The sequence below is a fragment of the Arvicanthis niloticus genome, chromosome 26 (assembly GCF_011762505.2).
Source record: "Arvicanthis niloticus isolate mArvNil1 chromosome 26, mArvNil1.pat.X, whole genome shotgun sequence".
Taxonomy (NCBI): Eukaryota; Metazoa; Chordata; class Mammalia; order Rodentia; family Muridae; genus Arvicanthis; species Arvicanthis niloticus.
The window spans coordinates 23,686,563-23,892,185 of NC_133434.1; the positions used below are offsets into that span (position 1 = coordinate 23,686,563).

The 205,623-nt window shown below is 38.5% G+C and overlaps 1 protein-coding gene and 1 non-coding gene across 2 annotated transcripts; one reads left to right on the top strand and one right to left on the bottom strand.

Annotated features, from left to right (window-relative positions):
• Nucleotides 1–30,438: 30,438 nt before the first annotated feature.
• Nucleotides 30,439–30,571, top strand: LOC143439489 (small nucleolar RNA SNORA51). The gene has a single exon (XR_013107711.1). It is a non-coding gene; the product is annotated as a small nucleolar RNA SNORA51 (small nucleolar RNA).
• A 10,144-nt stretch (nucleotides 30,572–40,715) lies between these two features.
• Ddx10 (DEAD-box helicase 10) lies at nucleotides 40,716–178,337 on the bottom strand. The gene is made up of 18 exons (XM_076925203.1): nucleotides 178,041–178,337; nucleotides 173,535–173,595; nucleotides 171,168–171,298; nucleotides 169,492–169,650; nucleotides 168,243–168,363; nucleotides 166,937–167,126; nucleotides 161,820–161,946; nucleotides 157,219–157,381; nucleotides 155,529–155,613; nucleotides 147,953–148,054; nucleotides 144,473–144,560; nucleotides 142,118–142,206; nucleotides 138,945–139,410; nucleotides 101,496–101,615; nucleotides 98,255–98,416; nucleotides 90,828–90,884; nucleotides 56,355–56,491; nucleotides 40,716–41,315 (listed from the first exon to the last, which is right to left on the bottom strand). Exons 1-18 carry the CDS (start codon nucleotides 178,224–178,226, stop codon nucleotides 41,141–41,143), a joined length of 2,619 nt encoding a protein of 872 aa, XP_076781318.1. The 5' UTR covers nucleotides 178,227–178,337; the 3' UTR covers nucleotides 40,716–41,140.
• Nucleotides 178,338–205,623: the final 27,286 nt, after the last annotated feature.

The window sequence follows — 205,623 nt, forward strand, 5'->3', positions numbered from 1 at the left end:
TCTTAACATTAGTTTCTGGGGCACACTGATTTCTAGTCTAAATGAGAAACTGTAATTTCCCCAGGTTCAGGGAGAGGCTCTGTCCCAAAAAGAACGGGCTGAGAAAACCCTCCTCTAGCCTCTGTGTTTGTGCACAGGCATGCATACCACCCCCAGGCACATACAGACACTCATACATACGTACAAACAAACAAGATAAATAAATCAGGAAAAGCAGACATTGAACTGACAAGCAGTGGTCTCGTCCCTACAAACACTGCTGTCAGCTGCCTCGTGCCCTAACAGCATGACTTCTCACTGAGGTATACTGCACCATGAAACCATGAGCCAAACTACCCTTCCTCCTGTGAGCTATGCCTCCTGAGGTATTCGGTCATAACAAAGAGAAAATGAACTAAGGTAGTGTTGCAAATGAATCCCTTCCATTTCCATTTCTGAAGGCTTACTTGTAGGGAAAAGACAAGTTTTGATATCTGTATATATTATCTCATCCCAGCTACGTTGTAAGACTGCCATACCAACTTTGTTGGGTCTTTAAATACCCATGAGTAGACTTCTGCAGTCTTGGGAGGTTATAAAAAGCATACCACACATAAAAAGAAGTAATTTTAATACTAGTCATTTTTTTTTCTTTTTCTGATTTATTTCATTCATGAAAATACCAATACTGGGTTGTATAAAGATGTTAGAAGCAATCCTTATATAATTCCAAATTTTAACTTAAGTAGATTCAGGTTTTGACATTCAACATTTGCTGGTTGGTTGTGGTCATTATTGTAGCCAGGTTACTTCTTTCTTAACATTTTTCTTGTTAGTTTACTTTTGTAAAAGAGTTTCACCTAGCTCAAGCAGGCTTCAAACTTGACAGTAACTTAGGATGATCCCAAATTCCTGTGTCCTCCTGTCTCTGCCTCCCAAGGTCTAGGGTTTCATGCATGTTTCACCAAGCCCGGCTCCTCCTCATTTCACTTCTATATTGCTTACCTTTCTTCTGTAAAATGTCCTTTCAAAATCTAACACAACCAAGTGATTTTTAACTTTTTAATTCAGTGGATTAGACTGATTGATCATCCATGTGAACCTATCCTTGTGTTTATAATAAAAGTCTTAGTAGGTCACATTGTACTGTTTCTCTGAACCTTCACTGGATTCTGTTCTTGGTTTGCTTAACTTTGTGCCAGAATTTATTATTTATATTTATTTATATTACTTTATAATTTGATTTTTTTTCAATTATACTCCCCTTATCACAATGGCCCTCAATCTTCCTAATGATACAATCTTTTAACATAGTTCCTCCTGTTGTAATGACCCCCCAACCATAAAATTATTTTCATTGCTACTTCATAACTGTAATTTTGCTGCTGTTATAAACTGTTATAAATTGCGATGTAAATATCATTGTTTTCCTGATGATCTTTGGGTATTGTGACCCATGGGTTGAGAACCACTGCCAGATTTGAGTGTTAAGGTTAGATTAGGTTCATGGGGTGAATTTGACTCTGATCTCTGATTTTTCTTTGGTTTAGTTAGTTATCCAAAATGCACCCTGCAGGGCATGAAGCCAAGGATAGCTATGAATGTGTCCCAACACCAAATTATAAATCTACTTAAAATGTGACATTGGTTTTTTGCACTTTTTTATTTTTGTGACTCAATGACATGGTTCTGGTGTGTGAATTTTATAGATGACAACAGTGTTCTAAAATGGTTGGTTGGTTATATCTAGATCCCTTTATAACTGCCTTCCTGTCTTTAAATACTAGACCTGCTTGGTCATGAGTCCCATGAGTGCCCTTCTCTCTCCTATGCCCCCCCCCCCCCATTTTGGGCCCCGGGATGCTATTTAGTCTTTCAGAATCAAGATGGGACAATGGTCTATATTTAAGATGGTTTCTTCTCCATTTATCTTCTTCTTGAGCTTGTTCCTTTGCTGTTGGTTTTGATTTCCTTTCAAGCATTTTGGTGAGATGATTAATGTCATGAAAAAGTCTAGAAGGGTATATACTTTCAAGCCACTGTCTTTCCTGAACACATGACTGACTTGGATGGTCACAGATTCTTGTCTATTTTCTGGAGATTTTGTTTCATTATCATCTGGCTCCCAGGTGAGTGAGCCTATTCTTATTGCTTGAAACTAATAACTTGTCTTCCATTTTAAAAGCTTACATAATCTTCTCTTCATTCTTAAGAGTTGAAGACACTTTACCAGAACATGTCACTTGTCATTTTTCTCAGCAATCTGATCTGGAATTTAGATTTAGTCTCTTCAGCACAGACATGAGTCTTTCCCCAGAGTCTCCTTCCCGTGTATGTTTTCACCAACTCTTACTCACTGGGTCCCTCTTATCCTTTTATAAATCTTCCAATTTGCAGGTTAAGTCTCTTAGTTCATGCTCTTTTTTTTTTTTTTTTTTTTTTTTCTCTTTGTAATTTTTATCCAATATTTTGATCTTCTGGGCTACCAAAATGAGAGTCTTGGTTGAATGAAAGCATACATGTTTTTCTTTAGGAAGTCTTCACTGTAGTACACTCCAATATCTTTAGATTTCTTTCTTTCTTTCTTTCTTTCTTTTTTTTTTTTTTTTTTTTTTTTTTTGCCATTTCCTAGGGCCACTCTGTTTTGCTGAGAGTGTGTTCCCTTACTTCTGAGTCATCTTCTTTCCCCAGCTTTATGTTCTTTGTCTCTGTTGGCTCTATCGGTGGGTGTTAAAGGAGAGTCTCTTCCTCCAAGGGGTGGTAGCACAAAGGCAGACAACTTCTATGTCCTGCTGGGGCCACAAGAGAAAGTTCTGGAACTCGGCGCCTAAGAGATAGGCTCATGCATGCTCAATCCCTCTTCTGCCTCTTTCTGGGGACTTTTAGGTACCTGGGGGACGAGAAGTGTCCATCCTTCTCTCCTAGACTAAGTAAGCCCTTTATGTGATCAACCCCTTTCCATTCCCAACAGAACTCTAATGGCTGTCCCACCCTCTTACCAAATTGATGTCTGATTCTAGCATAGAGTCCCTGCCAACATCCTTGCCTACAGAGTGTCCAGCCACCTGAGCCCAGCACTCATCAGCTCCAGATGCCATTTAGTCTGAGACACACAGATGCCTCAAAACTTTGAGTGTGAGAAAACCAACTTTCTGGTTAATAAAACACAAAACCCTAAAATAAATTGTATTGTGTGCTTCTTCATCTCCATTAGCCTAGTTCCAGCAAGAAAAGCACATAGATGCCTGCAACACAGGCCTGCCCCAGGGTGGGAAGGGGAAAGGAGAACAACCTATTTTAAGAAACACTTTCAGATAATATTTCTCTTCCTTCCTGCCCAGGTTCTACAGAGACCTCAGTATGTGAATCAATTCTTATGTTTACCACTGTGTTCATTAAATACAGAAAAACTGGGAAGCAAGGTCAGATCTAAAGGGGAGGAGAGGGTTCCTTTTCCAATGTGTTCCTTGGTTTTCTTTTAATTATGCTGTAAAACCAAGAGCACCAAACATCGCTCAGCAGTCATCCTTGTGTGAGTCCCGAGGCAACAAGGAAGATAAGCAGCATTGCCCAGGCCCTAATAAAGCCAAACAGGTGAGAAGACCCAAAATTCATAGCAAAGTTGGCTCTGAGGGTCCATTTAGCATCCGTGCTTCCTTTCTACAAACGACTGCAGGGTATCTGTGCAGCTTCACACTGATCCGAACCAGATATGAAGGTACTACATTCCCCTAAAAGGTCCTCGAGAAGCATCCATAGGCAAGCTAAAATGAGTAAGCACAAAAGGCCAATTCCAGGCACAGGCTGTGACAAGAAGAGTAAATTCTAGGCAGAATTCTACCCATGTTTCCTCACCTGACAGTCAGAGGCTTCCCTGACTACCTTCTGGACCATCTGGACAGCTAACAGACTGCTTCATAAGGAGCTATACCAGAAGAAAGCATTGGTGCTGCTATCGTCTGCTCCCCCAGTGCTGGTAGGACCTCTATTTCAGCCCTGGCAGATTTCAGAAGACACGCTCCTTCACACTCCCATCTCTTTTTATAGCTCCCATTAGTAACAAGAGGCATCAGGGTGATTAAAGTAGTGTTACTATTAACAGTGTCTCATTGACTTATGATGGCACAAACAGAAGACACATCTTAGGATCTAGTTAATGGGATGCATTAACTGCACAATAAAGGGTATGACTGCATTCATAAGTAATAAACTTAAATCAATCTTGACTCCTAAAAAATAGATAAGAATGAAAGATCTTAATGGATCCAAACAGGAAAGCGGGTCAGGTTTTGCTCATTCTTCTTTTCTGCTTTGAGTTGCTTTTTTCTTTCTTTTTCCTTACAAAGGCCTTCTCTCCAGTTCTTTTATCAGAGATGTGATGAGATTTGTCACAACACTCAGCAGCTGACTGATGGCTCTCCCACTAATAACAGAAAAGTACGTTGGCTCCAAAAGGCAAAGGGTAAATAAGAAATTCTGGAATCAAAGATAATCCTACAAATGGACAGTTCAAGAGCTGGTTATGAGATAGGCTTCCTTCCAGAGTCAAGGATTGCTGAGTTCCAGCCATATCCCTCCACTTGGCCACTCGAACTATTCCAAGAATTTTTTTTCAACCACTGTCAACTTCTGTCTCTTTGGTTTTGTGGATGTGAATGCTTTCTAACTTATCCTTGAGGATGGCAGTAAGAAAACTCTTTCATAAAGTACCTATCCTAGATATGTGAGAACAAAATTTGAAAGCAGCATTGAAACAATAACAAAAATTCATGGTCAGCAAAGACCACCAACAACTTGTTAAATATAATCATAATAAAAATATTAAGTCCCTGCAGGGACAGGGTGACCAAAAGTGAAAAGGCATACAAGGACGTGCCCAAACAAGCCCAAGTGAGTAATGGGCTATCTGGTGTTTATTTTTCTCTCCCCCTTTCTGAGAAGTCCTAGGTTTCATGGTCAAAATAACTAGTCATCCTGCCAGCTCACACGTAGCCACTTCTGCAAGTTGCTGATGTATGAAATACCCAATCATATGCAACCGCACCAAATTTTCCCACTCTCCCCAACCCCTACCCATAAATATCCCAGGTTTCCTGGGTTCTGGGTCAGATCCTCTATCTCCTGCGTGAGATATGTTCCAACCCGAGGGCCCTTGCCATTAAACCTCCTCTGCAATTGCATCAATGTCTCTCGTGTGTCCTTGGGTATGTGCAGGTCTGGACTTGAGTGAGGGTCCCCTTGCGGGGGACTTTCAGGTATTGAGCCATCACTAAGTTGGTAAAGTATTTGCCTAGTGTGCATGAAGCCTTGATTTCTGTCCCCAGCATCATATAAGACTGGGCATGGTGTATATGCCTATAATCCTAATACTTAGGGGTTGAAGAAGGAGGACCATAAGTTAAAAGTTACACAGAGATTTTGAGGTTGGGCTCAGCTACATAAGACCCTGAATTAAAACAAACACTTGGTATGGAGTAGAAGCAGGGTGACTGAAGAAATGACTCAGTGGCTCTTCCAGAGGAGCCAAGTTCAGTTCCCAGCACTCATATTAGGCAGCTCACAACTACCTGTGAGCTCTATTACCAAGAAATCTGATTCCCTCTTCTGGTCACTGCAGAAACCTGCACTCGGATGCACATACCCACACACAGACACACAGATATGCATATAATCGAAAGTAAAGTTTAAATGCAACAAGACAAAATGAAACTATCTTAATACCTGGTAACAGAAACTCCCAGGGAATTTGATACCAGTTTTTGTTATCAAAACTCCATTTCTATCCTAGAAGGCTTACATTGTTTTAAATAAAATAAAATGCCAATATAACCAAATCAGAGGTTATGAGGAAGAGCAGTGATTCCCAAACCTACATACTCATCAGAATTTTCTGGTAAGCTTAAAACACCAGTGTTTCCTCCCTGTTAAATCAGAACATCCTGCAGGATGAGATCATGGCACGAAGCTATGCTTATTAAAAGAATCCCACGTAATCACCACAAGCTGTTGCATGTGTGAACCATTGGTTCAGACAATCAAAGCTATAGAAAGTCTAGTAGAATTACCTGAGAGCAAGAGCTAAAACAAATTCCTCTAACATCATTCTGAGGGCATGTCTCCAAGTTATCCTTGGCAGAGAGAGAGAGAGAGAGAGAGAGAGAGAGAGAGAGAGAGAGAGCATGCTTCACCTGTATGGCCAAATAGAATAAATATAAACACTATAAAGAAGTATATTCACAGAAGACGCCCCTTGGAAGCCAGAACGGTTGCATGTTTTGATAATAAGTAATGTGTACAATTATCAAATACATGAACCAAACCATCCCTTCATTTCAATGTTACTATTGGTTAAAATTTAGTAAGGAATTCCTGAGGGCATATGGGCACTGTTTCCTGGTAGTATGGTTCTAGAAAGTTATATATACATGGCACATAAATTTGTGTAACAACTCAATGAAGTGTGGAAAATGGGATGTACAAAGGACTGCAAGTTTCTCTTATCTTTGCTCTTCTCCAACACAGGCTGGCTGCCTAACAGCTCAAGGTGAAAACCCAAGTACATTTGACTCTTTTTCCCCCTCACCACCCTCACCACTGTAGTGAGGAAAGCATCTTTACATTTTGCCTTCTGGCCATCTTTCCTACTGCCTCACACCCCTGACTTCTATTGGCCCAAGGAAACCTATCATTTTTCCATCCTAGTTTCTCCAGTGCTTGTATGAGACAGGGCCTTGGATGAAGTTAAGGCCTTATTGAGGAAAAGTGCAAGAAGTCAGGGATGTTGAAGCTGGAAGCTGGACACTACATAGATGGGACCAACAGATAAAAAACTCTATGAGCCCAACTTGAGGTCTCATAAAGAGCATTCTGAAGATGAATTTGGGGTTGAGCAAGTCATACAAAGGGTCACTATTCTTTGCATTCTGTTGCTGTGATAAAACACTGACCCAAAACAACTCAGGAAGGAAAAGGTTCATTTCATCCTACACCTTACAATCCATCACCAAGTGGAACCAAAGCAGGAGCTCAAAGCAGAGGAGCCTAGAGCCCAGAACTGAAGCACTAGGTATGGAGAAATGCTGTTTGCTCACTGTGGCTTCCTCAGATTCCTTTCTTATATTGCCAGAGCTCCAACTTGCCCATGGGTGGCAACATTCATGATGAGATAGGCCTTTCTCCATCGATTAGAAAATGCCCCACAAACATGCCCCAGGCCAATCTTATGGAGGCAGTTCTTTGATTGAGGTTCCCTCTTGCCAGGCATATCAAGTTGAGAGTCAAGATTAGCCAACACAGCCAACATTCCAAGAGCCATCCCCAGAAATTCCAAAAGGTTTATTACCAGAATTTTATTCTCTTTTTTATTGGACATTTTATTTATTTACATTTCAGATGTTATCCCCTTTCCCCATTTCCTCCCCACCCCAAAATCTCCTATCCCATCCTCTTCTTCTGCTTCTATGAGGGTGTGCCCCCACCAACCCACTCCCACCTCCCCACCCTCAAATTCCCCCATACTGGGGAAATATATTGTAAAGTATGTAATATAGCAGGTAAGATCTGGATGATATGGCTTTGAACCCCAAAACTGTCATATTAGAGAAAGTATTTGATAACTCTGGATCTCAGATTCTCCATAGAAAATAAGAATAGTGGTGCCTGCTCTATAGGGCTGCTCTGGAAATAAGAACTATTCATAAGTGGCTAACACATAGGAATCACTCAATAAATTCTAGATGGTACTCATCAATAACTAGGGTGTGTGTGTGTGTGTGTGTGTGTGTGTGTGTGTGTTGTGTTGTGTTGTGTTAGAAAGAAACTAAAAGATATCAGTCAGAAGAGGATGACTCCTTAGGGTTATATCATCTTCATTTTGACTGTCAATAGATCACAGATTTCTCTAGAGTTTAAAAGTCTAAGTTTGCCCACATCTTCCTTTAACAGCAGGGCCAGAATCCAATGCCACTTTGATAACCAAAGGTCACAAGTAAGGTAGTGGGTAAGGGCAAAGAGTAGAGGAAATGGGGTAGAAAATACATTAGGAAATGACAAGTGCTTTGAGGTCAGCACAAAAGAGCTTTTTTCTTAATGAGAGATTCCTGGAGTCAGGTCACAGTGTCCCCATCCATCCAGTGTGAACCAAGTGGGTAAGTGCTTTGAAACGACCTTGTTAGGATCTCAATTGAACATGCTCTGTCCACTTAGTACTTAATGCGGCGATCAGAGCAGACAGATGCTTAGAAATTACTTTTAAATGAGCATTTGTGGTCGGCCACTCTTCTCTCTCTGTAAGCCATGTTGAAATAAAGATGACAGTGATCATAGCCATACACAGTAGCCCTGTTACAGCACTGTTTGTTCTACTGAGGCTCCACCCTGGATCCTCTCCAAAGACACTTGGCTATTCAACTACTAGAGATGTCTGTTTTAATATGGCTTTACAGGGAAAAGAAGGCAATGGGGATACATAAAAATTTGAAATAACAGAATGCCTTGTTGTATCCACCTCTCTGAAAAATTAGGAGGTAGTGGAGTGAGAAATGGAAGGGGCACATCACATTTTATAATCTTCCCAAAAGAATAAGTGTACAAAAGGTACATGAAAGAGACTGCTTCCTAATTTGCTTAGGGGATGTTTTATAGCTGTATTAAGTCCTTCAAATGCATAGCCGTGATGAAAATGTTGAGACAGACAGATATCCTTTCCGGTCTTTCAACATGACTCAGATATCTTAATGTTCCAGGCACTGTTGTGTGTATCAGGGATACTAGAGTGATGGGGGTGGGGAGACAGCTCCTCTTGGAGCTCCCAGATCAGTAGGGGAGGCAAGCAGGAACCACACAGTGGTGCAAGTGTCAGATACTCATTGGCCTCACCTCTCTTCCTCCATGCCAGCTTGTGTCCTGGCAGCTTCCCAGTCTCAACCACTCAATGAGCCTCTTTCTTTCCCAGAGATTCTTTACCCCAGCAGGATCCACTGAGCCCTCATACATATGCAGTCTGGAAGACTGAGAGAGTTGACATTGCAAGGGACATGGGTGATAGGGGTTAGGAGCCAGTGATTCCCTTTAGGTCCCATGAGCAGATGATTTTCAGGTTGTTACACAGCTTGTTAATGAAGTGAAATATTCCCAGAAAGGACAGCAAAGTCTTCAGTCCTAGTACCTGTAAAGATGTCCTTAGTTGGAAATAATTTCCTTTGTGTATGATTCAATTACTAAAAGGTCTTTTGGACTAATCCAATATGGCTGACATCCTGATAGAGGGGGTAATTAGAGAGAAAGCATCATGTGAATAGAAAGGCAGAGGTCAGAGTGATGTGTCCACATGGCATCAAGAGCCAATGGCTACCAGCAAACACTGCAAGGAGCATGCAGTAGAGTCGATTCTCCCTCACAGCCTGTCCAGGCTAGTTTTGTTTTGTTTTGTTTTGTTTTGTTTTGTTTTGTTGTAAACTTAACACAATTTAAAGTCATTTGAGACAAGGAAACACTAGTGGAGAAAGTGTCCCTACCATATTAGTCTGTGGTATACTTTCTTGACTGATGATTGATGTGGGAAGGCCCTGTTTACTATGTGTGGTGCCATCCCCGGGCAGGTGGTCCTGGGATACATAAGAAAGCAGGCTGAGCAACCCATGATGAGCAAGCCAATAAGCAGCATTCCTCGATGGCCTCTGCTTCAGTTCCTGCCTTAAAGTTCCTGACTCGGGTTCCTGCTTTGGTTTCCATAATGATGGACTCATAAGCTATAAAGTGAAATAAATCCTTTCCTCCCAAGTTGCTTTTGGTATGGTATTTTATCATACCAACAAAAACCTAAGATAGCCCCTAGATGGAGCCAGCCAGGCAAGTACCTTAATGCTGGACTTCCAGAACTGTGAGGCAACAAAGACCTATTGTTTCAGCTGCTCAGTTTGTAGCAGTTTCTTATGGCAGTCCTAGAAAATGAATATGTGTTCAGGATGCTCTAGTAGAATTGTGCCTCGAGTCTTTGGGCTTCAGGCTGATCCTAGTTTTAGTCTCTTTGATATCAGTAGTTTCTTCAGCCCCCAAAATAGACCCTCTAAATAAATCCCCAGTACTGGGCCCTTGTCTCAGAGTCTGCTTACTAATGGGAAAACCTAGGCTAAACTCCTAGAAGACATTTGGCCATTATCCCAGGTTTCTGAGTGAAGACCTCAGACTATCACATGAGTGATAAATAACATCATCTGCTGATGTGAAGATTCAGTCATTTGCTGCAGCTGTTTACCAGGGACACAGCCAAGGCCAGACATGGCCTTTGTGGCACAGGCTGCTATCAAGCCCCTGATGACAGTCAAGAGTGCTACTGGTGCTCTGAGAAACTCTCAACAGTCCTTGGTTGCATGCCTTCCTAAGTTAGGTATTGTTCACTGCTCCAGCTACACCAAGTAAAGATTCTCATCTACCTGTGATGGGGTTACGTCCTAATAAAACCTATCTTAAGTTCAAAACGGAGTCACAAGTACATTTGACACTTAACCCAAAGAACAACACAACAAAGACTACTCACTCTGAATCGCTAGAACTGACTTAAACACCTGTATTTTTACTCTTGAAAGGCAGAGGATTCTTAAAACAAGCTGGCTAGCAAGACTAGCTCTATATGTAAGAACTAGGTTTAACTGAGAAGCCCTGCCTCAAATAAGGTAGAAGAGCTATGAAGGAGGCCTACACAAACAGAGAGAGAGAGAGAGGGAGGGAGGGAGAGGGAGAGAGAGAGAGGAGAGAGAGGAGAGAGAAGAAGAAGGAGAGGGAGAAAGACAAGGAGAGAGAGGAGGGGGAGGGGGAGAGAGAGAGGGAGGGAGAGGGAGAGGGAGGGGGAGGGGGAGGGGGAGGGGGGAGGGGGAGGGGGAGGGGGAGGGGGAGGGGGAGAATATAAACCACATAAACTATCATAAATTGGAAGCTATATGTATAGGGGTAGAGTTGTGTTTCTGAAAAAGTCACATATCTGTATGGCACTTCTATACCCTACCTCATCCTCACCCATCACTTCCTCCCAAGACAAAGAGCTAGTGGCTTGATTAGTCCCATTTGCTTACCTGGTGCAGATATTATCCTGAATAAAGTTTCCCAGAAGAAATAAGGGAAAATCCTTTATATGGTAACAACATTGCAACTAGAAACTGTTAGATTATCACAACCTTCGTGTTTGTGACTAGACTCAGACTACCCAGTAAACACCTTAGTGTCACCAAAGAGCCTCATTGTAAGATGCTCCTATTGTCCCAGGGCCTAAAGAAGCCTTTGCTTTGCACCAAGTAGGATCTGAGTGAATAGTTAAGATTTCCCTTATATTTATATGTAACAGTCCCTAAATAGTCACCCTTCTCCTTTCTGTCAAATACCACTGCAAGCATGGTAGTAAATGAGCAAATTCCGCTGTTTCTTGGCAATGTTATTTTATGAATCCACAACCTGTTTGTTATTTTCACATTGCCCCATCTATTTCATTCTTAGCAGGTACTAAATGTACAAAGGAGTTTCATTAGACATTTCTACATATGCACATAATGTACGTTAATCATACTGAACCCCAATATTAGTCTTTCTACACCTTACTCTCATTAATGTTGCTGTCTGGTATCATCTAAGGGTAGAGAGAACCGGGAAGTTCCTTCTGCTATGACCTTGATTCTGATCACATGGACCACTCACGCCCCAGTCCACCCTGCCACATGATCGTCAACAGGCATCTGTCCATTTGGTACCCGAGGACCTGACAAGGGCATGGAAAACGAAAATGATGTCTCCACATAGTTTCCCACCTGCAGAAGAGCTATGGTGACCTTCCTATTTTTAGCATGGAATAATCACATCAGGTGTTAGGTGAAGGGAGGAGGGGAGTGGGGCTGGAATGTTCCGTAAGCTCTGCACACGGTCGCTTGCTCTGCCCCTGTGCTTGAGCAGCTTCCAAAACACTCTTGGTGCTGGTTGCACTAAAAAAGTGTAAACAGTGTGAGATCTGCTAAGAGCACAAGATACTAAACAGTATAAATAATCTAACTTAGCGTCAATTATTTGTTCAGATTGTGTGTGTGTAGAGTTCACTATTAGGGTACGACAACAGCTGTTGGCACTGTTTAGAAATGAGTCTCCAGAGGAACTGGGTCTGTCCCAGTTTCCTGCATCCCAAAAGCTTCAGATCTCCCTGGTGACACAGGGAAGGCAGGGAAGGCAGGGAAAGTAGTAACGCAGCCTCTGGCAAAGTTGTCTGGGTCCCTGGGCACAGAAAACTAAGCCAGAGTCCAATACAGCATAACTCCCCAACCACGTCCCAATCATAGTTCACCTCTGAGGACTGAATATTAAGTGGGCCTTTCTGCAGTTGCGTAGAAGAGATGTTCATTCCTGTGAGCACCACAAGGTCACGATCTATTCTTTGGATCCTATGTTTCCACTGATGAGACAAAATCCCTGAGATGGGCAATATAATGAGAGAAAAGGTTTATTTTTGTTCACAAGGGGTTTTGGGGTTTTTTTTTTGTTTTGTTTTTTTTTTTTTTTTTAGACAGGGTTTCTCCGTGTAGCCCTGGCTATCCTGGAACTCACTCTGTAGACCAAGCTGGCCTCGAACTCAGAAATTCGCCTGCCTCTGCCTCCCAAGTGCTGGGATTAAAGGCGTGCGCCACCACTGCCCGGCATTTGTTCACAGTTTTAAAGGTTTCAGACCACTGTTACTTGGCCTATGGACTTGCTTGGGTCATGGTTGGCCTTTTGGACCTGTGAAGAAGCAGAGGACATCATGGTGGGGAGAAGACATTCTGGCAAAAACTTAGAAAAAGAGAAAGAAGCTGGGTATCAACATCTCCTTCAGGAGCATGGCCCCTGGGATCTAACTTCCACCCCTTGAAGATTATAACACACTCTGAGAGCAGTACAAACTTGTGGTGTTGCCTTTAACACAAGAGCCTTTGGAGACACTGGGCCAAAGCACAGCAGACCCAAAGGCCAAAGGTGTCTTCCCATTGATGTCACATGTGTCTCTGTTTTAATCACTTTAGGGAGATACTGCACTCTGAACCTTTTTCTGCTGTAAGTTACTAAGTCATTATCCAAGGCGCAACCCTGTGGCTTATAATAACATTAGGGAATATAGAAATTAAGGCAGTAACACAGGACCCAGTGAAGAATGCTTTCTGCTCATGAGGCAAAAATCAATGCACTGCTATGGTATGAGCATGTGACTGATTTCATAAAGAAAGGGATCGATACGCTGCTGCTGCTGCTGCTGCTGCTGCTGCTGCTGCTGCTGCTGCTGCTGTCACAGTGAATCTTCTTTCAGGTTAAGTAAAATTCTGTGTGTTTTGAAACAGGGTTTTCTCTTTTAAAACTGCTGCAGTGAGAGTTTTTCTCTTCATTTGACATTTCAGAGTGCACACACACCTACAGTGGACAGAGCTGGGCCACTGAATACAAAGCAGCCCTTTCTCTGGTTGTGGTGTAATATTCAGAGGCCTTGCTGTTTCCTGGAGCATGGCGACCTCAGAAAATGTTGCAAAGACTGCACTGTGGAAGCAGAGTGAACAGTAACTGTCAGCCCTGTGGCCAGAGAGACAACAGCGGCTTTGCACCCCTGCTTTCCCCAACACCCTGTTCCCCTGGGGTCTTCCTGAGTTTGGAAGGTAACTGAATGACAGGAAAGAGGCAGCTCTCAGGTAGGACAAGCATAAAAATGACTGCACCAGAGTCCTTCCAAATGAGCCCTCACTTAAAGGAAAACCAGCCAATGAGCTGAGGTCAGAGTGCTCCCTTTACAAAACAAACAATGCTGTGCCAAAAAAATAAAATAAAAAAATACCTTTCCATATTGAGTCAGCCCCTGGGAGACGGTTCAGAAGGAAAATGCTTAAAGTATTATTGGAGACTGTCACGAACTGGGAACAAACATCCATCAATTCGGGAGGCTCCTACTTCAGAGATGGCAGCTGACTCCACTGACGTCAGCAGGCTTCTGCATCTGTGCAGAGAAGACAAGGCAACTCTGGAAAGGCCTGAGAATCACAGCATGGAAACGCAGGTGTATCTTGCTGACACCTGGGCACAGAACTCTTACATATGGGGGCAGATTTTATCTGGGAGAGAAGCAAACTAACACCATATCATAGACACCAGGACACACTGTTCCACGGAAACAGACAAGTAAAAAGGCTTCACATCGACTTGCACAGTAGCTAGAATCACTACAAGCAGGAAGTGATCAAATCGAGGCTTCCTAAAAGCAGGACTTGGAGTTGGCAGGGATACTCAAGCCCAGAAGAAACAAGTTCTGAATGAGGTCTGCTAACCATGGAGGACGAATGGGGTCTCCAAAAGGCTGCAGGGGGGGGCAGGGTCAGAGTTGGGAGACACTGTAAAACACTTGAAAGTTACCTGTGTTTGTCCTGCTTAATCTAAAAACCTCCCCTCCCCTCACTGCCCTCGCTTTCCACCAGAGCTCACAGTCCAGTGGCTCAGAGCAAGAACTGACAGACAGTGACACCACTCCCCTGGTGATGGGCAACCCAGCATTTGCCCACACAAGTCTCACAGCATCTGAGGAGCAAGACTATATGTCAATGTGCTTATTAGAAAGCTTACAGAGCTAAAAGGCACGTCTTACAAGTGACAGCTAATATTCACAGTACTCTGGATGGTAAAGCCATCTGCTGGTGTGTTTCTAGTCTTCTAATTGATTGAGGAACTGTTCAAAAACCACACCCCTTCCAGTCAACAGTCAGAAAAGGAAGCAGATGGGAAGTAATGTTCAGATCAGAAGTTACCTGGCTAGGAACTGCTGAATACAGTATTGGACATCAATTCCTAGCTGAGCAGCCTCGTGTGTGTGTGTGTGTGTGTGTGTGTGTGTGTGTGTGTGTGTGTGTGTCGTGACTAGCCAGCTTAGCTTACTCAGCAAACTCCAAGTTAGTAATAAACCAAAGGAAGCAAGTAAGAGATGTATATGTATACGTATATGTATGTATATATGTATACGTATGTGTATATGTATCGATCTCCCTCCTTCTCTCTCACACACACATTCTTCACTCACACAATGCCATCCGAAAAGCCTTGTGCCAGCAAATTTCTGAGCCATGAAGTTACTATGTGACCCAGGAAACGCCTGGCTTAAATGTACAGCTTCAAGGCAAATGAAAATGTACATCCAGAGAAAAGTTGCAGATGAAAATTAATATCCATATTGTTCCTAACAACGAAAAAGCATAAACAAGCCAAATGCAAGAATGAATAAACTGATAAGCAAAATGTGGCATGCCCACATGATGGAATATTATCCGACAGTAAAAAGGAAGGAAGAACTAACGTTCACATGCAACGAAGGACCACATGAAGTATAATGCCATTGGCATGGAGCTGGCAGGAAAGCCGATACACAGTTGGAAAGCGAATTAGCGGTTTCCTAGTGCACAGAGGTTGGAGGAGAAATGAAAACTAACAACATTAATGAAGTTTGGGGGGGGGGATGATACAGTGTTCAAAACCTGAGTGCCATTAAATGATAAAAAAGGAGACCATGAATTTGAAGTAGAGCAATGAAGAGTATAGGGAAGGGTCTGGGGGAGGGGGGAGGGGAGGGAGAAATGATGTCATTGTATTATAATCTCAGAACATCGCTTGTGGTGATGGCCGTGTACCTTTGGGAACGTTCTAAACCCCGAGAACTGTTATCTCCAGTGGGGATATGTACAGTATTGCTAATTAGCTCTCTGAAGAGCTGTTTTTAAAACCTCCAGACAAAAGGCTGGTTTGGGTATTATTTACTGCAATCCTGCAAACTTCTAATAGTTTACAGAAGCCTCTTGTTGGAGGGAGGAGTGGGAAGAGAGCCTGAACATGCGCTGTGCATGCTTGAGGCCAAAGGTCAGCTTTGGGTACTATTCCTCAGATGCTATCCACCTTAACTCTTTGAGTCTCTTACTTGACTTTTTTCTTTTTTCTTTCTTTTTTTTTTTGTTTTGTTTTGTTTGTTTGTTTGTTTGTTTGTTTGTTTTGGTCTATTACTAACTTGGAGCTTGCTGTGTAAGCTAGGCTGGCCAGCTACTAAGCCCAAGGAATCTTTCTCTCTTTCCCACAAGCAATAGGGTACATGACCTTATCCAGCTTTTTTAAAGTAGGTGCTAGGGCATCGAACTCAGGTCCTCAAACAAAGCAGGTTCTTTCCTGACTGGGCTGTTTCCCCAGTGCTACACCTTACTCTCTCATCGGATTCCATACTTACTTATTTAGAGAGCTGGGGTGGCTCCCACTCCACCTAATAAGCAACTTGTGTTGAGTGGCATGGCCAGCTTGGTGAAGAGATTCTTAGCTTTTTTTGCTGTTCATGCCAACACACCCAGTCAACTGAAAACTAAAGACAGGCTCCTGATCCTACAGGAGGGTCACAGAGCAAGACCGGGAGTGTGGTGCCCACATAAAAGCCTCCACATGGAGACTGAGATGTTGGCTTACAGGAGGACCAGGGCCTTTCGCTCTGGATGTCAGGCACACCTTGCTAAACTGTGTACACATTCAGTAAGTTTCTACAAGCATGTAACATAACTGGGGTTTCAGTAGCCAGTGGAGAACCAATCCCCCATCACCCCATCAGGGAGCTTCTAAGGCAGGGAACATAGCTGTGAGCAGATGCTATTCCTTAAGTCAATTAATTACAGTTATGATAAGGGCTCTGTGTGGGGATCAGAAGCGCCAAGAGAATAGACTGGGATCCGGCCTGCTCTGAATTAAAGACAAATGGGGAAATGAAAATCATATCTCCTGACACGAGTCAGGTGAACTGACCTGTTTCAGGGGTTGTTTTCCTTGCTGCTGCCAGTCTATCTGGGCTTTTCTATTTGTTTTAGTTCAGTGCACATACAATATTCACTGAACCCTCAGGTTTGCACAAACGAGAACCTTCTGTTAACACAGCCAGCCACCCTAGTCCTGAAGAAATGCTGTAGTCTGTATCTTAAGGGGCCACAAAAGTGCATGTGTTACAGGCAAGGATTTCAGAACCTTCGGGAGTGGAAGAAGTTGGGTTCGTGGGGCACACCATTTTGGAACAGGCGCTGGGGACTTGGCACCTTCCTGCCTTTCTCTTTTTCTCCTGGCTGCCGTGAGGTAAATAGACATCGACGGCCACGTGCCCCTGCCGTTGTGAACTATGCAGCTACAGTCCCAAACCATGAAGATATTCGAAATCAGCAGCCAAAATAAACCTTTCATCCTGATAAGTTGATTATCTCTGGTAGTTCGTCACAATGACAGAAAGCTGCCTAACACGGTAGAAATATGTGATCCTCTTCTCTGCCTTTTAATTTTTTAGATATTTGTGTTACAGAATTTTCTCTGCTTATATTTGCTCATTTGCAGATTTCTAGAAGGGGGGATACTTGGTTGCTGAGAGTGGGAAGAGACCGAAACCCACTGTCCTGTGTCTAGGGCGGGTCCTGGCTCAGCATGGAGTCTCCACTGATAAGGAATCGAATGCACTAGGCCTCACTTGGGCCCCAGCTTTACTTTGTTAAGTACAACCACAAAGTGCTCGGCTCTGCTGTTTGTGTTCCAGTCTCTCCACCTGGGATGGAGCGTTGAGTGCTCCAGGTATCCACTGCTGAATAACAAACCATTCCAAAATCCAGTGCATTCAAAATAAGTTATTTGCTGGAGAGATGGCTTGGTTGGTAAAATGCTTGTTACACATGAGGGCCTGAGCTCAATCCCAACACCCATACAAAACCCGGATGTGGAAGCACATATGTGTAATCTCAGTGGGAAGAATCAACGGATTCATGTTCATCTTCATCTGCCATAATGGCAGAACTGGTTTCAAGGTGGGGGAAGACAGAAAAGTCCCATTGGACCTCTGTAGTATGAAATCATTTATGCGCCCAGCCCTTTAAATGATCCTATGTTCTACAGTGTCAGTTGGCCCTTGGACTTCTGGGAACAGGAGAGGATATAAAAGCCAGCAGAGGCTGAGAGCCGGGAGAGAGTAGTAGTCGGAGAGAACAGTAGGATTGCGGAGTAGGCAGAAGTAGGGTCCAAGAGACAGAAGAGTAGGGTCAGAGAAGACAGTTGATACAGGAAGAAAGAAGACTGACTAGAGTAGATGTAGTCCCTAAGTGTCACACTGTAAAATTTGTCAACACAGCAGCAGGCCTCTCCTTCCCACCCAGACTGCAGCTGGGGTAAGATGCTGCTCCTTAACCTCGACAGGAGCTGTCAAAATGGCAGCTCCTATCAAATTGGTGGCACCAGGGCAGCTGCCTGCAGCTATCACAGGAGATGTCCACAGTGGCAACACCTTCTTTCCTGCCTCAGCCTACAGCCTTGGTGAAACACCGCTGCAGGAGCTGTCCCACAGGAGCTATCCCCAGTGGCAGCCCCTCCTCTGCAGCCTTCCCCAGCAGCTCCTCAGAGATAGGGCAGAGCCAAAGCCAGCTGCAAGGAAGGACTTCCCACCCTAACCCATTCAGGGGAAAGGAGATGGGGGGAAAAAAGCCGCCAATCCCTAAGCAGAAAAACCCACCAATCCTGAGCTTCCCACAAGCACCGCCCCTAAGAAATCTTACATAAGCCCCTTTTGTTCAAATCCCTGCTATCCGCTCCCAGGAGCAGAGAACATCCATCCCTGGATTCATCCCTCTATACCCTGGACCCTCTAATAAATCTCTTTAGTGAGATTTTTCTGCCTGATATGACTCTCTGAAGGGAAGAAGCAAAGAAGGAGGAGCAGGGCTGAGGCTCCTCAGCTCCTCAGTGCAGCTGGGGATCCCCTCCCCTGCGAACTGCACTGTACCCCGGAGAAGCCTTCCTCTCAGAGCCCTGTGGTTCCTGAGCTCCCCTGCCTCAGGATGCCCTTCCACTGGGACACTGTCCTACCTCGGAGCTGTGTGGTTCCTAGGCTTTCTGAGTCCCAGGATACCCATCCTTCCATCCCAGCAGAAACCTTTACACTAGGGAAGAAGAGACTGAGCAGTGAAAAGGAGAGACAGCTGAAAGTGGACTGGACTAGCAAACTGAGACAAGAAGACAGTCAGTGACAACTGAAGCCAGCAAAAGCTGAGCTGAGCCAGAGAAGGTATTGTTAGGAGACAGATAAAATAAGAACCCACAAGCAAAGTAGCAAAAAAAAGAAGAAGAAGAAGAAGAAGAGGAGGAGGAGGAGGAGGAGGAGGAGGAGGAGGAGGAGGAGGAGGAGGAGGAGGAGGAGGAGGAGGAGGAGGAGGAGGAGGAGGAGGAGGAGGAGGAGGAGAAAGAAAGAAAAGAAAAACTAAAGAACCAAAGCAAGTTCATACAGGAGACTAAAAAAGCCTTCACTTTACAGGGTGACCTAGGAACACTAGCTGGGTTCATCTTACTGTATTTATATTCCACAAGTCAGAACCATGAAGCACAAAACGATCTTGTCCCTAGGAGCTGGAAGTCAGGACTTACAGAGGCAACCAGAGCAGGCTAACGCAGGCGAACGGGGTAAGGACTCCAGAGAACATTTCTAATTTCTTCTAAACTTTCTGCTGCCAGCTTAAAACCTCAAGCTTGGTGTGCTCAGCAGTTGCTCTCCTCTGACCCGAGGGAGAAGCTGGGACTGGAGAAGAAACTCCAAATAATGCTTTTGGAATTCTTCCCAGACCCTTGCATTTGAGGTGGGCCTTTCGGGACCCGGAGGTGTAATTCCAGGGAGCTAACAGCTGCGGCCTCTCTCCACTGCTTGGCAGCTTGTACTGCCTTTTCTGGATCAAACAGCCTTGCAGCAGGCCTGGTGTGCAGGGCCATGGTGCCATGTGAATCACAGATGGTTCCCAGGGAGCAGAGCCCTGTGCTCACACATGCAGACCCGTGCCGGATCTGTGCTTGGTGTTCCTGTAATGATCATTCCCAAGGCCATGGTACTTGGCCACGTGGGTGTGCAGGGTTGGATGTATGATACACAGAGGCAGGGGCATGCTTGGTCAGACTAGGTTATATATTCCCTGAGGGTCTGGAAGATTTTATTTCCCATCCATAGTCCATACGAATAATGCCATCAGCAAGGGTAATGGTAACAACTCCTCTAAGCATTCATGCTTAACATCTCAATCCCCAAAGCATCCCCCTCACAGGTGAGATGAGACTCCTATAATAGCACATTACAGGCAAGGTTTGAGGTACAGAGCTGCTAAGCTACTTGCTGACAGTCTTCCAAAATAGAGAATGGAATAGCAGAGAGGAGAATTGAACCAGAGTCAACGCCTTTAAGCACCCTGCCAGCCTGGCTATCCTGAGAGGCACTGCTATAGTGTGTCCCTCAAATCTGGCACACAGAGCTGGGCCTCGGCTTGGAGGCTTACATCTTCCCTGATATAGTAATTGCTCAGTTCCCCAAGGCTACTGGGACAACCACAGACTTGGTGGTCCAAACTAACAGAAATGTTCTCTCTCATGGTCCTAAATCAGAGTACTAGAAAAGCCTCTCTGTCTCATGCGTGTGTGCATGCTCACTCACCTGTCCGTCTGTCTCTGTCTCTCTCTGCCTTACTTTCTGTCTCTGTGTCTCTGTGTTTCTGTGTCTGTCTCTCTCTCTGTCTCTCTCTGTCCCTTTCTCTCTCTCTGCCCCTTTCTCTCTTTCTCTCTCTCTCTCTCTCTCTCTCTCTCTCTCTGTCTCTCTCTCTCTTTCTCTCTCTCTCTCTCTCTCTCTCTCTCTCTCTCTCTCTGCCTTTCTGTGTATCTGTCTGCATACCATCTCTTTACTCCAGGAGAAGGCTGTTCCTTAAGCTTTCTGGAGTTGATTGTCAGTCAGTCTTTAGTTTTCCTGACTTCTAGAAGCATCTCTTCAGTCTCCACCTCCACTATGGGAGCGTCCTTTCCTCTCCTCTTAAGTAAAGCAGTTATTAGGTTTGGAGGACCTCTACCTCAGGGACAGGCTCACACCCTCCTCTCAAGAATGTCCCTGTCTGAGCTGATTTCATATGAAAAACTCCAATTTCCAAATGAAGTATTGACTGTGGGGTTCCAGGTGGGCATGATAGCGGGGGATGGCACAGTTCAAGTCAATGTATGTGAAGACAAAACTGAGGATGTTCCACGTGCAGAGAAGTCTAGACATAGACTCATCTACTGTTTCTTCTAACTGGAAGTTAGCTTTCTAGTTGGCTTGCCCTGCCTTCCCTGAACTCTTCCAGAACTCACATTCTCTCACAGTGGTTACAACTCCTGTACGCCATCAGATCACCTGTAGGGCTTGGTTTTGAGATGACACTCCTGAGGGCAAGCAGTGTCCTTGCTCTCTGCCTCTCCTGGCATTGTGCACAGTCTGCACACAGCTCTCACGACGGACCTTCTAAATCATGTGTCATTTTCCAGATGAAAAGTTTTTCTCAAATGCTTCTCTCCCAAGAGGCCGACATGGCATTCCGTCTCTTTAACAAGGGGCATAGCGCTGGGCCTCTGGGCGTCCACTCTGCAGTTAGCCCTGGCCTCTTCTGTATCAGGGATATGCACTCGTCACTTCCTATTTATAAATTAGCCCAGAAGTGTGGGTAATTAGGTGAACTGAAGGGCGAGAATGAGTCTGTGGGAATGAAAAAGAGGAAAGAATAGGAAAAAAAGAAAAGAGATCTGAAAGTATTTGGGTTAATAAAGTTTATGATTAACTTACCAATGTGCTGCATACTTTGTGGTGGTGCGAAGTCAGACGACTCCTGGTCTCAAAACCCAAATTCTACAAAGTTCACATTGCGTTAACACGGGTACCCCACTTAAGCAGTGACAGGTGCCTAGATGTGTCTGCTAAATGGAGACTATTTGTTGTTGCTGCTGCTGATCCCTAGCCTGGGGTCCTGATAGCTTCCTGCTACTGCTAAATACGGGTTTTTCAAGTTCATGCCAACCCCCTTTTCACAATGCCCCTTCCCTCTTTTTTGAAAGGAAATTCCAAGTTCTGTCTGAGGGCTGCTCCGTGACCTCTCAATGACAGCACACTCCACCTGGTGGGCAAACTGTTTCTTCCCCTGTTCTCTAAAGACCTTGAGCTTTGGAGTTTCTATTCCTTACCTGACCCCATACCCCCCAGAGCGCTCAGCACATCAGCCCCCAGAGCGCTCAGCACATCAGCCAGTTATCAGACGTGATTAAATACATGCACAAAACACCATAAGCCTTCCCAACCACAGTTGCTTTCTCCTCTCTAACCCCACAGACTCACCTTTGTCCTTCAGTCCATCTCCCTACTTGCAAGGCCTCTGGACTGTTTATAAATAGGAAATGGCATCTGCATACACAAATATCCCAGAGGCCAGGAACACACTGAAGCCAAGGTCAGACACATGCTTCCTTGGTGCTTTCTGGAATATCTGCTTCCCACAGTTACACTTCTTCAATTCCCAAAGCAGAGTTCTCCCTGGACCAAGGACATCTCACTCATCTTTAGCACTCTTTATGAAAAATCTCTCTCCTTGAGCTCATATCTTTTCCCCAGGAAAGCTTCCTCCTGGTTTTAAATTTTCATTTAATACAACTAAACCATTTCCAAAGACCATGAATGTTCCACTAATGCTCAGAGCCAGCATCTAGCGAGAGAGGAAGATTTACACCTTATACATAGGATCTGGGATGATTTTGTGAGTTGCAAGTTCTGGGTGTGAGAGGAATGGAAACGTACAGCAGGATGTAACAGGATTCGAGAGACACAAAGAAGTATCTATGAGAAACTGAATAAAGTTCAATCAAAGGTGTTGGCATCCAGGAGTGTTCGGGACACAGAAACCAGCATGTGCAAAGGCTCTGTGGCAATGAGGTTTTCATTCTCAAAACCCACACGAGCTGGGGATGCAGCAGTGTGGATGCTATTGCTTAGCTTACACTAGGTGTTGGGTTCCCTTCCAAGTATGTGCATATGCACATGTATGCGCTCATAGCTCCACAACCACAACTCTGTGACCTCCTAACAAGAAACTGTGTCACAGCTCATTCCTCTCTCTCTCTCTCTCTTACATCAGCCAAACTGGACTTTGTGGGCCTCAGAGTAGGCCTTGCAGTGGTCTGCTTGGTCAGCTGGAGCCATAAAGAATGAGGGAATCAGAAGTCTCTAGAAGGCCAACACTTCCACATGAGTAGTAGCTGGAAGGGATCTTGCTCCTTGGAAGATATTTGTGGGTATTGTCAAAGTGTCTAATGGGAGGGAGAGGGAGCAAAATATAAATAGCCTAGAATTCAGGTTGATGCCTGACCCACTCCACACAAGTTCTAGTTCTCAGTTGTTGAAGGCACAAGAAAGAGAGAAGGAGATGAGTCTTAAGAAAGCCAGGGCCTTCCGGATGAGAAATTCTAACTCTGAGTCTTAACATTCAGTGGGTCTGGATGACTTCTACATGCAGGCACCTGTTCACCAGAAACCCCAGGAAGCAGGCGTGGGCTCCCAGGGAACCTCCACAGAAAAAAAAAAAAAAAAAAAAAAAAGGCTGCTCCCCTCACCCATCTGCGTCATTTTCTTCCAGAACATTTTTAGATGTGTGCTTGGGAGGAGGGTGGACCTGGTCATGACTCACCTGCAGAGGTGCCTGGCAAGGCTTCTTCTGGGTAGGCGGCAGAACTTGAGGCTTGCTAGGTTTTATCCCCACAGGAGTGCTCACTCATGGAAAAACAATCTGAAAACTAGCCTGCATCTTCTTTCTTGTTCCCTGGCAATATCTGTGGCTCTAGGGTAGAATCCATGGTCCAACAAATGTTTCCCCACTGAGCCATATCCCCAGCCCTCTTTTCACAAGGCCTTATCACTAAGATGCCCAAACTGGCTTTGAACTCTTTCTGTAGGCCATGTGGACCTTGAACTCACGTTTCTCCAGCCTCAGCTGGAATTATAAGCCTGCAGCCCAGAGCCCAACTCCCTTGGCTCCTCCTTTGATAGAGACACACTCAGTATGCCCCTCTCTTCAGAGAGATGAGCTGAGCTGTCCTGTCCTTGGATTTAAAAGGTTTTAGGAATGAGCCTCCTGTGAAGTTTAAGGAGTCAGGAACTCAGGCTGAGGCCTTCCTGAGTAGCCATACTCTGCTGATAGTCTCCACATGCTACACTCAGTTCTCAGGTCGGAGCCCTGCCCTTGTGAACACCACCAAGCTGCCTTTCCACCGAACAGCATGGAGCTGAGGATGACCAATGGCGTCATCAAAGAAGCAACTCTGCATCTAAAGGGCTGTACACACTGCCTCTCTGATAGTAAAATTTCCTAAGGTTCAAATGCTTCTGGGATGCTACTTCAGACAGGAAGGTCTTGCAGACAGTGAGTATCTGTGGCCTAGAGGAATCCAGTGCTGCTGGGGGCAGGGAGGGGGCTATGTGTGTGCACATACACTTGCAAATTTACAGCATACTTTACTCACTTGAGAACAGTGTGTGCTGGGCCCTGAAGCCTCCGGAATCAGGCTAATTTGCAAACAGCAGACATTCCGGTTTGCTTTCAGCAAGAGCAGCAGATAAACAGATCAGGACAGAAATTCTAATTGGCTAAAGGTAGCTTGACTGAAGGAGAAAATAAAAATAAAAGCCTTTAAAGAATCCAGCTTAACATGATGTTGGGTGATTCGTCTGGCTATAGCACTCAGCTCTGCCACTCAGGATAACTGGCATCCTGATGTTTCCATGAGTCATTTTTGTAAGGCAGGATCAGGACCAGAGGTTAAGGAACGTGTTTTAATTTAATAAGCCATCTGTAGCAAAGACTTTTTTTTTTTCCAGTTTGGCATCCGTCACCTTCCTATATAAATGCTTCTACCTTAGGTCCAGAACATCTCTAATTAAAATCTAAATTGCATTCAAGACTTGCATATACAGAGACTGCCATTCTGTCCAGCAAAGACATGGCCCCATGAATTGTGAGGTAATATTTGAAAGTTCTTTAGCTCATGTGAGGACAGGGTAGGTGAACTTTACCCCAGTTTTATCACATGTCCATCCACTTTCTGTCATTAACCCTGAATAGCACAGACTAGGTAACCCATGAAGAAGGAAGAGTGAGTTATCCCACAGCGTTTGAGACTCATTTGCTGAGGCCCTTCTTTCTGTGTTGGGCCTGGCATGGTGGCAGGGCTGCATTCTAGAGAAAAAGCCAGCCTGGTTTGTACAAAGAACCCACTCCTGAGATAAGTAAACCACTAATCCATAAATGAATTCATTAGTTATTCATAATCTTCCCTCTGATCCACCTCTTAATACCTCACAAATAAGATAAAATTCAACAAGAGTTTTGCCAGGGACAGTTAAACCAACAGCACCAGCTATGCCCCAGTGGCCTTATCTGTACCTAAGGAAATTGCAAATATAATAGATAAGAAAGAGGAAATGCAGACTTAGGTCTCAACAGTTAAGAGTTTGAATGACTTTCCCATTACTATGATAAACCCATCACACAGTGGGAGTATCTAGTGGTCAAACTGAGCTCCTCTGTCACAGCTGGGACTACACTCCTTCAGCCATTTCAATCCAGTCGTGCCCACATCCTCAAAGTGAAAAAGCATCATGGACCACCAGCAGCAGGTTCACTACCCAGCTTCATGGTTTTCAACCTTGATGTATCACCTGAAGGCTGACTTCTATGAGTAGAAAAGAATTTGGTTCTCCACCCCCACCCCATTCACACACACCCTTATCTAACTATGGCTCTCAAATTGTAGCCTGGGATGGAGAACACTTGAAGGACTTTGGAAACTACAGATTGTACAAGAATATCCTCAAGCCAAACAAAATCCCAGCATGGAGTGCAGGAATGACCTCTCAAGCCCAGCTGAAGAAGCTATTGGCATTTAATAGCTATGGGAGAGAAAGAATCCAGATTTGTAAGAGTGTAACTATGGTAGTCAACTATACCTCAGGCCAGGCCAGACATCCAAGAGTATCTCTGGGTAACACAAACTGGACTTTGAGTTGAAAGAGAGAGACAGACACAGAGACAAACACAAAATTGGGTGGTAGGAAGGAGATGCATCTGGGATGAGTTGGGGGTGGGAAAGGGATATGGTCAAAACACTGTGTGAAAGTCTCAAAGAATTAGTAGCAATATTATTCAAAAGTATTTTCATATTTGGTATTGCTGGTAGCCCAATGTGAAGACAACCCAAATGTCTACCAACTGAAACAGAAAATACGCTATGATATAGCTAAGTACTAGACTATTACTTGCACATAAAATGGAATGAGATGCTCATATAGGTGATGAGATGCATAGCTTTAGGCTCAGTGAAAGACACCAGACACAGATGGCAACCTTAGGAGATGTGTCAGTTACACATGTTTCATGTGTGGTGTGGCTGGAGGGAGGAAAGGTGATAGATAGCTAAAGGGTACAGGGTATATTTCTGAGGTGATAAAAATGTAAAAGTTTTTGTGTTGATGATAAACAACAAATCTGTAAATAGATTTAAACCAATTGAATAGGATAGTTACACATTTTGAATGAGCAAATTGGTATGCTATTTAATCTCATACAGTGCAGCAATTTTTAAAAGTATACAGACTTCTCAAAATAGAATCCATCATGTCGATCAGCCCTACAAGCAAGGCTTCTGGTCCAGAAGATTTAGGATGTGGCCAGGGTTTGCACTTCCCACAAGTGTGCTGCCCATGCTGATGCTGGTGCTGATGCTGCTGGGTCATGGACCCACTCATCTATCACATTCAGAGCCTGACTGCCTGGTGTACTTCACAAGGGCCTTGCTCATAAAGAATACCCAAGCATCTTTTTAGGAAACCTGTGCATCCATTGTTGTCTTAGACTCTAATCTAAAATTAAAATATTTGTTACTTGAAGGATTCCATCAGGTATTTTGTATTAAAATCCTTAATACTATTTATGGTCATCTGTATGAAAATAGCCCCCATTGACTCATAGGGAGTCTATGAAAGTGGGCGCTATTAAAAGTGTGGCATTGTTGAAGTGTGTCTCAGATTTCCTCCTGCTGTCTCAGATCAAGATGTAGAATTCTCAGCTCCTTCTCCAGAACCGTGTCTGCCTGCACGCTGTCACGCTTCCTGCCATGACTAAACCTCTGAAACAGTAAGTCAGCCCCAGTTAAATGTTTTCCTTTATAAGAGCTGCCATGGTCATGGTGTCTCCTCACAGCAATAAAACCCTGAGACACTATTAAAAGTACGCTCACCCGTTATCTCACAATTGCCATTCCAGAAACATATACTCTGAAGATAAAAGATGTGCTTATGAGTTTAATCATAAGATTGTTCATTGTAAGTTGCTCAAAAGCAAAAATGTAGAAACCACTTGGCTGTTTCACCATGGAAAGTTAAAGGTAGTGCGATTGAAACGAGTGTTTCACTTCACTTTCTAAATAATCCCTTTATCTGAGAAGCCTTCAGGCTTACAGAGTCACTATGAAGCTGGAAGAGTTCCCTCGTACCTACATCCAGTTTCTCCTATTATTAACCTTTTTCATTAGTGTGGTACATGTGTCACAATTAATGGATCAATGCTCATCAATTATTAACTAAATGTCACACTCTACTCTGACTTCCTTGCTTTTTACCAGACATTCCCTTTATCACTCAGAATGATATTTGACATTGTTGCAATCTAGCTTCAGATTTTGTTTCTATGACCCTGAGAGTTTTAACAACAGTCAGGTATCTTTGTGGATTGTCCACCAGCTTGAGCTTGTCTGGGGCTTTTCTCATGATTAAACTGAGGCCGTGTGTTTCTGAGAAGACTCACAGAGGTAAAGTGCCAGTTTTATCACATATATTCAGAAAGCCCCGGCTATCAGCCTGGCTGGGTGCTGGCAAGCTTCACTCTGACCACTTAGCAGAGTTTGCCTGCATTTTCCACAGTACAGTCACACCCTTCTTTGCTCTTTTTTCACACTTTTTTCAATCTTGGGAGGAGAGACGTGGTAAGCTCAGTTCACACATCAGGAAGTCATGTTCCAAATTCTCAAAGACAGACTACCTACATGGGTTATCTTTAATTGTTCAAGGGAGACTTGCCCCCTTCCCTTTGTTTATTCTGGTGTGTCTTGCATCACCCTGGATTCACAGACAACTCTAGCGCAGTCCTGTTAGGACTCAGTCCTCCTTTATCTGCCTGTCAATCACCTCACATGAGGTGCTCTTCCAGTTGTCTCTGGTACTTCCTTGGCTTCTCTCATTTCTTAAGTTACTTATGCCTTTTAGCATGTTCATTCTTTCTGGCATTTCAGGATGCTCCAGGCTTGCACATTTCCTGCTACAGGCCTAGAATCAGCCAGTTCTCCAAGAAACCAGCCCCTCCTCTTCTGCCTCCTCCTCTTTTTCTTCTTTTTTTCCTGTAGTACAATATCAGAAACCAGTACCTGCATGCTAGGTGTACCTTTCGGTATCAGTATAACAAATTTTAATACACCATCAAAAATTATAAGAGAATATTTTAATCAAACAAAGCATTTAAAACAAGCAGCCAAGTATTGAAATAAGTAGTTTATAAAGCATTATGATCTAATAGATTCCATTCAGATATTTGGAAGAAATTCTGGGGTGTGGTCCATGATTGCTGAGATATTACATGGCACATGATTGCACTAATGACTATCTTAGGGCATCCAGTGACAGGTGATTTTTGTTTTCTTCATCTTGTGTAACTACATGAGTTCATCAGAAAGTACCTACTCATGACTACTGATCCAAGGCTGAGGAGTTGTCTATTGACAGGGCAGGACTTAGCATCTAATGTCAGAGGAGTGTACTCCAGCTTTGTTCCCACAACACTAGACCCAGGGTGTAGTTGACCTCAGGGCAAAATGAAGCCAGGTTGGGACTCACACATATTGAAAAGGGGTAGTTTACCTTGAATAGAATAGTGTGAACACTCAGATAACATGTATCACTGAAGAGACTGGAATGCAATTCCCTGTCCCCAAATGTCTCAGTCTGCTTTTTGTAGCTACTTAAATACCTAAGCCTGGGTATTTTGCAAAGAAAAGAGATTTCTTTAGTTTATAGTCTAGGGACTTAAGGGCATGGCACTGACAGGATGGGAGTGTGTAAATAACAAAGGATCACATTACCATACAGTAATAACCATCTCTTGGGAGAACTAATGCTATCTCATTAACTCCCTTAATCCTTCCCAAGGGCATGCCCACAATGACATGGCTCTATCTTGTAAAGGCCTGGCCTCCTCTGCATTGCCACACTGAAGAGCAAATCTCTAACACATGAACCATTTTGGAAAACCACATTCAAATAAATGAAAGTAAAATTTAAAAAACTACCAAATTGTAAAGCTCAAACTTTACACAAATGTGAAATATATTTTCCAAGATTCTTTTATCTTCTAAGGTAGCATGGACTGTACCTTCCAACTGCAGAGACAAGCTTCAAATAGTTATGCTTAAGGTGGTCAGACCCAGGGAGCTATGCTGTTATGTCTGCATGTCTATGCCCCATCAAACAGTAAGCATGAATAGGATTAATAACTTTCTAAAAGGGACCAAGGATCTTATTTATGCCTTTACATGGGGATGTACAGGCAGTGCCCAACATTTGGAGCAGGCCCTCTGATAAAGATGATAAATCTGCTGGTGTCTTAATCATGGATTTCTGTCTTTTCAGAAGTGTGAGCAATAAATTTCTGTTGTTAATATATTAAGCAATGTAAGGTAATTTCTTATGTCAGACAAAACAACTATTCTTTATAATAGCTAGAATTAACTGCATTTTCTATAGAATTCTAATAAGAGGTCTTCAAAGATGCTTCTCCAAGGACTTATGCCCACAGGTGGCATGTTAATGCAAAAAGCATAGAACCGTTTTGTAAATTTTGTAGTTAAAAATCACACCACATATTCCATTACAGCCATTAGGTCAGTTAAAACAAACTAATATTTCCCTATGTTAAAGAGAACGCATGTCATCTTATTCACTAACTTATTGATAATATGAGAATTTATTTAAGAGTTTGTCTAATTTATGCATGTGCCATTTGTGAGTACATAAAATAAATACTGTTATGGTAGCTATGTTCTCCATAGTAGTCTCAACCTGGAAACATCTCAAATGTCTATCAGCAAGAAAATAAGTGAACAAATTATGGCAAAATACTTTTAGCTACCTACTATCATACAACAAACCACAAGACATAGAATCTTGCACAATGGCACTTCTCGCTGTTTTGTATACTTGATGTGTTTAGCTGGTGGCTGATGTAGCCATGTTGGATTCAGAACATGGCTGGACCTGAGACACCCAAGATGGCTTCTTTAACATGTCTGGCATCTCAGCTTCAGGAGCAGCCACCTCAGATACCACAGGTGGCCAGTTCCCATAATTGGGTATAGTCTTACTAGATCCCAAGAATTGTTTCAATTAGTGATAACCTTCTCATTAGTTCTTGCTACATTACAACCACATATTATTGCCTCATATAGAAGAACTATGTGAAGCACAGATTATTGTGATTATTATTACATTTTATAGTAAAATTGAATGAGGTTGGCCTCCTTGTGCTTACCGCAGGCTGTGCTCCTACACTGACTGTATAGAAAGAGGAGGCAGAATAAACATACCCTACATACACCCCAGCCTAGGCCACTGTGCCTGGTCTGTATTGTGAATAGGGAGACAATGGGTTAGGAAAAAAAAATTGAATGAGGTTCATTCAGAAAGATACAATATTAAGGCCGAGGATATAGCTAAGCGGTAGAACTTCCGTGGTACACAGTAGTCCATGAGTTCAAAGTCCAAACATAGAAGGTCAAAAGGAAAAAGGAAAGAAAAGAAGAGAAAAGAATGAGGAAGGGAAACACTGAGCTCTTAAGGATGTAACATGATGGAGCTCAGTGCTTTGGCACAATTACCAGCTCCTGTTAGGATTTGTCCCACTCCAAGCTGCTTAGCAACCCAACCAACCCAGCATGCCTTGATCAGTGGCCTACAGTAGAACCTATTGGGTTTCTGAGCCATATTTGGCTGGTTACTAGCCATGGGGCATCATCCACGAGTTTAAGTATGAATGAGTGGAAGGGTCACTCCTGTCAGGCTTACCTGTCTTTTAGAACAAAATCTTATCAACTCAACTATACGTGTAAACTGGTAAGACATACACATCTATTCTCTAAGTATTTGTTGTGTATTTCTTTTATGCTATGTACCAGGATGTGGCATAAGACAATGAATAAAAATACCCTCTAGCCTTAGTAATAATAAGCCTTAGCCAAAGCAAGTGCCTAGCCTACATTATTTGACATAGAGTGGGGAGAATGGACACTGGCAAGAAGCAATGTCAGATGTTAGTAAATCCAATGATGGAAAGTAAAAAACAGGGAATGGCCTGGAGTTTTAGACACTACTGCTTTGTACTGGTTGCTCACAGAGAGCACCTCACAGAAAATGCTTTAGACATGCAAGACCGCAGGTCTGGGAAGTTCAGATAGAAGAAACTACAAAGTCTAAAGTGGTTTAAATGGACCAAGGGCAAGGAAAGTAGTAGGAGAGATCAGGCGTGAGACAAAGTACTGGGCCTTTTGGATTATGGAAAAGGCCTTAGATTTTATCTGAGGTACGATAGTCAATGCAGTTTTGAAGAATCACACAGGCCAATCAATGATTCTCGAGGAAGGTTGGGGCTGCTCATCACAGGGCAGGCAGTGATGATGAGCCCAGTTATGAGGTTACTGCAACAGCCCAGGGGTTGGAGACCTGGAGAAGAGCAGATACTCAGCGAGAACAGTGATGAGCTGGCTGTTGGACATATTTCAAAGGAAGAGCTAAAAAGATCTGCTAACGGGTTAGATAAAGGGTATGAGAGACAAGTCATGAATATCTCAACATTTTTAGCCTAAAAAACAATCAACAGAGATGATAAAGAGACAGAAAATATACAACAGGGGATGATTTCAACCTGGGAGTCAAAGGCCCTGTTGGGAAAGCTACTACTATTGTTCGGTTATATGAACATGTCAAGCCCATCAAATTGCCTCCTAAATGTATCTGTTTATGCCAATAGATTAGTGCCACTCTCAGCTTTGCCCTGAGAAGATTATTTTTTTCAGTGTATAGTAGTTGCAGCAGAGACTCCTATGGTCAAGATGATGACAATAAGTAAAGAATGATTAGCCCTAAATGGGACATTTCTACGCCTTCTCCTCTGCTCAGAGAGCACCATGGAAGAGTGGACAGAAGGACTGTAAGAGCTGGAGGGAAAGTGGGAGCGCTGTGGCGTACTGTCTCCCAGGCGTGACAGGCAACTCTGTTCATGAACTCACAAGAGCTGCGATTACTTGCACAAGATTTGACCTATCACATCCTATCACTGGTAGGAGGAGAGGACCGTAAGATCCCACTGCCATGAAGAATTCATGACAATTGGTTTTTTGGTGATATAGACACTGGTTAATTGTTCATGATCTAGTAAATTGCTGCTCTTCACCTTCATGAAAGCAGCCCTAATTAAACCTATTGAAATATACATAACACTACACATATACACACACAGGGAGAGAGTATATATATATATATATGTATATGTATATGTATACATATATATTATAAAAATGTCATAATAAAATACAACTAATATACAATTAGGAAAACAAACAATCTTATCTTTGTTTTTTGATGATGTATTTGTATTTTATGTGCATTGGTGTTTTGCCTGCATGCATGTCTATGTGAGGGTGTAGGATCCCCTGGAAGGAAAACAAACAAAACAAATAGAAAAAAAATTAAAAGAACATGAGAAACAAACAGAAAACAAGACTGAAAAGAGGAATCAGCATTTTTAAAAGGTAAGAAAGTAAAATTCTAAAGATAGATCAGTTAGGGTGAGTTCCAAGAATTGATCATAGATATATTAACACAGAACCCCATGACAATCCAACAAAATCTGTTTTAGCAAAGAAAAAGATAAAAGCTCAACAATGGACTGACTGACTTCCAGTATCCATCTTCCGAAGGCAACCATATGGTACAATACACATGGGAATTACTCTTTATTAGAGTGATTGGAAAAAAACATTCTTTGGCATCACAGGTGGACTGAGGAAGAGAGCTTATTAACGTCAATTATGTCTCATAGACTATTAGGGAAAAAACTTGGAGAATTGTATAAACAGGAATAGACAATTCTTTTGATGAGTTATGCCAATAGGCATGTCCTGTCTACCCTGAAGTCCATGGCCACATAGACGAGAAGTCTGTGAGCTACGTGTGTCCTTGGGTAGCCACGAATTGTTCCTGCTACTCAACATCATTACCCTGAGGCTACTTCATGGAAAACTAAAGTCAATGTTGGTTTTGGTTGCTGAATCAAAATCCATTGTATGGGTCATACCACAGGTAACCATTGACCTAGAAATTAAAACCATAAAGTTAATGAAAACATTGAGATTTGTCTGTGACTTTTTTTCATAATTTGATTATGAAGTCACATTGCAATGTCAAAAGGTTGGATACACTTGTAAGGGAGAAAGTGATTTAAGGTGATAGAGAGAAAATCAAAATTTTAGTTTTATTTTTCTGAGATGGAACACACTGCAGGAGACATATTTGTCCTTTTCCTGAGATGGGACACACTGCAGGAGACATATTTGTCCACTAACCCAGTAGGGAAGAAACCTTAGTAACGAAAGAGATACCGGTAGCAGTGACAATCTTGAGCAGACTAGAAGAAATGGGGGCTAACATACAAGCAGCAGGAGGGAACAGAGAGTAGTAAACAGCTCAGATGCTGGAAGCACACAGACGTAGAGTAGCATCTGGCCATACTCTCTTTAGACTATGTCTTCTTAGCGAAACCCAAAGCAAGGTCACTAGCCCAGAATGAGGGAGAAGCTTTGCAAGCTGCATCAAGAGAGGGAAGAAGTGAGCAGAAGATGAAGTTGAGAACACACTAAAAGTTCACTGAAGGTCGGTGGTCATGAATTTGACACTGAGAGGGGCCCATATGGTTGGATACTACTGCTAATGTGTCTGCAAAATAAGCCTGTTCCTCCAGAGTTTAATCCATCAGATTCATCCAAACAGTCCCTTGCTCCCCACCCCAGATGCCCATCCAGTAATTCTGCTTCCCTTTCTGTTACAACTGTGTCCTGGGCATCTTTGCTGCATCCAGTAGTGAGAAGTATGCCTGGTATGCAGATGATGAGGAAGGGAGTCCTCAAGAAGCACTTTCCTCCTTCCTCAAGGAGAGTCTGTAAGCAGCTAAGTGAGGCTCCTGGGGGAAACTATGAATATTAATGTACCTTCAAAGTGTCCTTCCTGTGGCTGAGGCTAAAAATCTTTCTTTGGGAAAAGGGGTTAAGTATGCCCAGAAGTATCCCTATCTACAACCTCAGATATGAGATAAAATACGTTCAAAGTCTTCCTCCCTGGCACCCAAACTCTGACCTTAAACTAGCACAGTCACGTACATAGAAAGCTGAAAATGCTCAGGAATGTGCCTGCCCCCAAAGTGCTTTCCCGTGGGTGCTCCGGATGATAGATAAAGATAGGTGCTTCTTTTGTTTGGAATTAACTCGGGCTCTTCTCTGTCTTGCTTGCCGTCTTCACGCTTAGCTCTTGGCCGGACTTGTTTTGGGTTTGTATTCACCAGCATGCACACCTATTGCATTCGGTTAGAATTCTGTCGATTTGTGACCTCCATCTATGAGCGTTTCTCCTGCTTATCCCCATAAACCAATCTCCACCCTGCTGTTTCCTGGGAGGCAACCTGCTTTCAGACTTCCAGTAGGGTTATATCAATGAAGAGCTCCAAGCAGAGTTTAGTGAAGACAGCAAGGTGTCTGCATTTACTCTCTTGGTGTTTTTCAGCCAAGCACCCACCTGCTGACTGTATATTTCAATTTGAAGGTCACAAAGCTACTGTGTCTACTGTCTTCTTCTGGGTTTTAGTAATGACTAAAACTTAGTAATGACTTGACTCTTCTTCAAGTCTCAAGGTGGGGATGGTGTAATGGTTTGTATATGCTTGGCCCAGGGAGTGGCACTATTAGGAGGTGTGGCCTTGTTGGAGTAGGTGTGTCACTGTGGGTGTGGGCTTAAGATACTCATCCTAGCAGCCTTCAGATGAAGATGTAGAATTCTCAGCTCTGCCTGCACCATGCCTGCCTGGATGCTGCCATATTGATAATGGGCTGAACCTCTGAACCTGTAAGCCAGCCCTTATAAATGTCCTTTGTAAGAGTTGCCTTGGTCGTGGTGTCTGTTCACAGCAGTAAAACCCTAAGACAGGTGGTAACACCTCTTAGCAGCTTTAAGGTACACAAGCTTTTATGATTCTCTTACTTACTCTGCCCTCTTATAATGTAAATAAAGTTTTTATTAACACTCACCCCACCCTTTAGGGTTATACTAATTTGTGTGTACCATCTGTTTCCTGCTGGGACTCTTGATAGATTGTTCACCTGCCTGTGAACAATGATTTAATAACTCTGAATTCTATTACAGCCACAATACAAAAACAACCACGGGCCAACAGCATCACCATCTTCTGGGAGCTTGGTAGAAATGCAGTTCCAGGGCCCAGCTCAGACCTGCTGGATCCAAGCCTGGTATCATGAAATTCCCTAGTGATTCCTTTGCATGTTGCACCCCAAAAAGCAGCACATTTTTCTAAACTTTTTAAAAGCCTTTTTTTTTTTTTTTTTTTTTTGTGGCACAAAAGATTCACTCAGACTAGTTTAAGTGATGGGATCTCACATCTCACATCAATAGATGAGACAGATTCGGTCTCAGAAATCTAACAGGAACCCATCAAAGGTTTAGCTTGTTACTCTTGAGAATAAGGGGTCCTGGAAATAAAGTAGTTTATTGAACCATTACTGATGCTATCCCCAAAAGGACTGCTTCTGAGACAGGGCTCCAGAGCTTCCAGCTGTACAGGTGAGTAGTATTTGGAAAAGTATCTGTTAGACCAAAAGAAAAAAGAACATCTTCTATTAAAAGATTAGAGGAAGGTATAGATTGCATTGAACCCTCACTGGCTACAGCAAGGAAGGACAGGATTATGTGAAGGAAAAACTGCATGAGAAGTCATGGTTTCTGGATGGGTTGGTGACATAAACAAGGTGTGGGTTTAGGTTTTAGCATACATTCAAGAAATGTAAAATCATCTTTTGCCATTTCCCCAGTCTTATTCTCCTTATATCCATAAGGCCTTCTAATTTTAATGTTAGAAAATTACAGAATTTTTCTCTTATCAAGCTTTATGAACACAAATACTATAGAGTCAGTTTTAGGGTCCAAAATGTCAAATGCAGGAGTCAGGAGGTGTATTAGTTTTGTTGTTGTGAGCAAATGTCCAGCAGAAACAAGGAATAATTTATGTTGCTCATATTTTGCAAGGTTCCAGTCCATCCTGATGTGAAGGTACCACAGAGGTGTTCACATCATGGCACAGCAGTCACACTTGAACAGGAAGAGGTCAGGACCTGCCCAGAGACCTACTTCCAAACAGATCTCATCCTTTGCAGTTCTACTATATCCCAACAGTTAAAATTTTAAATTTTATCAATGCATTTAAATGACTTATAATCTATTCATCCTTGGAAACATCTTCAAAGGCATACCAAGAGGTATGCTTTAACTTAAGTAGAAGCTTCTCAATCCAATTAAGTTGAGTAAAAATGTAGGCATAATTTTTTTGCAACCTACTTTTAATAAGGGCTCAACCTCTCCTCTAGCCCACCACCCAGCAGAGGTAGTGGAAGAAAAAAATTATTAGAATGTGGGGGAAGTGGACCTGTTCAGCAATAGTTCCTTGGGGGCGAGCTCCATCTTCTTTGGCAGCACTTCAATACTGTAGCAAACACCAAATATGACTCAGGAGCTACAGACCAGTCCTCTAGGCAGGCAGATACTGGGTACAAACCAGCAGTACCATCCAGTCCTTTCTGCAGGCAGACACCAGGCACAAAACAACAGCTTCAAACCAGTACTTTCAGAAGGCAAACACCAGGCATAAACCAGCAGCTGTAGTTCAATCCTGAAGGAACAGCCAGGCTCACCAACTGGCCTGAGGCAAGGCTGTGGAAGTGGCAAGCTGCCACAGAAACCTCACAAGCAGTTCGATGGCGAGTTTCTCTCAACGGTTGCATTACCATGAGTTGAGCTCAACAACACTATGTAAGGTAACTAATACATGCATGTTAGCAAAAAATAGTGAGGTGGAGCAAACCAAACCAATGCTCAGTGCTCCTCTCCCACTGCCTGTGGGGTCATGTTTATACTCCTTTATCAAGTGTCCTTTCACATGTTTGCTATATCCAAACATCCTTTCACCTGTGTGCTGCAGCAAAAAAACATTTGACGGAACTAACTTTCCAAAGGAACTAGAAGTTTCCACTTCATAAAGATGAATCATTGTGGCAGGCCTTGCTCTAACCATAATTCTTTATACTGCTTTGACTCCCAAGAACCTCTACTAGATCTCTTAGGCACGTATTCTTTATCTTTCTGAGAGCATCCTCCTTCATTTATCTATTTGCTTAACTCATAACCTGAGCTTAATTTTCTTGCATATCATTATACTCCCTGTTCCGTCCTGTGAACTTTTTTTCTTAGTGCCTAAATTTCAGTTGAGAGCAAAAATTTGTCTAATATGTCTGCTTGGGTAAAGCTTTCTGGATCAGTGTCTTCCACATATTAAATGAATGGTTAGATGGTATTGCTGAGTCAGCATGCACTAGATAATATGGTGAGAAACATATCTGCCCTAGGCTATCTGAACAGCAGGGGCAGTGGAAGAAAATATTACCAGGATTATGTCTAGTCTTAAATGATTCAAAGCAGGGTTTCCAATCTTGGTTGCAGTATCACCTCACAGGAACATCTGCATCCTTTGGCAGCCTCTGGTATCAAGGCTCAGAGATTACTTCATGTTCAGGGTATTTCAAGTGTTGTATAACAAAATTAATTACGTTTAATTAAACTTATCCATTTTTTATAGCTTCAAACAAATTCAGCATGCCATGTAAGGTTATGAGATGGCAGCGCTCCAAAGGCTTCTGCTTTCAGTGACTTATGTAATTTTAGGGATTATTTTACACTAGTGAGTCTGATGAATGGCCTTTCAGCTTTGGTTTAGCAGCAAGAATTAGTCTCTGGGTCCTAGAAGAGATAAAGTGTGTCCTTTCTTTCCTAATACCCTGCAATAGCTCCCTGCCTCAAACAAGCACTGTCCTTTTTCCATCATTCTTTTTATGATACACTAACATTATGCATTTGGTCCTTTTCTCCCAGCTACCTAAAAGGAGGCAGCAAAGGGACAGTCTCTCACAGGGCAGGTACAGAGAATGGAGCAGTGCTGGAGTCACTAGTACACTGAATCGATGGCTATTCTCATTTGTTACATGTTCCTGTCCGGTTGTGTGTTAAACCAGGACTCGGCATGTTTTTTGTTCTGCAGGTATAGAGGCATCGAATCCACTTCACCTTGGGCCCAGACTAAAGGAATGAATACCTTTGTCTCTGGGCCACACCGTCTGGGTGGGTGGAGGTCTGACAAGAGCTGACAGAACCAACATCGACCATGTGCAATCACCTGACTTTTAGATAGTTTTCAAAATTATTGAAGAATACCCTGAATTGCTTAATATGGATTCATTCAATTCTATAGATAAATCACAATCCAAAGTAGTTTATGAACCAAATGCTCTGCAATATATTTATTCAATAGTTATATACAGGCAGCCAGTAAGTTTAATTCCTCTTCAGGGAAAAAAAAAAAAAAAAAAAAAAAAAAAAAAAAAAAAAAAAAAAAAAAAACCTAAAATGACACAGCATAGTGTCAATGGTAAGCCTTCAGTTCATGCATGCTTGCCCTTGGTGACCTTCACAAGTGCTCAGTGACAAGACACTGTGTCAGAAATTCTAACTCCAAAATCTTGGGCTTTTAAACCCCAATTTCCTTTCCTATTTATCCTTTGTTCTCTATTAAAAGTAATTACAACAGGTATTTCTATCCATAAGCTCTATTTCCTTCCTACAGAGGTGACAGAACAGTGTATCAGAAATACCTTTGAAAGTTCTCTGGGTTTCGGGTGGAAGGTCTGTAAGAGCAGAGTTTGGGGAAGACCAGACCACAGGACAAGACTGTCACACACGAAATTCACAGCAGCTGTGAACACCTGCATACGATTGAGCTGCTCATCATTCCGGCACAGCTAGGTGAGGAGCACTTGAGCCCCTGTCAGAGCTGAGGAGCGACTCACAGCTCACAGCTGCTAGGGGAGAGAAAGCCAGTTTTCTTTACAGATGCATTCCCTGACCGTGCTCCAGGGGATGGCACCAGATCCATGGATACGTGGGCAACGCTAATTGGACTCAATAGGTCATAAAAAATAGAAGACATGAAGTTGGGAGAGGGTTATGAAGGGGAGGTGCCCAGGAAGAGTTGGAGGGGGGAGCAGTGGGTAAATATGGTTAAAATGTGTGTGAATTTATCAAAAATTGAAAAACATATTAAAAAGTAAATAACCCTCTCTTGGTTTACCAGGAGTAGTCATGAAATCACAGCCCTAATTATGAATTATAGGGAAGGTGCTGTATTTGGCCTATGGGTATTGTCTTAGTTGAGGTTCCCATTGCTGTGAAGAGATACCATGACCAAGCAACTCATATAAAGGACAGCATTTAATTGGGGTTGGCTTACAGGTTCAAAGGTTCAGTACATTCCCATCAAGATGGAAGCATGTCAGCATTCAGGTAGGCATGGTACAGGAGGAGCTGAGAGTTTTACATCTTGTTCCAAAGGAAGCCAGGAGCAGACTGACTTGTCTCCCAGGCAGCTAGGAGGAGGGTCTCAAAGCCCACCCCACAGTGACACACCACCCCCCACAAGGCCACACCTGATAGTGCCACTCCCTAGGCCAAACCACCACAGGTATAAAGAATGGATACAACACAATCCTGTTCCCAAGGAAAATGTCATAATATACCGACAGGTTTATAGACAAAGGTTGATTGTATCACATGATAGATGCTGTAATCAGAGGAATCAGAGAAGGGAAACATGTTCAGATCTACAGGCTACAGAGAACTCCCAGGAAAGGCAGATTAGAAAATGTGCTGGTAGAAGCAGAGAGACTAGTTAAGAACCTCAGGGGTCTGGGCAGGTCCCGATGAGACTCTAAACTGAGCAAAGGCTGAAGCTCTTAGAATAAGCAATGGCTCCGTCTGTAAAGAGGAGGAATCAGCAGCAATACCGTGTGAACACAAAAAGCTGGCAGTCATTTTAATTGTGGAAAGATGACTGCTCATGAGAGCACTGAATACACAAGGAAGATGATATGTTATTTCAGACACCAGTACAGACTGGCCGAACTGGAAGTGCTGAGATACCCAAATGTGTTACCAACCATCTTCTTCCTTAAGAGGCTAAATTTATTGCTATTACTGAAAATTAGTTTTGATAGTGAATGGGATAGGAATAATCGGGTTAGGAAAAGAATGATGAGTGTAACAATCTACATTAAAATCAATCATTTCATGTCAATACGTAGACTTCTCCATGTTTTCTTTTTGAAGACAGACATTCTATCTCATTTTCTCATAAAGAGCTACCTACTAAAAAGCACATAAAAAAATGTCTTCAGATGTCTAGAGATTTTATAAATAACTGCCAGCGCTCTCCAAGTGTAAGTGTAATGTGTTACTTCTGAGCAGGCTAATTAACAATACAAAAAACTTGTTTTAGGAATTTGTTGTATTTTAATTTTATGAATCTATCTTTGAGTGTCTTTCATATCACTGGACACAATGAAAACAACAGCACTTTATAAGAAATATGTTTATTTTTTATGAACTCAATTAAAAAATACACATTCTTTGTCAGGACTAATCCATTATGTAATGAAATATACATAAAATTATTATGTATACTTAACAATAACAAATGAACAACGGATCCAGAACCTTGCCTGTAAAACAAACAAGCAGGGACTAGATACACAGCTCAGGAGTAGAGCGCTTATCTACCACGTGCGAGGCCTTGGTTTAACCTTCAGCACTGTAAAAACAAACAAAACAAGCAATTCCAGGGGTGGGGAATAAGAGCCTACACATAAATTCTAACATCCTTATGCTGAGTATGTTCCTTGATATTTTAAAACTCAAAGGTGTTTTCCAAAGCTGTTTTAAATGTCTTGCCCACACAATAATGCCCATAGGTATCAAAGTGCACAAAGGCACAGAGGATGCTTAGCTTTGACTTCTGAGGAGGTGCAGCACCAGCTCCTCGTCCTCTGCTAAAGACAGGCCTGTATCCAACGGCTCTGGCGCCTCCCACTTGGCCTTCTTTCCATGACTTCTTGGTCTTCCATCATCGACTTCAGTGTTGTTTCTCTTCCTCAGTTCCTGCTTCTTCTTGGTGTCACTGGTGGGAACAAATCCAAGGATACAGTTTATAAATAATTAACTCATTAGCATGAAGTCAAACATTTATAATGGGACAGAATAACCCAAATGTAGAGCATGCAATTGGTAAAATGACATTTTTTAAGACAGAAAGAAACCACAATAACAGGCATGTGAGGGACACTGTATAAATAATATGGCATTCAATATAAGAATTAATAGGAAGCTCTGGATATATTATCTATAATCTAAAGACATTGAGAAGTCCCTTAGGTATCTTAATATATTAAATTATCTCTATTTAAAGTTACGCTACCCTTTAGGTAGCAGGTTATGTAGGCTATAGATACAGATAAGTGTATCATGTCCTAATTCTAGTATTAACTGAATTATATTATGATAAAGAGCCTAAAATTGTCAATAAGTTCTAAATTTTCCTTCTTTAAACATGTGGACCTACAGTGCACATACAGTCTTAAGAAACTAAGTGCTGTTGATTAAGTGGGCATACACCCTGCACATTGGCCACTAACGGAGAGCTAACTTCTAAGGAGAAAAAAAAATCAATAGATACATTAAATAAAGACCAAAAACAGGGCACGTGAGAGGGTTCCTGAGCTCGATCCCGAGAACCCACATGGCAGAAATATTTTCTGACTTCTACAAGCGGCCATGATACTCATGAATCAATAAATGTATTTTTAAAAATCTTCAAAACATTTTGATATAGCATATTCAAGATGGCTCAATTGGAGGGCATGAAACAAGACAGCAGCTGAGTAAGAATGGCCGACAATCTCCTCTGCCACATGCATATCAACTTGAACAGCTATTTACAAACTAACTGATGAGAACAGAACTAAAGAAGTCAGTTATCATTTCAAAAGAGTTCAAAATAGTAAAAACTCACAGTAACCACAAGGTAGACATCAGTAACTGACAAATGCCAAGCAGTAACAGGAAATCACAAAAATAGTAACAGAGTGATTCCCTTAACTACCAAGACAGCCTGTGCGTGTGCGTGTGCGTGTGTGTGTGTGTGTGTGTGTGTGTGTGTGTGTGTGTGTGTGTGGTGGGTGGGGGGGGGAGACAGATAGAGAGAGACAGACAGAGGATAAACACAACAAAACTAGATATTTTATACAGAAAACCTCTCAAATAACTATAAAATATTGTAAGTAATCAGTAAATACAGCAAAGATGCAGAATGTAAAATCAACATACAATAATCAATAACATTACTCTGTTGAACAACAGTAAGTATCTGAAATAAAATCAAGAAAGCTATCCTATTTATAGTAATTATAAAAATAAAACATCTAAGACTAATACCTAGGTGAAGGAGCTCAACAATTTTAAACATTTTAAACATTTAAACATTTAAAACATTTTAAAGAGGAAACAAAAAAGAAAAAAATACATTTTATATTTATAGACTATAAGAATTAACATTGTTAAAAGTGTCAACAGTGACTTCCAGGGTCAACACAATCTCTAGAGTATCAATGCCTTCTGTGCAGAAGTGAGTAAAGCAATCCTAAAATTTACATGGAACTAGGAAGATTCCTAAAATGTATGTGAACCATGATGACAAGGGAGGGAGGAAGGGGTGGTAGAGGAGAGAAGAGGAAAACAGGAGTAAAAAAAGAATGGAGAGGAAGAGAGGAGAGAAACAGTAGCCAAACACCTAAACTCTGAAGTTAAATTATTTACTTAGAATTGTTCCAAGAATTAAAGGTAACCAGATAAATAAAAACACGGTAGCTCTTTACACAATAACTTACTTCCTGCCTAAAAACTACAACCATTCGAAAATTCTCACACTGGCTGTATATAATAATCAGCAAAAGAAAAAGGCCCCATCAATATTACATTACTTTTCCAACTATATGATGTATCCAAACAGAACAAATTGTTCAAGTTTGAATGGACTCCATTACTGTGGAGAAGATAGCCTGATATAAAAGTGAAGATGCCTAATCAGCATAGCCACTTATAACCAGCTGGAAGCAAAACTATAGTTAATTCTCCCATTTACTTCCCAGAAATGCTCTGACTCAGCCATTCACTTTCACCAGTAGAGGAAAGGCAGACTAGATGACATGATGTGGTTATTCAAAGCCACAAACTGCTGAATTTTGAAAGGGAGCCTGGAACAATGAACATAAACGACTTTTCAAAAGGAATTCAGCCAGAAAACTTTTTTTTAGCTTTTAAAAAAAGATATTCGGTCCTAATGTGCTTAGGAGTGTGGCTAATTCTGTGCCAAACCCACTGGGTAGAGTGCCGTAAATATTTGGGGAAACGGCACGGGTTTTGTCCATCTTGCACATCGAGTGCACCTTGGAGAGGCTCACAGAAAGCTTAATGAGCAGGCTCTCTGTTAATGTCTCTTCTCTGTTAACATGCTCTTGCATATTATATTCTCTGCAGAAAATAGCAGCTTCAGATGTTTCCCCCAAAAGAAAATTAGCAACTGAAATTTTAGGGAGGCATTTTATGACTGCTTTCTATAGAAAGCAAATAAGTAGTGTTATGAATAACGAATCATCTGGTAATGGAATGGGAATTGTACAGATAACTGCCACAATTTAAGCCCCCCAAAAAAGTAACCAGAAAAGTAATGATCCGGTTCCATCAGAAAAAGCCTCTTTCCAATGCCACAGTGCTAGAAGCACTGTTTCACACCCTGCTGCATTAAAGCCAATTGTTTCTGTCCTCTGTGCAATTGGTACGTATGAGAGCTACTGGATCTAAGTAGGGACTGGGAAATCTTTATCAGTTAGCAGATGAAAATAAGCCATGTTTAATTAATTTCTTGGTTCTTATTTTCTACAAATTCTAAAACTATAGTTTGTGACCAAGAGTTCTATCACATAGCTTATAGTAGTGATGATGATTAATACTGATGTCAAGTTGACAGACCTAGACTCATCTATGAGACAAAACACATGGGCATATCTGCAAGCTGCTAGTTTGGGCTGAGTGAGATGGGAGGACCCACCCTAAACACCAACTGTAACATCCCATGGATTGGGGTCCTGGACTGAATACAACTGTGAAAATCATCTGGACATCGGTATTCCTACATCTCTCTGCTTCTTAACTACAGATGCAATGTGACCAGCATCCAATGATCCTGCTGCCATCTTGTCCCAGCCATAATTGACTGTGTCCTTTAGAACCTAAGCTAATAAAGCAAACCATTCTTCCTTTAAGTTGCTTCTTGTCCCGTATTTAGTCACAGCAACAAGAAGAAAGACAAAACACCACGGCTTAACCCAGCAACACATCATCAGTGACATTTAGCAAGTAGATAGTAAAGCATTCTGAAGATACTGAGGCCAGAAAAAAGAAAATGTAATTTTATTTACTCAAAAATACAAATTCATAATTATGAGCTCCCTTCATAAAGTAAGTGAACCCCAATGAACTGAAGGGGGTAAAGTGGCACACAGCTGACAGGTAGGTACATCTTCAGGGTGTAGATTATCTGGGTTTGAGATCCACATTGTATCTTTCTATCAGCACTCCTATAGGACCTAAAGTGCTAAGCTCTTTTCAATCTTCAGATGTTTGAGCTCAAAAAGGCCACATTACAGTAATTCAACAACAACATACAGATTGACAAAGCACCACCTTAAAAAGCAAAGCTTAACTAACAGCACCAAAAGTCCCTACTATCCAAGTCAAAAATTCAGAGATAATAATCTTTTAATAATCTAAACCATAGAGACTTCATTATTGTGCATTTAAGGAAATAAATCATATAACTAAGTATAGGTAAAAAACATTTTTAAGATGTAATATGAATAGACAGCAAGAGGAAAATTCAATGACTGAGGCTTTACTGAAAAGAGTAATACAAAACCATGTCACAGTATCTAAAGCAAAGATCTGAGCCAATTATTTTCTGATAAACAATGAAGGAAAGAGAAAAATGGGATGTGAAATAGTAAATGTTATTATGTTAAAAACCGATTTTTAAGTAGGGCATAGTTTCTTACTTCCTAAATTCTCTGAACTCCAAACTCAAAAATCTTCTAGAAGCTGAACTTATTTTTTCTATAGTTTTGATTTTCTGACTTCAACAATTATTTTCAGATAATTGTAATTGTGTCTCTCAAAACAGCTTCTGCATTAAATTCAAGAGGAAGAAGAGAGGGGAATGACACCCAAGTCTGTGTCTCTAATGGGAGTAAGGCATCTTCTCCTAGCTGTTGCATCTTCATAGAAGACTCATCTCTGCTTTAACATCTTCCCTGAGAGGTACACAGCTGGCCTATAGATAGGGATCTTTCTCCTCTGAATTTGATACAGCTCAAATTATTTATTAGTCATGTGGAACTTAGTATTGCTACTTACTGATACTAATATGATTTTTCTCACCTGTATCCCATTTGGCAGTACCATTCAAAAGTTTTAAAGTAAGCATGCCCAGAAATTTTTCTTCTAGGAACCTTGCCCAAGAAAATAATTAAAGACATGTTCAAAGATTTCTTAAGAAAGATACTTAAGTCAGAGCTATTCTTAATTTCAGAAAGTTAAAAACCCCAAAATGATTTAAAGGATTAAATCATTAAATAAAGAAAAACATAAGATATTAAGTATCTACTGAAATTTTTTCTTTATGAGTACTAAAAAAATTTAAAAACCAACACAAAATGAAGATCCATCTACATTTAAAATATATGTATGGAAAAAGATTTGGAAGTTTATTTTTAAATGTTCTTTTTGCTAATGTATGTATCTTCTTCTATTTATATAACCATCCTGTATTAGTCTTTGAAATAAAAATCAAATTCAAAGTTCTATGTATCTAGGTTCATGTTAATTATTGTTTGTACTTCCAAAGTTTCTAAGGACACAGTGTGAGAAAAAAAAAAGTTGTTCCCATTGATAACATAACTTGGCACAGAAATAGGGGAAGGGTAAGACTTGGTGGGTGAGAATATATGGGTGATGGTTATTTCAGTAGTTTTAAAAAACTAGGAGTTGTAGTGCGCCCATGTGATCATATGATAGCACTTGGGAGGACAGAGAAGTAGCATTCCAAGGTGGAGACCAGTCTGGGCTACACACTGAGATTCTGTCTCATAAAGAACAGGAGAAAGCAAAAATATAAGCTAAGTTACCTCCCAGTCTTTGCTTAGGGCCTGCCCCACCTTCCTCTTCCTGTTGTCATGTGCCATGTTTAGCCTACTTCTTTCTAATAGGATCCTGTGATGGACTAGAATGGCTGCAGAATATAACCTGCCACAAAGCTAGCATCAGTCAGGCTACATACATGGGTAGAAGAGTATTGAGATGAAAAGTAGCTGAGAATCTCATCTGGCAGAAATACAGATAACTCTAGGATCACTATTAGAAAATTAGGTTACATATTTAAATTGCAATGATTGTCCAGAGTATTCATGATTCAAATACTAGGATAAAGTACTCATTTTCTTAGAGAAGGCTTGGCACCAATCCTTCTGGTCTTTATTTGATGAGGCTTTCTTGACTACTTCATGTGAAGTCAATTCCCAATTCTGCCTCCACCAATTCTTTCAAGATCCTCATGATCAACCGTGTCCTACTCTTCTGCTTATATGAATCTGTCTGCCAGCAGTGTGTGCTCTATGAAAGCTGGGGTCTATTCTCCTATTCATTGCCAAAGAGCCAGTTCTCAGCAGATCAACTATCTGCACACATAGAGTAAATGCTGAAGAACCAACAGAGAAGGACACTTCCCATGCTCTAGGTTTATAATATGGACATCTCTGTGTACAAATAGATCACATGACACTAATTTCACTACATTAATCATTTCAACCAAGGCAGTATAACACTTTTGCAGAATATTCTAAATGTAGAAACTGATATTTTTAATATTAAGCTCTTAATAAATAATTCTGTGAAGGAAAGTAATAGGAGACATTCCAGGAAGCATTATACTCATTATATCAGTTGTATGCTGATTTAGAAACTCCTACCAGCTCCACCTTTACTAATTACAAGGATTTCCATACTGTATCACTAACACGTTGCAAAGTTTACATTAATATTCCAATACTAAGTGTGAGAAAACATTCAGTAGTCTCTTGATTCCCAGAACCTCAGGTAGCTCGTGTATCACCCCTTGCTAGAACAACTACTTTTTACTTTCAACGTTTCTTGAGATCATTCTGCAGAACCAGATAAGAGGTTTAAATCCCCGTGTATTAATAAAAAAAAAAAAGGCAAAAAGAAAAAAAATGATATTTTTTTCTATCACTCAGAAACAGGTTTAATTACAGTGCAGCTCTTAGGAAACTTTAGCCAACACTTACAGGGTTCAGAACGGGGAGGTAATTATATATTATAATAATAAGATCAAAACAAAAACTGGTACCTGCCACGAATAGTAGACTACTCAGATTAAACACCATATTTTAAGATAATATGGGTGCTTGGGAGTAGAGGAACATCAGAATGTCCTTTAACTTGAAAACTAAACTATCAGGGGTACAAAGATGTTGCAGTTAAAACTACTACACCAAGCCTTCTGAACGTTTCAATGTTGTAAGATATGGCTGTGATGATCTAGGCTAGAAGACAAAGATCTAAGAAAATCTGTCAATGTCTGCTATATGCAGGGCTTTACAGGAATATGGTGGAGTGGCTCCCAAGGATATTAGGGCAAGTAGTTCATATAAGCTTATGTTTGGAAAGAGGGTGTATTAGATTAGAGTTCCTGCCCTGACGAGAGGGGTGTGTGTGTGTGTGTGTGTGTGTGTGTGTGTGTCTCTGTGTGTGTGTGTGTTGTGTATAACAGCATAAAACAAAGATCAACATCACTGTACATCTTAGAAATATAATACAAGGGGCTGCTGAAGGAACCGATTTTATTGTGGACAGTACAGATCTTCAACTTCCCTGATTTTCCTCTTTTCTTTCTTTTTTAGGAGGCACAGAAAAGAATTAGGCAAAATTACAGACTGGTCTAGTTAACAAGACAATGGGTGGTATTTAGAGGTATAGAAAAACTTCCTGATACAAAAATCCCTGATGCTTAAATTGTCTATGGTAAGCCACTGTAGACCAAGTTCAACATCTCAATGCCCAGTTTGGGTCTTTATTTGTACCCTTCAATCAACAAATGCAGGGTAGACATTTTTCTGCATAATTTACAACTAATAATAAGCAAGCATGTGCTAACTCATTTTTTAAAAAATCTTCAAAAGTTTTGTACTTATCCTCAAGTATTGACACTTTAAAATTAAAATTTAAAATAAAATTGTGTCAGAGATGTTTCCCCTTATAAATTTTAATTTGTAAGACCATGGCAGTAGACCTAATGGAGAATGATCACTGCAGTTTATTTCATAAAATCTGCTGTTCCTTTTATAGGAAAGACTATTACTGCTTATGGAATCAGTACTAAGAATGTATAACATTCTCAATGTCTCAATTCTCAGTATTTTGCTGGAACTAAAAAAAATCGTGGAAAAAAATGTAGTACAGGAAGATGTCTAGAGTTTACTATAAATGAAAATGCTAAAAAAAAAAAAAAAAAAAAAAAAAAAGTAATCTTAGATCAGAAGCCTAATAATCAGAAAAGCTTTGGGCTGGGGAAAAGGACAAGGGATGGCATGAGAAGCTCACCTCTCACCACCACGCCTCGTCCACATTTCCTTTCATTATACATCCACACATTATTTGAAACTGGCAAAATCTTTTTGTTGTTATTGCTCATAAATAATTGGGTAATTTGGTAAAGAGTCAGGAGGCCCCTTTCAGACTGACAAACATACCTATACCATAAATTTGCATGGTATTTCTAGATTTTTTTTGAAAGTCTTCTAACATATATTTGCAGAGTCAAGAATAAACACAATTTCTGCTCTGCAGAAAACTTGAACATAAAACTATTTCTCCTCCCATATTGGAAATTTAAATATCTAAGTTTAAGCTAGAACAACTTCTTGCTACTAATCTACATGTAGAATATTTATACTCCACAGAAATACATCAGCTTCTATCTCAAAACTACTTTAACTAATTTGTTTTCACACCAAAGATCAGCATGTACCCAAACATATTCCTGGCATCCCAACTATCTGAAAACATTAAATCTTACAATTTAGTATTAACTTCATTAGTCTTCAAATGACTTCCAAAGAGAGACAACTCAAGTCTTTAAAGTTGCTCATTAAACAATTACTTATACTGATAAGCCAAACAAGAATCAAATACATGGACACAATCTAAAATTCTAAAAGAGAAAAAAATATTAATGGGCTATTATATTACTATAATAGCATTAACAGAAGTTAGATATAATGGCATGACAGAGTACAGGGGATAGTATCAAACATAAATGCCTCTCACATAAAGCAATGTCACCCATAGAGGCTGGATAACTACAAATGACAGAGTAGAAAGCACAACCAAAAATTGAAACACAGAGAAGTCAAGAGGGCAGTTTCATAAACCTCCAATCTGCCTTTGAAGTTTCTCCAAATAGTTTTGTTTTAAATATTTCAGAGATAGAAGACAGATAAAATGAAAGAATGGTAGGCTTATAATGAAGCAAATGTATTATTTATATTATAAAGCAGACCTGACTTTTTTCTGTATCTGCCAAGCTGCAATAAGATTAATTAGCAAGCAGAGGTCCAGGTAAATGAAAACTAGTTAACAACCCCCTCCCCTCTTTCTTCCCATCAACCAAAGAACACACGCAGGCTGGACCTAGGCCTCCCTGAACATATGTAGCAGATGTGCAGCTTGGTCTTGGATGGGTACAAAACAATTGGACAGGAGCTATCCCAAAAGCTGTTGCCTGTATGTGGGATTGTTCTTCCAGCTGGGCTGCCTTGTCTGGCCTCAGTGGGAAAGGATGCACCCAGCCTTGAAGACCTGATGTGCCTGGGTGAAGAGATACCCGAGGGAGCCCTCATTAAAATAAACAATCTTACTGAAAGACTTTAAAAGGACAATTGCCACCCCACGCCTGTCTGGTTTAGATTTCAGAGTAGCTAAGCAGTTACTCTCTTCAGCAAACTTCCTAATCCACTAGGCTCAAGGGAGACCCATCATTTCCTATGCCTGACCTTCCTATCACAGCTCCGGGCATTCAAATCATAGCATTCATCCATGCCAAGTTTCAACACTATGCACTTAACTCTTTGGAACCACAACTGAACTAAAAGCTCTGTGAAAGCCAGGAATGGTATTTTCTGTTTAATCTTTTGTACTCTGTGCCTGCATTTATTATAGATAGCACATGACAGGTACTAAATCATTCTTTATAGAAAGAATATATGAAGAGAAATTACAGCCACTCAAGATACAAGCAAATCTGGTATTTCATTTCATTTTGTTTTGTTTTACTTTATTTTGTGTGTGTGTGTGTGTATATGCGTGTGTATGTGAATGTTTATTTGTGTGTGTGTGCTGGCAGAGGCCAAATGAAGACAACAGATACCCTAGAACTAGAGTTAGAAGCACTTTTGATAATATAAATTAAGTAGAATGTAGATTAAATAATGCAAAATATTCTTACTATGGTTTTTTCCATCACAGAGATAAATACTTTTTATCATTCAAGCATTGTAACTACAATACATGGGCTACTTGAAATGAAAATCATGTATGATCCCAAAGGCAACTGCATAAGTCAGTCTTTTCCTGCTAAAATATAAGCAAGCTTCAAAGTTCGTTAGAGGTAAGAACAATGACTGTGTACTGCTCAACAGACCAATGAACGATGTCACAAAGACAACCAAACAAAGCCCCCGATTTTTCCTATGAACTTGTTTTGTCTCTACTTTAGTAATAACAACAAAAAGCCCTAACATCTATAAATTCTACTCCACAGGCCCAAAAAGGAAAGAGAAGGAAAAGCCAGAGAAAACTACATAATTTTTTTAAACAGATGAAAATGAGGAAAAATTCAGAGAAGAAAACAAGGTTTTTTGTTGGAATCTAATTTAAAAAGAAATACACTAAGCTTGAGGCTTGAGGCAAAGCTTGGCTCACCCTGGCACTAACCCTCCTGTATTATGAGCACATTTCCTGCTCCTTGCCCCCACTTCAGCTGTTTCTGGGGATAAACTAAGGTGCTTTCTTGTTTAAGGTTCACACATGGGTATACTGTATTTCCACCATTTCTATCCCCTCCCCCTCTCTCCTATGTAGGAGCCTTAATTGTTACTAGGACCACAAGAGGCAAGATCTGTCTCTGCGGTGCACATTAAAGGGTTTAAATGATGAACACTGGAACCCCTGGAACCTCAGCACGAGACAGCACTGGGGATAACTCCACAGAAGCCTGAGGGTGGTGCAAATTCTCCTGCAGCTGTGCAATGAACTGAAAAGGACAAAAATAAAAACTTTTAAAATCCTGTCAGGCTTCCCTGAGGAAGAACTACTGACCACAGACCTGTCCGGCTTCCCTGAGGAAGAAGTACTGACCACAGACCTGTCCGGCTTCCCTGAGGAAGAAGTACTGACCACAGACCTGTCCGGCTTCCCTGAGGAAGAAGTACTGACCACAGACCTGTCAGGCTTCCCTGAGGAAGAACTACTGACCACAGACCTGTCCGACTTCCCTGAGGAAGAACTACTGACCACAGACCTGTCCGGCTTCCCTGAGGAAGAACTACTGACCACAGACCTGTCAGGCTTCCCTGAGGAAGAACTACTGACCACAGACCTGGTCATTTTTCACTAAATCTGGCTCTCCTTCCTAGTGACAGTGTTTTTCCACGTAGAGACTCTAAAGTGTTATTTATGATGAATATTTATGAACAACAACAAAGTAAACTTTCAAATGAAACCAATACTAGTTCAAGGCTCACAGCTACTTTCTAATTGCTCTATCTAGCTCCTTAAGACTAAACTCATCTTTAGAAACACTATGTTTATGTCCAAAGAATATACTTCTGGGAGAGTCAAGATAACCAGAATCAGCATGAGAATAGTTTATACTAAATGGAACCCAGAAAGAGCACAGCAAACAAATCTATAAACATGCAGTGAGCTGACATCACAAAACCTTAGTAAATCATTGTCTGTGACAGGAAAAAAAAAATGTAGCTGAACTGGAACAACACAGGATACCTGTACCTAGATCATTTCTGTAAAGAGTAGTAGGTGCAGCAATTACTACTGCTAAAATTTACTATGATTGATCTTTTAAATACTTGAGCTAAATTATAGACTACTACTTGTACCTTATCATAAATCCTGCTTTCAATTCTAGAGACGATACATAGGGTTTACCTTGTATATCAATTCATCTTGATTGATAGAGGATATGTTAAGAAGCATGACTTGAGTTACTTGGAAAGAAACATAAATCAAACATATCTTCCATAGGTCATGAAACAGCAGTAGTAATGTATCTGCTAACCAGAGTCTAGTGCAGTGATTCTGAATTACTATAAACACCCCTGCTCCAACTCCCAAGCAACATCTAGCAATAGCTAAAGACATTTTGGTGGGGGATATAGTACTCCTGGTAGCCGCACATACCGTGAAACTACCTATAGCCCTCAACTATCCCTATTACCTGAGCAATTATCAACAATGCTACAGCAAGTCAGGACGTGAATCCAGGTCTTCAGTCACATAGCATCACATGTGTCTTCAGTTCTCCTTCCTGATCAATTTCTCTCAGAGACACGGCAGTTTTCTGTAATGTGACTGAAGTACTAGAACTAGGGAATCAGTTTCATTACACTAATATTTTCTGTGATCACAAACATAATAGGCTGCACACACACACACACACACACACACACACACACACAACTCTTAAATATATTGAAGGACTAAAACCCTGTCCATACTCTCTTCAACAAAGCATATTTCTTTATTTCTTTACTATCAAGCAACCTGAGTAACTTTAATCTTCCAAATATATAACCTCTCATACTTTTTCTTTTATTGATGTATCTGAAAAGAGTAGCACATCTTATCTTTATACTTTTATTGATGTATACTTATATATCAATCGATTAAGAAATTCAAATATTTAAAGGCCTTAATATTCATGCCATTAATACTGACAGTGAGAACAGAAACTGGAGCTGCAAGTGTTATTATAAAGAGAATCAAGTAAACTCAGGCTTTCTAAAAGATAATCAACAGTATAAAACTATTAAATAACTAATATGAAACTAAACAAACCACATTAACTATAGTAGGAAATGCTACCATGTAGCAACAATAACAGAAACATGTAACAATGCCTTTTGAATGATGAGTCAGAAACTGAACCTAGATCACATACTTCAGTGGCTCAAACATGTATATAATTTTTAAAGTCCTAATAAAATTATTTCTACCTAAGGTGTTTCTTAGAATATCTTTTAAAAATTCAGGAAACATTATATACAGAAGATTAGAATCAGATACAGAAGTACTGCTGATACTTTAAAGATTTGCTCTACTTTTTAGAGCAGTGTTATGCAAACAGACACAATATGGCTGCAGAACAAACTGTAGGAACCAAATGATGTTCTCCTACAGAGTTAAATTACACAGAAACAACTGAACTCATGTTGTAAACCAGGTTATCAAGAGAGAGGTCCCTATACCAGTCTTTAATGGATGGAGCTGGGGGCAGTCTTCAATGTGAGCATTAAGACAGCACGTGGATCATTCGGATGTCACACATGAACACCAAGGCATTTTACAAAGCAGTGTTAGTTTTTATAAGTCACTTCTCAATGTTAGAAACATGGCCCAAATCCAATAGCAAGTCGCTGAAGGTCTGAACATTTGCATAAGTAAAATTTTCCTTTTACCAATAAGCACAGTTTGTATAAACACTAACTCAGTGTCTATCTACAGCATGGTTTTCTAAGAAGATAATTTGTTTGAGATCTTAACTCTAGACTCCATGGGCTATATGAGGGGTCCCATCAACCTTTGTCTTCACATCAAAAATATTAACTATCTGTCATTGCTACCTAACGTCTATTAAGTGACTTAGAAAAACCCATGAAGCTTAATACTCAATACAAGGTTATTATAATACACAGTACTCTGAAAAAAAATACTAAGTTAATTTATACTATTATTCAATTTACCACATTTCATTTCATTTTGGCAGAGAGGCAAATAGATATAGACAAACGAACAGGTTTTAAATAGAAAGAATTTGGTTGTTTATATAGAAGATTTCTATTATTTTATTTGCTAATACGAAAAAAGAATATGAAAGTATGTAGCAGAATTTTTCCCTAATTGATTGATTGGTAATAAAGATGGCAAGAAGCCAATCACTGGTCGAGGAGGAGGCAGGCCTTCCCGGTCCAGGAGAGGAAGAGGAGCCCCTTTGGACAGAGAGGCAGGAGCAAAGCAGATAAGGATGTAGACAGGGACTGTTAGATCCGATGGCAGATTTCTAACAGAATAACTGATGAATTTAGGATGATAGATTCGGCACCCAGCAATTGTTTTATCTATTGATTCTAAACTAAGATTGTCTGGTGTTTTCCATTTTACTGTGACTCAATTGAGAACCTCAGTGATGCACGGGTTGGCGAGAGTGCGCCCCCAGGCGGCCGCAGATATTTGGGATTGCTGGTAAGTTTGGCAGCACTAACCTCAGAGGTTGGATGACTGGGTACAGAGGTTCAGCCAGCAGGAAGTTTGGTGGACTGCCACATGGGGATAGCCATGGGGGCAGGGAGACCACAGCAGCCGGAGCGTAGCCGGCAATAGCGTGGATTGAATTTTCTTAATTATAACACACAACAAAGGTATAACTTCCTCTTTTAAATTTCAGAGACTTTTGGTTTTTAAAAAATTATATTTATTTATATACCCATTCACTCATATATTTGTATAGGGGTTATAAAGAATGTGTTCATGTGTGGAGATGTGTAATATACATTATACTGGAAAACTGTCAGGCGCAGGCTGAGATTATTGAGAATCTGGGCCCCTCACTTCAGATTCAAGCATGTTTAAGTCAGGTGTCCTCCAACACCCCTTGTCTGGTGGTGGGCAACCCAAACCAGAACTCTGTGACAGGAAAGGATAACAGAAAACCCAAGAGGAAAAACACTGTACCCTTGAGAACAGTTAGAAAATAAACAATTTCCAACAGAGGCTAGTAGTGTTTATAACGATGACATAAAAATCCCTGCAGTAGAAAAAGCAGCTCATCCACAAGAGAAAGGGCAATTGGGAAATCCAGCTGACTCTTAAACTTCCCAAGACAACTGTTTCTGCTGTACATTGTGAGGGTTAGATTTGATGATGCTATTACTATCTGTTGCTATTTGTTCTTTTAATTGGAAGTCCTGCCCAAGGGGTGCTTTGCTCTGCTTTGGACTCGCCCTATTGGGAACTTCATCTGGCTGCCTTAAAGAAGAGTGTAAGAAATAACATCGTAGATTGTTCTCCAAACTGTGTAGTAAGAAGTCAACTGCCAGTACCTTTATCTGCTGGCCCACCTCACTTGCCCAGTTTTTTGTTTTCTAAAACAAGGTTTCACTTTATGTGCTGTCTTACAAGTCACTCATACAGCCCTAGATGGTCTTTAACTTATGGTGACTCTCCTTTCTCAGCCTCCTAAGTGGCGGAATTTCAGGTATGTACCACCAAAATCAGGTTGTCAAAGATAATTTTTAATAGCATTCTCATCAAAATCCATTGATAGTGTGTATCAATAAAACCTTGCCTGCTTGTACTTACTGTGCTTTATAAATTATTCAAGTATAAAGGATTAGATTAGAAATGAGGGAGGAGAAAAGAGGGGAAAGAATGAGTAAACAAAACTCATGTATCATAGTTATTTATGATAACAAGAATTATAAAAATAAAATTAACCAAAGTCCTTAAAATGAGCAGAAGAGTATAAGATGCAGGCAAAACAAGTAGGATTTTATAGGGCATCAAATGTAAAGAGAGAGAGAGAGAGAGAGAGAGAGAGAGAGAGAGAGAGAGAGAGAGAGAGAGAGGAGAAGAGAGATGAGAAATCTCTTGAAGTAATAGTTTAGTAGTCACTGAACTCAAAATAGAAAGGGCCTATGTATAAAATTTGTATTTAATGAGACTAAGGATAAGAACACACCTCATCCTATGTTTTGTATCTTCACTCTCCGATTCTTCAGAACTTCTGTGCTTATCTGGATCTGGAAGTGTGCTTGGATCAAATCCACCATCATCTTCATCACTCCAGTCCAGAAAGGCTTCCTCTTCATCTTTGGCCTAAGAAAACACAAGGAGAATCATGATGTTAAAAAAAAACAAATGATAATGGGAGAATCTTGACATAAAAGGCTAGCTGACAATAGTCAACTTTCAGTACAGACTCAAATACTCCTCTGATATTCCCAAATTAGAAGAATTCATTATAAAGGCCTGAAACAAGACTTAGAATTTCAACATTTCTAAAGAAAAAAAAAAAACTGTATTATTTCAAAATTACAATAAAATATAATCCAGAAAGTATAACTCTATTGAGTTCCTTTAACTTACAAGAAGTGATCAGTTTTACTTTTTTCATATAACTTACTTATCAAAAAAGCATGATGTCTAATTCTCTTACACACACACACACACACACACACACAGAGAGAGAGAGAGAGAGAGAGAGAGAGAGAGAGAGAGAGAGAGAGAGAGAGAGAGAACGCTCAAAACTACTAGAAGTTGAAAATATCAAAGACCAGAAATGAGAACATATTTGTCTGATTTTTATGACAAATGTCTAAATTTAAAAATGCAATCAGATCTATAAGATCTGGAATGTCAGTGTAGAAATAAAACGACTAAGAACATTAGGGAAGCAAAGGGTAGTGGCCCTCTAAGCCTCCTATGAGCACAGTGGGTGGGCAAGGACTGAATAATGCAAGAATGAGCAACTACACATTCAAGGGATGGGCATCATTTGTATCAAGATGGTTTCTGGAATATTAGTTCCGCCACCTGGTATTTAGACACAAATCTGCTACATGATACATATATATATATATATATATATATATATATATATATATATATATATATATCAGGTATGACAAATCTAATGTTTTTTATGCAAGTGATTAAGGCTAATAATGAGTAAACTAATTTGTTCACTATATTTGTTAAGTTTTTGGCCATTATTTCTTTACACATTTAAGCCACTTTCTCACCTATACAAATAGGATTATGTACAAATGTATACTGGACTTCTTTAGGAGTCTCCCACGCTCTATTCATTGTTCTTCATTTTTTGTTCTAACTCTGAATAGGCTTATTTGTAGAAGATCTTCCGGTGACCTATCCTTTTCTCCTGATACTGTGCTTCAGGCTCTCTAGCAAATACAGATGATTAATTACACATTTAGTTCTAGGATGTCCTGGTTGTTGTTTTCTTTCATGGTTTTTATATAGTTAGCATTGTTCTGTGGAGATTACCTGTTACTCAACAGTATTTTACTTTTCTTTAATTTGTTGAACACCTTTTTCTTTATTTCTTTAAATAATTGGTCTATGCTAAATTTCAAGGTAGCTAAGATGCTGTTTCTACTGATTACCTTTTTCTTATTTATGAATTATATACATACCTGCTACTAATCACACGTCTGATATTTTTATAAATAGGGTACTGTAAACAACGTACTACAGAAACACTAGATTTTGTCCCATTTTCTATAAATAGATGATTTTATATTAAATATGAATTAATCCATGGTAGGTATGTAGATGCATATTTGTTTTTAAAGCAAAATGTTTTAAAGGTCCCTCTTGAGTCTGTAAAATGTGGAACTTGACCAAATATTTAGGCAGTTGGTCCTACCTCCTCAACTGGCTTCCGGGGGTCTCTCTAATTTCTAGCTGTTCTTTTGGCTTTGAGAGTCATCTATAATCTCAACAGTTCAAATAAATTACTTTGTTCAACTATATAACATCTACCATTTAGTATGGCTTTTAGCATTAATTCTCTTAATTTAATAAAACAAAAATATATTAGTAGGTGAGCTGTGGTAATAAGATCTCACTTGATATTCCAATGTAAATATTTATAAGAAAATGGTAATTGAGAATAAGATTTTACTGTCAAACAGGTATTATTTGAATTTGTAATAATCAATACTTAGGCCTTGCTACTTTCTAGCCAGTCAGATCATACCCATCATACTGTCTGTTCTGAACTACACTCCATTTATGACAATGACAAATGAATTCAAGGTAGCAACTCTTTTCAGAAACACAATTTCTAACTACTATCAATTTAGAAAAATTAGAATAAAAGACATTTTAATACTAATCTTTTCTGTCTCTTGGTCTCTTCTTAGGAAGACTAGAAATCTATAACTACAAACTGTGTAACACCTGTACTACAAAAAGGTATGCTGCACGCCTACTGTTCTTATTTAAAACACAATTTTTACTGCAAAAACAAAAATGCTATAAAGTTACTCCTAAATTTCTGGGAAGTTTTAACTTGGATGTATATTCTCAAAGAAAATGTTCTGTCTTTTTGTGATTTCATGAATTGTTTAAAAGATAGTTTGTAAATATAATACCATCACCGTATTTCCTTGTAGACTCATTTTCATTAGAAACAACACAAATATACTGTTGTGCATCTATCAACTCACAACTGATTGTAAAATGTCACTGTGTTTGCAGAAGCTCCTGAGGGAAAGCACTTAAGGGAAGTAATTAACTAAATTAGTACAATAGAAATGAAACAAAAAAGGTCACTGAAGAATAAAAAATTTGGGGATGACATCAGTACTTTTAAAAGTAGGAGGCATGACAGTGGCAGTGTAAATCCCAGCACTCAGGAGGCAGAGGCAGGCGGATCTCTGTTGAGTTTGAGGCCAGAGTTAAGTTCCAGGGCAGCCAAAGCTACACAGAGAAACCTTGTCTCCAAAACCCAACCAGAGACCTAAGAACTAGCAAGCTCTTTCTACTGCTACCACTGAAGGATCTAGATCAGGTTCATTTTCTCTGCCCATTAACAAATTAAAAGGAGGGAACAATCTAAATCTAAATCACAACAGGCAGTAGCCCAGAAACTCTCAGATGCAACAGACAAAATTAGCCCATGAAGAAAGGCTTTTGCGAGGTATGAGGAGGCATGCACTGCAAGGCCTACACACAAAGAAAGACCTACAAAGGAGAGGGAATATCCCGGGCTCAAACTCCAGGCCTCTCCTTGAGGACTAGGGCTTTTAAGGATCTTCTGCCTTCCACCCCTGAATTAGGATTCATCAATATGACAAGCTCACAACTCTGGCAAACATATCCTGATCTGTCCCTAAGCTTGGATAGTCCATCCTGTCAGCTTGACAAAAAGTCTATCAGGCTTTTTGTTTTAATCTGCTAGGTTTTTGTCTTCTCAGGTTGGAAGAATGAGGAAGAAGTCAGATGTCTTGGAAGTTCAGCATCTTTATTACCTTGCTATATTGTGACCCTTCTCCCTCTCCGTCTGCCTATTTAATCTCATTCCTACTCCCTCACTTCCATGTAAAATTATAGCAAAAGGCCAACTGTCTTCAGACCAGTAACTAGAGCATCAATAGACACTCAATGTTCTAACCCCTTAATTTTGGACTTCCAGTCTCAACAGTTGTTAAAAAAAAAAAAAATGTTTGGTTTTGAATTACCAATATATAGTTTTAATTTACCATCCCAAAGTGACTAAAGATGTACAAATTTCATTGTAAGAGAATCAATAAGCTTAAAACACAGTTGTATATATCAGATCCAAAAATAAATATGAATCCCTATAGTCTATAGAAGCAGGATAAGAAATATTGTGACGACATCTTACAAACATTCCAGAGTTTGAACACTTGTCTCCAATACCTGTCTCTTTTTATGTTGAAAAATCTGTGTTTATGTTACTGTTTGCAGTGTTAAAGGAAAAACTCTTGTGGATCATATCCTTGTATGCCCAACAATCTTCAGTATGTTCTTGATCAGAGGCTTTTACTCTTGATTCTAGACAACTGATCATGTCACAGAGCACAGGTGGAAGATGACGCAGACCCATCATTAGTGGGGAAGCCTAAACTATGAACAGCATCTGTCTACACAGGAGCAGCACAGCTCTTCTGTGTTGGTTTTCTCCACCTTTCCCTCCCTGCCCCCCCCCCCACTCTGTATCTTCACACCCGCCTCCCAAAACACAAATCAAACCTATTGGTTATTCAAGCTTAACCCTTCTTTAAAAACTTTCACATAGTTTTGTCTGCGTTTTTCAGAACCCAACAATATTTCCTGACACACTTTAAGTCACTTATAATACAATTCCATAATGATATTTTATTGCCTTGGATGTTAAAATCCCTAATGTTTTGATTAGTTCTAGTGAGACCATTGTTTCTTTCAGATATTTTGCTGACTGGCAAATTTATTTTCCCTTTTGTTTATAATGTAGATAGAACAAGAGGAAAAAGTTTATACATACATAGTACTTCCTAATTAACAGGTAATGAAATTTAAGATTGCTACAATATGTTTGAGTTTCTAGTTTATTTAGAACAGAACATCCCCAAAACAGTCACAAACTCAAAGTCTGAACTCTAGTACACAGCTTTAGTATCTTGAAGATGAATATAGACTCTTGTACACTGCTTACAGTTTGAGAATTGAAAATAAATCCTATAATGAAAAGCTAGTTTTAGATATGAAAGATAAACTTTGGAGCATATGAATGTCTTCTGACATAAATATTAGCTTAGAAAGGAACACATACTCAAATCTTACTTGGTATAAAAAAAAACAGTAAGTATCACAGTCAAATTCTAGATTAAAGATATGTAGTAACTATTTAGTGCTTAGTATGTACAATAAACACATGTGACCACATAATAACTGATTCTGGTAAAATTCTGACCTATGTTCTAAATTATATTTCTCCATTAATAGAGTCTGTAATATTCAGACACAGTTCTAATGTAAAGAAGAGAGGAATACATGTTCTACAGTTTACTTATAACTGAAGTGCTATGGAAGCTTAGCCAGTGGAGGGCGAGATCTAGCACCAGCCAGAACTGTAATAGTGCTTCATGTGAGAAGCATCATTTAAATTATGGTTAATAAATCAACAAAAAGGGATTGGAACAACCAGAGAAACCCCTAAAAGGGTGTTTTGAAAGATAGCATGACACAAGCAAAGACAAAGAATACAAACAATGTAGTGCAAGGTTGAATCTAGAAACATTACTAGAAAAAGCACTGCCTATCCCTTCTCCAAGCAGGTAGACTCCCAAAGTTCACAGCCTAAGAAGCAGAAGGCCAGCTAGATGTTAACTGTCATTGGTTCCCTTACCCAGGCTTTTTTTTTTTTCCATTGACAAGCTGATATACATGTGGCACAAATCTGAGCATGTATGGCGAGAACACACTGGAACAGTAGCAAACCCTAAGAAACTTAGGAAACACTGACTCTACCCTTGCAGCTGTGTAGATTTACTTCAGGTAAATTGTAACCTTACCATACAATTTTATTTTGGGGGAATTTAAACAGTAGTAATGTCTACTTAGGGAGTCTATAGACCAATGGGAAAAATAATATAGAGTGCTCTGTACAAAGCTTGGTAGTCAATGAAGATTCTTAACAAATGATGGAAGTAGTAATGCTTTTGTGTAACAGAAAGAAAATAACAGGACTGTTAATTCTAGATAAGCAGGCTGGACTTGAAATCCTGAGCTGACATATTTTCAAATTTCTGAGGAATCAAAATATCTATTGCTGTGTGACTTCTAGGGAGAATAGAATAGCTGTCTATTCACTCTAGATAGGGCACTGGTGCTAGGCCAAAAGAGCTATTACATCCAAGTTCAGTTAGTAAACCAGTGATTTTAATGGAATTACACACAACAGCACAGATGAGGGACTGATTACTTGCAGGAGGGTAGATGGCTGAAAGGCAGCTGTATCACCAAAAAGTTCATTCCAACACAGATAAAGACTCAGAAATCTGCATCCCTGGAGCTCCCTGCTAGCTAAGATGCAGTATCTTCTCTCTCTACTAATTGCTTACTGTATGCATTGGGGGGAGGGGAGGGGAGGGAGGACCCACTTTGAATCTTGTGGATTTTGTTTACTTTTTGCGTCCTAGGAGCTTCTCTCTTATCCTCCAGGAGTGAATGTTTCAACTGGGAGGAAATGCTACATAGCACTTATATTTAGTCACGATTAGCATTCATAGGTAAAGCTTATTAACATCACTATGCAATTCCAACACAGTGGTTTGATTATTAGGCTGCTGCTAATTTACCCCTTTCCCAAACAAGCACTTCTTCTTTCTCTAAGTCCTTTTCTCTTATTATCGCTTTAAATGAATAATGATGAAGGTGTATGTATATGTTCTTTTCATTTCTAATAGAAGTTATAGAGGGCTTAACCATGCACATATCCTCTTTTTTCTATTTATTATAAAATGTAGAAATATGTGAATTTTCATATGCAATATACTCTTGAGATCTCTGTAAATGGTTTTAAAATCTAACAGAAGTTGTCATCAACTTTATTCCAAAGTTACAAGTACTGGGAAAAAATGCCTATTAGAAAAAGTCAAAATAATTTAACTCTCACATAGTAAAACAACAACAACAAAAAAGCATGATAAAAGTACTTTCAGAAGAAAAAAAAAAAAAAAAAAAAAGGATTGCCTTAGCCCAATATATTTCTGAGGATTAGAAACCTGAGGAATGCCAACACGGATTAAAGAAAGGCTACGGAAGCTGCTATAAGAACTGGTAAGTGAAAAATCTGAAACTTCTGTGTCTGAAACACATTCCCCACTATTTTGGTGTCTTCCTTCAAAAGTAATTAAGATTAACACACACACACACACACACACACACACACACAATGTCAACAATTACAGAATTACTTCTGTAGAACCAAACTCATGGTATCAGGCACTACATTCATCTGCAAAATATGTAACCTTATTTCATTTGACACCACATCAGATTTGAATGAGGGTCACCTGCATGTGGTGCTCTAACTGTAACAAAGATTATTTCCTGAAGTACTGAGTTGACTTTTCCATCTGACTAACTTGTACCTTTTCATTTACTTCATATATACTAACTCTGTTCAACTTTGTGGCAGCCACTGATGTAATGACATGTGTGTTAGTTGTAAGAGAATACAAATTTTCTAAGAGTATCATAACTGAGCACACCATACTTTAACAAGCAAAGTATTTGCAGAATAAAGGGACAAGATATTTGGAGAATCAATCCTGGGAGCATGATTCTCAGATATGAGCACTTCAGATATTCAAGTGAACCAAGACATCACAAATTCATCAAAAAACAAAAAACAAAAAACAAAAACAAAAAAAACCCCACCAGTCTTTTTGCTTTTCTTTAGAAAGAATAACAAACAGATCCCCCAATCCCATTTATCTCTCAAAAATATACTAAATGTAAAAAAATTAAAGATTTTTTGTTTTTTGTTTTTTACCTTGGTAGTTAAAGCACAATCTTAGATTGGTTATAATTTCCTTTTACTTTTTGGTAATGAAAACTTTTATTGTAATTGTACCACTGCCAACTGCAGAATTCACTAGTAACAGTAAAGTATACATTTTGTATATTTTGAGCATATCTTCTAAGTAATTATACTTGTATTTTCCTGGTTATGTTTCATCTATAAAACTGTATTATTCAGCCATAATCAAGGCATAATAAGCTTGCTGATATTATACGGCATATAACCCTGTGTATGCTTGTATCCTTCACTGGTGTATTCAGGAGCTGTTAAGCATTTATCCACTGACACTAGTAAGTACAAACATACTTTGACAATGTTGTTCTTCTGTTCTGAACATCATCTGTGCATACTGTAATATATAGTGCGGCCATATAGATTATTAAAGAACATCCTGCGAAGAAGCTGAATATTCTGTTACAGTTTTCATTATTTTGATCCTTTCTGAATTTTTTTTATCCAAGTTTGTAAGTTTTTATCATCTCCCAATAGTTCATCAAATTATGCACACTCAATGGATTAATCCGGTCATGAGATTAAAAGCCAGTGTCCAATTAGTTCCCTAAAGGCTACTTCCAAACACTGAAACAGTGGGGGTTTACAACTCATGAGCACTTGGGGAACATTATATCCAAACCATAATGCCAGAGGGCTGGAATATGGGGGTAAAGAATATGGTCAGTGGGTCTAGGGTACAGTTTGCAAGATGAAAAGAATCTGTTGTCTAACAGCAGTTCAAACTACCATGTATGTTAAATACTGATTAAAGGCTTATGTCCTTTACTATATACACATAAAAATACCTAGCTAAAACCCTTATTTACAGATTTTAAACTCACACACAAGGAAGGAAATACATGCAGGTCTTGGGGAAGCAGGGTAAAACACATTCCCATGGATTGTAGAGCAAGTTAATGGGAAAACTAAAACTAAGATCTTTATAAGTCTTCCAGCCAAGGTCAGATGAACCACTCTCATGAGAAGATTATAGGACTACTGCATATTTGGCAAGGATAGAAATTCAAAAATTATCTATCCTCAAACAAGCAACCACAAGAAGATATTACGCCATCAACTGGCTTGGATGTCTTTTTGTACACATCAGTCATAACATAGATATAATTTTTTAAGAGAATTTGGTGATAAGTCTGGTAAAGTCTATGGTGTTACTGTAACAATAAATCCAACTCCACTTTGTACTCTAGTATGAGATGGTAACTTCAAAATCTATGTATCTTAGTGTTTAAACAAGGGAACTCTGGTGGCTAGACAGGTAAGAATCCATGCATATTTGAATCATGTATTATATGTTATGTACTGACAATAACATACCACAAGGAATACACCTAAACCAAATTCTCCCTGGGGATATACAAAAGCTGAAACACACACGAAAAATAAAGAAAAACTAAGTTTTAAACATCATCAAGAGCCTAGACTGATTTTTGAGGTTGGATTCACCATACATCTGTTAATATGTTTTACCTTTTAAATAAATTTAAGTGTGGCCAACATCTACACATTTAAAAGTAAATAAACAACAAGAATCGCTCTATAGCCATTACTCTCGGTAGCTATTTTTTATGCATACGGCTTTATGATTTAAAAAAGTCACAGCCAAGTACATCTATGCAAGCCACTTTCATTCTGTTTCAGGCTTGTTTGTTTGTTTGTTTAGATTTTGTGCTTTTATGTATCTGCTTACGCCTGAGGAGTGAGGGGTACCTATGTGGCCACATAGGACAAAAAAGGATGGTAAAAGCCCTGGAGTTGCAATTGCAAATGATTATGAGCTACCTTATGTGAGAACTGAAAACGAATCCTCTGAAAGAGCTGCAAGCTGCTTATTTTCTCTACAGACCTACCCCAAGTCATTTTCAATTAATGTCTACATTAGTGCTCTGAATCACTTCTCTGGATCATTAAATTTGGGTGAATGATATATATATGCATTTTAGTTGTGCTCAGTAAATGGGGAACTGCAACTAAAAAAAATTGATGTGACTGTCTTTTGTGTACGAAAATGGAGATGGTACTCTGGACGGCATGCTAACATTTGGTCTACAGTTTTTTAAGGCTGAAAGGAGGACATGTAGAACAGAAGCACAATGCATAACCCACGTCTGAGTGTCTGCTCTATTAGAATGAAACTTTGATCTTATTTTTGTTGTCAACCAGAACTAACAGACTTAGAGTGAAAATTGTAATCCCTTGAAATATTTCTGGTGGTAACAATAATGAGTCAGCATGTCTTATGATTTGGATCTGCTCAAAAGAAATCTCAACAAAGATACATATTTTTTTTTTTTTTTGGTTTGAAGCTAAATTTGGTTTCAACTTCCTTATAACACTTAACAAAAACAGTTAATCTTTACTATCTGTTACAAAGAAATAATTTTATATAATAAAACTAGTAAGCTTTCATCATGTTTATATTCCAAGGAGATCTGAACATAAATAAATAATACAAAAAATATGTCATGTGCATACATGAAATAGAAGTTATTCACTTAAAGACTGGGTTTTGTACCATGGAAAAGTTCCAAGAGTACTGCAGTGGCTAAGAGTGCTTGTATACATGTCAAACCTTTACTGTCTGGTGCTTTGTAAAACTAAGCCCAGCATACATTCTTTAATTAATTAGACCACTGGTAACTTCTGTTAATTAAAATACCTATTTCAGGCCTGGTTAAACTTAAATTACAAGTTGTCTAAAATTTCATTTGTCACCTAATTTTAAAAATGCCAACAACAAGTAAAATAGATCCTAGAATATAAATTACAACTATAAATCCAGTTTTTCTTCAAATTTTCTATCTAGGGTAAGGAAGAAGTTTCCAATAAAAAGTGTGTGGGAGGGTACACTAGAGAGATGGTTCAGTGGTTAGGAACTAAGAGGTAACCCAGATCCGGTGCCCAGCACCAACTAGTGACTCACAACCATATGTAACTGCAATATCAAGGGAATGTATGTCCTCTTCTGGCCTCTCCAGGTATCACACATGCACATGGTACACATATATACATACATATAAATATAAAATAAAAATTAAAAAATCCTAACATCGAAACAGGACAAATCATTCCACACTGTTTTGTTTGTTTGTTTGTTTGTTTGTTTTGGTTTTGGTTTTTCGAGACAGGGTTTCTCTGTGTAGCCCTGGCTGTCCTGGAACTCACTCTGTAGACCAGGCTGGCTTCAAACTCAGAAATCCGCCTGCCTCTGCCTCCCAAGTGCTAGGATTAAAAGCGTGCGCCACCACTGTCCGGCTTCCACATTCTTTATAGCAATAAAAGAACTGTTCTTGCTCAAAATAGGATTTTTCAAAGAAAAGTAAACTTCTTTTCAAATTTCACAACTATTTTACTAAAATATCACAGCTGCTTTTACTAGAAAAATATTTTATAAAATAATATGCCTACAAGGACAAAACAACATTTTCTAAGATATTTTTGCATTCTTAATTCTATTAACTTTGCTATTCAGTTATAATGATTTATTAAATCTGTTCCACAATTGTTTTAGGCTGAAATTTTCAAACTTAACTGATCTGAATAACATTAAAATCAGAAAAATCCATGATCTTTAGCCTGATAAACAATAGCTTGCAATTAGGGAAAAGACTGGTAAGTCTCATTTAAAAATTTAATAATAAACATTTAAAATTCTTCTAGATTCTTCAGCTTAAGTGCTGCATACCCAGAACAGATGTGGTTTTCAATTACTACCAAATTCCTACCTTTACCTTAAAGACAACAACAGGGACTCAGTTGGTAAAGTGAGGACCTAAGTTAGATCTCTACTAGTCTAGAAGCCCACCATGACAGTACACCTGCAATTACACAGACAGGAACAGTCACAGTAGCCAATCAGCAAGTTGAAAGGTTACTAGCTACCTAACCTCTGTGGTTATAACTCAAAACTAAGATGGAGAGTGACATAGAAAGATACCCAGTATCCACCTCAGGCTTCTGCATACTGTGCACACCTGTACACAGGTCTACACTCACACATAAATATGCACACACAGATACAACACAAATACTTTAAAACATACAGTTTTGTTATTTTCTTTCAGCCTTTGTTTATATAACTGTTCATTTATATAACTGCTCATTACAACTATCATTAAAACATGTTTGTGTCAGGGGCAGCTTTGCTTATACACTGAAGGCCTAAAATCAGCCATAGGCCTAAGTCAGCCTGCTAATACAAAGTCTTGGGTATCTGTGGAAAAACACTGAAACAGATAGCTATAAGATATTGTAAACAAGCAGCTTTGATGAAAAGTTGGCAAGCCTGAGTCATCATAGACCTTGTAGATAGGTAGGCAGCCTTGATGGATAGTACCAACTTAGATAAGGACAAGTGAATCATGCGGAGTCATAGTGACCTGTCCCCTGAAGCTTCACCCACCTGATACTCTGTTCTAAAAGATATCTGTACTCCCCCTGAACACTTATGTTCCTGCGTTATCCCCTTCCCCCATATCATGCCCTTTTCTGTATATAGCCCCTGTGTGAAAAAGTTAAAAATTACTGTTTGATCAGCCTATAGACAAGCCGTGATTCTTTGCACTCGCCTGTCCCCCATCTTCTCTTTCAGGTGACCTCCCCGGACCCCTGTTTAATGCCCTGCTGGCCAGGACATGTTTGCAATTACAATATCTTTTAACCAAAAAGTCAATTAACCCAGTTTATAATTTAATACCAAGTAATTAGGATTTCACAAAATTTATTTGTACAATGATGACCATGTGCTAAATTTTTCTTCCTTTTATATTTTTCCACAAATCTTTTATGAACAGGTATAATAAGGGTACAATAAAGACAATTCAACAAGACAAAAACAAAATAGCAACTACAACAACAAAAACCAAATATGCTCACACAGGCGAGACATACTCTGAAGTGCATATCTGGAAATCATAACTTACCCACTGTATATATGTGTATAAAATTTCTTTTTTCCTTCCTCCCTCCCTCCCTCCCTCCCTCCCTTCTTCCCTTCCCTCCCTCCCTCCCTCCCTTCCTTCCTTCCTTTCTTCCTTCCTTCCTTCCTGTTTGTTGTTGGTTTGGTTTGGTTTGGTTTTTTTGAGACAAGGCTTCTCTGTATAACAGTCCTGGCTGTCCTGGAACCTGCTCTGTAAACCAGAATGGACTTGAACTACAGAGATCCTCCTGCCTCTGCCTCCCAAGTACTGGGACTAAAAGCATGAGCCACCATACCTGGCACATGAAATCTTTTACCTTTCATTAATTTTTCCAAGTTACTGCTTCGAGTTTCCTGCCTTGGCTTCCCTTGATGATAGACTATGAGCCAAATAACCATCTCCTCCTCACATTGTTTTCAGTCTGTATTTTATCACAGCCACAGAAAGCCAAACCAGAAATAATACATAATGGCAAGAACTACTAGGATATGTATTTTCAATCAGAATAAGCACAGAGGTTAGGTAGCTAGTAAGAAAGGAAGAAATATTCCAAGAAAGAGGAAATGGAATACAGCATTAAAAAGTGGTAAAGAAGAAGTGAAATAAGATGAAACAGGGAGGGCAAAAAAGAAGGATGGAATGTGGGGAGGGACAACTAACACTAAGGACATTTTGAAAAGCTAAATGGAAACCTACAACTGTAAAGCTTCCTAAAATATACATGTATATAAAAATGAATTCAAATGACATCACCACATAGTGGAGAAGACAATGCTCCAACTTGATATCTTATGTCACTGAGTAAAACCTCCAGGGCCAAGAACGGGTTACATCTTCTTGAGTCACTGGCCAAAGGGATCTCATAGAGATATCTCTGCCTCTCTCTCTCCTCCCTCTCCTCCTCTCCCCCTCCCCCGCCCCACACCTCTACAAATATCAAAGCTATTACCAAGTTATTGGTCATTCTCCACAACTTGATGATAAGCTGAAGACACCATTTACATATGCCATCAAACATGAAGAAATTAAGCTGAACTAGAAGCTTCACCTCTATTGACTAGTATTTGTGGTACTGAAAGAAAGGTACTTTGCATACTACCAGAAGAGAAAAGTAATCATCGTTATCACCCAGTTAAAAACCCTTTGACCTCCAACAGTGACCTTCCTGCAACAGTGCTACAAAGGTTATGGGGTAACCAGTAACTTTATAATTGAATTTAAGGTCCATGCTGGGTATGAAGTGGATCCCATATCTGACACTACTAAAGTAGCCAAAAAAAAAAAAAAAAGGCCTACTACTATTACTCTGCTAAAGGAACATAGCAACAAAATGACTTCTAGTAATATATTGTTATATGAGCACTCAACCGTCATCAGAAAAGCTCCTTGTGGTAAATGGTATGTAAATTACAGAGTTAACTAAACAGTGTTGCAGAGAGTGCAGAATGAAAAACCCAGTCCTAAATGGAATGTCTCTATCAAACCCCTCCCCTCAAGGCTCAGGGATTTATTTGGAAAAAGAAGGCAGAAAAACTGTAAGGGCCAAAGGTGGTAGAGGACTCCAAGGAAACAGTATCTTCCAGACATAATAGGACACATATGAACTCACAGACACTGGCAGAACTCACAAAAACTGCACAAGTTCATCCCAGAAAATATCAGCATGGAGAAGTAGACACAAAGGCTCACCCCTAATTCAAGAAGATATCTGTAATTGTTACTGATGGGAAAGGGAACTCTATTACCTCCGATGGAGTGTCACTGAGTATATCAAGCACACTCTGGGCAGGCCCCATACCTAGCAGCAACCGACAACACAGAATGGACTCAATGTTTGGTTGGTGGGTGGGTGAGTTGGTTGGTTGGTGGGTATGGGTGGGTGAGTTGGTTAGTTGGTTGGTTGGTTGGTTGGTTGGCTGACTGGTTGGTTTTTGGTCTTAGTGGATTTGTTGTTATTGCTTGTTGGTTAGCTGGTTTTATTTCCATTATTCGGGGTTTTTTTTTGAGGGGTGAAGTTGGGTGGATAAGGAGGTAGGGAGAATTTAGGAAGAAATTATGGGAGGGGGAAGAATAAGATCAAAATATATTATCTGAAAAACATTTTTAATTTAATTAAAATGTATGAATTTTCTAGTTCTAAAGCACATATATGTTTAAATTTGTAATGCATATATGACTGCTTCTAGGTATGTGAGAAACTCATGTTTGCTCATTTTACAAGGTTTTGGGTAGTTTGGGTTGGCTGGTTGGCTTTTGTTTTTGTTTTTAAATTATCCTGGTCACTTTTCTCTCTGTCTAGAGACCTACCACCAAGTATTAGGGAGATTTCTGATTCCATACCTGCTATCTGACAAATTCAAGTGACTAGCACCATAATCCTAAGCATAAGTTATTATAACATTGCATGGTTATACAGTCAGTTTTACTGGAACAGTATGTTTTAGTAGACATGTTTTGAGACTCCTTGAGGTTCTCAAACTATAATATGGAATATAACAATAGGGGTATGGCACTATGATGAGACTGATTCACATTAACTTTGAGGTAAGAAAGTACAAAATTGGACATTTTGTGGAAGTCTACATTTTCTTGAGAAAGTGGCTAAGCTATCTACTGAACCATATGTAACTTGAGAAAGTCTGTACTGGAAGATTCTGGGTACTAAAAAAGGTTATTCCTTTATGAATTTTTTTCACATAGAGACTTTAATTTGTTAGGCCACTCTGATTTCACTGACTATAGTCTAATCTCAATGATGTACATTTCTGTGAAGAGTTGAGAGAAGTGAAACACTCTTGAAAGCCTGCAGGAGAGCTAAAACATTTCTCTAAGAACATAAAGTTGATTTCAGGAGTGCTGGCCTAAAATTCAATTGCTGCCACCACAAAAGATGGGTAATGAAGAACACAATGCCCTGCAATCACGATAACTACCATGAGTCAGAAGAGCTCAGGAGGCATCCTAGGAGGATGATGCACGTAGGGTGTCTTCATGAAAGGCAGGGCATGAATCAGGTGAGCTTTGTTTGAATACTGAGTAGAAGACAGAAACTGGATGTAGAAATATTCCCAAACATGAAGACAGTCAGGAAGAAGGCTACCTAAGCAGATGCATGTCTGAGGAAATGAGAAAACTGTCATATCCACCAGGTCAGAACTAAACTTTAACATGTTCCCCCTAAGGCACAGCCTGTATATCTCACTTTTCTCTCTTGGTTTTTTTAATCTTTGAGTCACTCAGTAGCCTCATGGTATACCATTTGTAAATATATTAATTTACTCGTGATTTATTACAAATGTTATTGTGGGTTTCTCAAGTCCTCTATGGATTGTAACCTAGTATAAAAAACAAACATTTATATTTGGATTATTAGACAAAGTCATGTTAAATAAAAGCTTATTGAATCAGAATCAATGAGGGAAGTATGCACATATTTTTAAATAGTGTGTTGTTCTGTGAGGTTTTTTTCTTTCTTGCAAAAAAGAGTACCACAAGAGAAATATACTCAATTCCAAGATATATTATTAAACCATAGTAATAAAGATAACATGACTGGCACAAAAGCAGACATATAGATTAGTGTAATAGAATAGAGGACCAATATATAAGTCCACGTAACTTCAACTACCTAATTTTTGAAAAGAGGTAAAAAATATACTTTGGAGAAATAATAGCATATTCAATAAATGGTGTTGAATGAGTTACCTGGAAATAAACATGCAGAACAATGAAACTAGATCTTTATCTCTTTTACCTCACAAAAAATTCCTAAATGGAAATGATCACAACATAAGACCGAATACTCTAAACGCACTAGAGAAAAGGTTATGTTTTAACAAATAGGCTCAGGTAGACTCTAAATAGGAATATAGAAGTGAAAAGGTAAGGCCAACAATCAAAAAGTAGAATCTCATCTGACAATCAACAACAGTCAGAGTGGCTGAGATCAAAACTCCAGTGGCAGCACATGCTGGCGAAGATGTGAAGTAAGGGGAACACTCCTCCATTGCTGGTGGGAGTACAAACTGATACAACCACTCTGTAAATCAATCTAGTAGTTCCTCAGAAAATGAGAAATAGTTCTACCTGAAGACCCAGCTACTACTCCTGGGCATACACCCAAAAGATGTTTCACCATACCACAAGGACATGTGTTCCACCATGTTCACAGACACTTTATTCATAATAGCCAGAAGCCAGAAACAACCCAGATGTTCCTTAACCAAAGAATGGATACAAAAAAATGTGGTTTATTTACACAATGGAATACTATTTAGCTATTAAAACTGAATATATCATGAATTTTGCAGACAAATGGATGGAACTAGAAATATTATCCTGAGTGAGGTAACCCAGACCCAAAAGGACATGCATGGTAAGTATTCACTGATAAGTTGATATTAACCAAAAAGTGCAGGATAGCCATGATACAACCCATAGACCATAAGAAATTTAACAAGAAGGAAGGCCCAAGTGAGGATGCTTCAATCCACTTAGAAGGGGAAACAAAATAATCACAAGAGGCAGAGGAAGGAAAGGAGCTAGGTAGGAGAGGGGAGAGGGGAGGGAAAGAGAGGAAGGATCAGGTATGGGAGAGGGGAGAGGGGAGGGAAAGAGAGGAAGGACCAGGTATGGGAGAAGTGAGAAGCCCAGAGGGCCAACAGAATGAATAGAAATATGTAGCTGTGAGGGGGCGGAGAAGGGGGTTTGAGGTGAACCTCTAGAAAGTCCCAGAGACCTGGGATGTGAGAGGCTCCCAGGACTCAATGGGGATGACCTTAACCAAAATGCCCAATAGTAGGGGGATGGAACCTGAAGAGACCACTTCCAGTAGAGAGACTGGGCCCCAATTGAGGTATGGGGCCACCACCTATCTTCAATTTTTTTGACCCAGAATTTTTCCTGTCTAAAAGAAATGCAGGGACAAAAATGGAGTAGAGACTGAAGGAAAGGCCATCCAGTGACCAACTCAAGATCCATCTCATGGGTGGGCACCAAACCCTGACACTATTACTGATGCCATGTTACGCTTGCAGACAGGAGCACAGCATAGCTGTCCTCTGAGAGGCTCTACCAGCAGCCGGCTGAGACAGATGCAGATACTTACAGATAACCATTGAACTGAGGACAGGGACCCCTATGGAAGAGTTAGGAGAAGGATTGAAGGAGCTGAAGGGGATGGCAACCCCATAGGAAGAACAAAAATATCAACTACCCCAGACACATCAGATTTCCAAAGGGCATACATAGGCTGGTCTGTGGCCCAATGTGGCCCATATGTGACACATATGTAGCAGAAGAATGCCTTGTCTGGCCTCAGTGGGAGAGATAGATGTGCCTAATCCTGTATAGACTTGATGCCCTAAGAAAGGGAGATGATTGGGGTGGGGGTGAGGTGAAGAGGATGAGGGGGGAAGCACCCTCTCAGAGCCAAAGGAGAGGCAGGAGGGCATGAAGAACTCTGGGAGGGGAGACTGGGAAGGGAAGCAACAGCTGGAATGTAAATAAATAATTTAATTTTTAAAAAGTGGAAAGGGCTGTACTGAGAGGAGAGTGGAAGGTTGGGGTATAGAAGAGAAGGATAGAGAAGACTATTCAGAGTAAAGAGTGTATGAAAAAAACACACGACACCCGGAAACATGCTATCTTAAAATCAAATAAAAAGAAACTGAAGGTTATTACCTTACATAGCTAGATAATGCAGCCCCTAGAAGCAGTGTTAACAAAAAATAAAATATAATAAAAAACAAATTCCCAGTCTTGGATGTGGAATATTTCCTATAGAAGTTGTGATCAGGGAGGCCTCCAAAGTATGACAGACTCTTGCCAGTCCCCTTGGTTGCCCATCAGAACTAGAGGAAGAGAACCTATTGCTGGAGACACCATATAATTCAGTAGTAAGTCATAACAACAACCAAGCAGGAGGTGAGCTGGAAATTTCTTCCCTGCTGACTAGCATCCAAAGAGCTAGAAGGTACTGTGCCAGCTGCTGGGGAAGAAAAGTCATCAATGATGTTACTGAGCTGTGAAGTCCATGAAACAAAACCCCAACTTGCTAGGTAAGATGTACTGACCTATGCAATAGTGGCATAACCACTGCAGAGCCAACAATGAAGCCTGCTCATAGGGAGGGAACTCATGCCTATAACTCATACAAACCCAGTTGGGGGCACAAAGGACATTATACCCACAAATCACTAGGGGAACCAGGAATGTTAAAGACATGGGCCCTCTTCTTTATCAAGGAGATAAAATATCTGTTTTCTTGCCCAGAAGTCTGGGGGTGAATTGTGTTAGCAATCTGGTGACCTTCTTGCTATCTGTAGAAGCAGACTTCACCCACCTTTTGCTATAGAGGCAGAATTCACCCCCAAATTTCCCATAATGATTTTCCCAGATTCTTCCCTTCCATCTTTAGGGGAGCTATTGCTTGTGCTTCATGGCTTACTGACCTCTATGCTATCAGTCAAAATTCACATTAGATTTTAAGCCTTTTAGCTACAGAATCTACACTCATGGTCACATATATTTTATAAGAGAGTTTCTATGTAGTCACACCTTAAGCTTTATCATGTACCTGGAATTGAAATGATTATGGGAATTACTGTTGCTGGAGACTCTTTTCTAATAGTATTGTTTTAAATATGCTAACAATGAACCACCTGGCACTGCTCTGATCTAGGTTGACAAATTCAATCTGAACCAAGTTTTCATTCTCATCTCTTTGCAGGTTCAATTCCATGCCATGACAACTTGCACAGCCCTCCCTAAGTTAATGAATGTTCTAGGAAGATTGAAGGCCCAAGGGGAGACCTTATTACTGTTGTTTAACTAAATCAATATTAAATTTCTAAATCTATGTTTATACCATAAACAAAGGCTATTTCAACCCTAATCAGAGAAGCTTCTCTTTGCAAGGAGCAATGAATTCAGAGCACAGGATGCTTGAAAGGTGACCACTGAGGGATATGCCCTAAACCAGACATCTGCATCACCTCTCTGAGACTCAGGGAGCTTTGTGAAATAGGGAGAAGGAAACACACAGGAGCCAGGAGACAGAATGAAGAGCTGCAGAATGCCATCCTCTTGACACAAACCATTCCAATTATGAATACACAACAACCGTGGTTAAATGCGCCTGATCCACACAAGACTTAGCCTTGCCAACAATGTATCATGGTCAGGGAAGGGATCCTACCCTGGGCACTAGCCCTTTCTGCTAAACTACGGACCAATGATAGAAGCTAGAGGGGGAAGTGGTTGTCTTCAGTTATATACCAACTGATGATCCCACCAGGCTCCAACACATAAGCTCCAAATCCATGGTCACACAGATGAACCTGGTTAGACTTGGTTGGTTATAAAACAAAACAGACATAAACATGAGGCAGAGATTTGTGAAGAGGAACTGGGGTCAACAGAGTAGTTAGGAAACAGAAAAGGGTGGGAATGAAAGTGGTCAGAATGTGGTGTATATGTGTATAAGAGACAGACAGAGAACAATTTTAACTTACAAAACAAAATAAAATGGTCCCTTATTCAGGCACTGAGAACCATGCTAAAGCAACAGGACTAGTGCTATTATTGCTACAGTAAACAGGATATGTTCAGGGGACCCTAAAAGCAAGGTAGTAGCTTTGGAACAGCTCCGGAATTTATATGTCACACATAGATAGCACATGAGCTGTACCTGTCTTTTTTTAAACAAGCTACTAGCAGCAGAAGAAGAATCAGTCTCAGCTACAGTCTGTCACTGGCAGACCAGTTCCTGAACTAACGGTCAAGTGATGGGCTATAATCTAAGAGCAGAATCTTGAAACCACATAGTGAGTGCTTTAAAATGAATGGCAGAGCTGGTATTCAACCAGTACCCAGACATCAGCCTCTAAAACTCATGATCTGAACATCTGAATACACTGCCTTCCAACTTAAGAGTGTGTGATTCTGTCAGTTTCTCACAGCAAAGCTTCCATTTTAACAAACACTGAAGTATTTGATCCAAATGAGAAAAAAAAATTAATTGGTGTTTTTTTTAAGGAAGTGCTCTGGTTTAATTCTGTTGCTGTGATTAAAAAACAAAACACTTTGACCAAAAGCAGCTTCGGAAGGTTTATTTCAGCCTATAGGTTATAGTGCATGATTGAGGGTCAGTCATGGCAGAAACTAAAGCAGCAGGAGCTTGAAGCAGAAACTGAGGGCTTACCCCCAGGTTAATAGACAGCTAACTGAGGGCTTACCCCCAGGTTAATAGACAGCTAACTGAGGGCTTACCCCCAGGTTAATACACAGCTAACGTCTACTGTGCTTAACTTGGGAGACATGGTTTACTAAATGTTGTTCTAGGCACTCATCACCAGACCTCAGTCTCTGTATCTTTAAGTGAAACGCATTAACAGCAGAATCTGCGCCATCTAGGTGCATGTATTATAAGTGCTCTAAAATGGTGACATTACAATTGCTCCAAGACAATTTAATATGATCTCCTTATAAGTACAAAACAGTTTTAAGTGTGGGCAGTTTACAAAATTGCCAAATTCATAGTCACGCTGTCTACTAACAGAATTAAAACAATTAAATGTTTGCTTTTTTGACAGCATTTTATAGTAAAGTAAGCTTGAAAGGGTATGACCGGCTTTGATAAAACTATAAATGTATTCCTCCAAACTTGTGTATTCTCTCAAATTAAAAGCAAAACAACATAAAACAAGGAAATCTGCACAAACAATACTGGAATTTCATTTTATTATAGACCATTTTGGGGATGGAAAACCTAATTTTTTTTTTTTGTTAATTAACAACTACTAATACACAAAAATAAAGGCTTAAACTATGACTGCTGCCCTTATTATTTACATACATAACATAAAGAGGAAAAGAAGCTTTAAGTTTCTTTGGTATTCCCACCAAACATATCAGCAACCTCAGCTATAATCTTGACTTTTAATGGAAACTAGAACAAAGTGTCCTTGAGCAGCAAAATCAAGATACCACCACACAGGCCCTCCCGCTCTTTAATGTCAGTGTTTAAGGATTGTAATGAGAATTGTTATTTGGAATAGTAAAACCTAAAAGATGAATGGGTATATAAAGACGTTACTAAATCACAGAATTTAGATATGGAATAAGTTTAAAACAATTGAGGAAATATTAAAGACTGAGATTTTTGATGATTTGTTCAAAGTCCTATCAATAACTGGCTCAGTAAAAAGTCTGAATTCTTTCCTGTAAGAATATTTTAGTACAATATTATCAAAATACATTTTGATATAATTTCTTAAAGTATTAACAGAAATAGGAACCAAAAGTTAACAAGAAAAATTTGTATATCTGACCAATCATCCATCAATGAAAAACAATAAAAATTTAAGTATGTAATGATTTAACATTACATTTCAAATTACCTCATTCTCTACACAACCAGACTAACTTCTTCCATTGTAGAACATGCCATCAAGTTATTGTGTAGTTTCAGTCTTTCTTCACAACACAGGATCAACCATAAGTCTTAATTGCTGAACTTCCTTTTCCCAATTCCTACTGAAAAGGGAATTCTCCATCCTTTTTAACTACTGCTCCTCTTCTGGGGATAAATGGAATTGTAAGGAGAACAGTATTGACAGAATTTTGGGAATCTTTTTGTGATCATAAGATGATGCAGAGGAAGTTGGTGTCCGCTCTTGGAGTTCTTAGTTTTATGAACAAATAATTTAAGAATGGGCTCAATGGAAACTCAAGGACAATGTATTAGATTTTAAGAAACCTCGAGGACAGGCGGTGTGTAAACCACAGCAGCCATCCAGAGGAGAAAAGAGGAGAGAAAGGAAAGAAAGTTGGGGAGCTGTGTTGCTTGAATTAAACTGGCATAGAAGCCAGCACCATGGCAGCAGGCAGCCATGTGGCAGGGGTGAGGGGCTTTAGAGAAGGAACAAAGAAGTAATAATGGAATGAAGAAAAAGTTACACTTTTCTGAGTAATTCAGAAAAGAAGGCAGACTTTCAAACCAGCATGACTACTGTGACTCTGTAAGACTCTTAGAGGCAGGGAATCTGGGAAGAAAATGTACACCATCTTACTAAGGACTAAGTATTTTGCCTATCTCTTTAGCCTAATTTAAAATGAATCCCTCATTTTAGGGGTGGTCCCTTGGCCAGGTGATTAACGTGATCCAACTGGAATATTAGGTCTCCGCCCAGGCTAGACTATTCATTTGACCAGTTTTCCTTATAGACTGTATTATTGCTACTCTAAAACTTAGACACCCTAAAATTCAGTTATCTCTTAAAATTAGATACAGGAGGCAGATATTAAGTAAACAGCACTTCATGGAGAATTATTCAGAAAAGTTAAGAAAAAAACACAACAACAACAAAAACCTAAATGGCTTCAAAGAATTCTTCAGAGATTTGGGCTGAAGCTTTCTTTGTTTGGCTTTGATTTATGTAGTGCTAGGAATCAAACTCATGACCTCACCCAAAAAAGCAAACATTACCACTGAGCTAACCGACTCTGAACTGATTATTTACTCTAGTTTATGGAGCATGGGATGCTTTTGTTGTAATTTTTTTTTCCTTCCCATAATTCATAGTAAATATGCCTAATGTTGCTCAATTCTCTGCCATGAAGTAAAAACAATTTTTTAAAAAATATTTAGACCTGAAAATTCAACCACTTGTGAAATAGTCGACTGATTATATCTGCCAAGACAGAGTAATCAGCCCTTAATAATTCTGCATCACTAGGTTTGTCAGATGATTCTGGGCCAGAAGGCTAAAGATCAGATGCTCCAATGTTTTGTAGTATAGGGACTGTCCAGGTGTTCGGCGGTCTCTATAAACTGGCTAAGTTTTAGAAGCTATGCTTTGTGCTTCCCATAATTTCAGTTAACTCAGTCATTCTGGATTTCTGACAGGGTTGAAAACTTAATAGTCTCATAGCCAATCCTGGCTATTTACTTGGAGAAAAAAAGATTTGACAGGATGGTTTTCAGCTGACATTCATTCTAAAGCCAAGAAAAAAGGCAGGTTCAGAACTAAGTCTTTTAGTTAGGAGAGATGACAGAGATTCTGGTTAGTCAACAAAATGACGGACTGGGTATTAGGTCTATCTTGTACCTTACTGACACAAATTGGTATAGTTATGCTCTAACTGTATTTTGAGAGAAAAGTTTTATTTTAACAGGATGGGTGATATGTAGGAGGAGCTAACGTGGGAGGAATAAGGAGAGGAGGAGAAGGAGAGGAGGAGCTAGGTGATGAGAGAGAGAAAGAGGAGAGGAAACATGGAGGTGGATGTTCGTGTGTCTCTGCCAGTCAAAGATATTGATATATCTAGGTTGGGTATTGGGTTACACTTCTGATTGATATTGAGCATTACCAAACTTATAAAGCCTTTGATTAACATTTTAAAAAATGTATAAAAGCAAAAAGGAGAAGGGGGGCATGGAATAGGGGTTTTCTAGGGAGGGGAAATGTAAATAAAATATCTGAATGTAAATAAAATATCCATCTGAAATGTAAATAAAATATACAATTAAAAAAAATAACTATTTCACCTTGAAAAAAATATTTAAACCTGAAAATTCAACCATTTTCTGTAGATAGAACAGTTTGGTCTTGAAGGATAGTCTACCATTAAGATAAAACATCTCAAAACACCACAAAAAACAAACTGGCAAGCTGGCTCAGTGGGTAAAGGTGCCTGTTACCAAGCCTGTGCCTTAAATTCAACTCATAGGACCCACATGCTAGAAAAAAAAACTTCAACTATCACAGCCTGTCCTTTAAACCACACCAAACCTAACACATACATAAATAAATGTCATTTTTAAATTACTGAATTTTTACATTACTGAATTAAAAGGATTAACACAAGCCAAATAAGAATCCTATTGGAAATGAAAGAGCAGGAAAGGGAAGAAAGATTGGCAGGGAGACAAAAAGCTTATTTCATAATGTTTATATTCTCAGACTGTTTTCAATCATGTACAAGGCTTGTCACACTATGTGTAATCATCTCTAATTTACAACTAATGCATCCAAGTCACCAAACTGATCCATAACAAAAACTTGCACAACACCAATCAAGCTACAGAAGGCAGTCACAAAGCTTAATTAGCCACCCCCATCTTGAAGGGAAAGGAGAAACTACCATTAAGCTACAAGGTCATTCATGGAGGTTTCTGGAGAACAAAAATAAAAATCCTGAATCTTTTTGTTGCAGTAAAATTTTGTGTTTACAAAGCATGTCTAAGGGGATTTTTAAACAGTTCATGCAATATGATTAAGATGAAAGAAAGCAAAATCAGCATATAAAATGACATCTAAAAATATAGACTAATGATAAAAATAAGAGTTTTTTTGTTGTGTTAGTCAGTAGACAAAACAATACAAATACTACTTTAAATAATAGAAGAAAAAGGCAAGGACATTATAAGAGCAATTTGACACAGCATAAAAGAAAACTTCTCCCAAAAATATAGCTGGAAAATAGCTAGCTTTAGGTCCTTAAAATTTTTGGTTCTATATTTGTCTGGAGTCTAGGCATATCTCTAAAAATAAACTAGTTGGGAAATCACATTCAGTTACTAGCACTTTTTTTACTGACTGGTAAAGGAAACGAGGATTGAAATCTGTGACTTCACCTGGTAGATAACCTGTAAAACTCATTTAATGGGGGTGGGGGGGGGAGAACAACTCAGAGATACAATATGGTGATAACAGAAATGTACCTATGAAAGATCCCATTACACAGCCCCCAAAAAACAAGAGAAAAATAAGACTGACCCCTTAATAACAAATTAACTAAACTATTAAATGGATAATACCAGAAATGCATAATTACACCTATTTAGTATTTTTACAGCTTGGATCTGAGTGTTCCCCATAGTCTCCTGTATAACAACTTAGTTTTCTAGCCTGTGGTGCTATTACTGAAAGGTAGGGCCTAGGAGACAGAAGTTTGACCATTGGGACATGCCCTTAAAAGTATATAAAAACTTAACCTATTCTTTTCTTAACTACTTCCCAGCTGCCATAAAGCAAACAATCTCCTTTGTCAGCTCCTGCCACCCTGAGATGCCATGCTGCCAAATCCACATCAACAGGACCAAGTGAAGCATATAACCCTGAAGCCTAGGCCAACATACCTATGTCCTTAAGTTGAATCTCTCAGGTATTTTGTCACAGGGAATAACACAAGTATCACTGAGTAAATTATTATATTCAATCTATCATGAGAGAATGATAGAATGCATACCTGGCATATACAAGGCCTTGACTCTCCCAAACTACAAAAACAAAATTATCTTCTATTCCGGTGTTGTCATTAAGAAACTGTTAAGGTATTTGTGGCTTATAAGTCATCAATCTAATATTTAACATTTACTCTGTTACCTCCATGCACAAAACATGGAGCCAATGTTGAAAGCATTATATGATCCAGAGCACATAACACTTTTCAGTTGTGCTAAGGCAGTTGCCTGAGGCCAGTACATATGGATCACATATAAGAAAATAAAGAAAACAAGTACCATCTGGAAATTCATTTCGCCTCTCCAATCAGAATGCCCACCTTCAATCCCTCTAACAGAACAGTTAAGCATACCTACCTTATTGCAGAGGGTAGCAATGCAAAGCTAACTAAACAACAGGATCACGACAAGTAAAAGTGCCTCAGACTTGGAGGCTGGAATATCCCTGAGCCACTTCTGCTATTACAGTATTTTCTCGGTAGAAACAGAAAACCTCTTTTCCTGCAGCTGCTCTCCTGGATACCTACTCACTTGTTCTGAATGAACTGGAATGGTACAGGTGCTGCTCTGCATCTTCACACTCACCAGCAACTGCACACAGTCTGGTGAGAGCTACCCAAGTGGAAGTCTTGCTCAGACCCTTCTGAGTTTACAACTCCTAAAAGGGCTCTTCCCTAACGATAGAAAAAGAACCAGAAGTTCTGAGAACAGGATTAGAACTACCCACAATCTTTCAAATGCTGTGACCCATTAGCAGCTCTGGTTTCTATAATGATTGGTACTTTGAAACAATGACTCACTATGCTATCAGCAGAGACAAAAACCTCACATACCTTAGCAAATAGTTGTGTCAAGAGACAACCATCATAGACTGAAGAAAAAAGAAAAGAAAAAACAGCTAGACTTTTTCTTTAAAACAGAATCCAGATTTCCCTGGATTTCCCACACACAACCCTGCAGATCTTCACCTATGTCTTTTTTCCTCCAAATCCAATTCCCCAGTATCGCTCCACACTCCAGAAAAGATCATCTCCTGCAGGCTCCTCTTCCTTCTGCCCCATCTCTGGCAAATCATGCACATCTTCTCCTCCAGTCTTCCTTCCTGCTCATCCCCTTGTCTTATCCCCCAATCCAGCAATCATTCTTTATTTAGGAACCCTCTGGTGAACTCTGCCAGAAAAGCCAGTAAGTTAGGGGAGCAGTCAGGAGAGCTTCAGCTCTTCACTCTCCATCCTCTTCTTCAAATCTAACCCCCATTCCCATCCCCATCCCCTTAGCAGTATGCTGCTGTGGCCTCTCCTCACTCTCTATTCCCACTGGCAGGTGACTGTGCAAATCCTGAAAGACCCTGCTTTCATTCCTCATGTGAACTCCCTAAGCTCCTCCTCCAAACCCCATTTCTAACTGTCAGCTCCCAATGCCTAGAAACACATTTTACCCGGAACCCTCAATGACCACACCTAGCACATACCAGTTGAGAAGAGGTTTTAAAACAAGTAGTTTGGGTCTAGAAATGTATCTCTGTTGTAAAGCACTTGCCTGTCTGGCTTTGAACTCTTGCACATCTTGAAAACCCCAGTGTCCCCACTGCTACAATAATGGTAGTAGTGCCCATTTCATAGCACTGTTTGGGAGAATTAATGAGGCAATGCACATGTAATGCAACTTCAAACTATACCAACAAGTGGGAGACAGCCGTGCTACCAATGCAGAACTTCTTTGTTTACTAACTTATAAGAGTCGTAAGGAAGAAGTTGATAAAACAAAAAGGTTGCAATTTATCTTAAGTTCTAGAAAAGTAAAGGAAAGGGTATTTTTCTTTCCTTTGTGCTACTATGACAAATACAGAAAGAAAAGTACTAGAAAAAGAGATGACTGAATATAATAAGGCATTATACCAAAAGTCCCATTTTCTACTAAGAGAAACATGTGTTCTGGATGTCTAAGCCCCACAGAGATTATGGTGAGCCTTTTTACAGGTTAAATCAAGGGCATCTCTGAGTTATACAGGTAGGGCAATACTGTAACGGGTTTGCCCAGACCCCAAAGTGTTTATTCTCCAAAGTGCAGTTTGCATGTATTTTATGGTACCAAATGACAATGGAAATTAAGCACAATATGTAGCATCTTTTCTATGGGGTAGGAAGCATGCTCTGGCTTAACAGTACAGACTGACTAAGGCAGCAATTTCTGTCTGTGTGCAGGGACACCGTTTCCTTTCCTCACCCCTTTCCATCTCACTTGGTTTTACTCTTCTTTCTCCAAATGACACTAGTGCATCTCCAAAGTCGTACCTTCTAATAGACAGTTCCCTGTAATTCTGGAAATTATTGTTTTTCACAGTAAAATCAAGTAAATTAAACAGACAATGCTTCCTTCACTGCAACACTGAACACTTACTATTTGCTGGGTTGGTTCCAGCCTGTGTGGCATAGACAGAAGAGTAAATAGAGGTTCCCACAATAGAGTAAGTCAAACAACAACACCCAGGTATGTAGTTATATATGTTCTGACAGGGACAACTAAGGGGGAAAGACAATTAGGTAAGAGTACAAGGAAGGATGAGGTTAGTATTCTACTAACAGGTGATCAGGAAAGCCTCACTAGAAAAGCGGCGTTTTTAGCAGAAATCCAAAGGTCTTAGGAAGCGATTAACACAGCAATCTATGTTAAGCAGCACACCAGTGCAAGGGCCAGCATTTCCTTGTTGTTCATGAGAAATAATCACACAACCTGAAGTTAATTAATTGGCAAAACAGAGGGAAATAAAATCTAAACTGGATTTAGAACTTTACAGCTATTACTACGATTAAGCTGAAGAAGCCCCTTTAAGGGTTGGGATTTGAACAGAAGGGTAATATAATGTAACTTCTAATTGTTTGTTCTCACTACATATTAAAGGAAGAGACAGAGAGTAGAAATGCTATGAATAAAATATTCTTAAACATTAACAATCTATAATTAAAGATGATGGTGTCTTGGAACACAGTGACAGTAAAAAAAGATATTAAAAACTGTACTATGTATATACATTTTAATGTTTAATTTTTAGATAATTTTGATTCAAAAGAACTTTGTAGATATATAATTACCATACACCTCTTAAATAGATTTTTCTTATGGCTAATATTTTATGGTATATTTAGCATAATTAAAAAACCTAACCATGTCCTTTTGGGTCTGAGTTACCTCACTCAGGATGATATTTCCTAGTTCCATCCATTTACCTACAAAATTCATGATACGTTTGTTTTTAATAGCTGAATAGTAGTCCACTGTGTAAATGAACCACATTTTCTGTTTTTATTCTTCGGCTGGGCTGTATCCAGCTTCTGACTATTATGAATAAGGCTGCTATGAACATAGTAGAGCACGTGTCCTTGTGGTATGGTAGAGCATCTTTTGGGTCTATGACCAGAAGTGGTATAGCTGGGTCTTCACATAGAACTATTTCCAATTTTCTGAGGAACTGCCAGATTGATTTGAATGGTATGTACTCACTGATAAATAGATATTAGTGAAAAAGTACAGGATACTCATGATACAACCCATAGACCATAAGAAGTTTAACAAGAAGGATGGCCCAACTGAGGATGCTTCAATCCACTAAGAAGGGAGAACAAAATAATTACAGGAGGCAGAGGGAGGGAGGGATTTGGGTGGGAAAAAGGAAAAAAGAAAGAGAAAGTGGGGCAGGATCAGGTATGGAAGAGGAGAGAAGCCCAGAGGGCCAATAGAATAAATGGAAATATGAGTCAAAATAAAGACCTCTTCCTAAAGTAGCTCTTATCACGTATTTTGCTAAGGCAATGAGTATTCTATACATTTAGTAACATGCAAAAATCACAAGCATATAGTCTGATAAGTGGTCATAACCACATAACCAACCAAATTAGGAATCAGAACTCAAGCTCCCTAGAAATCTCCCATGTTCATCCTATCTTTTCAGTGGCCATACCCCACCCCTAAAATCAGTCCTGTATCCTAACTCTAACCCTAAATGTTAGAGAAATGCTCTCAGAAAGACTTTACATAAATAGAGTATTGTACATTAAGTTTCTATGTCTTATTTTGCTCAATTTGTATTTGTGAAATTTGTTCCTGTTACAGTAAATAGCAATGACAGATACATAATATTACAATGTATGGCTATACTACAATGTATCTACTCTATAATTTGGTTAATTTCCGATGTTTGATAATTATAACTACTATTTGAACAGATTTTGGCATAAGCATGTATGCATTTCTTTGTTATTTACCTAGACCAGAAGTATGGCACACTGCGTAACCAAATAGTCACTATAGCAAACTACCAACACTTCTCCAAAATGCTTGCATTAATAAGAAAAAGTAAAGCTCAGGTAACTAGAGTGATGGAGAAGAATTCACATGCATATAAATCTCCAATGGTTCAGAAAAACCAGAGATAAATCCAGGAACTCATTCTACTACTCCCTCCTAAACACCCTACATACTGCCCAAGGCAATACAAGTAGGATTTGTTAAAGTAAAAATCTCAAGAGAAAAACAAACCCCTATATAAGGCCAAAAGACCTTTATTCAGCCTAAGACAAAAATCTGAGGACGTTTTCATTTCACCAGTTAAATATGATTGATCTAAGTCAGGTAAGTAGATTTTCTGAGTCAAGCTTCTTTCAACAGTTGAATGGCTATAATGCGTCAACTTATTTCATAAACTTATTGCTTAAGGATAATCTTGATGAAAGCATTCTCAAAGGCAAAAGCACTCCAGATGATGTTGTAGGACAGCTACACCAACACACCATAAAAATAACAAATTCAAGAGTTATCTTCAAGTAAAGAAATCTTTTACTCCTGTAATATATCAATAATAATAAAAAAACATGAGAAAGAAAAATCTTTCTGCATGAAATATTATAGATACTTGGCAGTATCTTTTTCCCAAAACAAGAAAATACAACAAAGATATATACTTACTGTTAATAATAATAACAGAAATAAAATTTTAGTTTCCAAGTATTTTTACCTATAATTCATTAGAGGAAAAAAAAAACTAACAAACAAAGACCATGTCAGAGAGAAAAAACAAATTCTTAGTGGTATTTTAAAGATACATACCTACTTGCAGGGAGAAATTCTTCTAGAAACTAACTTTAGATTCTGTGAAGCACTAGTTTATGGTGCTCTCCAACAAAAGCCTTTATGGCTTAAAAGGAAGAAACAATAAAGTTTTGTAACTCTATAGTCCACACACAACAAAGCAAAAAATAAAAAATGTATCCTCAAAAGTCTTCCTTATTCACAAAACCTACTGCCACTAACATAAGAGGTAGTAGATGCCACAATTCTTCAAAATAGGAAATCACTTTGCCCTATCACCCACCTCCAAAACCAAAAACACTTTGAAATAATCAGTGCAAAGCTTACTCTTTGTTAGCTATGTTCATCTATCTGTTTTCATCTCCCACTGACTCTCTCCTTTAAAGACAAAACGCAGAACCCCATCTGGGATTAAGGGCATTTGCAACCACATTTATCTCTTTGGGAAACTTAGTGAGCAGACTACTCTTGAAGGAAAACTACAATACAGTAAAAGAGTTTTGTCATTTGGGGAAGCAGAAATACCTCATTCCAATATTTCACTTACTAATAGTGATCGCCCTAATGGAGTCATCTGATTCCTAAGAGAACTGCTCTAACATCTTGTACAAAAAAATAAAAAAAATAAAAAGCAAAAAAGGAAGCATAATAGGAAAAACACATAGAAAGATTACATTTTACAGAAGCTTCTTTATGGGTTTGTGAAAATTAGAAACTGCCAATCATATGTATAATGGGGGTTAAATTTATATATATATTTATCAGTTCTGATGGTTGGCTTTTGTCAACCTGACAGATCTAGATAGCTACAAAGAAGGAATCTTCATTGAGGAAAATGCCTCTATAAGACTGGCCTATTGGCAAATCTGTGCGGTATTGTCTTGATTAATGACTGATATGAGAGGACCCAGATCACTTTGGGCAGTATGGGCCCTGGCTAGGTGGTCCTGGTAGGTGGTCCTGGGTTATATAAGAAATCAATTTGAGTAGGCCATTAGGAATAAAACAGTGAGCAGTTCCTTCATAGCCTCTGCTTCAGTTTTTGTTCCAGGTTCCTGCCTCTAGTTTCTTCCAAATCCCCTACAACTGTAAGCTAAAATAAACCCTTTCCTCCACAAGTTGCTTTTGGTCATGGTCTTTATCACAGATATAGAAAACTAAGTAGGATACCAACTCTTCTTTTCTATAGCATATGGTGGTGTTTGCATTTATTATAATGTCAGCCAGACTATTTTCACATTAATAGTTTCCTTTGTGCAACAGAGGCCTCTGGTGGTCACAGCTAGCTTTGCAGTCTGTGGGCTAGACAAGTTGACTCGCCCTTCTAAAACTCGCCAGCTCATAACCCCTAGGATGGCTACTGTTCAAGATGAGGGTGTTTCCCAACTGTGCTGGGAATGTAGGAAGCAACCACAACTACTGAGGTATGTAGAGACACAGGGCCTTCTTTTCTACATTCAAGACTCTGAAGCGTTAACCGCCCTGCTGAAGTATCATAGCACTCTGAGTGTAAAACAGATGGCTGCAGCTTCAAGGTTTTTATGTTTGACAGCAATGAAAGACAGGTGTGTGGCTGCATAGATTTGAGTTCAGTCCCAGGTCCATCAAGTGAAGGTTCCTTACTGTCAGTTGATGAAATGTGCTCCCAGGAAACAAGTGTGGGAGTGCTTTTCCCTGTGTATCTTCTGTCTGAGCTGAACCTACTGCTGCATGTACTCTCATTCTTAGTAAATCTTTTTTTTCCCTCTATCTTACTTCTTTCTTTTTTTCTCCCACAATATTCTTCTCTACTCCTGCCCTTACTTAACTTTGCTTCTCCTCTATTTCCCTCTTTTACTTGCCTTTACCTGCTGGGTAAACTATTCTTAAGACCGTTATTGTCAAGTGAATTAAGCATGACAGAAATAAAACTAGAAAGATTTATGAATGTAGAACTTCAACCTCAAAATATATGAATTGTTTTAAATTTCAATATAATGTCACTTTCCAGTGTTTCAGTTCTAAGCTGTTCTCTTTGTTCCTTTATCAGCAATATTCTATTTCATCAGCAATATACTTGTGCTTAATAAATCTTCCTTCTTTTCAAAGTTATGGGAGCCCTGTCAAGTCTGAGGGTATATCTCAAGTTTTTGCACTGTTGTTCCTTTCTTTACATAACTGCAAAACTCCTTCCAGTATCAGCTCTTATAATGAGCACGTGTGACCAACTGCCAGTGCCTCAGGAAACCAGCTAAATGAGAGCAAAATAATGAGCTATATTTCAAAGACTAAGAACTTCTATTAACTCCAAAACCAATGTACTCTGTTGATCATCATGACAACTATATTTAATTTTGTTAGCTGAAAACTAAGCAGTCCTCCTGTTCAGTTTAGTTCTTTACTTTAGAAAGTTTTCATTAACGAAAAGATCTGTATCTTGGGTCAGTAAAGTGCTCAGTGGGTACATTGGCTTGACACCAATCCTAAAAACCTGTATATAATCCCAGGACCCATATAGAGAAATGAGAGAACTCCAGTAAGTTGTTCCTGCACATGTGCACTGTAATGTATACACATGCACACACAAACACACACAATTAATATACTTAAACAAACAAGCAATGGATGGATGGATAGATAGATAGATAGATAGATAGATAGATAGATGGACAGATAGATAGATAGATAGATTTATTTTAGAAACCTGTATCTCCCAAGCCACTAAATATTGGGTACTCAGGAAAACATCACAAAAGTTTCACCCTCATATTTTTTTTCAGCAGACCAGATATAAACTTTAACAAAATAGTATTATCAACTTTCTGAGAGATTCACTAGGCTTTCATTTTACCTCAGTATATTGGGAATGTCAGGGAACTGGTTAAAAACTGGCCACTCTGCCCACAATAAGATAAAGGAAATGGCTTTCATCTCTGCACGCCCAGAAAGGCGCTGTGATATGGAGGTTTCTCAACTATGCTCAGCAACTATAAGACAAAGCCTCATCTATTAAAGGTCCTAGATGAGACAGCCTTGTCATTGGCACAGCCTTGCCCCCTTTTATTTGTTCTCAGCATGTTCCTTCATGGCTACACAGTTACAAGACCTTCCCTTGACAAGAAAGTCCTCTAGTGGATGTCATAAAACAGACACACAGGAAAAACATGAGGGGGGGAGGGGGAGGGGGAGGGGGAGGGGGAGGGGGAGGGGGAGGGGGAGGGGGAGGGGGAGGGGGAGGGGGAGGGGGAGGGGGAGGGGGAGGGGGAGGGGGAGGGGGAGGGGGAGGGGGAGGGGAGGGGGAGGGAAATATATATATATATTTTCCAGGCAACTACATGTTTGGGGGATATACTGAAGCTTACAGAGTGATTTCATCTAGGTCTTCAGAGGTGATGCAAAGCAACTGATGTTCTCACTGTAATCTATTATCAAATTATCCAACTGAATACAAATAAGCCATATTTTTAGACTAAAAATGACAGGTATTCAAATCCTTCAGTTGACCCACAAAGAATTTTCTTCTGTATTTCATAGAAAAGGTGGTCAGAAGGCTCAAGCAAAGTCCAGATTGCAAGCTAGCTTAGAATTTTTAACCCTTTATAAAGGAAACAAATGACAAAGTAAAGACGAGGCCACAAGGGCTCAAATCCAGAATGCCCTGGTATTAAAAAACAAACACAAAAAGTAAGTGTATATGGAAAAATAGATTTAAAACAATTTCGATATTACAAAAGATTGTCTTTATTTTATATAACGTTCTCTGTCAAATGCTTTAACAGAACTGTTTTTTAAAAAGAACACCAGACCACAGACATGAAGACGCACGCCCACACATATACCCCTCCTCACCTTTGCTTGTCTTTTGTTGGCTTCTCTTCTGGCCTCTCTTTCTTTTAGGCGTCTTTCCTACAGAAAGAAAAGATGAATTAGAGGCATGAAAACTTCTAGACAGTAGATGTTAAGCAGCACACACTCTCCAGTTTTACTGTATAAAAAAAAAAAAAAAATACTATGGGACTAACCCGACTTTTTTTTTTTTTTTCTTTTGAGACACAGTTTCTTCTGGAACTCCTCTGTAGACCACACTGGCCTCAAACTCAAGAGATCTGCCTGCCTCTGCCTCCAGAGGGGGGATTAAAAGCATACACCACCACCACCTGGCAACAATTTTTAATGACTAAAAATAGGTCAAATCTGGAACCATATCTCTCTCTTTTTTTTAATAAATATTTATTTACTGTAGCTGTCTTCAGACACCCCATAACAGGGCATCAGATCTCATTATGGGATAGTTTTTGAGCCACCATGTGGTTGCTGGGATTTGAACTCATGACCTCCAGAAGAGCAGTCAATGCTCTTAACCACTGAGCCATCTCACCAGCCCTGGAACCATATCTCAATGCCATAACCATATACTACACATTCTTTAATTACTTACATGTGTTTAGTAATCTATATTATATAGAGATTATAAGTACAATATCTGATACATGAGTAGTACACAATCAATGCCATCTACTATAATGAAAGAGAAGTAAAAATACAACCATGATTGTTTCCCTTGTCCTCAGTCTGAACAGAAATTACAAAATATAAAAAAATTCTCAGATTTGGTTCTTAGGAATGATATTTATTCAAAAGCAATAAAGGGTCATTCTTATGAAACATATTTTATTAAATTGCTTTATAATTTCATCATTAGTTTTCCGCTGATCACAAAATAGGTTTTAAAAATGGGGGGGAAAAACATACAGTATTAAAGTTCAAGACAAAATGGTTCACTAAAGTAAAAAAGAATGTCATTTTAAACTTACAAAAGCAGCACAATCTTCTCTAAAAATCAAAAAGTCTATGTAGTTTTTACTAGTTACTGATTTTCTTTGACCAGCAGCAGACTAAATGCGAATACAATGGAACAAAATTAATATTATTAAAGAAAAACACTGAAATAACTCATGCTTTATACTAGTTTCAGAGCTGTCTTTAACTTGCAGAAGTATGCATTTGTAATTGTCTTTTTTCTTTCTCCTCAAATAATAGCACAATTTAATCTTATTACGTACCCAAAAAGTATTTCCAACCTAAAGGCTTGCAGTAAAATAACTATATTTTATATTACTCTATAATAATCAAAATGGTTTACATTTTTTCTTAACCAACTTGTAAAACTATAGCTATATCAGATATTCAGTAACTATAGAATGCACCCAAAACTGCATTATACTTCCACAAAAAAAGTTTGTCTGTTTGCACATTACTATTATTTTCTTGCAAACAGTAATACCTCAAAATCATCACAACATGCCAGGCAATTTGTATGTGTCACTTTTAAATGGTGTGTCAAAACTCATAAATCCTTTCCCATTCTACAGGTCAAAAGATGGGCAATCAATACAGTCGGGCCACTAGACTAAGGACATAACCAGTGAGCGAGCGATGAGCCTAAAACTCCTGCTCTGTGAAGCCAGTGTCAATCCTGGCACGTTATTATGCTCCTCGTTCCTCTATGATCTACTCTGCAGGGTCATATGCAGTGTCCTCTCCAATCCATACAGACAAATGGCACTGTTTTATTAATAATAAAGTCTTTTGTTTCAATGTTATTTTCTCCTGACAATGTTTTAAATGTTTTATATATTTAATTTTTATCAGGTTTTTCATGAAAAAAAAAAAAAAACAACCAAACCACAAGCAAAATTTACTATAATTATTCAGTAACCTGCCTTCTTCTAGCATATGAGAGTATCTAAAAACAGACCTTCAAAGATATCAAAGAATAACATTGATATGTGTGCATCAGAAAAAAAAAAAAAAAAACCAAAAAACAAAAAACAAAGCTTTCCTACAAACCTAGACTCTTTGGGCTTTTGATCAAACCATATTAGCCATAACAGAAAAATATATATCATCATTAAATCTCAAAATTAATCATTACTGTTACTAGATGATATTCTATTTTATTAATATCTAGTTTACTTTTCAGGCTATGTTGGTGCACACCTTTAATCCCAGCATTTGAGAGGTAAAGGCAGGTGAATCTCTGTGAGTTTGAGGCCAGCCTGGTCTGCAGGGTAAGTTCCAGGACAGCCAGGGTTACACAGAGAAACCGTATCTCAAAAAAAAAAAAAAAAAGAAAAGAAAAGAAAAAAATTAATTTGCTTTTAATTCTGTGTATATGAATGTGTTGGGATTAGGAGTAGGTGCACATGTTAGTTAAGATGCCTACAGAGCCCAGAAGAGGTCATCTGATCCCCTGGAGCTGGATTGTGTATCAGTTGATGTAAGCCAGAGAACAAAACTCAGGTCCTCTACAAGAGCTGTATTTGTTCTTAACTGCTGAACCATCTCTCCAATCCATAAATGATATTTTAAAGGCCAGGGATAGAGACAAGAAATGCCTCGACGGGTAAACAGTACTTACTACAAAAGCTTGACGACCTGAGTTCAATCCCCAGAATATACATAAAGTGACAGGATAGAACCTACTCCACAAAGCTGTCCTCTGATCTAAACAAATGCGCCATGGAGTATGTGTTCCCCACAGCATAATATATCCATGCAAATGCACTTGTGTGTGCATGCACACATACTGATAATGTTAATAATAATTGAAAAAAGTTCAAGCTTGTGAGTTATTAACTCAATGTACATGCAAACACAGTATTTCATTTGACAGTTTCTTCTACTGACATCAGATAGGTGAGAGAGATCCAAAGACTTATAGAAATGGAAGTAAAGTCATATGGCTAAGACATAAAAGTTTCTGTGGATGTGGATGTGGGGTGCATTAAAGAACAACTATCTTTCAATATTTGAGTGAAACAAAGGAAAAACAGAAATAAATCATTAGAAATTTGTTTTTTACAGCACTCATATTCTATTCTCTCTCTGAAGCTCCTCTATCACAGAAAGCTATTTGCATTCACGAAAGAGAAAATGCCCTTCAAACAGAAAAGCAGAAGAACAGGAAGGAGAATTACAGTAATCCAGGATTACTGGAAATGGATAGTGAGAAGTTCCTTTTTCTCTGTTTTTTAAGAGTCTGTGATGAGACAAAGACAAAAGACTAGAGTAGGTACAAATGGTACCCGAACACTATTATGCTCAATAACTGAGGTCTCCCTTAATTCATATCCTTTTTTAAATTTCATTTTTGAGAACATACTGATACTGAGAAACCATTTTATGCTATGCAAAGACAAAATTTTATCTTTGGTTCTGCCATGCTACAAATGATTAAGTAAAAGGAAAGCATGAAATTCAATAATGAAAGTCAAATTCACAAAGAAGAAGAAAACAGAAAATCAAATTTCACAGTACAAAATACTCTCTTTAAACCTACTATCCTCCTTTGACATCTCAAAAATTTTGGGCCTTACCCCCCTGAAGGAAGGAAGGAAGGAAGGAAGGAAGGAAGGAAGGAAGGAAGAAAGGAAGGAAGGAAGGAAGGAAGGAAGGAGCAAGTACCATGAAATATGAATTTGGTCAGCAGTCAGGGCAAGCCTTTTTTCATTCTCTGGCCATATATAGGAATAAGCAGATTTAGAAATACATCTTGTTTTCAGCTCATGATAGGAGTACAAACCATTTGAATGTATATCAAGCAATCCTGACAATTTGGTGCACCTTGGAATATGGATACATTGAAGAATCTTGGTCCTGTGGTCCTAAGAGGGGTGCAGATTTACTGGATTTTTGTTCTTAGAGAACAGAGTTATCTTCATAAAATTTTCATATCTCTAAGGAACATACTCTTATTGAGCCAGGTTCTCCCTCCTCCCATACCCAAAAAGGTGACAATTGTGTAATATTGAAGTGACAGTAGATACACCCTCTGGTCCTATGTGATAGCTGGGAATTCTGTTCTGCACCATGTGCATGCCTTGTGCCCAAAGAGAGCATCAAATATTTTGGAACAGGAGTTACAGATGGTTGTGAGCAACTAAGTGGATTCTGAGAATCAAGTTCATTGTCTGCAAGAGCAGCAAGTGTTCTAACTATTAAGCCATCTTTCCAATCTTCAACAGAAGCCATTACTTCTTAAGAGGAAGCACTACTGCCAAACTGAATCATTAAGATTGAACTTACTTAAATAACTAATTATCTTTTAACATGAAATTACCACCTAAAATATTTTAAACATGCTTTTAAAAATACTGCAACTTATGAAACCCACAAGTGACCTCTCTAAGCCAAAAGCAGGAGCATATGATCAGATTCATGGTGTTTCTTCCTCCTTCATAAACTTGACTCCACTGCATCCGATGTTCATGGTGGTTTTCCTTTCTATTAGTCCTTGATTTACTCTAAGCACTAAATCTACTTTACTAGCTGAGCATCATCCAGCACCACTCCCATCCATGCATAACTTCAGTATGCTTTTCATGCAAAGAATGAGACTGTTCAGAGCTCATTCCAAATAGGAAAGAATCGTACAGCCTGTGTGTATCTGAACTTCCTTAATACAAATCAGTATCTAGTGAGTCAATGTAAGTATAGTTAATGTTATCATTTACTTATAACTGTCCAAAAAATGCTTGTTATACTTTAAATCTTACTGCATAATTTTTTTTTAACGTAGGAGTTGTTCTGTCTGTATATATACCTACATGCCAGAAGAGGGCATCAGATCCCATTACAGATGATTGTGAGTCACCATGTGGTTTCTGGGAATTGAACTCAGGAGCTCTGGAAGAGCAGCCAGTGCTGCTGAGCCAGCTAGCCAACCCCCATTGAATAATTTCTTTTCCTACTTTTTAATTACTTTTGTTGAGAGTTTCATACATGAGTATAATTCATGCCAATTACTCTCACATTCCCCTTCTCTTACCTGCTTCCCACACATTAGTAACCTTTGTCTATAAATATGTTTCACATATGACTTTTGGTTTCATTTATGATCTACTGAGTTTAACCAGGGCCATCTGTGTGGTCCTGAATTTAGAACCTCCATTTGAGCCTGCTATGTTCACTACTGGGTACACAACTGAAGATGAGTTTAGCAGTAAGAGTAGATCCTGTGAGTTCCACCACAACCAACAGCCATGCAGGCCCTGTACCAATAAGCTGTGAGTTCATCACTGCAATGAATGTGCCCAGCTAGAAGATGGCATTTTGTAAATCTACATTCCTATTTTTCCATCAAAAGTTTCTCCATCTTTTTCTGTCTTTATGAACTAAAGTTTAGCCACAGACCTTAAAGTTAATATTATCAAAATTTTCTTAAGATATAAAATTCTTCTCACTATATTGTCACAGAATTAACTTCAGTGACAACCTCAGTGGAGACACAATGGCACATGTTCAAAACAAAGCCAAAACCTTATGCTAGAAGAATAAAACTGACATTGTAGAAATATGCTAAATTGTATAAAGTAAAAATACTAGCTCAAAATCAACAATTAATTAGAACAAAATAACGTGCTCAGACTTATAAGGAACATGATTTCTGCAGTAGATCTGAGTGGCTGCTAAGAGATGGAAGAATAAGAAGAAGTAATCAATCACCTTAAGAACCTAAAATCAAGTAAGTAAAATCAAGTAAGTAACCTGATTTGCCAGGAAAAAAAAAATACAAACCAAAATTCTATTAGTCTCAACTAAATCTAAAAATCTAGAAAATTGTGCTTATCATCAGAAATTAACTAAATGTCTTGTCATTTTTCAGATAAGGAAAGTGAAGCCAAACAGTAACAGCTGACTCCAATTAGACAAAGCAACGCATTTTCAGGACAACACATTTTCTATTTATTGCCAAGTACTCTTGTTTTCTAAGCAGAAATATACTCCACAACACTGAAAACAATCTACAGTGTCTTAGGCATGCTATTGGATTAAACAGTAAATCCAAAGTGCTCAAAATACATACATTTTCTACTTTAAAACACAAAATGTATGCATTATAAGATAATTTTACCACTGAAAATACTACTGAGAAACCAGTCATCTTCCGTATAGTCAAGCACTCTGCTTCAAAAAATGACCATTCTAGTTTTATCATATTGCTGAGCTAGTAGGATGGCAATTTTCATGCTTCTGTTTGAAAGAGATGTCATGGGGCACCTTCTATAGAACACAACTGAAACATGAAATTCAGTTTTTCTGGGTTTTTTGTTTGTTTTTAAGATTGATTCTACTCATTACAGAGGTACCAGCTTGTACAGTAGCATGTAAAGCTCTGGCTGTATCTTGTTCAGCTTTGCCAACCCAGAACTGCTCTATTCAGGCTGAAATAGTATAAAATGTGTGCTGTATTTCAACAGTACAGAGAAAATGACCCAAAAAGCTCAAAAGAAAGTGAAAAAAGTATGGAACACAGCATATCTAGAGACAGTAGGCTCCTTTTTATGTAAGAAGAAAAGAAGCCACATTCTTCTAGACAGGTGTGGGAGCGCACATCTGTGATTCCAGCACTGAGACAGGTGTGGGAGCGCACATCTGTGATTCCAGCACTGAGCAAACAGAAGCAGGAGTCACTGCCAATTCCAAGCAACAGACTATTCCTTGTTTTTAAAAGGACAAAAAAGAAGACTGGAAAAGGCTCAATAGTTAAGAGTGTTTGCTACTCTTTCAGGGGTCCCAAATTTGGTTGCAAGCACCCACAAGGCAGTTCACAACTATTACTTAGCTCCAGGGTATCTGATGCCTTCTTCTGGCTTCTTCAGGAACTACTCACACATGTGGTATATATACATACATTCATGCAAATTCACAGATAAAATAAATATAATTTTTAAAAGTTTTTAAAGAAAAAATGTTTTGATATGCATCAATCTGATGAACTTCCAGAAAATGATGCTGAATAAAAAATGATAAAAGGCTATACATTGTATAATTTCAATTATAAAACATTCCGACGATGACAAAATTCTAGAAATGGAGAAAGGGGGATCTCTCAGTATTCCTACAATTACAAGTGAAACATCAACTATCCCAAAATAAGAATTTCAAACACAATCAGATGTCAATGGTTTCATTGTTGTCACACATCATACAGTGCATCTATAACCAAGAGGGTTACAACATAACCATACTATACAATCTTAGGTAACCACTGTCAACTACGTGCCCCGTGATTTATATGGGTATTAGTAACTGGCATACAAATTGAAACTGTAAAACACTTAACCGAAAACACATTTCAGTGGCCAACTAGGATTATACAGTCTCCAGCAGAAGAGCAAGAGGAACAAACACAGCGCCTAAACAGCCACGAGGAAGTGCCGGTGAAAACAGACATCAAAGTAATGCCATCAGTGAACTTCTAAAAAGCTTACCCGATGCTTTGCCTTAATTTTCTTCCTATATTCTTCTTTGTCAAATTTATCCTCTTCCTGAAGCCTTTCCTTTGCTTTGTCCAGGTTGATACCACCAGTGTCATCTTCTTCCTCCTCATCTCTTGTAGCACATTTCTGAATCTGTGGCCACTGTTGAACCAACTAAAGATGGGAAAGGACAGAGGGTAAGATGAAGGGAATGTCTTCAGAAACAGTTCACTTTTGTGAACTCATTTCAAGTAAGGCATATACCCACCTTCTACCTTACAATGAGTTATTCTCATAAACTTCATAATTAAGATGTCATAGAAAAGATCCTCACAGCCAAGGTAATACTGCCATTATACTGTGAAATCATAATTAAAGACGACTTCACAAAATTATTTAGTCAAGGTGATAACATAAAAAAAAAAAAAAAACACTTCTCAAAACTGGTGTTAATTAATATTCTGTTCTCCATAAAACTAAGCTCGATATCATGTGTGTAGAGCAGATCCTTGGGTGACAAAGTATCTCCTTTGAGCTACACTCAGGCACCTTGTATATGCTGCAAAACAGCTCACCAAAATGTGCTGCTTTACATTCTTGCTTTAGCAGATCGAGTATCTTATGGTTATCTATTTATCTCACTCTTCATCTTCAGAGGCCATAACAGTATGTAATAATTAAAACCAATCACATGCCAGCTACACAGAATAAAATAAGTATAAAGGAGAAAGTTGGCTTGGGTTTCATGGACTGCTCCTGATATGTTCCAATGGGTAATTTATAGATAGGAACAAAGTGACAAGCAGATGAATCCAACAGGAGAGCTGGCTGAGTGTGCTGGCTATTTTGCTAATTTAGTGTGTCATTCTAAATAAATGTATTATTCTCTTGGACACCTGTGCCCCTTGCAGATATAAGAGGCAGCTCAAAAATTTCTGTTGTCTCACACTATTAAAGTATAAGCTCTGAACAATTTAGACAAAAATAGTTCCCATGTTTTAACTTAATAACTGGCCTCCAAAGGATTTAAAATCTGTATCTCTGACTTTAAAGTATGCTAACTAACCTTCTTGTAAACAGAAATCTACAGATAAACATCTCATGGGTACTCATACATCTTGCTACTCAAGCCATTCTACATGATGAGATGCACACCATCTTATTCTTTTAACAGACAATGGTGGTGACAAAAGGAACCTCATTGACAAATTATGTCAGTAATCACTGAGCTTCACAGCTATGAAAGGGATCCATGGTGATGAACAGTTAACAGCAAATACTCAAACTTCTCACCCCACTGGATTCACAGAGGGAAATTAATATAGCATACCTTTCTGTGGGTTAAACACACAGCAGCCCATCTTTTGGAGGTTCAGAAGTTTCAGTATCATGCTCAGCCACAAACAGCTCCTCTTAGCAGTAAGCACACATTGCAATATTATACAGTTAAGAGATTTATAATTATCCTGGAGTTAATTACTGTAATCTGTGCAGCTGAACTCTTAGCACACTAAGCTAAGCTCATTAGGGTAAGAGCACTCATTCTGCAGGGCACTAGACAGGACTGCATTCTCCTCTAGCTCACTTCTTGGGTGCTCACTTCTCTATAGCAGTTTTATATCAATTTTTCATTTATATTGGTTTCATCTTCCACTTGTAGCAACTCTGAAATACCGTATATTTTGTTATTTTTCAGCTCCTTCCTATACCCCCAATAACACCAAGTTCTTTAACTACAAAATGAAAAGGAAGCATACCTCTTTGGAGACAGCAAATATCAACAACACAGCCATGATGGTGAAATGTGTGGTATGATTTTTTTAAATCAATATGAAAACTCATATTTTACTGGAGTAACAGATTACTCATCCAAAACATTATTTGAAGGGTTTAATACATGTTAGGTACTATGCACCATGCTAGGAATTCAATAGTGAACAAAATACCTTTCTTTGTGGAAAAATGCCAAAAAGTTATGATCATCAAATAAGATGTGAGCTTATCAGCTAACCATGGAACTGATCATGGGGTTCCCAATGGAGGAGTGAAAGAGAAGACAGAAGGAGTTGAAAGGGTTTGCAGCCCCATGGGGAGAGCAACAATACCAACCAACCAACCAAAGCTCCCAGGGTCTAAACCACCAGCCTGGGAGCACTTAGGGAGGGGACCCATGGCTCCAGTTGTATAAGTAGGGAAGGATGGCATTGTCAGGCATAGGTGGGTGAGGAAGTTCTTGGTCTAGTGAAGACTGGATGCGCCAGTGTGGGGGAATTCGTGGGTGGGGAGGTGGGAGGGTGAGTGGGGACATATCCTCATAGAAGCAGAAGGAGGGGGGATGGGATAGGGGGTTCCTGGGTGAAGGGGAAATGGGGAAAGGGGATCACAACTGAAATGCAAATAAAATATCCAATAAAAATAAATAAATAAATAAATAAATAAGTGTTAGCTTATATAACAATTTCTGTAAAAATGAATGTATAAAGAAGGATGAAAGTAATGAGATTATAATAGTAGTGTGTGATATATCAAGATGGGCAGGGAACTTGGGAGACTCGTGAGAATGTGGTCATGAGATAAAAATTCTAAAGACCTTGTTCTACCAAGGAATTAGTTTTCATTCGTTGGGTAATTTATTTGATGTCCTAGCTTTTCTTGGTCATTTGAAAACAAAACAGTAACTATTAAAATAATGACTTCTGAGAAATAAGATGGAAGTATGTATTTACAATCAATCTCAGATAAAGGTAAAATGAAAGGGAAGCACCTAAGTCTGAAATTACCTAAAGGCAGAGAATGCCCCCCATGAGCCAGCTGAAAAATGACTATGTAAACACAGCATCTATAACTGAGGAAGTGCAGATCAGGCAGCTTACAGAGCCATGTTAAAGCAGCTCTGGTAAGTAGCTGCGTTCATATTCTTGTGCTTGTTCCCAGGGAACACAGTGATGAATATTGATGAGAAAATCTTTTCTATAAAGAATGGAATTTACATCATTTCACTGCAGGTATCACCAAGAAGGACTTCAGTTTATTGCATAAGAAATCCTTGTCCACATCCACACAGCTGACAAATGGCTTACAGGAACAGAAACAGGAAGCAGGCAGTGTGCTCTAGGAACATATTTATATATATGTATATATATGTGTGTGTGTGTATATATATATTTTAATAATGAATGGCCAGACAGCATAAAAGCCAATCTTCATAATCCCTGAGATACAGCTCAGAAATAATGTATTTACAGAATCTTACCTCCCCTTCATCAGTAAATGTTATTTTCTTGTTCACTTTAAAACTTCTCTTCATTACTTTTTTTGCTTCTGCAACTTTGGTTAATTTTTTCTTGACACTGGATTTAGAAGGTTCTTTTTTCTGTGTAAAGAATAAAAAAGAATTAGAAAAATGATTGCAATATAAAAAAAAAAAAGAAATTCCAAAAATGACTATACTTTTTATTCTCACTGGTAATTACAAGTACCTAAAATGCTGTCCAGAAACTAAGTTATGTGGCATTTTAACTACTAGCTACCTCAAGGCTAAAGGGGCTTTAAATGTGAATATGATAGACATTAGGCAAAACCTTTCATTTTGTTCTATTGCTAAAATTGTACTATTTAAAATGCTGCTACACCAGAGACAGAGATAAAGCAATAAACAGTCATAAGGCAAATCTGTTTCCCAGGTAAAACAAACATATTATTACATTACCAAGTGCAAACTTAAATCTAGACTAGGAAAATGTAAACATAAAGCAAAATGACTAAAGCAGTGTTTGCAACTCAACATTCTTCAGTCAACTATAGAAATTTACTTTATAAATGCTGGAAAATATCCTATGACAATTAAATTAAGTCCAAAGACAAGATGATGTAACAGTGCTCTGAAACCACTACGGCATAATACTAAAAGTCCAAAGCTACTGCTTCCTCCCTACATGAACAGTTGTGAGCTACTGAGGAAAGAAAAGGGAAGATCGTGGCATGGCTTCTACAATGAGTGGCAGGAAATAACACGCATTTCTGAATGCTGGATAATTCTCCACTAGCTATTGGCGGTACTTGACTAAACTAATGCAGCTTCTATTACATGAATGAACAGGAATAAGAAGTAGGTTTCGGTATAGGACTGGAGAGATTGCTCAGCAGTTAAGAATAAGTATCCTTCTTCTAAGGGACCAGAATTCAGTTCCAATACCCATGTTTGAAAGTTCACAACTGCCTCTAACTTCAGCTCTCACCTCCAATGGTACCAGCACATCCTTGTATATATCCACACACTGATACACAAGTTCAAGGTTTAAAATAATAAAAATAATTTAAAGAAGTCTTTGTCATACTAGTCAAGCAAATTTGAGGTAAACTCTGCAATTATGAATTGTGTGAAGACTAACTATCCTCTATAAAGGGAGAATACTAACAGCACCTAGTACCAGCTAACAGACTGTGAAAAGAACAAACAATAAGTAAACTAAAACATACTGCATGATAGGTTCATATCAAGTGGATACAGGATAATTTCACAGCATACTAGACTGTGGGCTTCCTAGCTTTTAATTTTGTACTACAGTGAATCACTCAACAAAGGTAACAAAGAGGAAATAAACAAGATCATCAGAAGCTTTGGGAAGATGCACAACTATTACATTATGATATTAGGTATGAACAAAACATTTTATTTAAGTAGACATAGTAAATGTTGTATAAATTAAAATTAAACATACTAAATAAAAAACAACCAACTTATTAAGATAGTTTAAGATGTATTAAAATATTTTTAGATAATTTTTCATGTTTGCTATTATCTTAGACAGTTTTATGTCAATGTTCCATAAGTCTGTGGTACATTTTGTTGATTCATAACTGATATGGGAGGATCAAGCTCACTGTGGGTAACACCACCCCTGGGCTGGTGGTCCTGAGTGCTGTAAGAAAGCAAGATGGACAAGCAATAAGCAAGCCATGAGCAAGCCAGTAGGCAGTGTTCCTTCCATGACCACAATCAATTCCAGCTTCTAGGTTCCTGCCTTGAGTTCCTGCCCTGACTTCCCTGGACTACAGCATAAGAAGAAATAAACCCTTTCCTCCCCATATTGCTTTTGGATGTGGTGTTTATCACAGCAAGAGAAACTCTCAGCTAATATAGTTATGTAAAGCAGATAATATACACAATAAAATTATGACTTAAGTACAAGTTGTGTTGACATTGATGTTTCTGTTATGTAATTCTAACAACATTTTTTATAGTTCTTCTTGATTTGTACAATCTATAGTATTTAATTATATTACTGTTCTGGCAAAAAGTCAGTTTATATTTAGTAAGCCACAGTATATTTAACCCATATAAGATTAATGAGAAGATCTACTTATCAGATAGATATTAACATGAATATACTACAATCTGTCTCACAAAACTTCTATGGAAAAAGATTTTTCAAATTATTTTTTCCTTGGGACAAACAACTAATCTTCAGGCCTACCTATGGCTTTGTGGATGTTTCCAACTGGTGGCATGAAGACTTTTACTTGCTATGCCTACACCTCCAGATTGCCTCTCTCTCTAACAACCTCTAAGATAATACATATGTATCTTTCTCTGTAAATATTGTCATCCTCATTTCTTTATCTTACTTCAGAGAACAATCATATTAAAAAAAAAAAAAAAAAAAAACAAACAAACAAAAAAAAAACCCTAAACTGAAAGGGACTGGAGTGGCAAGGCAAGTTCACTTATCTACCTAAGGTGCTAAATGTAAAACCCTACAAGCATGGGGAATAACTAAGTCTCTCCTTCTTCAACCCACTCACAATTCCCATGCAACTTGTCCTAATAAAGCCGTTAGAGACCTCCTCTAACTAGCACTAGAGATTTCAACTTCATTATTAACTTTAATAATAGTAGATCTTTAGAGTTTTATAGTGAAAAAAAGAGAGGGGGAGGGGGAGAGGGAGAGACATTTCTATTTTTTTTTAAATTGGATATTTTACTTATTTACATTTCAAATGTTATTCCTTCCAGGTTTCCCCTCTGCAAACCCCCTATCCCATCCCTCCTTACCCTGCTTCTATGAGGGTGCTCCTCCACTCACCTACCTACTCCTGCCTCACCACCCTAGCATTCCTCTATACTGGGGCATCAAGCCTTCATAGGACCAAGGGTCCTCCCATTGATGCCAGATAAGGACCCTTCAGCTCCTTCAGTCCTTCCCCTAACTCCTCTATTGGGGAAAGAAAGAGCCATTTCTAATCCCCAATTGCAATCTAGGCAATCTATGCAATCCTGACTTGGTTTTTTCTCAAAGCACTTTGCAGCTGGTTTCCATATGCTGGACCTGAATTTTTCTGGAACAGTTTTTTGGGTTGTTTACTAGTCTGTCTTTCTGTTAAAAAAAATGCAGGTATCTGTTCCTCAACTATATTCCTAAGGGGAAAAAAAACCACTTAAGTGATTTTCCTCAGAATGCTTTGCTTGTAAATAAAATTATGAAACCAGTAATATTTTGTTTTACAAATTCAATTCTTAAGCTTGCCTCTTTTAATAAACTTTTTCATATTAGAAGGCAGGCAGCTAGAAAAAAAGAGAACCTGATACAGTTTTGCTTCATAGACAATATTGATCTTAATTCTAACTTATGCCCATTTTGGCTATATTATGTTTCTGTAGTTTCCCACAACTTTTAAAACCACCCTAGAACTGCAAAAAGTACACTGTTGGGAGCTGACTTTTAGCAGAAATCGGCTATCAGCTTTGCAGCCATCTTGAGCCATATACCCTGACATGAGACTTGTATTACAATAGCCTACAACAGCTGAGCACACTCTGATACCATCTTGCTTTAGATACCCAGGACTTTCCTTGTGTGAGATTAAAGGTGTGTGAGATTAAAGGTGTGTAACTTAAGAGTGTGACTTAGAGATCAGATTTAGAGACAAGACCTAAGGGTATAATTAAAGGCGTGACCAAAAGGCCTGGCTTAGAAGTGAGACATATAAAGGCGAGAGGCAGACAGAAGAGACATGAGAGAATCAGACATTTTAGAGAGAACAATTTGGAGTAACAGAGATTCAGACACTAGGAGTAGGAGTAGACATTAGACACTCAGAAGAGAACAATGAGGAGTACAACTAGGAACTAGGAGGAGTACAACTAGGAACTAGGAACTAGGAACTCAAGATTTGGGACTCGGACTAGGAAGAGAAACTGAAGAATAAACGAGATTGAAACATACTCTGTCTGGTCTCCATTCTTCGAGTCCGTCCTCACTCTCTCTCTTGCTGAACCCTGACGCGCAGACCGAAGCGGCAGCTTGGGCCGGGCAACAGTGGCCGCCAAGAGCAGAGTGGAGAGGGCCTCAACATTTTTGGCTGCCCAAACGTGAGCTAGTGTGGGTCTCAACATTTTTTGGTGCCCAACGTGGGGCCCCAGCTTGGGCCGCAACATTTTTGGCCGCCCAAAGTGGGGCAGCTTGGGCCTCAACATTTTAGGCCGCCCAAAGTGGGGCCAGCCTAGGCCTCAACATTTTTGGCCGCCCAAACGTGGGCTAGTGTGGGTCTCAACAGTACACCAGACATCAAAGTTGTGCAATCAAACTTTGAAGTTTATGTTTCTTTCTTGAATCTACTATTCTACTGATACAAAGTAAATTCCAGAAATATTGCTTATAAGAAGATTTAGTCTACATTACAAACACTGATGCCTACCACCCTTCCTCAAAGACAAGTATATGATTTCTATATGTATTTGAAACAATAGAGAATCCACCAAAAGAGAAAACATGTTGGCCTGAACATATATTTCTATTTTTCTTATATATATGAGAGGATTACATCAGTGGAAACCTCTTTTTGCAAGATGGGGGTGGGGGGACAACATTTGCCATCTTTAAACAAAACAGGCAAATGACACTGACTAAAATCCCAAACTAAATGAAATTTTCAAGATCCACTACTGCCCTTTAAAGATCTACCCTAGTGCCAAAAACAAAGACAAGTCTAATTTTCTTCTGTCACTCAAGAAAGGACAATAATAATTAAAGACAGAAGTGAAAAAAGTTGTAAGGAACGAGAAACTTGATTAGTTTCCAGCACAAAAAAAGCCAAGAGACAACACGTCAGAACAAAATAAGCAGCAGAAGGACTGCTCTGTAGAACTGAGATGGCTACAGTGGTAAAAGGAGACAGCTGGAAGTCAAACTCACAAGAGAAGGAGGAGGAAGAGAAGAGAAAGTCTGTGAAAAAAAATTCCTTTTGTGATTCTGGTGAGTTGTAAAACCACTGCACTATCCCTACCCACTATGTAATATACTCCCAACCCAAGAGACTCACAAACTATCTACTAACGTTCACGAAAATCAATTAAGCCGATAGTAGAAAACTGAAAATGTGAGCAGATATTAATAGAATGCAAAAATTACCATCCAGCTCCCAAATACCTTCTCTGTTATTATATAATATTTGAGGTATAATACTAAAAGTACTAAGTCCACAAATGGAAACTAGAACATAAATGAACTGATCATTACTGTTGACAGCTTATTCCAAATGTTTCAATTATATAAGCCACTTAGTAGTCTGACAGATTTGGATGAGTCATTAATAAATAAAAATATTAAATAACAATATTCCTAATGAGAAACATTTCTGAAACTAATTTTGAAGATATTCAAGTTTAGTCAAACAAGATGAACTGATAGAACTGATAGAAATTCAAAGGCTCAAATCTAAAATGAAATTAATTCTCTACTAATATACTGAGATATCTCAAACTACACTATGATACTCATAATTTGGTTTGTTAATTCTAAATCTATGGCATCTCTTACCAACAAGATTTTTCTCTTTTCATTCTAGCATTCAAGACTTCAAGAATCAATACTGATCCATATTTTTAAGGATGACTGTCAGGGACAGCCCTGCCTGTACACTGGGGGCCTTGATCGGAGAACTTTGTCTTGGCCTCATCTCTTCTCGCCCTCCTTCCCCTTTCATTCCCAGCCCCCCCTTCAGGTGAACCCAGTTGACTTGTGGCCGCGGGCGGCTACAGAGTGGCGCGCACAACGTGGGACTTGAAAACGGGGGAGCAGCTGAGGAACACTGTCTTAGGTGGGGCCCCACGGAAAATGGGAATAAGAAGGTATCCCGCGCACTTAGGAAGTAGCAAACAGTATTGAAGCTAGCGCTAGTTAAGTTTGGGAGGCCATGTTTGCAGGAAGTGTGTTTTAGGGGATATAGTCTAGGTCAAATAGGTGTTGACCCGATGCCTACTTTGCCTAGGAGGTGACAGTGAATTTCAGGATAGGAGAATTTTAAAAGGGCATCTGCCCGCAGCCTTCAAGAGCTGCTTCAGACGAGTGGAGCAGGGTTAGAAGAAATTGGAAAACTAAGAAAGCAGCCACAGCTATTTCCTAAAGAAAGGGATAAAGTGCTAGATCTTGAATATCAGAGAGAGAAAGCGTTTTGAAAAGCAGTTGTTCTCTCTCTGGGTTATGCCAGCAAAAAGAATGAAAATGCTGTTTCAGAGCTCTCCTAGGAACAAGAGAAAATTCAGGAGACGTTTTAGACTAAGAGAAACTAAGAGAAATCCTTAGTTCTGCTTTCTTTGTTTATTGTCTTGTCCTTGGTGCACCAATGTCCATGTGTCTCATTGTGTTTTCTGTCCACGTGTCTCGTTGTATGAATGATTGGTCGTCTATGTTTTATGTTCTATGTTTAATGTTTAAAAGATCGTTAAAATTGCTTGATTCAACACTTGGTCTAGTTTAACTTGGTTTTCAAAGGCAGTTTTAATATGCAGAGCAGCAGCTGATAAGTTTGCTTAACACCTGTAGCTAAAAGTTGAGCTGAGCTGGAAAGGCTGCTTTTAAAGGGACAGGCAGGTTTCTTGGATTAAATAAGGAAGTTAAGAGTTGTTTGTCCTGGAAGAATCTCTGTGACAAGGTGCTTTTATTTTAGAATTGTGGCTAGAAAAAGCGAGAAATTTTGTTTGGTTTAAATATAAGATGTGTTGTTACTTCATTTTTGTTTGTAATTGGTTTTAAGGTATATCTTCTACATATTTTGGTTATAAATCATTGGCCTAAAGTTATTGGGTTTGATTAAAAATTTACAACTTTGGTAACAAAAGGTTGGCTTAAAACTGGTAACACAGGGTTAGTCATTTAAAAACCAGATGTATAAAAGATATAAAAGCAATGTCTATTTAGTGAGATATTAAAGGCTGCACTATCATGCATTCATATATAAGAACTGGCAGCCAAACTTTGTAACGTAAAAGTAATCCACTTGGTGTTGATTTTAGAGAAAATAGATTGCTTCCATTGTTAAAAATTGGTTTTGTTTCCAAAAAATTATGGTTATATGCTAATATTGCAAAGGAAACTTAAAAATGTGGTTAACTGCCAACATTCCTTTGGCTGCAGCTGACAGGCAGTTCAATCATGAGCTTGAGATTTTTTGACTATGTTTATGTCTATAGAAGAAAAGCTAGAGCAGGTAGAGTTAAATAAAAGAGTTAAAAAACAATTGTGGCACAATATGGGCCTACTGACCCCTTCACACAAGCTTTATTGGATACTGTGGTAGAAGCAAATTTAATGCCCAGATATTGGAAAACTATATGTAAGGCTACTTTGTCAGGAGGAGATTACTTGGTTTGGAACTCAAAATGGCATGATACCAGTAAGAAAACCGCCATGATGATTGCCCAGGTAGGCAATGTAGATTGGGATCTTAACATGCTTCTATGAGAAGGTTAATATGAAGGTAATGCTAATCAGGTTAAACTGCCTGCAGGAGTGTATACATAGATTGCAATGGTTGCCTGCTGTGCTTGAAATCAATTACCTACTAAAGGGGATCTTAGTGGAAATTTATTCAGTATTAAACAGGGTTCTGAGGAACCATTCCAGAAATTCGTGGACAGGCTGCTGAAAGCAGCTGGTAGAATTTTTGGAGATCCTCAAACAGGAATTCCTTTTGTTACTCATTTGGCTTATGAGAATGCTAATGCAGCCTGTTGCACAAAGCAAAGACAGACTTACATGGATATATTTGTCTTTGCGCTAAAATTGGGCCCTCTTACAATCAGGGTCTGTCCATGGCTGCTGCCTTACAAGGGACCACTGTACAAGCAATGCTTTCACAGAGCCGTAAAGATAAAAGATGTTTTAAATGTGGAGATTCAAGTCATTTTTAAAATGACTGTCTCAAAAACAGGCACAAGCAAATAATCCGGTCACATGACACGTTTGTCCTTGGTGCAAGAAAGATAATCTCTGGGCCAGGCCTCAGGATATAGGCCAAGATTAAAAACATTTACATTTGAATTAACTTGATATACAATGGGTGCAGCAGAAGCTTGTGTGACAAATACTCCTTTTGCCTCGGTCATCCTGACCAGCCCTTGAAGGCTGTTTTCTGGAATTTATTGCCTAGTTTGTTCCTTGGGGAGGGGTCAGCCTCAGGCCCAAAGACATTCACAACAGTCTTCAGGGCCAAGAGTTGTAATGATTATGCTGGAGAAATTTAAATAATGGCTGCTTCTCCCATGGCATTGTAACTACCTGCTGGAAAAAGAATTGTTCAACTTGTTTCTGTTCATTTGCATATGCTTCCTCCCAAATTGTTTAGAAAGAGAAAGGAAGAGATGGCTTTGGTTCCTCTAATATATATTGGGTTCAGTCTATCACTAGCAAGAGACCTAATCTTAAGTTCTGTAACAATTAGAAGATTGCCTTCAGCTTGGCATTCATCTGATACTCTCACTCAGCTAAAAAAGATTGGTTATTGAATTAATCCAAAACAAAGTTCAAACTTAAGATTTATAAAACTAATGGGGCATTACAGCCTGACTTGCCTACTCCAGCTGCCATTTCAGTAAATACGTATATAATTATTATAGATCTAGAAGATTGTTTTTATACCATTCCTTTACATTTCTGGTAAAGATGTTAGGTTTGCATTCAGTAAGAATCCATGGTCCTCATCATTGGAAAGGTTTGCCTCAAAATGGTTAATTGCCTTATATTTTATATATATATATATATATATATATATATATATATATATATATATATATATATATTGTTGTTACTTTAATATAAGAAATTAAGAGTTTGAATCGTTTAGTGTATGTTATTCCTTGTATGATTTTTTTTTTTATTTTATTAGCTGATATGATTTTATTAGCTGAACTCTCTAAAGTTTTTCTGCAAGCCTTTGCTTTAATATAACAAGCTTTAAATTTTTGGAGTACTAGCTGCTCCAGAAAAGATTCAAAGGCATTATCTTTTCAATATTTGAGACCTCAGTTATATTCCCAAACAGATTGTGGCACAGAAAATTCTAATAAAAGATAGTTAGGGCTGGAGAGATGGCTCAGCCGTTAAAGGCTAGGCTCACAACCAATATATAAGAGTTCGGTTCCCAGCAATCACGTGGTGGCTCACAACCATTTGTGGTGGGATCTAGTGTCCTCTTCTGGCTTGCAGGTATACATGCAAACAGGAAAAGGTTTGCTTTTAATTTCATTTGCATTTAATGATTTTCAAAAGTTGTTAAGAGATATTATTTGGCTAAAACCTCATCTTAAGCTTATCATAAGAGGATTTGAACCTATGCTTGATATTCTCAAGGGACATACAAGTCCTAATTCCCCTTGATAATTAACTAAAGGAAAAATAGCTTTGCGGAAAGTAGAGTAAGCTGTTAGTTATCAACAGACAAATTATATAGACTATGAAAAATTGTTGGCTGTTTGTGTTATTACTCATATGCCCACAGCAGCCCTTTGGCAAAAGAAATCATTAATGTAGATTCATCCTTCTTCATCTACAAGTAAAGTTTGTGTTAATAAAAGATTGTAAGATAGAATCCTAAAAAAATTTTTCAATAAAATGTTTATTTCTTATTCCAAATAGCAATTAAATTGGTTATTGAAAAATGATATTTGGCCTATTATGGCAAACATTTTAAGCAAATTTGGTGATCCCTATCCAAAAGATAAGTTGTTACAGGTTTTCTCTACATGCTTTTATATTTTCTGAAATTTACTACGCATGCAGCTCATAGAAAAGACATTTGCTGTATTTACTGTATTTACAGATGCCTCATCTATTGAGAAGGTAGTATATGTAATTAGATCACATGTTTAGATCACATGTTTATTTTCTTGAGTTTCCCCTACTTGAGCACAAATAATTAAATTATGTGTTGTAGCCACTGTTTAAAATGCTGAAAAATCAAGCTTTCAATTTATATACTTATAGCCAGTAAATGGCTCATAATTTATAACTGCTTAAAATTGTTCCTTTTTTAGATATTGCTAATTCTCAAATTTTATAGTTATTTATAAAAATACAGCTTAATTAAAAAAAAATGTACTGTTTCTTAACTTTATAAAACATTTAAAAGCTCACTGGATTGTCTGAACCCCAGGACAATGCCAGAGCAGATTTGTATACGAGGCAGATTATAGGCCTCGCAAATAATTGGCCATACTATCTTATTCTTTACAGCATCAAAATAGTAATAGCTTGATACAAGAATTTGGCATTTCTAAAAGGCATGCAAGTTAAATTGCAAAAACTTGTTTTCAGTATTCTCAATTTTTTCATATTGGTGTTAAACCTTGAGGACTTATGTAATCAATTTTGGCAAATAGATGTTACTTACTTTTGATTAAAAAAATTAAAATATGTACATGTGACTTGACACTTTTTAGACTTTCTAGTTGCAACTACTTTAACAAGAGAAGCAACTAAAAATATAATTAGTTATTGCCTATATTATTTTCCTGCGCTTGGTGTTCCATACCAGACTAAGACAGGTAATGGAACTGGCTATTACAGTTATTTGACTACAGTCAAACATTTGAGATGTTTTGTTGACAATTTAATATTGAAATTCCTTATTATCCTCAAAAAAAAAATTGTGAAAGAGAGATTGTAAGACTTTAATATCTTTATAACTCTGAGTGTGGGAAAAACAGCTATTGGTGCTTCTTCCCTGATTTTACAAAAACTCTGAAAAGTTGGCTTTTTAAACTAAAGGGGGGGGGGGATTATACCCTCCAAGGTCACCAAAAGCACATCTTGCTTTTGTGTTATTTCTTTTAAATTTTCTGTAAGCTGATGTTAAAGGTCAGTCTGCAGCAGATCGCCACTGGCATCCAGTCACTTCCAGGTCATTTGCCAGGGTCAAATGGAGAGACCCCCCTAACTAATTCTTGGAATGGTCCTGACCCTGTCTTAATTTGGGGTCGTGGATCAGTCTGTATTTTTTCAGAAAAAGAAAATGGAGCCCGATGGCTGCCTGAAAGATTGGTCCATCAAGTGGATGCAGATCTTGAGCCTAATAATTATGATTCTGATAATGAAGAATCTGATAACAAATCTAGTCAGAGTGTGTTAGCCATGGAAGACCATGAGACTCTAGGCTGTTACTCTATCCAGGGTGTTCCCAAGTCTCACCTCCACCCAACCTAAAAGAGGGGACTTCCTCCCCTAGACCAAGCAGAGAGGGGCCACCCAGAACCCCCTCTGTCTGGCTATCTGAATTCTTGCTAAGGCTGCAAGGCTAAGCACTGCAAGGGAATATAAATAAAAGTTAAAAATTATGTTTCTGGGTTCCCTGAGGGACAAGCCTGACTGCATAGGGGTTGGTGTCAAAAGTATCACCTCTCCAGGAAAAAGACATCGGGACGGGTATGGCCCTCAGGCCTTACTGGACAACAACAGGAGGACTGGAGCCATTACAAGGTCCCCTTTAATTACTGGATGTCAGGCCTCTATCCCCGCCTTGGTAAGATTAGAATCACCACGGTCCTTTTATACTTGGAGAAGAGATGAGATGTCAGGGACAGCCCTGCCTGTACACTGGGGGCCTTGATCAGAGAACTTTGTCTTGGCCTCATCTCTTCTCGCCCTCCTTCCCCTTTCATTCCCAGCCCCCCTTTCAGGTGAACCCAGTTGACTTGTGGCCGCGGGCGGCTACAGATGACATAAAACTATGTGACATGCATTTTACATATCCTGCCAGTCACTTCTGTTCTGTCTATATTGTACTTCAAACTCCTTTATAAATATGTATATATGTACTTCAAACTCCTTTATAAATGAGGAAGAATAAAACAAAGACTCAAATCATATATTCAGCAGACCTTTTCTACTATACGTTTTCATTACTCTAACAAATATGTAAAATTAACTTTTAAAATGTTAGATGTGCCATGCCCTACTTTCGAGGAATTTCAGTCTATGTTCCTGCTCTCAGTTACTGAATTAATGGAGTTAAATATACAAGAGATATAAATGAATAGTTAAAAATTTAAGAAGCTAGAAGGGCTTAGGACATATATTTAGATATATTACCACAGTTTTTAAAGAACTTATTGAATTTGCCTATAGAGTACATGTAAATGGAGAATAAAGCAGAAGGCAAAGCCTTGGGATACATCGTCAATTACACATGGAAAATAGATATGACTTAAGGAATATAAGCAAAAAGAAACAACTAGTAAAAAAAAGCATGAACAAACCCAAAAAACCTGGAATAAAAACTAAGCAAAAAACAATGGTCTCCTTAAAAAATGCTGCTGAGGTACTGATTACCACAGTCCTAGTAGACCACCAACAGGGGTGACTGTTGACTTCAGGAAGTAAGCTTACACGTGCGCGCGCGCGCACACACACACACACACACACACACACACACACACACACAAACTATCTCTCAAAAAACTGAGGTTAGGAACTAAAACCTGTAAGTATAGTTAACTCTTCCAAAAAGTTTTCTTCCTTGCCCGCTACCATCGTGAAAGACACAGAACTGAGTCTCACGTTGGTGCTAGGCCTCAGCTGTATCAAGAGCTACATTTTAATTTTTCCATTTCTAGGTTGAATAAAATCACCAATTTAAAACCTCATGAAATCATTGCATTTATCTTGGTGGGTAGGGGGATAAAGGGGAAGAAAAGAGAATTTCAAAGGCATATAATAAAACTTGCCTTAGTAAAACATATTTCTACTGGTGTAGCAGTATAATTGGGTATAAATTATGGCATTAATGTATTGATTAATTATTTATTATAATTTGTTATAATAAAGTATTATAATTATAAAATTGTTATAATAAATTATAATAAGTCTACTAGAATAAATTTTTTTCTTAAATTTTCAGAAAGTTAATATGATAAAGCAAAAGTACTACAGAGCAAAAGTAAATATGGCAGTATCATAGGCACTCTGTAACGTAAATGCATTGGGGAAGGAGTGTGGGAATTTTGAATATACAGAAAAACTCCAGAATTACTAATCAAAAGATAACTGTAATTCAAGTATATGATGGGATCATGGTGTGTTTTTAATTGTTTTGTCACACCTTTCCTTATATTTTAAATTTTAGCAAATAAATAACAAAAATTACTAATCACAATATAATAAGGTTTACTTCATTTTAAAAAAGATTTAAAAAAAAAAAAGAGCTAAAAAAAGGTTTTCTTAACCATGCTAGGATAACTCTAATATCAACTAGTCTTTCCTGTTTCCTCTTCTCTTCCTCATCAGTACAGAAAGGGTGAAAGACCTTTACTTATGCTCTGAGATACGATATTATTCACCTATTTATATATATCCCTTGTGGTTTATAATTCATAAGATTGTTTGTTATTAAAAGTAAGTGAGGGGAACTGTGCATATTAAGTAAGCACTGGTTGGTTACATTCATTTCTATAACATATTCAGTTATTATATTTTCCTTTCCATGATCATTAAATTAACATATTCTAAGAGATTTTTCTTCTTTAATTTTGTGTTTGAAGAGTCATTTCAAATTCTGAGAAGCTTTTCATACCCTAATATTAAAGATTTTAAGTTAAGATTTTATGAATTAGAAAATTTGATGTTATATTACTACTTACCAAAAACATACTACATTTTATTGTGTTCACTGCCCTATGGTAATTTTCAATGCATTAAAAAGATACAGATCATGGTATGACAGTGTGGTGTTGTCCTAAATAGCTAGAGATTAGAATGAATTCTCTGTATCTTGAGATTTATGAAGCTTCAAGGATATATAATAGTAACAACTGATTAGGGCCATAAACAAAGTTCAACAATTCACAAATCTCATAAATTATAAAATGAAAAACTGATATATTTATACTGATACACTCACCAAAAACATATACTAATACACTCACACACAAAAAATGTACCTAACCCCTATATTAATGTTCAGATAGTCTTTACATTAAAAGTAAAATTTGAAATCAGAGAAAGGAGCTAGGGAGGTGCCATAGTTGAAAAAATATTTGCCATAAAGTATGAAGAACCAATTTCAGATCCACAGACCCCACCTAAATTTCTAACACAGAAACGGGCAACTGTAATCCCAGTGCACCTATAACAAGACAGGAGAATCTTTAGAAGCCAGCAAGCTAGCTAGGTTAAGGTATATAGAGCTAGGAACCCTGCTTCAAACAAGATAGAAGATGACAATACTTAAGGTTGTCTTCTATCTTTAACACATACATCTACTCACACATACATGCATATGTATTTACATACTATACATACAAAATATACAGTTATTAAAGATTTTAATCAAATAAGGGCTAGAGATGTAGTCCTATCTGTGGTAGTGACTGCTTAGAGTGCACAAAGCCTTAGGTTCAATCTCTAGAACCAATCTCCAAAAAGTAAAAAAAAAAAAAAAAAAAAATGCAAATGAGGCTGTATTTCGTTTATGATATATATTAAAAAAGCCCACCATTTCATATTCTTTGTCTAGCCTATCTGAGTAGCCAGACAAATGTAAACTTAGAGGGCTGGGGATGCACTCATGTGGGCTTCCTAGCCAGCCAATCTATCAGAAAATGATGAAACTCAAGGTTCAGTTAGAAATCCTGTCTCAAAAATACAGAGGAGAGCCTACAAGATGGCTCAACACACACAGAATGTGCACATGCACACACACAGTGTATGTACGTATGTACATACAGAATGTGCACACACATGCATGTATACATGTACACACAGAGGAAGGGAGAGAGAGGAACAGGGAGAGAGGGAAGGAAGGAAGGAAGGAGGGAAAGAGAGAGACAGAGAGAGAGAAAGAGACTTCTAGATGACACTAATGGTTAACTTGATATAGCCTAGAATCATCTGAACTATCTTAGCTGATATGAAAAAAGCCCACTGTGAACAATACCATCCCTGGAGAGATGGTTCCAGGCTGTGCAAGAAAGCTAGCTAAGCCTGAGTCTATGAGCTAGCCAGAGAGTGTGATCCAGAAGGCTTCATTCCTCCAGGATTCCCACCCTAGCATCTATCAGTGATAGATTATGAACTAGAAAATAAACTAAATAAAACTCCTTCCCCCAAGTTTCTTTAGCTCAAGGGATTTGATTACAGCAACAAAATAAGGAAAACAGGACTGAGGAATACAGGAACACACACACACACAACACAAACACACACACTTTCAAGAATAATTTTGATATTACATATATAGAAAGTAATCCTTGAGATTATACAAAGAATAATATAATCTTACTGTACAACACAAGTAAGATTTATCCGATCAGTATATGCATGGGTATGTTAAAAGGATGCAATTTGCTAAAATTTAAGTATAACTAATGAAAAAATAAAATTCAACTTGACTTACTTTATTTTTCTTAAATGATGAGAAATATGCAGTCTTAAATGTATTAAATATCACAAAAATGCAGACTTTTGGTGGTTGGCTGTTTATAAAAAATATGTATCATGCATTTTAAGCCAATTTTATGAACTACTTATAAAACCTGTCCATAAACAATAAATGGCTATATTTTATGACTACTTTCTGTTACAATTTCAGATATTGCCATTTTATCTTCTGAAATATGCTGCAATGCACTCAGTCAATAAATTTTTGAAAAGCATAAACAACAGGGTAATATCTAAAACTACCAAATATCACTGTGCTGATTACTGTAATATATCTATACTTATAAATCAACGCAGGCTACTTTGCTCTCTTGCCCTCTTGCCTTTTTGCTCTCCCTCTGTCCTCTTGTCCCTTCCCCCTCTCTTCCAATTCCCTTCCCCCCTCTCTCCACTTGCTCATGGCCGGCCTCTACTCCTCTGCTTACTCACTCTCACTCTCTGCCTTTCTCTGCCTCTACTTCCCTCTTAACCCCGCTTCCTATGCCCTAAATAAACTCTATTTTATACTGAAAAAAATCAATGCAGGTAATGAGATGACACACTTATTATTTCACCAAAAAAAAAAAAAAAACCTATGAAATACTAATATTCTCCTTTAAGTACAACTTTCTGAGACATGCAACTATTTTTAAAAGAAATATTCAGAAAAACGACAGTGAATTGAAAATAAACATAACTTATTTGTTAAATGTAAGTAATATTAATAACAGTAGAGTTTGCTAGTATGCTATTGCAAAAATTAAGCTTATTTCAAAGGCATAGTAGCAATATATGATTTAACAAACTCTGGAAAATAACTAGATATGTCTTAAAGTTGTAGTTATTGATTTTCTTGCCTATTCCACAAATAGTGTCTAGTATATTAGTCAGATATACTATATTAGGCAAATATAGTATATGGCTGTTGTCTATAGGCAACAGCCATAGGAAAATTAATAAGCATACTGAGCCTCGGGAAAATTAATCAGCAGGCTGGTTATACACCATTAATACAAAATATGCAGTCACTTTCTTAAAAGAAAAACAGGACACAGTAACATGTTTATACCTAAGAAACACCAGATAAAACAATCATTCCTATAGTAAGAGAACACTGTCCACAAACATGAAGATCTTTCCATATAGGCACAAGTCAGTAGTGCAACTAACAGAGAGCCTAATTATTTTTTAATTTAGAAACTAGCATTAAATCAAATAAACAGAAATATTACATGGAAGAAAACTCAATGGCTTCACAAACAATTCTAAAGAAATTAAAAACTAACGTTATTGGGAAGTCAAAAATATAAAACTGTTAAGAATAAACATAGAAAACTATCTTCTTCCAATTATACTTTAAATGAAACTTCTATATAAACCAGGAAAGTGATATTTATATACTGCTTGCTACATTTAGCAAAAGCAAATACAATATAATTAATAGCTTCATGAAAATGTTAATGAATACAATCTGGTGAGAAGGTGGACCTGACTTCCACAGTGCACATCTTGTAAGAGGACAAGTTCAGTGCTAGGAGACCTCATTTGCTTGTGTGACATCAGCCAAAACAGAAACTATACTTCAACATACTATACAGCTTGGTCCTGACATGGAAACAATTCATAAGCAATGAAATACACCATTTTAATCACTAGATGTTTACTTATATCTTGTCTCTGGCAAAAAATGGCCCAAAAGGTGACATCCCAATGATCCTGCCTTTATATTAATACACTTGTATAATAAATATCCTTATACATTCAGTGTGAGCAGGTCTCATAACCTTATTCTCTTCAATGCAATATGTCAATGATTATAAGATATCACTTAATAACTAAAGTGATGTGTATCACTTCTGTGGTTCTATTATGTAATAATACAACTCTATTTGACTATCATCTGGGAGCTACTAAATCTCCTACATTCTTAATAAAATCAACAGTCATATTGGAGTAAGCATTATGTCAAAAGCCGGTCTTCAGCAGATAAAAGTAACATTGCAACAACAAAAAGTTCATTACACATCAGCTTGTTAAAACAACAGGAAGTTACTTTGTACAATTCTAGAACAAGAAATATATACCAGAATGGAGAAATGTCAACTTTTAAATGCTAAGCACACACCCAAAAAATATAAGTCATGTGAGACCAAATTAATGAACAATTCAATTCCTTGTGAAGACTCTCAGTGTAATTCTAACAGAGACTTTCTTGCTATAAACTCAATTATGCACCCAGTCCAAAGTATGCTGCCAACAGTCAATAGCCAGTAAAACATGCAGTTATACAGGTGCCAAACAGCACCCTTTTCCCCTCTCAAAATAACCTACACTCTATGCCAATCAAATCCCAAAATTTTTCATGGCTAATGCTTGACTGTAACTCTGTCAAAAGATCATGAATAGAAGACTCAGTTAAATCATGCTCAAATATCTGGCTCAGAGAAAACATGAAACCATAAATATGCTGTTTATTGGGGTTTTTTAATTATTCCTTTTAAAAAAATATTTATTTAATTATTCTGTGGAGAGCTTTTGGGACTGGTTGGCAAGAATCCGACATTGACCAAGGACAAGGAAATGGGCCTTAGGCAGGAATCTGACATTGGGCCATGACAAAAGAGTAAGTTCAGGCAGGAATCTAATTTTAGGCTAAAACCAAGAAGTAAGTTCAGTCAGGAATCCAAGTCTTAGGCTAGAACAAAGAAGTAGGCCTCAGGCATGGATATGACTGTGGGCTAGGACAGGGAAGTAGGCTAGGATATTTTTTGTTATCCCGAGGAGCCCTTAGAAACAGCAAGAGTGATCATGGGACTTTATATATTGCCTTGTTTGTTCCTTGACTGTGTCTATTGTATTGTTGGTTTCTCAACCTAGAACTCACCTAAATACTTGCATGGAATTAAAAGGGTTTAAAAGAAAAGTGGGGATAAACAAACCCACCTCGGCCTTCAGCCTTAGAACTGGCTGGGGTCATGCTGCAATTTTGTCTAATCATCTCTTTTAAGCCTCACTCCTGCGCTGGAGAACCTGTTCACTGACTGAGCAGGCTTGGTCATTATTCCATTCATTTATTTTTAATTATTCCATGTATTTATATTCAATGTGTGTGAGAGAAAGAGACAGAGACACAGAAAGACAGACCAGGAGCCTGTGTGTATATGCACCACCTATCATGGTGCATATGTAGAGGACAGAGGACAACCTGTGGGAGTCAGTTTTCTCCTTCCACCTTGTGAATTACAAGGACGTAGGTCATCACTTGCTCCGAACAGTAAGTGCCTTTACCTGCCAAACACGTGCCATTTAATGCTGCTAACTTTGTGATAGTTATTTATACACTATGAAATATACTTCTTTGGACTGCTCTCTTCTTCAATTTTAATTTCTCTGATATATCTGGACTAATATAATATGTAATATCCTCTAAAAAAGTTTACTAAGATAAATAGTCAGATTATTTATAATAATAGACTATAATAGGTAATAGACAGATTATTTATGGTCCATCTTATTCTTCATCCAAAAACTCAAAACCAAGCAAAAATAAAAACCGTAACAGCAAAAACTATCTTCAAAACAAACCCAGCAGGAGTGTCACATTCTAAAAAGGATTAAGATATAGGACCCAAAAGTCAGAGGAGTAAGATTTCACATAACTCTCACAAGCTGGGAAAGGAACCAGCTCAGAAGGCAATGAACAAACATGAACATTTGTTCTATTGCGCAGATTTCCTTACCTTACATTTACTAAAGACTACTTTTTTTTTTACTTAAAAGTAATTTTCTCGAAAGGCCGAAAAGCTTCTAAAAAAATGTTCAATATCCTCAGTCATCAGGGAAATGCAAATCAAAACAACCCTGAGATTCCACTTCACACCAGTCAGAATGGCCAAGAACAAAATCTCAGGTGACAGCAGATGCTGGAGAGGATATGGAGAAAGAGGAACCCTCCTCCATTGTTGGTGGGAATGCAAGCTGCTACAACCACTCTGGAAATCAGTCTGGCAGTTCTTCAGAAAATTGGACAAAGCATTACCTGAGAACCCAGCTATACAACTCCTAGGCATAAACCCAAAAGATGCTCCAACATACAACAAGGACATATGCTCCACTATGTTCATAGCAGCCTTATTTTAATAACCAGAAGCTGGAAAGAACCCAGATGTCCTTCAACAGAGGAAGGGATACAGCAAATGTGGTACATTTACACAATGGAGTACTACTCAGCTATTAAAAACAAAGAATTTGAGAAATTCTTAAGTAAATGGATGGAACTAGAAAATATCATCCTGAGTGAGGTAACACAATCACAAAAGGACACACATGGTATGCACTAACTGATAATTGGATATTAGCCCAAAAGCTGGCAATATCCAAGATACAACTCAGACCACATGAAGCTCATGAACAAGGTAGACCAAAGTGTGGGTGCTTTGGCCCTTCTTAGAAGGGGTAACAAAATACTCATGGGAGCAAATATGGAGACAAAGCGTGGGACAGAAACTGAAGGAGAGGCCGTCCAGAGACTGCTCCAGCTGGGTATCCATCCCTTGTGCAGTCACCAAAGGTAGACACTGATGTGGATGCTAGGAAGTGCATGCTGACAGGAGCCTGATATAACTGTCTCCTTAGAGGTCTGCCAGAGCCTGAAATATAGAGGCGGATGCTCACAGCTAACCATCAAACTGATCAAGGGGTTCCCAATGGAGGAGTGAGAGAGAAGACTGAAGGAGCTGAAAGGGTTTGTGGCCCCATGAGGAGAACAACAATACCAACCAACCAGAACTCCCAGGGTCTAAACCACCAGCCTGGGAGCACATAGGGAGGGACTCATAGCTCCAGCTGTATATGTAGGGGAAGATGACAGTGTCAGGCATAGGTGGGTGAGGAAGTCCTTGGTCCAGTGAAAGCTGGCTGCCCCAATGTGGTGGGGAGGTGGGAGGTGGGAATGGGAGGGTAGGTGGGGGCATATCCTCATAGAAGCAGGAGGAGGGGGAATGGAATAGGGGGTTTCTTGGTGGGTGAGGGAGGGGATTACATCTGAAATGTAAATAAAATATTCAATAAAAAAATCTAGATCAAAAAAGTAATGTAGCTGGGCAGTGGTGGCACATGCCTTTAATCCCAGCACTTGGGAGGCAGAGGCAGGCGGATTTCTGAGTTTGAGGCCAGCCTGGTCTACAGAGTGAGTTCCAGGACAGCCAGAGCTATACAGAGAAACCCTGTCTAAAAAAAAAAAAAAAAAAAAAAAAGTAATGTAAATGGATCCATGAAACTTTTTGTTTTAGTCAGAGAGAGGAGAATCTGTTAGCTTCAGAAAATGAAATCCCATCAAGAGTAAAGTTTGAGAAAACTACTAAATGAAAGCAACTTAATAGAAATGCGTCAGAACCAGTTTCAAAAGAAATGCCATGCCCTGAGTAGAAATACTTTGTAGACAAATCAATCAAAATCATAGAATTTGTAAAAATTAAAAAAAGAAGCCAAATGATTTACCTTTATTTGGTTATTTATTTGTGTACCAATAAAAGGCTACTTTAAAGAAAAATTATTATTACAAAATAAAAGCTGTGAAGTGAAGAAAAAATATAGCCAGCACCAGACATCCTCTGAGTTAGAGGTATGATACGGTTGGATTTAGTGGACTTCATATAAGCTCATTACTACTTGACTGAAATGTCTACACCCACACTTCTGTGCTTCTAAGTTGTAGTGGTTCCTACTAATAGCCTGAGCAGCACTGCCTATCAAACACACACCAGAAGGGTGAAGGGAAATTCTGTTGTCCTGACTACAGATAAATGTCCCGGAACTGGGTCACGCTAGCATTTCTATACATAGCTTTTCTTATTAAAGATTCGTAGAGCTACCTTTAATTAGTAGCTTTCTCTAAATAGTGAAATTCCCAGTATGTCATTTCTACTATAATTGTGGTAAGAGAGTTGACATAGCATGTATGTTAATAAACATCACAGGCTGAAGAGTAAAATACACCTGATTTAATTCTCACTCTACCGTCCATTATTTTTGTTTTTAAAATAATAAGGTATCGAGAGTCCTGCATACACAAAGACATCAAAAGAAACCTCAAAAGTCATTTTATAAAAGGGGAATGGGCTCCTGCTTGAGGGAACTGAATACATCATAAAGAGTTGGAAAGAAGGTAAGAGGATGTTGTCATGGAAACTGATCTAATAATGTCATATCAAACACATAAACTTCACACTTTGTACCACATAAGCTATAAACACTTCCATTTATATTCTTATTTGAATTTCACAATAGAGTACACCAGAATATTCAACAGATAGGAGATGAGGAAACTCTATAGTTATGATAAAATATAATATAATATGATATGATAATATAATATACATTCAGGACCTATAGGTCTTCTAGCATCTAACCTATAAGAAACTTCTTTGCAAGCACCATGCTGTCACCAATCTTGAAACAACTTAACAGTGTCATAAGTTGAAACACTTTGAAAACATTTTATAACATTAATCTAACACCAAGCTTTAAAATGGAGAAAAAGACAAGCCAACATACTACAAGTCTACTTGTTGATTCCATAGCAGTTTACAAAATAGCAAATTGTCAATTGGCATTGCCTTTGACAAGACAATTAATAAGCAGAAGTAAAGGTAATTCTTTGAGGCCTAACTTTGTTAGAAAACTATGCCCTAAAACATTTAGACCAAACGAAATTTAATCATGCTCTGGTATTCAAAGCACCTATTATGAGAGCCTGATGTATACTCTTCAAGAACTACAGGGCATTCTCTCTACAGACAGCATGCACCATCATCATATTCCTCAGTCTGACAATGTGGGAACTGTACTTGAGGTTAACAAATCAAAAGATTACTTTTCATGAACTTCAGGAAACACCTCACAAACTGGAATATCAATTTCAAATAACAACCAATGCAAATTTCCATGCAGGGATACGCAAAGAGAAGTAGCAACAGCTTTATAGCTTTTCTAAGAAAAAACTAATAAATCAAATACTAAGAGTATGCTAATAAATAATAAAATGATTAACAGAAAAAAATAAGAATAAATAACCATAAATACTACAAAAGCAACATTCTTTAAGTAAAAGTACCATCTCATGTCTCCCTATGGCTGTCCATTAATTAACAAGAATTTAATTTACTCTAAGTCTAGCACTAGATGTTCCAAATACACACATCATTAGATAGTCACTAAGTATATTAGCTCTAGCTAGGCAGACAAAGCACACATATAAATAACAAGAAAGAACAGTGCCAAAGGGAGACACATCCAAGTGAAAAACAGTATTACAAATATTTAAGTGCTCACTTTGATACAGAACAGAGATACCAAAAAAGGCTTTAAGTGAAAAATAAACAACAGAGCTATAACTACACTGTAAAAATAAAGCTGAACTATGCACACTAAGTGATCAATATCCATAACTCCACTAGTATTTTTTGAACATCAACTCTGAATCAGTTATGGTACTTAGTCCTGTGATATGAGAATAAAACAGGCATTTTCTCTGTTTTCTTGATACCTATCCTACTGAGAAAGTGAATTTACAAATAAATGATTACTAGGATACAAATATCCCAGGAGTGAGAAATCTGCGCTAAGACAAAGGATACAGATTTTGAGTAACATTTCTCTACTGAGATTTCCCAAGAAAATTATTTAAGCATCCATGAGGAGAGAGTGTCCTGAATTAACTTTTCTCACACATCAGAATAATATCCATATACAACTCTCCAGGAAATCATGACCATTCGTTCAAACAACTGCTGAGTGAGGGTCCAATGAAGAACATTGGCAGAAGGCAATCAACTGGTGAGACTGCACTTGACATGGAGAAATAAGAATAAGGCACTCCTGACAGCTGAAGAAAGAAAGAAGGAAAGAAAAAGGAGGCTGGGAGGGAAGGAGGGGAAGAGAAAGAAAGAAAGGAAGGAAGGAAGGAAGGAAGGAAGGAAGGAAGGAAGGAAGGAAGGAAGGAAGGAGAAATAAAGAAAAGGGAGGGAGGGATGAAGGGATGGATAAATTTAACTAGAGTCCTTTGACAGAAATACGGAATGAAACAAAAGTTCATGGAAAAATTCCTAAGATCAATAGTCATCAAAGAAGACAAAATAAGGCCAGTGAGAAGACAGTTACTAAAGGCTCTTTTCCACCAAGCCTGCCAGCCTGAGTTGGATACCAAAAACCCACATGGCAGAAGCAAACGAACTCCCAGAAGCTATACTCTGACCTCCACTCCTGTGCCATGGTATACAACACACAAAATAAATGTAACCAATAATAATAATAACAACAATAGTAATAAACCCAAACAGACAGCATTTACATTTAAAAGTTGATAACACTACTAACGGTAGGAGGGACCTCAGATCTAGAGCAATGTGACAAGGAGCTCAAGCTATAAAAGCAGAACTGGGGGCAGAAGTTTGAATCTGCCAACCCAGTGCCAGGATAGAAACTGGCCGGTACCAGATGCCAGCAAAACGACATCTGAGTACCAAATGGGGTTTAGGGGAGAGGGTTTGGATGAGAATTGGCATAATAGGCCCAGAACCCAAAGACAGTGCGGGAGAAGAATAGGCTACAGCCTTCCACTATAAGTGAAGATTCACGGTCCCTACTAGAGCAGGTCGTGCCAATGCATTCCTTTTGTTGACTAACCAGAACCTCTGTCATCTCTCCTAACTAAAACACTTAGTTCTGAACCTGGCTTTTTCCTTGGCTTTAGAATGAATGTCAGCTGAAAACCATCCACTCAAATATTTTCTCTCAAGGTAAATAGCCAGGATTGGCTATGAGACTATAAGTTTTCAACCCCATCAGAAATCCAGAATGGCTGTGTTAACCAAAATTATGGGAAGCACAAAGCATAGCTTCTAAACCTTAGCCAATTTATAGAGACCTCTGAACACCTGGACACTCCCTATACTACAAAACGTTGGATCATCTGATCTTTAGAAAAGCTGTTAGAACCAACATCTTTAATAAAATGTCAGCCCTCTAAAAAAAAATTATCTTGATACTAAAATTTGTTTTGAGAATTGTATATTGCAGAATACACAACCTTGGTGTATCTACTCATCAAGCAAGCTGGGCAGACCTGCTCAAACCTCTGAGGTCCTGGAATTCCATCTGGATGCAGTGAAGACACAGCGTCAGAGGCTTATCAATTCACTCTTCCCTCCACCCCTCTTCTAATATCTCAACACCCTTAATCAGCTTGAAGAAGCTAATGAAGAGTCAGTGGGGGACTAAGGTGGTAAATACTGGGCTGTCTTTCTAGGGAAAAGTAGTGGTTTTGTGGGAATAGGGAGGATTAGCTAGGATTTATTGCATAGCCATAACCTATTGGTAGAAATCTGTACAATTATTATCAAGATGAAGATATAATTTCTTAAATGGCACAAATTTACTTTGATTTCAAATTTAAGGTTTTCATTGGTACGAGCTTCTTATTGATATAAAAGTGAGATGAATATTGATACTCTTATAGGCATTGTACCTGTATAACACGTTTAGGAATACAAGGCTTAGACCCAGTCCTTCTTTAACTTTTTTAACAGATTTGAGATGGTTAGCCTGTAAGTTAAGGGACTATAGCAAATTCATGGCTTGGAGTTTATTGTTAGGGTGTTTTCTATGTTTTATTTAGAAATAGCTGAGTGGAGTTAACAGACAACAGTCCAGATTACCTTACATGATAGTTGGTTTTCAAAACGTCAGAAGTCCATAGAATTGACATTACAAACATTTCTGTATTAATGTTCATTTTGATTAGAGATTGTCTGCTCCTGACAGCTTCCTGTCTTGGATTCTAAGAAGAAATTGAGCATCTTTGGAGTTACTCCAGTTGTGGTGAGACAGCCACTAGACAAGAATTGCCTCTTTCCATCTACAGACAAATTACTGTCCAGAAAAGGACACACTTGCAGAATAGTCGACTGATTATATCTGCCTAGACAGAGTAATACAAACTATTTTTAAAAGCACAAAATCTTAATGTTCAGGGAAGCAGAACACAGTATAACTAACACTAAAGGAAGTATATGTTTAGAGGGAGAGTAAAACATAAAACAATGTTCTCTGGGGTAACCTGGTGTGGTGGTTGAATGAAAATGGCCCTCATAAACTCATAAGAAGTGGCATTATTGGGAGGTGTGGCTTTGTTGAAGTAGGTTTAGCCTTGTTGAAGGAAGTCTGTCACTGGGGATGAGCTTTGAGGTTTCAGATGTTCAAGCTAGGTCCAGTGTCTCATTGTCTCTTCCTATTTCTGTTGATCTAGATGGAGAACTCTCAGCTACCTCTCTAGCACCAAGTCTGCCTGCATGCTGTCATACATCCTTGCCATGAATGCCTGCATGTTGCCTTGCATGCCTGCAGGATAACAATGGACTAAACCTCTGAACTATAAGCCAGCCCCAATTAAATGTTTTCCTTTATAAGAGTTACTGTGGTTATGATGTCTCTTCATAGCAATAGAAGCCCTAAGACACCTGGTTTAGATTTAAGCATATTTTATTAGGTGTGATTAACAAAAATAACTCGGAAGTGTGAAAAGTACTTGCACAGAACAATACCCATATAATCCACCTATTCATAAATGAACATACAAATAAATGACTCTTACCTCAAGAAAAAATAAGCCAAGTCAAAGTCTACTAACATCAGAATACAGCATGGACTAACTCTACACCTCTTACTGAAAACAAAAAAAAAGTCTTCCCCACTGGTTATCAAGCACATGACATAACGAAGTTTAATTGGAAGGAGTATATTTATATATTTAAAGATCTTGATAAAGAGATCATTTTGGATCATCCATGTAGGTTCTAAATTAATGACAAGTTTCTAATAATGGACAGACACAGAGACAGAAGAAATTGAAAAAAAAGAATGAAACAAATCAGTGTGATCATGGAGACTGGAGTAGTATGCCTATAAACCAAGGTGTGTATGGAACTAACAAAAGGTGAAAGAGAGGATTCTCCTATAGTTGTTGGTGGGTAATGTGGCCTTAGACTCATGTCCTTCAGGACACGGAGAGAATTTATGTCTGCTGAAAAGACCCGAAGTTTGTGTGAGTTATGAAGAAGATATAAAGTTGTTTTTCTAGTATTAATTCTGTCATGATTTTTTTGCATTGAGTAGTGGATAAGTGCATAAAACATATTTGATGTCGAAAGTGTAAAATTAATGTGATGCTCCATAGCTTTCATTCCAAATGCCTGTTGTAACTGTAGAGAGATTCGTTGGTTAATTTTGGTATGTTACATTTTTATTTGTTGCTTCCAGGCAACTAGGACCAGAGTCTTAAATCCCAGTGGCACATCTACTGTAACAAGGCCACACCCACTCCAACAAGGCCACACCTCCTAATAGTGCCACTCCCGGGCCAAGCATATACAAACCATCACACCTGATAATTTGATTATTTTCAATCTTTTAGATAGTTTGGGGGAAAAAAGTATATGTGCTATGAATTTTCCTGACACTAGTCAAAGTAAACAGATGAAAACCCAAGTCAGAGTGATCATTTAAGAAGCCTATGAAATTAACATGGCAGTAACGCTGTCCTTCCTCAGACATCATCAACCTCTTAGTACCATGTCTACAGTGCACATTCTAACATGGATACAACGAAATGAAATCAGAAAAAGAAATACCAACTTTCCTTTGAATCTTTTAACTACTCTGCAACTCACAGTGAGATATAAAGCCACTTGTGTTAGTTACCCAGCCATGTATTATAGAGTACTTACTCTGTTTAAAAACAAATAGGACTACAACTATTACATATTTTTTAAAACAAAACATAAAATTAAAAAAGCGATCAAGTTTAAAGAAAAAAGATTGATATATACAAGTTGTATTGTTACTAGAATTTCTTTGAGGCATGACCTAAAAATATTCTAGTAATGGGAATCAGATTGTTTTATATGCAAAGAAAGAAAACCAGCAGAACCCACTGTCAATATATAAGGAACACTTTGAATAATTTCAGTTCTCTTAAAAGGAAAGAAAAACAGAGCCTTACTGTGAACCATATCAACAAATGTTTCCATGAAAATGACAAAATATTATGTAACATGAAGGCAGACATATCATCTTAAATATATGAAAACAATTCTAATGTGTTCAACAATAAGCACCTATCTTCAACTGCTAAGAAGCAACCCTAAAGATACTGCATACTTAAGACACAGGATCTGTCTTACCTGATAACTCAATTATTTTAAAAGTATCTTTTAGAAAGATTGAAAAAACTAATAGATTCAAAATTCAGAAAGCCTCCTTCCTGAAGTCTGGCTTTCATAATACTAAAACATACTATGTAAACTGCCAAGGAAGTGAAGCAATCAGTAATCCTATCCAGCTGTGACATCAATGAACTATAACATGACCAGGACAATAAGATCTCCCTAAAGGTGCAATACTGGCATCCATCTTGGCAGAAACAAACACTTGTCTAACTGGACTTAAGGCCAACTCAACAGGAGGGAATGTTCAGCCACAATGGGACATCTATATAAACCCCTCTCCCAAGATTTGGGAAATACTGTGGAAGGGAAGCAGGAGGATTGTTAAGAGCCAGGGGTTGGGAAGAACTGGAACAAAACAACATATTACGAACATGACAAGGTTGGCACACTCATAAAGTCACAACATGTGTGTTGCCTGACAATCAGCATTCTAGCATGGGGTAGAAGGAGCCTCCCATGCCTAACTGAAGAACTATGGAGAGTTGATAAAGTCCTAGGGGTCAAAGAATCGTGGCTTTTTTTGTAAGGGTATGACCCCTGGTAGATCAACCAAACTCCAGAGAATGGCCACACATTGGACTTGATATGCTGTACTTTTAAAAAGGAGTAAAGGATAAGGAAAAATAAGTCAATAAGGAGGCAGATGGATCTGGGAGGAGTTAGAGGAAGGGTAAGAGTGGATATGATCAAAATATATTATATAAAAATTTCAATTGATAAAAGCTGTATTTAAAAACGAGTTTTTAAACTTATCAGGCATGGTAGTATGCACATGTAATCCTGGCACTCCAGAGGCTGGGGGGTTAAGTCCAAGGCCAGCTTGGGCTACATGAGCTGACTTTGTCCAACAGAAAAACTGATCAAGGTCTCATAAAGGTTTATGGACTTCTTATCAGCAGATTATTATTTATAAATACAGGGTTAGAAGAAAACTCTGCTTTTAGAATTCCTGAGTTTTACTCATCCTACAGTCAAAAATCACACTGACCGTATCTGTTAAATGAGGAACCCAGGAAACATTTCACATAGCCTCTGGAATTCCTAATCTGGCAAGCCTACTAAGAAAATGGCATGACAGAGATGTAAAATAGCTTGCAATGGCAGCTAGTGTCCATTCCCTTCCCCCGCCCCCCATGCTGATCACATCTAATTCACAAACTCCAGACGCTTTACCAAAGATCTACACTAGCTTGACAGATCTCACTGCCAGAATCTATGTTATACCTGTCATTAAAAAATATGCTTAATGCCTTTTTTCTAACTTCTTAGAAAAAGAGTTTTTGAAACCTTAAATTATTCAGTAACTATGATTGTTTCCTCCGTTCTCTCTAGAAGCCAAGCATACAATTCTATGACACTAAATTTAATTCTTCATTACTCTATATAAAGATATAAATTATATATATATAAATTATATATATTATATATATATTATATATATTATTTTATACAAAGATGTAAAGAGACAAGCACATGATGTGTGAGAAAATTTTTAAATCTATATTTGATGCATAGCTAGAAAATTACTCTTGGAATAATGCATCAATCAATTTATTTGAAATTGGTTACAAAGTAAGGATTCAGTAATAATTAACTTTCATTTTAACATATTTGGGCATTTTTCTAGGTAGAACATAGAGTCCTATAGAAATACTTTCACGTAAAGAGTATTGGAGAATTAAGAAGCCCATATATTTCAGACCATTAAAATCCCTGAACTGTACTATTAAGATTTATTTTAGTAGTTACTTGGTGAAAACTTTTCCTACTACTACAGCACTTACAATAAAAGTCAACAGTGAAATACACAAAATGTTCCTTTCTTTAACTTTGGATGAATATGTCTAATGCTTAAAATAAGGTCAAGTTGTTTGCTCTCAGTAGAGCTTTATAATACCTTTTATAAAGTGATTATGGCAAATCATTAAAGTTTGGAACAAATGGTTAAAGAAAGGTTACCTCTGACTCACACCTGGAGGCTGCAATATTAATGTTCTCAATAGCTAGAGACTCAGTCAATTACTCAGACTGAGTAAATGAACCATTACCCATGTATACTACTGGGACAGTCAAAAGCACTGCCAGCTATGACTTGATGATAATTTTTCATCTTAATATATGTAGGCCTTCATTTTTCTTAAATAACTTAAGAAAATCAAGAACAGTAAGTTCAATCCAAAAGGACTATTATTCTAATCCAACTGCCGGAAAGGGAACTCAGAAGTACCAGTGAATAATAAATATCAATAATGCTCACTTTTAATGAATGTACTAACTCAAACTTTGATTTTTAATATAGTACTGCTAAAAACGCCATACAGAGTTACTTAATGATGTATTTTTTTTTCTATTCAAAGTACATTTCTTGTGGTTTCTACATTATGCTTTTACCAAATATATGTTGCAGGGAAACTGTATGTACAGCCAGCTCTCCATGCTATCAATGTCTTCTTACTTCTTCTGTGATGATGTGTCCTCAGTATTACTCCTACCCCAAACAACAGAAATCAACAGTACATAAGCTGGGGCAGGAACATCATGACTGGAGCTGCTGAAACGTCTTACAAAGACAACAGATCTCATTTCTACTTGACTCTCTCTACAATCCTTATCTTGATAATTCATGGTCCACAGTTTTTGCAAATGTTCCACCTAACAAGGAGCTCTCATCAGAAACAAAGCAACACAACAATGCAGAGGTAGAATCACCAAGCCAGAAGTTTACTGAAAGACGTTTTTAAAACATTAAAACATTTAAAAACATTTTTAAAAGTAGGCATTAACAGTCATTTAGAAAAATTAGAATCAGAAGATCAAAAATATGATTCTAGTTCTAACAGTTACTGCTAAGCAAAATAAACTGTCTCAGAACACACAAAGAAAGGTTACCTCCAGACTATTTTTCTCCAAAAGAAAGAGAAGGAAATGTATATAGAACAGAATTATCTTCAGAACAGATCAAACATAGAATTCCTGAAAAGCATCCCTGCTTTTAGTACTCAGTGAAGCTGAAAAGAGATTCAGTGGCTCACTAGATCTATTTCTTTGACAGATAGATGCTCACATCATCTCCTACTTATAAAAAGAGAATGCAAGAAAACTAACCAAGTTCTTTGAAATCATATTATATACCATAGTAAAATGAAATAGGAAACATTTGAAAACTTTTCATTTTATACTATTTATTTCTACCATTTGTTTAACTGAATGCATGCTAGAAGTAAGTAGCAGATATAAAAATGAGTATTTGTTACATAACTAGAAGCACCTTAGTGAATCAATTACTTTAATTATTCAATTTCCTACTACTGATCATTTTCAACAAATTTCAGTGAATGGCTCTGCCCATTAAAGAAAGAATATGTGCAGCATTGGGTAAAATAAAGCTTAGAACTGTAGTGTTTAATATTAACTGTTAAGAGAATTTAACTTCACAAAAGACCACACATGGTATGCTCTCATTGATAAGTGGATATTAGCCTAAAAGCTCAGAATACCCAAGATACAATTCACAGACTACATGAAGCTCAAGAAGAAAGAAAACCAAAGTGTGGATGCTTCAGTCTTTCTTAGAAGGGGAACTCGAGGGAGGAAATACGGAGACAAAGTGTGGAACAGAGACTGAAGGAAAGGCCATCCAGAGACTGTTCCACCTGGGGATCCATCCCATATACAGACACCAAACCCAGACACTATTGTGGATGCCAAGAAGTGCTTGCTGACACGAGCCTGATATAGCTGTCTTCTGAGAGGCTCTGCCAGAGCCTAACAAATACAGAGGCGGATGCTTGCAGCCAACCATTGGACTGAGCACAGGGTTTCCAATGGAGAAGCTAGAAGGACTGAAAGAGCTGAAGAACCCCATAGGAAGAACAACAATATCAACCAACCAGACCCTCCCCCCATAGCTCCCAGGGACTAAACCACCAACCAAGGTGTACACATGGAAGGACACATGGCTCCAGCCACATATGTAGCAGAAGATGGCCTTGTTGGGCATCAATGGGAGGAAAGGCCCTTGGTCCTGCAAACGCTCGATGCCCCAGTGTAGGGGAATGGCAGGGCAGGGAGGCAGGAGTGGGTGGATGGGTGGGGGAGCACCCTCAAAGAAGTAGGGGAGGGGGGATGAGATGGGGGGTTGCGGAGGAGAAACCGGGAAAAGGGATAATATTTGAAATGTAAATAAATAAAATATACAATAGAAAAAATTGTAACAGTTAAAATGGGAAGCTGATTAAAATTGTAGACCTGAAATCACACTTACAACCAACTACCTTCGAAAGATGATAAAGAATTAAAAATGTATTAACGTGAACTCCCAAAATGCTCATTTTAGAAATTCAAGAACAAAGATAAAGGGGGAGATGGGAGTGTCAATTACCTCCATGTCAGCATTCTTGTTTGTATGTAATCCTAGGCAATATGAAGAAACAGAAAAAAAAATTTTCCTTGACCAGTCCCCCAAAACCTCTTTGATGGCCCCAAACTGCTTGCCGTATCTGATAAATATGCCATAAAAATTCAAAATTTATACTTTAAAATGTTAGTGTTTTAGGGACTGACAGGTCAGTAGCTAAGACCACTTGCTCTTCCAGAGGATCCAAGCGTGGACCCAGTGTCCTCACACTGGGAGGCTCACAGACACTTGTAAGTCTAGCTCCAGGGTAACCAATGACTACTTCTGTCCACCGTGGGAATCCACACCCATGCACTCACAGGCGCATGTGCATGTATGTGTAAATACATACACACAAATAAATGAATAAATATACATTTTAAATGTATTTTTAGGTTTTTTTAAGTTAGAAAATTTAGGGGAATTTAACAGCTGCTCTGGCAATGGATTACATCCAAAGACCTTCTAGGTCATGTGATCCAGCTAGAATGCAGACTCACTCTGGATTACAGTATAATCTGGCTGGAATATAGATATGTGCTTAGTACACACCTCTAATCCCTAATGATGACGGTAAGTAAGGTTAGTTTGTAGAAGGAAGCAGCCATGTTTGAAAGTGACATCTAACTGAGGGGCAGACAAAGTGATGGATCAGAGAAGATTTAATAGAATGAGTCAGAGCTAAGACACACCCAGCTCTCCAAGCACAGCACGGAAAAGAGAGGCTCCTGGAGAGCAACACAGACACAGAGAGTGCTGCGTGTGGCAGCTCTGGCGGGACAGTCTCACAAAGACAGGGAGCAGAGACAACAAGCTAGACACTGGTGAAGACAGAAGGAGCCGGAGAATAAGAAAAGGCTAGAAGATGAGAACATATTGCCACAGTTAATGTAAGGCCAAGCATAACAATTCAGTAAGAAGCAGAGAGAAGGCAAATTGAATCAGTCATCTTGGAACACTAAATTGTAAGAAGGCTAGAAGCTTCCATGCCTAGGCCTAGGAATAGTTAGAACAGAGAAAAAAACTGCTCTGGGCTCTCAGCTAAGCTATGTACTCTCACAGTTAGGATATGGCTCTCATCTCATCCCTCCATCTGAGGAAATAAAAGCAACATTTATAAGAATGAAAACAGATTAATTTTTTTACTTACAATCCTGGCCAAGGGTAAAGAGGAGCCATATCTGGTAATGGAAAGATGAAATTTTTATAGTGTAATAAAAGCAGAATTTTAGATCATAATTAGAAACTATAAGTTATAAGGCTGGACCTGCTCTGTCATTTAGAGCTAGTAAATTATTTATGTTCAAGCTTACAAAAACTCAACAATGTATTTCAACCAAATAATTCTTATAGAGCTTCAAAATGCCCATTTCCTATGAATAAACCTGCAAATGAGTTACTATTCAATAATGGTGTAAAAACACAATGAACTAGAAAGAGAACATGTGACCATGACAAAAATAACCATTCTGTTAGGTTATTTAACAAAATAAGCTAGAAACCTTTAAAATATATAGTATCCAGACAGGTCATTATAAAAAGAAAACAAATTTTCTTTGTGACAACAGAAACAAAGGTCCCTAACAAGATATCTATTAGTAAACAAAATCTAGCCCTAAGTAAAGGAAAACAAACCATGTTCAAGTAAAGGGTATTTTCCATAGGAAAACTGGTTTTAGGTACTGTGAGAGTACATGGCTTAGCCGAGAGCCCAGAGCAGTTTTTTCTCTGTTCTAACTTTTCCTGGGCCTAGGCATGGAAGCTTCTAGCCTTCTTACAATCTAGTCTTCTAAAACGACTGATTCAATTTGTCCTATCTCTGTTTAACTTGTCCTCTCTTTAATTATGGTTTCTCATAGTTAAACTGGTTCAAAATTGGGGATAGAAAATATACTTTATATACAGACTAAGAGCCATCATGTGGTTACCTTAATAATTATAGAAATATATGTAACAAAATTTATCATCCATTTATGGTTTTTAGAAAAGCTACATGAACTAGAAATAGAATTAAACTTTTCCAATCTGATAAAACAAAAATAACTGGACCGATAACATCAGATATAAGAATAATATCTCAATATTTATTCCACCTAAGATCAAGAACAACATACTGGCATCTGTCCTTACTTCTCACATTCTTAAGTCATAATCAGACAAGAAAGTGAAATAAGAGGTATATAGAAGGTAAAAATAATAATTATTATTTCGGTGTTTACAAATAAAGATGATTTAAACAATTATATGGAAGAATTCAAAGAACTCCCAAAAGTGTTGCCAGTCTAAAATAAATGACACATAAAAAAATTGTATTTCTATATACTTGCCAGAAAAAAAATACAAAATTAAACTTTTAAGGTTCATGTAAAATAGTACTGAAGAGTTCTAAATAGTAAAAGATTACTCTAACAAAATATGTATGTGGTATGCATAAGGACACTAAAAGGTAGTAAAGGAGACCTAAATAAATGGAAAACTTATCATATTCATAGAATCAAAAGACTCAGTATTGAGGTGTCAATTGGTTCCAACCAAACTTAAAAGTTCAATGAAATGTTAATGAATACACCAGCAAGCTTTCTACACAAATCAAATAGCTAATTTAAATAGCTATGAAAATGTAATAGGACCAAAATTGCCAACATTTATGGCAAAAAAAAAGAAAATCTGAAAACTCAACATAATTTAAGCTTTACCTCAAAACTACTATAATCATGACAGGTATCATTAGTGAAAATACAAATAAGATATAACAGAAATCAAGCAAACAACACACACACAAAATCCACACATAGTGTCAGTCAACTGACTTTCAACAAGGAATCAAGGTAATCAAATGGAACAAACATCATCTTTTCTGTGAAAGATAAAGGATCTACTGGATATCGATAAGCAACATCAAAAAAGTTAAACCTGACCCCTGACTTAGAACCATTCACAAAAAATTAAGTTGAAATAAATTTTAGTTCTAAATAAAAGACTAAATCCCTAAAGTTCTGAAAGAAAATATAGTACAAGATTTTTATAACCTTGCATTGACCACAAACTTATCAGATATTTATAAATTATAAAAGATAATAAACACTTCAAAATTTAATATTTCTGTTCTTCATAAGACATACCTGAAAGATAACACTAGAGAAGACGTCTCATGAGGGACGTGGGTTGTGACAATGATTCAAACTTTTTTTTCAAGCTAAAATGTACCTCATAAGAGATTTTTTTTACTATTTATCTCCTTCATAAATGCACCTTTGCAAGGAAGGTGCTTTTATAGACAGTGTGTTATACAAATCTTTTATATGACTCTCAGTCTAGTCGAGCTCACAATCAAAATCAATCATTACACTGACTTAATAGATTAGATTAAAATCCAGTATCTTGCGGTCCCCAATGGAGGAGTTAGAGAAAGGACTAAAGGAACTGAAGGGGTTTACAACCCCATAGGAAGAACAACGATATCAACCAACCAGACCCCCCACCCCCAGAGCTCCCAGGGACTAAACCACCAACCAAGGAGTACACATGGAGGGACCCATGGCTCCAGTGCATATGTAGCAGAGGATGGCCTTGTCAGACATCAATGGGAGGAGAGGCCCTTGGTCCTGTGTAGGCTCGATGCCCCAGTGTAGGGGAATTCCAGGATGGGGAGGTGGGAGAACACCCTCATAGAAGCAGGGGAAGGGCGATGGGATAAGGTATTGGGGGGAGGGGAGGACTGGGAAAGGGGATAATACTTGGAATGTAAATTTTAAAAATATCCAATTAAAAAAAAAAAAAAAAAAAAAGGCCTCAAAGGGGATTGCACTGTTTGCTCCAAGAATGTCTGGCTTGGCCTTAAAGTCCTCAGTGAAGAATGGAAGCTTGGTAGCACCACAGACAGTTTCTATCTACTGAGGCCTGAGTGCAAAAAAACAAAAAAATAAATAAATAAATAAATAAATAAAAAAGTCAATCCAGTGTTTTATTCTTACTTCACTTATTTATTTAAAGGAGTCATGACTTTAAATAATGTAATTTAAAGCAGAAGTCAGTACAGGATTTTGCTCCAGATTTTCTCTCTTGCACCTACTTCACAGGGTAGTTCAGAAAACACATGGCACGCTTTTTATAAAACATTCCTCTAAATAAGTCAGTGCTCAGTGTGCTATCTGCCACTTTATATCTTTTAATTGCTTTAAAACACTTTCCAAAGGTTCAATGATTTAAAATCAGGTACTTACTGTAACTCTAGAGATTTTTAGAAATACTGTATGGTGAGTAAGAGTCAGGCTAATTGTTTCACACAATTTTTTCGAAGATCACAAAAAGTAATGAGAAATTTCTACTTAAGATACTTGATTCTCAAAAGCAAATATCTTATTAAAAACAAATTTCATGGGGCTAGAGAGAAGGCTTGGTGGCTAAGAAAATTTGTTGCCCTCACAGAGGACCTAAGTTTAGTTCCCAGCAACCACCTAATGACTAACAACCATCCCTAACTCCAGTTCCAAAATTTTCTGGCTTTCATAAGTACTGCATGCATAAGGTACAGATACACATGCAGGCAAAAGAAAGAATAAAACACTAATATGCCTAAAACAAACAAATTTTAAATAAATTTATTTATTTATTTATTTATTTCAGGCTCTGTTATAAATACTGACAGCAAACAGCTGCTTGGAAAAAGACAGCTTACTTCAGTGGTAGGGCCCCTGGTAGGTTGTCCCATGAGCATGCAAACAACACTAATTTAACTCAGTAGGCTATATATACATATATGGAGATAGAGATGAAGATTATAGATACATACTTACACATCCACTGTGTGTGTGTGTGATGTATGTTTGTATGTATGTACATAGAGAGGTCATACTTATACATGTATGGACATGAAACAATTGAGGAGTGAATGTGATCAAAATAAAATGGACTCACATGAAGAACAACAGTAATTTTTTTAAAGGTGTACATAATTACAACTGCTCTTTACAATAATGTAGTTCATCAAGAGACTGGATGTTAAGACTCATAATGAAGGAGTCTCACAGTGTAACAATAAACTTCACTGACCCCTTCCTGTCACAATCATTACTACAGCTACTTTCAAACATAGCATCAGAAAACCAGGAAAAAAGATTGTGGCTGACAATCTCTTGAGTTCTGAAGTTAGGAAAAGTATGAGAATTCTTTGGCACTTTTCCTGTATTTAAATACAAGGAGAAATGAAAGAGTGCACAACAAAGAAACTCATTCTAAGTTTCTCTTGGTTGTTATTCTTCATTAGTTTTCCAAAAGCTACAATAAGCACAAACTAAGAAGCCAAGAGAAGACTCCATTTGCAGTACACTTACCGACAGTGCTTCATTCTCTTTAAGATCCAACCCAAACACATCACGCCGTTTCACTGTGAGGAAGTCAGCATCAGGCCCATCTTCTTCTTCTTCTTCATCTCTATCTAAGAACTGCACGGGAACTTCCTTGACCTTCTGTGCCTCCTCAATACTGAGAAGAGACTCAGTGTGAGGCTCTCTTGCTTTTCCCAGGTGAGCTTCATCTTCCGTCTCTTCATCCTGTTCTTCACTATCGTCACTAGCCAATCTGTGTTCTGTCTCTTCTAGTCCTTCCCCACTTTTGTGAAGGATGGACATTTTCTCACTGAAATAAGCCCGAAATTCTTCTACCTCATCGTTGGTGAGGGAGGGAACCCTGGGCTGAACTGCTTCGGTGAGTTGATGATTCTTTACCAATTCTTTGGTGGGCTGTTTCTCCATTTTCTGAAGAAATCTTATCCGTGGTGCCACAGCAAGACCAAGAGACCTTCAAAAATGGAAAAACTGAAATTATCTCATTATAGTTGATAGTATTACTTGTAATATTATGAAAGTTTCTCCACAGATCTATATACAAAGCTTTTTTAAAAAATACATCCCTCTAAGACACATCAATTCTGACAGATTAAATGATCCAAAAGACAAGCCAAAATGAACTGAGTACTTGTCCGGAAAATGCTTTAGACATCACTCTCCTCCCAGAGCTGATATAGTATAAAATAAAGGGAACTCAAATAGAAACAAGATGATCACAGCTCATGTACCAGACCCAACGTCAAATTCAACTCTCAGCTTCCTCACAACATAGAAGAGAGACGCCAATTAACTGCATGAAGGTACTTTACAAAATATACACTACTACATAAACTGGAAAAGGCATGGCTGAGGTATGGAAAACAGTTATTTTCAAAGAATAGAGAACAATACATATACCATCATCCCTGCCTCAAATCCCAGTTCTGAAAAAGAGACATAATCACAGCTATAAACATGCATTTTTCTTTTAAAAGGAGCTAAAAGAAGGAAATCTTGTTGTTTTTTCACCCTTAGAAGATTTTATTTAAGATTGGTTGTTTCTTTATACAATCAAAGCCAACAATTTTCACTAAACTTTCACTGGTATATAGAAATACAACTTTTAAAGAAGCAAAGGTTGCCGGGCAGTGGTGGCACACACCTTTAATCCCAGTGCTTGGGAGGCAGAGGGAGGAGGATTTCTGAATTCAAGGCCAACGTGGTCTACAGAGTGAGTTCTAGGACAGCCAGGGCTACACAGAGAAACCCTGTCTGGAAAAAACAAAAAAGAAAAAAAAAAAAGCAAGCAAAGGTTGGGTGTGGCATTGTGGCATGACCCTCAGGAGGCTGGAGCAGGCAGATGAGTTAAAGGACAGCCTTATCTACATAGCAGTCTCCAGGTCTGCCAAGATAATGCTTATAAACAAGCAAACCAACAAAGAAATACATGGCAGCTTTAATCATTTTTTCCTATATAATACACAACAAAAGCTGAGAAGTTCAGTGCTGAATAGCACAAACTCAGAAACAGAACTGCTGAGGTTCAACATGCACAGCTTTGCCGTTTACTAGTAGTGTGATCTCAAGAACAGTCACCTCTCTAATGTTTTCATATCTGAAAAATGGAATGGCTGAGAATGCCTACCAAACATAATTATGTTAATGAGTTAATAAACAAATGTAATGAAGTTAAAGTAACAAATATACAACAGTGGTAACCCTTCTGCCACTACTGTACTACTGTCGTAATAGGAAGGTTGGGACAATAAGTTTGTATATACCAGAGGATTTCTCATAATATAGTATAGTGACATTTATACTTCTCAGGAACTAAAACCTTAATTCCTTGAAGATAAGTGTGTGTGTGTGTATGTGTGTGTGTGTGTGTGTATGAGTGTATCATACACACACACACACACACATAATTCTATCATTGCTTGCAATGACCTACATATATTGGACACTCAGAAGTACTTCTTCAGTGCATTTTTTTTAAACCTGATATCTTATAGACATAACAACTGCTTTAGCTATCACAGGCTTCGAGAAGAAATACACCTCAAGAAAATTATACATCTGAATATCAACATAAACTAAAAAACAGTTGAACTATACTGCTTACTTAGTGTAACATAATTGTTTACCTTCTCTAAACCTCACCAAAAGCAAGTCTTCAATGGCAATCACACTTACTAGTTTGATATGACAAAACAACTTCTAATTATGTCCCTGCAATATTTAAAACCTGTGCCCATCATTTGTGAATATTATGTCTGCAGCAACCAAAATAAAAAATACTGAAGTTCACACAGAATACAAAAGTAGCTAAAAAGCCTAATCTTTGGGTGATATTAAAAATGATGAAATTAGGAGCTGGTAAATAAACATAAGGATGCAAGAGCATGTCATCCATGACACATGGCTTTCCTTCCACCCATGACTAAAACAGTAATGCTGTCTAGCACTGTCCTACACTGTTACCTAACACAAGGGTTTTCAAATATTACAACTGACAGATTGTGTTATAGTAAGCATATAATCTAACACAGAAGAGAAAACAGCAGCTTACCAAGGTCAATTGTTTTTGTTATGATGGGGAAGTGGAAAGGATACAAATACATTGAACTCTCAGGTATGAAATCCTCAAATAAAATCTTTTTTTAGTTTTCTTTATCAAACTTAAACTGAAAGAAAAGGTACTCAAATTCCTGGAAAACAAGCTAAACATACAGACCTTGCCTAAAACATACTTTATCTGGGAAACCTACGAGAGACAATGGAGTCTGAAGACACTCAGGGGTACTTCTAAAACATCTTGTCAAGGAGCGTTTTCCATAGATAAGACTCTCTCAAAAAGAAATGATTTTACTCTTTTACCTTAAAAGGTTATTTTTGTTTTGTAATCTCTCAACTATTCAAACAAAATCAGTTAGTCATTCCTTATTTGGCAACCTGAGTCACAAATCTTGCAACAGTAACTACAAATGTACATAAGAGTAGCAAGACAAAAAAAAAACATTCAGAACTCACAAATATGAACCTTCCTGACAACAACTAAATATGGGGTAATTTTCCAGACTTCATTTAATATACTACTCTGCAAATCTTCAATGGACTGTTAGAGGACACACTAGGGACAGTCCCTCTAGCTTGATTACTGCTTTGTTATCAATACTTACAGTGCATATTCGGTAATAGGTAACTTGTTCACATTAAATACTTCTTTATCCTTCATAAGATACACTGAACGTATGTAGGAGACAAAACACTGTAAAATAAAAAGCACAAGATAAGAAAAGTTGAAGATTAAGCTAAACCAAAATAGAAAACTACACAGTAGTGAAGAAAATTCAGTAGTAGTGAAAAAACACAAAGCAGATCAATAAACCTATTATTTTGCATGCATAGAAAAATAAACTGTTACAACTGTAATATTAGAAAAGATTTTTCATTTTATTCCACCAGTCCAAGACAATAAGAAATATCACCTCAGCTGGGCATGGTGGTGTATTGCCTGTGATTCCAGGACTTAGGAGGCAAAGAGACTGGAAGTTCAAGGCCAAACTAGACTACATGAAGTCTTAATTTCAAAGGAGAAAATTCGTATTTTTACTCAACTTGCCAAAATCTACTGATTATTAATTAGTAATACTCAATTATAATAAGATGTAATGGGGACAACACAGACAATGGAATAATACAGATAGAGCATCTATACTGATTGCATATATTATTAGCTGAGGAAACACCATTTTTCTAAATGACAATATTCTTATCTATCAAAAAACTTAAGTGTTTCCTAAGACACTGTTATGCCAATGAGAACATTTATAAAGAATACCCAGAATATCTTCTGAAATAGAGTAGACAAAAATAAATACTTTTGTTGGTAATATTACTGTAGCAATCAAAAGTTAAGTTTTCAACAAAATAAAATTTCACTATAATAAATGAGGCAAATTTTGACAGATTGTTTTCCCTTTTTATTATAATTTCAAATAATTATATAATATGTGTATATTATACATATTACTATCATCCTGAAAATTCTTACTTCCATTTTTTACATAAAACTATACTTATGACAGAGCTATGTCATCCTGTTCCTATCTGTTTATAAAATAAATAGATAATAGATACATCTAAGCAATTACTTTTACTTTAAAGATAATTTTTATGGGGCTGGGGAGATGGCTCAGTCAGTGACGTACTGGCCATGCAAGCATGAGAACTTGAGTCTGAATCCCCAACATCCACACTAAAAGGCTAGGCATACAAAAGGTGCCTATAATCCCAGCACTGGGGAGCCAGGAACAGAAGGATCCCTGCAACATGCAGCCCAGCTAGGCTAAGGCTAGCCTGATGTATAGCTCCAGGTACAATAAAAGATCTTGTCTCAAACAATAAGGTAGAGAATGTTTGAAGAAGACATCCATAATTGACATCTGGCCTCCATTCACATGTATGCACATCTACACATACACATGCATACACAAGAATGCATAGAGTACACGTATATAATGTATAGTGTATTTTAATCCTTCTGTCCATATCTCTTAAACTTTACATTTTCCTCTGCATCTCTACATTTACTTAATGTAATATAGAAAAGAAACTCATCTTTTCTACCCAACAAATCTCCCAACAAACCATTTTCTGTCTTCAGAGGCATTTAAAAAATAATAATAAATGGAGTTGGTTCAATGGTATTATCTCCTGCAATCATCCACAAGAAATAGCACCATGCTTATAGGTTTTGTTCCATCCAGATTATAATCAAAAGCTAGAAAGTCACTTTTCTGAAACCAAACAGCCTGATGGTGCTGGAAATACGGCCATTCTGCTCACCCATGTATGACAGCAACGAGTCACACCGCTTATTTCAGTGTGCTATGCACAAACCAGGAAATAGCCTGTCAGCATTTTGTATTTCCTGGTCACTAAACAACTGACCTGCTAGTCATCACAACACTACCAGCACTCTCAGCACCATGTGGATTTTAATCTATAACATTTCTCCTGATCTAAAGTATGGCATGGCCATTCCAGAGTGTGCACACATTACAAAATGTACATCCTAAGTAAAATCTGTAAGTGGAGGCAATTTCTTAAGACTTTTTTTAGTTCAGAAAAGCAATTCAAGAATATTAAGATTCAAATTTCATTTCTGAAGATAATTTGCAGAATTCTATGCTACTTAGAAATTTAGCCTAACACAGAGAATATTAATCTTCCAGTCAGTAAATGCAATCAAACTTACAACAATTTCATTGAGAAAGGAAGTTAAGTTTATTAAGTATACTAGATACCAGGCTGCTTCAAATATAAAAATCACCTTAGAATTTCCTCTTTGCCTCCAATAAGATTATACACAGGTAAATATTAAGAAACACTTTTTAAAATTAAGAAGTAATCTATATAAAACTTACACTGTTTAAACCATTTAGTTACGGCCATGGAATATAGTAACAGCAGAAATTGATGAAATATAACTTCCATTCCAAAAACAAATACTGAATTTAAAAAATACTTGCCCTTTGAGCTCTTTCTTTTAAATCTTGATCTTGAGCTAAAAATGATTCTAATTTTTTCTGAACATCAATGAGTTTTTCTGGATTGATTCTTTTAATAAAAAAAAAAATAATGGTTAAACTAAAAAAGCAATCTCATTTTTACAAAACAGAAAATAATACATAACATTTTTTTATGCCCCCTCAGTTGACTTTTAAGTATTTAACATTATTTCTCATCTATGGACCAATAATAACACAGGAAGAAGAAAATAACAGGACAAGCAAATGATGAGGAAGAGGTTATCTATACTATCCATCTATATTAACATCATTATTAGCACAGGCTACTTCTTAATTTAATAAAGCTAGAAAGTAGATATCCATGGGACATAAACTAATAAGATGAAATTCAATGTCATTTTTGCAAATGTTTCTTTTTAAATCATATATAAAATCTATTTCAAGTAATTAAGTATCTAAGACATAAAAACTGTTTACCTATTTAAAATTAAATATATCAGAAACATTTTGCTTAACTAGGCTATAGCAAAAAATATACATTTCACAAGAGACTATATTTTTCCTAACTTCAAACTGAATTATTACATTACTCAAATTCTAGAGTTGTAACAAGGAAACAAAAAGTATAAACACAGCTGTTTCTCCTTTATTATTAGAGAAAATTTTCAAAACATACAAAGCTACTAGCTTCAACAATTCAATTTATGGTCAATTTTTATCTTCCATATTCTTAACCAGTCCTGCCACTATCTTAGTCCAAATTACTTTCAGACAAATCAAGCTGTTTTTTCAATGTCTCCAATATAAGTAAGACTAATAGATTCCATTATGCCCAGTGTATACATCATCAATGAGAGGATATGATCCTTTGAAAGAATAACCCACAAAAAGATTTCATTCAAGAGATATTCTTTCAATCCACAATGTCCCTTGTAACTAAGAAGTTCTTTCTCTTATTTTTCTCTGCTGTTTTCTGCAAAATTATTTCAGTATTTTTTTAAAGATGTCAGGGCTGAGGAAATGACTTGGTTGATAAAGTGCCTGCCACACTTGCACAAGTATCTAAGTTCAGTTCTTCAGAGACATTGTAGCATGTTCCTGTATCTTCAGCCCTTTTGGGGAGGATGCAGAGAGATCAAAGACAGGTGGTACCCTAAAACTTATTGGCTAGGCTGCCAAGGTAGCCAAACTGATGAGCTTCAGGATCAGAGAGAGACAGGCACATATGCACATACCACAAATACACCACACACACAAACAACATAACAACATATACACAGGTTAATCTCAGCATTTGGGAAGTGGAGACCAGAGACCTATCTCAATCAACCAACCAACCAATAAATAAATAATTCTATAGCATGATCATGATTGGTTCAACATTCATTCAATAGGCAAATTAATATAATGCATCAGATCAGTATAGGTAGGTAATAAAATATATATTATTTATAAACTAGAAATAAAAAAACTTCAAAATAAAAAATGTCTTTTCTTTAGAAGAGGAAGAAGAGAAAAGGTTAGAGCTAACATCATCCTTAATATAAATGAGAACCTTCCACTTTTCCCACAAAAATCAAGAACAAAGCAGGGGGTACTGGAGAAACTGCTCTACAGTTAAGAGCAATAAACAACCTTTAAGAGGACCCAAATTCAATACTCAATACCTGAATGGCAGCTCACAACCATCTGTAATTCAAGATCCAGGGGATCTGACATCCTCTTCTGGTTCCACTAGCACCAGAAGCACACAGCACTAAGGACATACATGCAAGCAAAACATCCAACTACATAAAATAATAAAGGAAAGAACAAAGCAGAAAAATCTGCTTTTCAATGTAGTAAGTCAAAAGAAAAAAATTAAAGGCATACTGATTGGAGAAGAAAAAATAAACTGCACTTGTTTGAAGGTGAAATGACTGATGACCTACTTGGAAAAATCAAAAGAAAGGAACAAAATGCTCAGGGAACTAATAAAAATTATAACAAGGTTCAGAATGCAAATACACCAAAGGATTTTCTGTTTACCAGCCATGAGACAGCAGAAACTAAAGCTGCAAGGAAAGAAGGACTCTGAGACAGGAGTCTAAGAAAGTGTGAGCAAGAGCTACATAAAGAAAACCAAAAACTCTGATGATAGAAACCAAACAAGAACTGCAATTTTTCAGTTTCTGGGAAATTCTGTCTTGTCAAGGTTTCAATTTGTTTCACACTTGCCCTGCAGATTCAATGTAATACCAATCCAAATACCAGCGAGTTATTTTATGGATATCAATAAACTGATTCCAAACACAAGCTGTGGGGCTGTCATGCTCCAACCTCAAGACTTAGTATAAAGCAATAATCAAGACAGGACCATAAATGGCAAAAGAACAAACCAAGAAGAATGGAGCCCAGAAAAATATAGCCACATGTATAGTCAACAGATCTTTGACAAAGGAACCACAGCAGCACAATGGAACAGAGTCTTTCTAATAAATGGTATCAGAACTGGTCATGTAAACACATAAACACAGCACATACTTTTATTTCAACATGAATCATAGATATAAATAAAAGACAGAAAAGGGTTCAGGAGATTACTAAATGGGCAAAATATTACACAAGGAGAAAAATCTGAGTCTGGATCTCCAGCACCAACTTGATAAAACAGACCCAAGTCATGCACACTGGAAGCCCCAGCACTGGAATTTGGGGATGGAGTCGGGGAAGAAACAGTCAGACCCGAGGAGCTTGCCAGCAGCCAGCCAGGTTCAGTTAAAAATCTTACCTCAAAAAAATAAGGTAGGAAAGTCATTAAAAATGACATCCTGATATCCACCTCTAGTGCATACATACACACACACACACACACACACACACACACACAAATTTCTAGCAACTAACATAGCAGAAAACGTAGATGACTTCTAGTATGGCAATGACATTAAATGCAAAAGTAAAGGGCTAATCCATAAAATTCTTCACTAACTAGACTAGACTTCATTAAAATTGGGAGCATCAAGCTCAGGCATTCTCTCTCTGCTCCCTAGCCCACCATCAGAAGAGCTGCTCTGCTCTGCCATACCTCCTTGGCAACACAACCTCTGAAACCATGAGCCAAAGTACTTCCTTAAGTTGGATCTCTGCTAATTACAGTGAAACAAGAGAAACCTTCGTATGAACTCAGGAATCTAAGTGACAGTGATATGTCAATATAATTCCTAAATTGCAACAAATCTCCAATTTGTTGGATGCAGATACTGGAGGAGACTGCTTATGTGGGGTTGGGAATGTAGAGCAACTGGACTTTCCTTCAAATTTGCTGTGAGCATAAAACTTTTCCATGCGATTTCTTTAAAGTCCTTTATTTTTCTCTCTAAATCAGAAGCCAGATGGTCAAATAGCTTAGGAGGAAGAAGGAATAAGTGCAGGCAGTAAGCACAATGACATCATGCTATTATTACTCCTGACAGCCACAGATGAACAAGTAGCTCTTACTTGATCTCCTTCACAGGTACTTTCTTCTGGAGAAGCTGCTGCACCATCCCTTGCTCTTCTGAGGGTAGTAAAATTAATAAAGCTTCTCCATCCTCTTTGTACCTAAAAACAAAGTTTTTAGAATGTATCAATACAATACATGCTGGCCTTAGGCAACAACAGACCCAACTCCAAAAGGGATACTTTAAAACAGGTCCATACAGATATAACAAAGAGGCTATTTTCACTCAAGCCACAATAGTATTATGACAAAATTATTTATTAATCATGGCAACCAAGTACACAGAAGAATTTGTCAGGACTAATAACATTTGCCCACAATTTCTAAAAACAGGAGGCCAAGGCAGAAGAATTGCTACAGATTCAAAGCAACATTGAACTATGCAGCAAAAACCCTGTCTTGGGAAACCAAAATATATAAATCAGTTCGTCTTCCTACAGATTTTGCTAGTATCTTTAAAATAAAACTTTTCAGATCAGTGTAAAGAAATGGACCTACTCAGGTAAAAACCATCAATCCTTGGTCTTATCTCACCTAAAGCCAAATCTTAATTTATACCATACCTTCAAAAATCTGTATTGACACAGGCCAAAGGCTTCCTAAAGTACTAAAGTTGCTTGGGCTGCTTGAATACAATTTATTAACATGACAGTGTAGGCTGGTACACATAAGCAACAAAACAGAAAATCAGATAGGATATTTAAGGAATTTTTCAGGTACACAGAAGAAAACATAATCTCAAAGGATTCTTTAAACTCATGCCATAAAATTTGAGGGGCACATTTTTATAAATGACCAAATAACTATTTACTGAGAAGCTATGACTCAGGAATAAACTAAAGAACACCAAGAAGCAAAACAACAATCAAAGAATGCCAAAGGACAGCCACAGGCAACATGCACCACCAACTCAGAACTGCCAGAGAAAGAATATGACATAGCAGACAGAAGTTCAGGTAGGTCTTAAAGGTAGATAGAAAAGGGAAAACTAAGGTGTTCTAAAAGAATGCCATGTCACCATACAGGAAGCCAGACAATACAAGACTGCTTGAATAAAGAGAGACCTAAGCAAGGGAAGGTCCACAGCAGGATACAAAAATGAACAACCAGAAAGGTGACTAAAAAAGTGCTTAGAGCCCAACTGCCACTGCCTTGAATGCCTCTGCAGAGACTCTGTAACACTTGTCTGCAAACAGCATTTTATCACTGAATGTTGAAAGGAAACCTGGCTTTAACAGGTTCCTTTGTAACAACTAAAGGAAAGCATTTTATCTGATATATTAATTTCAAATCTCAACTCCATTCTAATAAAGAAAAATATATGCATTCCTTGTATGCACAGACTGAAAAAGATTAAATAAAACATACCAAAATGTTAAGCTGTTTTACTATAGCTAATTTTTAAAAATCTTATTAATATGCCAGGTGCTGAGATGGTAAGAAAACAGACATTCTGCTGGCTACTAACTACTAAAGCTGAGTGCCTATAAAAATAGGAACTGGATCTCTGAATTAAAGGCCAGCCTGGTCTACAGAGTTCCAGAACAGCCAAGACCATACAAGAAACCCTGTCTTGGGAGCAGGGGGGTGGGGAAAATATTATAGGGTTTTAAATGTACTCGTAATATAGAGGAAGCTATAAGAGCATAACAGAATTCTGGCTCATGGTTTACATATTAAGACAATTGTCCAGAAATAGTGACACCTTAAATGAAACTTGAAGAATCAGCAGCCAGTCTAACACTAGGGATAGAGACACATAAGGGACAGCCATTGCACAAGGGATAAAGACAGTATTTCAGAGATCAGTGACTACTTATCTGTTGGATCTCAAAAACTAGTCGTAAATACCTTCCTCACTGTTTAAATGCAGAATTGTATGACTCAAAGTTATTCATCTTCATTTACTGCAAAATAGCATAAATTTTAAAACATTCCCTTTAGCCATTGGACCAAACCATGTATGGTGGCAGAAGTTATTAGCATATAACATAAAAAGGTGACATCCTAACCAAATAAGATAGCTAACAGACATTGAAATTGCCATATCTGTAACACCTCTGAGAAAATTTTAAAAGTCAGAGGACAAGCTGAGGGGTGATACCATGAGTGAACTCAGAAGCAACGCATGCTTTGCTAAGCAAGCATGAGGGAAGAACTGAGTTCAGATCCCCACCATTCAGGTAAAAAGCTAGTTATAAAATGCATGCCTAGAACCCAAGTGCTGGGAAGAATAGGAAACGGGAGAATCTCTTGGGCTCACTGGCCACCAATGTAGAAAAAAACAAGACAACAACAACAACAAAAAGAAAACCTTTATAAAACAGTCTAGTAATGATAAAAGCAAAGAATAAAAAGAAAACTAATTGTTCTAACTTACCTAAAAGTGATAAATAATAGAGAAAAGAGAAGGGTGCAAAGGAGTGGATATCCTTGAGAAGGATAACAGAAATAGTCACAAACATAACTGTGGGAAAAGCTTTTTACCAGAAACTAACATAAAACACACTAAGGCAACAGTGTCTGGCACACATATATAAGCAGTAATAAGATCTGGCCTGTAACAACAGGGACCAGGGATAGAGAAAGTGTACAGGCCTATCACTGACTGAACTGAGAAGCCCCCACAGGAGTCAGAAAAGATCATTCTGCCTGCTAGACTGAGACCATAGGAGAGTAAGAGCAGAGGAAGTGCCTAAGAAGCAGCAGACCTTACTTGCCTCTGTAGCAGCTGTTGCAGCCCAGCTCTTCAATGCTTCAAGTTACAAAACAAAGGATTTGCTTTACCCTTTCATTAAGCCTTCAAAGCCTAGTTATCAATAGACATATGCAGAAGGCCACATAAGGAAGCAATTTCCTCTTTGGGAGAAACAGACTAGTAGAAGTTTAAAATTTCCAGCTAAGTGAATTTTTAAGAATAGGAAATTTCACTTGCAAATACTGTTACTATTACATACCTAATAAATTCACATTAGGCTTAATTCTTATGGAAATTGTTTTTTCTCTATTATTTCAGATTGCAAAAAGGTAAAGACTCTAAAAAAAAATTCTCAGTAATTCCTTAAAATATGAGCATTTTCCACAAACCATGAACTCTTCCCAATTTAGGAATTTTAACCAATTTCCAGCTTCATACTTCTTGTTAAGATCTATACCAACAGCATGTGAAATACAAAAGCTTGGTTATGCTGTCCCCTAGTGGAATCACTTTGCTATCTAAATTAAGCCAATATTTTGAGAACTACAAGATCTCTTGGTACTCTCGAACAAAAAACAGTTATATAAAAATTCCCATCTTCTACCTTAGCCTCCCACTACCTATACATAAAGAGCTTATTTGGTGTGTGTCTTCTTTCTAATCACAAATTTTTTGTATTTCCAACTGTAAATTTTTAATTTAAAATAAAAGAATTCAGGCTTTTTTTTTAGAATCCAAAACCTGCAAGCCTTAAAGACAATTGTTTTTAAATGGCAAAATGTACTGCAGGATAGATCACTATAAACTATCTTCACTCACTTGTCTCAAAAAGGACTTCATTTGTTAAGTGGATTAAGGGAAACTTTTCTTTGTTATAGATCCAATGAATCCATTAAAAAAAAAAAATCAAAGAATTCAGTAAAACAGTAAATGCTTGACAGAAATAAACACCTGGACCATCCTTTACTTCTTCTTGGTGAGTCACAAAAAGATAAATAAGCCAGATTCTCCTTTAGTAATTTTTCTAACAAAGCCAGTTTTTTATATTTATTTATTAATGCTCAATTCCAAAAGCAAACACTTTCTGGTAACCTGGTTTTAATTGCAGTCTAACACAGGATTAATTAGTTTCAATTTTTAATTTAGCCTTTATTCAACTCAATTATTCAGTCTCATGGCCCACGAAGCTTTCTCATTATCTCTAAGCCCATTAATGGTCATTTTAAACTGACAGAGAAAAAAAAGCAAGCATTACATATGCTAACCTTTTCATTGACAATATATCTGAAATAGTCAATTCAGAATTTGTTGCTTATGTATGAAGGGTCACACTTCCACTTTAAAAGTTAATGACTATTTAAAAAACACATTAAAATATTCTTTAAAATAGTATTCATATATATATATATATATATATATATATATATATATATATATATATCTTCAGACTTGGCATTGCAGTGATGCTCTAAGTCCCTATCTACAACTATTAAGATCCAGTCAATGCTCACCATAACATGTTCTACTACATTGTATTTCCACCAACTTCTCCAAAACTAAAAACCTAGAACACTTTCTTTTCTTGAATCATTTCTTGATATGCTGAAACATTTATTAATCTCACATAGAGAAATTTCAAAATACTGCTAAATATAGTCTATGAAGGAATCAGTCTCCACTTTTCACATCATGCCACTGGCCCAGGTAAAAGCCTGTAAGCCACTTTCTAGTCCAATATGTTTACAAGATAGCATATAACCATTCCTATCCAAGACCTAAAGGACCACAAAAAAGCAGATGTGAGTGAGTGCATGCACCAATTTTGACAAACCACATGCTTACTAAAGGGAATTAAGGCACTGGGGAAAAGATTTATACCACCAACTTTCACTAAGACTTCTCAAAAGATCTCACTGTGAAAAATAATCCAAATGTGAACCCAGAATATTAAGGTCCTCCTTAAGAAACTGGAAACAGGGCTGGTGAGATGGTGGGTAAAGGCTCTTGGCACCAAAGCCTGGCAACCTGAGCTCAATCCCTAGAACCCAAGTGAAAGTGGAAAAAGAAGGCTAACCCTACAAGGTTGTCCTCTATCTCCACTGCTGAGTCATGTGTGCTCACACATATATCACACACTTATACACGTACATACACAATAGTAATTATAAACACAATACCTGATATTATGTGTCCCATATCTCTTAGCTCTCAAGAGAAAACAAAGTTTAATGATTAGTCTGTCTCATGCAGTGGTATCTCCACAGAACCCAGTCTTAACTCTCACTGCTTGTTTAAAATATATCATTAATTCCAACTCAGAGACTTCCTCTTGTAACTTCTAGAAAATCAACCTACTATAAAATGTGTGCCACTACACTGTGTTCCTTCTTTTGTTCTTAAAAGAAACACATTTGCGTTTTTTATTAGTCATGTTTGATGGTGGCCCATGGTATAAATTCAGATCAATCAGAAAATACTTAGACACTCTTAACATTCCATAAAAATAAGAAAACATGAAAAACTTTTCACTTCAGCCGAAAATAAATGTCTTTACATATAAAAATATCTATTATTTTCTTCAAAATTAGCTAAAAACAATTAGCTAAAGAAACAAAGAGAGGAAAGGAAAGTTTGCAAAGAAAGAAGTAAGTTTGCAAAGAAAAAGGAAGGATGGGAGAAAAGGAGGGGGGAGAGAAAAGGAAGGTGGAGAAGGAATGGGCACAGATCAGGTACAAAGAAAGCCAGCTAGAAAAGCAGTCTTTGTGCAGCAAGAACTTAGCCTTTAGGCCTGAAGACCTGCTCCTCCCTGGCAAAACCTTCAAATCAGAAGCAGATGCTAGTCCGGTTAGATCAACACCAAACTCCATTAAAAGTACCAAATCACACTGTTTTGATGATGAGGAAAACAGTAAGAAAATGTAAACCAAAGAAATAGTCCAAATACAGCTATTCATAATTAACATAACTTTATTATAATTAACATTTGTTATTTACAAGTCTTAGCCATTACAAATACCATATTACAACAGTTTACTAAAATGTTATTCATCTGCTTTCCATGTTTTATAGTTATCTTAGTTTTTGAGGCAGTCTCTTACAGAACCTAGTAAACTCTCTACTCAACAGACTACTGGCCAATGAGCTCTGGAGATCTACCTGTCTCAACCCAACAGCACTAAGAAAACAGATGCCTGTCACTTTCCAAGTGTTTATAGATGGGTACCAGGGATTCAAACTCAGGTCCTCATACGTGAATGGCAGGCACTAAGGACCTTACACATGCTAGGACAAGAATTCTTCCACTGAAGTATATCCTCAGTCCTCTTTTAACTTCTATTTAAAGCAGGATCTAAGCTGCCTATGGTGTGCCTTGAACTTTAAGATCCTTTGCCTCAGTCGTCCAATCCTCAGCTAAGAACCACCACATACAGATTCCATCTCTCTACTTTTTTAAGATCAACTTCCGAGCAAAGACTTATTGAAGCAAAAGAAGCATTGTAAGGCTTTTGAGAAGCTGTGCCCTTCCCCTAGCCTGCCAGCCTGAGCAGGCCTGAACGAGCTGTTTACCACAATAGACCAAACAACAGTAGGACCTGGGAGGCATTGCAGGCCTTGGCGCCCTGCAGTCTGTTACAGGAGCTAAGAAGGGCTACTATCTCCTCACCCAGCCCCTGGGACGAACTCTGAGACTCTGGGGGCGGGGCTTCCCCTTTATATGTGAAAGCAAAATATTAAACTTGATCAGAATAAGGTGTCTTGGCCCCATGCTTCTCTAGCCCTCCATTCCCCTTTCATTCCCAGCCTTCCTCTCAGGTGAACCCGGTTACCTGTAGCCGCTGGCAGCTACAAGAAGCATTGTGACCTAGAGAACTGTTAGCCACTATAAATTTCAGTGCAATCTCAATAATACTAACAATTACATAATCCTTTTTCTTTTCATTTAGATCCATTTTCCATTTAGCTCGAAATAACTGTGACTTTGTTTTATATTCTAGACATTTCTCCTATAGCTATTTGGCTGGTATAAGGTACTTCAAATGGAATACAAAAAAAAAAAAAAAAAAAAAAGGAAACAAATGAAAAAATGTCACTGGGAAAGGCCTTCACAAATGCCTGTAAGTCTAACTCAGAAAAAGAAATCTGTGACTCCTACCAACCCTGTCCCTTATTAAACTCTAGACCACAGAAAGTACAAGACCTAGACTAGAGAATTCAGACTGCCTGAGCTCAAATCTTGGCTGTTTGTATCTTCAAATATACTGCATAACTGCTTAAACAATTGATGTCTTCATATGAAATTACAGAAGTTATAAAGATTCAGTGAGATGATGTTCAGTAAACAGTTCCCGGGAAAGTTTCAAATCTTTATGGATTGTTGTCAATTATAACAGCCTTCAGGTTATAATTTTTTCTTCTTATTTTATCTGTTTGTTGTGTATGCCAGAGTCTTTGTAGAGGTTAGAAACCAACTTGTCAGAGGTTCAGTGGTTCTTACCTTCCTCCTGCTAAGGAGGAATGTCTCTTGCTTCTGCTGATGCACAGTGTTACTCCAGGCTAGCTGGTCTGCAAGCTTCTAAGCAAATCCTCTATCTCTGTCTCCTATCTTGCCACTGGAATACGCTAAGATGGGCAGCACTATATTCGGCTTTTTAAGTGGATTCCAGGGATCAAACTCAGGTGTTTCGGTTTGTATGGCAAGCACTTTAATCCTCTGAGCCATCTCCCTAGCCCATCAGGCTGTGATAAACTCACAGCCTGTTAGAAATTATAGTAACTCCACACCTAATTGTTCCATTCTCTGTAACCTGCAGCTCCAGCAAAAGCACATTTTGTTATTAAACAGTACAAAAATCAAAGAAGTAAGCCCACACACCTACCTGGCAGTTCTACCAGCTCTGTGAATATATGTGTTGGCATCCTCTGGACAATCAAACTGAAGGACCCAATTCACAGCTGGAAAATCTTTATAGAAGAAATATCAGAGAAGGTGAGACAATTTCAATATCTAGCCTGCTGTACTACTATTATTTTATAGTATTATGTGTCAAGATTTTCTATCACACCTCACTAACAAAACTTTATTTAAAATAAATTAGTTGCATTAACCAAGAAATTATATTTCTCTAACTTGACAAAGTGGACTAAAACTACATTGCTTCATACCTGAAGCAGACAGATGGCTGCTTTGTGACTGACAACGAAGTGCCCTGATAGTTAATGATCTAAAAGCATCACTCTTCAAAGGGTTCCAGTGACCATAAGCTGATTTCTGGGTCTGAGGAGATGGTTCAGTTTGGCTAAGTGTCTGTCACACAAGCATGAGGACCTTAGTCTGAATCCCTAACACTCACATTAAAAAAAAAAAAAAAAAAAAAAAAAAAAGCTAAGTCAAGCATGGAAGCACTTGCCTCTAACTCCAGCTCTCAGGAGACAGAATAAGAGGATTGGGGGCTTATTAGCTAGCTATTCTAGCAGACTCTGTAAACTCCAAATTCAGTGAGATACTGTGTATCAAAAAGTAAGGTAGAAAGCATAGATGGCATTAGACATCACCTCTAGCCTCCACATACTTTGCACATACACCAACATATACACAGAAACATTAAAAATAATAAAGATAATTTTTTAAATGTAAGCTGTTTTTAAATTTACACATGTCTATTTTTCCAGCTAGTCCTGCCTCCAACTAAACTAATAAGCAATTATACAATCTATATTTCTGACTACTACAGGCCTTACTCATTTTCAAAGAAACCTGTTCTCACAACTATCCCTATACACTCAGAGTTTGCTGCAAGGATTCCTGATGACAATTAAAAAAAAAAAAAAAATCACTCTAAGAGGGCCAGAATGACAAAGAGAATTAAGAAAAAAAAAAATCAGCTGGAAGTAATTGTACACATCTTCAACCCCAGCACTTGAGAAGCAGAGGCAGGTGGATTTCTGTGACTTTGGGGCCAATCTAGTCTACAAAGCATGTCTAGACTAGGTAGGAACTACACAGTGAGATCATCTCAAAAGAGTAACTGCTAGAAAAGAGTAATATGTTTACCTACTGTTTATGTAGGCTTAAAATATACTATAAATAATAACACAGAGTGATTCAAGTTACTAGTTCTCTAAACACCTCCACTTCACCCTACCCACAAATCTACAAGGTACAGGTCATGTCACTACAGTGCCTTTTGGAAAATAAAATTAAAGTATGTTAAATACAGTGACTTTAAAAGTCATAATGATTGGTCAAAAAAATTGATTTTACTAATTTTTCTTATTAAATGAGTTATAATTTCAGCTTTCAAAGTAGTAATAATTTTTCTTATCTTTAAACTTTTAATCCTTTTAACTTCCTTTGATGACTGTGGAGGCTCCTAGGATTTTAATTATGAAACATAACAAGCTCACAAAGATGCAAACACTACACAATGTTCCACCATCATCTATCATGTTTAACAACTTACCAATTTACTATTTTTCTTTCACAAGATTTGAGATTTCCAGAAAACACCCTGTAAGTAACTATATTTCCTATGACCACAGTAATGGTATTCCAGAAAGTTTACTTACCCAGTCCCCTGGCTGCAATGTCAGTAGCAAAAAGTACTGCAGCCCTCTTTCGGACAAACTCATTGTAGACTTCCATCCTTCTCATCTGCTGTTGCCGGCCATGGAGAGCAAGGATAGAGACCCCTGGGCGCAGCCGGCAGAACACCCTGTACAGATACTGAACCTGGGCACAAGCAGAAGGGTAAGGTTAATGCCTCAGTATAGAGAACAAATTTCACCGACTGCAGGGTTTTTTTTTTAAAGAAATGTAATCTAAAATTAAGGTCTTGCAACATTTTTGCAAACATATTTTCTAAAAGAATTTTGATTTAAAAAAATTTAAATCTCAATCACTAAAAATAAAATTTGAAAAAAGTTCTTCCATTCTTTTTTTTTTTTTTTTTTTTTTTTTTTTTTTTATTTATTTATTTGGTTTTTCGAGACAGGGTTTCTCTGTGTAGTCCTGGCTGTCCTGGAACTCACTCTGTAGACCAGGCTGGCCTCGAACTCAGAAATCTGCCTGCCTCTGCCTCCCAAGTGCTGGGATTAAAGGCGTGCGCCACCACCGCCCGGCAAGTTCTTCCATTCTTAAATCTACTAAATTCTTTCCAATTTTGAATGGCTATAAAAATATAACCTCCATAAAACTTTGTTTTAAAATAATCAGTTTTATAATATAAATATCCAGGAGATTCTATACAGAAAGGCTATGAGAATTACGTGAAGAACTCATAATGGAAGAAAGCTTTGCTTCCTTCCCTCCTTAATTTTCACTTCTATCTCTTGACCTCACAAAACTGCAGCTTAGGTTTTAAGCTTGAAAGTCTTTTATTAATCACATTATAATTCATAAATTTCTACAACAAATGATCTTAAGTTGTACATTTAATTTCCTATAACAACAAGCAGTGTAAACTTTCTCTTCAAACTGAGAATTTATCATACTAGCACTTAGCTGATCCCCCTTCCCAAAAAAATAGGATTTAATAAATAACGTAGACATAAAAAATCATTTTATAAATATATTAGATGTATAGGCCTAAAGGAGTTAACTATTGTTTTAGTTTCTTCTTTACTATGTACTTGCTCCTAACTGGATAGTTACTGTTAGACTGAGCCAGAATTCAACATTTCTAACATATATAAAACTTGTGCACATAAATTTTTTTTTAAAAATTGGACCCAGAGGAAACCTTTTGAACTATAAAAATCCCAAAATCACAATATAAGGTAACTATACAACAATACTAGTCTTAAAGATTATTTGCTTTCTAAATAGCAAAACTCTGTATTAGAACATAGGTCTGCCACCCCTAAATATATAAATAGCATTACTTCTGAAGGGAATTATGTGTCACCTTCCTTTTTGTACCAACCCCTACTGTTTCATTACTACTTCTATGTTCTTTAACACTCTAGAGTCAGGGAAGTTCTGATTCTTTTTTTTTTGGGGGGGGGGGGAGATTGAGACAGGGTTTCTCTGCATAGCCTTGGCTGTCCTGGAACTCACTCTGTAGACTAGGCTGACCTGGAACTCAGAGATCCGCCTGCCTATGCCTCCCAAGTGCTGGGATCAAAGACATGCGCCACCACTGCCCACTGCCCACTGCCTGGCAAGTTCTGGCAAGTTCTATTCTTTACCAGTAAAATCAGAAATAATAGATTCATGCTTTTGTATTGTAAAGATACACAAAGGAGTACCATGAAAAAGGAGATGGTAAAGACAAACCTTCAGGCCACAGATGCACTGAGGCAAATTAGTTTTAGGAAAAGAATATATAGAAATTCAGTTAAATGACTTCATGAAAACTTTCTTCAACATGGCTCTTTTAAATAGAAAAGGGACTTCAATTCCTGTTCTTTAACAAACCAGCTGAGATGGAAGATAAGAGTCCAAGCATGGAATCTAACTCTTACAGAAAGTCATTAGAGGAGACCCAAATAGGAAGCTAACAGAAATTAAGCATGGTTCAAACTGTACCGGAACATGGGAGATCACAAGAAATTAAGAACCTAACATATTACCAAAAATACCACTATGGATGAAAAGACAGGAATTAAGGGTTACAAAAATTGAGAAACATTGGAGAAAGCAGAGCTGGGGACAGCAACTCTTGAAGTGTTCTTATTTGAAAGGTTTCTTCAAACAACTGGATATTCTCAGTAGTCAAGCAGAGCTCAGAAAAAAAGTCAGGACTTGTAATTTAGATTCTGCAATTGACAGCATTCAGACTGCATTCAGACCAGGAAAATCATGAGGTTACCCACAAAACATACTAAGAAAAGAGGGCAGAAGGGAGAGCTCAGAAATACTCAATATTCCAGCAGTCAAACAGGAAAGATCTAGCAAACAGTTATAACAGATCAGTCAAAAAGGTAGAAGAAAGACAGGTTAATGGATATGAAGTCAAAAGATTGATCGAGGGGAAGGGCTTCTGATAAGGAAGAAATGATTACTGAACACTAACTAGAAATCTGTATCCTTTAAGAGCTACCTGAATCAAAGGTAAAGAACAGTAGACTCTACAAGTAAAAACAAGTCTTTGGAAGGCATTATGAAGAACGGAAAGGCAGGATCATTAGGCCTGCTTTTCATTCTCACTATGGGCAATTATCAACAAATGGTAGAGAGAGAAATGGGCAAGACAGAGGGACATTTGCTATACACAGCAAAGATACTCTGCAGATGAAGACAAAGCTTAGAATACACAGGATCGGACACTGCGACAGTAGACCTTGATTATCAGTTTGATTAGCAGGAGAAGATTAATAAAGTATACCACTGGATCTTTGGGTCTTTTCGAGAAAAGATTAGCTAAGAGGTAGGGACTGAATGTGGGGGGTCTAGACCAGGCCTTCTCTCTGTTCTCTGGCCATCATGGCATGCGCTCTGGCCATCATGGCATGTGCCGCTCTGCTCAGTCACATACCCCCATGACAGACTGAGACCTCTGAAAGCACAAGCTAAAATAATTCTTCCCTTAAGGTAAATCTGTCAAACATTCTGCTCTGTGGCAAATTCTGACTAACACACTGAAAGCAAGCACGGACAAACTACTATGGCAAGAAGAGAAGTAGAGTTGGAATAAAAACAATTCCATACATTATGTCTTATTTTCTTTTTTTTCATCGGATATTTTATTTATTTATATTTCAGATATCATCACCTTTCGCCATTTCCACTCCCTAAAAACCCCCATACCATCCCCCCTCCTCCTTTTTGCTTTTATACCATTTGAATTACATGCAAGTCTTAAGGTCAGTTCTAGGTGAGGAACTAGCAATACAATAGATGCAAATAGTCAAGGAACAGGCAAGACAATAAACACAAACAGTCAAAGAACAAGCAAGGCATTAACAAAGTTCCCTGAACACTCCCATGATCACTGTTTCTAAAGGCTTATCAGGATGACCAAAATATCTGAGCCTACTTCCCTGTCCTAGCCCAAAGTCATGTTCATGTCTGAAGCCTACTTCCTTGTTCTAGCCTAAGATTTAGATTCTTGCCTAAAATTACTTTTGTGTTCTAGCCTAATGTCAGATTCCTGCCTGAAGCCCACTTCCTTGACTTTGGCCAATGTCATATTCCTGCCAAGCCACCCATTTCCTTGACCCTGGCCCAGGTGAGATTCTTGCCAAGCAGCCCCAAAAGCTCTCCACGTTTCCCACTTTTTTAGTGTATAAACAAGACTAATCCTGTCTTAGGTTGTTCTGCATTTCTTATTTTCTAATAACAAACCCAACTCCTCCCTTAGAAGTATAAAACTCCGAAATAAGTACTAAAAATACCTGGAATCATTCTTTCCAAAGAAAAAGTATAGGCTTCAGTAGATAACAGAAACAAACCACAAGTTAGAAAGAAACTCACCTGCATGCTTACCATGCTAAGCATGTGCAAGGGCAGTAAATCCAGAGTTTATTGTAAATCTAACATCAGGAGTCTTAAATACACAGAGAAAGTAGTATATAAATCAATCATGATCTCTTCTCCTTAAGAGAGAAATAAATACCCTTTTATTTCTCTGAACCCATTATTACTAGTACAGGGCTGGTATTCATCACTCATTTATTAACTGAGTAAGGATATATAGATAAAATATTACAGGATGTTTTTTAAAGAACAACTGATCCTAAAAGGAGACTAAAAAGAACTTTCATGTAAAACAATTTAAATGCACCTTAAAAAGCAACAACTATTCACACACAGAATAAAAGTATGTACGGCAAGCATTCCAAAAAGAAATAAGCATGAACAAAAATTTGAGGCACAGAAAACAAGGAATATTCAGTTCCATGCACTTGGAGGGAAGGAGAACTGCTACATCTAGAAGCCCCAGTGTGGCCCAGCTAAGTTCCTCTATCAGTACTTCCGATGGAGAGCACTACGTTCCCAGAATCACTAACATCTAAAACAGCACTGAAGAAAAAACCTTCAATGGGCTTTAAGTCTCACTCATGATTTCTTTTCCAATAAAAAACACAGGATTATCAATCTTTACAGCTCTGTCTCCTAGCACTACATAGACCAAAGAGTCATTATTCGTCTAACTAAAATCTGACAACTCAGGGACAGTGAACCAACACAAATGCATTCAAAAGGAACAATTTTAAAGAATTAATACCTCTTTGCAACTGGAGAAAAATACAATACTCTTCTTCTTTAGGTGGCTTCTCAAAAAGGAAAACAGCACACTTATTTTTTGGTGCAGCTCACAAATTATATAGTTCTGTTCCAATGTAGCAGGGGTACTTGTAAAATCAAGAAAAACAAATTCTTTTAACAATGTCATATTGCTGTTTTGAAATCAACACTAAAAAAAGAAATTTATCAGTCGTCCATTCTCCCAATTTCTGTCACACATCACTTTTTTCTCTGTTGTCCCCTATAAAGGAAGCTCATCATGGCTGAATATATTCAAAATCCTTTAAAGGTTTTATATGAAACACATACACATAGTAGTACAAGATCAAGCAAGAGTCAACCATAGAAAGAAAGTAGCAACCCACAATCTGTGAGAAGCAGCATGGGAAAACTCTGCTGGGCTGATGGCTAATGTCTCCAACTTTATTGGGGTTTGAGATTAGAGAAAAACAAACATCCATCTAAGCAATTTAAACTTAACATATACGTATTCCATGGATAGTTTTACAAAAAACATATATATTGAACTCATATTAGTGATCATGTATGATGAAGCATTTAGGAGAAAGTCTATGGTTATCTGCAATGTACTGCAAATGCATCCAACATTAAGATGGGTAAATGCACAAATGTATGAAGAAATGGCTAGGAAAAGGAGTCACTGGCAGGTGGTGACCACACATGTAGCAGGTATAAATAACTTACTGTAGACATGACAGGAGGAGGGGCTTGTTAGGAAGAAAAAGTTCAATGGGAGGAGAGAGGAGATAAGACAGAGTAATGCAAATATGACTACATTATAATGTATATATGTATATATATATATAAAGTTATGAATAGACAAAATTGTTAAAGAATTTATTGTAAAAATCTGAATTTGCTACATATTTGAAAATTCATAATAATGTTTGAAAAGTATGTATGGACTTACTCTTGAAAAAATTCTTATAATTTTACTCCAAATTAGTCTGGGGTATAAATATATATAGCATCATTCAAAACCACATAATTAAAAATCAACCCAAACATCTATTACTAAGAAATTTGTGGAATGAACTATTAAACACACCACCATAAGGTATTATGCAACTATAAAAAAAAATATTCATATATCAGTCTGGAGTTGTGGGGAGCCGACAGAAGGCGGCTATCATCCTTGCAGCCATCTTGAGCCATACACCCTGACAAGAGACTTGATTACAATAGCCTACAACAGCTGAACACACTCTGATAACATCTTGTTTTAGATACCCAGGATTTCCCCTTGGGTGTGTGAGGCTTAAAGGTGTGTGACTTAAGGGTGTGACTTAGAGATCAGATTTAGAGACAAGGCCTAAGGGCATGACTTAAAGGCATGACTTAAAGGCGTGGCTTAGAAGTGAGACATAAAAGGAGAGAGGCAGACAGAAGAAATTATTATTAAGTATTAGGCACTTGTAGTAGGCACTTGAGACTCGAGACAGGCAACTAGGGATTAGACACTTGGATGAGACTAGAATTTGAAGCTGGAAACTTGGAACTTGGAGGCACTAGAGACTAGGAACTAGGAGAGAAGAACTCTCTAGAACTTGGAGAGAAGAAGAGAGACTGAAGAATAAACGGGATTGAATCACACTCTGTCTGGTCTCCATTCCTCGAGTCCATCCTCACTCTCTCTCTTGATGAACCCCAACCCGCTGACCAGAGCAGCCTGGGGCAGTGTGGGCTCTAATACTTAGCCCCCAAGGCTTTTGGCAGTGCGGGTTCAAACACTGATAGAGTGGTCCGAGACATTTTGGCCCCCAAACGTGGGGTAGAGCAGTCTGCAACATTTTTGGCGCTCAACGTGGGGCAGCTTGGGCCGCAACATGGAGTGACCTCTGAAATGTACCATTAAGCAAAAAACAAGTAGCAGTATAGAATAGTTTAGTGCCTTTAGTGAGACTGGTGATAAACACTATATATGTAAGTGCTTGCACAACCAAGTATAGCCACATTGTTTTAAGGAAAGGGGACAGATTATCCAAAAACTGAAAGTGAAATACTTTCAGATACCAAAAGAGGGAAATGATAAAATAGAATTAAGATTTAAATTTTCTAATTCATGATAAATGTTTATGTTAACAAAAGGAAAAGAAAAGCCAAAGGATATAAAAAACAAAATTTGCAAACTAAATATTGCTCTCCATAAAACACAAAGTACACTTAGGAAAATACAAATCCCAAGTTAGGGAGAAAAGAATAAAGCTCTCAACAGTCACCATGTTCAGATGAAAAATGAACATAAAAGATGTTCCACATCAAATAAGCATATAAGATGCCGCCCCACTTGCTGCTTAAGAGGAAAATTCAAATTTAAGACATGATACAACTATACACTCCACTATACACTTAAGAGCCTCCAATATCAGATTTTGAGAAATGATACAGCCACTTTTGAAGACACTTTCCTTCCCAAATCATTCTTGTCACCTAGTCCAGCCATCATACTCTTTGGTATTTATCCAAAAGAACTGGGAAAAAAAAAAATCACACACACACACACAAATTGCACTCAAATGTTTAGCAATTTTATTTCCAACCACAATTTGGACTCAATCAAGATGTTCTATAATAAGTAAATGGATAAAACGTACTATATACAGATAATAAAGTAATTTCAGCACTAAGGTTTTTAGGACTAAGGGTATATATAGCTCAGTGGAAAAACACTTGCAGGGCACATGGTTCAATCCTCAGCAATACAAATTTAAAAACTTTCAAACACCGCTGATAAAGCCCAAATTGCCTACCGAACAATATATCTTGTCCTAATGCTATCTTGTCAAAGATAAAATAATCATGCTTACTTAGGACAAAAATAGTAAGTATTCTACAAAAGATACCTTGGTCAAAAATGTCAAAGAGAAAATTAACTGTGCTTACTGTACTAAAAGATGGCTCAATACTTAAAAGCATTCACTGTATAGCATGAGAACCTGAGTTCAAATCCCCAGAACCCATATAACAAGAAAGTATCTATAAACCTAGTGCTCCTACAACAAGATGTAAAGCAGAAACAAAGACTCCTCAGAAGCCTGCAGGTCAACTAGCCGGGTATATGCACCAAAAAATAATTAAGAGGTCTTTGTTTCAAACAAGGTACAACCAAAATTGTCCTCTGATATCCATATGCACATCGTGACATGCATGCACCTAAACACATACACACACACACACACACACAAATGTGTGCATACTTACTTAAAGCCAAAATGATCTATAACTCTGAATATTTCTTAGAACTGTTGGGAACTCAAAAGTTCTTGCACCCATAGATCACCAGGGAAACCAGGAATGTTAATCACACAGGGTTGTCTCCTCAAAGGAGGAAAGGAGTATCTCTTCTCCACTCAGAAGGCTGGCTGGGAGCAGATGTTAATGACCTGGTGACCTTTGCTATCTGTGGAGCCAGACATCACCCAAATCCCCCAGAATGCTTATCCCAGACTCTACCTTCCTATACCTTTATAGGAGAAGCTCTGTTTCTCAGTCAATGGAATCCATCACTAGGGGAGACGTCGCTGACCTACCTCTACACATTATCTAGGTCTTAGTTAGAGACCACATCAGATTCTAGGCCCTTAAGCTATAGCACCCAACTTCATAGTCACATGTACTTTGAGTTAACTTTCAATGTAATTATGCCCCAGTTTGCACTAGGAATTTGTACTGCCCTAGAAAGCTTTTTTCTGAAATTGTACTGTGATTAAATATGCTTACAATAAATCACCTGGAGTAAGATTCTCTAGAAGTTTGAAGCATCAACTAAGTCGACTTTTCCTTCCTGCCTCTTGCAGTTCATCACCTTGCCAGCTGTGGCACTTGCAATGACCCCACAGCACTCCCCTCATTCCTAGATTTAAATGGTATCCCTACAAATCCACATAACAACTTTGTTTACAAAAAAAAAAAAAAAAATTCTTAGTCTCCCAATGAGAGAAACCCCTTTAGGAGTTGAATAAACCTTTTACAAGGGGTTGCATATTAGATATCCTGAATATCCCAGATATCTACATTGTCATTTATAACAGTAGCAAAATTTCAGTTATGAAGTATCAACAAAAATAATTTTATGGTTGGGGTCACCACAACATGAGGAACTGTATTAAAGAGTCACAGAATTAGAAAGGTTGAGAACCACTGTTATAAGCCTTATTATAAATTATACTCTCTGAGCAATGTAACTTGGAAAGCGCAGATACACACAACTACTCTATTAACAGTAAGATATGACTCTTCCTTGAGGAGCCCATGTCCATGTTGGGTGTTTCTTATGATTACACTAGGCATCTCCCTATTAACCTGTGTGCCTAAGAGCTAAGCTAAATGTAGCTTTAAAAAAAAGTGTCGTGTTGGCCTCTCCTGAAATTCTTTTCTGTGAGGTATGGCGGTCCTAATTTTTTTTGATTAGTGTCAGTGGCAGTGAAGAGCTATAGTTATGCCTCTGGCCCTGTCACTACCTTAAGAAATACCTGTGACCACATTAAATTCCTTGGAAACTCTTTGAAAATAATAACTTCAAAAATCACCCAAATCGTATACAAAGACAATGACGTGCTACCCTCCTTTGAGAAGGCTGGTAACCATATAAACCCACACTTTAATATCTTATTTTTCCTTGGTGCCCCTTTCTCTTAGTCTCATACTGGAAACCTATACTATATATTTATTTTAATAAGCTGCTTTGTAATATCCAATGTTGAAATTATTTTCTGCATCAAACCCAAGAATTCTGTATTTGCCTATGCAGACATCTCTAATAAAACTCAGCCCACTACCAACAATGTTTGACTTTGACTCAGTATTTGCTATTATCATCCAAAGAATGATCCTCTCTCCCTTATTTATGGTAGAAGTAATTGTTAACATCTTATCAAAAAATGTTTGTTCTCCAGACCAAATTTTCAGAAATGTCACATTAAAATATTCTCACACTTAAACATACATGCAGATAATTTTAATAGCTTAGTAGTATGTTCTGTGTATCTAATAACAAAGGCATATTACACACGCAATAAAAATTTAGAATATTAATTCTTGAACTAAGAAGATGGCTCAGGGAGAGACAATTCCTACCTGTATTTTGCTTTCTCGTGAACCCAGACATACTCAGGGTCTTTCAAACTCAAGCGTGCAAGGTCCTTTACAGATTTGGTCTGTGTGGCTGAGAACAGTAAAGTCTGGCGTTTCTTGGGAAGATTTTCAATAATAGCATTCATGGTATCAGCAAAGCCCATATCCAAGATTCTATCTGCTTCATCAAGAACTGCAAAAAGAAAAGTGCAAGTTGCTCTATAATATTTAAATAATATATTAAGCTAAAAGCAATTTAGTGCACTACTTAGAATCCTAAAGCAGAAAAGGACGCTGGCTAAGCTAAGGAAACAGTTCACTAGTAGCTCAGTTGCCCAACATTTGCAAGGTACATGTGCAAGGTGCTATGTTCAAATCTCAGAATCACAATTTTTTTAAAAAGTAATATAGTGGAAAATTGATCAAATCTAAGCAATCAAAACCTACTGTTAAATTTACACAGTATGTTGTCAATCTCTTAGTATAGTCAAATCAATCACAGTTATATGCAAGTTTAAAACTAGGGGCAACTGAGTAGGACAATAGAGAAACCGTACCACTGTAACTTCTCTGTAAGTACAAAAGCATTCAAAAACAAAACAAAGTAGTCTCTCCCTGCAAAACAGAAGTTCACTAAATTATTAAACCAAACAATTTGACTGGGGAGACGGCTTACTGGATAAGCACTTGCCATGCAAGCCTAAGGACTAGAGTTCAGATTTCCAGCACCCACACAAAAGCAAAGTCCCAGCACTCATGAGAGAGGTGGGATCCAGGCAATCTGGTCAGCTGGACTTGCCAATCTGGTGTGCTCTATGTTCACCAAAAGACACTGCCTCAGGAAATAAAGTGGAAGGCAATAGAGTAGACACCTAAAATCAATCTCAGGACTCCATGCACTCCCACACAGGTGTGAACACATATACAAGACATGCACACACACATGTGCCAGAAAGAAAAAAGAAAAACACTATCAATGCCTAACACTCGAGTACCTAGTTAAATACAGTGGATTCCCTAAATGCTCCCTATCAGTCGAAGAAGAAAAAAATAGCAGTCTTGTACTCTTCTTAGTTTAAGAGCCCAAATGCTAAATTAAAAGCACAAATTATTTCTCAGACTATTTTCATCATGTTATCTAATAAGGCATTGATGATATTAAATCTCAGAATGGCTCTTTAAGGAATGAGCTGGGGTTTTGGAGAGTTTTGGTTGGTTTTGATTGTTGATTTGCTGGTTGGTTGGTGTTTTGTTTTGTTTTGTTTTGTTTTGTTTTGTTTTGTTTTTTAATAGAAATCATCATACCCACCTAACATTTGAAGATTGGTGGCATGAAAACATATTGTTTCGTCCATGTGTTGAAGAAGTCGACCAGGCGTGCAAACGAGTATATTTATATTGTTGATCCTCTCAGCTTCATGTTTCAGATCCTGTAAATAGTTGTTTCTTTGGTTACACATACATGTCTCACAGCAGCCTGTGCATAACTGTGAAAGTCACTTGCACACAGAACTTCACTGGAGCAGTTGAGATACCTAGAAATAAACAGTACTTCTCCCTCTTAGTTCTGTAGCACAGCCAACACATTGCTAAGCGAAATCAAAGTCCTCAGAGAAGGAGGGGGGCGATAGCGGGGAGGGATTTGTAAGGGTGGGACAGGACTGGGGGCAGGAGGCTGTGGGGCTGTGATCGGGATGTAAAGTTAATTTAAAAAAATTATGGAAAAGAAGAAGAAGAAACTCAGAGCTCTTCTAGACCCATTCATCATACCCAGGATTCTGAGGCTAGGATAAACTAACAAATGACTGTGACAAGACTTAATTTCAAATCACTAAAACGGTCTTAAAAATTATAATTACTCCAACTCTTTAAGTCAGGACTAGAGGCACTGAACAGGCTCTCCCACACAACTTGCCATATTTTACTGGGGTGGGGGAAGGTAAGTAAGCAGTAGTTTACAGTTTACAGTTTACAGGTTCTCACCTTGAGACAAAAACCACCAGATGCTATTAAATGTTAAAGACAAGTAGCAGGTACAAAAGTAGGGTTTGTGATGCTACCTCTTCCTTGCTTGCATACATCTGCATAGAAATTCAAGAGCTACTTATCCTCATAGCCCAGAGGTGACCATAGCAGATACAACCATTCAGATGTACTAAAAAGTCAACAAAAGTTGGTCAGGTTTTACCATAATACCATAGTTAAATACATATTCCTCAAAGCAATTATCTTCCTCTCATGTGGTATTGAGAGCAGTGTTTTTTTAAATTATTCAGTCTCTTAGACATTCTAGTAAAAGGTACTATGTCCACAAACTATAATGTAATGTTCTCTTTCGCAAAGCATGCAAACAAATAGGATTGCTATAGATAGCCTGTCCATCTGTCTGAAAACCTGATAAACTCAAATGCTGACAAGAGTGGACTTTCTGGACCTATGTAGATGACACACACTGAGGCCCCATCCAAAAGACCAATCCATTTATATGAGTCCTCCATCTCCTCTCCCCCCCGTCATCTGCAGAGTGATGTTAAAGGAAAGGGCGGATAAGGACAAACCTTTCCACCAATGATGAGACCGGCTGAAAAATCATGATTCTTCCCTACTTTGCGTAGAACCTCAAATGTCTGATAGGCCAGTTCTCGAGTAGGTGATATTATCAGAACTCCCAGGCCGTCCATTGAAGTCCACTGCAGACGGTATAAGGCTTCCAATACCTTGAAGATGAGAGCAAATTGTATTTAATAATCTCTTAGAAAAAAGAAAACTTCATTTTGACTAAAGTCTCAACCTTTCCCTTCAAATCAAATATATCATCAAGCAAAAGGCATTCCTCTCACAAATTTTATCCAATCTGAAAGAGACATTTTAACAGAAGCATCCAACTCCAATTCAGAGGAAAAAGAGAGGCCCCATGGCAACTGATTTGATGTCAGAGTTTAAAAAATCAGATGAGGACATGGGTAACCTAGATCACTGAAACAGGGACAAGAAAGTTATTTTCTAAACAGAAACCACATTAGAATCTATATAGCTGTTATAGTTTTACAGTCACTGAAATTCCTATATGTAGAAAAATAATGCTATAATAACAATAACTAGGAATAAGAAAAAACTAGTTTTGAGGCATCTGAAACAAATGATCTGCTTTTTCTCAGTGTCAGTTGTTTTTGTAGAAACCAAATTAGAAAACCAACTAAGCAACTGTAATGTAACTGAATTCCTAAGAATTCTACTACCCAACTACTATAAAAGACAGCTACCAACGTTCCAGAAACTTCTCAATACCCATCTCCTTCATGTGAGCCACTGTATAATACTATCTTCCAAGATTAACATCATCATCTTCATCAGAACAGCTGTAACTACTGATAAGAGACCCTTCTGAGGTTGTTTGTTTTGATGTTTCTTATAGCAAAGAGTGGGTCACTAGACCTCACCTAAGATTCTGGTCACTCCCTCCTGAACCTTCCAGTCATTTGTACATCATCTTCCCTAGCTGTATATAACCTCAGTGTCTCAAGAGGTACTAGAGTATACAGATGTAATGGGCTAACTGAAGAGAAGCTGTCAATGCAGCTATGGGAATATCATAAGCCATGCTAGGATGACTTTCCAATGGCCTAGTTGCTTTTGGAGTTATCTATCCTGTTGAAGTAACCTGTCACTCATGTTCTATAAGTAAACCCAAGAAATTCACTGGCTCTCAACAATGAACATCAGTGGAATCATACTTTGTTTTCTTGGTCTGTAAGGTGGGAGTGTATTTGTTTACATCTCCCTGGGGAAAGAATTCTCACAACATGAATATATGTCAGCCTTATCCTAAACGGGTGGCAAATACAAATACCACAGGCAGGACTGCAGGGATGAAAGCAGAAACAGCTTTCCCTACCAGGTCTCCTGGGAATTACCTCAAATGGAATAACCCAAGCACAAAGACAGAACAGGACCATTCTACGCTACCTCCATGCAATATCCACCTTCTTCAGAACGCAGTAGCTTATAAAGCATACTGACTCATTCACCAAAGTGAGTCACTGAGTGCCTTCCATGGGCAAGGCACTGTGATAGAAGCTAAGGAGTGAGAGATCAGGCAAAGAGCAAGATGGATGTGGCTTTGGTCTGGCCAGGAACTCCAACATGAAACAACTGTCATCCGTCTCTTTTGTTGTAGGTATAGAATATCATAAAATCACGTAATAGAGCGTCTGGTCCAAACAAATGTACTTACTGGAACAAGAAAAGCCAAAGTCTTGCCAGATCCAGTTTTGGCAGCGCCAAGCACATCTTTACCTTGCAAAGCCAACCCTATGGTCTGCTTCTGTATCTCAGTTACCAAGCGGTACTGTGCTTCTTGCAAACCTGGCAGTGTGGAGAAGAGAAGAAAACTTAATGGATGATGCTACAGACTTGACTGTGTGACCCCATCACAAATAAATGGCTAGAAGCTCTTCTGTTCTACCCTGATGGAAATCACAAATAGTCAAAGAATAGCTCACTTAATTTTGAAGGTCTGGTGGTTCATAGACTAGACTTCCAAACCCATAACCACTGAGGCCTATATCCTGAAAACTAAAAGCTTATAACTCCAAACTTTCAATGTTGCAGGCAACAGGTGCGTGAGATGGTTCATCAGGTAAAACTTGCTGTTCGAGCCTGACAACCTGAGTTTGATCCCCAGGATCAAATGAAAGGAAAGGACCGACTTCACAAAGTTGTTCTCAAGTAGTACTGTGACACTCACACGCCCTCCAACACACACATTCCAGCAATAATAATAAACTTTTGTTTTAAGCTGAGACTACTTGTTCTTCTGTTCAAGATAGAGGATCGTTTGAGGACTTAAACAATATGCAAAATGATGACAACATGGATGAACCTAGAATGAATTATACTAAATGGAACAAGCCTGGCACAGAAACACAGATACCAGATGATCTCATGTTTATAAATCCTAAAAACAAAAAGAATGATACCAGAAACTGGAGGAGTGGGGAGACAGAAAGCTATTACTTAACATAAAGGTACACAGGTTAAGAATAGGTTCAAGAGCTATACTGTGGGCTGGGGGTCTATATTATGGGTCAGGGACAGCTCAGTTGCTAGACTGTTTACTTAGCCGGATGAAGCCCGGGGTTTAATGCCCGGGTACATGCCTATGATGTCACTACTTAGGATACAGAAATCCAAGGTGCTATGTAGTTTTCCACTACATAACAATGGCAGTATTGAGGCCAATCTAGAATATATGAGACATACCTCAAAAAAAAAGAAAAAAAAAGATACATTTTATATTACAATATCTATAGTTAATTATAATTTGTGCTTTTATGCTTAAAAATTGCTGAGAGATCTTAAATGTCCTTATCATGAAGGAAAGATAAGTACATTAATGAGCTTGATTTATAAACATATTTCAAGTCATACTATTGTATACCATAAACATATATAATTTTGTCAAAAAAGATCACTACAAAAGAGAGGCCATCTTCAAGTCAGGGTGGCATGAATATCACAGACCTGGCTCTTAAAGCCCTATAATGACTCCTGCCAGCATCTTAACCTTGGACTTCTAGCCATTAATTCTAAGAAAGTGTCTACTGCTTAAGACTGTCTACCCTACAAGACTAACACAAAGGGTAAAATACTTTTGCTTGTTCTCCTGTTTAACTAATAGAATCATCAAGTTTCATTCAAAATGTTCAGAGCTTCCTGGTACTTTTTAACTTATCTTTAACCAATCAAGAAAGAATAAGAGATAAAGGGCTGGTGAGATGGCTCAGTGGTTAAGAGCACTGACTGCTCTTCCAGAGGTCATGAGTTCAAATCCCAGCAACCACATGGTGGCTCACAACCATCCATAATGAGATCTGATGCCCTCATATGGGTGTCTGAAGACAGCTACAGTGTACTTACACAAAATAAATAAATAAATTCTTAAAATAAAAAAAAAAAAGAATAAGAGATAAAAATGGTTAAAATTCAGTGTTTTAGAGATGAGTAGATAGTCCATGCCTGGCAGGAGGATCACTGAGTTTACAGCCTGAACTATGAAGGGAGTTCAAGGCTATCCTGGACTGTTATGTATAACAAAACCTTGTTTCAAAAAAGCAAACCTTGTATTTATGGTATTTCATGATACCAAAAATGTAAAAAAAATAAATAAATAAATTTAAAAAAAAGATTGTTTTTTCCCGTTAACCTTTCTCTTCTCTAAAAGGTGTAAGGCTAGAGAGGTAGCTCAATCAGTAAGGTGCATGAGGACCTAAGTCAATTCTCAGAACCTACAAAAAAAAAAAATGCCATATATGGAGGTATATGTGCTTTTCAACGTAGACTAGGAGAGAAAAACAGAAAGATTCTTGGGGCCTACTGGCCAGCCAATCTAGCCTGGTTAGAGAGCTCCAGGTCACTGAGAAGCCCTGCCTTAAAAGAGATGGAGAGTTTTCCTGAAGGTAACACCCAGGCTATCAGCTAGCATCCATATGTGGCACACATGTACAGGCAAGCATACACATGAACACACATGCATTTTTTTAATTTTGAAAAGATATGAATGAATCTAACAATCTATCCTAAAATGACTACATATACTTACCTTTCAATGTTTTCTTGGACAAAGGAAAATCTGAAAATCTTGTAATTTCATTTACATTTATCTGGAAAAAAAAGATTATGAAAAGAAAATAATGTCAGATAAGATAAGAAATGCTACATGATTCATTAGTTTCATAATACAACTCCCCTTTTCCTCTACAATGTACTACCTAGCTCATTCTTCGTATAACAAAATTAGAAGCATACCATCACTTCTAAATAAAAGCCATTTATTCAAATAACATGATGTCCCACGGAGGAACCTCAATTGGCAGATACTCTCCCAAGCAGGACTTAAGATGTATTCCTCCTTCCTTACTTGTGGTACCAACTAATGAACTAACTAATTTAGATATTCTATAATCCTACTTTCATAGGATATAGAATACGTAAAGGAAGAAAATGTGATAGGTAATAGTGACTGTCAACTTGAAAGGATTTAGAATCACCCAGGAAACAAACTTTTAGGCATGTCTATGACATGGTTCCTAACTAGGGTTAATTAAGGCGGGAAGACCTCTAAATGTAGGCAGCACCAGCATTCATCTGTTCTATCTTTGGACAAAGCATGACCAGCCATCTCACACTCCTGCTATCATCTCCCTGCCAAAACAGACTGGATCCACACAAACTATAATCCTTCCCTCCTTAAGTAGCTTCCTATCGGGTGGATATTCTGGCTCATGACAATGAGACAAGTAACTAATACAGAACAATGGTAAGAACTGGGTCTGTTGCTGTATGCCTGATGCTGTGATCCCTAAGCTTTCAGCACTTGTTTGTGAGAGGATGGGAGGAGTATGAAACTTCAAGCTAGAGAAGTCTTAGAGTATGTAAGCATACCTTCATAAGAAAGCCAGGGGAGAGTTCACAATGCCAAGAGAAATGCAGAAGTAGAGGCCCACAGTTCATGAGGTTCAGAGGGACAAAATGACTATCCAGATCTATACTAGAAACTATCCATGTCATATTCTGGCTAAGAATCTGACTGCATTCTGCCTATGTCCTGAGAACATGAGAGAAGATAAATTCAAAAGTATTGGATTAATTTGTTTATCAAGAAAATCTCAAGTGAGGGTAGTAGTCAGTCAGTGTCGTGGTTATAGTTCACTGCTCTTAATTAGGTCTACAGTGAACACATGTAATAAGTGAACAGATGGGGAAACTGTACCATTTGGCAAAGAAAGAAGGGAATTTAAAGTTTCATGTACTACGGTTGCTGAGAAAGCAACTGTAAGTTGTTAAGATTGACACCATTAAGAGAAACCCTGTGTCCTGCTGGAAAAGGAGCCTCAAGAGCAAGACTCTTCTCACTGAAGTCTCTATCAAAGGAAAATGCAGTCATTTGAAAAGACAAAGCCTAAACTGAGAATGCCAATAAAGAAGCTCCCTGCTCTGACCAGCCACCTAGGAAGTGCTTCATGGGTTCCTCACAAGGAAGCTGACCTAAGTGTAATCCTAAGAAGCCAGGCTATCTCAAACTGACAGCAGAACTTGCAGTTTGGCAACATGATCCACACAGTACTAGTCTTACAGGTAAAGGCATGAAAGATTTTTTTTTTTTTTGGTTTTTCAAGACAGGGTTTCTCTGTGTAGCCCTGGCTGTCCTGGAACTCACTCTGTAGACCAGGCTGGCCTCAAACTCAGAAATCCACCTGCCTCTGCCTCCCAAGTGCTGGGATTAAAGGCGTGCGCCACCACCGCCCAGTGAAAGATTTGATTTTGAAGCATGAAGGGGTCATGGAGAGCAGCAGAGGCGTGGCACTGTGAAAGGCCATGGAAGGCCATTGGTGAAGGTACAGCCTCAGTTGTAGTTTACAGCCCAGGACTGAAGGGATCATGCAATGAAGTTGAGGCTTGACACCATAAAGAGAGCCTTTAATAGGCTATTGGTGAAGCCTAGTTGCAATGGTAGACCCCAGTGTACTGGAGATGCAAGATCACCAAGACCAGTAGCAGCAATGGAGTGGAATCAACCAGAGCCTAGAATGCTACAGAGGGCAGAGCTGGAGATGTAACCCAAGCCCTTTGGAGGAGTCCAGAAGATCACACATTGGAACAAGCTGTGAAATTGAAGTTGCCTTGAAAACCCAAAGATGTTAAAGATGCCAGCGCCGTGGGCTATCTGCTGAGGAAAGCTGCTAACATCGAATGGAACCAGCTCAGGAGAAAGAATGTTGCTGCAGTCAACAAAGATGAAACAGGAGTAGAGATCTGAAGACCACTTTGACATCAGACATGAGATGCTGAGTTCGGAGTTTGCCCAGCTGGTTTCCTGACCTGCTTTGGGGATTACCATTAAATGATTGGATGAATCTCAGAAGAGACCTTGAACGTTGGACTTTTAACATTGTTTAGACTGCTATAAACTATGGGGACTTTGGGGACTTTGGAAGTTGGACTAAATGTACTGTTTTAATATGCTATGGCTAAGTATGGCCCTCATAGACTCATATATTTAAGTAAGCTTATGGGGGCCAGGGAGTGGAATGTGATGGTTTGTATATGCTTGGGCCACAGAGTAGTACTATTAGAAGGTGTGGCCCTATTGGAGTAGGTGTGGCCTTTTTGGAGTAGGTGTGTCACTGTGGGTGTGGGCTTTAAGACCCTCATCCTAGCTGCCTGGAAGCCAGTATTCTGCTAGCAGATGAAGATATAGAACTCTCAGCTCCTTCTGCACCATGTCTGCCTGGATGCTATCATGCTCCCACCTTGATGATAATGGACTGAACCTGTTCAGAGGATAACCTCTGAACCTGTAAACCAGCCCCAATTAAATGTTGTCTTTATAAGAGTTGCCTTGGTCATGGTGTCTGTTCACAGCAGTAAAACCCTAAGACACTCAGCATAAGCAGAAATAAGAAAAGCTCTGAGTAGAACAAAACAAGGAACCACAGATCCACAGGAATAAACCAAGCACAGGCAAGGCTACATTCTCCAAGCAACTCTAGCCACAGTCCAAAACAAAAGCCAAAACCAATTTGTTAATAATGGCCTCTTCTTTTTTTCTATGTGACAAGGCATTGTGAATAATGTTTTCCACACTTTATCTTACTAATTCCTCACAACTTATAAGGCAGGTACTACTACTAAGCCTTTTAAAATAAGGGGGAGAGGGTACAAATGGTGAAAGAAAAGTAACCAAAGTCATATAGCTGGTGAACAAAATCATAACCAAGACAGGCAGTGGTGGCACACGCCTTTAATCCCAGCACTTGGGAGGCAGAGGCAGTCGGATTTCTGAGTTTGAGGCCAGCCTGATGATCTATAGAGTGAGTTCCAGGACAGCCAGGGCTACACAGAGAAACCCTGTCTCAAAAAACAAAAAACAAAACAAAACAAAAAAAAAAACCATAACCAAATCTGAATCAAATTATCTGAACTCAAAACCCAAACTAATTCTTAAATGTTGTCAACGCTAAACAGTTTATCTCATTGTTATTGCTGTTGCTGCTGCTGTTTAAGATAACAAGTAATGACTTTAATTCCAGGATGACTCTACCTTTTAAATCCCTATACTAGAAAGGAGGCATTCACTGAAAAGCTGAGAGGAAGTACCAGTCCTAAGGAGCAGACACCTAGGGCAAGAAAACATGTCAGCTTATCAGTGTTAACTATAGGACTGTTCATCTGAGAACACTGGCTACAAGGTGGGGATGTCAAGAAACAGACCAACACATTCCAGTTTCTCGAAACTGATTCTTGATGAAAACCATGACGACAATGAGGCACAGAACAAAGGGTGATGTTAAGAGACAGAGCCAATTCCCAACATAAAGAGCGAAAGCTGTGGAAACAGACTCAGGTCTAGGTTCCAACTCCACACCACTAGATGTGGGAAATTAGGACAATTTTCTTAACTTCTCCAAACTCCACAGCTCTTACTCATAAAATTTTACAATCCATACCTCAAGATAGGGGCAAAGAATCTAAAACATATGGAGAGTACCTTAAAAAGGTACATATTTATTTTTGTTATTTTAAACATTTCCAAAGAACAACAGCATTTTTTTTTTGTAACACTCCAGATTTTAGCTTATTTATTTCATTTTTGAGACCAAGTTTCATGTATCACTGACTGACCTCGAACTTGCTATAGAACTGTGGATAACTTTCCCCGTCTCCACCTCCTTGGTGCTCAATATGTGCCCCGTTTGTGTGTAGCTGGGGACTGAACCTAGGACTTCCTGCATGTTGGGGTAGCACTCTACTGAAGGCTCTCACTGTATTCGCTACTTTACACAGCAGTCACTACTTTTGTCGTTCTATTCTGTAACCACTGCTGCACTACATGTCCCTACCCGGAGTGTCACTGCATTTCTATCACTTTTCCCAGCATTGTGGCAAGCAGAAGAGTCAGACCTGGGTAGCAGCACCCAACAGACCACTAGTGAGGCCTCGCTGGCTGGGTCCGCCTCTTTCCCACACTACCCTTGCCCGATGTCACCACAGCAGCGACACCACCCACCTTCACCCACCCTCGCTCGCTCCCCAGAGCCTGCCTCACCTTATCGTAGTTTTGCATGAGGCGGCTGATCCCCTCACGCTCGACCTGCCATTCCGGCTTCTTAAGTTGCTTCCTCCGCTCCTTCTTTTGGTGCTGCCTGTGGCTGTGTTTTTTCTTCCAGCGATTGAAGCTCCGCACCGGGTCGGGTCTGGTTCCCTGACCCAGAGAACCAACCGTTTTGCCCATGGCGGGGGCTGCCAGGACCCACGTCGCCGCCAGACGCGAGACACCGCTATCCTTAAGTGGAGCACGGAAAACGCGAAACCAGCGTGTAGAGACAGCGCAGAAGGCGCACGCGCAAGGCCGGAGACCCGCCCCCAAGCTGGAAGAATGGGCACACACTAATGACGACAGCCAATGCGCAAATGATGATTGGTGATTTGGCTCCCGCAGGGCGGGGCGATCTTAAGACACGGGGAGAAGCGTGCTCAGAGGAACTGGGCGTGCACCATTGCTTCGGGAGCATGCAAAGGATTTCCGGAAACAGCGCAAGGGCGCTGCTTATTGCTAGTATGGTGATGTTAATACTACTTAACGTAAAGTGCTGCTTTTCATTTGTTCTGGATTCAAGTATTCCTAACATTCGTGGGTACGCTGCTACTCGTTATAAAGTATGTGGGTCGTAATTGTAATCTTCGTTCTGCATATTTCGACCCAGAGGGCAGAAAGATTGATCTAAAATCTGCTGGTTGATGACTAATTTCCATCCACTACGGTGTATATCTCTAGATATAAAAAAAGGACATTTACGTCTTGCAGAATTTTCCGCTCAGACCTTCAGTTAATAAGGGTACTGACAAAAACTGACTGAACTTACCCTAAAATGTCTTTATAAAAAGACGACGGCTAAAACTACAAATTTTTTCGAAAGTATGTTGAACAAATCAATTTTTTCCCTTTTTAAGTAAACTCTTTTTTGCTGAATTGAATTTCATGACACCTTTACATAGAACCTCTATAAACACATTAGATTGAGGAAATGACCCAGGTTGTAGCAATGCGATTGGAGAATTGGATTGGAAGTTTACAAGAAAAAAGTTTAGGCCTTTAAGGCCCCTTTTGACTCCACATATCCAAACAAATACCAAATTCTATACCATATTCACCAATTAAGAGCCACTAATTCAAAACGGAGAAGAAGGCCACCATGTGTGCTATCTCTACATTCAGAGACAGGCTCAATAAAAGGAAGAAACATGAAAGTGTATGTGTCCTCAAGACATCACAAGATAATAGCCATAATCCAAGAATTCTGCCTTTGGAAATAAACAAAAGGGAAGCCTCAGATATATTTAAATGTCCATGCTTGTAGTGGGCACTATTCAGTTTCTATACACAAATTAAGAGTACATACATATAGGAAAATATTATTCACCCTCTAAAAATATTAGTCTGACACACAATACTAACTAAATTGTCACAAAATGACAACCATTCACCTTTATGAGATATCAGTGTTGTTGAAAAAATAAAGGAAAATAGAGGGCCAGTGTAATAGCCCCCAAGGTAAAGGCACTTACCACCAAGCCTGATGACCTGGGTTCAACCCAGAGCTCACATGGCAAAAAAGCAGAGAAATGACTCCAACAAATTGTCCTCTGATTCATACACACACACACACACACACACACACACACTAAATAAATAAAATTTTTTTAAACAACTTTAGAAAAGAAAGGAGAAGAGTACCTACCAGAAGCTTGATAAAGAGGATAAGGATTTAACTGTTTTGTTATAGAGTTTCCAAGATGAAAAGAGGCCCAGATATTGGTTGTATGATAATATGAATATACTTAACTAAACTGTAGACAAACCTGATTAATGACAAACTCTAATAGAATGTGTGCACACAGCAAGATATCAGAAGCTTTGTCTCTCAGAAAAACAAATGTTTAAAGGGGGAGAGGAAACCATAATCAAGAATATATTGTAGAAAAAAATCTATTCAGCCGGGCGGTGGTGGCGCACACCTTTAATCCCAGCACTTGGGAGGCTGAGGCAGGCGGATTTCTGAGTTCGAGGCCAGCCTGGTCTACAGAGTGAGTTCCAGGACAGCCAGGACTACACAGAGAAACCCTGTCTCGAAAAGAAGAAGAGAAAACGACCTCCATATACTGACATAAAGTTAGTTTGCAAAGAAATGGCAAGTAACATTTCTCTGACTTTAGGAAACTACTCATTAATAAGCCCTCTAGCAAGAGTGGTGTCAAATCACAGCACTCAGGAGACAGAGACAGGAGGAACATCACAAGTTCAAGGCCAGCCAAGACTGCATAGTTTTCACAGGGAAACTCACACAGCACAAAGAAACCTGTGAGTGAGCCTCATCGCATCGTCTTCCCTGTAGACTCACCTTCCACTTTCCCACGGTCAGACCCTATTTCCATTCCTATCAATTCTCCATAAATTGACTGTTCCCTATTGAAGATGGGCTGTAAGCCAGCATTCTAAGTCACCGTTTAGTGGGACAGAGACTGTGCACTGAACTATCATGTTTCCTCTTGTTGATCCATCATCTGTTAGGTCTCTCCCTACTGCAAATGTATAAGCATTGAGGGAACTTGGATTTCTGCCCTAACAAAATGGGGGGGGGGGGAGTCTATACATTTTTTAAAGTTTATTTTATCTATATGAGTGTTTTGCTTGCATGTATGTCTGTGCACCAAAGGAAGCCAGAAAGAGATGTCAGATAGTTGTTAGCCTCCAAGTGGATGTTAAAAAAAATCAAATGTTAGTCCTGTGGAAGAGAAGCCAGTGCTCTCAACCTCTGACTCATCTCTCCAGCCCCTGTATTGTGTTTTTTAAATTAAAATGTATTTGGGGCAGTGGGCTGGAAACTACTTTGTAGATCAGGCTGGCCTCGAATTTATAATAATTCCCCTGACCCCCTGAATGCTCTAATTTCAGTTAAATGCCTCCATGTTGACTCAAAATGTTTTAAAGCAAAATTTTCAATAACAAAAAGTTACAGAAAATACACTTAGACATAGGCATTATAAAGGTACCTTTTGTAGAGCACCCTAAACATCAATCACTATCTTACAAAGTCCCAAAAAATAAAAATAAAAAAGCCCTGAGATAATTACTGTGTTAATCACTGAATTATTACTGTGAAGAGTCACCATGACCAAGGAAACTTTTATAGGAATCATTTAATTGGGCTGGCTTACATTTTCAGAGATTTAGTCCATTATCATCATGACAGGGAAGGCATAGCAGCATATAGGTGGGCATAGGAGCAGTACCTAAGAGCTACATCCTGATCCATAGGCAGGACACATATATACACACAGCAACACTGTGCCTGATGTGGGCTTTTGAAAATCCAAGGTTTTGAAATTGCCACTCCCTGATGACTAAGCATCAAATATATGAGCCTATGGAGATAATTCTTATTCAAACCACCACACTTATTCTTAGTTTTAGCAACAGGGTGGCCTAAACTGAATATTCACATTGTATATTTTATAATGATTTTTCAATTATGTAAATGTTTCTTTCCATGTCTATGACTATAGCTGTAAGTTAAACCAAGATTTTTTCCATATTTTCCATCACTACATTTTTAAATGCACACACACACACACACACACACACACACACACACAAAATGTGTCTTGTGAACTTTCTCCAAGGACAAGTGAGATAGGGCACCAACAATGACAAAAGCAAGGAAAGGATTCTGCCCAAGAGAACCTTAGAGAACCACTGAGTGTCCTTGAGATCTCTTTTTAAAGTATGAGCAATGCTGGGCAGCTCCACCACTGAAGGATAAAAACAATGTATCTCTCAGCTCCTTAGGACCCCAGTGAGACTAGGGTATTCTCTTTGAGTGCCATAGAGTCTAGCCAGTAGACTCAGGATGGCTTGTTATTGATGCACAGGTGACAGAAAATCAACAAACACTGGAGCTCTCAAAATCAGAGACCAACATTGAGTTCTTGTCCCACAGATCCTACCAATGAAATCCAGACAGACTCAAACAGTGGACAAGTGAGTGCAAAAGTGGAACAGTTCATTGAATCCGGGATAAGGAGACAGAGGTCCTGAGAACCTCTCAGTGTAAAAGTGGTAAGCCAGAGCTGTCCAACAGAAGAGATCCAAGGGTGGACCGCCATTGTCCAGCTTTTTGCCTGCTTGTTTGTTTTTAAAGGGGGAGGGGATTCTCTTGTTGATACATCTACAGCACAGCTCCACATATAAGGGTCAGGAAAAATGACATGATAAGTTAGATAAGAGCACCAACAATGACTAAGGCAAGAAAAGGATTCTACCCTCTCTTCGGTGTTGGGGACTAGACTCAGGATCTTGTGTATGCTGAACAAGCACTGTACACTGAGCTGCATCTCCAGCCAGTTTCCCCATATTTTGAATAAGCGATCAGAAACTGTAAAAGGAAAAACCATGGAGGAAAAAAAATCCCAATTTCTATTTACCTTTGCTGGAATACTGTTAACAGAAAAACAAAAAAACAAAACAACCCCAAGAAGTAAAAAAGGAAGACAAAAGGTTGTACAAGCCACCAGATCAGGACATAGACTTCAGGATCATGTTTTCTCATCATGGAAGAAAAGTTGGACCTAAGAAATGTCAATAATGTTGTTGCTTAAAAAAGACCTGCATAATGACAACACCAATAGACATGTCACCATAGCTGGGAAAATTCCGCAAGGCCTTGCCACTAGAGGCAGACCTACAAGAAATAAATGGCTGCTAAGAAAGAGAGGAGGAGAATCAGTTTCCTTTAGGAACAAGCCCCTCAATAGGTCATCCAATCCCAAGTGGGCAGCCCTAAACACATGCACAGATGAGCAATACTAAATAATAGTCAGTAGGTCACATACACTTATAAATAAGTAAGTAAAGAAATAAATCTCTTAAAAAGATTTCCACAGTACTGACACTTACATCACAGTTAAATAGACAGTTACATATTTCCTGGCTGTTTGTTTGTTTGTTTGTTTTTCTGTAACATTGTTCCAGGAAAGGTAAATAGATCCTGGGATCAACCCCTGCCTGGTTTTTCCTTTACCAGTTTCTGATTCTTTATTTAAAATATAAGAGCCGGGCAGTGGTGGTGCATGCCTTTAATCCCAGCACTTGGGAGGCAGAGGCAGGCGGATTTCTAAATTCAAGGCCAGCCTGGACTACAGAGTGAATTCCAGGACAGCCAAGGGCTACACAGAGAAACCCTGTCTCGAAAAAAACAAAAACAAAACAAAATAAAATATAAGAAAACTGGCTGGAGATGCAACTCAGAGTGTTTGCCTAGCGTACACAAGATCCTGGTCCAGTCCCCAACACTGACTAACATTAGACATCATGAAGCACACCTGTAATCCCAGAACTCAGATGACAAAGGCAGGGGCAGTCAGGATTTTAAGACCAGCCTTGGATACATAACAAGGGCAAGATCAGCTAAAGCTATTCAAGACCTTGTCTCAAAAAAAAAACAAACCAAAGAAAACACCCACTTAAAAATATATAGAAAAACTGAGGTAGCAGGTTTATGAACCTTAGTCTCTCCCAAAAATCTGCAGAATAATCTCTACATTCACAGAAATACAAGGGCCCCCACCCATCATTTGTTTTCTGTGACTTTTGTAACCAGTCATCTACAGTACAAAATTATTAATATTTGTCTTGACTCTTCCAGACAGTAAAACCATTACTACATTGTTATAATTGTTCTATTTAATCATTAATTGTTGTTGATCTTTTACTGTGCCTAATCTGTGTGACACTGAATCAGAGTTCTAAGCATGCTATATGTAAGTAGTATAATATGGATCATAAAACTTGAAAGAATTAAAATTGTCCGATGGCTCTCACATGCTGGGAGATAGGCCCAGATGCCAAAGGAGGAACAATCTCGTGAAGCTCAATCCTGACAATTTACCTCACAGGCAGTGGACAATAACACAAATTTTCTGGTTGCTATTTTATTTTTTTCTGTAAAATTATAACACTCTTATAGTAAAAGAGGGAGAAACTAGAAGCCTTTGTCTCCTTGGTTGAACCAAACTGCAAAGAAATCCATTTTACTTTGCCAATTTCTATCGAGAGGCCAAAGCTTTTAAGTTCAGACTCCATTTTAGAGAACCTGACCTAAGTTTGAACTTCAGGTAAGCTAACAGGCTGGTATCTAGCATTAGTTTCCAAGTTGCACCCCAACAAAGCCCGAGCCTAGATCCAGTCTCTAGGCTAATTCCCAACAAGACCAGTGTCTCCAGGTTATTCCCCCAACAAACCTGCACCCCCAGGTTACAAGCCCACCTCATGCCTAACAACTACCAATGCAGAGGGGAGCAGAAGCTAAGTTTATGATATGACTCCCAGCATCAGCCAATTATGTTAAAAGCCACAGTAGCTTTCCAATTAGATGCTCACACACATACTCCCTGCTTGCTACTTACTATAAAGCCTTGCCCTGAGGAACATTCGCAGCTCCCCACCACCTGCATGATGGTGGTGCATTGTAGGTGCCCAAGCTAGCTCAAATAAAATAAAGACCTTGCTGTGAGTTGCATCAGATTGGCTCTGTGTGTGTTTTGGGGGATCACTAACATTTCTCTGATACAACATTATCTCTTGATTTTTTTAATACAGGAAACTATGAAGGCAGATTTATGGGCCCATGTACCTGGTACTATCTATACAGTTTGGAATTACCAGTGGTTTGGGGCAGTTCTGAGGATAGTACAATGTGTCCCCTCTGGAGAAGATGACATCTACATGGTGTTTGTTTGGGTTTCATTTCTTGAAACAGGCTCTCAAGTAATCCAGGCTGGCTTTGAACTCTTCATCCTCCTGCCTATCTCTCCTACCTGTCTTACTACACCCAACTTGAATTGAGCTTTAGAAATCCACAAGTCTAATAATAACTTATCTAAGATAATTAAGCAATACATAATGTTTAGCAAATGGTAATGATGTTATAAGTTTAACCACTGTCTAAATATAACCCTTTTCTTCCCAGAACTCCATATATTCACTTTGAAAAATATCTTTTAAGCCAGGTAGTAGTGTCACATGCCTGTAATCCCAGCACTCAGGAGGCAAAAGCAGGCAGATACCTGAGTTTGAGGCAAGCCTGGTCTACAAAGCTAGTTCCAGGACCTACACAGAGAAACCCTGTCTAGAAACAAACAAACAAACAAACAAACAATTAAAAAAAGAAAAAGATCTTCTATTTTAAGGTATTGTATTAATGAAGGTTCTCTAAAGGAGCAGAACTGATAGAATAAACATATATGCATATATATTTTTTAAGGAGAATTGATTAGCTTGGTTTAACAGGATGCAGTCCAGGTAGTCCAGCAACTTTTGTTGAATTAAATTTTTTTTTGTATTAAGGAAAAGTGTTGTTAAAGGTACTTACAGCTTTCCATGAGCTCAGAAAAGCCAGAGGCACTCAGTGGAAATCAATGCATTTATTCTATTTCCTCTTCCCATTAAGTTGTGCCTAGGAGATTATTTGTTTAGAGAACAGATTCTCTAAAAGAAATTCAAACAGATACTAATCATTGAATCCAATTATAATTAAGAACATAATTCATATCAGTTCATGTTTACTGCCACTAAGATTGGACCATACCAAAACTCTGGAATATTAACATATGAAAAGACATATCCATATGATCCATATGACTTTCATTCATATGAGCTATAAATAATATGCTTAACAAAGTTATCTCTACTAGTAGTGTTATATAAAAACTTATGGGGGTATTAGCATCAGCAGGGTGACAATAGCAAATTCCCAGCAGCCTAAGAATTTCCTCCCACTTAGGGACACTCAGATAATGCCAGATCCTTGACTGCCCTCAAAAAATGTTTCAGGATTTTTTTTTTTCAGCGAAATTCTGTACTCAGCCACAGTGAAGCCAAGTTAGTGAGTTTATCAAGTATTAGATAGAAGATCAAGCCATGGAGGAGATAAACAGTACACTAACCAAAGACAGTGGCTCAGATTTCCCAAGAAACAGTTGTGCTTGAGGGTCTTAAACACACACACACACACACACACACACACACACACACACACACTTTGCCTGACTGTATGTATATAAACCACATGCATACAGTTCCTGAAGAAGACAGACAAGGATGTCAGATCACCCAGAACTGGAGTTACAGCCGGTTGTTAGTCACTGTGGGGGTACTGACTGGGAACTAAACCTGGGTCCTCTGAAAGAGCAGGGAGTTCTGTTAACCGCTGAACCATCTCTGCAGTCCTCATACTTACATTTTATATTATTATTGTTTCTTGTGTAAATGAAATTGTAAGGTGGTCTTACGAGGTTTAAACAGGGATGAGGAAGAAGGTCTAATCCAGTAAAACTCGAGTGTTCAAACATTGTGGCTCTAATTAAACATGGTTCATTGTTGTATTTAACACCTTTGTTAGAGACATCTTTAGGAAAACACATTATCTCTCTGTGTGTATTAAGCAGCAGAAAAAGTAAACTAGATTCCAGGGGAGGGGCACTCTTCCTTTATCATGTCTTCTCGCACTTTACTCCTCATGTCTCCCACACTTAAGAATTCTAATATTGTAAAAATGCTTGAAACCTCGTTCCCTAATCATGTTCAACTTCTACCACTATCCACTACATGAAAACTTAGCTCATTGTTTAGTTCACTCCTGGCCAGCAGGTGGCAGCAGGAGATTAAGTGCTACTTTCCCCTTGGGCTTATCAATTGCTGTGCATTTTCATGGCCACCAAGGACTTGGTTTGTTGGTGAGTTGACCTGTCCTTCTACATCATTGAGCCTTTGAAATGTTTACAATTAGTACTCTTCAAATTGTCTAGAATAGTTCTGAAGTGCTTTCCCCCCCACATACTGTTTTTCTTAGCAGCAGTTAGGAAATGCAGCACAAAGCTGGGTTTGTTACATACACTATGTCTAATCATCTCCCAACTTATTTTCCAGGGGATGGAGTAATCTGAGCAGGCGATAGAGTTCAGTCCGAAGAGAGCTTGTCTAGCTTTTGTGAAGCTCTGGGTTCAATCCCCAGCAGGACATAAAACTGGATGTGTTGGTACATGCTTGTAATTACAGTGTGGGAAGGTAGAAAAGCAAGAGAATCAGAAGTTCAAGGTCATCCTTGCCTTCATAACAAGATTGAGACAAGCCTGGAAAACATGAGACCCTGTCTCAAAAATAAGTAAATAAATAAGTAAGCAAACAAAACAAAAACCTTCTATCAAGAGGCTCAACCACCTAATAATGAAGGCCCACACTGCTGGGGCCATAATCTGATAGAAACTCTTTTTTGGTTTTTTTGGGGGGGGTTCTTCTTCTTCTTCTTCTTCTTCTTCTTCTTCTTCTTCTTCTTCTTCTTCTTCTTCTTCTTGATTTTTCGAGACAGGGTTACTCTGTATAGCCCTGGCTGTCCTGGAACTCACTCTGTAGACCAGGCTAGCCTCAAACTCAGAAATCTGCCTGCCTCTGTCTCCCAAGCGCTGGGACTAAAGGCGTGCACCACCACCGCCAGACAGTGATAGAAACTCTTAAATGTCTTTTTGATAAATTGCTGGAGACCGCTGTAGGATGTCATGAGACAAAGCATTAAAGGTACTAATAGCACCAAAGGTTGGTAGAGATGGACAATGATTGGCTCCATTCACTGCTGAGGTACTACAAAGTGTTACAGATATTTTAGAGGACAAGTTCTTATAAACCTACATAGTCTCAACACATACAGCCCAGCTATCACACTGTACCCAACAGATTTGAAAACTTATGTCTGCACAAACCTCCACAAACAAATGCTTAGAGTCATTGTTACAAGTTGAATCTGAAATGTCCCACAGTCTCACATGTTGAAGGCTTGGCTCTCAGCAAACAATATTACTAATTAATTAATTAAAATTATTTAATAATATTATCAAACTCAGAAGTTGTGGAAAAACTTAGAGGCCTAGCTGGAAGAAGTGTGTAACTCGGGGCAGGAAGGGGAAACTTTGGAGCCATCTTGTCTGTGCCTCTTCCTTACTCTCTCTGATATAAGCAACCTCCTCTGTGTAAAGTCCCACCACAATGACATTCTGCTTCACACCAGGCCAAATTACTAGATACAGATACTTTGGAGTGAAACTTCTGAAACTATAAATTAAATTAAAATTTTCTCCTTTTTGACAGTTTCTTTTTGACATTTATAACAGTGATCATCCCCACTCCACTCCCCAAAATAACAGGTAGGTAAAATTTTCAGATAACTTATAGTAGTTTAGAATAGAGATTGAGATCACATACAGCCTTGTTATGATTAATGCTAAGTGATTCAATCAAGTGACTATAATATGGGGGTTTTGGTTTGGTTTGGTTTGGTTTGGTTTTTTGAGACAGGGTTTCTCTGTGTAGCCCTGGCTATCCTGGAACTCACTCTGTAGATCAGGCTGGCCTCAAACTTAGAAATCCACCTGACTCTGCCTCCCAAGTGCTGGAATTAAAGGCGTGTGTCACTACTGCCAGCATGATTATAGTATGTAATAACAAACCTTTGAATCTGCATAGAAAACCAACAAACAACACAAAATACTCTTCTTCGGTAGGACTATTTACCCTTACCACCAGTTGGCTCAGGGCCAGCCAGATAGTTCAATGGGTAAAGATGCCCACTAAGCAGCCCAAGTCTGTTCCATTCTTGGGACATGCTTGTACCCACTGAGCTTTCTCTCCAACCCCCATAATTAATCCACTACCAACAGGATTTTGAACTTAGGCATTTGACAGGCAAACTGACACACTTTTAACAAAGAAAGAATTATTAATAAGTTTCCTAAAATATAAATTGGGTCTGTCCTGGGAAAAAATGGGACATACTATCTCTACTCAAATTGCTACAGTGACTATTATAGTAAGTCTAGTGACGTTGTTTCAGATACAAAATGTCAATTTTTTAAAGTTGAATTTGAATGCATTAACTCTGTCCTCTGTCAAAAATCCCACAGTGAAATGAAAATGCAAATCATGAAGTACTTCATCTTATTATTTAATGTAGAAGATAGTAAATCCCTAAGTCTTAAAATTATATTTAAAATGCCAAAGACTACCTCTTCTTAGTTTAATTTAACATGGGTTGCTAAGCTGAACTGAACATAATTATATCCTAGGACAGTCCTAAATTAGTGCATCAAACACCATCTGTTTTAGGCCGCCTCCCCACAGCCCAGCAATTGTGCACTTTCCTCTATCTCAAAACTTCTTGTTTTTAGTGGATTTTTCTCTTTGTTTTTTCTTTTTATAGGAGAATAATACAACTAAAGCACAAGTTCCCCTAGTGGGCTATTATAACCCTGCCATTCCCTCTCCCTTACAAAAGGATGAGGCAGGTATATTAAAACTATTTGCATATGCATAGTGAATTAGGAGTTATATAATCTTGCCACCAACTGTAATTTGATCATCCACACTGTGTAGAACATCTTTGTGAGCATGCTCAGTAAAGTATTTGCCAGAACAATCAAACATCCCTAGTGGAAAGTCTTAGAATAGTTATCTGGAAGAATTTTAAGGGATCTACACATACCCAGGGGCAATTTTGAACAGATAGATAGATAGATAGATAGATAGATAGATAGATAGATAGATAGATATAAATATATAGAGATCTATATGTATATGATCTATATATATGATATATATTCTATGTAAATCCTATCTGTCTGTCTATCTGTCTTTCTATCTTTTTATCTATGCATGCATGGGAGACAGCTGCATGTATTGGCACCTGGAGGTGGCATAAAACTGCCTGTAAGTCCCTGAGGACAGGCTGGAGGAAACGCCTGAATGCTACCGCGGTCACTTTCTTACCATCCATTCTACCACCACCCTTGGACCTCTTCTCTCTTATCTCCTTCTCTCACTTTTCCTTATTATCTGTCTTTGTTCTCCAGCCTATTATCCACTCAGGAGTTAAAGTGATCTGCTTAAAGTTCAAGCTATATTAGTTCACTCCTCTGCTCAAAAGTCTCTAAGGTTCATTGTTCTACACAGCAGAAAAGGGGAAGTCCTTGCTATTGGGTTTTGAATGAGGTGGGTAGGAAAGGGTTCAAGAGGATGCAGACACTGATTCCCCAGTACTGAGTTTATTAGAAGAGTTGTTAATGCTGTGGACTGAGGGGTAAAGCTGAAAGCATGTGGCAGGGCTCCCAAGGAGAGCTGAGGCCCCAACCTCCGGAATAGGTGGTGCATGTCAGTTCTCTGAAGAGACCTGAAGTGGCAGGAATGGGTCTGTTCTTATATCTTTTGAGGATGGGAAGGAGGTTTACAGTGAGTCAGCAGCCAGGCTCCCTGATACTACACCCCTTTCCTCCTACCTATGCATGGAATAAGTAGCCTTTGAGGTTAATTAACCCCCCAGGTGTGAAATCTGCCCACAGTATCGCTGTAGGGTTCCAGTCAGTGTAGGGGAGGCAGAGAACCGCTGCCCTGCAGCTGCTAGATTCTATCTACCATTGCATTCTTACACTTAGGACCTGTAAAGCTCTGCATGGTCTGATGGCATGCGTTTACCTCTCTAAAGACAGTGTACACATGGGAAAGCGGGGTCTAAAAATGAAGTGACCAAAGTCTCACGCAATAGCCAACTTTATTTAGAGCATAAGACAGTTTATACTCTTAGGGCTAAGAGAAGTTGGCTGAGTAAAGTGTACAATCACAAGGATAAGCAGCACGTGGAGAAAAACACGTTTTCCCATAAGGACATATGAACAACAACAACTAAAGTAAACTCACTTCTATCCACTATACCAGAGGGGAGCATGGAAACACAGTCCAGGAACAATTCTGTGTTTTGAAGAAACTTAGGTCACAAGACTCTTGTTGGAATTTTCTCACAAGCTCTCGAAATACTCAAGGGCTCCACTCTTGACTGTGTTCTGACAGCGTGCCATCTCCCTGACCTCATTTTCCAGCCCTCCTCACTCCTAGTCTCTGCCCCAGTCTCACCATCTATGTCTGTCCTTGAACACGCCCTGATCATGCTTGCAGTCTGCTGTTGCATCTGCTGTTCCTTCTGAGGCCAGTATGTTTCAAATATTTTCCCTGATCACCTTTTCACAAAAGCTTTTGACCCTCCCACTGTCATCCTGACCTTACATATTCTTCTGGCATATTTTAATTGTTTTGTCCCTAGAGTATAACATAGCATACCTATAGATTTCCCCAAAGTTCTGTTCCTTCTACTAGAATATTGGCTTCCTGGGAGAAGGAATCCATTGCTGGTTCACTCTCTGCTGCTATATACCAGGTTTATGGAGCAGATGACACACACTGAGTATTTCTTAATGCTTCTTAAATACGTGCTGAGCAAATCAGCATAGGATTCAAGAAACATGCTAAGGATACTAGAGCAAATGGAATGCCTACTTACTCCAATCCAAAGTTTCTTAGGTGCCTCACTTTGGTTCTCAGAACCCAGTGACCAGTCAGATCTAGACCTAAAGGCCTGCCCCTGGGCACACACCAGGGCACAGGTGCCATCCATGGTCACTGGAGGAAAGGGTCTCAGAAGTTTTCTTCTGATTTCATGAAAGAGCCAAAGTCCATGGGGAATGTCCTTCTCTGTGTCCCTTTGTCACGGCAGGTGCTCTGTCTGCCCCTCACAGTGAAGCAGCTAAGATGGTCCTTTCTGACAGAGGGTTGCCTTCACTATAACATCCTTTTCATATCCTTTGGGCTTTGTCTTCCTGTCACCTTAATGCTGAATTGAGGGAGACTTGAATTTTCTGATGACCAGACACTTTTATTCTGCACTACAATAGCTGTAGGATTTCTCAGGACATTTTAGTAGGCTGATAAAAATAAATCAAATCTCCAAAAAGTAATATGATACAACTATTTCTAAAATTTATTTGGTCATTAATGCCATCTCTCTGTGCCTCTTTATTGCAGAACAGAAATGTCTCTTGGAAAATTATGTAACCCATAATCATATACTATATTCCAACATTGCTTATATTACTATAATAAATTTTATGTATCCATTACACAAATGTGAGCTCTATTCTCCCTATTTAAAGCTGACAAGAATCTTGATTTCTCCTTGAAGTTTCTCTTGGTCAAGCCAAGAAAGAAGATATAAAGATTGGTCAGCACTTACTGCAATCTTTATGGGCGGCCAGGTGGGCAAGGGTGGGCAGGGTAACAGCTTTATTGTGATCTGACTCAGTGTCATACAATGCATTTTTTTTAAGTATACAATTCATGAGTTTGAATGCTTTTTAATGACTTTGAGTGACATTGATTATTAATGCCATTTCTCTGGGCTCCTTTATTGTAGAACAATTACCAAAATTCACATTTTGATAATCACCACCGTCAATATTAAAACATTTCCATCTGCTCTAGGAAAAAAACCTTAAACCCTTCAGCTAGCGCCTTCTCATATCATCATATTTCTTCAGCCTTAAACAAGCATTAACCTTTCTATTGTAGAATATTTGCATATTCTTCCTATTTCACATAAATAGAATAATATACTATATAGCCCTCTATGGCTAGTTTCTTTCATAAAAGATCTCCATTCATCCAGATATCACCAGTTCATCCTTTTTATGGACAACAATATGCTGTTGTACTGATTAACCATCTTTTGTAGATCTCTTCTTCAACTAATGGACATTGGGGCCTTTTCTCCTCTTTGTAATTAAGAATATGAAAATTCCCATAAAAGTTTTTACTTGGGTGTTTAAGACAAGATTCTAGAAAAACAGCCCCTCTAGAATGGCTATGTATAATAGTGGAGGCTTCGTTAGTTTGGCTTATACAATAGGGGCTGGGTAGTGCAATGGGAGCTGTCTGCAGGATGCTGAGAACCCAGCATCTGCTCAGTCTACTCTCAGTCCCAACTGCAGGGTGAAGCACAGGACCACACTTCATTTTCTGTAATATATTTCAAACATAGCAGTCATGCCTGGAAAGCCCATATGGTAAACCAGCTGACATAAAATGTACAAACAATAAATAAGCAAGCCATAAACCAATCTTGGAGTTGTTAAGTTTGGGTCATGTGGAAGATTTGTAAAAGAAGACAAGACTCCACTCAAACATAGTAAAATATTGATTATCCTAGAATCAATTACAGCCTCAGTCATCTGTAAGAATAAAGAACATTTGAATATTGTCATAATCTACTTCCTTTCATGTACAATTTATACAGTGTACTTTTTACAGTCATGTTATGGGAGAAAGTTCTGAGTGTTTGTCACTTTCAAGTTTTAGATTCTATTACACCACACAGTCAGACATTTATTTACTTAAAACAACAAAAATTGTATTATACTATGTATAACATAAAACATGCATGTGGGTTGAACACAACACTAGTGTGGTATTTGTTTGCTGTTTTGTTCTCTTGTTAAAGTTCACACATGGCCAAGGTAAGTGGCAGCATCAAACCATATGCTACAGTATCTGCTTCTATTTGTGGAACATAAGTGGTGTGATTTATTTACAGTGGCTACCAGGGCTGGTAACTATACTGTGGAAGTAGGTGCCCATGTTGCTTAGAATTGACACATCAGTAATTAGATCTACCAGGGCTCTTATGGTCAAGAATCCTGGTCCAGGTGGATAATGGAGAAGGAGGGAGGTAAAAACCAGTCTATCCACCATTCAAGGTGAACCAAGCAAGCTTGTCCCTATGTTTGGCAATAATCTGAGCAGTAAACCTGTTACAATATACACGAGAACTATGAGATGGTTTGCTTTAAGAGACATGTTCAAGATTCACACCAGTGGCTGTTTTCTTCAGGGAATGTTGCTTGTCAGCATTCCATTCACATGACTTCTTCCCTGACAACACAGAAACAGAATCAGAGCTGTTAACCTCTTCATACCACAGCTGGAGGAGAAAGCAGGACAGATGAAAGTGCTTACAAAGAGGCTGCCATGCACTATAACCTGATGACTTGTGTGGATCAAAGGAGACATAAACCAACTCTCTCTGGACACTTGAGCAAGCACAGGTTATGACCATGGTGGTTATAGGAAAAACTCATGTGCAGTTTCAATACTAGATTGGAAACACCCAACCAAACTGTCATCGTGATTGTGTTGTGGGTAAGCTTGGAGAAAGGGAAGCTTTCTGCTGTGTATGGAGAATAAGCCATAAACCAGCACAGATAAGGGGCTCTAAGAGCAGGCAGAGTGGGAAAAAAACAAAAAACAGGTCAGAAAGCAATATCAGGAGAAAAACTAAAGTGAAAAAGGTAACCCACAATACAATAGTCATCAAGGTAACTTCAGCACAAGGCTAGGACACAGAGTATAATGTGTAAGGAGGAAAGTTGTACAGTATCTATTTTATAATCTATATTGTGAAGTAGAAAAAGTTAAAGTGTCAAGAATCCAAGTATAATTAGCAAGTTAATGGTAAAGTACATGGATTTAAGTCAAGGTTTCTAAGATATGGGATGGCCACATGGCATGATGTAGCTCAGGCTATCCCATGTAGCTTCTCTGCAGGCTGTAACTTGAAGTGATCTCATCAGAAGAGAGTGCCATTACGCCTGATGGCTTCTGGCCTGGCATGTGTGGCTCTGAAGAAATAGGTTTTTCTAGTTTTCAAGAGAGAAGACAGTGCCCCCCACACAAAAAGATCAGCCATCTCTATTGTAAACACACACACACACACACACACACTTCACACTTGTCTACTCTTGGCTTTTACTGTGAAACTGAAGAGTGAACCTAGGGCCATGTGCATGCTGTGCATAGTAGGCAAGCACTCTACCACTGAGCTACACTCTCAACACTTTTTGTACTTTGGGGGAATGCAGTAAGGCTTGAGACAATGCCTCTCTATGTTGTTCTGGCTATTCAGGAGCTCACTGTATAGGTCAGACTGACCTTGAACTCCAACATCCTTCCAGATACATCCAATGTTAACATCATTTGTGCCTACATAGAATGTTTGTCTACTGCTTTGGATTTTTTTCTTTAGCTTTGTTTTTATCTTTTTTTTTTTTTTCTTGAAGCAGCATCTTAATGTGTAGTGCAGGCTGGTCTCAAACGTACTTCTCTTCTCCCCCCCACCCCCACCTCCTAGTTGCCGGAGTTACAGATAGGTACTACACTACTTGTAGCTTATGCAGAAATCTCTTCACTTCCAGTTTTTGATACTATCTTGACTTCCTGCTCTGACAAGCAAGCATTTATATCTTTGCATTTAAATTTTATTTATGATTAGCACACACGCCCTCAGAGGCTTCTGGAAAGAGAATCTGAGAGGTATAAATGGCAAGACCTTGTTTGTCTAAAATGGCTCCATTCGCTCTCACGTTCTGTTAGGTTGTGCAAGAGGAATGGAGTTCTGGCTGGGAAACCATTTTCCCTTGGACACTTGAACATGTTGCTCCCAGGCTTCCTGGTGGCCTTTGAGAAATACACCTCCCCTTTGCTCCCCGTTCTTTGTACCTGACACCGTTGTCTGTGTGTGTCCCTCTTATTTTCTAGTTACCATTAGACTGTGACTTTTCTGATGAGGTGTTTTTATTCATTTTGGTGACTTCCATTAGCCAGGAAATAATTGTCCTTAATTTTTTTGAGATTATTCCTTTGATAATTTCCTGTCCATTTTTATCTGTTCTCCAGCTTTCTGTTTGACATTTGTTCTGGGTTATGGACAATTTCATCTCAACCCTTTGTTAAATTTATCTTATACATTATTTTCCAAATTTTCATTCAGTTTTATAAATGTTCCTTTTGTTTGCTTTTAAGTTGTATTTATATTTATTTTTTAGGAAGTATCATGTAGCCCAGAATAGACTTAAATTTTTTTTATATAGCCAAGGATGCCCTGGACTTCCCAATCTTCCTGACTCCACCTCCAAGGGCTGGGATTACAGTCATACACCACTATACATGGTCCACTTTCAAGTTTTGGAACAGGGTCTTACTATACTGACCAGGGTCACCTCAATTAATGGCAATCCTCTTGTTTCAGACTCCATAGTGTTGAGATTATTGGCATGAGCCACTACATCCAGCCAAGTGTTTTCCTCCCTCCCTCCCTCCCTCCCTCCCTCCCTTCCTTCCTTCCTTCCTTCCTTCCTTTCTTTCTTTCCTCCTTTTTTGTCTGATTCCTGTTTCCTGGATACACTTTAAAATATTAATACTGCCGGGCGGTGGTGGCGCACGCCTTTAATCCCAGCACTTGGAGGCAGAGGCAGGCGGATTTCTGAGTTCCAGGACAGCCTGATCTACAGAGCAAGTTCCAGGACAGCCAGGGCAACCCTGTCTTGAAAAACCAAAAAAAAAAAAAAAAAATTAATACTATTCTGAAACAGTCTTATTGTACAGGTAAAGCTCGTCTTAGACTTGCAGTCTTCCAGCTTTTCAAGTGCTGAAATTTTAAGGTATGTTAGCATGCTGGGATGGTTTCTTCAGTTTTTTAAATTAGGATTTTATGTGCAGGAACATGCATATAAAAGTATATATAAAACACACGTTCTCTTCTAATTGCCTCTTTCAACTCTACATTTCTTTTCTCTATAGTTGTCAAAAATCGCTGTCTTTCTTGATAAAGAATGGACTTAAACCTGAAAAGTTTGCTTGTTTTTTTCAGTTGTAAGAAAAATGATTAGACAATGAACTAAATTCACAGGTATACACAGAGAGACATGAAAGTGGGAGTGGAGTATCAGGAAAGAAGAAGGGGTTCAACATGAGAGGGAGGTGGGCAAGAGAAAATAGTGGGAGTGAATCTAGTAAAAAAAAAAAAACTATATACGTGTATTAAATTGTTCAAAGTCACACTGTCCCTCATTAAATGTATGCAATTATGTCTCAACCAAAATAAATTTGAATGAACAGTTTTTAAAATTTTTAATAATCTGACCCATTTGTGGGAGGGTACACACATGTTAGTGGAGGTCAGAGGACAACCTGAAACAGTCAGTTCACTCCTTCTCCCATGTGGGACCACAACAAACTCAGATCTGACATCCTTTTCTGGCCTCTACAGGCACCAGGCACAAATGGTACATACACATAGGCTAAACACTCATACAACAATAAATAAATAAATAAATAAATAAATAAATAAATAAATAAATAAATAAGTAAATAAGTAAATAAGTAAATAAGTAAATAAGTAAATAAATAAATAAATAAATAAATCACTGTTAGAAACAACAACAAACAATTTGGCCAGGAGAACTTGGGTTGTGCTTATCAACTGTTAGGCTACGCTCTGATGTGGATTCCGGACAGAGCTCCTAGACAGCTTTGTTGACTTGGAGCTGGAAAACCTGCTGTCCTGAAGGCTGTCCTTTGCATCTCGGGTGTTTAGCAGCATTCCAGCCTCTGCTCATTAGAGGATAGTTGCAAGCTCCATCTGTAACTACAAACTGCCTTCAGACACTGCCAGATGTCTAAGGTGTCTCTTTTCAGAACCTCTGTCCTAGACTGGTCTGGGTAAGGTTTGCGTGGGCTCCAAACAACTGTCTACAATTTTTCTTTCTCATGAGTGTCAGCTTCTCTTGCTCCCTCAAGAGATTTCCTGCCTGGAGATGATTGTCTGGACACCAGAAGAAGTGCTAGTCTTCCTGGTCTATGTGGATTTAGTTTGCATTGTCACCATACTCATTTATTACATTTTTGTTTAGTGTGTGTGAGCATGTGTTCATGTGTGCATGCGTGTTTACATGGGAGTGTGTGTATGTATGCACTCATGGAGGTCGGGAGTCAGTTCTGTCCTTCTGTGTGGCTCGCAGGGGGTCATTAGGCTGCACAGCAGTCACCTGTGTAGCCGTCTTTGTGAATTTTTGTCATATTGAGTTCTAAAAAGCTATGTCATTTTAGAAACATTGTAAGTTTTATTAAGATAATCAGGTTATTTGACAAAATAGAAAAAAAGAAGTACTTCAACATTTTCCTATAACCTAGTTGGTGTTGAAAACTGTTCATGATCATGCTATTGCAGACTTCCTGTGAAGTCTGCCAGAGACCAGGGCAATCAGAAAGGAAACCTGAGGCACAAGTCTTTCTCATTATCTAGGACACAAGGCTATTGCTGTTATCAATGCTGCACACTGCTGAACGTCTCTTTGTATATGAGCCTTTCCTTCAGTACCTGACGATGATTTCATTGAATGCTCTTTATCAGAGATTTGTGCTGGTAGAAACAGAGCTTTAAAAAAAATCTATATAGAAAGACAGAAGTATTGTCAGTGGGATTGCCTGCCTTCAAATACTTATCTAGATCAGCAGTGTGTTTCCAGTTCTGTAAGGTGATTGCACGTTTCATTATTCACTGTGCATTAAACTGAGTTGCCAGTTCCCCACCCACAATATCAAAACAAAAGTGAATTAACAGAAGGCAAGAGTTGGAGTGGAGATTGTTAAACTATGGAATGTTACATGTCATTTAGGTCTTAATTCACATCATTTTCTGCATCAGGGTGGCAGTCACCCAGAAAGTGAGGCCCTTCTCAAACTTTCCAAAAGAATCTAAAAGAGCCAGTCAACCAGACTCACTCAAGTCTCAAAGTGTTCATGTTGCCATTTCTACATACAATGCCTTCTCTACTGCCCCAGCCCTGGCTTTCAAAACATGATTGAACAGGGAGGATGTGGAAACAGCTCTCCATGGGGCCTACATGCCAATATAAATGCTGCGCCCAGAAATCGCGCTAGACAGGTGTGTTGGTTCTTAGGGAAGTTTACTTTTAACAACAGTGCCAAGTATACCATGGGAGCATCTCCAACACACAACCCCTACCTAAAGAGAAAGACTTTTGTGATGATCCAATGAGCATATGTTGGCCTATTGCCTTGGTCCAGCCTATAACCACAATGACACTACACTTGGTGCTAGGAACATATTGATACAACCACAAGTGAAGAAGTCAAATGTTATTGAACAAACTCTTGGGGCCTGGAGTTCTCAAACACAGGACTTTGAACTTCTGTATTTTCATTTCAGTGATAATCCAACAGAATTAATATTAAGATTGTTCTAGACACATTCTGTAGCTGAGATAAAATAGCTTGACCAGAATTAACTTTGGCAATGAAAAGATTTATCTGGCCTACACTTCCAAGTTACAGTCTATCACTGAGGGAAGTTGGGGCAGAAGCAAAAGGCAGAAGCCTGAAGCCAAAAACCTTAGAGAAATGCTGCTTGCTGGCTTACGTACAGGTTCACAGTTAGTTGGCTTTGTATTCTTTTTTAATACGGATGTGTCTGCATGAGTTTACATACATCTGTGTGTAGGTTCCTGCAGAGACCAGAGAATTTTGGATCCCCTGAACTGGAATTATAGGAAGTTGTGACTGAGTGGCATGGAGGCTAAGAACCAAACCTGAATCCTCTGAAAAAGATATAATAAGCACGCATAACCACTATGCCTCCTAAGCTAGGTTTCTTATCCATCACAGGACGCCTGCCTATGGATATGGTCCACAAGGGGCTGGGTCCTCAATCATTCTGCCAGCACCATTTTGCCTTGTTGCAATTAAATTATGATAATTTTATTAGGGGTTGAATTCTATTTGTAGTTTTGAAACTTTTATTACATGGGCTCTAAATTTGATCATTTTTATTGAAAGGACTATTGTTTTAACTAATTTATCCTTTTAGTGTATATTTTTTTAAAAATCATGATTGGGGCAGGAGAGATGGCTCAGTGATTAAGTGATTAAGAGAGATTAAGACTGTTCTTCCATCGGTCCTGAGTTCGATTCCCAGCAACCACATGGTGGCTCACAGCTATCTGTAATAGGACCTGTTACCTTCTTCTGGTGTGTCTGAAGATACTAACAGTGTACTCACATACATAAAATAAAGAAATCATTTTTTAAAAAACTGTTTATCTCTTTAAATGTTTTAGATGTTTTGTAATTCTTTGCTCTGAAGAGAAATGTTTTGTACCAAAGAAATATTCTTATATTAATTAAATTTTCTATTTCTGTGATAAAACATCATGGCCAAAATCTACTTATGGAAGAAGGACTTTATTTCAGTTTACAGTGTCTGAGGAATTAGGGCCCGTCTTGGTGGGGAGGCATGGCAGCATATGGAAGGCATGTTGGCAGGAGCAGGAAGCTAATAAAGTAGAGATAGCAAACTGGAAGTAGGGCAGAGCTGTGAGCTCTCAGTGCCTGCCCTCAATGGACATCCGTCCTTCTGCGAGGCTGTGCCTCCTAAACCATCCCAAACAGCAGCACTCACCGGGGCCAAGAGTTCAGATATCCACACCCATGGGGGAGTTTCTCATTTAAACCACTATCTTTCTTAAACATTATATTTTAATATATTCCTCCTCTCACTCTTCCGTCTTTCTTTTGAAAGTTCTTATCAGATAAACAGTGACTGTTTTCCTGTGTGTGTCTGTATCTCTATTCTCTCTGTCTCAAACAGGATCTCATGTAACACACTGCTTAAATTCACTGTGTGACCTCACATTCCTAATCCCTGTGCCCCCTCCCCTCAAGTGCTAGCATTCAGAAATGTGCTACCACAGTCATTTCCTCTATATAAACTGTCATAGTTCCTATTTCTTAAAATTCCTTTTGAAATTCATCTTCTATATATACCTCCTTAATGTGTATTTTAGGTCATGAATACAGGATTTGAGGAGTTAAGTTTTAAAATGTCAGTTGCAGTTTTTAATTTTATTTTTAGAAACTGTGAAAGTGAGCCTTGGGTGTTTTTTTATTTTCCCGATTTCTTATCTCCAGCTACTTTAAGCACACTTGTTTTATGAGGCAATAAGCTGTGGGTCTCAGGAGGGAAAGCATACAGAAGCCTGCCGGCTGTTGGATGTCTTATCTTATACCTGGTGGATTACTTCCGGCTGCCTTTTGTAACTTTTCAAATTTGCTCTCAGCTTCAGGAGGAATTGTGTCTTTCTGCATAGCTTTGGATTTGGGAGCCCTCCTAAGCAGCTCCTTTGATATTTGATTTTTGCTTTTTCTGGTCTGTTGGGCTGTTTTATGTCAGGTTTTGGTTGGGATGAATGTTCCTGGGCCATGCAGAAAGTACCAAATCAATGTGTACTTAAAGTTGGGGTTTCAGAGGTAAATTGGGGTTTTTATTTCTTGGAGGTTTTTAGATTGTTCCCCTCCTAAAGCCCAAGATCTTAACAAGTTTCACTGGAGCCTTTTCATGTGACAGGGCAGAGAGATTTCCCAGTCTCTCCTCCACACATGTCTACGACGCTTGCCTAAGTTTATGCCTCTGAATCTTATTTTAATTCCAAAGTGTATAGTTACCTCTGCTCACCAAGGCTGCTACAGACTAAGCTTGTGAGCTTACCACACAGTATACAGCATCCAGATCTTTTTTCCATTGTTGACATTTGGAGTTTCCTGTTTCTCTGTACAATCGTGCATAAATATAATACAGCCCTTGTAGTTCTGTTTTAACTAGCATTTCAGGGTTTCCAATAGAGGATTTTGCACTGGGTAGCCCTCACTGTTGGAACTAGATGTCCATCAGTGAAGTTTTTAACTTGTAGCTGCTTTTAAGTTAATGTGTCCTATAATAGAAACAACTGGTTTGTATGCAGAAATAGTGCACATGTTTAATTCTTTAGCTGAACTGAATTTCTTTTTTTTTTTTTATTGTGTTAATTCAAAGTTCAAGGCAATTTTATAGGAAAAAGACCACAGTTTCACAGAAAAGTCAGTCACCGAGGCTTTGGTTTCTAGTATGAAGACCACATAGCAGAGTCATGGGCTATCATGCAGAAGAGGCAAATACAACTCAGGACTGATAGATGATAGGTCCAGACCAAGTGGAGGCTTAATGTCTACATGAATGAGACGTTTACAAGCAGTGGGAACAGAGACGAGCAGTTCAAGAAGCACTGAGTCATCGCAGAGTAAATTCTCTAACAGGCAGGTTGTCATCAGTGAACAGATGCACTGTGTCAAGTTCATCTCTGAACATGGAATTCCAACACTGTATGGGGTAAATAAGTGATTTTTTTTGTTTTGTTTTTTTGTTTTTTTGTTTGTTTGTTTGTTTGTTTGTTTGTTTTTCGAGACAGGGTTTCTCTGTGTAAGCTTGGCTGTCCTGGAACTCACTCTGTAGACCAGGCTGGCCTCAGAAATCCGCCTGCCTCTGCCTCCCGAGTGCTGGGATTAAAGGCGTGCGCCACCATGGCCCAGCCAAGGAAGACGTTTTTAAGAGATGGTTTGCTGGCCAAGGAAGAAGTTTTTAAGAGATGGTTTGCATTTACATTTATGTTTGTACTTTTTTTTGGAAATTGCATTTAAGTGAATGTAAGTCACCATTCGAGACCCGAGTAAGAAAGAGTGGCTGTAAGTAGAGTAGGAGGCAGGAAACAGCTATTGCAGCTTCTATACATTGAGACATTTCGAATTACAGTATGACCTTTTGTGGTAATTGCTTTTGCATAGCTGTGACTAAAAGTACCTGAAAGAACAACGTATAAAATGAAGGATCTACACTGCTCACAATTTCCGAGAGTTCGGGTCACGGCTGCCTACCCCATGCACTTGAGCAGAGTCATCACCTTGACAGGGCAGATGGCTCAGAGAGGTAGAGAGCTTTAGGTATGTATGTAATATGGTGGCTTATTCAGCTCTTCACTCCAGTTTTGAGCCTCTCACCTGGCTTCTACTGCTCTTCTGTTGTCTACCAAGTCAAGAGCCTACAAAGCTGTGTAAGTATAGAGAGCAATTCCCTCTCCCCGAGCCAAAGTTGTCCATTACCCCACAAAGTGGCAGAGGCTCTTTACTCATGCTGTACAGAAGCAGAGAGCAAGGAGAGGACTGGGCATCAGATATAACTTCCAAATCACACCTCCAGTGACCTAGTTCTTTTAGCTAGGCCCCAAATTCTAGAATTTCCACTACCTCCCAAAATAGCTTGTCTATCTTGGAACTCACTATGCAGACCAGGTCAGCCTTGAATTTACAGAGATCCATCTGCCTGAGTGCCAGGATTAAAGGTGTATGCTGTCACATCTGGCCTAAAATCTTAAAAAGAAAAAAAAAAAAGAATTGAAAGTTGCAAGATATAAAAGATCCATACATAAATCCATAGGCACATGTATAAAATGTATAAAGCCATTTACTCAGAAAATGCAGACACAAAGAAGGCAATTAGAGTCACACAATGGAGGAAACATGAAGACTGTTCCCTTTTCTGTGGACCACAAAGGATTAAGAAACGCCACCAGATATAGTGAGTCACATCTGTAATCCCAGCACTCAGGAGACTGAAACAGGATGATTGTCTTGAGTCCAGGTCCATCTTGAACTAAATAATGAGTTCCAGATACACCTGGACTTCAGAGTAACCAAAGAAGAGGGGGAAAAATTAAGGACTGCCTAGTAAGGTGAGCCAATCATATTTGGACAGGCCAGTATTTGTTTTCAGTAGTGTCCAAGGTGACACAAAATTCAATCCAAAGTCCCGGGTACAGGGTTAATTAAAAAAAAAAAAAAAAAAAAAAAAGATTTCTCAAGAACCAGCCTCGGGCAGTCATGAGAATTAGGTAGCATGAGATTTGATTTCTCAAGGGCTTGTTGTTGCCATGAATCATATGTATTATAAGGTGACTACTGTTGATTGTTGGTGATGCAGCCTATTTTTCATTTATATGGGACTCTGGAGAAAAAGGAAGTAGATTTCACAATATAAATACTTTTGAATTTTTTAAATCTTTTTATAAAGTCCTTCTTCTTGATTCTAAATAAGGTTTGAGTTGTATGGTTGATATCAGTAGCTTTCTCAGAAACTCCAGTGTAAGCTGGACAAGATGACTCCTCAGGCAGACAGATACATGATGTAAATATTTTTCACCCAGGATGTATGTGCTTCATGTATTGAGAATATTTTAGAACATTCTAAGAAAATAAATGTGTTTAGGAGACATATTTTTTAATGTTAGGTGGTCCCTTTCTTCTAAAACTTGGATAACTAAAAATGAGTACGCTGGTGTCCACACATACTAACTACTTCTAATCCTTAAACAAATGTTCCCCATTTTGTGTCTTCAAATACATATGAAATTTTTGTCTGTGAGAGAGAGACATAGTCTATTTGCATAGCTCTGGCTGACTTAGAACTCACTATGTAGACCAGGCTGGCCTTGAACTCACAGAGATACATTTGCCTTGCCTTTGCCCCCATGTGCTGGGATTACTATGTTCCCCCACATCATCTACTCCTGAGTTTTAAAAAATATGTTGTCGTGTGTGTGTGTGTGTGTGTGTGTGTGTGTGTGTGTATCACTTTTGAAAACATATGTGATCCATCAAGGTTGGAGATCTCCGTGGTTAAGAGTGCTTCCTATACTTCCAGATGACTCAAGTTCAGATCAAGTACACACATGAGTGGCTCATAACCATTGTAACTCCAAGGGGATCTGACACTCTCTTTTGGCCTCCAAAGGCATTCACATGCACTTGGCATACAGACACACACCCCACACCTACACACACAGAGTAAAAATGAATTCTCCTAGTGCCACAGAAACTTACAAAGAGAAAAGAGAAGGTGTCTATAGCTTATGACATTCCCTAACAGGCTAGGACCATGCAATGATGCTCTTAAGCATCCAGCTTACATGGCTTCCATTTCACCTTGCTTTTAAGTTTACCCAGAATTCTGCTGTAAAGTCAATAGCTCTTTAACCAGATCCAACCCCAAGACTACTTCTCATCAGATCTAGAACTAGCTATACCTATGGTGTTGAAACAAAACACACAAAGGAAAAGAATACAGGCCTTGCCCCATCTACACCCTCATAAGGTGACTCAGTTTTCATGCCTACATATGGGCATCTGCACTCTGCAGCCTAGTAAGACAGCACCATCAGGTAAAGCTTCCACCTCTCACTAACCACAGAAGTAGTCCTGCTCTGATTCCAAGTCACCTTCCTCTTCTGTTCACTTCCTATTGGCATACTCTCTCTCTGATACCCAACTATGAAGATCCGCCAACACCCAGTATTCTTCGAGTGTAGAGGAGGGCATTGAACTAGGACACAAAAGTTTTTCTTCTTTCAAACGTAATGGTCTTAGTGGTGTCCTTCTGTTAACCTTGCTTAGAATGGAAAAGCAAAGGATTGATTAAAAATTCAAGGTATTTAAAATGGTGTGTAGAATAAAAAAATAAATAAAAATAAAAAATAAAACAAAAATCCTTCAAAGTAGTTTTTAATAAACTTGGGGTGCTTTTTCTAATCCTGTACATTTAATCAATGGTAAAATGCAGAAGCCCTGGGGACTAGCTGAGGATTTTTTGATCCCAAATTGGGAGCACATTTTGGTTTAGGTCAATCGAATGTCATTTTAAGAAAGATCTTGTTTAAACCTCTTATCTTAACCAAGTTACCCTTTGGTTTTTGTCCCTTCAACAACTTGTAAAGTTTTAAAGGACAGACTAGGCTACAAGTATCCTGGGCTACTAGGGCAGTATTATGTTGCTTGGATGCTTAGACGTAGAAATACTCTTACTATTGCTAATTCAGTCGGGTACACCACTCCTGCTCTGGAATGTGGTCACCTGGCTGTCATGGTAAAGATGTTGACCACAGCAAAGAGGAAGCAATCTTTCAGGAGAAACCAGGAGGCATCCTTCTACTTA

Coding starts and splice junctions, on each gene's coding strand:
- Ddx10 (XM_076925203.1), bottom strand. CDS start 178,226: ATGGGCAAAACGGTTGGTTCTCTGGGTCAGGGAACCAGACCCGACCCG. Junction 169,651..171,167: donor CTTTGGCTTTTCTTGTTCCA/GTAAGTACATTT, acceptor CTCATCTTCAAG/GTATTGGAAGCCTTATACCG. Junction 139,411..142,117: donor CCTATTACCGAATATGCACT/GTAAGTATTGAT, acceptor CCATTTTTGAAG/GTCTCTTGGTCTTGCTGTGG.